General features: G+C 52.3%; 6 protein-coding genes and 2 long non-coding RNA genes across 27 annotated transcripts; 6 read left to right on the forward strand and 2 right to left on the reverse strand.

Annotated features, from left to right (window-relative positions):
• The first annotated feature begins 5,427 nt into the window (after positions 1-5,427).
• On the forward strand, positions 5,428-42,430 carry SORBS3 (sorbin and SH3 domain containing 3). 7 transcript variants are annotated; one of them, XM_073324827.1, is made up of 23 exons: positions 5,499-5,539; positions 18,050-18,159; positions 19,658-19,777; positions 20,634-21,023; positions 21,844-21,952; positions 22,801-23,045; positions 24,008-24,071; positions 24,530-24,565; positions 25,024-25,099; positions 27,611-27,707; positions 28,491-28,562; positions 29,170-29,229; positions 29,808-29,894; positions 31,557-31,609; positions 34,005-34,150; positions 35,664-35,755; positions 36,269-36,315; positions 37,010-37,124; positions 37,851-37,976; positions 39,022-39,543; positions 39,897-40,003; positions 40,442-40,548; positions 40,782-42,430. In XM_073324827.1, exons 2-23 carry the CDS (start codon positions 18,130-18,132, stop codon positions 40,841-40,843), a joined length of 2,763 nt encoding a protein of 920 aa, XP_073180928.1. In that variant the 5' UTR covers positions 5,499-5,539; positions 18,050-18,129; the 3' UTR covers positions 40,844-42,430. The 7 variants fall into 7 exon arrangements, with proteins under 7 accessions (XP_073180929.1, XP_073180926.1, XP_073180928.1 ...); XM_073324822.1 differs by lacking the exon at positions 5,499-5,539 and adding an exon at positions 9,917-12,487; XM_073324823.1 differs by lacking the exon at positions 5,499-5,539 and adding an exon at positions 9,917-12,487 and having other exon boundaries at positions 34,008-34,150.
• A 5,904-nt stretch (positions 42,431-48,334) lies between these two features.
• PDLIM2 (PDZ and LIM domain 2) lies at positions 48,335-68,170 on the forward strand. 2 transcript variants are annotated; one of them, XM_073325016.1, is made up of 10 exons: positions 48,335-48,451; positions 51,937-52,081; positions 55,445-55,596; positions 59,219-59,288; positions 59,609-59,802; positions 59,972-60,056; positions 63,937-64,076; positions 65,728-65,873; positions 66,122-66,239; positions 67,244-68,170. In XM_073325016.1, the coding sequence occupies exons 2-10, from the start codon at positions 51,989-51,991 to the stop codon at positions 67,440-67,442; spliced, it is 1,197 nt and encodes a 398-aa protein (XP_073181117.1). In that variant the 5' UTR covers positions 48,335-48,451; positions 51,937-51,988; the 3' UTR covers positions 67,443-68,170. The 2 variants fall into 2 exon arrangements, with proteins under 2 accessions (XP_073181117.1, XP_073181115.1); XM_073325014.1 differs by lacking the exon at positions 48,335-48,451 and adding an exon at positions 51,505-51,524.
• An 11,447-nt stretch (positions 68,171-79,617) lies between these two features.
• On the forward strand, positions 79,618-99,707 carry C26H8orf58 (chromosome 26 C8orf58 homolog). Of its 4 annotated transcripts, XM_073324787.1 has the most exons (8): positions 79,824-79,889; positions 82,395-82,470; positions 87,387-88,066; positions 92,014-92,178; positions 92,577-92,775; positions 93,439-93,551; positions 94,277-94,395; positions 95,680-96,799. In XM_073324787.1, the coding sequence occupies exons 3-8, from the start codon at positions 87,509-87,511 to the stop codon at positions 95,780-95,782; spliced, it is 1,257 nt and encodes a 418-aa protein (XP_073180888.1). In that variant the 5' UTR covers positions 79,824-79,889; positions 82,395-82,470; positions 87,387-87,508; the 3' UTR covers positions 95,783-96,799. The 4 variants fall into 4 exon arrangements, with proteins under 4 accessions (XP_073180887.1, XP_073180884.1, XP_073180885.1 ...); XM_073324786.1 differs by lacking the exons at positions 82,395-82,470; positions 95,680-96,799 and adding an exon at positions 96,971-99,707 and having other exon boundaries at positions 79,618-79,889; XM_073324783.1 differs by lacking the exon at positions 82,395-82,470 and having other exon boundaries at positions 79,619-79,889.
• Positions 99,708-100,366: 659 nt separating this feature from the next.
• On the forward strand, positions 100,367-132,628 carry CCAR2 (cell cycle and apoptosis regulator 2). 7 transcript variants are annotated; one of them, XR_012156294.1, is made up of 23 exons: positions 100,367-100,475; positions 100,706-100,835; positions 102,300-102,391; positions 102,897-102,988; positions 103,201-103,315; positions 103,683-103,809; positions 104,173-104,269; positions 104,390-104,506; positions 104,703-104,931; positions 105,008-105,121; positions 105,202-105,365; positions 105,798-105,981; positions 106,074-106,301; positions 106,434-106,622; positions 106,704-106,863; positions 106,958-107,037; positions 107,134-107,283; positions 107,366-107,474; positions 107,558-107,755; positions 107,851-108,056; positions 108,212-108,498; positions 116,318-120,243; positions 132,430-132,628. XR_012156294.1 is itself a non-coding variant. In XM_073325111.1 (21 exons), the coding sequence occupies exons 2-21, from the start codon at positions 100,769-100,771 to the stop codon at positions 108,260-108,262; spliced, it is 2,769 nt and encodes a 922-aa protein (XP_073181212.1). In that variant the 5' UTR covers positions 100,367-100,475; positions 100,706-100,768; the 3' UTR covers positions 108,263-108,763. The 7 variants fall into 7 exon arrangements, 2 of the variants coding, with proteins under 2 accessions (XP_073181212.1, XP_073181213.1); XR_012156297.1 differs by having other exon boundaries at positions 120,084-120,243; XR_012156295.1 differs by lacking the exon at positions 116,318-120,243 and adding an exon at positions 128,587-128,721.
• On the reverse strand, positions 108,608-163,879 carry BIN3 (bridging integrator 3). 2 transcript variants are annotated; one of them, XM_073325115.1, is made up of 9 exons: positions 163,783-163,879; positions 144,882-144,930; positions 135,987-136,027; positions 135,374-135,435; positions 131,427-131,563; positions 130,400-130,440; positions 112,657-112,798; positions 110,274-110,408; positions 108,608-108,986 (listed from the first exon to the last, which is right to left on the reverse strand). In XM_073325115.1, exons 1-9 carry the CDS (start codon positions 163,788-163,790, stop codon positions 108,840-108,842), a joined length of 762 nt encoding a protein of 253 aa, XP_073181216.1. In that variant the 5' UTR covers positions 163,791-163,879; the 3' UTR covers positions 108,608-108,839. The 2 variants fall into 2 exon arrangements, with proteins under 2 accessions (XP_073181216.1, XP_073181218.1); XM_073325117.1 differs by lacking the exons at positions 135,987-136,027; positions 144,882-144,930; positions 163,783-163,879 and adding an exon at positions 131,721-131,785 and having other exon boundaries at positions 135,374-135,429.
• Positions 141,952-150,711, forward strand: LOC140903592 (uncharacterized). Its single transcript, XR_012156300.1, has 3 exons — positions 141,952-142,556; positions 147,380-147,542; positions 148,347-150,711. It is a non-coding gene; the product is annotated as an uncharacterized lncRNA (long non-coding RNA).
• Positions 163,658-168,430, forward strand: LOC140903591 (uncharacterized). 2 transcript variants are annotated; one of them, XR_012156299.1, is made up of 4 exons: positions 163,658-164,082; positions 165,062-165,175; positions 165,883-165,965; positions 167,580-168,430. It is a non-coding gene; the product is annotated as an uncharacterized lncRNA (long non-coding RNA). The 2 variants fall into 2 exon arrangements; XR_012156298.1 differs by having other exon boundaries at positions 168,295-168,430.
• Positions 168,431-183,332: 14,902 nt separating this feature from the next.
• Positions 183,333-189,097, reverse strand: EGR3 (early growth response 3). Of its 2 annotated transcripts, none has more exons than XM_073325113.1 (2): positions 188,578-189,097; positions 183,333-186,835 (listed from the first exon to the last, which is right to left on the reverse strand). In XM_073325113.1, the coding sequence occupies exons 1-2, from the start codon at positions 188,729-188,731 to the stop codon at positions 185,832-185,834; spliced, it is 1,158 nt and encodes a 385-aa protein (XP_073181214.1). In that variant the 5' UTR covers positions 188,732-189,097; the 3' UTR covers positions 183,333-185,831. The 2 variants fall into 2 exon arrangements, with proteins under 2 accessions (XP_073181214.1, XP_073181215.1); XM_073325114.1 differs by lacking the exon at positions 188,578-189,097 and adding an exon at positions 187,391-188,285.
• Positions 189,098-217,194: the final 28,097 nt, after the last annotated feature.

Below are 217,194 nucleotides of genomic sequence, written 5' to 3' on the forward strand. Positions count from 1 at the left end.
GGGTGGAGACAATCCCTGCTCTCAAGAGCTTTCAGTCTAACCAGACAAGACAGGGACGGGGAAGGGTGTTGCCCTAGGTCACACACAAGTGAGTGGTTGAGCAGGAAAGAGAACCCAGCTCTCCTGACAGCCAGTCTGGTGCCTGATCTGCTGAGACAGGCTTTCTCTCGTAAAGCTGGGAGTGGCATGTGAACACCCAGTAAGATTACAGAGGGTGGTGATAAATATTATATATGATGCCTATGTTTTCCGATTCCTCCTTGAAACTGCCCCCCCCTCCTCACCCTAGAGCAGCAGTTCTTCCCCTACCCCCTCTCAGTGGCATTACGGAGCAGCAATTGAAATTCTTCCCAGTTCAAGTTTGACAGGGAGGGTAACATTCATATGAGTCAAGTGACATGTGCGTTACAAAGACACAGTAAAACTAGGATGGAGATCTCTGTGGAGGAGGAGATAGTTCACCAAGGATGACTGAAGGAGGATTAGGTAATGTGTATAACATGACTCTGATCTTGCATAACAGTTAGAAAACACTGCTGGGCTTAGTTCCGGCTTTATTACTGTCAACAATGATTGCGTATAGACTGGTGCCAACTGCCTTTTAGGGCCCTTCTGCCCTTCCCCTGTAATGCTACAGATCCTGTAGTGAGGAGAGCCATGTAAATACCAAGAGGAAGCGATGAGCCTTACTGCACCTTATGACTGTGCTGTTCTCGCTGTTTAAAATGATCTCGATGTGAATCAGGGGCCTACGTTTTAGACCAGGGGTAGGCAAGCTATGGCACGTCTGCCAAAGGCGGCCCATGAGCTGATTTTCAGTGGCACTCACGCTGCCCGGGTCCTGGCCACTGGCCCGGGGGCTCTGCATTTTAATTTAATTTTAAATGGAGCTGCTTAAACATTTTAAAAACCTTATTTAATTTACCTACAACAATAGTTTAGTTCTATATTATAGACTTCTAGAAAGAGACCTTCTAAAAACGTTAAAATGTATGACTGGCACGCGAAACCTTAAATTAGAGTGATAAATGAAGGACTCAGCGCGCACTTCTGAAAGGTTGCCGGCCCCTGTTTTAGACAATCATTGCTGTCCATTTATCACTGCCCCTTGGAATATGTGCAAATGTCTCCCAAATTTGCTGTAGGGGGTGGAGCCCTGTTCTGAGAGTGACTCCCTCAGCAGGGGTTAACTTCATCCTATAGCTAGTTCCTGCTAGTGTCCGGTGTCCTCCTGTGGGCTTTTCAGAGGTTAAACAAACGCTCAGCTATCTGGTTCTCTTGCTGGCCTAGATCTCTGAATGGAGATTGAATTCCACCTGCTGGAGTTACACTTTTGCTGTTTCTCTTTAGAGTCCTATTCCCCTCCTGCTAAATTCCGAATGGTGGCTTTGCAAACATGACCAGTCCCATGCTGCTCTTTGTGGCTACTTGCCAGAACCCCCCTTGGGGCGGTGGCAGGTCTGAGCAGAGGCGACTAGAGGCTGCAGTTGATGCCTTAACAACACACCACAACAAAACATGTTCGACTTACCTCATGCTGTTCCACTGTATTGCTGGTCCAAAAATGACCCTACTGCAGGCAGAGCTGCCAGAACAGCTACACCATATACCCGCAGGCCCCGTCCTCTCACGTCTTCCTTTTTAGGATCTCCAAGCACTTCACCAATTGTGATACATTCAGCCTCTCAGTGTGCCCAGTTTGCAGATGAGAATCCGAGATTCATAAGCATTCGGTAACTTGCCCAAGGTTACATAGCAAATAAGTGCCAGGGCTGGCAATAGAACCCAGGAGTCCTGACATTCTGCATTTGTCTCTTCTCCCTGTGCAGTAGAGGTCATCCTGTGCATGGGGTGGACTCGATCCTGTGTGGTATGGGAAGCCCTTGCTGACTGCTGGAAAGTATGCCCCCCTTGCACAAGGCGACACAAATAGATACGCGGCTGTTCCTCTGGGCTCGCGGGGACTCGATCAACATTAACCTAGGCCAGGCACAAAGGAGCACACAAACCCAGGTGCTGGAGGGCAGCAGCAGTGGCTGTCACGTGTGCCCTTCCTGGAGGCATCTGAGGGGGGCTTCCAGTTGCTTGCTGATCTGATGGGGGTAGCGACCGAGTGCGGCTTTTGAAATGTGTTGATGTACTTCACGAGCATCCTCAAGGGAGACAGGGCCAGGTCAAGTCCTGCCGCCTGAGCCTGCTGCCAGTAAGTCCTTGGAAGGTTATGAGCACGAAGACCAAGGGTAGTGCTAAGCCAAACAAGCGATGAAGGGCCCAGCTGTGGCATGCTTTTCTTATCAGCTTTCCTTTCACCTTGTGAAATCTAGTCAGTTACCTTCAGCTCAGCAACATATACCCAGAGCTAGATGGCTTGCTTACTACACCTTATTACTTATTAATTATTATTATTGTTTAACATGTGCTGTTCAGCGCTTGCCCACTCTGGTGTCTTAAAATGCTTCTGCTGCATCAATTCCACTGGATAATGGTGAGTTCATCTTTAAATACCAAAGGAAGAACTTTCCCTGCAGGACAAGTGGTTTTCTGAGCCTTCAGCATGTACATAAGCTCTATTAGGCAGGTACCTGTACAGATGAGATATCAACAAGCAGACGTAGCCCCCTGATTGCACTCTTGTTATTCATTCTGCCCATTGGGATATGCTAGGACATCCAGGGGTTGACTTGTTTTCCTACGGTAAAACATGGAGTTAGCTACGCTGCCTGCTTATACATGAATGCCTTGTGCAGCCGCTTGCTGGACCTCAGTCCCCTGCGAGAGCTTTCTGCTTGAGTTATGGAAAATCAAGCTGGACAGAGCCCTGGAGAATATACCATAGGGAACCATACTGCCTTGGCCTGAGGTGCCATAGACAAGGTGTAATCTCATCTGTCTTTCCCCATTTCTCATTTCTATGGTGCTTTCAGTGTGAAATATGAGGCCAGTGACTTTGACTGCATGCACTAAGCCAGTGGTCCTGAACTATAGATAGCAAAACTTGCCTAGACTTCAGCAATAGCGGGAGAAGACCCCATAGCCTAGCCCAGGCAGGAGGACCTAGGCAGAAGCAGAGTAAAATAAAGGGTAGCATGAAATCTCTCTCTCCCTACAGGTTCCTCTATATCCCCCCATCACAGTAGAAAATCTGAGCCAGAGCTGATGCAGGTACAATTTATTTTTCTGTATTATTACTATTCATGAGAATAGCATGAGTAAACAAAGGCCTCCAACCAGTGACTGGGGCCTCAGAGGCCCAGGTGTGGGACACATACAATCTAAGGCCTGGTCTACGCTTAAAACTGAGGTCAGCTTAGCTATATTGCTCAGGGCTGTGAAAAATTTCATGCCCCAGGTAAAGTAATTAAGTTGACCTAACCCCCCGGTGTGGGCTTAGATAAGTTGATGGAAGGATTCTTCCACCAACCTAGCTCCCCCCTCTGAGAGGTGGATTTACCACAGTGCTAGAAACACCCCATCCATGACTGCAGCAAGTGCCTACGCTGTAGAGACATAGCTGCAGCTGTCACTGGTCGTGTGCACGTGTGCTAAGTCGGGGAGCTCAGTGTAGGGGAATCCAGCAGGCACTTTCCCGGAGTTGGAAGTACTGTATTATAATCATGGCTACTGTTAGAACATGCTATGTGCCTATATGGCTACATTTCAGGTATTGTTTTCCCTTTCCTTAGGGCAGCAGCATTGTTATGCCTGTTTTAAAACAGACTGGACCCTCCTCTCTTCTCCAGTGCCCTAGTCCCTAATAGTATTTTCCCTCCCCTGGCTCATTGCCTCCATCCCCTCAACCTGCCCATCTCTCACTCAGTTTCCCCCATTTCCCTCCACCCCTTCCCCCCACAATCATTCAGTTATGTTGGACAGAATAAATAATGAGAAGGGATAAAAGCCCCACCTGATTCAGGGCACTGACTCATGGAGGTCAGGAAGGAAGCCCACTCACAGGTAGGTTATTGCCTAATTAGCCACTAGGGGACTTTCTTGCACCTTGCTCTTGAAACAGCCAGTACGGGTCATGTCAGAGCCAGGATACCAGGATACCCCTGCTCAGATTTGGTCTGGCACTGCCTCTGGTCTTGTCTGTTTTCTCCTCCTCACTAGGACGGGGAACTTATTTTTCTGAGCCTCCTAAGAATGGCCACACTGGGTCTGACCAAAGGTCCATCCAGCCCAGTGTCCTGTCTGCCAACAGTGGCCCTTGCCAGGTGCCCAGAGGGAATGACAGAACAGGGAATCATCAAGTGATCCATCCATCCCGCCACCATGCCCAGCTTCTGGCAGTCAGAGGCTAGGGACACCCAGAGTATGGGGTTGCCTCTCTGACCATCTTAGCTAACAGCCATTGATGCACTGATCCTCCATTAACTTACCTAGTTCTTTTTTGAGCCTATTTATAGTTTGGGCTTTTCCAACGTCCCCCGGGAACAGGTTCCACAGGTTGACTGAGTATCCTGTGAAGTACATCCTTACGTTTGTTTTAAACCTGCTGCCTATTCATTCCATTGGGTGACCCCTAGTTCTTGTGTTATGAGAAGGAAGAAATCACACGTCCTTAGTCACTTTCTCCGCCCCAGTCATGACTTTATAGACCTCCATCGTACTCACCACCCCTCCGCCCCCGGTAGTCGTCCCTTTTCCAAGCTGAAAAGTCCCCATCTTTTTAACCTCTCCTCATACGGAAGCTGTTCCATCCGCCGACTCATTTTCGTTGCCCGTCTCTGCACCTTTTCCAATTCCAATAGATCTGTTTTGAGAGGGGGCGACTAGAACTGCCCACAGCATTCAGGCATTTATAAATCCTTAGATTTATACAGAGGCACTGTGATATTTACTGTCTTCCGATCCACCCCTTTTCTGATGGCTCCTAACGTTGGTCGCTTTTTTGGCTACTGCTGCGCATTGAGCGGACGTTTTCAGAGCCTCCTCCTCTTTAGTGCTGGTTCCCTGGAACTTGGTGCTCTCCTTGGAGATCTCCTTTGCACCATGAAAATTCCCCCAGGCACGCACCCACCCACGGCAGCTGCCTATCCAGCCTAAGCTTTAAAGCTGCCCCCTGCTGGGAGTCAGAACTCCTGGATTCTAGTCCTAGCTCTCCCTCCTTGGGGAAGCCACAGACTCTCTGTAAATTGGTGATAGCATCACTGGTTTAGTTAGGTTAGAGACCCCTGAAATCCCTGGGTGAAAGCTAAAGCTTAATATTGTGAATGCAATGCCAGGCGAGTGAGTGCTGTAAGAGACATGAGCTCTGTGCACCCGGCTTTCCCTGCTGGAAGGGAATAATATCTAATCAATCAGGCCATGCCTGCATGCTCCTAGAGCTGTCCGGCTAGCACCGTGTTATCTAGCAAACAGGAAACAGTCAAGCTTTGTTGATTCTGTCACAGTCTGCGTGTTAAATATTTATCTGTGACCGAAGGACGGTCCGGGCTCAGATCAGCAGGAGCAGTGCAGCGTGAGGGCGAGTGAAAGCTTGTACTTTGAGAAGGAGGATCGCAGGGCGAAGACCACTCAGCAAGGAGGAGCCAGGGAGGTGAGTGAGGTCTGCACAGACTTTGTGATGACCCTTGTGGATGTTAGCTGGTTCGGTGGGAGCTCTCTGGGTCAGCAAGGCATGTGACGACGTGGGGCTGTGGCTGTGTGTCTCCAGCTACAGAGCACTCTGAAAGGATCATTCATAGGCAGCTGCTCTTTCTCCTTATGGCGTTGTGTGTGCATTGGGTACAAAGGCCACCAGCCTGTTAGGAGCTGAATGCATGTCATTCAGATCTCATTGCAAGGGTCATTTTCAGTGAGATCTAGGGCAGTGGTTCGCAGGCTTTCCCCTTCTGGGACCTCCCGCATCTAATTGGGATCTCCCCAGCAACCCACAACCATTTAGCAGGGAAAGGCAGGGTGGTCAGAACCCCTCAACACGTAACTCCCAGGTTGAGAACCCCTGGTCTAGGATTTAACCTCTGGGCTTGATGACACGAGCTATTTACACTCCTTGCCTGTGTAGTATAGAGGCAAATGTACTGTTTTGATGGAAGATGGGTTAGAGAGAAATTCCACTAGCAGAGACAAGGCCAAGTTCTTGTCCCTCCCTGTGTTACCAAGACCACCAGTGATTGTTAAATCTCACACAGAGGACTGTAAAAATCCAGCTTGTGTGTCACTAGTTATGCTGTTGCTTGCTCTTTGCATTTTTCAGTGTTGTTATTTGCATTGTGGTAACTCCTGGGAGCCCCAGTCATTGACCAGGAGCGCCCTGTGCTGCGCGCTGTACAGACAGAACAAAAATACAGTCCCTGCCCCCCAAAACATAAATGAATCATGATAACTGACGAGTCGCTTTCCTAGTCAGTTTCTTCTGACCCTGCTGCGATGAACACCTTGCAAACTTGGCAGGGGCCTGTTCACTTAATGAATTTATTTAACTATTTCCTCTGGAATTTAAAAATGGAGGTGGGGGGGGGGGGAATCCTGGGAGTAGTTCTGTTGGTCTGAAGTTTTGTGAAACTTTTTTTTTTTTTTAACCAAATCTAATTTTGGGGGATCAGATTGGATCTGGCAATGTCTGCTTGCATGTTAGAAATGAAGGCCCCCGTCCTGCATTGCGTTCCGTGTGAACCAATCCCTGCGCCCACATGCTGTCCTCCTCACGTGCCTGCTCACTGCAGCCTTGAGGTTTAACTTGTTGGCACTGTCTGTGTGCTGTGGAAGGGAGTGGCGGTGGAACAGAGCCTGTTCTTAGCCTTTTCACTAAGATCGAGCCCGCTATGACCCACAGCGGGGATCCTTGCCCATCTCAAACAACTGTGATCTCACTATCGGAACATCGTGACTGACTGGAATCGGTGGTGCCTCTCGGCCTCCGGGATTTATCTACTGTAGTAGGCCTGTTCTTTTCTGATTCTTCATTTCTCATCCTGTGTACTCCCCAGCCTCATCTCCTTTGGAGGAAGGCTTTTCTTATATGGTGCTTTATGTTGGCAAACCAGCAGGAGGTGCCCTGTTAACTTTTCTCAGGCGGAGGAAAATGAATTCATTGTTTAAACACACATACTCACCCCTCTCCAGCAGGTGCCTGAGTTTCTGGCCAGTCTTTAATTGGCGGGCTTTGCTGGGGAAAGCAGCTTTCAGTCTGTGTGTATTCAACTCTGGGCTACATGCCTTCGGTAGCAAGAATGCCCACTGCGGCACTGGACCAGCTCTATGCTAACTCCCCTAGATCTTTCCAGACCCTGAGTGATTTGTGCCAACATCAGCTGTTTATACTCTGTCAGCATTAAAGCAATGGACTGGTGCTCAGTTTCTCATGCAAAGGCAATGTGGAGTAGTGGGGGGACAGGAAGTGAGGGATCTGCTTTAGCCCGGGCTCCATCCTCTCTTCCAAGACGCCTCTTTATCTGGATAGCGCGGATGAGATAGACTCATTGAGGGAGAGCCCAGCAGGCTCTCGCTGCAGAGGGGTTAAAGATGAAAGAGCAGGGGGCTCTGGGAATTCAGCCACAGCCCGTTCTTGTGTGCCCGAGGCTCTGGATCATTGAAGGAATGTCTCAGTTCTCTGACAAAAGGAAACTAACCAGTAAGGTATTGTAGGTTGCTGAGCTGACTCCACTTTCCAGAGGCTTTTCACCCCCTTGCACAGAGTGGCAGCAGCTTGTCACTGAGGCACTAGCTGGGAACTCCTGGGGGATGGGGCTATTGGTAATAAGTGACCGAAAGCAGCGGCATGTCCCCCCTCCAGCTTCTACACACACGGGCAGCCAGGGGGCTCCGCACGCTGCCCCTGCCCCAAGCGCCGGCTCTGCAGCTCCAATTGGGTGGGAACCGCGGCCAATGGGAGCTGTGGGGAGGGTGCCTGGCCGCGCCTCCGCGTAGGAGCCGGCGGGGGGAATACGCTGCTGCTGCTTCTGGGAGCTGCTTGAGGTAAGCGATGCCCAGAGCCTGCACCCCTGACCCCCTTCTCACATCCCAACCCCGGGCCTCAGCCCGGAGCCCCCTCCCATACTTTGAACCCCTCAGCTCTACCCCCCAGCCCAGAGCCTGCTTCTGTACCCCAAACCTTTCGTTTCTGGCCCCGGGGGGGGGGGGGGGGGGAAATGGAGTGAGTGGGGGAGGGGCATTGGAGAAGGGGTAGGGCTCAGAGGAGGGGCGGGGCAAGGGTGTTCAGTTTTGTGCCAGTAGAAAGTTGGCAACCCTAGTGCGGAAGGGCAGCCTGAGAGCCAGTTCGGCCACTATTCCCAACTCTCCCTCCCCTTTGTAGGAATGTTGATTAAAGGGAAGTGCAGGCAAGTGCCTTGTCACCTTCAGCTGCCCTGCTGGATTAATCCCTTCCTCCTGGAGATCCCCCTTGCTTTTACTTCCCTAGAGCAGCAACAGCGTGGAGTCTGCCCCACCTCACAGGGCTCTGGTTCCAGCAACGGGGGCAGATTAATACTCATCTGGACACTGCGGGGTCGGCTTTGCCTGCTCAGGGCACAAGATAACTAGAGTCAGGGCCTGGGAAGAGCAGGGCTGGGGAGGTGTTGCCCCATTTCCTGTGTGTGTGGTGAGCCGAAAGAGCAGTGGCTGTAGTCAGAGGGGAAGGAAGGCCCAGACAGTGCAGGAGAGAGAAGTGGAGATGACCACGATGTGAGGCAGGGCTGGGGAGCAAAGCCCCTTGTGCATGCTCAGATGCACAGCAGTGCCGGTCAGTGCTGGGCTGGTGAAAGGGATGCGGGGGTCAGAGCTGGGGCATAAAAGCCACTGTGGCCTCCAGGATAGTGCAGTCAGGTGCAGGGCTGGGGAATGATGCCTAGAGTGAGGCTTGGGTGGGGGGGAGAAGGGAGGAAGGACTGAGGAATCCTTGCAGGGGTGCAGTGCTGGGATTAGTGGGATCAGACAGAGCTGGAAGGAAGGTAAGTCTCCTAGCTTTGACTAAACCCCTGGGAACAAAACCCAGAGGCCACTTCCCTGTCCCCTCTGGCCACAGTGACATGCTAAGGGAGCTCTGTCCCGGGGTGGAGAGGGACGTAGGGCTCTGTGCAAGTCACCATTGCTTCTGCATGGGCCTGAGGCTGCAGCTGGGCAGGAGAGGGTGGGGCTTCCATTGGGGGGCTGCCAGGACACTGGAGCAGGAAGCAAGAGATTAAAGCATTGTCTAAACAGCCTTCGCAGCTGCCCAGCTCCTCCTCCAGTGCGGGACGCTCGGGCTCGGTCTAACATACACACGCCGGGGATCCATCCTTTAGGGCTAGAGCTGGGTTTCCAGCACAGCCCGTCCACAGTCCGCTCACCTTTAGGGGTCTGCAGAGCTCGCTGTGGCTCGTGCTTCCAGTCACATGGCACGGTCCCTCGGGAAACCTGTCTCTGCTTTCCCTCTCCAGCATGTGCTCCTGCCCACAAGTCCCAGATGGCATGATGCCTCCTGAGCATCAGGCTGTCCAAGGCAGGGGGGGGAGAGGTTTAGCTCTGTGATACACCTGTGAAGATTTGACCCCAGGAGTGGCTGCATACCAGCAATGCAGCGCACCCGCTGTACAAGAACCAGGGCAGCTCCCCCTGCTGTGTTTGAGTCCCCAACTACCTGCCATCACCCCTCTAACCAAATCCCTTAGAGCACCCCTGCTCCCGGGGCACGGGCCCTGCTTGTCTGCCCCGAGGCTCCTTGTCTGGTGCATGCAGCTCTGCAATGGTCAGGGGCTGCATTTGTTCCCAGTCTCCATTCCCCGCCTCCCCAGTTTGCCCTACCCCCTTGAGTCCTTTGCTGCTGCTGAGAAGATGGAGGTAGCCGGAGAGACACCCAGCGGATTGGGAGGAGCTGCTTCTTCCCAGATTCCTGTCTCACTGCTGGACTCGGGTTGGGGCTGGGAGTCGGAACTCCTGGGTTCTATTCCCAGCTCTGGGAGGGGATTGGGAGTCTAGTGGCTAAAGCGGTGGGGGGGTGGGGCTGGGTACCAGGACTCCTGGCTTCTATCCTGAGCTCGAGGACGGAGTGTATTCTAGTGGTTAAAAGAATAGATGGGGTTCTGCTCTTGGCACTGGAGGCTGCAAGCTCTAGTGGTTAGAGTCGGGGATTGGGAGGCAGGACTCCTGGGTTCTAGTCCCACCGCTGCAGAGTTCTTCGGAAGAGCCAGCGCGCTCTGCATGATGTATGTTCCTCGCAAGCGGCTGTAGTGGAGGGGCGGTAGGACCTGGCTCACTGCCCCTCTCTGCGTGTCGCTTGCAAACACCCCAGCGTGGAAGCCAGGCTCATCTGGACCAAAACCAGAGGAAAGACACGAGATGAGAACCTGCCTGTACCATAGCTGCAGCCAGTCATGCCCGGTCATTTCCACTCCATGACCTCATCTCTTCCCTCCAGGGAGCTGGGCTCAGAGAGCCATGAGCTGGATCATAAGGCTAAGAGAGGCTGCTGCCAAACTCCCACTGTGCACCAGGGATGGATCCCTGAAATAACCTCACAGCCAGTTCAGGGGGGCAATGGCCCTTCTCAGCTCAAGGAAGCAGCCCGCCTCCCCATCTAATTTATCCCACCCAGCCTAGTCTCTACTACCCCCACTTCTCTTCCATTCCTCCTGCATGCTCCGCCTCTGCCTTGCTAGACCATCTCCCACACTCGGGCGATCCCAGGGTGGTCTGCAGAGCAATGGTTTCGCGATGGGGACTGCGCTGCCCAATATGCCGCCCACAGCATATTTGTCTGGCCTGCAGCAGCGGATGGTGAGATGAGAAATGGGCCGAAAGCAGAACCTTTGATCCAGCTAAAAGAAAAGGAGGACTTGTGGCACCTTAGAGATGAACAAATTTACTTGAGCATCCAGCTGACTCCCCTCATCCCATCTCCTAAGAAATGTGGCTTGGATACAATAGAGGCTGGGTGCAAAGATGGAGAATGGATCGAAGGTGAAGAATGGATCGCACGCGGGTGGGGTGGCTAGCCCCGGGGCTAGTCCCTGGTTCAAACACAGCCCAGGTCAGCAGCAACTGCAAGCCGTTCCCATCTGGAGCCCGTGTGTGAAATGAGTTTGTCTCAATCCAGCTCCTAGCACAAGAGGCGCCCACAGCACCAGTGCCTCAGCAGAGGGCGCTGGAGACTGGCCAGCCTCTGTCGGGACTGACGCAGGTTGCAGGGAGCTTGCTCTGCTGCTTCTGGGGCAGAGGAGAGACCAAGGTCTCCAGGCTGCAGGGCTGGCAGCCTGTCACAGACTCTTCAAGGAGCAAGGAGAATTGATCAGGGGAGTGAAATATGCATGTTGGAAGGGCATGCATGGCCAGTGGGTGTGTCTGGCAGAGGCTGGCACCCTACCCCTCACTAGACTCTGCATGGGGGTCTGGGTTGGCATGTTTGTGCCAGGGCACTTTGGGAATATGCTTGTCTGTATCTGTGTGTTCACATGTGTTTGCATGCATGAATATGCACATGAATGATCGCTAGTCATGTATGCCTCCATATGTGTCCAGAAGTACATGTGTGGTGGGGGTGCATAACTGTCTCCATGTCTCTGTGGATGAACGTGTGGCCCTAGCGTGTATGCTTGCGTGTGAGAGCCCGTGAGTTCTCAAGGCCTGTTTTGTAACCAGGCGGAGTGTGTGTGTGTGTGTGTGTGCAGTTCATTATTTCAGCCCTCTGGCTGGGCTCCCTCTCCCTGGAACGCGTCCTCACTCTGGAAATGTCACTGGAAACTCTGAATGGCCTTTCGCCGGCTCCGGATCCATGTTTGTTTTAATTGCAATGCTGCACAGTGCTGCCAGCTTTCCAGATAAGCCGGGAGGGACAGTGATGGCCTGGGGAGGGAAGGGAAGGGAAGGGACAGACTTCTTAGGCACTCTGTGGGCAGGCCAGAGGGGATTTGCTCAGCTGCTGACCTTGCTAGGGTCACTAAAACCCCGGAGCAATGGGCAGCTTGTCCTCAGTGACTTTTCCCTGCAAATTCTCTGCTCCTCGGAGTGTGTCCCCTTGCGTCACTATCAGTCTCTGATGCTTGCTGGCAGGGGACATCCAGCCCTGGGAGAAGCTGTCTCAATCCCACAGAGTGTGTGAGTGAGGGAAGGCTCTCTCTGGGGCTTCCTCAAAAGAGGGACTTTTCCCATGCTGCGGGCTAGCTGCAGGAGCATGGTGCTCGCTGGCGGGATGCCCCTGGAGCAGGGAGGGCCAGCTTTCCCTCCATCCCCTGGTGTCAGAGGGCACGTTCCTTCTCCTCGGATTGTTTCCCCTCCAAGTTTGCTTGTTTTTCTGTTGTGTGTGTGTGTGTGTGTGAGTTGCTCCCCCTGCAGCTCGCAGCACGACTATTAGATACAGAATCCCACACAGTCAGCCCAGCGCTGCCCTCCCACTGCACCGTACTGCTGCTGGGAGCCAGCCCTTCGGACGCACTGCCTGGGCTAGCAGCAGGCACGGGACTCGGTCAGCGTGGACAGCTGCCACCCGGGTGCTGCTAACCGTCCTAGCGTGGGAAGTGCCCTGCTCTCTGGGGATGTTGGACGGAGTTCCTTGCCAGGCTCCTCTCGGAAGGTAGGGAGCTGCCTTCTCTCTCTGCAGTGTGTGTGTGTGTAGGGGGGTGTGTGGATGTAGGGGGGGTATATAGGCCAGGACGGGGGTGGAGGGAGTGGAATTCTGATCACGGGAACCCTCCTATTCGTAAAAAGCCAAAGGCATGAAGGTTTTTAGATCAATCTTTATCAGACACCCCGTGCCCCCGGGTGGTGCGATTCGAGCCCAGCCTGGATTCCCTCCTGCACCAAACCCTGCAAACTCTCAGCTCCCCACAGCTTTGGGGAGAGAGACCAGAGCTGCAGGCGGTTTGTGTGCAGAAGGACCGGAGCCATGAGTACACTCAAGCCTGGAGCATGAGTACACTTGCAAACAGAGCTTCTGATGTCTTTTGCCTCTGCCTGTCTTATTCCTGGATTATAGGGTACATGAGCAGAAGGGAATGGGGTCCAGTGGTTAGAGCAAGAGGGACTGGGAGTCAGGATGCCTGGGTTCTCTTCCCAGCTCTTCGGGAGGAGTGGTTAGAACAGGGGGCTAGGAGTCAGAACTCCTGAGTTCTTTGCTCGGCTCTTGGAGACAGCATGATCTAGTCGGAGGCTGAAAGTCAGGACTCCTGGGTTCCTTTCTGTAACCGTGGGCAAGTCACATCTCCCCTCTGTGCTTCAGTTTCCCGCATACAAATCAGAGATAATAATCCCCACTTCACAAGAGGGCTGGGAGGCGCCGTTTACTGTTGATAATGTTGATTCTTGTGTTTCTAACATGACTCTCAGTGCACCATGCAACTGAAAATAACAGAGCTCAGCATGTCTCCAGCCCAGCACCCTCTACCCCAGGCTGTCAAAGTGCTGCACCCAGAAACCACAACCCCCCTCTCGTTCTCATTAAAAAGAACATCCAGAGGCAGTGTAGTCCAGTGAGCAGGGCACTAGACTGGCTCTCAGGACACCTGGGTTCCATTCCCAGCTCTGCCACTGACCTACGGTGTGATCTTGGGCAAGTCACTGCCCTGTTACTCTGCCTCAGTTTCCCCTCCCAGACTTTCTCTTGTCTGTTTAGGCTGAAACTCTTCAGGGCAAGGACTGTCTCTAGATATGTGTGTACAGCACCTGGCACAGCTGGAGTGGGGGGAATATAGTTCTCATTATCCTTTTTTTGAGTCTTGCCAAGTTCTAGGTCTCTGTGATATCTGTGGCTGTGAGCAGATTTTCCTTTCATCGTTTATAAATATGCTGCCTTTCAGTTTCATTGCCCAGGCCTCTGATCATGTATCAAGAGGAAGGGTAAAGAGGGGCACCCAATCTCCCCTCTCTCTGCCATTTAGCTACCCGCCCCTAGCCTGTCCCCTCTGACCCATCTGCTCTGTTAACTGACCCATCTTTGCAATCTCTCTTCACACAGGAATCTCTCCAGCCCCCAGCCCCCAGCCCCTCTATCTGCTCTTTCCTGATCGAGATGGGTGACCAGAGCTCAGCACTCCAGCTAGGGACACCCCATTTATAATGGCATCATAATAGGGTCGTCTCCTTTGGTTTGCTCTTTGGACTTACCCCTTAATTGGGCCCAGTATTGGTAAAGTGCTTTGAGATCCTTGAGTGCCAGTCCCCGGAAAGGAGCGAATGGTAGCGATTATTATGGCTCGGCGTTAAGCTGTCACATTGCAAGCTGTGGGGGTGGCGGCTGGGTGGGGAATGGAAATGTTCGAGGGGACGCCAAAGGGAAAAATGCTTCGCTGGCTCTCAGAGAGCTACGCTGTCCCCATAATTGCATCCAGACTCTTGCACGCCCCAAGCAAAGAGTGATGCAGGCTCTCTGCATCTGAGCCAGGCACAGCCTGGATTTCCTGGCAGGGGTCTGAAGGTAAAGTGTCGGGCACTAATGTGAATAGATGCCCCACCCAGCAACCTAGCTCTGGGGAGAGAGTTTCCTTTCTCAGAGTGAGGATTGCAAGGGGCAGATAAACGCACTGGGCTGGCACCATGAGAATTAGACTTTTGCACTGTGATAGAGAGCAGTGCAAGCACTGGGTGGGCACCGGCTGGGCATGGGAGCCGTGAGAGTTGAAGAGTACGTGGCTAGCTGCCCCAGGGTGAAAGCACAGAGAGGGGCCCTTTCTGCAGGTTGCGTTCCAGCCCGTTCCTCCTCAAACCTGGTGCTCCCCGCTGTGTGCCAAGCACCAGCGTTGCCTTGGGCACCCCTTGGTGCAGAGGCCTCTGTGCCAAATCCCCATGGCACCGCCTCACCCAGCTGCGTCCAATAGGATGGGAACGGTGCCCTCTACACCAGGGAGGGAGTAGGCCGGAGAGCAAGGACCCAGTCTGGGCCTTGGGCCAAGACCCTGGCTAGGGCTGGTTCTGGAGAAGGAATCTCCCCTCCTCCACCGCAAATGCCTTTGTCCTGTGCTGTAACAAAGGCAGCCTCTACAGAGAGGCAAGAGGCTGGCAGGGCCTCAGGGAGAGAGGGGGGCAGCAACTGGCCTGAGGCTGCAGTTCAGAGCCCGTCCTGTCCTCTCCGGCTCAAGGCGCTGGCAACCTGCACTGCAGGGCGCTCCGTGGCCTGGGGGTTCAAAGCCAGGAGCAGCCAGAGATCAGCAGCTGTTAAAGGTCAACTGCAAAGGGTTCATCGCTGCCCTCTCAATGCCTGCCCGGTTCTGGTTGGGTCATGTAGGGGTGGCTTGGAATGGTGAGTGGGTGATGGGGACCTCATGGGAGAGAGGGGTGCAAAGGGGGTGGATGGGCTGGGCTGGGGAGCAGGGTTGGAAAGGTTACAGGAAGGGGTGCAGTGGGGTTGGAGGTGGGGTGCAGTGTGGGGTGGTTATAGGAAGAGGTGCAGTGGGGTTGGAGGTGGGGGACGGGGAGCAGTGTGGGGTGGTTATTGGAAGAGGTGCGGTGGGGTTGGAGGTGGGGGACGGGGAGCAGTGTGGGGTGGTTATTGGAAGGGGTGCAGTGGGGTTGGAGGAGCGGGACGGGGAGCAGTGTGGGGTGGTTATTGGAAGGGGTGCAGTGGGGTTGGAGGAGCGGGATGGGGTGCAGTGTGAAGGAGGAGATGGGGAGGTGAGGGAGCACTGTAGAGGAAGAGGTTGATGGCTCAGGTGACCAGGTAAGTAGTTCTTGGATCAAGACAAAGGCCGTGCTCCAGTGCAGGGGGCAGTGTGGAGTTTGTATGGCCGCAGCACCCCCGGCATGTTCGAGTGCTTCACAAGTGTTAACTCATTACCTCTCACAACCCCCTTGTGCCCTGGGGAAATAAATACTATCCCCATTTCACAGATGGGGAAACTGAAGAAAAGAGAGGGAACGTGACTGGCCCAGGGTCGCTCAGTAGGTCAGTGGCACAGCAGGGAAAGGAGTTCTGGACCCTAGCCCCTTCCCCTAACGCGCTGGAGCCCGCGACTCCTCCCTGAGCTTGGAGTAGAACCCAGGAGTCCTGGTTCTGTTGTGTGTTGAGCAGCTCAGTACCTCAGGGGCAGTGAGGGTGAGAGGCTGGTTAAGGGGCCTGTGTGCTGCTTGGGAAGAGCGGAGCAGCTGGAGAGACACTGGGACACATTCCCCCTTTCCTGCTCCCCTACCCTGGGTGCAGTGCCAGGCCCGGCTCTGTTTTATAGCAGTGACTCATTCCCTCAGCCCCAGAGCTGATGGGTCGTCCCTCCCCTCCGGATTGTTCTCCTGCTCCAACACGCTGCTCCAGCCCCCTCTCTCTGGGCCTGCCTTTCTCTGCAGTGTTTGCACTGGGATGGTACTTGGCTCTGGAAATATTTGCACACCAGCGGCACTCCAAAAGCTTCACCCTCCCCCACCCGCACCCCCCTGCAGGGCAGCATTCTCCTGCCAGAGCTAAACCAGTGCATCGAGTTTCATCCAGCCTGAGGGACTATCCCTGGAGTCGGGGGGTGCCCAGCTGGCAGGATGGGGGTGCTGAGGTTAAAGGAAGGGGTGTCCCCTCCCAGTAAGGGGAGCAGGGAGGTCAGAGTGAGACTCATGGGGAAGGCACTGCTCAGATCTTGGTGCCAGGGCTCCTGCCCACACTGGTCCGGGAACAGTGAGCGCATGCCCTAGTCATGTGGTTTCCGTGCACTGGAGACTCCAGCTCCACACCTGCACCTCACCCCAGCAGTGGGGGAGACTTGGCCCTGTACCAGCAAGCAGACCCCCCCCCAGCCTGAGCTGGAGCTGCAGCTCCAGGCACGGATGAGTTGGTGGCAACCTCAGATGCTGGTGGGGAATAACGGATCCTCCTTGTGGTCCTGCCCCTCCACTCTGCCCTGGGCATTGGCATCTGCGTACCCCCCTGGGGTCATCCCCTTCCCGGCCTCTGAGCAAGGCTGCAGGGAGGGAGCAGCAAGCTGGCTGGGAACAGAGAGAGAGAGAGAGAGAGAGACTGGTCTGCATTAAGGACCATGTCTGGGGAGAAGGCTTTTTGCTGAGACATTAATGTCCACAGGGGAATCCCAGCTGGGTTTGTTGGTGGTTGGAAGTTGGGGGCAGATCTGGCCAGAGTCTCTTTCCCTCAGGCTGGTTTCTTCCCTTTCCCTCTTCTCCCCGTCTCGCTCACTCCCTGCTGAGTTAACAGCCACAGTGCCAGAGACATCTGGGCTCAAGGATGCAGGTAAAACTGAGGGTGGGAACTGGCAGCTGCATCTCCCTGTGTGCTGCCAGAGAGCTGCCAGTGTGGGCGAGGGAGATAAAAGAGACAGGGTGAGTGTGTGTTTGCGTTTAGGGCTTTACTAAACAGTGGCAAACAGATGCAACCACAAATACTACAATGTTTTGGTGTCTGTTTCCGTCAGTTACTAATGGGTTTTGGTTCTTCTCTTTTGTGCAGTATTGCATTATGTACATGTACTCACATACAGTAGAATGTGATCATGTCATTAAAGACAGGAGGGACCCTTTAGAGCCGCCACGCAGATGTCTGCTGCTTGAGCTAACAGAGTGACCGATAGCAGTAGTAGGCTGTCATCCTCCAGGTGGACCAGGACTCTTGGGTTCCATTCCAGGCCCTGGAGGGGAGCGCGCTGCAGCGGGCCCTTTCCCCTCCAACCTGTCCCAGTCCTGTCTCTTCTGCACCCCTGACTCCTCGTCCCATTCCCACTCTATTCACCTCGCCAGTCCCAGTCTCCACTACTCAAGCTTCTCATCCCCGTCCCAGTCTCCTTGCCCAGCCTTTCCCAGTTCACCCTTCCACCCCTTGGCTCCTTAAAGCCCCTGGCCCAGCCAATCCCAGTTGCGTCCTCCTGGCTCCTCATTCACTCACCCCCGCACACCGATGTTCCCCTTTCCCACTGGCTCCCAGGCTCCTTGTCCAGTCTCCATATCCTCACTTCAACCTGGCTCCTTCTCCCCGGCTCTTTGTGCACAGTTATTTTAATCCAGCAACTACAGGGTTAATGAGTTGTTGCCCGCACATGTGCTGGGCTGGAGTCCCATGTGAGCGGCTGTGTTTCTGTTGGCTGGAAAAGCCTGGGAAACCGTGTATTTCACCCTTAGGTTGCAAGGTTTTCAGGGCAAGGCTCTGTCTGCTAAATGCCGAGCGCCCTGTGGATGCTATATAAATAACACCAAGCTGTTGCATCTGGTGTTCTAGCCTGCACCTATGCTTGTTGTGCCGACCACTGGGCGGCCAGGGCGGAGAAGAGTCTGAAGTGGATTTCTGCTCCGTGCGGAATGGGCATGGCTGCTGGGGAATGGCGCCAGGTGTGTGTTTGGGCCCCCGGCTTCTCCTCGGCCCCTGCTCCGTGAGCCCACGGCCCTTCTAGCTGTGGTGCAGGGCTCCGTCCTGAGCAAGAGGGTTTCGGCGATGGGTCTGCGCTTCCCACTCCATCGAACTTAGCCTGGAGGTCGGGGCTCTCCTTGTCCCATCTCAGCCCCGCCTCCTGCCCGCCATGGACAGACGAGGGGCTGGAATCTGCCCACAAAACTCCTAGCCAAGGGGGGTGCCCCAGAGACAACAGGGGGCCCCCAATGAGTGGCACTGCCTTAATTGTGCTGGCTTAGCTCCATGCTCAGCTCTGCCAGTCGGGGCTGCCTCCAGGAGGGGACTGTCACCTCGCTGGCCTTCCCCAGGCTTGGAGAGGGACAGGGGTGTTGCGATGCTTTTGCAGGTGGCTGCTGAGCCTGGCGTGGAGAAAATGGGGGGGGGCTAACACGGGAGAGGTTGAGGGAATGGGGAAGGCTCCTCAGGAGGGGCTTTGCTGGGAACCCCACAAATCCCGGGGCAAGCACCAGAGCAGGGCAGGGAAACCAGGCCCCACAGTGCAGGGCCAGGGCCCTATCTCTAGAAAGGCCGGGTGTAGCCAGGCGTCACCCTCTGGGGGTGCCCATCAGGCAGGGCCGAGTGACCCTCCGACTGCTCTGGCTGTTCCAAGCCCTCCCTGGATTGTTCCCCGTGAGCCCCGGCCCCAGACACGGCCCCCTCCCTTCTGTTAACCCAGTGCTGCCCCCAGACGGCTCTGCCACTCCCACGATGGTGGAGTCCGGCAGCAGCTCCGACTGTAGCTTGTTGTTCAGGGCTGAATACAAGGCCGTGCCATTGTCATAGCAGCAGGGAATGGCCAGACACAACGTTCGCGCTGGCAGAGAAAGGAGGCAGGCCCTGACCTCGCGGTGGACCCCCACCAGTCACGGTGGCGGGGGGTTTGTTTCCCAAGAGCGGAGTGTGCAGCGCTGATGGGCTGTGGCCAGGATCTCTCTGGAGCTGGGATTTAGAGGCTCTCCCCGTCTGCCTCCCTCTCCTGGGGAGAGTTGTAGCTGGGAAGGAAAGAAACTGAAGCCATTCCAAATCCCATGCTGCCGCCCGCCAGCACTGTTGGATTCCCGCACCCTGAGAGCCCCAGTTTGCCTCTGCATGCAGGACTCAGCAGATTCGCAGGCCCTGATCCTGCTGTCTGTGGGGCCACTGCTGCTTCATTGGCTCTTGTCTTGCCCTCGGAGCGTGACGCTGCAGCCCCAAAGCCCTGGCTGGCTACTGGCTTGGTGCCGTAGGCGCCCTCGCCAGCCTGAGTGCCCGGCGGCCCTGGTAGAGGCATGAGGCTGCCAGGCAGTGAATCCGGCCTCTGGATGGGGGTGGAATGAACAGGGACAGGCAAGCTGGACCCCAGTTTCCTGACCAGCGAAACCCATGTCTGCTCTGCCATGTCTCCATCCTGGCTCAGGCTCAGGGCCGTGGCCACATCTCTTTCCCTCTGTGTTGCAGAGCCCTGCTGTGCTGACCCCTGTGCTCCACCCTCCCGCCCCGTGGTTCCGGGCAGCTGAGAGGCATGAGACAGCAATGGCGTTCCAGGCAGCCGGATCTGGGACACTGCAGCCCCGGAGCGTAAGGCGTTGATTCCCCTGAGCTCCTGTTGTTTTTACCATCGCGGGGTCGATGTGCGAATAACAGGAAATGCTCCCAAGCAGCCCACGCAGTGGAACTGGCTCCCCTGGGAAGCCTCTATACTACAGTCAGTGTAGCGAGAGCCATCTGCTGGGAATGGTCCTTTGCTGGGACAAAGCAGGCCCTAATAGATCTTGGCCTGGCAGCCAGGACTCCTGGGTTCTATTCCCAGCTCTGCCACTGACTCCCTGTACGCCTGGGTGCTCCAGCCACACCGTACCTGCTTGAGGTCTCTCACCCCTCGCTGCGCCTGTCGCCAGGTGCTCAGTGCTGATGGCACGGGGCTGCTCATGGGCAGGCAGTCGGATTGGGGCGATGGTGGCTGCAAAGCGAGGTGGCGAGGGAACGCCTGCTCAGGAGTCAGAGCATTGGGCCTCTGTCCCTTCCCAGCTCAGGGCCCCGGCGGGGATGGCTCAGGGGAGTCCCATCTTTGTTCCATACACAACAAACACAGGGTGTGGCCCCCAGCTCAGGAAATGGAGGGAGGGGACTGTAGGGCAGGCCTGAGAGGCATCAGCAGAGCTGTCTGACGCGGGGAGCTCCCGGCTGGAATAGCAGGAGGGGCTGAGGGTTGGGATTGAGGGACCCACGGGAACCGGGAGGGGGTCCAGAGCTTGAACGGGGGTGGGGCACTGCAGGACAGGACCGGCAGAGCTGGGCTGGAGACTCAGGGCTGGAACAGGATGGAGGGGCACTGGCTGGGTGTTGGTGCACGGTGGTAGAAACGTGCCCAGCACCTGGCTCTGTCAGCCTCCTGCTCTCATCAACAGTGAACTTATTCCTGCCCCTCCCACAGGTGCGACCCCTGGAACCTCTCCTGCATGGCTGGGGACCGGAGCCTGCTGCGCAGAAAGCACTGCTCCTCGGCAACGTCTCTCTTCCCGCGCCCCTGCAGGGGACATTCAGGGCAGCTGGGAATCCCCATCTCTGGGAGAGACACGGTGCACATCCAGCAGGAGCAGGGGGCAGCGGCTGCTTTCCCCACAGTCTCTCCTCTCCAGCCCCCCATGCCACGGCAGGGGGTTGCCTGAACCCTGAGGGGCCCCGGGGCCCCCGATTGGAAGAGTTCGTCCCATCCCACTTCCAGAAGAGGGAATTCCTTCCTGCTGCCAGGAGCCCAGCAGCCCCCACGGCCACATCCCCTCAGCCATCCATGTGGGTCCCGCTGCGACACAGAGGACCCAGGGTGAGTGAAGCCTGCCCTGTCTGGAGCGATGGTATGCCAGCCCTGGGAGCTGGGGGTGCTGCTTACACAGCATGGCTCAGTGGTGCTGGAGTCAGAGCCACCTAAGCTAGCAGCCCTGCTGGGTCTCTGGCCCAAAGACAGAGATTGACCTCACAGGGACAGCCCAGGCTTCCCCCACACACTGCCCCACCCAAGTGCCTCACCCCAACCTTCAGGCCCATTCAGCCCTTGGCCCTTCCCCGGGGCTGCCCATGAAGGGGGTGACTGATGCCGATGGGGACGGTGGCCTTTGTGTTGTAGATGCTTCGCCCACTGGACTGAGACCCACCCAACCAGCCTCTCCCAGGGGTCGCCGAGCAGTCGTTGGACAGCGATGGGTTTTGGTGCCGGCCAGCCTAAGCCGGAGTTGAACCGATGACCTGGGGTCGGAAAGCTCAAGGGGGAGTCTCTTTGCTATGCAGTGTTGGGGCCCATGTCTGAGGAGGGATGGGCAGGAGACACATTCAGCCCCCACTCGAAGTCCAGACTCCTTCCCCACCTGTTGTTGTGTACGGCTAGTTCCAAAATCAGAGAGGGGAAACTGAGGCCTCAACTTCTCTGGCACCTGCTGCCTCCTAATCAGCCCAGCACCTGCTCCCTGGCACCCAGTGTGCTGTGACTCCTCTGCCCCTCAGCTCCCCCATGCCTGCTGTAACCCACACTTCCCAGTGCCCTCTGTGCCCTGACCCCTGACTCCCCTGCACCCAGACTCCTTCGTGCCCACTGTCTGGGCCCTGCTGCACCCTGCATAGCAGAACCATGTTGTTTCCCTCCCCTATAGGTGCCCGTGATCCATAACTGCGGCTCCAACACCCTGAACTTTGAGTTCAGTGACACGTCTCCCCGCAACGGCACTGCCGAGCCTAGGAGAGCTGCCCCCAGGAGCTCAGGTAACTCCAGCCAGGGACGGTGGCCCACAGTGCTGGGCTCAGAGGCCTGGGAGAGCCCCTTCTGTCTCAAAAGCCCTTCCAGCCAGCCCCGTTTCTGGGGACCATGGACCGTGTGACTGGAGGCCCAGATCTCAAGGTGCAGCTGTCTCAGTGCATCCCCCTAGGAGCGGCCGTCTGCCTGCAAGCCGGAGGTCCCAGGAAAGGGCGGAGCACAGAGCTTTCTCAGGGGCTGAGAAGCAGGAGAAGCTCAAATCCAGGCCGCTCCCTGCGCCAGGTTTAGGCCCAGCTCCTCTCCCAGACCAGCCCTGACTAACGAAGCAGGGGGCAGCCTGGGGCAGCCACCGAGCTCAGCCAGCCTGGGGAGGCACCTCTGGCAATGTGCTGGGGGCAGGGAGAGAGGTGTGGCCCCTTAGTGACAGAATGGATGTGTCCCCTTCTCGAGCTGGATAGTACCGAGCAGTCAGGGGAGCCGGGCACATCCCCACCTGGAGCAGCCCATCGCCACCACAGCCCTGCCCCCAGAGCTCACAGAGCAAGGACTGAACCCAGCCTCGGATTTGCCTTTCCCAGCACTGCATTTGGGGAGCTGAGTGGGGAGCTGAGGCCTCCCATTAAAAATAACATGGCTGTTCTGGGTTCCTTGGACTCCTGGCCCCACATCTGGACACTTGGTGTGGCAGTCTGTCTGTCAGCCCGTGTGTCTGTCCAGGGGACGTGGGCCTTGCTGTCAGTGGGGCTGCCATTGTGCTCACCACCAAGCACCTCTGGCATAGCAGGACCCATAAGTCTTTGACTGACCATGCCCTGAACCCCGTCTCTCTGTCTGTCTCTCCCCGCCTTGCTTGCAGTGAGCGACTGGTACCAGACCTGGCCTGCCAAAGAAACGAAGACGCTGAGTTCTCAGGCAGTGCCTGTTCCCCTCCCGGCTGGGTTGGCAACGAGCCCCCTGGAGAACGGCCCTCCGCCTGTGCCCCGCGCAGCCCCCTGGTCTGCCACCTGGACCAAGGATAGCAAGAGGAAGGACAAACGATGGGTGAAGTATGACGGGATCGGCCCGGTGGATGAGACAGGGATGCCGATCGCATCACGATCCGTGAGTCCAGAGAGGGAGTGGATTTAACGGGCCTTTAGAAACCCCACTGCTGGGCTGGGCTGCGGGGAAGGGAAGCATGTAGGAGGTGCTGGCCCCTCGCACTCGGTTCTGATCCCAGTGCCCTAGTGCGGTGCAAAGGGGGGCAGTGCTCCAGGGTAGGGGGCTCTGGAGGAGGCACTCTCCCCTTGCAGCCAGTGCTGACCCCAAGGCCCTAGGGGGCACAAGCTGGTGCTGTGCCCCAGGAAGTGGGGTGGGAGGATCAGTAGGGGGCGCTGTCCCCTGGGAGTCCATACTGACCTCAGTGTCCCAGTGTAGTGCTAGGGGGCGCTGTGCTGCAGGAGGTGGCATCTTATGCATACGAGTTAAATGCAAAAAGAAAAGCAGGACTTGTGGCACCTTAGAGACTAACCAATTTGTTTGAGCATGAGCTTTCGTGAGCTACAGCTCACTTCATCGGATGCATGCCGTGGAAACTGCAGCAGACTTTATATACACACAGAGAATATGAAACAATACCTCCTCCCACCCCACTGTCCTGCTGGTAATAGCTTATCTAAAGTGATCATCAAGTTGGGCCATTTCCAGCACAAATCCAGGTTTTCTCACACCCCCCCCCCAAATTCATTCTCCTGCTGGTGATAGCCCATCCAAAGTGACAACTCTCTACACAATGTGCATGAAATCAAGGTGGGCCATTTCCTGCACAAATCCAGGTTCTCTCACCCCCTCCCCCCCCCCAAAAACCACACACACAAACTCACTATCCTGCTGGTCATAGCTCATCCAAAGTGACCACTCTCCCTACAATGTCCTGGCCATCATTTGACACCTGGCTGGGGCCACTTTCCCTGCCCCCCACCAGCCGTGGCATATCGACCCCGCTGTAGCTTTCTGCTCCCCGCTAGTCTCCTTGCTGCCGGGCTGCTGCTCCTGATGCCTTGTGTGTTTGCTTCCCACGGCAGAGCGTGGACCGGCCCCGGGATTGGTACCGGAGCATGTTCCAGCAGATCCATCGCAAGCTCCCGGGTAAGGTCACCTCCTCCCTCGGCAAACCTTGGAGCCACACGCTGGGTGCAGGGGCCTTCCTGCAGCAGCTCGGCTAGAGCGAGGCCACGCACCTCTCGTGCCCTCCCACGCTCCCCACCCCCACCCCCCCGCCGCATGGTATGTAACGAGTCAGTGTCATTCTGCCAGCTCCCCTGTCACGTGTCTGTCCTTATCCTGGGACAGAGGTCAGGGACCGACTAATCCCCACCGCCCCACTCCCCTGCGCCTGTTCCTGGCCACATCCCTGCTGCTCCCAGAATTCCCATGGGCCTCCCCCCCTGCCCTGCTTGCTGGGTGGGGTGAGGGAGCCTGCCTCCCAGCAGACAGGGTAGGGAAGATCCCAAGCTGGGGTGCTTATTTCTGCACCCCCAGCGTGTGCCACACCAGACGTTGCCCCATCCGGGAACCTGCTCACACCAATCTCCCTCCTCTTCCAGAACCGCAGCTGGACTGGGATTTCCACCACTGCGTGGGTAAGCATCACAACCTGCTCGCTGGGGATGGGAAGTATCAAGTCCTTTAACATCGGGACAGAGAACAGGGCCTGGGGATCCCCTCACCCCTCTCTGCAACCACTGTTCATAGAGAGCAGGGCTTGGGGCCTTCCTAGGGACCACAGCTTCCTGCCCCCCTGTTCATAGAAAACAGGGGTTGGTGTGTCCATAGGGATCACAACTCCCCTCACCAGTCCCTGCCCCCGTGTTCACAGGGAGCAGGGCTTGGGGTGTTCGTAGGGGAAGGCCCTCACCAGGCCCTGCAGCCCCCTGTGCACAGAGAGCAAGTGGCTGGTGTTTCAGTTCTCTACACTCGGGGTGGAGTGTTGGGCTCTGGGATGGTGCCCTGTGGGAGGACACAATCCTTTGCCTGGCCCTCCAGGAGTCTGCGCCGCACCCCTTTCCACACTGGGCACTGACCCGTTTGTCTCCTCCAGAGCCACGCCCTCCGGCGCTTGCACAAAAGGGCCCCGCTCCAAGTGGCTCCCCTTACCTGCAGAATGGCCTGGGCTGGTGAGTATAGATGTGGGAGTGCTTGGTGGGACGGGACGTGCACACCTCTCCAGTGGGGAGGAGCAGCAAGCCAGAGGTGCGGAGGGGAAGAGCCAGGCCTCTAGGCTGGTATCCCTGCCCCGGAATAGATCAAGGACTCATCGGTTCAGTGTCCCACTTCCTGCCACGCCAGATCAAATAATTGACCAGGCAGCTCTGCAATCTAACCTGGTGCCAGGCTGGAACAGACCAGTGGTCGATCTAGCCAGCTATCCTGCCTCTGACAGTGGCCAACGCATGATGGTTTAGAGACGAGTACAAAACCCTTCCTGTGCCACCCCAGTGTTCATTATCATCTCCTGTGAGGACATAACTGGCTCTGTGGACGAAGGGAAAGCAGTGGACGTGTTGTTCCTTGACTTTAGCAAAGCTTTTGACACGGTCTCCCACAGTATTCTTGCCAGCAAGTTAAAGAAGTATGGGCTGGATGGACTATAAGGTGGATAGAAAGCTGGCTAGTTTGTTGGGCTCAACGGGTAGTGATCAATGGCTCCATGTCTAGTTGGCAGCCGGTATCAAGTGGAGTGCCCCAGGGGTCGGTCCTGGGGCCGGTTTTGTTCAATATCTTCATAAATGATCTGGAGGATGGTGTGGATTGCACCCTCAGCAAGTTTGCAGATGACACTAAATTGGGAGGAGTGGTAGATAAGCTGGAGGGTAGGGATAGGATACAGAGGGACCTAGACAAATTGGAGGATTGGGCCAAAAGAAATCTGATGAGGTTCAACAAGGACAAGTGCAGAGTCCTGCACTTAGGACGGAAGAACCCAATGCACCGCTACAGACTAGAGACCGAATGGCTCGGCAGCAGTTCTGCAGAAAAGGACCTAGGGGTTACAGTGAACAAGAAGTTGGATATGAGTCAACAGTGTGCCCTTGTTGCCAAGAAAGCCAAGGTATTTTGGGATGTATAAGTAGGGGCATTGCCAGCAGATCGAGGGACGTGATCGTTCCCCTCTATTTGACATTGGTGAGGCCTCATCTGGAGTACTGTGTCCAGTTTTGGGCCCCACACTACAAGAAGGATGTGGAAAAATTGGAAAAAGTCCAGCAGAGGGCAACAAAAATGATTAGGGGACTGGAACACATGACTTATGAGGAGAGGCTGAGGGAACTGGGGATGTTTAGTCTTCAGAAGAAAAGAATGAGGGGGGATTTGATAGCTGCTTTCAGCTACCTGAAAGGGGGTTCCAAAGAGGATGGCTCTAGACTGTTCTCAGTGGTAGCAGATGACAGAACAAGGAGTAATGGTCTCAAGTTGCCGTGGGGGAGATTTAGGTTGGATATTAGGAAAAACTTTTTCACTAGGAGGCTGGTGAAACACTGGAATGCGTTACCTAGGAAGGTGGTGGAATCTCCTTCCCTAGACGTTTTTAAGGTCAGGCTTGACAAAGCCCTGGCTGGGATGATTTAGTCGGGGATCGGTCCTGCTTTGAGCAGGGGGTTGGACTAGATGACCTCCTGAGGTACCTTCCAACCCTGATATTCTCTGATTCTCTGATTCTATGCCTGTCTGGCCCCGGCTCTTGATCAGCTTGTACCCTGAAGGATGAGGACCAAGGGCCTTTCTAATCTGACCCTGGCTAGGGGTGCAGGTGCGGAGTCTCTTTGAATAAAGCGAAGAATCCAAATTTCAAACCACTGGCCGTAGCAGCAACATCCTGCAGCAGTGTGTTCCACAGGATAACAGCACTGTGTGGAAAGAAATACCACCTCATCTATGCAGGCTTTTCCTGTTCTTTGTGCCCAGACAGGTGTGTCCCTGCTGCAAAGGGCAGGGAGGGACTCCTCCCCTTCCAAACAAACCCTCCACCAGCTTGGAAAATGAAGTTTGTTGGAGCTTCCCCCCACCACCACCACATGATTACACCCACCTGGTACCCAGCTTAGCTGCCATGGGGCAAAGCCCCCCTGCTTCAGAAGGGTCTGCAATGATGGGATGGCTGTTAAAGGAAAAATCTTGGTGTCTTAACAGCCACTCAAGTGCCTTTTACAGCTCCCAGCCCTGAGGCCAGGGGTAAGGGCACCTGGAACCTGGGTGCTGAGCTGCCAGGGGCCGGGTGGGTGGCACTCCCTCCTCCGAGTCAGTGCTGATCCCAATGCCCCAGCATGGCCCTAGGGGTGTTGTGTTATAGGGTGGGTGGCTCAGTAGGGGGCGCTCTCCCCTCGCAGTCAGCACTGGCCCCAGTGCAGCAGTAGGGGGGCTGTGCTATCGGGAGTGGGGTGGCCGGCTTAGCAGGGGGCGCTCTCCCCCTTGCTGATCGCAGTGCCCCAGCACAGCCTCTGTGCTGCAGGGAGTGGTGGGAGGGCATCTGCCCCTCCGTGTGGCCCGTGATCGGGAGGCAGGGGGCGTGCAGCCCTGTTGTGAGAGGGGTGAAGGGAGTAGCTGTGCCCTTTGCAAATGCCTTGGGATGCCCTTGGGAGCCAGGCAGCAGGGCAGAGCTGCACTCACCCCACTCCCTTTCCTTGCAGGAGGGGCCAGGAGGCAGCCAATGATGCCGTGATGGAGCCCAGGAGCATTTTCAACTACGAACCCGGGAAATCGTCAGTCTTTGACCATCCCCATCCAGTAGGGAGCCTTCCCTGCCCGAGCACCCCCCGACCCCGTGCCTGCTCTGTGAGGGGGTGGGGGAAGGGCTCTTGGCATTTCCTTTGGCACAGACGTGTCTCCACACACCTTAGCTCCATTATACTGGCTAGCTCTTGGGCTGGGGGCATTTTCCAGGGGGTCTGCACTGACGCAGGACAGCCCGAGCGGGGAAGCGGAGCCCCGGCTGCTCTCCCTCTAGCTGCAGCGGTGTCTCCCTGCTGGAGAAAGCCGCACTGATCTTGTCAGACTCTTGGGATCCATCCTGGGTCGGCCCCTTGTGCCAGCACGGCTCCAGGGGTCGGCCCCTTGTGCCAGCACGGCTCCAGGGGTCGGCCCCAGAGCTGCAGCGGGCTGTTTGCCTTACTGTGTCCCAGTCCCGCCTGATCTCTGGCTTGGAGTCCGGCTTGTGCTCTGTGCCACTGGCTGGGAAGGCGGGGAAGCAGAGCCTGAGGCTCCGTGGGCATGGGGGGTGACAGTGTGGCCCGGCATGAAGTGTACGTGTGTGCATAGGACATTTAGCATGTGTGTGTACGTGTCTGCATGAGGCTGCCGGGGGACTATGCCATGTGCTTGGCGTGCCACGCTGCATGCCCATGCATTGCTGGACGCTATCACTTGTGTGTGTGCATGGGAGGCTACGGGAGACCCTGCCATGTGCCTGGCTCCTGTGCAGGGCGAGATCCCCAGGCTGCGGCTCCGGGAGTGCTGGCAGGGGCCTGACGTAGGAATGTGCTCGTGTGGCTCTGTCTGTCCCAACTGCAGGCTGCAGAGCCCCTGGCGGGAAGTGCTGACAGCTGGTACCAATTTCTGAAGGAGCTGGAGACAGGGAGCCTGGTAAGAGCCTCCTGGTGCTCTTCCCCCCCGCCCCCAAGCTGCTATGGGGGCTGTGGGATTGAGAGGGCTGCTTGCCGCTATCTCAGGTCCCCCAGTGTCCCTCTACCCCCCGCTTCCTACCCCATCTCCTGCTATGTCCCATCAGTGTCTTCCCTCTGCAAGGGACTTTCCCTGCAGCCCCCTGAACCAAACCCAATCCCCCTCTCTGTGGACGCTGAAGGGGTCCTTTGGAGTGCCTGGCTCCCCTCACCTGTAGGCTTGTTCCATGGGATCTGAGTCCAGCCCCCCATGACACCCTGCTGGCCTCGCTCAGTGTGCAGGCAACCCCCGCAGGGATGCGTCCCCCACACCAGCCCCTCCTAGAGATGGGCTGCTGGCTCCCTGCCCCACGCCCAGGGTGGGCTCACCACCCACCTTACATTGCAGGAACCCTGGGAGGGAGCGAGGTGGCTGGAGAACAGTCAGCGGGAGTGGCAGGAGCACCACCGGGGTGGGCCGGGGAGGGAATGATCCTGCCTCACTCCCTGGCTGGAGCGGATCTGCCTTCTCCCAGTCCCTGCTAGAGCGGGTGCTTTGCTGACTGCTGCCCACTCGTTGACTTTTGCAGCCTAAGAAGCCCCTGGCAACGTTTCCTATGGAGCCTCCCCCGCCATCCCAGCCAATCGAGGTAAGTGCCGTGCAGCTGTGACGGCTGGGGCATGTGCCCGGCACGCGCTAGCAAAGCCGGGGCTGCCCTCCGCCCTGGGGTGCAGCCCAGTGAGCATGTGCTGAAGGCCTGAGGGGGGAAGGGGGTTGTGGCTGAGCGATGACCCTTCCCCTGCAATGTGCACTCCCAGCCCACCCCGCACAGCTGTTCTGCAGCTGTGTTTACTGGCTTCCATGGTGCTTTGTTTTTCCCCTCCCCCGCTTCCACGCCGAGGTCAGGCGGAGGTTTCAATTGGTCAGCAAAGGCTCTGGTGCCGAAAGGGAAAGAGCCGCACCATGGGGCCACAGCGCCGGGGCATCCTCACCCCGTGGAACCTCCACGCCCCGTCGCCGTGGCAATGCCACACCGTGCCAGGGCGGTACCGATGCGGCTTTGTGGTGTCCTGGCGCTGGGGCACCATGCCGAAGTGCATCCCCGCCACCACCACCCCGGCACCGCCGGGCAGGGTCATACCCTGGCATCGGCCCCTCCGTGAGAGCGACCGGGGAGTGTGCCGGCTGGGCCCTGACACACGCTGTCTCCATCTTCCCCCCAACCAGGTGTTGCTGGAGAGAGAGCTAAAGCAGCTAAGCGAGGAGCTAGACAAGGACATGAAAGCCCTGGAGACACATCGGCACCCTTGCAAGGTATCCCGCCTCCACTCCCCAGGGGCAATCCTTTCCACATAGCTGTCCCTGCTAATTGCTTCCAGCTCCTGCTGACCAGCTGGCTCAGCTGGTGCCCTTTGCCGTCCACATCCTCTTACCTCTCCCACCCTGCAGGACTCGCCAGCGCCTCCTGGCGCCTGTGCTGATCATTGCAGAGCAGCAGGGACTGGTGTTCGTGAAGGGAGGGGTGTTTTTCCTCTTGACTTCACATCTCTGTGCTGGCTCCGCATGTAAATGACATCCGTCGTGTCAGCACACGGCGCTGAGTTTGCATCCCGACAGAGGGCTGTCCGTTTCTCACCTCCCGCGAGCAGAGCTCCTGCTGGGGACTGGAACCACGCTCTACGGACATATTGGCCATATTCAGCCCTAGCTCCTGATGTACTATCCGTACATACCCTTCCCCAGGATGTTAGCAGCCAGTGGGACACTGGCTTTCTTTTGAGACCTCGCGTGACGGTCTTTGGTGAACCACAGTGGACGTACCAGAAGCAGGATATACCTCTGGGCCCCCGTGACAGCTGGTGTTAAGAAGTTCTTGGGTCGCAGGGATACAGGGCCTCTCCCCCCCTCAGGGGGCACTGACTCTAATCCAGCCCCAGGTTGCGGGGCTGGCTGGCTCAGGGGGACAGGGAGGGGGGTCCACACGTTCACACACCTTCACTCTCCTCAGGAATCAGTCGCTTGGCATTGACCCTGTGCCCAGTGGAGGCATTGCCAGCAGCTCTGCTCGCTGGCTGGGACAGGCGGGCAGCACCAGGGTAGCCCAGGACTGAGGGTAGGGGAAGCTCTTACAGACCCCGCCACCAGGGTGTGCAGGTCGCATGGGCCTGAATTGGCTGAGCTAATCCCCAGCAAGAGTCCGGGCACTCTGCGGGTAGCGGTGTCAAAGCCTCGTCCAGGCCAGGCGCTGCCCAGCCCTCTCTGCCAATAGCCATGCGGGGTACCCGGCTCTGCCTCTGGACTCACGCTGCTCTCCCTCCCTTCTGCCCCCAAAGGCAGGGTCTGTCTAGCTATTTTGTAACACCTGCCCGCCCCTGTAGGCAATTCTCTGTCTAATCTAATCTAATCTAATCTATCACCTATCCCCAGATACACTCTTCCTTTATCCACCTGTCATAGTTCTAACACACCGTCACCATAGCGTCAAGGCACTGTCCGTCTGTCCTCCGTCCATCTGCCAGCCTTGCCCTCCCTCTGCCCCCGACCCCAAAAAAAAGAATCGGTCCCAGATCCCTCATTCGCCCTGACAAACCCTGGGTTTGGGTGGCAGCTTGGGAGCTTACAGGACACACCTCTGTCCCTCCCTGCCTGTCTCTCCATCTCTCTGCCTCCCCCTATCTCCATGGCCCTGAGCCCCTGGCCCTCTGTCTGCCTGCCTCCCTTGCAGTTGTCCCCCTGGCTCTGCAGGGGCCTTGGCCCCGAGACCCCCGGCCTCTCCCCCTCAGAGATGCTGGACTCTAGGACCCTGCTCTGGCCCCACTGGCTGGCTCTCCCTCCCTGCCGGATGGGCCAGTTCTCCCTGCTGGCTCCTTATTGGCTCCTCTCTGCCAGGACTTAGATCCCAGCTTCCCGCACAGGACAGCCTCTTGGATGATTAATTTTCTCTTTCCCCCCTTCTCTCACTGTCTCTCCCTGCAGACTTCCTCAGCGGCTCCCTGCGCTTGCTCCCCTTGCCTGGACTCTGCCGCCCGGTGAGTACAGCCAGGTAAAGCGGGGCATTGGGGCTGGCATGCTGGGTGCCCCCGCCCAGGTGCGGCAGCCTTTGGTTAGCTGGCGTCATCCCTCAAGCAGCTCGGTCCGCCCAGCAGCCTGGGGCTGGTTAGCTCAGAGCGGATTATGAGAGGTGCAGAAAAGGGGGGAGCGAGGGAGAGCTGAAGGGATGAGTGAGCGAGGCAGAGAGAGAGGAAGGAAGGGTGTGACAGCAGAAGAGTGGAAGGAAAGAAGAGCCCCTTGCTCATAAGTTAAGCATCAAGAGTTAGGGCTCCTCGGAAACCGCTTGTTCTGGGCAGTGGGGGTACAGGGTACAGGGGGTACAGCGGGGGTACTTGGGAAGGGATTGGAGGACCAGAGGATTGGTGGCAACTAGCAGCCGGCCTCAAGGGGCCGTGCGGGCCTCTATGCCAGGGTGCGCCTGGGTGAGCACACGCCTTCGAACGCCCTGCTGCCTGGGCAGCCTGCTGCTCCCTGGCTGCAGCTCCCAGCCAGGTGCCTTTCCCGGGTCGCATGCCCCCGTTCTGGGGATTTTCCAGCCAGCCGGCTTAGTTCACATTGATCTCTGCCAGGTCCCACCCCACAGCAACGCAGATGTTTCCCAGCATAGGCGTGACCTGAGATCAGAGCCTGGGGTCTGTGCTCTTTCCATGCACTTTCATTTTGGAGCAGATCATCACATTCTTTCAGCGTGATCAGAATGCAGGGCGGTTCCCCTCCCTCTCTCACCATCAGTCACAAGGGCAGTGCCTACAAGGGGTTAAGCAGAATTCCCAGGAAACTTTCCCCAGAAGCCTCAGAGTCTGTCCCTGCAGCCACAGGAATCAAAAACAAACACTCCACTTGTAGGTCCTACCATAAACAATGGGCGGGTAGGCCCTGCAAGAAGCCAGGCCTTTGCTTTCCTTCCTGGGGGCTGCAGTGGATCCATAGGGGCCTCCCGGGGAGGAGGGCAGGGAGTAAGTCTTGAGGAAAGTCCACTCCCTGTCTAAGTCTTTGGACAAGGGGGGCATAGGGCAGGGTGGCCACCATCCGCCAGGTGTCCTGCTCTGCCATGCACCCTCTCCGGAGTCCCACTTGTTTTCCCTCAGCATCATTCAAGTGCCTGGGAAAGTGGTGCTGCTCCTTTAAGAATTCAAAGTTAAACTTTAGCCAAGTGGCTGTAGCCTGCCAACTCCTTGCTGCTGCTGCTGCTGCTGTGCGAGCGGTGGACAGGGAAGGGAGGAACCAGCGCTACCCGCCTGGCTGCCAGGGTAGGAGGCAAACTTCGCGTACCCACTCTGGCTGAGGGGGGCAGGACGTGCCGGGACCTGGCCAGGGGAATGGCCTGCAGGGGCAAAGAGAAGGAAGGGAAGCGGCAGGGCAGCTGCAAGGCAAGAACCCGGATTCCTGGCGTTCCCTTCCCCCAGCTGGAACTAGAACCCAGAAGTCCGGGCCCTGAGCCCCCCACCCTGCTCCTGGAGGTTCGAAGAGAACCCAGGAATCCTGACCCCCTAGCCCCCCACCCTAATCCACTAGACCCCACCCTGCTCCCAGAGCATTGAACAGAACCTAGGTGTCCTGACCCCCAGCTTTCTCCTGGTTTGGCTGTGGGTGAGATGTAGGGAGGGGTTGGCTCTCTGGGTGGGAGCAGGGTTCTGGCTCTTTTGGGGCCATGGAGGGAGGAGGGGAAGCAGGCTGAGAGTGGGGGCTGTGTCACGGGTTGCCTGGCAGCCAGGTTGGGCTGGGCCGGCTGCTCAGAGACTCCCCCTGGGCGGCTCCAGCAATGGGGCTGGTTTGTTTTCCACGGGCAGTGGAGGTGGGACCCATCAGAGACACACCCCGGGTCAGCTGCTCCTGGCCATCGCTCTGCACTGGTGAAGTAATGCCGGTGGGTGGCGTCTGTGACCTGGCATCCTGTTGGAACCAGCCCCCGGCTGGGCTGGGGGCACGCTCTGCAGTAGGCTGCCTGGTAGCTCTCTCCCTTCCCAGACTGGAGCCCCAGTTACCCCGCTTCTGCCCCAGGAACCCACCCCTGCTGCGGGGGGGGGGGGGGCGGGGACGCCATGCTGTCAGCACCCTGCTTATGTTACACCCCCTTGTACTCCCAAGCCAACCACCACTAGGCCCTTGGAATAGGAGGATCTAGCTGTTCCCGAAGGCCTGGCATCGGTCTGCAGGGGGGCTGTCTGGGCATGCAGGGTCTGTGTGTCGCTGCATGGGGTGTGCGTGTCTGTGAGTGTCGTGGGGGGTGCACATCCCGGCAGATAATCACTCCCTATGGGTCACTAGCCCTTGATTTCCTCTTGGGATCGGGCAGGGGTGCCCTGAGGTTTTGGGCCTGGTTATCCACAGAGGCCCATAGTCTCTCTGACTGACTCTCTGCTCCTGCTCCAGCAGCCCGCCATCTGCCTGCCGTTCCCATCCTGCCTCGGGGCAGAGCCCCCCCACTGCCCACCACCGCCCACCTGCCAGCCCCAGCATGGAGAGAGGGGGCCTGGGCCTGGCCACGAGCAATTGGAGCAGGTCTCCCCTCAGGAAAGGTGAGGATCTCTGCACACAGGCATGTCTTCCGAGGAGCTGTTCCCCTCTGCCCCCAGACCCTCGCTACCACTCATGCCTCCGCTCTAGCCTTCTCCAATCTCTCCTTCACTCGTGCTGTTCTGTCTGCTGGGAATCCCCCCTGCAAACCATGGAGCCATTCCCCCCTCTTTGAATACTGCCTTGACACCTGCCTTTCCCCTTCCTCTTTCTCCCATCCAGCCTCCCCCTCTGGCTCACCTGTGGTCAGACCATGTGTGCAACACCCTACATGCACTGGTCTCATCCACCCCTCTGCACCCCAGTGGCTTCCCAGCTGCCCATGTCCTCAACCCAGCCATCTAAGGGCTCCTCCCTTTGAGCTGGGTTTTGGGGTGGGGGGAAGGTAGCTGTACTGTTCCAAGCTCCACCCAAAAACCAAGCTCTGCCCACTGGAGTAGTGACCTAAGTAACTCTGCTGACACTTAAGTGTCGCTGATGGCATCCGAGCTAACCCGCTCTGCGATGAATGGGGCAGTTCGCCCATCTCAGAGTGATTGTTTCAGGCTCTCTGCAGACTCAGGCAGATATCACTGCATTACCTGCGCGTGGTTCAAGTTTTCAAGGTTTTCTTCCCAACCACAAAACCATACTCCTTTTTTCACAATGAAAGTGGAGATTCTGGGGACCAAGGCAGCAGCTTGTGAGTGCACAGCTGTCTTCTGGCCCAGCCCAAACCCTGGCGCTGGGCCTATTGTGCGTGGCCTAAGGGTGGATGGTGTCACAGAGAGAGCCAGTAATTTGGACACTGGCTGGTGTAGACAGTAGCAGCGCTCTGGTCATGTTCACTGGGGAGCAGCTGGATTGGCAGAAATTAAGAAATTTGCTTATTTGAGTCTATTTTGGTAGAGGCAAAGGAGTCTGTGTGGCTGTGAACTGTCAGAAGAATGTTAATAGGCAGTATAGGTGGATAGAGCACTGGACTGGAGCTCAGAAAACCTGGGTTCAGTTCCTGGGGTCAGTCTGTTGGGTGACCTCAGGCAAGTCACTTCTCCACTCTGCCTCAGTTTCAGGGTAAAATGGGGCTAATGCTACTGACCTCCTGTGTGAAACGCGTTGAGATCTGAGATGAGCTAGGGGGGTTACTAATACCTTGAGACAGTGAGTCCAGACTGGAGGGGTGGGTGAGAATGATCGTCCTCAGCTTCCAGAGAGAGAGGAAGCAGCTCGTCCAAGTTCCTGGCAGAGCTGGGACGAGAACCAGGCCTCTTGACTCCCAGCCACCGGACTATGCTGCCCTGGTCCTTCCGTCTCAGCCGTGCGGTGCCCTCCCATGCCGGTGGCTGGATATGGGTGGGAAAGGCAGCTCCACCGGCACCTTGTCTCGTCAGATTCAGAGCAATCCCTGGTATTGGAACAGTGCTGGGTGTCTCCTCGTAACACCTGCCTTCCTCAGCCACGGGGGCTGTCAGGAGAGCTGTGAGTGTCCCACCAGAGGGTGACGTACTCATCTCCCTGTTTCATGATTCTCTGCAGATCCCCCAGGCCACCCTGGGAAAAGCCCCTGGGCTGATGGGAGTGAGTCCATAGAGGCGGTGGATGGACCAGTGAAGAGAGAGGACAAGAAGGTGAGGCATGGCCTTTTCACTTGGGAACGTCTGCCACTCGCAGCTGACAGAGCTGGGACACTGGGTTGGCGAGACATAGGAGAAAGTTTGCCGGTGTGTCTGCAGCTGGTGTGGCAGCAGGTCACTTTCCATCCAGCTCGCGCGGGCCTGGCATCCGTCATTGGTTCTGGGGATTGCCGTGGTGCCGAGTAACCATAGGTGCTACCAAGCCAGCTCCAGGGATAGGGGGCCTAGACAAGGGAGACTGCCTCCGGTCTGTGTATGTGGGAGAGGAATTAGCCAGTGACTGGGGCTGGCATCTCTGCAGGGGACCCAGGAGCACTGGGAGAAGTGACCAAGCAGTGGGTGGCTTCTGGGTCTCCCTCAGGAACTAGTGACTACAGGGTAGGAGGCTGGGTTCTAGGGACTGGACTTGCCTGGGGACCTGAGACCAGGATCTTCCTGGGACCCCAGGACTCTGGCTGTGATCTGATTTGTTTTCACCCTCTTTAACTCTTTCTCTCCCCACCCCAGATGAAAGCTGCTCGTGTCAAGTTTGACTTCCAGGCTGAGTCCCCAAAGTAAGTGGCACCTGGTGGATCTTTGTTGTTTCCAGACCCGAGATCCCCTGAGCGGGTCTGTTCCTATCAGTGTAGCCACCCCCCTCTGTCCTGGTGGACCCAGCCACTGTGCCAGCTGTGGAATTGGCCTGTATTTTCTCCCTCTCCTGGGGGGATTTAGTTGGTCAGTTTGAATCCTCAGGGAATCGTCTCTGGCGGGGAGTGGTGGAGAGGGACCTGGCCTATGCGATGCAGGCTAGCCCCTCTGTCCCCTGGCTGCTCCTGCTGGGGCAGGCTGGGAAGAGGGTGCCGACTTCCCCATCGCTGGATCTAACCTCACCAGAGAAGAATGCGCGGAAATGAAGTCTTCCCAGGGGAGCGATTATGGACCAGAGTGGGGCTGGCACGTCCTGAAGGGTGAACGTAACGCCTGGCTCAGCCTCAGGCTCCACTGTCTGGAGAAGTGGGGGGATGGCCCCTTGCAAAGTGGGCATCCTGCGGGACTGGGTCAGCAGCAAGAGAACTCCCTACAGCCAGGGGTTGAGGTGTGTCCCTGCTGATGGCAGGGAGGCAGGACTCAGCCCCGCATCAGGAGTCACAGGCGGGGATGGCCCCGTGGGTGTGTCTCGGGGCGAGGGAGCTCCTGGCTGGAGGGGGCAGGCGCCAGCCCGCAGGAAGGGCCTGTGGGCCGTGACGCTAGGCCTTGACCTTTCAGGGAGCTGACCATGCAGAAGGGGGACATCGTCTATATCCACAAGGAGGTGGACAGGAACTGGCTGGAAGGAGAGCACTATGGGAGGGTGGGCATATTCCCCTCCAACTACGTGGAGGTAAGGACAGGGCTGCTGCTGACATGATTGCAAGCCTGGCTGGAGCGGCGCATGCCCAGGGCGGGTCCCCAACTCTCGAGGAGAGGGGGACAGACGTGCCCAGCTCTCCCATTGCCCCGGGCGCTGACGGCTCGGCGTCAGCCTGGCATCGAGGCTGGCAAGCTGCTCCCTGGACAGTGTTCTCATTCAGCTCTTGGCCCTGGTGCAGGGAGTAATAGAGACGTGCCCTCTAGTGGCCAATGCTGGTGTTACGCCTGCACCGGGACATGGGCAGCCATCAACACCCTCTTCCAACCCCTCCCGCAGCCCCAAGGTAACCCAGACACCAGGACAGCGGAAACCCTGGCAGGACCAGCTGCCTCCCAGTGGGGACCGAGCGATCCCAGACCCTACAGCTCCCTCCTCCCAAGCACAGCCTAGACCTTCTCTCTGCTGCTGCTGCTGAACAGGCTGGATGTGCCGAGCCTGCGGAGCTAGAGCAGACCAGGTGTTCCCTAATATCCCATTGACATGACTGGCTGATCGCAGGGTACAGGGAGAGAGCCAGCAGCACTGAAAGGGTTAACCCCGTTCCCCTACACCTGGGGGTCTTGAACTGGAACATGCCCCACCCCAGCAGGAGGGGGCGGTATCGAGGCAAGGGCTGGATGGGGTGCTCCGGACAGACAGCTGCCCACCAGCTGCTGCCTTGCTCCGCTTACCCTGCTCCCTGTCTCTCCCAAACAGATCCTGCCTCCCACCGAAGTGCCCAAGCCCATCAAGCAACCCACCATCCAGGTGCTGGAGTATGGAGAGGCCCTGGCCCAGTACAACTTCAAAGGGGACCTGGTGGTGGAGCTGTCCTTCCGCAAGGTACAGAGCCCGCCTGGTAGGGGTGCTGGGCCCAGTGAGCACAGAACGGTCACGAGGAAGCTTATTGCAGAAGCTGTTACCTTCAGGTCACAGTTCAGTGCCTGGTAATGACCAAAAGTCATTCCCTCCTGACAGCTGTCCAGTGGCCTGTTGCTGGGTCTCAAACCAGTGCCTGGCCCTGTAGCTGGCAGCCTCAGGGAATCGCCCCTGACGGGGCGTGGTGGAGAGGAACCCAGCCTCTGTGAAGCGGGCTAACCCCTCTGTCCCCTGGCTGCCCCTGCAGTGTCGTTCTCTGCACTGGTCCCTCCTGGGACTGAGCTGGGGATGCGGCATGTGTGGGGTGGTGGCGCATCATAGAATCATAGGACTGGAAGGGACCTTGAGAGGTCGTCTAGTCCAGTCCCCCGCACTCATGGCAGGACTAAGTATTATCTAGACCATCCCTGACAGGTGTTTGTCCAACCTGCTCTTAAAAATCCCCAATGATGGAGATTCCACAGTCTCCCTGGGCAATTTATTCCAGTGCTTAACCCCCCTGACAGCTGGGAATTTTTTCCTCATGTGCAACCTAAACTGCCCTGGCTGCAAGTTAAGCCCATTGCGTCTTGTCCTATCCTCAGAGGTTAGCATCAGGTGCACTTGGCCTGAACCTGTTTTGTAGGTGCTCAGAAGGTGTCGGTCTCCACAGTGGCCTGTCCAGAGCCCTTCCCCAGTGCTGAATCCACTTGCAAAGAGCCATGTCGCTGTGCATCACCCTCAGGCCGCATGCTCCAGGGGCCGAGCTGCGCCACCCCAGCGGCACTCCCCTCCATGGGACAGCACTGCGCAGCCAGCTGGACTGGACATTGCATGACTGGACAGACCAGTGGGGCTAGAGGGGGCAGGAAACCAGACTGGCTGGGCTGTTGGTGCGGCCGGATGGACCTGCTGGAGCAGGAGATAAGAGAACCAGGGTGGGCTGGTCTGTTCTGGAAAGGCAGGAAGCCTCAGTGGCCCATGTCCCCATCCCGAGGGCTCCTAACCTCGCCCCTCTCTCCATCCACAGGGCGAGCGCATCTGCCTGGTCCGCAAGGTGGATGAGAACTGGTATGAGGGACGGATCTCCGGCACCAGCCGCCAGGGCATCTTCCCGGCCAACTACGTGCAGGTGGTGAAGGAGCCACGGGTCAAGGCCTCAGAGGAGTTCCCCTCCTCCCCAAACTTGACGGCCCCTGCCTCCCCAAGGCTGCTGGCTCACGCAGGCTCACCGGCCCAGCTGCACTCGCCTGGTAGCCAGCGTTCCGATCCCTCATCCTCCTTCCTGGCGGCCTCTCCCACTGCCCAACGGCACGGCATGGAGGGGGGCACCCTGTCGTCCTCGCCGCGCCATTTTGGCTTCACCTTCCCTGCCTCCCCCAAACTGCAGCATGCCGGAGTCTCGTCCAGCCTCCTCCAGGGGCCCCAGAGCCCCCATTTGGCCCCCAGCACCGCCTTGCTCTCCCCCCTGAGTCTGAGCCCGCAGCCTCTGGCCCCTTCCCGGCCACAGGAGAGTCCACCCACTGCAGCGCCCTCCTCGCTCCTTGGGCAGGTAAGACAGTCACGCTTCTCCTTCAGCCCTTCCTTCCCCAGGTCGTCCTGCCCTGTCCTGCCCAGCCTGCAGCACAAGGACCCCAGCTCCCTCCAGTGCAGGCTCTGCAGCTGTCCCAGGACAGCTGGTGAACCTGCACGCGCCCCTGGAGTCCAATCACCCACCCCTGTAGCCCCCCATGCGTGCGGGTCAGCATCTGTCCTCTGGGCTCTCTCTCTCCCTCCCTTCTCCACACCACGGGGCTAATTTCCCCAGTGACGCAGTAGGAGTGCCCATCCCCTCCACCTCTGGCCCCCTCTCCCGGCGCTGCTCGCTGTTGTCCAGCGCACCAAACTCTTCCCTCTCCCTTGCAGAGCTCCGCCCGTGAAGCCTCGGTACCTGCAGGCTGCCACCTGGGCAGTGCTGGGCACCTCCCCAAGGCCCCCCCGTCTGACAATGGCTCCAGCATACAGTGGACCCCGTAAGTGCAGCCGGATCGCTGGCTTCTCCGTCTCGGTGAGGGGCGCAGGGGGGCAGGGTCCCCCTACTCCTTTTGGAAGCCAGCCAAGCCGGCCCGGGGAAGTGACCTGTGCCGAGGGCTGGCTGCAGACACCCCACGGAGGTGCTGGGCTGGGACAGTGTCCGAATTGTTACCCCAAACAAGGGCCTTTTCAGAGCTGCTCGCTCAGTGAACTGCGACCAGCGGATGCTGCTGGCGGCTGTACCAGGTCCTCCCCCACATGCAGACCCCCGGGCTGAGTGCCCCCAACATGCCTGTCTCTGTCGATGCAGCGCGGGAGCGGCTGGCGGGAGGGAGAGGGCTCTGCTGCCTCGGTGGGCCTGGCTCAGTTCCTAGCACCCGCCGGGCCAAGCCAGTGCAGGTGGGAGCAGGGTTTCACGGGCTGATGGGGTCTTGCAGGTTCCGGGCCATTTATCAGTACAGACCCCAGAACGAGGACGAGCTGGAACTGCACGAAGGGGACCGGGTGGACGTCATGCAGCAGTGTGACGACGGCTGGTTTGTGGGTACGTTTGCCGGCTGGAGGGAGGAGGGGAGATGCTACCCATGGGAGTGCTGGGGGGAGCAGGACAGGAGCTCCCAGTGACTCCAGTCCCAGCCTCTCCCAGCGGGGGCGCCGAAGGGGATGGTGCAGGACTGGCTATGGCGGGGAGGGTGGTGTTGGAAGGAGGTGAGTTGCCCCCGCAGGACAGCCTCAGACCCCTCCCTCACGGCCCTCCCTGTGTCTTCCCACCCCCAGGTGTGTCCAGGAGAACCCAGAAATTCGGCACCTTCCCAGGCAATTACGTTGCTCCTGTGTAACATCCCCCTGCCCCGCACCCCAGCACGAGCCAAGAGGAAGCTGCAGCTGCGACTCAGGCTCCTGCAACCGACCCAGAGCCGGCGCCGCACTCTGAGACAAGGCGAGGAACCAGGAGATGGGGATCGGGCCCAGCTCCCACGGACATTCCCAGCAGGACCCTTTTGGTGGCTGCTGCTGGGGAGCTCGGCACTGGGACGGGCACCTGCCTCTCCTAGTAGGACCTCACTTCCCTGTCCCAGTCACTCAGCTCAGCTTCCAGCACTGCCTCTTGGGGCTCAGGACCAGTCCCTCTCCTTCCCCTGCCCGTGGGGCTCCCTCTAATGGGGACCAGTCCCTGTCCTTGCCCTTCCCCGTATGGGGCTCCCTCTAACGGGGACCAATCCCCCAGCCTTACTGCCCATGGTGCTCCCTCTAACGGGGACCAGTCCCTGTCCTTCCCCCACCCCCGTGGGGCTCCCTCTAACGGGGACCAATCCCCCAGCCTTACCCCTCATGGGGCTCCCTCTAGTGGGGACCAGTCCCTGTCCTTCCCCCTCCCCCCGTGGGGCTCCCTCTAACATGGACCAATCCCCCAGCCTTACTCCCCGTGGGGCTCCCTCTAACGGGGACCAATCCCCCAGCCTTACCACCCATGGTGCTCCCTCTAAAGGGGACCAGTCCCTGTCCTTCCCTTCCCCCCCTCCGTGGGGCTCCCTCTAACATGGACCAATCCCCCAGTCTTACCTCTCGTGGGGCTTCCTCTAATGGGGACCAGTCCCTGTCCTTCCACCCTCCACCCCGTGAGGCTCCCTCTAACAGGGACCAGTCCCTGTCCTTCCCCACACACCACTGTGGGGCTACCTCTAACATGGACCAGTCCCCCAGCCTTACCCCTTGTGGGGCTCCCTCTAACGGGGACCAGTCCCTGTCTTCCCCCTCCCCCCCCGTGGGGCTCCCTCTAATGGGGACTAGTCCCTGACCTTCCCTCCCCACTGTGGGGCTCCCTCTAACGAGGGACCAATCCCCCAGCCTTACCCCCCGTGGGGCTCCTTCTAATAACCAGTCCCTGACCTTACCCCCACATGGGGCTCCCTCTAACATGGACCAATCCCCTAGCCTTATCCCTAGGGCTCCCTGCTCCCCCATGGGGCTCCCTCTGATGTGGACCAGTCCCCCATCCCTGCCCCCAGGGCTCTCCTGTGCCCGCCTGATCGGTATCTCCCAGTCTGTGCCTCACTGCAGAAGGTGTCTGCATCCTGCGGGAAGAGACTGTTAGTCCTTTTTCTCCAGCTGAACCCCAAAGCGGGACGCTCCTTTCTCCCTGGGGAGGCACAGAGCGCTATATCTGCCCCCCCCCGACCTCTGGAGGGAAGCGGACACTGAGCCTGCCCTCTGCATCTCCATGGACCCAGCGCGTTGTGCTGAACCCTGTGCGTGCATGCGGCTGACCTTAGCCTCGGCAAGGTCGCTGTCCTCTCCGGTGCTCCTGCCATGTGGGGGGGGATGCGGGGAGGGCAGACTCCTCGAAGCTGCCTGGAAAGGGCCGGCTCACGTACCCGGAAACCTGATCTGCTTGTCCTCTGTTATTAAAGATCAGCCTCACCCCATGCGAAGGCCCCGCCTGGTGATCGCAGGGACGGGCAGGGATCCGCGCAGCAGGGCAAAGGGCGGCTTGTGGTGGAGACGCCCTTGTTGCCAATGCCAGGATGCACCGAGTGTGCTAGACCTTCTCTGAGCAGCAGGCAGTGCCCCAGCTAGGATCCCTGTGCTCCCCTTGCCCTCACGCTGAGTGCAGTCACTTCGGTTCTGTACCAGCTAGGCGGCTCGCTGGTCACCCCGTGCTGGGCACCCCCTAAAGCATCTCTTCACACTCGGGGTGGCGATGGCAGACTATGACCCCTTCGGACCTGCTCAGGCCAAGCATGAATACATAAAAGGGTGTTACAAAGAGGAGGGAGAAAAATTGTTCTCCTTGTCCTCTGAGGATAGGACAAGAAGCAATGGGCTTAAACTGCAACCAGGGTGGTTTAGGTTGGACATTAGGAAAAACTTCTTAACTGTCAGGGGGGTTAAGCACTGGAATAAATTGCCCAGGGAGGTTGTGGAATCTCCGTTATTGGAGATTTTTAAGAGCAGGTTAGACAAACACCCGTCAGGGACGGTGTGACTGGGGTCCTAGTGGGGAGCTAGCTATGGTCACTCAGTTAGGGTGAACTGCAAAGAATGGGGCAGACAGACCCCATAAAGCTGGTGTACATTCCCATACTTAGATTTACCAAGCTAGATAAAACAGCTTCTTTATTACCTCACTGGTTACTCAGAAGTCCAGACAACACAGTTCCCTTAAAATGATCCAACCTCAGGCCTCCATCCAGGTACCCACTGTCACAGAGTCCCTGGGCGATGCTTTGGAACTGCTCCCCGTGAAGCCAGTCAGGATTCTGGGGTGGTCGCCTTCCTGTGAGCAGCCTGTCTTCAGGACACAGCTTCCACCTTCCTGGGTCTGACCTTGGAGCTTTCAGCATCCTTTGCCCCTCTGTGCGCTTCCCACAGCGAGTCCGCTCAGGCGGGGCTCCTGGGGAAGCCAGAGGGTCCTGCACCCCAACTTCGCAGTCAGACGTGACTCTCAGCCAGCCAGTAAAACAGAGGTTTATTAGACGACAGGAACATGGTCTAACACAGAGCTTGTAGGTGCAGAGAACAGGACCCCTCAGCTGGGTCCATTTTAGGCAGTGAGCCAGACAACCACGTCTGCCCTTCACTCCATGTCTCCAGCCAGCCCCAAACTGAAACTCCCTCCAGCCCCTCCTCCCCTGGGCTTTGTTCCTTTCCCCAGGCCAGGAGGTCACCTGATTCCTGGCCATCAGTTGCCAGGAAACAGGGTGTTGGCCATTCTCTGTGTCCAGACCCCTGCACACACCTGCCCTCTAGGGCTCTGCAATGATCATACACCCTTACCCCACTACCTAGATACTTAAGAACTGCCTAGGGGAAACTGAGGCACCCCCACACTATTCAGAGGAAACATTAAGAACAGTCCCACTTCGTCACACCCACATCAAATATGATGAAAATTTCTGTAAATCTTATTTCATCATATAAAAGAAAAGGTTCTCCCAGTCCCAAAGGATCGGACATGTCACCTCCCAGGTTAACAAATGTTTCAGATCTTACCCAAATATGCGCCTCATGCAATTCTTATTAACGAAACTAAACTTTATTAAAAAACAAGAGAGAGAGAGAGTATGGTTAAAAGATCAGTATACATACAGACATGAGTTCAATTCATTGAGGTTCAGATTCGTAGCAGAGATGTTTCAGAGTAACAGCCGTGTTAGTCTGTATTCGCAAAAAGAAAAGGAGTACGGGTGGCACCTTAGAGACTAACCAATTTATTTGAAAATCTGATGAAGTGAGCTGTAGCTCACGAAAGCTCATGCTCAAATAAATTGGTTAGTCTCTAAGGTGCCACAAGTCCTCCTTTTCCTGTAGCAGAGATGGTGAGCTTTGTAGTTGCAAAGAGTTCTTTCAGAAATAGTTCATAGGTTATAGTCCAATGTCCAAATCTCATATTCAGGGCATACCAGCATAACTGGGACCCCAGTCTTGTGACTCAAATTTCCCCCGATGAAGCCTAAGCTGACAGAATCAGGACCCAAGGATCTTTTATATAATTACAGGTTTCAGAGTAACAGCCGTGTTAGTCTGTATTCGCAAAAAGAAAAGGAGTACGGGTGGCACCTTAGAGACTAACCAATTTATTTGAGCATGAAGTGAGCTGTAGCTCACGAAAGCTCTCAGATAAATTGGTTAGTCTCTAAGGTGCCACAAGTACTCCTTTTCTTTTTATATAATTACATGTCTTTTGACAAGGTGGGAGTTCAAAAGTTAATTAGGATGACTTTGGAGGAGGTCCATCACCGGTACTTATCTATAGAATTAACATAAGGCAATTTGCTTGTTCCTCCACCATTCACAGATTATTTGCTATACATTTCAAAGAGAGACGAATACCGATATCCCGTGTTTACAATTCATTTAAATGCTAGGATGTTCTTTTGACCTCTGAATTATTAGAATACAGCATAGATAGGGACTGTTGATTACATTGGCGACCCTACTCATACATATGTAAAAACACAAACATTATCTCCCCACATGTCTTTTGAGGGTTACAGATGGTCTAGATAATACTTAGTCCTGTCCTGAGTGCAGGGCACTGGACTGGATGACCTCTTGAGGTCCCTTTCAATCCTACAATTCTGTGAGCTCCAGGAGGTTATTTAGTGACCAAAGGGCTGCTGACATGTTACAAGAGAAGTGGCTGCTCCGAGCTGGGGCAGATGGGATTCAGGAGCCTCCGGCTGCTCCCTCACAGACACTCATCCAGGGCAGCATCCCGGCCTCAGTTGTGCGGGACCAGCCTATGGCTGCCCTGGAATCTCTTGTAATGACTCTGGTGGTCAAGGGTGGTGATTCAACAGGGCCGGGCTCAACCCAGGGACCAGGACAATATCGGCCCAATATTTGTACCACTCCTTTCCAGCCCTGGCCTCCTTGAGCTTCCTCTCCCTGAGCTCGCAGGGTGCAGATCCAGCTGGGGGTCTCAGCGGTTTGGGCCGCACAGGCCATTACACTGACCCATCCTAGGGGCAGCGCTAGGATCCACAGGCAGGATTCCTGGACAGTAGTATCTCCAGGCACTGAGAGAAGGCTCTGAGTTTCCCCAGCTGGAACATAGCTGGCCCTCGCTAGGAACAAGGGTGGCTGCAAACTTCCTCCATTTAATACACGTGAAAGGGGGGCCCTGGGTTCCAGGCAGGCTCCCAGCACCCCAGTGAATAAAGTCTGAGCAGGGCTGGACACACTGGCAGCCGCCTTTTGCTCTGATTCACTCACCAGGAAACCCCACTGAATCAATGGGAGTGCGCAGGGTGCCCATTGGCCCAGTAGCTGTGTATAGGGGGAGGGATCCGGGTGGGTGGTCCTCAGGTCAGCACCCAGGCAGGAGGGGCTGTAATTACAAGTTCCACATCAGCCCTTCTGCACTGCGTGGCTGCAGAATAGAGTCACGGGGCAGTGCTATTTACCTGCTGAGGGCCCGCGCTGGAGGGGACAGCGTTGGGATACAAGCAGCAGGTGGGTGACTGAGATTCCCCAGAGCCAGAGGGTCAAATCCTGGGAGCGCTTTGTTCCCCATCAGAAGGAGCTAACCCATGGGCCAGGCCGTTTATTAGGTGTGGAACTTTAAGCCCAGGTTCTGTCTGCCCTGTCTTCCCATTAAAGCGTCCAAGGCATTTCCCTGACAGGCTGGAGTTTGCCTTTGGCTGAGATTTCCCCTCACACAGCGGCTGTGCTGTGTTGCAAGGCCACCACCTTAGAGGTGGCTGCATTTCCATGGAGCTGTGCCGGGAGGGTGTCAGGATTTGCGGACTCGAGGTTGTCTTGGGGCTGCCAGCAGGAGGGAATCGCTGAGCTATTGTAACAAGCCTCCAAACAAACTGTCCCTCTGCAGTGTGCTACAGAGCTTCGCAGCAGCAGCATGCGCAGAACTCAGCTCTCCCTGCTCGAAATCACAGGCCCCTGCCACTTGAGCTAAAGGAGAGTCTCCATCAGCTGCCAGCAGTGTAGTACCTATGCCACACAGATGAGCACTTCTGATTCCATCCAGTAGATGGCACGCACGCACAGTCAATTAATGGTATCAGATCCTACAGAGCATCCCTCAGCCTGCCACCACCCCAATGCGGGGCGAGGAGCTACAGTGGGGAGGAAGGGGGAGAGAAATAACACAATCAGTTATCAATGAGACGAGGCACAGTTTCTTAGCACAGACAACATTGCCTGTGACCCTGGTGTTGCAAGCTGGCTCTTCCAAGGTAATGAATGCCGGTCTGTGAGGCCTGTGTGGGGACAGTGTCTACAGAGGAGAAACAGGAAGGGGGGAAAGGATTGTGTGAGCCTCTGAGGCCCCTATACAATCTCCTTTCTGTTGTCCTGCCCCCACTTGCACCCCCTCGTAGATCGTAAAGACAGCAGGAGCCATTCTCATGACCAGCCAGTCTGAGCTGCCTCCTGCCGGCTGGCCGGAGAATACCATTCAGTGATTCCTGCCTGCAGCCGGCCACCTGAGCTAGAGCAGAGCTCTTAAAGAGAAAAGGAGTACTTGTGGCACCTTAGAGACTAACCAATTTATTTGAGCATGAGCTTTCGTGAGCTACAGCTCACTTCACGAACGCTCATGCTCAAATAAATTGGTTAGTCTCTAAGGTGCCACAAGTCCTCCTTTTCTTTTTGCGAATACAGACTAACACGGCTGTTACTCTGAAACCTCTTAGAGAGAGACGTCCATCCTCTTGTTGGGGACGGGGAATCCCTGGGCAGCCCATGCCAGCTGCTAACCACCCACCCCATCAGACAGGTGCCTTGGTGCCACTGTGACTGTCTCTCTTCCAGAGGCAGCCTGATAGGCCCCATGACTTCCCCTTGTTCTCACTGCTCGCCTCAGCTGAGTTTGGTTCCTCTCCGGCGCTGAGGCCGGAGTGTGTGTGTGACGGTCATTCTCTGCTCTGGCCACTCTTGCCATTGGGTCACGTTTCCAAGAGCCGCTAGGACACAGGGGCGCCTGCGGGCTGTCCCCAGGAGCCAGGGTTCTCTGCTCGGTGTCCCCCTCTGGATCCCTAGTTTTGCACCTTTGACCTTCACTCCTGACCCTGTTCTTTCTTAGTTGTCCCCCGCGCTGATTTGGATCCCGGGTGCAGTGGTCCCTCCTGCACGGCTGGGGGAGGGGCCTTTAGAAGCAGAGGGGCTTGCACCGCCTGCTTCCCAGAACTTTCCAATAAGGCCCGTAGGAGTGATTTAGGCCCAGGTTGGCAAGGGTAGTTAGGGGCTTAACTTCAGGCAGGCATTGTGGCCAAGTGGCTAGAGCCCTGCACTGGGACTTGGGAGACCTCGCTTCTATTCCTAACCTGGCTACTGGGTAATCCCAGGCAAGTCACTTTCCTGCTCTCTGCCTCAGTTTCCCCATCTGTAAAATGGGGATGACATAGCGCTTCTTGGGAATGAGGGACAGGGGATGGATCACTTGATGGTGACCTGTTCTGTTCATTCCCTCTGGTGCACCTGGCACTGCCCGCTGTCAGGAGACAGGATCCTGGCCGAGATGGACCTTTGGTCTGACCCAGTAGGGCTGTTCTTATGGATGTTAGTGGGAGTTGGGTCCCCGCAAACCTCTGGGCTTCAGGCCCTGTGGGGACATGGGGGGCCCTCGTTGCCTGAGTCACTGTTGCCAATGGGATGCGAGCTGCTGGGGCGTGTGCAAGCGGCCCGCTGCCCGGCTCCGGAGAGCCTCTGTGCCTGGGATCCACCCAAGGGACCGCGGGCGTCCCAGCCGGGCGGCAGGGGCGGGGCTGCGCCGCCAGGTGGCGCCGCTGGGCCGGCTCCAATTGTCTCATTAGCCGAGCGGGCGGCCCCTGGCCACGGGGCGGGAGGAGGCTGCTAGCGCCGGGCCGCCCCCGCGAAGGACACCGCGGGCCGGGCCGTCTGCTCGCCGGGCCGAGAGCGGCTGGGCTGGGAGCCCGCGGGCGGGGGCTGCTCGCTCCGCACCCGCTGCGCCCGGGCGCCCCGAGGTAAGTGCCCCGGGCTGCTGTCGGGGTGCAGGGAGAGCCCGCCTGGGGCACGGCTGTGCCCAGGGCAGCTGGGGGGGCTGGGATTCCTGGGCTGCTCTCTGGCTCCTGCCCTCGGGTGACCGGATGTCTGGATATTAGGGACTTTGTCCTTATATATGCAACTCTACCCCCGAGTTCCCCGAAAAAGTCCCCACCTGCTTTCTGGTCACCCTGCCCCCCCCAGCCCCCCTGCGCTGGGATTCTGGAGGTGGGGGCGCCCGGGGCGCGCAAGGGGCTGCAGGCAGACGCTGGGGGGCTCTCGTCCAGCTCTTGGGTCAGAGGAGCTCCCAGGAGGGAGCCCTTGGCCCAGCTCGTGGGGGGCAGGGGCTGCGGATGCTCTGGCCTCTCCGTGCAAGTGTTCTGGCCCCTGGGAGCGTCCCTGCCCAGCCGGCAGCTTCCAGCCTTGCCCGGTCTCCGGACTCTGATCCCTGCCTGCCGCGCGGCAGACTTGGAAAGCGTCGCTCCGGCTTTAGGGCTGCGGGGTAATGACAGGCTGCGCTGCTGTGGGGAGCCAGGGCAGGGGCTGGGGCTATTTTGGGACTGTCTAGTAAATAGCCAGTCTCCTCATGTGGGGGGAGGAGGGGACTGAGAGCACCTCGGCTGCAGGAGGCCTGGCTCCTCCTCACCCCATTGCCCCTGCTTGCTAACAGGGTGCTCGCGTGCCCCCTTGGCTGATCAAGCTTTGCCCCGGCTCTTTATTCAAAGACAGCCCCGTTCCCTGCTGCCCCGGCCTCCTGTTGCCACCCCTCCAATTGCCCTGCAGGGAGCTAATCCAGCCTGAGTACTGATGCCAAGGTGTCGTGCACCCGGGAGCAATCTCTCCCTCTGGGGTGCTGCCCACGTAACGCACGAGCCACAGGGCTCCCCCACGTGAATCGTTCCCCTCCGAAGGCAGCTCTCTGCCCGTCACCCAACACCGTGCCTCTCTACTGGCCTCTGGGTACGCGCCAGTCACTGGTGAGCTCACAGGTGTGAGGCAAGTCAGAGATGTTGGATGCCAAGAGGGGACCCTTTCTAGTGCTTTGTCCCATCTGGTTCTGAGTGTCACAAGCAAAGGGGCTCCCTGTGCCCCCCATCTAGCCTCTGGGATGGCTGCGTGGGCACTCAAAGGCACACAGGTCTACCCTGCTGCTGGGTGGGGTATGGTTTCAGCCCTTCTCCCACCCCCACTCATGGGGGCCCTGCTGGAGTCCAGAGAGGATTGCCAGGCACAGGGCATGTCTGTATCTGGTGTGTGTGTGTTTGCGGGGAGGCGCTTCCTCCTGGCGCGGCAGAGCCAAGCACAGGAAATTCTTCCCAGCGGTTTCTCAAGCCCCTCTTTGTGTGCCTGGGATTTTTAAGATGTTTCCCTGACGGTTATGGAAGAGGTGTCGGGGCCAGCCGGCCGCTAGCCCTGCTTCCTCCCCCTCCGCCAAGCTGCATGTGAATCTAACCTCCCCAGGGAGGGGGCCTGCATGTGGTGCAGGGATCAGGAGCGCTCGGGGCTGTGTCTGACCTATTGACTCCAGCCGCTCAGATGTGGGGGAGCGGAGCATCGGGTCATCCACGGGGCTGTGCAGTGGGGCTGTCCTCGTGGGTTAGGAACAACGCCGGGCAGATTGGTCCTTCGGGTGCTGGAGGGGACAGGGGCCTTTCTTCCTTCCTCAGTCAGAAGGGGACGTGCAAAGTGGGCTGGGATGCGAACAGCACCAAATGGGCTGAACTGGGCCTCCCCTTCCTCCCCCCCCGCCATGATGCTGCCCAGATCCGACTCTTCATGTGTTCCTTGGGGTGGCCCCCCTGAGCTGCCTCACTGAGAGCCCTGGGCTGTTGTGCCGTCCCACCAAGACGGTCTTTTCCCACCCCAAACCACCACAGCCCGCCTTGGTGGGGGGCGGTGTCGGCACATGAAGGTGTCAGCTCAGCATCCTCTCCGGGGCGGGCTCGGGGAGCAGAAAAGCTTCTTCTGAGCCACAGGAACAAATGACTCAAACCTGTGGCTGCAAACTTCCTGCATTGTCTTGTCTCCGCTTCCTGCCAGAGCAGGGCACTGGGGGGGCCTGCTTGGCTCAGGCCTGCAGCAGTAACCTGCCAAGACCTCTTCTGCCCCTCAATACTGACAGCTGCTCTGTCTCTGCTCCCACCATCTCCCTCCTGCTCAAGTTTAAGCGATCTTCTGCCATTGCACGGTAGCCATCTGCCTCTTGCCAGTCCCATGGTCCTCTCCTCTCCAACACGCACTCTTGACCAGCTCTTCTCCCGCCCCGCAATCCTCACTGCCTTGCCCGCAGCACCATCCTTGCTATCCATTCTGCCACCTCTCCGAGCCAGCTCCCCCAGGCCTGGCACTGCTCTCCCTTGGCTCCCCTGCCCTAGGTTCACTGCTCTCTGGACCCTGGCTATGTCTGGGTCCCAGCAGGTTTCTTAGCTGAACCTGGCTTGGTCCCCTTGTCCGCCCCGTCTGCCCCAAGCCCTGCTGCGTGTGATTGCTCGCCCCCCATCCCCATAGCATGCTGGTTCACCCCACTGGTGTCATGTTTACCTGCCGACGGCTCTGCCAGTGCACCCATTTTCTGGATCGCAAAAGGGCCTCAAGGTGTGTAGGGGGCAGCCTCAGAACGAGACTGATTGACCACCTGCAATGCTGGGTTAATGCTGGCACCATCCAGAGTCAGTGCCTTCCCAGCGTGCCTGATCCCTCTGCAGGGTGAAGCTAGAGTGTCCCTGTCCCTGTTCTCTGTGCCTTTTCCGGTTGGGCTGGGCAGTGCTGGAGCAGGCCCTGGGAGCCAGCAGCCTGTGCCCACAGTGTATTTCTTTGCCTGGAGCCCCCTCCATCCGCCCCAGCTGCTTGTGGTTAGGAAAGGAAACCGTTGGCCTTATTGGCTGCTGTCAGGCCTGCAACGGGAAGGCAGAGGCTGTTTGCGCCAACCTGTGACAGTGCAAGACACTTCTCTGTGTCTCGCAGCTGCCCTCTCCGGAAGGAAAGAGCCGCCAGGCGAATGAACGTAGCGCGCCGATTGCCCTGCGAGAGAGGGCAGCGCTGGGACGACCCAGGGTGAGGGCCCCGGTTACTGCTGGGAAGCCCTTCTAGCTTTGATTTCAGGATTGGAGGAACGGGACTAGGAGTCAGGACTCCTGGGTTTTGTTCCTGGCTCTGGGAGGGGAGGGGGCTATAATGCTTAGTGCTGTGAGGGGGTGGGAGTCAGGACTCCTGGTTCCATTTCTACCTCTGGAAGGGGAGTGGGATCTAGTGGCTTAGAGCAGTGGGACTGGAACCAGGACTCCTGGGTTCTGTTGCCAGTTCTGCCACTACCTGCTTTGGCCGAGGCGAGAAAGGATCTTTCTCTCTCAACCCTGGACTCCACAACAGCCTAAAGTGCTCATGCTGCTGGGTTCAGCTTGTGCCTTGCTCCTCCCTGAATTTCCTTGCCCCCAGCCCTGATACGCTGGTTTTATTCCATTTTCAGATCCTCCTCCAGGTGCTGCCACGCTGCCCATCCTGCTGCCGCTGGACTCGCCATGTCAATGACGGTGAATCTGACCGGCCCGGCACCCTGGGGCTTCCGTATCACGGGAGGAAGGGACTTCAGGAAGCCTATCATTGTGTCCAAGGTAGGAGCATCCACATGCTGGGATTTGCCTGCTTGTGCTGGAGTGTGCTCTGGGCACTGGGAGCCAGGACTCCTGGGTTCTGATCTTGGCCCTGCCACTGAATCCCTGTATGGCCTTGCACAAGTGCCTTGGATGAGAAGAAAAGGAGTACTTGTGGCACCTTAGAGACTAACCAATTTATTAGAGCATAAGCTTTCGTGAGCTACAGCTCACTTCATCAGATGCATATCGTGGAAACTGCAGCAGACTTTATATATACACAGAGAATATGAAACAATACCTCCTCCCACCCCACTGTCCTGCTGGTAATAGCTTATCTAAAGTGATCATCAGGTGGGCCATTTCCAGCACAAATCCAGGTTTGTTGGTTAGTCTCTAAGGTGCCACAAGTCCTCCTTTTCTTTTTGCGAATACAGACTAACACGGCTGCTACTCTGAAACTTGGATGAGAAGGTGAGCGTTGCCCATGCTCTGGAGGTGAATAGGTTTTGATGGGCTGGCAAGAGGAGTGGCTTGCTCGGCTGCGGCTTTGAGGATTTAGCGAACACTTCCAAATCCCAGGCGAGACAACCCGGGTTAACAGCCTTGTGCAGGCGTGTTAAACTGGCCGAGTTCAAGCTAGGCTCCCCTGAGGATGTGCCATGCCCAGTTAAACCCATGTCAAGGCACACTGCCTTGTCCAGGCTAGGCTAACGAGTGGTAGCGAACACCTTCCAAAGCCTAGTCTGGGAGCTGCCTGAGGGCGCGTCTGGGATCTCAGCGAAGGGATCTTGGCTGGTGGTGTGCAGAGAGAGTGGCAGCCAGGCCCCCAGCTGCCCAGGGCTTTGTGTTCTGGAAGTAGCTGCCGAAACGGGAGCCGGGAAGCCAGTGGAATGCCCGGAGTTATGGCTCTCCCTGCTAAGTGGCATGTGCTGGGCAAGCTGCAGTGGCTCATGGAGCCCCAGGTGAAGAGCAGCCAGTCCAGGAGGTGAGGTAAAGAACCCACAGAGAGTGGGAGGCTGTTCCCCAGCAGGATGCTGCAGGTGCGTTCCTGTGGGGATCTGAAAGGGGAGAGCCCAGGCAGTGGTTCCAGCTCCCTGTCGGTGTGGGGTCTGGCGGGCTTGATCCTGGGGTGAGCTCCCTGTGGGTTTCCCCATGGCTCCCTTGTATAATCTGGCTGGCTGTCGCGCGGCTTTCCGCTGGCTTGCTGTCTTCTCTGTCCCCCTGTGCCAGAGCCACTTGCTCTCCCGTCGGCAAAGGGCAGGGGCTGCAGAGGAAGCTAGCTCCCTGCTGAGTGGGCGCGGTGCCAAGGGACCTGGGAGCAGATCCTGTTTACCGTCCTTGAGGAATCCTGCTCTGTGGGAACAGGCTAGAAGCCCCCGCGGTGCACGTGTGCGGAGAAAAACAACGAGCTCTAACTTCACCCATGGCCAAGAGGAGTTTCTCTCTGTTATTGTTCTGGCCTTGGCCTTGGTGTCCACTGTAAACCTGGCCTCAGTCAGGGGAGATCAGGACAGGGAGGTGGGGCCTTCTGCCTCCAAGTCACCAGCTGGGACCTGTGAGCAAGCTGGCCGTGACCGAGAGCCCTTCCGCCTCAGCAGAGAGGCCAAGGACTAAGTGGACCACAGAGATTCAACGCCCTCCCCCAGCCTTCGGGGTAGTCCCTCTGAATCAGGGTTTGGGGCACATTGGCAAGACAGGACTCCTGCTGTGCTGAACTGTGGATTTTCAGAAGCTTTTGTGCCCTGCGGCTTTTGCTCTGGCATCTTTCCCCAGCACTAGATTCATGTCACTTTATTGTCGATGGCGCAGGTGGCAAGGCCTACAGTTAAGATTGCTGGATGTTTCTCATTCTAAGCCCTATTTTTCCAAAGCCAAACTTTAAGCCTTCGGGCTGATATCGTCCAGGCTGACTGGCTGTCTCGGGCTGAACTTTTCTGGAAAGTTTCAGCTAAAACGGTTCAGCCGTTTCTGAGAAGGGAATTTGCCTCACTTGTTGCAGAGGTTGGCAGGTGTGTCATGAATGAGGCAAGGGGCTTCAGGAAGAGAAAGGATGGTCTCCTAGGTAAGGTGAGCGAACGCTGTCCTGGAGAACTAGATTCTATCCCTGCCTCTTGCCACAGAGTTCCTGCGTGATGCTGGGAAAGTCACTTAAACCGGACATTTGTTTGACAGATGGTCAATAATTACGTGTTCCTCATTTTCTGGGTGCCTGACTTGAGACCAGATAAGCAGAAGTGCTGAGCACTCCCAGCGTTGCCTGAAGTCAACTGGGAGCTGGGCCGTGAGCAGAAACATGCTACGTGTTGCTAAGTATGCTGAAATATCAGATGCCAGGCGTCTCAAATTGGACACGCAAAATTAGTTGGCAATTTTGGCTTTAAACTTTGTGCCTAGTTTTTGCACCTATAAGCTGGGGGGGGGTAATACCACCCCCTCGCCTCTTGGGCTCTGTGAATTTGTTAATTCATGTTTGCAGAGAATGAAGACTGCAATGAGAGCACTGTAGAAGAAGCCCACGAGGAAATGAATAATTCTGGACTCAGAGCAGGATTGGGATAGTGAGCAATACATCATGCATGGGACTGCACAGTGTTGGAGGGGGATAAGAGGAAATATTGCCCAGCTTTGCTGAACACTGTGCAGAGAGTAAGGCATGTAGTGTGGGGGATGGGAGAGGGGTGTCTGGGGAGTCTCACCACTTGGAAACTCAGCTGAGTAGCAGTGTCCTCTGCCCCAGGTCTACTCCCTACACTGTGGCCCCATTTTGACAGCCGCTTCCCAAGGGCTGTAGGGTATTTGGATGCTGTCTGATTTCCAGGTCAGGGATGGTTTTCTTCCCCACCCCCACCCCTCCAAGTCGAGGTAGGATGTCTGGGAGAAAAAGCTCTAGGCCCCTGAGTAGGGCTCCTCTGGGCCAGGGGCGGGTGGCGAAATCGCAGGGTTTGGCCATCCCTTTGGGCTCATCCTCACTGCAGAGTTACCCTGTGTTACAGCTAGTGTGTTCTGGCCAGCTATGGGCAGGGCTGGAGGCTGGGCTGGAAGAGGTCCCACAGAGAAGCCTAGCTTGGGAAAAAGCTGAAGCTGGTGACATGGTGGTAGGTGGCCGTAAAGGCAAGCCCCAGGCAGGGCTAAGATTGGGCTAGTGTCTCTTCTGTTCAGAGCAGCTTGGGAAGGGCCCCCTGCTTATCTCCGCCTCCCCTCTCGCCGCTCCTTGGGCCAAGGTGCTGGCGATCCACCTGGGCGAGGGTGGCCATGTCTCCTGTGCCATGGTATGCTGGAGGTGGCTGGCAGGTCTCTGCCGCCGGCACTGTGCCTCCCCCAGGGCGGTTTGTTTCTCTGCAGTAATGCCTGGGTGTTCTCCCCCGCCCCCTGGCCGTGCAGGTGATTGAGCGCGGTAAGGCCGCTGCAGGGGACCTCCGACCTGGTGACGTCATCGTCTCCATCAATGGCGACAGCACGGCCAACATGCTCAATGTGGAGGCGCAGAACAAGATCAAGCAGAGCTCCGGCCGGCTCCAGCTTCAAGTGGACAGGTGAGATCCGCCTGCCCGCGTCCACACTGTACTGTTCCCTCTTCCTCATCAGGGCAGGGATCTGCTCGGGGGGCCTGGCTTCACTATTCCCCCCCAGTCCCCCTGTGCTGTGGGAGCGCTGCAGCGTCTGGGTGGGGCGTCAGGGGTCTGTGTCAGAAATCTGGAGTCCTGCAAGTTCAAACTCGCAATCACTCCATCAGGATCCATCCCGGGCCCTTTTCATCACAGCAGCAAGGCCTACAGGGTAGAGCTGGGATTCATAACTCCTGGGTTCTCTTCCCAGCTCTGCCACTGACTCATTGGCTAGCCTTGGGCAAGTTATTGCCCTGCTCTGTGCCTCAGTTTCCCCTGCTGTGCAGTGGGGGATAATGATTCCTACCTCTCTCCCGGAGGGCTGGGGGTTAGTTAACCAATCGGTACAGCACTATTTACATCCTAATACAATATGCCGTTACCAGGGCTCAGCCCTGTACTGCTCCTTGGTAAATGTCTACACCTCCTGCATGGACAGGATGTGGAGCAAGAGATGAGGGTTATTCCCCTCTGCCCCTCCGCGGTGGAAGCATGGGCAAAGGCTGAGCTCCAACCCCCTTGGTTTACATGGAGCAGAGACGTACAAGAGAGATCCGAGGCCTGTATGGGGGATACAAGGCTGGACTACAGAGGGGTCTTGCCTTAGTCTCTTTGCTACGCCCTGGGGACCACTGCTCTGAGGTGCCGTGCCAGGCTTGATGCTGCAGCTCTGGCAGCTGGGAGGCATGCTGGGCATGGGGCTGTGGCTCCTGGGTGGGGGCGGGGGGCTGTGGCATGCTATGGGGGGTGGGCATGCTCTGCTGTGGGTGGCTCTGGGGCAGGGAGAGGGGATCAGCTGTGCTGTGTTTCTGAGGCAGGGGCATGCTGGGTATGGAGCTGTGGCTCAGACGGCAGGCGGGGCAGGGCTGGAGTTCGGCTGTACCAGGCACAGCGTGTCTGTTCCTCCCTGCTTCGGGAGGCGCCATCTCTGCTGTTGGCCTCGGGGGCCTTTAGGCTGCTTCTGGAAACTAGCCCGCTGTGCACACGGTGGACCAGGCAGCTTTGGCAGCTACCGCCCTGCAGCCCAGGTCTGACGGGTTCCAGTGAGCCTCTGCCCTCTGGGAGGGGCAGGTCAGGGGTGTCCTGTGACAGCCCCTTGCAGCATGGGGCAGGCCCCAGTCAGCGGAAGCTGCCTTGGGGGCTGTTATCCTCTGGGCTGTGGAGCTGGACACGACCCCCTCCCCTCCCCTCCCCTCCCCCCCAGATGGCCAGGCTGCAGGAGAGGGACCCTGCGTGGCAGGTCTGTCAATCCAGTCAGCCCTGGGGCTGGCTCTCCACTACCCGCCCTGATTCACCTGCTTGGCCCAGATGAGCTGGCTGCATGTGCGACGCTTACAGTCTGAGCCAGACCCCAGAGGAAGGGGAGGCCGGGCGCTGTCTTTCCCCTGATAGGTGCACTGGAGCCAGCGAGTGGCCCCTGGGAGCTAGCTGTGCTGGTACGTGGCTTGGCAAGCTGGGTGGCTCAGGCTAAGCCTGTGTAGCTGGGTCCTGCCCCACTGGGGAGGTGGAAACTTTCTTTGCACTGTCTCCTGATGACTCTGACTGTCCAGAATGTGCAACCGTCTTTGCGGGGGGGAGGTGATGGGTACATCCTATAAATACCTCACGGCTGACCCGGGTGCGGCCACTTGCCAGCCTGACTCACGGCTTCCTCTTGCCCTCCCCTGCCATCTGCGGCATTCGCAAGGGATTGTTTGGCAAAGGTATCTGCCTGGCCTGCTGCCCCAGGCGTTGCACTGTAGGGTGAGGACATGCCTGGGAGCGCCAGGCAAAATCCTGGGCTGAGCCCCCGCCCTGCCCTGATCAGCTGCTCTTGCAGCAGGTCGCGTAGCCTGGATGCTCACTCGCATCCCCCCCCAGCAGTTGCACGCTCAAATGCATGTGCGCACAAGCTTCCATGCAGTCACGCTTGCACAGGTGTGTGCAGCCTAGTTTCACCATTGCTGGTGCACGAGCTCCTGGGGAGCTGCCTGCCCAAGAGACCCCTCCCACACGTGAGAAGCCCCTTTCTCTCGCCAGCTCCCTTAGTAGTCTATCTCTCCTGGCTGCCTCTCTGCTCAGTGCTGCGTCCTCTCCCCCTCTCCAGCTGACTGGGACGTGCAGCGTGTCCTGATGAAGGGTGGGAAACCCTCATGGTATCTTGGAAGTGGCCCAAAACCCACAAACCCAGCCGGAGCGGCTCAGGAGACAGCATTCCGCTCATTCCGGGCCCTTCGGCTCATCTCCTTCCCTTCCCCGCCTGCCCCGAGAGCCAGCCTGCTGTCCCTGTGCTCCCGCTGGGTCCCCAGGGTGGGGAGCCACGCCTCTCCGTCCCCTGGCTGCTGGCCCATTCCCCTCTGGCCCTTCATCTCCTGGCCTCTGCTGTACTACAGGGGAGAACAGTGCCCCACCTGCGTACCTTCCCCCAACTTACACACACTCACCCCGGGAACTGGCTCGGTCTCTCTGTGAAAGCAATGTCCCTTTTTGCTGCCACTGGGCATGTCTGCCTGTGTCTGGCAGTGGGAGCTGCCCCCAAAGCCACGGTCTTGTCACAGGGATGTCTGGCTAGGAGCCTGGGAGGCAAGCATACAGCTGCAGTCTGCTCTGTGTCCCGCTGGCTGGGGCTAACCCCACGTGGACCGTGGAGTGCTGGTCCCTATATTCTGTCCCCTTTGGGGCTGGGCCTGGGCTTCAGAACTCGAGAGACCCTTCCAGCCTCCTGCCCCTCTGCTCTCAGGAATATGGGATGTGGGGGCAGGACTCCTCTCATCTCCCACCATCACGTTGCATTCCTATGGTCCAACTTGTACCCCTCCATTTAACTGCCCTTCATGAATTCCAGCTCCTGGCTACATCAAAGCCCCCAGCGGGTTCCTGTTGAGAGGGGGAGAGAATATAAAGTAGCCCTGTATTCCCCTCCTCCCGCCGCCTGGCCTCCGGGGCTGGTGCCGCATCCAGCACATCCGGGCTGGGACCAGGAGTAGGGTGGAAGAAGTCCTCTTAACCCTTTGTCCTTCCAACTATGCCTGGATAGGGAGGGTGCTGAGTGGAGCGAAGCCTCTGGGGTGAACTGAGTTCTTCCTCACTGACGGGGAGGCGTTACGGTAGCACCTCGAGGCCCCCGCTGAAATCAGGGCCCCGTTACTCCAGGTGCTGTTCGTAGATAGCTCACTGCAGAATGGGCTGTTTCTTACCAGCCAAAGAAACAAGATGGTGGGTTATTAATGTTACCCCATTGGACAGATGGGGACTGAGGGGCTAGGGGTCTTGCCCAAGGGTGCAGAGTCTGTGGCGGAGCAGGGAGTAAACCTTGGGTCTCCTGTGTCCCAGGCCTGCGCCCCCAGCTTATCCTTCCTCTGCTTTCCCAAGGGGAGGGTAGTTACTGCAGGCTATCAGACACAGTATGCCGAGGAACATGGCCTCAGGGCAGGGCACAAGAGGAGTAACTAGCCAGCTGCCTCCTCTGGTCCCGGTTGTCATCCCAAGGCCCCAAAGGTGGAATGGGGGCCAGTCAGGCCAGTCTCTCTCTCTCCCTCCATCTCCTCCTCTCTTTTTCCATTGCACTCAGGTCCCCGTTGTTCTTTCCCGGCCAGACTAATGGTGAGAGCTCCCCAGAGATGTTGGCCATGAGGTTCCAGGTGAGACCCTCCCCACCAGGTCCTTCCCCAAACCCTGGGGAGAGTGGAAACATCCAGCACCACCTGGCAGCGGGAGTCCCATGTCTTGGCTCCAAGCCCTGCCCTTGGGGTGGGGGGAAGGGGATGCTGTGCCTGTTAATGGTCCTGGGCCCTGATTTCAGGGCATGGCTGCCTTTGCCCACCCCAAGGCCTCTCCCCACGCAAGGGTCCTTCCCGCTCAACCCCAAAGAAGGGGGAGCGATGGGGAGCCGGGCCATCCTGACTGGTGTGTGGGGTGGTTCCATCCCCCTTCCCGCTTGGCTGACAGTATCTTTCCCCAGGATGTTGTGCGAACCAGGGATGACAGCCAGGGCTCGGTGAGGTCCTCCTACTCCAGCCCAGCATCCCTCAGCCCCCGGCCCGGCAGCCCCTTCTCATCCTCGTCACCCGGGTACCGGCCTGGCAGCCCTTACAGCCCCCAGAGGCCCAGCCTGCCCTCCGAGGGCAGAGTGGAGATGGTGGTGAGCAGCCGCAGGTAAGGCCCAGAGCCAGGGAGAGGTTGGGGGTGGGGTGGGTGTGCCACGCATCTGGGTTTGAATGGCCCAGGTGTGGGGGGCTGGCAGGGTGGAGACGGTGGGATACAGCTGACCTTTTTTTGATCCCCCGGTGAATGGGTTTCCCATAGACTTTTCTCCCCCTTTCAGCTTCCAGTCTCTGGCCAGTTCTCCCAGTATCTTTGAGGATCGCTCCCCCTCACCCTATGGGCACCAGCGTTCAGGCAGCAGACAGGTGAGCAGGAGGACGCTGGGGTAACAGCATCCCAGCTGCACAGCGTTCTGTGTTGGGGGGGATCCCCCCCACATCAAGCTGGGGTGTGATGCTGCAGGGGGCAGGTGTTGGCCTCGTACCCTGGGGACCTGGCATTGTGCTGGGGCGGAGGTACGTCTGTGGGGGAGAGTCTGAGTTACGTTGTCTCTTTCCCCTACCTGAGCCGCTGCAGGAAGCCTTGTGATGCCCTGTGTGGGGCCAATGACACAAGCTCCTCCAATTCCCGCCCCCCAGGGTTTGGGATGCTTCGTCTCTGAACGCAGGGCTTACGCTGTCAAGGGGGAGCGGGGCGCCAGAGGCCCAGCTGGCAATTCCTGTCGCTGGCTGTCCCTTCTTTGTCAGGTGGGGTAACTGGACAGTCTCACCCTAGCAAAGTCCAGTCTGTCTTCGCAGTCCTGCTGAGCTCTCGGCCCCAGCGATATCTTGTGGCAGCGAGTCCCACAGGCTAACCACCCATTGTGCAGCAATCTGAAACATGCTTCCCTTCGGTGTCACTGACTGGGGGGCTCCAGGGGAGGGCCACTGCCTCCCCTGTCCTACTCGCGGCCTGTCCATCTGCACCAGCTCTTTGCCACCTCTCCCTAGGCCCCATTCAGTCTCCCAGAGCCTGTCTCTGAACCCCCCTCTCCTGGGATATTTTTCCTTGGGGCATTTGCCCCTTCCCCTCCCAGTGCTGGGTCTGGGTGCAGGTGTATTTGTAGGATTGGGGAAGAGCTCCATTGTGGCAACAGGAGGGGATTTTACTGCTGGAGGGGGTCGGGGTGTTCACATCATCCCTTGGTGCTGTGACTGTTCTCTTTTGGTCCATCCAGCTTTGCCCACCTCCTCCATCCAGCCTCCATGTTCCTGCCCTGCCCCGGAGTGACCCTCCTGGCAGAATGAGGGCTTTGGCCTCCGTGTTGCCCCCGGGAGGCCGTGCGCTGGGCCCCGTTACTAAAGCAGCCGGCTGCCCGACTGTAGCCTCCCACTCTGTCCCCGCAGGCAGCAGAGCACCTGGCGGAGGATGTTTGCCTGTTTCTACCTGGCGTCTCCGAGGCAACGGCTCAGGGCTGGGGAGGGAAAACCAGTTTGGGGAGATGCTGCTGCTCTCCCGTGGGCATGCAAGGCAGGGACGCTGGCAGGGGAGGCTGCCTCCACAAAGACACGTGGTGGGTCCTGGGAGCTTCTGCTCTTCCCTGGAGGAGCCGCTTGCTCCATTGCCTCTCAGGGCGGGGGGGAGAGGGGGCGCTGTTCAGTCTCTGTTCAAAGCTGGATACTGCCTGCCCCAGGGCCCCAACCCCAGCCCTGGGTGCGTGTTCTCTGCCTGCTGATAGCCAGGCCCCACTGGTGCCACAGGTCCAGGGAGTTCAGGGCCGGTGAGCTGCAGCCCAGCGCCTGAGCCACGAGCCCCAGGTACCCGTCCTGCCGGCGCTCAGCAGAGCCCGGCTCCAAGGGGCTGCATCCCCCGGGGGCGGTGGGCTCCGTTCCCTGCTGCTCGCTCCTGGCTCCGGGTACGTCCTTCCCTATCCCGGAGGTGCATGGGCAGTGTGCCCAGGCTGGTTGCAGTGCAAGCCCCCAGTCGACTTTCTAGCCAGACCTACACCCAGGGGTGAGGTGCTGGGAAGCCGGTGGTCCACCAGGGGGTCTGGCTCCTGGACTCTCCCGTTTCCCTTTCCCGTGGGGACCTGTTCTGTGCGCTCCGGTGGCGTAGGGCCCGGAGCCACATCCTAGCGCACCCCACTTGGCACCGACCGGCATTTTCTTGGCTCCCGTCCTCTCCAGCGTGTTTCTACTGGGCGCTGCTGCTGCTTCCTCCTGGCTCCGGCTCCGTGGCAGCCACTGGCTCCGGCTCCGTGGCAGCCACTGGCCCCGAGGGCCCGCTCCCTCCCCACCCTAGTTCCCTTTATTTTCTTGGGGCTGGGGATATTTTTCAAGCCCAAATTGGGAAGCGCGGTGGCCCTGGAGCATGGCCTGTTCCAGCTGGCAGTGGGCTCAGCCCCGGCAGGCCCTTGGCTTCCCCTGCTTGTTTGTTCTCTCATTCCTTCCCAGCATTTATTTGCTTTGGTCTCTGGGCCCTGGTGAGCTCCTCCCTGCCTGCAGGCCACACCAGAGCTGGGGCCCTGCGGGTGGGATCGGAGATGGGGAGATGTGACCCCACTGGGCGGGAGATGGGCTGGGATGCTTTCCCTGAGCCACGTGGCTCAGAGGCAGCTAATCAGCCCTTCCTAGCAGCAAACAGTGCATCCAGGGCCCCAGAGGCGAGACCATCCCCCCAACCTGCCTGTCTCTTGATTCCCTCCCTCACCTGATGACACCCCCCCCAAGGGTCTGTCTTTGGGACGTTTGCTCGAGTTAACTGCAGGGCCTGGCACGTTGATATGGCCGAACCTTGCTGCGTTGTGGGAGCTGGAGTGTCGCTGATGGGAGGAGGGATGCTTAAAGTTCAGGCGGAACTGCAGGGAGAGTCTCTAAGGGATTGATCAGGGCTGCTGCTCTGGAGCCAGGGAAGTTGCTATGCACATGGCACAGGTACACGCTCGTGGGCTCTGTGCTTGGCTCCTTGCCGAGATCTGAGCCAGCCAGATCCCCTGCTCCTGGGGAAGGGGAACAGACCCCTCTACTTTCCTCCTTGCAGGGAAGGCTGAGCAGCTGGGCTCTGCTGGCTTGTGGGGTGTGCTCTGTCGAGTCTTTCTCCCAGAAACATTTGCTTCCACTTATCTGGGGTTTTGCCTTTCTTGTGGCTCCAGGGCCGCTAAACAGGAGCAGATGCCGCTGGAGGAGCGTTTCTGTGCTAGCAGCAGACAGGCTAAAAATAACAGGCTTTTCGGGGGGCGGAAGCGCGTGTCTCCTGGATTTGGCCAGAGCTGACCCAGAAATAGGCATGCTGAGCAGGGGCACAGCCCTGGCAGATAGGGTGCTGGGCAGCACCGTGACAGGGAGGAGAGGGGCATGTCTGCCTGGTGCTGCGTACCTGGCTGGTCCTTGCAGAAAGGAGCCAGGGCTCTGGCGGGAGTGGGGAGCAAGCTGGGAGGGGCGCTGTGCTGGCCACGTTCCCCTCCGCTCCCCATGGAGGGGGCAGGGTCTGGCTGGCCTTGGCACTGGCTTGGTGGGGGCGGCCAGGGACCCCTTTCAGGGCCTGCTCCAAGAGGGTGTCACTACCCAGAGCATCTTTTGCTTGCCCTGGGGTGGAATGAGCACGTGCAGCTCACCGCATGGTGCCAGGATGCTGGAGCCCTAGCCCCTAGAGCAGAGCCTCCATCTCCCCTGCAAGCTGACGGGGCATCTGCCTCTCCCAGATCCACCCATTGCCCACTTCCCCCAGCAAGCAGAGCCCTCTCTGCACTGCTCATGCCCCCGCCGGGGGCACCCAGGAAACCAGCCCAGCATCTTGGGCCAGGGCCATGCGGGACAAGGAGAGCATTGCTGTGTGTGTCTCCCCAGCCAGGAGCCGCCTGTCTGAGGGGTCCCCTTTGTTCCGCTGGGAAACGCTCCGGCAGCTGGGAGGAGATGTCTGGACTGTGGGTCAGGGGCGTCCTCTAGTGGCCGGAGCATGCAGTGCAGCCCTGGGTGAACGTGAAAGAGCCGCGCTCTTGTATCCCGCGGGGTGAAAATGGGGTGGACCTGTTGAGTGTCTGCACAAAGCATCCCTGCCCTGCGGCATCCAGCTTGCTAGTATCCACAGCTCCACTTGTCCCTTGCTAAGGCATCGGGACGGGTGCCGTGGCCCAGCGAGCAGAGCTCTGGCTTGGGAGGGCTGAGCCCCCCGAGTTCTGCAACCCCCGGCTGGCGTGGCTGTCTGGCTCTACAGCCTCAGTCAGGGTCTGGCTCCTCACGCTCCCTCCTCCTCTCTCTCCTGTCTCAGGAGCGGGGCAGCTTCTGCCACCCAAGCAGTTCTCCGGTTGCAGCTCTGCCTCTGATCAACCGCACACCATCCCCTCTCGGCCCTTGGGAGATGGTGGGGGTCCCGGGCAGGGCCTCACCCTCGTACAGCCCCCGCAACAGGTAAGCCTTGCTCGCCAGCTGGGTCCTGGGCAGGGAGGGGGGTGTGATCCAGCCCAGAGCGAAGGATGTTGCGGGGAAACAGTCTGTGACCCACAAGGCTCCAGGGGAAGTGAGACATAAGCCAGGCTATCAAGAGGGCCTGCAGGATGCTGCCATTTGGGGCGAAGGGGCATTGGCAGAGCCGTGCCAGCCCTGAACTGATTTGGAGAGTGAAGTGTGTGTGTGTGTGGGGGGGGGCCTCAGGTTGAGGTGAATCGCCTCAGCGGGGCAGGGAGGGGGCTGTAGCTCGAGACTGAGGCACATTGCGGGATCTGGCTCCAGAGAGGGGTCTCTTTGGGTCTCACCTGAGCTGGGAGATTGAGGGTGAGGCTGTGGGGGTCAGTTTGGGGGTGCATAGCCTGGGGAGACTGGGTCTGGTTTGGGTTGTGGGAGGCAGGCTGGGACTGAGGCTCTTCACCAGAGCGTCCTGTTCCTACTGCCCCGCACCCCTTGCTATTCTAGTCCCACAGCCCTGCCAAAGCACCTCTGTCCTGACCCACGGCACCCCCTGCTGCTCCGCTGAGCTCTGCCAAGGCCCTGCGCAGGCTGGGGGCGGGAGGTGGTGAAAGGAGCCGAGCACTGGAGTAGCTGAGAGTGGGGCGGGGCACCTTTGGAGAGAACGGGCCCCTGGCCGAGAGGGGAGTTGTGGGGTCAGGGGAGCCCTCTGGTCTGCTGGGAAATCCCTGCCCAGTGATCCCAGGCCCCAGCCCAGGGCGCCATGCAAGGGTTAACTTGGCTGACGCAGGTGTGCGTGGGAAGGAGCAGGGCAGGCCTGGGCGTCACCCTGGCCAGGGAGTGTCAGTACCTTGTCAGCACAGAGAGCTGGAGACTGGGCCTGCAGAGAGACCGAAGGGGCAGCAGGCTCGCCCTCTTGGCTGGGCCCGGGGGTAGGTATTTGAGGAGGGGGGTGAATTACCAGTTCCCAGCCCCGGGGGAGCTGGCCATGTGTATGGGATGCAGGGTGCCAGCTGGGGTGTGGCCCCGGGCTCCCTCATGGAGGAAGTGCAGAGGCGTGGGCTAGAAAGGCACCCCCCCGAAGGCCTCGGGTGGGACGGGGTGATGGGCACAGAGTTGTCTGCACCTGGGTTGAGGAGTTGGCTCGGTCAGTGCAGCTCAGCTGCCGGGGTCCCTCCTCCCTTGGGATGGGAGTTGCAGGTGTCTCATCCTGGCTGAGGTCAAGGGGGGAGAGGGATCCTGCCAGTTCCTCCCTAGGGATGGGAGGCCGTGGCCCCAGGGGCCTCTCGGGATTAGGGGGTTAGCAGTCACCTCTGGGACCCCAAGCTGGTACGCTGAGGGGGTTGGATTGTCTGAACACCCTGCCCGCCGCCAGGCTGCTGCTGCCTTGGCACAAAGGGGATTCGCTTGCAGCTTTGGCAGGTGAGGGGACCTTAAATTCCCCGTGTGTTGGGATGGGATGAGCCCCCTGCTCCTTTCTGGAGCACCGAGGCTTCCAGGTGGGTAGCTGCGCACAGTGGGTGGTTAGCAGGGCTGGTTGGCCGGGATCTTGCTCCCCACCCCACAGCTTGGGGCTGGATGCCTGGGGCTGGACATGGCTAGGAGCTCTGTGTTCTTCAGCGGGGCTGCTATACACCAGGGCCTGCTCTCTCTGCAGCCTGGACTTGGAGCCGGCCATGCGGCGCTTGGAGGAGGACTCTGAGGTTTACAAAATGATGCAGGAGAACCGCGAGATCCGGGCCGCTCCGCGGCAGTCCAACACCTTCCGCCTGCTCCAGGTGGCTCTGGAGACTGACGGGGGAGGTGAGCAGAGGCCAGAGGGAACTGGGACGGAGAAGGGAGTGGGCAGGAATCCAGAAGAGGAGAGCAGAGGGGCCAGGACAAGGGCAGGGGTGTAATAGTCTCCAGGGTCTGGGGTTGTGCATGGATGGAAGGGTCAGGGTGAAGGGGATTAGTCTCTGGGGTCCAGGGCAGTGGGCGGGGGGGGGGAAGGGTCTGTGGACATGGGAGTGCATCCTGGATCCTAATGTCTCCCTTGCTCTCCTTTTCAGTGGGCACCGCGACCCCCTTTCCCAGCCAGCTGTCCCCCAGCTCCCACAAGCCAGTCACCAGCTCTGTGGCCGGGGTCCAGAAGCTGCACACGTGTGAGAAGTGTGGCACCGGCATCACGTGAGTGTGGCTTATGCAGGGGAGGGAGACTCTGGAGACCCTCAACCTCCTTTTGGGCTGACAGCTCCATTTATCCCAGGATTTCTGCGGGGGAGGGCCCAGTCGGAAACTCGCAGCAAGCCTGGGCTGTCTTGTCCTTGCAGCCCCCAGTGCCAGTTCCCGCAAGCAAGGTCTCATCTCCATGTGGCAGGAGAGGGTGTCAGCCTGGTGCTCACAGTCCAGACTCCTGGGTTCAATTCCTGGCCAAGGGGGAGCAGTCCAGGTGGGGAGCAGTCTGCCCCTCCCATATTGCTAGGTGGGGGCGCGGAATGGCTTTGGCAGAATACAGAAGGCTGATGTGCTGGTATAGCGATGAGAGTGCAGGGGCTGGGAGTCAATCTCCTGGATTCTATCCCCGCCTTTGCCACCGACACCCTTTGCAAGTCCTGGTCACGCTCCGTGCCTCACTTTCCCCCATCTGGGAAGGCTTCACGAATGTCTGCAGCATTGGAGCTGGGGATCCATCCTTCTCCGGGCTCTGGGGCAGTTCAGACCCACAGACCTGGCAGCTGGAGTCCGTGTGCCTTTACTGCCCCTTTGCTCCGTGAAGCGTGGCTAGGCATGGGGCTTGGCTGCCTTAACCCCTCGGGACGAGACGCAGGTGGACACGTGGTCGCCCTCCTCTGTGCATCTCACTCTGTGTGCACAAAAAGGCTTCCGGGGCTACTCTTGCTCTCGGCTGGTTGCTGAAGCAATGAGAGCTGCTCCGGGTGCCTGGAGCGATGCCATGGTGAGCAGCCTTAGGCTGGAGTTCAGAGGAAGGTGCCTGGGTCTTAGGGATGTCCCCACTGAGCAGGCAGGAACCCGTTGCTTGAAGGGCTTGGCCGTAGCTTGGGAGAATGGAAGGCGGAGCTGACCCTGTTGGGATATGAAGGGGGAGCCTGGGGGCAGTGGCGTCTGGAGAGTTGGGACGCTGTTGGCCAGCTCTCCCTCCCAGCTGACCGTGTCTATGCTGTCTCCCGCAGGACCCAGGCAGTGAGGATCCAGGAGAGCCGCTACCGTCACCCTGCCTGCTACGTCTGTGCCGACTGTGGCCTCAACCTCAAGATGCGGGGCCACTTCTGGGTGGGCGAGGAGCTGTACTGCGAGAAGCATGCCCGCCAGCGCTACCAGGGCCCCGGGGAGGGCGCTACTGCTGCCATGGGCATCTCCTCCAAGTCCTGAGTTGCCCCCGAGAGCATGGGGCCTGGGGCTCCCTGGATCTGCCCCCCACACACACTTCCTGGGGCTTCCGCCAAGCACAAACGCCACCTCCCACGCTGGGAATCTTACTGATGTGTCCTGCTTTCAGCCTCCCTCGATTGGCTGCCAGGCCCTTGCTCCCACTGCTCCCCAGCCCATCGGCTTCGCTGCTCTTGTTGCCTGTGGCCAATTGAGAGAGACCAGTGAGGGAGCCTGCTAGGTATAGGGTAGGGGGTGGGAATGGGACAAAGAGTGGTCTTTTGCCTCTAGGTCACCAGTTTGAATCCAGCTCCCTCTGCTCAGACAGTCCCAGCTGGTGGTTGTCCAGCTGCAGAAATGAGCTTGTTTGGTTCTCAGCCCGTTTCTTAAAAGGAGTCTGGCCTAAGGGGTGCCCAGCTGTGGGAGATGCTTGCCCTGTCTTCGTCCTGCTCAGTGAGCAGAGGGTTCAGACTCCAGGGCTGCCGGCCCCGTACCTCTCACCAGGGCACCTCCAGGACACAGAGACGCGCTGTAGGACGGCTGTATCCCCTCTTTCTCACGATCACTGCCAGGAGCTGTGTGCGCGTCTGGGTGCAGTGGGGAGGGAGGGGTGGCGCTCACACACTTAGGTACTGGGGGCCTTGCAGGGGGGAATGGGTTTGGCACAGCTTTGTACACTGACTTTGTAAAGCTTCTCTAAGGTATTAAACCAGATCTCTATATAAAATATAATATGTATGTGTATATATATATATATACATATACCTGCCCCGCACCCGCCCGCTCCTGTGTCTGGTCTGTGAATGCAGCCAAGAGGGAGGGGGAGCATGCTTTTTCCCAAGGACCAATGGGGCTTAAAGGAAGAGGGTGCGTCCCACCCACCTGAGTCAGGATAGAGATAGACAGGGTTGATGGGGAAAATCTCCATTCCTATCAGAGGGGCACACTCTGGAGGTGGAGGAAATGCACCTTCCCATTAGGGATGTAGGGGGATGCTCTGGGGTCTCTCCTTCCCATGATAGAGGTTGTGCAGGGCTTTGAGTCCCTTTCTGTATTCTGCCAAGCTGAGGGGGGTATGGAAGGGGGCACCTCTAGTCCCAGGGGGTGATGCAGAGTTGGGAGGCTCTGTGGCCAACCAACCAGTTAATTGAGCAGTCCGGGGAGATTTCCAGCCGCAGTGGGTCCTCTCGCTGCCACCAGCTCCGAGTGGGAGGTGAGGTGAGGTGAGGGCGGGCGCCCCAGGCCCACGGGAGCCAGGTCTGCACTGTCGTCACAGGCTAGGCAGGGTGTTGGCAGAGGTGTCTGGGGGGCCTGGTTGGGCGTGTTGCTCGGAGGTCAGGGGAAGGCCGCAGCACCTGGGCTGATGGATCCCACTGCACAGTGCAGTGCCTGCTGTCACCTGCCCCCTTTCAGAGTGCAGTGTGGGCAGCTGGACGCTGGAGGGCAGCAGCTTCCCTTCAGCACCTTGCACTGACTTGGGACAGTGCAGCCAGCTCAACGCCTCCTGGGCAGGTGTGCGTGTGGTTGTGTGTGTGTGTATGATTGTTTGCAGGAGAGAATGCCCAGGCTGCTTGGGCAGCAGTGCATTGTGGGTGAGCTTGGACCAGGGTCTGAGGCAGCTGTGCCCTGGCCTGGCAGGTCCCCTCGCAGCAGGCAGTTGGGTGCATGTGCAGAGGAGGGAGCTGGTTAGAGCAGGGTTGACCCATGGAGCTTTGCTCTTGCAAAATCTGTGGGCTCCTCTGGCAAAGGGCATGGCTGGGGAAGGGGCAGGCAAGCTTCCCTCCCTGCCCAGGTGGTGGTTACCTGACGGGGGCCCTGCGCTGAGATGCAGAACAGCGCTAGCAAGCGGGGCTCAAAGGCTGTCCAGTCCCATGGGGCTGGGTGTGTTCTGACCCTGGGGCGAGCCCCAGGCCAGTGGCTGCCAGATGCACAGGAGGAGGAGGCAGGCAGGCCAGTGCAGGACCTGTGCTCCAGCCCAGCTGCTGGAGGAGAGGCCACAGGTACCAGTGTGCCCATGTCTGGTGTTCCCTGGGGCATTATTATCCTGCTATACCAGGGCACCCTCAGGACAGGGTGCAGAAAGGGTCATGGGGTGGTCATGGGCAACCACCCTACAGATACGTGCAGACCCTCGTGGAGCACGTAGCCTTGAATGCTGGCCCCCTGCCTGGTTTGGTACCTGTGGGGGCACCTGCAGAACCAGCCCTCCCCTTCTCAGTCCACAGAGATGAGACCCTTGCCCAGGTGATCTGAAGGAGCATTGCCCTGTAGGGGGGCTGGGGTGCCCAGCCCCGCTCTGCCAGGGGGACGGAAGCAATTGGGCAATACCCACTGGCCCTGGGGGAGCAGCCCAGCTGTCGCTTCCACCTGCGCGTTTCAAACAGCGTCTGCAAACTGCTCTAGGGACGAGTGACTTGGAAGCAGCTGAGGAGCCTATAACTCGGCCTGAAATCAGCCGGGGGGACGGTTGAGCTTGCTCAGCCAGCAGAGACCTTCCTACCCAGAGCCCAGGCCTGGCATCACCTCGCCCTGCTTCCCAGTGAGGGGTAAGTAGCACTCTGGAAATGCTAATGTGAGTGGGGAGGGGGGTGCAGGGAGAGAAAGTGGCCTCATGGGACTCTCCTCTGTCCCAGCCTCTCCACCCTCTGCGCAGTAGGTGTGTAGCATCACTGGGGAGGGGAGGTGACGTGCCTGAGGATGCAGAGGGAATGGCTGGCAGAGCTGGGTTTAAAGCTCTGGAGCTCCTGCCGCCCCTCTGTTAGGCCTCTTGTCCATCTCCGTGGACGGGAGCTGGGAACAAGAGCCCAGGAGTCCTGGGCCCCTGTCCTGCGTCTGGGCCACATGGGATGGGATGATTGTGGCTTGAGTCTGTTGGACGTGTGCAGCGTCCTGCAGTCGCTGCTCTGCCCAGGCTCCTAGCTGCGTCCCGTTTCTCGGGTGCAGGGTGTCGCGGTGGCTGGAATGCCTGTGGGGTGGGGACTGAATTGGAAAGGAGGTGGGGGGGGTCACTGATCCCCAAGAGGTCAAGTTGTGGGGGGGGAAGGGGGAGAATCCAGCCATTTAAGAAGCACAAACAAAACACTGTGCCAAAGGCCAGGAGCAGCATTCCTGGCGCCTTCTCGCTTCCTGTTTGAAGCTGCATTCCTGTCATGAAGTCACCGCAGAAAGAGCCTGCTCTGGAATGCAGCCTGTGCGTACAGCGCGGTCAGGGCTGCAAGAAGCAGCAGTGGGGAAGGTGCAGGGTTCTTTGCCCATGTTGCACCCCAACGTGTGCTAGGGTTCCCCGGGAGCTGCAGGGGACTCCCCTGGCTTAGTCCGTGGCAGAAATTGGCAGCGCGCTCATTTTCCCTGGGACTGGAGTGACTCCAGGGCAGAGAACAGCAGGGCACTGGGCCTCCTGGGTTCTGTTCTGGTGCTGGGAGGGAATGGGATCTAGTGGTTAGAATAGCGGGGCTGGGTCCTCCTATCTCTATGTGTACTACCATCGCTTTGGGTAGAGAGAAAGCGAGGCGTAGTGGGCTGCGAGCCAGGACTCCTCAGTTCTGTTCCCTGCCCTAACACTCATAGCTTTGGACAGGGCACTTAAGCTCCGTGCCTCAGTTTCCCCATCACTAAAGCTAGGAGGATGACTGTCTTCCCCCACCCCTTGGTGGCAGCCTGTTGGAGCTGAGGACTAAACAGACCGTGGAGACATGTTAGCGTTAGATGGCCATACACCAGCCCTTTAACCCAGGGTTCTCAAACTGGGGGTAATGAGGTTATTACATGGGGGGGTCGCAAGCTGTCAGCCTCCACCCCAAACCCCGCTTTGCCTCCCGCATTTATAATGGTGTTAAATATATTAAAAAGTGTTTTTAATTTATAGGGGGGGGGGGTCGCACTCAGAGACTTGCTATGTGAAAGGGGTCACCAGTAAAAAAAAAAAAGTTTGAGAACCACTGCTTTAACCAAAGCCCTCTTTGTTGCTGCCCAGGGTGGGGGATCTCCAGCCAGTGCAGGTGTGAGATGGATGCTGAAGACCCCTTGATGCTGCTAACAAGGCAGCTCAACTGCTGCACCTGGGTAATCCTCACAGGCTTTTCATGCGGCCTCCTGTGGGGGGATGAGCCCCAGGCCCTGCCCGCTGCCCCCTTGTTCTCTGTTGGGAAGTGTTAATGGGAAGTGTCAGTGCTTTATTGCTAGCTGTCAGTGGAGGCCTTTGTTCCCCTGAAGGAGGGCCAGACGGGCTCTTTATCGGCTGCTCTCCAAGCCCAGTGCTCTTTGGCTTTGCACAGAGGTGTGCTGGGGGTACTACTGGGGATTTGCTGCTTCTCTGCAGGGCCTTGTGCAGCAGCCCGCTCCCCCTGGGTTTCACTGGGCCCCCCTGCTGTCTTGCTGGTTTCAGCAGAGAGTCCTGTGCATAGATTAGGAGTGCGGAGCCGGGGTGGGGGGAGGCTCCTGGCTGGAATGGGAGCCGCATGGACAAGGCCTCCAGTCCTGGCCAGGGCGTGACTGCTCCCAGCAGGATGCTTTCCCAGCAGCAAGGCCCAGGACCCCTCTCTCCCTGGGGGAGGGGCCCATCATCTCCCCTGGGCTTGGCGTGCTGGTGATGACTGGGTAGCACATAGGGGATCCGGGCAAGGCCCTTGCACCCCCATCCCTCTGCCTGTTCACATTTCAGCTCAGAGTGCCACTGAGGGACTTCAGTGCCGTGGTACCCACCAAATGATGCCCCAGAGGGAGGAAGGGGATGTCCTGAAGGCCTGATGGAAATGCAGCAGGCCCTGCAGTGATGCGCTGGTGGTGGGCGGCAGCAATGTGATCGTAAAGCCCAACATGCCCTGTGGGGTGGACACCAATATGCCCCGGAGATGCACAATGCACCCCATGAAAGGCTGTAGAAAATCGGTGCTGTATGTGTGTGGCTAGAGGGTTGCCAACCCTTCAGGATTGGCCTGGAGTCTCCCGGAAGTGGCATTGATCTCCCGGTGACTATTGAAAGCCATCCGGGAGATTTGAATAGGATATTTTAAGAAAATGACATGTCGTGCAGGCGGGCGGGAAATCTCCCAGAATAGCTCCAGTCAAAGTTGGCAACCCTATGTGTGGCCCTTATGACCCTGGGAATGCATGGCCAGGCTTGTGTTCAGGGGCTGGTACCATACGGCCCTTGAGCCCTGTGTGATGAATACTCTGGGCTCCCTTTTCCCAACTTCTGCTGGGCCCTGCTGTCCCCACCTGCCATCCGGGTTTGGGGTGGGGTTTGAGCAACCGTGGCCTGTTAGAACACTTACCGTGGAGTGGCAGGCAGTGGGCCGCGGCTGCAAGGTTGGCTGGCCAGGAGACACATTGGTTGGGCTCTGCAGTGGAAAGATGATGGCTCGTGGCAGTGGGAATGAAAGGACCCATTTCCGTCCCTTGTGACAGCCCAGTCTGTCAGGAGAGGGTCTGGGCAGGTTGCCTGTTCTCCAGCCCTTGGGTGCTCTGGCAGTTGTTACACCTGGTCTCCAGCCCCCCTCCAGCTGCAGAAAGCTGCTCTTTATCCCCTGCTGGATTAGAAGTGAGTCTGTCACTGTGCCATTGACCCGTGCGGCGATGCACACTCCCGTGCATCCTAAAATGCCTCCTGTTTGCTGGCGTTCTATTGCAGCACCAGCCGTTGTGTCTTTCTTCCTCTGAGGGCCCTTCAGCACATCTGCTGGGTCCTCAGAGCTGCGAGCTTCCCCAGAGCAGTGCCCTGCCCATGCCAGGCAGGACTCCGGGGTGTGCACTTCCCCCCAGCAGGGCCTGGCAAATAAGGTGCAAACACTTCAGCGCCCATGCAAGCCTTCCAGGCCCTCCTACTCCAAGGTCTCTAGGTGGGAGGTTTTTTTCACTTTTGCTTGAACACAGGTTCTACCACTGAGTTATCTCAACGGTGGCCTGGCCTGGGGCTGGGTTACTCTGCTCTTTCAGAGAGGCAAGACTTGTCCCTAAAGAACCCCAACCAAACTCAAATAAATCAGGGAGGGAGTGGGGTCTAGGAGTTAGAGCATAGAGCTTCCTGGATTCCGGTCCTGGCGCTGGGTAGGGAGTGGGATGTAGAGAAGTGGTGGGCATCGTCCTTGCTGGGACTCCTGGGTTCAGTTTCCAGCCCGGGGGTGCTGTCTCTTTTGGGTTGCTTGCAGTCTGTGAAAGGGGAAGGGGGGCCTGGGCCCTGGTGTGAGGGGTGAATCCGTGGACAACAAGTGCTGCGCTAGGTACGTGCGAGGGGCTGGTCCTGTGAACCAGGTAGAAGAGGCCAGCCCTTTGTGTTTGCAGCCCAGCCCTGTCTGCAATCCCACCTGAACTCTGTCCCTTTGGTATACGTGCTCCCCTTGCCCTCGCAGATCCCTGCCTAAGCTCCTGCTGCTGCTGAGGGCTGATTCCGGCTTGTCAGCAGTGGCAGGAGGAGGGGGGCAGGTGAATTCCCGCACGTTCGCCTAAGTCCCTTTATCTCCCTTATCTCTGTCTCCCTCCCTGAAGGGACTGACGGAACAGGAGGCTCAGGCAGGGCTTCCTTCAGCAGCTGCTCCCACCCCTGCGTTCTCTGCAGGCCCCGGGAGGGCGTGGGCCCTGATGCACACGGGGGCTCCCCTAGGTGCTGAGGGGCACTGGATACATTCTAGGCCCTTCCTGGCTTGTTTCCTTTTCCCCACAGGAGAAAAAGTGAGGGGGTGGCTGACCCCTGTCTGGCACCTCTAGCTGGGTCCATGGGTCTTGGTCTTGCCCATGAGTGGCATGCTGGCTCCTCTCCTGTGCCCCACAAAGGGAGGGGCCCATGGGTCCCTGCCTCACACCCTAAATGGATGTGGTGGGGAGGCAGCTGATTACATGCCAGTCAGCCTTGGAGGGGGAGCCAGGGGCTAGTGGATTCTTGCCTCGTGCCTCGAGTGGGATGCCAGCACAGCTCCCCATCTGCTTGCAGCTTCTCTGACCTATGGGCGGGCAGGAAGCAACAGCTCTGCACCACCTTGGGCCTCCCCACCTTGAACCCCACGTTCTATGGCACTCGGTGGCTGGAGGAACCGGCCCCTCCGTCTTGACAGCTTCTTAATGGCGCCCTGATCGCTCCCTCCCTGCTGAGGCTGCACTGCTGGGCTAAGGGGAAGGGCTCCATGGCGGGCAAGAGAAACAAGCCCCCAGAGTCTCACAGGAGCTCGGGGCAGCATCACACGGAGCCATGGACCTTGGCGTCCTCGTGGCTACGGCCACTGGAGAGGCCGCCTGCAGGCCCCTTCCCCCGTGACTGGTGTGGACAGCAAGGCCAGGGCTGCTGGACTCCTGGCCTGGCCTGAGGGAACTAGAGCAGGGAGGCTGCCTTGGAGGGGCTCCATGGCCCGGATGTGCTGCTTGGGGGGAGAGGTGGGCCACAGCGTGAAGGGCTAGCAGGACCAATGCTGAGGAATGCGGGCTGGGAGACGCAGTAAGACCTGCGTGCAGGTCATGGTTTCCTGGGTGCTGCATGGGGGGGAGGCCGTTGCTCCTTGGTCTCAAGCAAGAGGATTGTGGGGGCTACTTCATGGTCCCCTTCTGTTTACTGAGGCTGTAGGGCACAGGGGCCCCTGTCCAAGCCCCATTGCTGCAGAAGGGGTGAGGGCCCTGCGTCTCTTGCAGTTGGCAAAGAGATAGTGTCCTGTGTCCCTTCCTCCTTTTTCACTTTTCTTTGGCTCCTGGGGGGAGTCAGGGACACAGGTGCTTGGGGCAGCTGGGGATAGCCAGGACTGGATGTGTTTCCCTGCCCTAGGAGCAGAGTGGGGGGCTACTTCCTTTAGCGCTGGGAGCTTGCTGGGCAACAAAGGCAGTAGGCAGGGACTGTGCCTGTGGGGAGCCCTGGGCACCTGTGCGATGCCTGCCAGGGTTGGCCTACATCCCTACCCCATGATGGCTTTTTTGGGTGGTGGGCCCGTATCTGTGCATGCCTGGGTCTGGCTCTTGTCTCTGCTCCTGAGGGACAGCATCCCCCCACTTCAGTGCACAGCCTTGGACAAGAGAAAGCAGGGTGGAGTGGCCAGGCCCGTGGCTAGATACACCTAAGACAGGAAACAATGCCCCTAATGAATTAAACATCTCTTCACCCCAATAACTGCCCCTTGTTTGCATCTGCATAGGCAGCCTGCTCTGTTTGTCTACACCCGCCCCCAGCACTGAGCCCTGACTCATGACTGCAGGGGTTTGTTTGTGGTGCATCTTAGGAACTGGCCAGGATCTAGTTCAAGGCGTTGGATGAAATCTCATCACCCCCTTGGACCATCTCCACAAGGCCCCCAGAAGCAATGAGCCAGACTCTAAAGTGTCTGCTCGACTCGCCACAAGCACACACTGTTTGCCCTAAGCAGTCACCACCCAGGAACCAGCAGGAAGCTAAGCAGCTATTTACCTTTTGACACCTAATTACCTCTGAGTGCAGCAGGCCTTGGGAGGGATTAGCTGAGGGGCCTTTTGTTCCCTCGCCTCTTCACCTGCCCTCCCCTGCACGTACCTGCACATCAGCACATACACACATCACCAGGCGCCCGCACCTACCGGCATGCAGAAGCGTTTGCATGCCTGCCTGCATACATGCTCAAATGCATGACCTTATACAGCCGAGAACACATGTACATACGCATCTGGGCAGGCACATGTCAACACCCAGGGCCCCCACAGGCCTAAGAGCACACACGCAACATGCATACCTGGAGACATGCCTGCAAATATGCATGTACATCCATGTTCCCTGCACACACATATGTATGTTCATATATATAAAATATACACACACAAGCCTGGGCGGGCATACACCCTATAGGTCTCTGCCCCCTAAGCCCCTGCCAGCTGGATCTCAGAGCACTTTACAGACCAATGAGGTAAGCCTTGAAAACCCCCTGTGAGGAAGGCAGGTATTCTCCCCAAAGAACAGATTGGGAAACAGGCACAAAGGGAAGTGAGTTGCTCCAGGACCCAGCTCGAGTCAATTTCAGAAAGGGGGGTACAGAATCCAGGACTCCTGATTGCTACTTCACCCTTGCTCTAACCACTTGATCACATTCCCTCCTAGGCCCAGCAATAGAACCAAGGAATTCTGCTTTCCAGATCCCTGCTTTATACGCTAGATCTGGGAGAGTTAGGAATAGAACCCAGGCCTCCAGGAGCCTAGGCCCGCTCTGCACACCCGGCCACGCCCCTTTCACCGACTATGAAGTGAAATGGTTAACACTCTTGATAGGTCTGTGAGCTTTAATTAGGCTTCCACATTAACACTCCATCAAGGAAATTCCCATCTTCTCCTCCTTGTTTTCCAATCTGTCTCCTGATCCCACCAGCCCATATTGGCAGGGCTGGGCTGGGCTGTCTATTAGGGTGCAAAAAACCAGACACTGTCCTGGATTTGAATGTAAATGCTGAGAGTCCGACAGAGAACAGTTGAAAAATCTGGCTGTGTGAATTGTATTATTGTAGCTGATGGCTCGTCTCACCTTGTCCATGTGCACAATGAATGCCCCCTCCTTCCGAGTGTCTGCAGCATCCTGCAAAGTGTGTGTGTGTGTAGATATAAACACACAAATAAAATAGTCATCTGTTTTCCAAGGGAATTGTTGTACCTGGCTATTTTCTCAGGGGTTACAATGAGTTCAACCCTGGAGCGGCAGCCCTGCCGCATGAAACCTGCCGCTCCGTAAAATAGATGCTGCACAGGCTGGGGCAGGGCAAGCATCCTCCATACACTGCTGCCCTTCCAGATGCCTCAGCCCTGCACTGGAGAGATGGGGAAACTGAGGCAAGGTGGAGCCATATGACTTGACTGAGGTTGCAAAACAAATCAGTGGCAGGGTAGGAATAGGTTTCAGAGTAGCAGCCGTGCTAGTCTGTATTCACAAAAAGAAAAGGAGGACTTGTGGCACCTTAGAGACTGACAGATAGTTATAGGAATAGTTGGCTTGTCATCTCTTCAGGGCAGTGGTTGTCTTTTTGTTCTGTTCGTGCAGCGCCGAGCACAAAGGGAGCTTGCTCCCTTAGCCACTACCCTGAGGAATGAAGTCCTGGGGAACCCTGCCTTCTAGACTCCCCAGCTCTAAGCATTGGCCCATACTCCCAGCTAGGAGGTCTGACTCCTAGTTCCTTTGCTCTAACCTTACTGCTCCTCAGTGTTTTGTTTCATTATTCCTTGATGGCTGCAGGTGAGCGCCAGCTCTGAAATAGCAGCGTACCCTGGGCAGATGCCAAGTGGAGTTCCCTGCTTTAGCTGCTGGTTAGGACTGGAGCTCCTTCCTTGTCCAGGGCACGGTCTAAACTGCTGCCTAGAAGGAATTAAACGCCCTAGTGACCCCATATCTGCACTCAGCAGGGGCCGGCCCTGAGCTGCACTCCTCACCTCCTGCCAGTGCATTGCCTGGGCTGGCTGAATGACATCCAGCCAGTCACCTCCCTTCCAAACCATGCCTGCGGGTGCTTGTGCTCCAGGCTATGCACTTTCCTCTTGGCCTGCCCTGACACCCAGTGCCACAGGGCGAGCGTGACGATCCTCAGTGAGCTAGTTCCCGCTCCTTCTTCTTCGTTCTGCTGCCTGCGGAGGATATCAGTTCCACCACGGAGCTGTGAGCCTGGCTGCACAGCTGGCCAACACCCCCATCAATGCCTTATGCAGTGCGAGAGAGACCCTGGCATGAGCCTGGTGCAAGGCACCAGGTTGCTGTCACCTCCAGAACCTGCTTGTCCAGAGCCCTGCGATACTGCCTCCTCCTTGCACTGGACAAGCTGCCCAGCCTTCAGAAGAGGAGGGGGAAACTGGATGATGGCGGGGCAGGGTGTTCTCTTTAACTGTGGAGGCCTTTCCAACCGTCATCTGTCCTTGTGGCATCAACTGGTTCCTTTTTGCAGCAGTGGGCATTACCCAAGGGTCTCTGCCCTCCTGGGTCTCCCCCGTTAGCTGATCTCCTTTTTCACCCCAGTGCCACATTCCCTTCTTCCCTGGGCCTGGGGGCCAGCCCCCAACCAGGCACAGCTGTTGGCATGACGGGGGTTAAATGCCCTGCACTGTTAATCTTCTCTAGGGAGTGGATTAGGAACCTGGCTGGCTGCTTTCCCTGTTCTTAGAGAGAGACTGAGAACCTCCGTGAGCCAAATTTTTCAGGGGATGACAGAAACCTTCCAGTAATTTTGTGTGGGTGGGTCATTTAATGAGAGGAGCCTGTGGAGTGAGACGCAACCAGGCAGGTGGCTGGTTGAGGGGAACAGGATGTTACCACACGTCTTGAGATGCAGATATTTTCTGAGCAGTAGTAGCCCTGCGGGGAAATACCCAGCCTTTGGTTAGGACACAGGAGGGGCTACGTGTGCATGCAGTTAATTTCTCCTTACAAGTGCATTGATTTTTAGTTGGAGGATTAGGCCTCTTAAGTGCTGGATGAAGGTGATTAATCTAATCAAAAGGATTTCGGTTCCCAATCCCCATTTATCTGTGTGAGGGCAGCTGTGGGTAGGCCTGACTTCCTGTCTCTCTCAATAATAGCAGGTGCCCTGAGCCCTGAAAGGGATTTTCTTCCTTTTACAGGTGTAATAATTTGTTTTTCCATTCCTTATCCCTGTTACTCCAGCCCCTGCCCTCTGTTGGGAGTGTAGACTAGGGGTTAGTGTGAGCTGGGTTCTTCTCTCCCTAACTCTGCCACTGAATTGCACTTTGGCAAGTTGCTTCCCCATTCTGTGCCTCAGTTTTCCCGTCTCATAAATCGGTGCAAAGGGCATCATCTCAGGAGGAGTGGGCCTTTAGATCAGACTGTTGCCCCATCAGGTTAGGTGTTGGGCTTCATGCTTTGGGGGAAGGCAGCAGCTCCGAGCCAGTGAGTTAGGTGCCTTTGAGGATCCGGGCCCAGATGGCTGTAGTACCCTCCCTCCTAAGCTGGGCTTTATACAAACCACCCCCTCTCCGTGCCCGTGGGGGATTAGCTCCCTCTGCCTCTCCTGGAGAGGGGATGGGACACCAGAGGTTTCGACAGCTTTATGACGAGTGATTTATTTCCCCGTTCACAAACCAAAGGAAGAGTTGCAGCAAAGCACACCGAGGGCTGGCTGGGCAGGACTCTTCTTTTTTGAGCCTTTGCTTAGGGCGTGAGCTAGAGATTTTCTCCGCACTCCCCTTCCAACCCCCCCGCTGCTCATCAACACGCCCCCCCCCCTTCACACCCCTTTCTCTCCGCCCCTCCGGCGGGGGGAGCCGTCCTCTGGGAGTGACCCAGCCCTGGCAGACCCCTCCCCGCAGACCGCGGCCAGGAGCCCACCGAGGGGGGCCGGGCTGGATCAGGCAGAGCGAGCGCCCGGAGCCTGCGGCACGCACCCGGGGCAGGGTTGGTGCCTGGCCGGTGCCAAGCGCACAAGCCCCGCGAGGGGACGCGCCGGAGCCGGTGTCCGCTCAGAGCTGCGGGGAGATGCTGAGGAGGCGGCGGGTCTTCGCCGTGGAGCCGCTCTGGAGCCGAGGTGAGCCCCCGGAGGGGTGGCTGTGGGTGGTAGCCGCGGAAGGGCTGGGGACGCCCTGGGCTCTCCGCTCCCTTTGCGCTCCGGGGCTGGGGCTGGTTGGGCTCTCCCGTCCGTGCGCGCAGCTGGCCTAGGCGTTCCTGCGCCGCGGACAGGCGCTGAGCTTCCCCTGCCTGCAGCCGAGAACGGCCCCGGTTCTCCCCCAGACCTCCCCCTCTCCACCGGGCGCTCTCTTCTTCCCCGCGCCTCGCAGGGGGTCTCTGTGTCCCCTTGTGTCTACGCCCAAATGCGCCCTGGTGGTAGGGAGTGAGTCTGCTCCTGGGTCCGTGGGGTGGGGGGCTCCCTGCGCCCTGCTGCGGTTCCTGTTTCCCAGACTTTCCCTTGGCCCAAGTCGCCCCTAGGACAGGCCCTTGTTTCTGGGCGCCTTAGGGAAGGTTCCTGCTCTGGGTGCCTTGATGGGTGTCCCATTTCTGGGGAGCTCGCTGCTCTGTGTGGGGCCTACACGCACCCTAGGGCGCTCCCTGCTCCCTAATAGGTGTTAGTAGGCTTTGGATTTGTTTGCCATTTGGGCTCTATGCGATCCAGCCCAGGCAAACAAACTGCCCCAAGGCCCAATGCTCCGCACTGCAGCTCCCGCCCTTTGAGGGAAGGGGCGAAGCGAACTTGCACCGGGATGGGCTCCCTCACTTCTGACCTCCCCAGCACAGGGGACTCCTGGGCTCGTGCCCTTCTGGAAGGGGCTTCCGGAACGCCAGTAGGTGCCAGCCCTTTCTGCAGGAGCTCCCTTGGAGGGGGGATGGATGTAGCTACAGCACACAGACCGTGCTTCCTTCTGCGGTTCACTCCCTCCTGGGCTGCAGGTCTCCAGGGTCAGCCCTGACCATGGCTCCGGTCAGCGGTTTAGCCCACAGCAGGTGTGGCTCCATTGGGCGAGTGCACAACTCTCATGCTTCCCTTTTCCACACCAGAATCCCCTGTTACACAGAAGCATGTTGGGGACCCCGCCAGCCAGCCATACGGACAAGGAGCGTAGCTGGGGACCTCTGGAGCAGAGAGGGTACCTGCACTTTGCACTGACTGGGCTGCTGTTCTTGATACCTGATGTCAAACATGGCCATGTCTGTAGTGCAGCCACTATCCAACCTGCTGGTGAAACCGGTTTTCTGAACCAGTTTGGCTGTGTGCTGGTGTGGACCTGGCTGAGCAGTGGAGACTCAAACCAGCCCCTGTCTGTGGCTTTGTCTGTCCCACCAGGACTGCTGCCCTCCAGTGGAGATCACAGCAGAGTCCCATGAGGAGCAATAACACTTGTTCTGCTCTGTGATTGAGTCCCAGAACAATTCCAGTGGGGCTCAGTCTTTGGGTGTGGGGTTTCCAGCAGGGGTCTTGGAGCCAGGATTCTTGGGTTGTGTTCCTGGTTCTTCCAGTGACTTGCTGTTTGACATGAGGGGGTGGGGGTGTCGGTCAGTCTCCCCTCTGAGCCTAGCTCTGAGTTCAGCCCTGCCCTGTTTCCCCTGTATTATTTTGAACCCCATTTCCTCTTCCAGACTGGAGAAGGGGACTCCTCAGAGGGGTGGGAAAGACACAGCCGTGCAGGGAATGGGGTTAGGATGCAGGAGAGAGGGAACCAAAAACCATTCACAGCGAGAAGCCAGCAGTGAGTGGGGGCTGTGTACATGCCACACCTATGTCCAAGTGGAGGTGTGCCATGGACAGCTGGCTCAGCTACATGTTGGAAGAGGCTAGCTGGTTTGGGATTGGTGATGGAACAAGGAGACTTTCAGCTCTGGTTTCTGGGATCAAATCCAGCTCAGATCAATAGTAACCGAAAGCCCCAGTTCAGCTACCAGTAGCCACAGCCGCAGACTAAGGCGAAGAACTGAGCAGGCCGTCCATGCAGGCTGAACTCCCTTGGAAGGGGGTTCCTCTTGGTCAGCACTGAGGTATGTTGGCAGCGTGGACATGTGGAGAGGGCTTACACACCGGTTACTGGTGCTGTGCCTGTCCTGGGAATAAGGAAGTTGGCAGGGCTGCACTAGCATGAACATTAAATATGAGCATTAAATACACGTGCGCACGAGACTGGGAGGGTGGTAAGAGGCCCCATGTATCTGTTATAATCTGTTCCCTCTGGTCTTTCCTTGTAAAACTACCTTGTGTGTGTACATTCCACCCCACCTTGAAACTGGAGGTGGAGTTAACAGTCCCTGCGGGCTGATGGAAATATTTGGGAATTACTGGAATTGGTATAAAAACGTCCCTGCAAGGTGTGTTTTGGCCATTAATTGCAAAGTTGTTGTTTAAAGGAAATGGGGAATGCTGCAGATTTAACTGCTGCCTATCTGATTGGGCATTAATCTGCCTTCCAGTCCTACATGCATCTGCCTTTTGGTAGCATGTGCTGTTTAGGTATCTGTCTTGTCTTGCTTAAAACCAATAGGCTATTGATACTCTGCAATGTATGGTATGAATGAAATCTTGGTCTTGTGCCACTTCTGTTTTGGTCAGGATACTTCCTGGAGTGTGAGGCAAATGTGGTCTAGTGGACCGAGTATGAAGCCAGAGTCCAGGAATTCATGAGTTGGTGCGTGACCTTGGGCAAGTTACTTAACCTTTCTAGTATCTCTCTTTTTTTACATGGGTATGCGCTTAGCTGAGCTGACTCACACCACCTTGTGAGTCAATTATTGGTGACGGTTCATACATAGCTCTGGCACAGCCAGATGCATCTTCAAAGCAAACTATTGCAGTAGGATTGTTGCTGTATGATTAAATGCATAAAGCACTAGCTGAGATGCTGTCTCATAATGGGGGGCAAACAATAGATGATGTGGTTGTGTTGGATAGTCTGTGTGTCCAGGCGTGGCCCTACATCTTGGTCTCCAGACACAAATCCCGTCTTCCCTGCCTGGGAGGATAAATCAGCCCAACGCAGGGCTCTCCGGAAGGGAGAGATGCCCTCCCATAAGACCAACCCTGCCAGCCACTGAGGTCCCCGAATCTGGGCTCTGACTCATTCTTTCTCCAGCAGGGATGGAAAAGGGCCTTCCGTTGGCTGACACAGCCCATGCCCGACCCATACCATGACATGCGCTTGACCACAGCTAGCTCCTACGTTTCACACTTAGGTGTCAATAAAGCTAGGTATCTAAATCAATGTTTAGGGCTTGTCCACATGGGGTGTTGTCCATTTCCAATATATCCGGAATTGAGTTAATTTGGCATAAATCTGTCCATACATGAAGCTAATCCAGAATAGTTAATCAGATTTAAATTCATACCCTTCCTTCGTCCAGTTTAGCTTTCATGTGTAGACAAACCCTGAGTGATCTAACCCATTTTTCAGACGTTCTGAGCACCTGCAGTGGAAGCAGGGAGCTTGCCAGTTCTGGAAGATCCAGTCACTTACTCAGGGTCCGAACTGTTGATCTAACTTTGTAGCTTTGTGGATGCTCAAGTTTGAAATGTTGGTGTCTGTGTGGTTGTGTCTTTCCACTTCCTCGGTCCAGATTTAAGATTTGTTCTTAGTTCATAGGAATCGTAAGAGTAATCTTTTGCTTAAGGAAGGAGCTGAAATAAGGGAATTGGGGGAGCTTTGCTTGTTAAAACATCTCTGGCTGTTGTGTGTGGTTAAGGAGAGGTGCGTGAAATAAACTGGTGTCCTAGTAGAAGCGCGGTCGGGAAAGTAACTGAAATACTTTCCTCGTGGATTGTTTTTTCTAAATGGACAACCTACCTTCAATTCTCAATGGCTGAGGGACAATCTTCACTCATTGCTATATTTGCTTTCCACAACCAACTCTCTGTTTTACTTTTCATGAGTGATGTACCCGAATGCTTGGCTGCTAATATCTAAACTGTATTCTTAAATTTATTCACCTACATTTGGTCATTGCTGATTATGCACTGTATGTATCTTATGACTTTAAAAACAAACGTTGTATTTGTGGATAATCTAAGCACTACACCCAGATGTACAGACACTCTTTACTTAACCTGTGTACTGTATCATTTTTTAACACTGGCTTTAATAAAACTTTTAAATCTGAAATCCATGTGGCTGGTTGGTTGCCCCAAAGCCACTCTTGAGCCCTAAACCACCATATTGGCCCATGCTTGGGGTCAGTGGAAAGGTTTCTTAACGGATAGCTAGATCGTAGTCCATCTGGAGGGCTTCCTCCCTTGTGGCACCTGGGGGCATGTGCAACTGCTATCACTTGTGACTCAAAGCCTAGATCCACCTGTCTGGCAGCGTGGGAATGAAAGCTTGTCTGTCTTGTCTTGGAGGATCTGCTTTCTGGGCCCCTCCCCCTACTTCCTGACACTTTCACACTGGGGGTTTTGGGCACCTGCGATGGGAGGAGATGTGGGACTGCAATCTCCGAGTGAGTCTTGCTGGTTACACTGGGTGCAATTATGTCCGGTATTGCAAGGTGATGGCAGATGCATTCCTGCCTGTGTCTCACATAGATAAGCAGTTGACCCAGCTATCTCACTGCTGGGCCCTCCCCAGGCTATGCAGCATCCATAGATTGGGGAACTGAGCCCAGCCCTGCTGCATAGATAAGTGTAAGCTGTCTTTGGCCTCTAATGTTCCCAGGATGCCAGAGAGGTGGAGAGGGATGGTGTTGGTTTCTAGAAACATTCGCGCATGCCGTGGTAAGGGTCAGGCATGGCGCTGTGCTGAACCCAGTGTGGGGCATGGGCTGTGTCAGCCAATGGAAGGCCCTTTTCCATCCTTGCTGGAGAGAGAATGAGTCAGAGGCCAGATTCGGGGACCTTAGTGGCTGGCAGGGTTGGTCTTATGGGAGGGCATCCCTCCCTTCCTGAGAGCCCTGCTTCGGGCTGACTTACCCTCGCAGGCAGGGATGACGGGATTTGCCTCCTTGTGGAACCTGTTAACGCTGCTGTGAATCGTGCTAAGACAGAAAATATCATTGCCTCTATATAAATCCATGGTACACCCACACCTTGAATACTGCGTGCAGATGTGGTCGCCCCATCTCAAAAAAGATATATTGGAATTGGAAAATGTTCAGAAAAGGGCAACCAAAATGATTAGGGGTATGGAACAGCTTCCGTGTGAGGAGAGATTAATAAGACTGGGAGTTTTTAGCTTGGAAAAGAGGTGACTAAGGGGGGATATGATCGAGGCCTATAAAATCATGAGTGGTGTAGAGGAAGTAAATAAGGACATGTTATTTACTCCTTCTCATAAATACAAGAACAAGGGGACACCAAATGAAATTAATAGGTAGCAGGTTTAAAACAAACACAAGAAAGTATTTTTTTTCACGCAGCACACTGTCAACCTCTGGAACTCCTTGCCAGAGGGTGTTGTGAAAGCCAATACTATTACACGGTTCAAAAGGGAGCTAGATAGCCATTGATGAAGCAATCCTCCATGAATCTATTAGCCAGGATGGGCAGGGATGGTGTCCCTAGCCTCTGTTTGCCAGAAGCTGGGATTGGGTGACAGGGCGTGGATCACTTGATGATAACCTGTCTGTTCGTTCGCTTTGAGGCACCTGCCATTGGCCACTGTCGGAGGACAGGAGGATACTTGGCTTGATGGACCTTTGGTCTGACCCAGTGTGGCCGTTCCTATGTTCTTTCCTCCTGGCCTCCACAGGATGGTGCTGGGCTCTGTGTTGCTGGCGGGTCTGTTCCCTCTGGCTTCCCTGCTCAGGCTGGGGTATGTTGTCCCTAGTCGGTGCCCCTAATAGCTGTGGGGAGGGTGACGTGTGTGTGCTGGCGATGAGGGAAGTATAGAAACAGGGCTCTTAAACCCTGGTGCCTGCCGAGAGCGTGAGGAGTGGGGCAGGGAGACCTGCGTGGAGCTGGGAGGTTACCCCTCCACGCAGCAGGGCTCTGGTGCCCAACTGAAAGCACTACCTGTGCCCTCGTGCCAGCTCCCTTGCCCGGGCTGGGACACACTTTACCCGCTCATGGAGTGACGGGGTGAGAGTGGTGGTTTCAGCGGAGCCCTGGCTCGCTCAGGGCCGAGGAATGCGGTTTGGGCCTGGCGCCAGGAAGGAGCTGTTTACAAAGCACCTCAGCAATGCGTTGCACAAAGGACCTGGGATCTGGGTCGGGCCCCAGGGGATGTTTCCAGGGAGACTTGGGATGCGCTGGGCTGTCAGATGCAGGCTTGGCAATGGGCTGCAAAATGCAGATTGAATCCACCCGTGGGGTGTAAGAACTTGAGGTCAAAGGATCCCAGTTCCTAACCCAGCCGCCAGGGGAGGGCTGGGGTCACCGTGTAGAGAGATGGATTCAGCTTCCAGGGAGATGGCGAGTGACCCTCTCTGAGCTGCCCTTGCAGAAACTAGATCAGACCTCTGTGTTCTGCGGCCAGGGGCAGGGCAGGATCCGTCCCTGCTGTCCACTCCAGTCACAAATGCCCCAAACACCAGCAGCTCCCATCCCTCTTGGAGAGGGTCCGCGTTTCCTGATAACGCTTGTGCCTCTCGGTCACCTCCCCCAGGTATTTGTAGACAGTTACTGTGTCCTCTACCCCTAATGCACACGCCTCCCAGAGCTTCATGGAGGGTTGTGCTCTAGCTTGGAGCTCCCAGGCCAGGGGAAAGGAGCGTGACGCAGGGCAGCTTGGCCGAGTGGCGCATTCAGTCCCTACGCCCGGGTTTCCCTGGGAGGCTGGAAACCCGGGGGATGGGTGGGGGATGGAGGAGGGGGAGCCTTGTGTCTTCACAGTGGTGTGTTTCTCTATATCCAGCAGTCCCAAATTATTCAGCAGAGGGCTGGGACTGGAAGTGCATTGGCGGAGCTGGGCGGGAGGCCCAGAAATGGACTAACAGTGTGGGGGGGCGGTACCTGGGGTGCATCAGCAGAGCTGGAACGGGGAGCCCAGAGCTGGAAGATGAGGTGTCTCAGTAAAGCCAGGTGGGAAGAGCAGGGCAGAGCTGGAGTCCGTCGGCAGAGTCGTGGGAGCGCACCGGGCTGGAATAGCTGGGGAGCCGTGGGCCAGGACTGAGGCGCTGGCAAAGCTGTGGGTCAGGATTCGCAGCGTGGGGTGGGGGGGACTTGCACATGGCTGACCGACTGGTTCTGGGTAGAATGATGCTTTCAGTGAGCGCTAGATTGACATATACCTCGTAAAAGGAGGGGAGGGGAGGAGGACTGCAGTGGCTGGCCCCTGATGTCCTAAGGACTACACAGATGCACGTGCTTGTCTTTACCCTTTGCACAAACTTCCATGGTGAACTCTCCCGTCCCCTTCCCCCCATGCTCTCTGCAGCATTTCTCCCTGAAATGCCCCGCCCCCCTGAATCACCAGGAGCTGGGTTGTTCTCCTTGGTATGCACATGGAGCAATAAGGGATAGGCATGGGGCAGGGAAGAAGGCTGGAGTTGGGGAGGGCTTGCCGGCTGGGCAGGTACCATATTCAAATGGCCACAGGTAAGGAGAGGACAGGGCTGCGGTTCTCTGGAGGAGGGAGAGAGACAGCCTCTCTGACAATGCATCTCTCTTGCCTCGCAGATGGCGCACAGAAGCCCTGGGAGAGCTGCGTGGTGCTAACCTCGGCCAGCATCTACCGCAAGCTGCAGGAAGCCTCTGGAAAGAGCACGGATCCTGCTCCCGAGCCACAGCGGGGCAGCAGAATGAGCGGTGAGCTGGGTTTATGGGACCAGGCCGGGTCACCGACGGAGCCTGACCTCCCCCAGCAGCTGGGCCTCTTCCCGAAGAGCGGGCGGCTCCTCAAGTCGGAGTCTGAGGACTCTGGGGTGGAGATGGCCGGCAACGAGAACTCGCCCTCCACCCCACTGGGCTCAGAGAGCAGCTTCTCCCTGGACTGTCTTGATGGCTTCCAGCCCTCCACCGCAGACTCTGCTGCCAGCGACCCAGAGGAGGGCTGCCCCGAAGCAGAGGGGCCAGAGGAGCCAGAGCCTCTCCGGGAGCGGGCCTACCTCCGGAACCTGTCGGTCAGCAAGAAGCTGGCCCAGGTGATGCAGCGCTCCGGGAAGCTCCATGCGCCCAGCCGCTCTCCCAAGCCACTCGGCCGGAAGAGCCTGAACCTGGTGGACTTGGAGCTGTTGGCTTCCTACGGCTTGCAGGAGCTGAGCGGTCAAGGTGGGGCTGCAGAGGGGCACAGCCAAGCCCTCTCCGGCCGCCGGAGCCTAGAGGAACAGAGCACTGAGTCCTGTGGGGAGGAAGTGGAGGTGAGTGCCAGGAATGGGCTTCCTTGTGGTTCAACAGGGGCTAGCCAGGGTGGAGAAGAGGGACAGCTTTCCCCCTCCTTCCCAAGATCTGTTGCAACTGGACTGACTTCCAGCAGGTGTGGCCTCCTCTCTGGGGCCGAAGGGTTAAGAGACGCCGTGGCTCAGCATGGAGCGGCGTCCTCATGCCGATGCCCTAGCGTAAAGGTAGCAGCAGCTGAAAAACAGCTCCTTGGGGCCCTGGGCGACATGGTCTGGGCACAGGCACTGCTGCGAGGAAGCCCGCGTGCTCTCTCCCCTGCACTGGGGGCAGGGAAGACGGGATGGCCGTCACCCCCCCTCCCTCGCCCATCTTGCCGCAGGGAGGGCGGGGCGGTTTCAGATAGGGAAACGCTCCACATTTCCATCCCATGACACAAGCGCGTGTAAGTGCCTCTGATTAGATTGCGGTGTCGTCACCGCTCCTGTGATGACTAAGCCGGGATGCTCCAAGTGGCGTGGGCAGAAGCTGGGCTGGTTGTCAGTAGAACTGAGCCAATAACTGACTTTCCAGTTTGCTGGCAGTTCGAAGAGTTGGAAAAAACATAGGGTCAAAGGGAGGTTTGGTTTTGATGTCAAGGTTTTTTATTTTTGAAACTAAATGGAAGGAAATTTCAGGGAAAAAAAGTCGGTTTGAATCAAGAGACAAGGAGGGGGAGTTAACATCTTTTATTGGGCCAACTTCTGTTGGTGAGAGAGACAAGTTCTGACCTCTGTAGAGCTCGTCTTCAAGCTTGAAAGCTCCTCTCTTGCCCCAACGGAAATTGGTCCAATAAAAAATATTAGCTCCCCCACCTTGCCTGCCGGTGTCTCCCCTGTCCTGGGACCCACGTGGCTTCAGCAACACAGCAAAACAATTTTCATTTGAATCATTTTGACTTGTTGGTTTGGAATTTTGTGGTCCGTCTCCCCATCCGTTGTGTTCCCTGCGGCCCCCTCTCCCACCCCACAAAAAATCACCACCACCCCCGCCCCCACACACCCCAATTCAGGGAGCTGTCTCGGAGTTGCTGAACCTGCATGCTCCACCAGAAATCAAGTTTTGGCCAGCTGTAGTCATGAGGTTTCACCCGGCTCTGATGTAAGAGTGTCCTGGTGATTCCTGACCTGAGATGCAGTACCCTCTGGTCACGTGACCTCGGTTCTCTTTGGCATAGGGGCAGTACCAGCTCCCCCAGGATGGCAGGGCCCTGCAGCGCTAGCCTGTGGGTCACTGAAAGGGAATTTGCTGGGATCCTGTCTGCTCCTGTTGTCCCCCCAGCTGCTTTGCTGATGCACCTGTCCCTCTCCAGAGCACTCATTCCGATGCCATGTGCTGGTCCATGCAGCGTGACTTGCTTGGTGCATGCTTGCAATGGCTCGTTAGGGCTATTGCTAGTGAGCTGAGGGATAGAGCTCTTAGGCCTTACATCTGTGCCTGGCTCTGCTGGGTTAGTGGCGGTGTGGGACGAGGCTGGCTGGTCCCATCTCCTCTCACTCCCTCCAGGTGGGTTGGATCCTCCTTTGCCCCTTAGAGGTCCCAGGTTGTCTGTGGGGCCTGCCCACTGGACAGAGCCCTCTGTGGATGCTGTAGTCCCTCGCCCGGCATGTGCTAATAGACAGTGGCACGTTGGGGTCATCCCCTGCACTGACTGCCAGGGTGAGGGGCAGCTCCTACAGGCTAGGTCGGGGTGGCTGTGGGGCCAGGAGCTTGCGGCAGCACTAGAGAGGAAGTTTCGATGCTTGGCCTGAAGCTCTTTATAGCTTTTGATAACCCGTAACTCTCCTGGGAGATCCCGTAACTCTGCTATGGATGAGGAAACTGAGGCCCAGAGAGCCAAAGCAACATGCCCAAGGTCTGTAGAAGAGGAATGGAACTTAGGACTCCCAGTCCCTGGCTCTGTCCCCTAGGTGGTGGGGGAGAGTGAATCGCCCATCAGCAAAGAGCTTAGGAGAGGACGGGAGGAAAATATTTCTGTGGGTGCACAGAAAGGAGTTCCCTCTGCTGTGAGCAGGCAAGGTAGGGCGTTGTGATGTGAAGAGCGGCTTGGCAGGCAGCCCATCGCAGCTGGAGAGGGGCAGGAATGCTGTGGGCGAGGGCCTTCCTCTCCTGAGCCAGGAGCCTTAGCCGTGTAGAGCTGCCACTCAATGAGACCCACCCACCCTTGGGCTTCGAGGGGCCGGGAGACCACTAGGCCGAGCGGACGAGATCCGGCATTGCCAGATGGAGCAGCCCTCCTGCCGGAACTCCTCCATTCTCTTCTCCCCTTTGCTCTGTGGGGCAGCTCTCCAGCCCCCTGCTAAGTAGTTCCCCATGCAGGAGTGGCTCCATTCAATGCCTGCCCAGCCTGAGACCCCCCACTTCCAGCAGCTGAGACTATCCAGTGTCTGGGACCAGTGGTTGCCTTCCAGGGACTGGGCGACCGGCATGGGGGTTGGGACACAAGGAGGCTGGGTAGATACGGAGAGGCCCATTGTCTCCCCGCAACCCTTTGGACTCGAAGCATAGGATCTGTGGGGGTCGTCTGGGCTTCCCTGTCTGGGTTGGTCACTGGCCGGAGCTCTGGCCTGTCACCTGGCGACCCCAAAGCTCAGGGCTGCAGGATCGATTCCAGGGGTTGGTCCAAGGGCCAGAGGCCAATGGCAGGGTACAGGTGCCATGCGGACAGATAGGTGCTGGACCCAGTGACCTGAGATGGGATTGCCTGGCTGAGAAGGGCTGTTGGGTGGGGAAAGGGCTGCTGCTTCCCATCGGCATAACAGGGGGCTTGTACTCCCAGCTGGTGTGGCAGCAGGCAGGGCACTGCTGTGAGGGAAGTTCACAACCTCCCCAGCCAGCAAAGGAGGGCAGTGACCTGAGGGAATGTAACCTTCATAAGGCCCCAACCCCAATTACACAGTGACGTGTTTAACCACCCTCTGAACGCAACCTGTCCTCTGCTGCGATGTGTCTGTCCACGGCTCTGTCCCTCCCCAGTGCAGTGCATCTGTCTGCTGCTCCATGCCTCCCTGCTGGGAACGGGGAGGAGGTGTAAGGCTTGGGTGTCCCTGTAGGTCCCGGAGCGATGGAGCTGGCAGAGTCCAGCCCCTGCAGCTTGGCGCCTTGCTTTTGCTCTTAGAACTGAATAAGCCCTGAGCCCCACCTCCTCTTGGATTGTCCTTGGCATAGATCTGATTCCCCACCACCCCAAAAAACAAAACAAAAAAACCCAACAAACAACTCACTCTGCCTGTGTGAGCAGCGGGATGGAGCCAGCCTGCATCAGGCATAATTGGAGATGCCCTAGTTTCATAATCTGGTTTAACCCCCTTAAGCTGCTGCTATCTCTCTAGCTTCCTCTCCAGAGCGTGTGGGGCTGGGGAAGTGCCAGCAGTCGGGGGGGCTACAGAGGATGGATGTGGGGGAGGAGGAAATCTGCCTCCTCTCTAGCTAGGAGCTTCACTCTGCCTCGGCCCACTCCTCAAGGGTGTGGCGTGGCGTGTTCACAGCACAGACCTTGACGCTAACACGGTGGGAGAGGCTGGAGGTGGCTGCATAAGTAATTCGCATTGGTGCGGTTCCTGGGGAGGCCAGTGTGGGATCTGGGAGCCAGGAACTGATGCAGGGGGTAATTGCAGTCTGAACACAGCCCCTGTTGGGAAGGATCTGATCTGTCCCGTCCGGGTCCCACCATGGAGATCGTCCCCAGCTGTGTGTTTCCAGTGAGCTCCCCCTGGGATGGGTCCCCCTGTAGGGAATAGCCCCTCCATGGACCTCTCCCGAGGATACTGCATTTGTTTTTGGACACCTTGACCCCTTGCAAGACGTTGACAAACTTGGGAGGAGCAACAAGTGCTGCCCTGGCTGGAGTAACTGAGAGCTGCAGGGCGTGCCCTGTCCCCCACGCTGCTCCGTGTCCGTGCCTGATGCTCTGTGCTGTGTGATCCCCCAGGTGCGGAGAGACCCCTCTTTAACCCTGCCGGGCCAGGGCCTGCGCTACCTGGAGCACGTCTGCCTGATGCTGGAGAAGATTGCCCAACTGCAGCAGGCCAACCTGCAGCTCCAGCAGCAGCAGAAGGCGATGGAGAGCCAGCTGTGGGGCCAGCAGGCTGAGAACGTAAGGCTGGCTGTGCGGGGGGCACAGGGGGTGAGTGTGGCTAGGAACCAGGGTGGGAGTGCAATGGCCAGGTCTTTCCATTCCTTAAGGAAGGAGGAAGGGAGGATGCAGCTGCTTGTCCAGTGGTGCAGCACCCCTTTCTGGGGGATACACCTTGCAGTGTGATCCCCTTGGAGGAAGGTGGGGTGTGTGTGTGGGGGGGTCCTCTGTCCTCTTAGATCTCCAGCCATGGTGGGGCTTCCTTAGATACTCTTGAGGAGCTGGGGGAGGTGGAAGGGGAAGGTGGGTCTTCCCTGGGCTCTGGGATTCCTCTCGCCATGAGGGTGGGAATGACTAGGGGTCTCCCCACCCCAGTCCCCACAGTAGCTTGTTTCACTCCATGCATCCTCTCTCCCTAGCAGGCGGTGCCCCCCGAGGAGAAGCCATGCAGAGCCCCAGAAGAGCGGGGACTGTCCGAGCCAGACCCAGCACCTGAGAGCAGGGCGGAGGTGGAAATGCAGGAAGAGGATTTGCCTCTGGACTCTTGGAGGCCCCACCACTTCAGGGCGCGCTCGGTCTCAGACACCGGGGTGCTCCAGGACCTGACCAGGAGCTCAGGTGAGTGAGCCCAGCTCGAATAGCAGCCCCAAGGCCCAATCCCTTCTCCTGCGTGTCCTGGCGGCTAGAAGCTCCTGACTTGTGCCAGAGTAGGAGGGTGGGGCGGAAGAACCCTGCCTATCCCTGCACCCCCAAAATTAATGAGACCCATGCTGTGCAAATCGAATGTCCTCGCTGGGGTGGCTCATTCCTTAGGGAAGGGGAAAAGGCTGCTGCTAAGAATTTCTCCTCCCTCCCGTGAATATGCCCCCACGCACCCAAACTTTCCGATCTGGCAGCAGCTCCCTCGGATTCCCCACTAGCCAGTTTTCTCCCTGTAGAGCATGCCCCGTGCCCCCTTGGGGCTGGGTGTGCTGTCCCCACTAGCCTGGGGAGAGCGAGATCCCTGACCAGGAAGTCTGTCTGTCTCCCATCCCCCCAGGCAAATGCCAAGCACAGGGTGTCTGGCATTAAAAAGGCCTGGGCTCTGAAATTAAGCTTGAGGAATGATGACTGAGGCTTTTCCCAGGTGGGTGTGCAACTCTGAGACCATTCAAGCAGGGAGTAATGACCCCAGGACTGGCCCTGGTGCTAGATGGCCTGAGTTCTCTCCGTGGGGTCGCATCTGGGCTGGTTGCTTTAACTCAGCGGATAATGAATGCCGATGCTGTCTCTTCTCTGCAGAGAACAAGCCGGTCTGCTCCAGGAAGACGGCAATGCACTGCGTCAGCTCACCCACCCTGCTGGATCAGCCGGACTCGGGAGCCCATACCCTACCGCCAAACATGAGACCCAGGGTAGGTTTAATGCCCTGTAGAGCAGGGACCAGGGGGAGAGGAGGGAGAAAAGAAGGATCCCCTACGAACTCCATGTGAATCCTCCTGATGCTGAGAAGACCCTGTACGTGCATCTACTTCTGGTGCCCTTCTTTGCCTGTGCTGGGCCAGCACTTACCCAGTGTGTCTAACTCTGTTTGCCAGAGGCTGGGAATGGGCTACAGGGGATGGATCACTTGATGATTCCCTGTTCTGTTCCTTCCCTCTGGGGCACCTCGCACTGGCCACTGTCGGAAGACGACACTGGGCTAGATGGACCTTTGGTCTGACCCAGCATGGCCGTCCTTATGTTCTGTCTCTCTGGGTGCTGCCTGCTAAGTTGTTCCCCAGGTGAGAGTAGCGCAGTGCAATGCCCGCCCAGCCTGAGACACCCCCCAGCCCCGCCCCTGCTTCCAGCAGCTGCAGGGGAAGTGGCTTTTTGGAAGTGCTTCCTGACAGCCAGCAGCTGAGACACTTGGTTCCCCATCCCCACCGCTCTACCCTGGAGAGGAGTTTGGGGTTCCTCTGCCCCTGCCAGAGGGAAAGCCCTTCTTTCTGCCCTGTCCACGTCTCCCGAGGGAGAGTTATCCCTGAGAACAAGGACTGGGTGTTTGGGTGCCAGGACTCTGGCTCGCCCCTACATGGCAGGAGAAGCTACTGCCCTCGCTCCTGCCTTCCCTCACCGCTGCCGTCTCTCTCCCTCTCAGAACGACCGCTCGCACTGGGGGAAAGTCAAAGTGCTGATCAACAGGATCACCAGGAAATCCATCCGGGCCAGCGAGCCCTCCCCGTTTGGGGAGTTGGCCGTCGACAGCAGACACTGTCGGTAAGGCTGCCCCAGCCTAGAGACTGAGTGGGGAAGAGAAGGCTGCTCCTTGTGAACAGACTGCTGGGAAAGCCCTGCAGGCCTTCACCCCAGCATGGGTACAGTCTGGGCAGGCTCCCCCTGGTGCCGCTCAGCCATCCTGGAGGGAGCCCAAGGTGGGGGGCAGTCTCCATGGCCCACTTGATCCTTGGCCTCTCTGCTGAGGATCCCAACAAGGGTCCCAGGTTGTCCCGTCTGTGATCAGAATTTACAGATTCTAAGGCCAGAAGGGCCCAGTCTGATACCAGTCTGACCGCCGGCCTAGCTCAGACCAGAATAATCCCTAGAGAAAATCTCTTTAAAAAAAAATCCCATCTTGATTGGAGAAGTGTCAGTGCTGGAGAATCCACCACGGCCCTTGGTTAGTTGTTCCAACGGTTAATTACCCGCAAGGTTAAAAATGTACCCCTGATTTTCGGTCGGAATTTGTCTAGTTCCAACTTCCTCTGCTGGATGTCAAGAGCCCAGTATTAAATATTTGTTCCCCATGTTGGTACTTAGACTGTGATCACGTCACCCTTTCACATGCTCTTTAAGCGAAATACATGGAGCTCCCTGAGTCCGAGGCTAGAAGGCAGGCTTTCTCATCCTTTAGTTGTTCTCGGCTCTTCTCCGTACCCTCTCCAATTTACCTACATCCTTCTTGTGGGCGGGTGGCCCCTAGAACTTGTTTCACCCAGGCCACCAAGCCATCAGCAGGTGAGAGATCCCTCCTTGGGCACCAGCACCTCGGGACCTAGGGATGGGAGGCCCCATGTGCCTTTCCCCCCCAGGAGCGCCCCCTCCTGAGAGGCCTATATATGCTGCCTCCTCCTCCAGAAACCCTGTACTGGGCAGGTGCCAGCAACTGGGACCCCAGGAGCAGCAGCAGCTGCCTGGCAGAAGGAGCAATGCATGGGGCGTTCGTGGTCTGGGGTAACTGGGTGTGAGCCGAGTCCAGGGGGAAAAGGAAGTGAAATCACTGCCCCCTAGTGGTGCAGTGCCTCCCAAACCATCTGCCTTGGGAAGGGCAATGCAGCTGTCTCTCTGCAATGGGGGCTGAGGGAGAACAGAAGGGGATAGCTGTTTCTCCCTGCCTCGTGCCTCTTCCTGCTTGTGACTGGGTGGCAATGGATGGGCTGGGATCCACAGGGCCGTGGGTGTAATTTGCTGACTGACGTGGGATTTGACGGGGAGCACGTGCCCTGGCACGGGCGTATGGTGTCCCCAGCCTGATGTATTCCACCCCCTGCTCTTCCCTGGCAGTCTGGAAGCTTCACTGGAGAAACACGGCTCCCACCCCAGGAGGAGCTTCCTGCCAGCCCTGGGGGTGAAGAAACACCGCTCGAAAACCCTCTCTGTGCGCTGAGTGCCCCGAGGCCGCGGGAGCCTCTTGGAGACAGGAATGATTTAAAGCTGCTGAGGCTTCCCTGCCGTGAACGGGGGAGCAGTATACACTCTCCATGAAGGGTCCCCTTCATCCCCCTGCCCCCTCGACGCTGGTTTGGATTTCCCAGTCTCGCCCGCTTCGATGAGGTTGATGGGATTTCTGGCTCTTCTGTGGAAAAAGGAGGGCGGCGAGGGGCAAGTGTTGCTCTGCTTCTGTTCCTGTGGAGCTGTGACGTAGAAGCCAAGCAACTGTGGATCAAGCCTGCATAGACATCTGAACACTGGGGTGCACGCTCTCCCTATTAACCCCTCGTGGTGGGCATGCTTAGGATGCCCATTCCTCCATTGAGGCAGGTCCTCAAGGAAGCTGGGTGAGCCCCAGAAGGCCTCTGGTGTCTGTTTACACACACACTCTCACTCTCTTGCCCAGCATCTCCCCCGGGTATGTTTGTCTTTAGCAGGCTGGTTCTGAAATCTTGCTACTTCCTAGCTTGCAGCGTGCTGCTGCAGATGCTAGGAGGCGCTCCCGCTGCGCTGCTCGCTGACTCACTCCCACCACCTTCATCCTCCTGTGACTGCAGGCAGCTCCAAGGCTGCTCTTGGTATCCGGGTCTCAACGGTGGGTAACAAGGAGCCTTGACCACCGGGCCGCTCTCCCGCAGACCTTAACGGAACTACGGGGCTGACCTGTGTGCAACCGGAAGTCTCCCTTCCTCCTAAGGGGATGTCCATCCAAACTCCCGTTCTGTTCAGCCCCCGTGCGTCGGCTAGGATTCCAGTGCTGGAGTCTCTGCACAGCAGTGAGAAATCCCCGGCATTGTCAAACGTGAACGAACTCCTCTGACTGCTTAGTGGACCACTACTAGCACCTGGTCAATTTGTAAATGCACCAGTGTATTTGTATGTAATGTGTTTATATGGTCTGATGGAGAGAGGTGCTTATGGAGGCTGATGGATTCTTAGACACTTAACAAAAATAAATACCCACTGAGTTTTGCATCCTGATCGGTAAAGCGAGAGGTGGGGGCATCCTTCTCACGCTCCCATGTTACTGGGCAGTCAGTTGGCCAATGGGGGGGAGTCTGTGCGTGCAGGGCCTTTCTGCGTGATAGGACTCAGGAGTACGTGCGCCGTCCTGGCAGCTTGTTGGTATCTGTCTCCCATGCAGGAGTCCCAGGATCCTTCCCTCTCGCGCTCTGGCCTGTCCATATTGTGGCGATAACAGCTCGGCCTGAGAGACCAGTGCAGCATGAAGTACCACGTGCTGCTAGTCCGGCCGAGCCAGCCCCCCTTCTCGGGTAAGGGGAGAATTGATCACCCAGGGTCACCCTCATGACGGCTTCGTGATCTAGCCATGCTCTGGCTGCAGAGGAGTCTGCGTGGGAGCGGCACTGGGGACAAATCAGCAGTGTAGCGCAGTAGGGAGTAACACGTAGTGGAAAGGTAACCCTCTCCCCACCAACAGAGGTGAGCTAAAGAGCCAGGCTGCATGGAGGACATTACTCAGGCATCTCTTCAGAGGTGATGACTAGTGCATGGAGCAGAACTGCAGAGGAATTGAGAGAAGATGCAACTGTGACCGTGCTCTTAATGCTGAATGCCCACATCGTCCAGGATCCAAGGATGTTGGGTACCTGGAGTAGGGTCATCCCCAGCACTGCCTCCTGCCCTGTACGTTCCTGTTGTTGCTTCTGTCACCTACTCACTCCCCTTTAGCATCACTGATACCTGTAAGTCCTGGTACTTAGCATTTATAGAGCACTTACCAGTGCTTTTCAGACATAAGAGCGGCCATACTGGGTCAGACCAAAGGTCCATCTAGCCCAATATCTTGTCTTCCGACAGTGGCCAATGCCAGGTGCCCCAGAGGGAATGAACAGAACAGGGAATCATCAAGCGATCCATCCCCTGTAGCCCATTCCCAGCTTCTGGCAAACAGAAGCTTGGAACACCATCCCTGCCCATCCTAGCTAATAGCCATTGATGGACCTACCCTCCATGAACTTATCTAGTTCTTTTTTTAACCGTGTTATAGTCTTGGCCTTCAGAACATCCTCTGGCAATGAGTTCCATGGGTTGACTGTGTGTTGTGTGAAAAAATACTTCCTTTTGTTTGTTTTAAACCCGCTGCCTATTACTTTCATTTGGTGGCCCCTAGTTCTTGTTTTGAGGAGGAATAAATAACACTTTATTTACTTTCTCCACACCAGTCATGATTTTATAGACCTCTATCATATCCCCCCTTAGCCGTCTCTTTTTTCCAAGATGAAAAGTCCCAGTCTTATTAATCTCTCCTCATATGGAAGCTGTTCCATACCCCTAATCATTTTTGTTTCCCTTTTCTGAACCTTTTTCAAGTCCAATATATCTTTTTTGAGATGGGGCAACCACATCTGCGTGCAGTATTCCGGATGTGGGCGTACCATGGATTTATATAGAAGCGATATGATATTTTCTGTCTTATCTATCCCTTTCTTCATGATTCCCAACATTCTGTTTGCTTTTTTGACTGCTGCTGCGCACTGAGCAGTTGTTTTCAGAGAACTATCCACAAGGACTCCTCTTGAGTGGTAACAGCTAGTTTAGACCCCATCATTTTACATGTATAGTTTGATTATTATATGTATAGTGAATGATGAAGCCTCCTGACCCACTGACCTGTACAAAAGTAACTGTAGCTGAGAGGCAGAGCAGAGAAGTGATAGAATGGAGAGGGTGAAAATGGAATTTGGTTCTTGTGCTCACATGATATATATCTACAGCAGCTGCTTGTGTGTGTGGACAGACCTACTATTTAAGGAGTCTGTTGGGATGTATGGACAGGGCAGAGACGAGGGGTTAACCTTCTTCTGGCCCCAGGAAAGATCACAGCTTCCTCAAGTGCAGGGATCTGTAAGGTAGCTGAGCCAAGTCATGTGTGGGGAAATTAACGAATTCTATTCTCCCAGCATGAGCCATGGGGAGGTGGGAGTGTGTGGCAGGGAGAGTGGGTTGGAAGGTTCTTTTAATTTTTTTTAATTTTTGTTTTTTTTTTAGACAAAGACCTGGTTGGATTTGGGCCCTGTGTAAGAGCAGCTATTTTTCTACCCTGTTTTTCAATAATCAGTACTATGCAGTTGTGAAAACTCTGCCTACTCGCTGCTCTGACAGGCTTGTCTAAGGCTTGCGTCTGCATGAAGCTTAGCCGCCACTTCCAAAGTGAGCTAGGCCTACATCTGTAAGGAGCCTGGCTAGCGAGCACGTGCTGCATTTGGATAGAAGTGGCGCTGTTATCAGTTATGCTTTCTACTGAGGAACTGGGCTAGGGGCAAAGGGGAGAACCTATCCTGAACAAAAGTGGGGAAGGTTTTAAAATTAACCACATGATGGCAGTAACGTCTCCATTATAATCCTCCATGCAGCTCCCTGGAATAGATTTGTTGTTCGAGATGCACTCCATTTATTGCTCAACCTCCTGCACGGTGAAATGTTTATCTGTTTACACAGGGAAAGGATTTGGGGCGAATTAAATACTTGCTTAAAATAAGGCATAAATGATTTCAATTAACAGGTTGCATAGGGTCCTAGTGTGATTAAGATGCAGGGGTAATGGCTATTCCGAACAGTTCACCTACCACCCCTTGCCTGGCAGGGAGTAATGTACAGGCACTGTGATTGTTAAAGCTCACTTAGACTGGGAGATGTAATGGGTGAGTTTTGTGGGGTGGATAGTGCTAGGATCCATCTGCCAGAGCTAAGGGAAAGACTGAAGTTGGGCCAGAGCCAGAGTTTAAGGAGTAAATTCCTAAGGGCCTACTGGCCTCTAGAATTAGATCTATAGTAAAGCCTGCGTGAGAGACCACCTATCACGAGCGACTACGAGTAGCGGCCGTGGACCATCGCCGCGCTCTGGCATGCAAGCCTTGGGGGAGAGGCGACCGCTTTTGATAACGCCCATGAGGGGTTGCTCTTGGCGGAGCACTGGCCTGTGTCCTGACCCTGGCTTGCTGATGGAAATGACTCTGGCTGGAGTCCATCAGCTGTGTTCACCCTCCTCCCTCCCTAGCCACAAGGGGTACAGGGGGGCTTGGCCCAGTCGAGGGGGGAGGGGGAAATGGGGTTTCGGGAGGAGGGGAGTCTCCTTGTGCGCCTGCTGGGGTGAGATGGGGCCCCGGTGCTGCGGGTCTCTTGCCTGCAGGGGGCAGTATTGCCTCAATGGGGCAGGGGGGCTGTCTAGCGAGTGTCACTGTACGGGGGGGGTACTATGATGTCATCTAACAAAGTGATGCATAACTGTGATGTCACTGGGATATTATGATGTCACGCTATACGCTGGCATCCCTTTGCCCAGGCTCAGGCAACTCCCCCCACGCCCGAAGAACATCCGGCGGGGTGCTTTCCCTGACCCCCCCCCCCCTCCGCCACACTTCCGGCTAGTGTCTCCGTTTGCCGCTCCGGGCAGCAACACTTCCGGCGGCGGCAGGCTGTGTGTCGGCGGTTTTCCGTTCCCTTCCGGTTGGGCGGGAGGGGGCGAGAGCGGGCTTCCGGTGAAGCGCTTCCGGGTCCCTATTGTCCCTTCTCCTGCTCCGCCCCCGCGCGCAGATTGGTTCCGGTTCCGGCCCCGGTGGCTTTTCCCCCGTCGCAGCTACGCGGGGTGTGAGGGGGGCGGCAGCGTCTCCCCCCTGATCTGGAGGGTGAGGGGGGCAGCGTCCATCCCCCTCGGACCCCCGGGGTGGGCGCGGGCAGCGGGCCGGGCCTAGAGGGGCCGGGGCCGGCCGGGGCGGTGCTCGGGGCCGGGGGGAGCCGCTCTCCCGGGGCTGGCCGGGCTCCGCCCTGCTCCTGACTTCGTGCCCGGGGGGCCGCTCGCCGGCCAGGGCGGCCGGTGGCTGATGCGGCCTTTGTCTGTCTCTCTTCCCTCTCCTAGCCCAAGGCGAAGCCGCCGCCGCCGCCGCCGCCTGGAGAAGAGGAGCAGCCCGCTCCGCCCAAAATGGCCCAGTTCAAGCGCCAGAAGCCTCTGCGAGCTGGCAACCCGCAGGGAGCGAGGCCGTTCTCAGGTCAGCTGGCCCGGCGCCTGGGGACGGTTTCTGCAGGCTGGAGCCTGCCTGCCAATGGCCCCGAGGGCTGAGGCGTCGCCCCCTTTTCCTGGGGAACCCGGCGTCAAGTGTTTGATCCGAGTGAGAGCCAGGACTCCTGGCCCCGCCGCTGACTCACTGAAGTGTTATCCACGTTTTATTTATGGATAATAAGGTGGTTTCACAGGGGACTGGTAAAGCTTTTCAGAGCCGTGGTTGAAGGGCAAATTCGTAATATCATGCTATTATTATTAACTCAGTTATTCCTGCATTTCTTTTTGCCACGACTAAAAGCGATAAGTGTAATATTAATATATTTCAGATGTAGCATGCCTTTCATCCCAAAGGAAACCTCATTGCTTCACTAGCTAAATACAGTTACGGAACTCGTAAATCTTCCCTTCTTCTCTGGAATATCACTGAGTTGCTGTAGGTCTAGTGAGGTTTCAAATTTTAGAATCTCTACAGAGAACAGCACTGAAATGCAGCTATCTTTGGGGTGGAGGGCTACAGCCAAGTAGTACACAGCATAATAATGTGTGTACGTATGTGGGGGGCGGGGAAATCAACTTTGGCTTCTCTAAAGACCCTCCCCTCTGCAGTTCCAGTCAGGTACAGTTGGCCTGCTTTGGGTCCCGTCTTAAATTGTTGCATGGATTCTGTGTGTTGGTGGTAATTTAACAAGTTCCACCAGAGAGGTGGGCGGATGAAGAGATTTCTCTGTGGTGTGTGAAGTACTTTGAGACTAATGATTTTTGTGAGTGTCGGAAAACAGTGAACATGGCAGCTTCTTTAATATTCTAATTGGTTTGAAATGTGTTAAATGTCAATTGATCACACACATTACCTAGCATTCAAAAATACAGGTACCCAAGCCCTGATTTTCATGGCCCAAGGCACATAATAAAAGTGGGGCTGAAGCAGAATATTTCTGCAATATTTAAGCTTTCACTTTTGGGCTGTTCAAATAACTTTCCAAGCATGGAAAAATTGTGGTACTGTCTTCCTGAGTCTGCAGGTAGACTGCTCCTGTGCTTTTATAGCTTTGCCAAGCAGCAGAAAGGTGACACTAAGAAGACATTAGCCAGGTTTAACCCTGGGGCTGTGGCAAAACAGGCAAGAATCATGTCCGTTTCATGGGAAATAGGTGAGCACAGATGGACATTGAAGCAATTCTTGTGAGAAGGAGTAGGAAAACTGGGACACCTGGACACAACAGATGTTATTCTCCTGCTTGCCCCCCTGTAATCTGGGCTGGACGAGTTGATTGTTGACACTGAAATGCCCAAAGTCTTTCCATTGAGTAGATCTGATTGGAACTACTATCTGAGTTGATCCCATAAGGTGTCGCTTTCCTGCTGAGCATGGAAGTTTGTACTTCCACTTAGTTTTTGACCTTCTAAGAATTTTCTAGGGATTAAATTTTTCTTTTGGTTTCCCTTCTAGGGACACACCCGACCTCCTTGTTGGGACCTCCACCTGGCCTGTTAAACCCTCCGGTCTCAGCAGATCTTATCCAGAATGCACGGCACCTGCAGGTATGTTGAGGACAATCCTTCCCTCAACCCCAGCTGCTTTGCTGCTTCAGGAAACCTAGAGTTTCTGTCCCCATGCCAATGTATTCTTTAACCCTCCAAGTCCTAAATCACTTCTGAGTTGGTCAGCTTTTCCCCTCATAAGATGTGGGGCTCCTAGTGCACTATCTGATGAGCCACGGCAGACTGGGTTGGAAAGACTTGTGCGCTGTGCATTCATTAGAGAGAGCAGGGCCTCGTAGCTGCTTGACTACAGTATTGTTCGGTCCTGGGGATAGTAGGGGCTGCCCAGGGCTGAGGCTGGCTGTGTGTGTGTGTGTGAGAGACAGAGAGAGAGGTGATTTGTGCTTGTACATGGAATGTGAGCACAATGACTGTGTGCATGAATATGTATTGTCTGTTGACTGCAGTGTGTAGTGGGGTGCGTGCGCAGGCGGTGACAGAGCGTAGCTTGGCAGCAGTTGTGTGCTCTATGCCATAATGAACCCGCTTGTCCTTTGCCTTGCAGGTGGGTGAGAAGCAGCGAGTCTTCACGGGCATTGTCACCAGCCTGCATGACTACTTTGGGGTGGTGGATGAAGAGGTCTTCTTCCAATTGAGGTAAGGCGAGGGCTGCTCTGTGTGTGTGAGAGTGGGGAAGAGCTCTAGGAGCACTTTAGGACAAGAGTGCTCTTTCCTTTCTGAGTTTCCAAGGGCCTTCGGGAGGGGAGCATTGCTCAGGGGTTAGAACAGAGGGGGACTGAAGTCAGGACGCCTGGGTTCTGGTCTGAAATGATAACAGCAGTGCCTTGTTGCTCTGTGTTTTGCGACAGTGTCGTGAAGGGCCGGTTACCACAGATTGGTGAGAAGGTGCTGGTGAAAGCTGTCTATAATCCAAGCCAATCGGTGCCCTGGAATGCCATGAAAGTCCAGACATTGTCCAATCAGGTATCAGTTAAAGCGCTGGTAGTTCTCTCCATGTGTGGGCTGAAGGAGAATCTTTCCAGGCTCAGAGAACATTTGCCTTGATCTGGCAGCAGTAGCAGTTGCCACATTCCATCTCCGAGGCGGCTGCACCTTAGCTATGGGTGAGGATAATCCCTGTGAGCCTACTCAGGCTGCTTGTTTACCTGCTGCTGTGCTAGGCCCAGCAGCTAGCCTGGTCAGTGAAAGGTTAAACCAGGCTATGCCCTGGTGTTCCCACTGCTGCTTCCTGCCAGGTGAACTCCCTCTCATTCCCTTTGAGGGCCACTCTCCTGTTGAGCCCTTGTTGTGAGGCTCTAGGCTTGAATATTGCATGCCTTTCATTCTGTAGCCCCTCCTGAAGGCCCCCACCCCTCTCCTGCATGTGGCATCCTTAGGACAGAAACAAGGCATCCTGGGAGCCCAACCTCAGCTGCTGTTCCAGCCTCACCGGATCCCTCCTCTGTTTCCCCAGAAACGTGAGTATAATGCGGGGGAGACTTAGAGCACTGGAGCTACAGGGATTCCTGGGATGATCCATCTGTCTTAGTGGCAAGGGTCCTGTGGACATTTTGGTCTCTCCTCTTAGCAAGGACACTTTTGGTCCTGGTGGCATGGGTAAGAAGTCTGGAATAAGCCCCAATCTTCATGAAGCCAGAGGAAAGCTTATGTGCACCAACCAATTCGATTGCCTCCAGACATGGGTTGTGGGAGCCCTGGGATGGCACCTCCTGGAGCGAGGGAGGGGGAAGCCAATGTAGCAATAACAAGCCTTAGTTAGTCCAGATAGGGATTGGCTTTTGGAGCGGCTTAGCAATAAGACTGTTTATTTGTTTCCCCAGCCATGAGCCTCTTCCAGTCATCCCCTTCGCTCCATCTGGGCCACCTTGGGAGATACCCTGGTCGGGGCCCAAAGGGCAGGCAGGACTCAGGCAGATGGTAAGGACTGTGGAAAGTGTGTCCCCTATAAGCTCCAAAGGGAGGGTTTTGGAGGAAGGAGAGAGGTCGCCTGTTAGGGCTGGAAGATGACTATACTTATGGACACTGTGCTGGTTACAGGGACGACTTTGATTCGAAGAAGCGGAAACAGAAAGGCGGCGAACCGTGGGGAGTGAAAAAGCCACGCCATGATCCGCCACAGTACCGGGTCTACTTTGCACGCTATGCTGTGGACAGGTGAGAGCCCACGGGTGCTAATGCAATAGCTCTGATTGCAGTCTAGCTTTCACTCTGCCCCTAACTTACTGCTCTCCCCCATATCCTTGAAGCCGGTAGCAACTGAAAGTCATTACCATCGCTAGCTTCTAATGCTCCACTGCCTGAGGCTGTGTGTGTCTGCTGCTAGCCCGAGTTTCTCTCTGCCTGGCTCCAGCCCCTTTTGCGATGCCATGGAAATCCTGAGACGCTACTGCAGCATCCAGTTGCCCCGGGAGTTCTACGATGTCCGCCTGTGCTGGCTGGACACGTTCCCGCTCGCCCAGCCGCTGACCCTGAGGCACCCCAGCCGCATCCTGGTGGCTGACCCTGCAGAGGAGGCGGCGCCGCCCAAGACAGAGGAGGATGTTGTGCCGGAGGACGCGGATCCTGCATTCAGTGCCAAGGTGAGAGATTTCCTGCCCTGGGTGACATAGGGCAGTGGGTATCTGTGCCCGTCTGACCCTGTTGCTGTTCCCCCAGGTGATGCTGCTGTCGTCCCCAGGGCTAGAGGAGTTGTATCGCCATTGCTTATTATATATTGAAGAGCCCAGCGAGCAGAAGGAGAGTCCAGAGCACCCCACAAAGCAAATAAAGGTGAGGCTGCTGTTAATCTGTCGGGAGCAGGAATTCCCTCCTCTACAGAGGCTAATTGGGCTTCTCTTCTCCTTCCCTAGTTCCTGCTGGGGAGGAAAGAGGATGAAGCTGTGCTGATTGGAGGGGAGTGGTCGCCTTCCCTAGATGGCCCCGAGCCGGACTCTGACCCCATGGTTCTGGTTCGCACAGCCATTCGCTGCACCAAGGCCCAGACTGGCCTGGACCTGAGCGCTTGCACGAAGTGGTGAGTGTTCAGGGCTGCAGCCAAAGTGACCGCCATTACCAATGGGTGAGATAATCGGACCAAAAATATACCACTCTAAATGAGTTTTCCTGTGTTGTTCATTCCCTTCAACAGGCAGGATGGAATAGCTGTATAGAACTTTGGGGTGCCTGCTCCGGGTTGGTGGATGGGGTGCTCAGATCCATGTAGATATGGGCTGGAACTTTGGTTTGGCTGATCACATCATGGCTATATATAGAATTCCTGCACTGGGTAACCGTAGCAACTGATTTTACTTTGCTTAAACCTAGTCTCCCATGTGACTTGGTTGGTTAGTAACAGCCGAGGGAAGATGGAGACCTTCTGTCTTTAACATGGTGGGGGAATGGACCCTAGCAGTGATAGGTTTTATTCCCTGTTCCTAAAAGCTGAGCCTCCCCTCCCCTGCTCCAGGTTCCGTTTTGCAGAGTTCAGGTATCTGCGTCGGGGAGACCCATTGCAGAGGGAGACGGCGGTGATCTTCCTGCCGGATGTCTGGAGCTGCATGCCGTCTCTGGAGGAGTGGGAGGCCCTGTGCCAGCAGAAAGCCGAGAAGGCCCCTCTGCCATCCCCCTCGCAGGAGGAGAAAGCTGAGATGGTGAGAGTGGGCTGTCATAAAGCCAAGAGCAATGGTAGTAAAGGTCTTATCATTCAGTCTTGTCAAGATCTCTCTGTAATGCTTTCAAAAAGGATGTGGAGATACCAGAAGCAGCCCCTGACCAGGAAATGGAGGCCAATGCACAGGAAGTAAATGCCACAGATGCTGCTGCTGAACCAGAAGCTCCAACTCCCCCACTTGAACCTGCCATCGTTGCTCACCCGAAACCAGCAATGCAAGGTGGGCAGCCGAGCTGCTCCAACCTCTCGCTCTGCACCCTGCTGGAGTACAGGAGACAGAGGGAAAAGCTTTCATTTGAGGTAGGCTCACCTCTCCCTGGGGGCAGGCACCAGGCCAAGCTGGTGTGTGGTTCCCTGTTCTACTGTGGGTGAGCGGACCAGTTCTGTAGAGTGCTGCACTTAGAATTCTTTCTGTCCTTCTCCCTCCCCAAGGTGGCGGTGATGGCAGAGCTCTTCCAGGAGATGCTGCAGCGGGATTTTGGCTACAGGCTTTACAAGGCGCTGCTGGCTCTGCCCGAGAAGGAAGAGATGACAGAAGCAAAGAACCTGGAGTCAGAGAAGCCAGCTGAGCATGAGAAAGTGCAGGAGGAGGAGGCAGCCAGTGAGCAGGAGCCTGGGCAGGTGTGTCCCCATGCCCATGGGGCCCTCAGCTGAGACTACAGCGAAGTGCTGACTCTCTCTCTCTTTCCTGCCTGTGCGCAGACCCATCAGGAGGAGGCAGAGCAGAAGCCAGCATGCAGTGAAGATCCCCAAGAGGATGAGAAGGCCAAAGTGGAGCCCAAAGACTCAACTGATGAGCTGTGCATGCTGAGCCTAGAGGATGACCTGCTGCTGCTGCGAGACGAGGAGGAGGAGGACTTTGGTAGGTCTGGCGGGCGCACGGCGTGGGTGGCACGTGCGTCCAGTTCCTCCAGTTGGGCTGTGCAGACAACTTGCCTTGCTTGTATCCCCTGTAGGTGTCAAGTTAGAAGATGCAGAGGTGCGATCCATTGCTTCCAACCAGTCAGAGATGGAGTTCTCAGCGCTCCATGACCTGGTCAGTAAGCCACAGGGCTGGGGGAGAACAGGGCTGTCATGAGCTTGGGTTTCAGTGCAGGTCCCTAGCTATGTAGGTATGTGCCTTGTTCCTCAGCAGCCCAAGGAGCTGGACCCAAGTGCTGTGCTGCCCCTGGATGCCCTCTTGGCCTTTATCTACTTCGATTTGAATTTCTGTGGCTACCTGCACAGAAGAGACCTGGAGAAGATCCTCATGACGCTGGGGCTACATCTTTGCAGGGAGCAGGTGCGTACCAGCTGGGGGGGAGGGGAGGAATGCTCCATTGTGAAGGAAGTTGGCACTAACTGGCAGCATGTGCTGTTGACAGGTGAAGCGTCTTGTGAACAGACTGGTGACTCAGTACGTGTGTCAGTATCGGAGCCTGCACTACAGTCGCCAGGACAGCTCTGACCCCATCCCGGAGGAGGGGCTCTTGGGTAAGTATTGGCTACAGGGGCCGTGGCAATAGGTGCCTGGTGGGGGAAATCCCCCCGCCCTAAGTCAGTTGCTCTTGTTTCAGGAAACCTTGCTTTGCTGCCTGCCTCAAACTCTGTGGCTGAGGGTTCTGCCCAGCCCAAGGCAGTGGTGGAGCATGGGGATCTGATCTCCCACAGCGGGACCGTCCTCAACTTGGGAAAGCTGCTGGAGAAAGCAGAGCAGACTGAGAGTAGCCGCCTGTACCTGGAGAGCAAAATCCACACTCTGGAGGTCAAGCTGGGTGAGCCAGAGTGCACTGCTGGGGTGGGGGTGCTAGAGTAGGTCAGGGCCCACCCGGGGGGGGGGAACAGGGTTGAATTTGTTCTCTGCCCACAGAGGATGCCCAGACCAGGTTCTCAGCGACAGAGTCCTCAAACAAGGTGCTGGCTGCTGAGCTGCAGGATGTACAGAAGCAGCTGGCTGATATGGAGGAGCAGGTGAAATCAGCAGAGAGGCAGAAATCCCACTTCCAAAGGCTGCTGCAGGAGAACAAAAAGCGCCTCGTTCCCCTGCAGCTGGAGATCCAGCGGATCATTGAGAAGGTATCAGACTCTCTCCACACACCCCCCCCTGAGAGAGTGAGACATGGTAGTTAGTATCTCTTCTCTCAGCTAACACCTTTGCATGGGCAGAAGTGAAGTACTGTGATGATGGGGGGGAGGCATCCTGCTGCTCATGCCTTCTTTCTCTCTTCCAGACTAATAACTGCTTAGAGAAGAAGGAGGAAGAACCAGCATCTAGCAACTGACACCTGTGGATCCCCTGAAGCTATTATAGTGTGCCGAGTCTGTGCCCTGTCATGAGCCTAGACTAAAAATGGCAAGGTCAGTGAGTGAGGGGCTTACATGCTGAGGAAGGAACCAAGAACCCTTTCACTGCCTGAGGGAGGAGACTTGAGCTGGGTTCCCATTATGGGGGAGCCTAACAGTGTTGGACTGCAGCACATGAGACAGCTCCACTCTGACCCATCATCAAACTTTTGAGGTAGGAATTGCTAATTGTCTACAAAGGTGTCTGGTAAGTGATGGCTGTGAGCTCCAAATGAAGGTCTGCCATCTGCACTTAGTATTGAGGTGGTGCTTTAGACAACAAATATGGTAACAACTTGTATTTAATGGGAAAGGTTGAAACCCCCCTCCTTTTTCTTCACTTGTCTGTGGCTATATTTTTTGTCTTGTCTCTTGTTTTCCTACTGAGATGACTTTTTTTTAAAATCCTGAATAAATAGTTGTGTGCTACAGGAAAAGTTCTGGTGCTTGTCCTGTCTTTGCTCAACAGGAGTAAGCTGGAGCGGACAAGAGGCTCCCCCAGCATAGGTAGGGTGGTCAGTCATCAGCCACAATGGACAGGGCCCGCAGCTCACTCAGCTTGGCTTCATTCTCTTTCTCCCTCTGCTCATCTGTAAGGCCTGGCTCATCAATCTGCTCTGTCAGGTCTCTGAAGATCTTGTGCATTTCAGTGTAGTACACAACCTGGGGAGAGATGGTATCAGCCTTACATTTTAACAATGGCTGCTTACTGGCCAGTTAACCTCAGCCCACCCAAAGGGGGGAGGGGGGGGGTTTGTGGTCTCCAGTCAGCTGACTCCCATAGGGAGACATACTTCAGTGGGTGGTACTGAGTCAGGACTGACCACCCCCTCCCTGCAGTGGCTCAGTATGGCACCAGGGGGACTGCTGTGTTGGATCAAGCTTTACTTTATTATCTGCAAGAGGCAGGGTACAATGTTAAACAGCATCCACTAGGGGGCTCCACACTCTAACTAGAGGATCAAGTGATGCCCTATTAATGAAGCTTACCTTACTGAACATTGCGACTGCAAGGAGGAGAGGGAGAGAGCAGACTAGCATTTAAAGCCTCCCTGAAGTGGGTGCATGTGCCCACTGGTGCAGAGAGACTGGGTTTTAAGCATTAGCTGAATATCTACCCTGACCTTAACAAACGATGGCAGGGGCCCCCCCCCGCTCTCTAGAACTTTGAAACCCTGCAAAGATAAATAACCTGGAATACGCCTTTGCCAGTCGGTGAGGATCGGCACAGAAACAGGGACGCTCTCGCCAGCCTGAGTCAGGACTCCTGGGTTCTATTCCTGGCTCAAGCACTGACTCATTACAATTACATTGCCTTGGGCAAGTCACCTCCCTTGTCAGTAACCTTGAGAACTCCCTGTGCTCAGTGGGATGCGAAGCAGGACTGACACCTCACTGCCATCCAAACAGGAATGGAAAAAGCCCTCTCCACATGTCAGCGTCCCAGACGCCTAACGGAGGGTGATCAGTGCCATATCGCAGGTGAATCAGTCTGTGGGCAAGTGGCTTTCGGATATGCAGATCACAAGTTCAAATGCCAGGAAGTACCTACAACATTCCACTTGTGTTGCCTCCCCTCGGCTCGAGGGCCCAGGTATTCAGATCAAAGAGCCACCCAGCCCCACAATCTCACCTGTTTTGGGGGGGCTTTGCTCATTGACTTGAGGGGGATTGTAGGATGGGGCCCTAAATAAACATCACGAATGTTTTGCTCAGGTCCTTCTGCTGAAGCGAAGCACCAGATCTGGGCAACGCTTTGAGGCAGAAAGGGCGCAAAGTTCACTCATGCTGTTCTTCCTGCACGGCATAGAACCAGATCACTATGCTGGTGAGATCAACCGTTCACCGAAATAACGTCTGAAAGAGTCTCCGCTCCAGAGAGAAGCACAAGCTAATGGACGTTGACATGAGGGCAGCCAGCGCAGGGGCAGGTTTCACTATGGGTCTCACCTGAGCACGGATCAGTGATTCAAAGCTGGGCTCGAAGTAGTTGATGCGGCTGCTGTAGAACTTGGGCATCTCCTCCAGAAGCTGCTTGTTTTTGGCTTCAAAGTCCTCCTTCACCGGCCTCAGCTCCTCACGGGCCTGGGAAACGAGAGAGGGGGTTGCTCAGCTGCCTTAAAAATCCCCTTTCCCAAAACAAACCAAGGTATGAATCTCGATAAGGGAACATTCATAAAGAGATTCACAGGTAGGTCACTCAAAGGCAGTAAGGACTCTAACACCACTGTGGCAAGCTCCTTGTATCTGCCACATGCACCAAACATTAAGAGCTTTCCTTAGCCAGTCTCCTCTATGTTGTACTATAAATATGCATCAAAGTTGCTTTTCTGTGAGCAGCAAGGTACAGATGACCTGCTGGGAGACCTAATAAAATAGTTCCTTCTCCTGCCTCACAAAGAGAAATGAACGCTATACGCCGGGGCCCTCGTCCGAAACCAAACAGAGCTCTACAGAGCAAACCCAGAATGCGACACAAGATCCTCTGACTAGCAGCTCTAGGACAATGTTAGCAAGCACCTCACTTGGACATTGGCAGATCTCTCTCGCTGGGATAACTGTGAAAAGTTCTGAAGGACCCTACAGCACACGCCATATTGGGGGCCCATGCCGGTGCCATGACCCCATATTCAGAGAGGAGGCCTCACTTGGCCAGCAAAGCAACTTTGCTATGCTGCTGGAAGTAAAGGTGAGTAGGGGAGACGCCAAGTTGAGCTAAAGCTTGGCTGTCGGACCTGCTAGCGCCGCTGGGCTGATGCCGAGACTCTGATGGTCTTTGGTCTGCCCTCGGGGTTTTCTCCCTAACCTTGTGCCCTCTCCTGTCTTTGCACTTTGCCTGTGACCTTCAGTTTGGAGAGTCCTATTGGCGATCTTTAAACAGAAGCGTGGGGAGAAAGGGAAATGTCTCTGAGAAGGGGTGGAAAAGGGCAGGGAGGGGGTGGGTGCTGAAACATGAGACAAGTTCAAGTCTGCCACTTAATCCTGGTGCAATTCCAAAGGGCGGGGGTGGGGGCTAGCAGTGAGATTCCACATGCTGGTCCTGCTCTGGCAGTATCTAATCCTATGGACAGATTGGTGTTAAGACAGGTTCCGGGGCCTTTGTTGGGAAAGCACGCTAGAGATATGGAGCAGGCATGACTTAAAGGCCCAATGTATATTTCAGGCCGGATGGAAATACCTTATGAGGGTATGCTAACTCCCTACCAAATATCTGGATCTCTCTTGAATAGCCTGGCTTCTGGTCCTCCCCAGCAGCAGCAGCTCTGGCTATCCCAGGTGTCCAAGCTCAGACTTTTGATTATTTATTTCAGATTTTCATGGGGAAAAAATTAGATCACACCAGAAGTTCATTAGGCAAAAAATAAAACCGACTTAATCACCAGGACAAAAGAACTCCCATTTTTCCAGCCATAGCTTTAGTCACTGAGGCTGAGCAGCATAAGCTGCTTACTATGAAGTCTGAATTCTCTTTTGTTAATGCTGATAGGGCTGTTCTTTAACACAATACTTAATTTGGCGGGGAAAGTGATCAAAACGGTGTGTTCTTTGACTCTGATGAAGGCGACTATTCCTTAGAGGTTTCAAGCGAATGTTTTGTAGCAATGACAGATTTGGCCGGGAATGCTGGTGAAGATTTAGTAAAAACAAAACCTAAACCCCAACAATTTTGCTCGAATTTCAGAAAGACGTAAGAATTTGGTGACGGTTCATGTTAACCAGCTATTGCAATTTTGTGAGACCTAAGCTTTGTACCAGGTGGCAAAGGTGTAGAATTTTATGATTGTTTTTTATAGCTGTTTAGGCAAATTCTGAAGTTCGGGGGAGTGCTGTCTCCTAACGTGCTCTTACAGTTATCTCCAGTTCTTGTGGGCTTTAGTTTGGAGAGGACGTTCTGTTTGGTCTTAGACTGAGTGCTCTTAATTTACCTAGATTTACCCAGCATTGCGCATGTCAATTTAATTTTGAAAAAATAACGGCACCTTGCCCCAAAACACTGAATAAATGATACTGAAGGACAAAAGATCATTCAGTCCATTTCCCTGCTGAGGTAGGGTTGTACCCAAGTGTACGTTTCCAAGGGATTTCCCAGGTCTAGTTTTAAATGTCCCAAGCAATGGCGTTCCGATCATTTCCCTTGCGAGTCTATTCCATAGCTTAATAGATCTTCGATGCCTAGATTGTCTCTGTCTTAATTTCATCACGCTATGCCCACATACGCCAGGGAAATTGTACTGTGCCACCCTGCATGCAAGCCTGCACACAAGGGGTGCCCTAACATTCTCTCCAGAGCTTTTCAACCCCAGCAGTAAGCGCCCGTCTCCCAGCTCTGTACCTGGTGTAGCTTGGCAAGGATGGGGCCGGTCTTCTCCTTTTCTTCGTATTTTTCCACCTTGGACTGCAGCCGCTTGTAGTCTTGCAGAGTCTGCTCACGTCTCTTCACTGCCATGTTCAGACTGGGGAACACGCTGCTGAACCTGCAGGGGTTCAAAGAATAAACCCCCCATGAATGCTGTGGCCTAGCTGGACTCATCTTAGGGACATATCTGCTTGGCCAAACTCCCAGCTAAGAGCGTGTTAATGCAAGGTGCTCAGGCAGAATTCTGAATGATACTAGGAGTGGGCGTTAGCACCTGTCCTCAGATTACTGGTAGGGCAGAGGCAGGGGTAGGACAAGTGCTCTTAAGGCCCGATCCAACCCCCAATGACTTTAATAGGAATCGAATCAGGTCCATAATCGGCACGAGTCTTTCCATGCAACAAGACACGAGATTACACTACAGACCATATTTATCCTTTTGGAGCTTCCAGCAGATGCATCATGGGTCCTATGCCTTTACGTCGAAAATGTATTTCACATTAACAGCCTGCAAACATCTGAAAGATGCAGATATTAAGTGGGGAGAGGAATTCTATGGGGAGTTGCAAGGGGGTCTGACTAGAAGTAAGGGAACAGTATTGGACAAATGGAAATGTAGGCTGAATATCAGTAAGCATTTCTTAACAGGGAAAGCTACAAGGTCTGGCATAGCCTCCCTAGGAATGGGGTGGAAGCCCCAGAGCTCAGGATATTTAAAATTAGACAGGGAAAAATGCCAGGATGGAACATTTTTGCTCTGGCCGCTGGAGTGGGTACAAACTAATTTCTATGACGCTATGAAAGATATAGGGGAAGGAGAAAGATAAGAGCTGCTGGCCCTGCAACACGTAGCTGTCCCTTCTCTCGTCGACTGGAAACTGGGCTCTCCTTAGCCAAGAGACTGCTATTAACTCAGCCCAAGAAGGGAGAGCCCTAAGACTAAGGGAGGCAGAGACAGCCCTCAGCATTTCCCTGGGGGAAGAGAAAAGCATGAACAAAGGCCTGGGACCACAAAGGAGCTAGTCCTGAGGGATCCCAGTGGCCCTGGCCCTGCCTTGCAGTTTCTCCACTGCTTGGAAAGATTATATGAGCCACATGTTGCTCTTAAACCAGGGCTTGGGATCATTAGCCAGTCTTCCTGGGACACAAGCACTAGTTCATGACTGAGAAGGAGGAGGGTTGCCAAGACAAAAAGAGGAACAGGAAAGAAAACAGAGGGAATGCAGAAAGCATTCTTTTCTCTCTCCTGACTTGTGCTGGCTAGCACTCAGGGCACAATCCTGTGAGGCACTGAGCATCTCCAGTGATACCACGGGAGTGAAACATCTTGCAGGATTAGGCTGCAATTGATGAAACAGAAAGAAACCCCGATCACCTCTTTTTGCATGTGGAAGAGCTCCATTTTGCTATTTCCTAAGGTGAATAATTTGCTCACACCTATCCCACTTCCTGCACAGAGCATGGAAGAACAACGGGGGTTGTCTAGGTGCTCAATACTCACCAAAACATTGGTTGTGAAAAAGATATTCCCGGCAGCTTTCGTGGCATTTCCCACTAGAGTGAGCGTGATGCAATCCACACTCCCAACACCCTCTCATCCCTCTGAGTCCTTTCGCTAACATGAACCCTGCACTGTGGGGATTTAAAGACACACCACTCCTTTTACTGGGCTGATCTTACTCTTTAATTACTTTCCCTTTCAGAGAGGGACACGGTCAAGTTAGTTTAGATCCAGAATTTAGAATCTGTTAATCAAAACAAGGAGTGAAACCAAACCTAGTCCAAATAGAAATGTATTTATTATAAACTTCCATGGGCATTGTGAGACTGAGCTAACTAGTGTTTGTAAAATGCCATATTTATCCTCTTGGAGCTTCAAGCAGATGCATCATGGGTGGAGGGTGCTACTAAAAGGGAAAGTTCATAGAATATCAGGGTTGGAAGGGACCTCAAGAGGTCATCTAGTCCAACCCCCTGCTCAAAGCAGGACCAATCCCCAACTAAATTATCCCAGCCAGGGCTTTGTCAAGCCTGACCTTAAAAACTTCTAAGGAAGGAGATTCCACCACCTCCCTAGGTGACGCATTCCAGTGCTTCACCACCCTCCTAGTGAAAAGGTTTTTCCTAATATCCACTGTCATCTGCCACCACTGAGAACAGTCTAGCTCCATCCTCTGTGGAACCCCCTTTCAGGTAGTTGAAAGCAGTTATCAAATCCCCCCTCATTCTTCTCTTCCGCAGACTAAACAATCCCAGTTCCCTCAGCCTCTCCTCATAAGTCATGTGTTCCAGTCCCCTAATCATTTTTGTTGCCCTCCACTGGACGTTTTCCAATTCTTTCACATCCTTCTTGTAGCGTGGGGCCCCAAACTGGACACGGTACTCCAGATGAGGCCTCACCAATGTCGAATAGAGGGGAACGATCACGTCCCTCAATCTGCTGGCAATGCCCCTACCTATACATCCCAAAATGCCATTGGCCTTCTTGGCAACAAGGGCACACTGTTGACTCATATCCAGCTTCTCGTCCACTGTAACCCCTAGGTCCTTTTCTGCAGAACTGCTGCCGAGTCATTCGGTCCCTAGTCTCTAGCGGTGCATGGGATTCTTCCGTCCTAAGTGCAGGATTGTGCACTTGTCCTTGTTGAACCTCATCAGATTTCTTTTGGCCCAATCCTCTAATTTGTCTAGGTCCCTCTGTATCCTATCCCTACCCTCCAGCGTATCTACTTCTCCTCCCAGTTTAGTGTCACCTGCAAACTTGCTGAGGGTGCAATCCACACCATCCTCCAGCTCATTAATGAAGGTATTGAACACCACTGGCCCCAGGACCGACTCTTGGGGCACTCCTCTTGATACCGACTGCCAACTAGACACGGAGCCATTGTTCGCTACCCGTTGAGCCCGACAATCTAGCCAGCTTTCTGTCCACCTTATCGTCCATTCATCCAGCCCGTACTTCTTTAACTTGCTGGCAAGAATACTGTGGGAGACCGTGTCAAAAGCTTTGCTAAAGTCAAGGAATAACATGTCCGCTGCTTTCCCCTCATCCACAGAGCCAGTTATCTCGTCATAGAAGGCAATTAGATTAGTCAAGCATGACTTGCCCTTGGTAAATCCATGCTGACTGTTCCTGATCACTTTCCTCTCCTCTAAGTGCTTCAGAATTAATTTCTTGAGGACCTGCTCCATGATTTTTCCAAGGACTGAGGTGAGGCTGACTGGCCTGTAGTTCCCCGGATCCTCCTCCTTCCCCTTTTTAAAGATGGGCACTACATTAGCCTTTTTCCAGTCTTCCGGGACCTCCCCCGATCACCATGAGTTTTCAAAGATAACGGCCAATGGCTCTGCAATCACATTTATTTTGTTCATATAAATTAGGCAGTTGCCTGCAGTAACAAGGAAGTGGATCCAAGAATGCCCTTTCCAGTCTTATGTTCCCATGTCAGGGTTTTGGGTTTTTTTATTTAAAGATACACCAACTATTTAAAATCTAGTCCATTTCACACACCTCATTAGAAGTAGTTAAGAGGCCCCACACTTGTCTCCGAGCCCTCCTGCGGAGACTGGTGATTTTACAGTCACATTTTTGTATTTTTTAAAATATTTTTTCTCTCCTGTTCCTGCTGTGTTACAGAGCCACACAACACCGTGGGAAGCTGGCTGTCTACACAAGGGGGGAAATAAAGAAACTGACCCCTACACAAGTCCTGTTCTACGCATAAAGCACACAAACTGACAGAGGAGAGAAAAATACTATTCCCCCACTCATCTTATTAATTTCTAATCACCCGAGGTGTTATTTGCAACAACACCAGCTTCAAACAACAACGTTCAGACAGATGGGAAAGTTTTAAGTGGACGGTGGCTCTTTAAATATTGTCCTGCATAGTTATGAACCCAATGACAACAATCTTGTGTTAGTGCCTGAGAATTAAAAAGGGACGGTGACTTGCTGTGAAACTAGCCTGTCTAGTTTCACTGTCCTGACCAAGTGAGTTGCAAAACATAAGGAAATAGCAGTGAGAGGAAGTAAATGAGACTGTGAACATTTTTCAGGATTAATAATCTACAGTATTCATATAAGGCAAGGGAGCGTTTAACTCTGAATTTACCTTATCAATGTCTCTTTAACACTGAGTTCCAGCTAACGCAGTGCACCGTCTCTCTTATCGTTACCACATTTGTTCTGTGCAAAGTTAGAACCGGGTTTACCTCTCACATATAACCGATCAAATTCTAAGTATTTTGTGAACCTGACCTCCTCTACAGTCCATCCAAAATGTTACTGCCACAACCATCTCTCTAGCCCATTGCTTCACCATGACACGTCCTCTGTGTGAGGCACTTGGCTGGATCAACAATGTACTGAAGAGCAAAATCACACATCTTGCTGTCAAGGTTTTATCTCACACAGCCCCTGCCTACCACTTGCACTTTCTCGCCTTTCATATTCCCTCCTGCTTTTACCAATGATACCGATCTCGGGATCCTCCTCCCACAGCTGACTCCTCACCTCCCTCCATGCTCCCCCTTATATTTGGCACCCCCCCTCCCTGAGTCTGTTGGCCAAGCCATGTCACTTGCACCATTTAAATCCCTCCTGAAGGCTCACTTCTGCTCCCTCACCTAGGCCAAGTAAGGGGAAATAAATAGAATCATTGGCACTGCCAGGCTGTGCCTAAGCCTTATGGAGTTGCTTCATCTTTGGATCACTGTCACCTTTCTCCTTCCTCACCTCCTTCCACTTATAGCCCTCACTCTACCCAAAACCATAGGTGTCATTTGACTTCTATATTTAGGGGGTCAGCTCCAGTCAGGCCAATGTGGTTGTGCATTTGGGGGGAGGAGGAATTTCGTGCCTGCCCAACGCTTGTAGGTTTTTTGGGGGGGGGCGGCAACACTCCCCTGTCCCTCCCCAAACTATGCCCGTGCCCAAAAACCTCTCTTACTTCTGCTCATCAGTGCCAGTCCACATGTAATCTAATATCAGCCACCTTTGGGTCAGCTGACAGCAGAGTTAAGGAGATCTCCTCCTACACTCGGAGACATCCCTTGCTTTTCATCTGTCCCCTTGGCTGCTTTCACCATTGGAGAGAGGCAGTGAGGGTTATTAGTCTGGGAGTCACTGTTGTAATCCTGGCTCTAACACTCATTCCCTCTGACAAGTCACAACTGCCCCGTCTCAGCTTTCCCCATCTGTAAGATAAGGGTAATAATTCAGATCTCCGGTTTTAGGCTACACTTGATGAAATCTCTCTGAAGCAATAGCACAAAATGGGTTTTTATAATGTAGACACATACACAAACACCCAACAGGTTCCAAGTTTGAGGCATTGAAAACTGCTGATGGGTCCCCAAAAGCCGTGTTTTGTAAAGCAATCTGACGGTGAAAAGCACTATGCAAAGGCTAACTACAACCTGGGTAGAAAGCTGAAGTCGCCCCACCCTGCCCCCGTCCCTCTCCTCTTGTCACAGACTGTCCGGAAGTGCTGCTAAGCAAGAGCCTTAGTCACTGTAAGTCCCACCAGCAGCACACCCAGGATGGGAGCTCTGTGCCCCAGACTGAAGGGGTAGTAGGACTATGCTATCAAAATCCATACCGCCCATAGCCATGGAGCCAGGTGCCAACAATTATGCAGGCGACAGGAATATTCATATTAGCACCAATGTTTTGTGAATTAAGAAATGTCTGAATGAATATTTAAGTATGAAACCAACAGAGTATATTGCTGAAAGTGACAGAAGAGGCAGCCAACTAGGAGATGGAGGAAAGACCCACAGGTGACCATATTAAGCTGGTTTACAGAACTGAAATGAAGCTTTGTGGTAAAAATGAAACCACCCTCCCTCCTCACTAACTGTCAGTGGACTTCAATCATGCACACAAATGACTGCCTATCAGAGAACTTGCTCCTATGAAACTGGCCACTGTACCTCCACAGTGCCCTGGATAACTTGCTGTTCATGAACTATATGGTCAGTTTTACAGGCTAAAACCAACAAATCCGTCATGAAAACAGCTTCAATAGTACTGCAACATTTATCCTTCTGTTATGTCTTTCTTACAGGTGAGCACATTTTATACCCACCTGTACTGAAATACCTATGATCAACAAGGGGTAACAGAGCAAAAAGGAAAATCCCAATTTATGAATTTAATTGTGTTTGATATATTTAGATACATGAACTACGTCGAAGGATTCAGCCGTGGAAACAGAAGCCAGGCTTGCTTTGCAGCACTGACCACTTCGCTCTGTGCATGTTTAATATTATTTATTTTTACCGGGGCTGCACTCAATATGTGCTACGTGCTGAGCAAACACATAGGGAGACAAAGGCCTTGCTCTGAAGCACTTACAGTCTAAAAAAGACAAAGTCCAGAAGCGTTGGGGCACAGGATACAAGGACCATTAGTGTTTAATATTCCCTGCTCAGACGGCGAAATACCAGCTGGTGTTACCATGATCCCGATCGCTAGGTATAACTCAAAAATAGACATAGATGTATAGTGGGTTAGTGCAGGGGACGCAGTGCGCCTTTCATATCTAACTATGTGCCCACCTGATTACGCTTCCCACTCTGCCCAAGAGTCCACGGGGTGACACAGACTATCACAAACCACAGTCACTGCAAAGCCGCTGTTCCAGGGCTCACAAGTGCCCACAATGTCACCAGCAAGACAACCGCTAATCAGAACAGCAGCCTACAGAGACCACCCATAAGGACAGACCCTCGGGCCTTACGTTATCCTGCCCTGCAAACACCAAAGGCAACTGTGCCTTTTATTGGTGATTCTTTGCATCCACCATCCCTTTATCTCATTAAGGAAATGGGGCTGGGGCATTAATAACCTTGCATCGCCCTGTGCAACCTGAAAAAGTCATCAGCGAGCCCAAGGTCACTCTTCCATCCAGCTGGTCACATGCAGATCAGATGCTGCTACTCTGAGATTGCTTTTTATAGTCAGTTTCACACAGGGTTTGCCATTATATTTAAATGTCGTATCAGCTAACAGAGTGGCTCCCACTGGGACTGGCTGCAGAGGCCCTGCATTTCGTGGGCATGGGGGAAATATTTAAATATTTAGCTGCTATGTAGATAAGTCAAGAAACACATGTATTAAAAGGGCTGGATAAATAGGAATCTGAATGAACACAAGAGATCTGCACAGAGGGAATGTATAAACCGTCATGCCCTTCCCATATTAAAGGCCCCGTGTACTCTGTGGCAGGATGGCCATGAATTCGGTGGCTTTTTGGTGCACCAGCCTGCATATTCTGCAGTAGCTTCACTCAAATTACATGGTCGCTATTTAAAATGAATTCGAGATGAAAAGGAATCAGACAATCAGTACAGTGACCCCTGTTTTTATTGGGATATTACAATTTAATTTATTTTAGGATCCTGAAGGAGGCAAGGGCCAGATGGCGCAGGAGGATGGTAACGGACCATGGGAGCCTTTCAGCTCCGAGTCACAACTTCAACTCCCGACCAGGCCAGATGTTATTGAAAGTTGTGACCATCCGATGGCTCAGGGGTGGCCTCTGTGCTATTAGTTTGGTGGGTCCCAGTCACGTTGCCAGCAGACGGGTCTACAGCGCAAAGCCCACATTGCCACTGATTGCCTCCCGCTTGGTAGTCTCAGCAGAAATGCCAGGACTGACTGGGCCGGGGGATGGAATTCCCCTCTCCCCAGGTCCACACTGAAGCACTGCTGTGGGGAAAGCTCACACTCCAGCTGCCTTTTGCTGTACTTGTATGTGGCTAGACAGAAGCCTTCAGTCTCCAGTAGCATTTGGCCCCAGCGCTGTGTTCACATGCACACACTTGTGGCTTTTTTTTAAATACCCTGACCACGTTTAAGGCAGTCATTGTCTTAAAGAGGAAAACAGCCTTGACATAACCACTCACTCTTCTGTGGCATCGCTGCTTACATACACCCAAGATATGTGCACGCTATGAACCGAATACATGGTGAGCTCGGAACGGACGGCCAGAAGATGGAATGCAGTCACTTGTCAGTGACAAAGGACTTTACAGAGCACAGCCATCAATTTGCAGCATTTCTCTAGAAAAGCAACAGAGGCTAGTGGTGTGAGCAGAGGGCTGGAGTCCAGACGCTCTCAAGTTCTAAGCGCATCACTGATACTGACTCTTTCTGTGGCCTCAGGTAATTCACTTATCCTTCAAGACTCCTCTCTGCCATGATGCCTGCAAAACCCAGCCGGTTGGTCATGGCTAGGCAGGTGACAAGCTGTGATTGTCGCTCCTCCTCGCTTTCTTTCCTTTTCCTCCCTACCTCCACCCTCAACTATAATCCATGCAACTAACACAGCTGAGCCAATTCTACATCATATTCAATTGCCGTGTAAGTTGCATCCCTATTCTCTGGCTGTTGGGGTCTTTACATTGTCGGCACAATGGGGCCTCAGTCCCATCGGAAGCCTTTGGGTGCTACCACAATATAAATATTGCTACCACCTATAAGAATATCTGTGCCTTACTTTCCTCGCCTGTCATGTTGGAATGACTCCTGGGTGGAGTTTGGAGGATTCATGTCAGAAACATACTTTGAAAATGTACAGAGTTATGACAGCATTACACATTACCCTTTCAGTAGGCTCCTCAACATGGTTTATGGATAATGCTCAAAGATGTGTGTTTAACAAGGGCTCTCTCCACCACGACCCATTGGGCTTAGTACTAGGATAGCACTTTACACCTTGAAAGCACTGCACAAGACATCAACTAATTAGCATGTAACCATTCACATCCGATGAACCCACTAAAGCAGAAAATACTCATTTGGCTCTGAAACGTGGCGTGTGAGATCTCAGACAAGGACCTGCGACAATGTTGCCATTTGCTTGAAGGTAGATCTGTTTTTAAAACAAGGTGGCTTAAATTTTTGCGCTGGATATCTTGGATTTAACAAAGTTAGATTCTGTCGCCCACAATGGAGGGGCATCATGCTTCAGAGTGCTTTAATAAAATAGCTCCAGCACAGAGACTGAAGAGGCAGCTACTCTGTAGGCACGGCAACTTCTGTCTCATCAGGACTTTTAGTGCATGGGTTATTATATACTGTATTTTGGGGTGCTGGGGTTATTGGACTCCGCAAGCTGCCATCATCATAGTGCATCATGCCAGCTCCAGACAATCATGACAAACTGCAGATTCAAGCTCCTGAATCAAAAGAACAGAACTCTATATTCAAACAACATGGAAAGGGATGAGCCCTCAAAACCAAGGATGTCCAGGGTTAAAGCTGGGATGCCGTGGTTTGATGCTCCACGCCCCTGAGGTTTAAAATATCTTACTCAATGCTGACGTTTCAGCGTTAACTTTCAGTTTCCCGGGGTAGGTGTTATGGGCTTAAATCAGACCCTGAGAGCTTTTTTATGAAAGGCTATCCAGCAAACTGAGGATCAATGAGATCTGCACCCACTTACACGACAGCTGAATTTTTCCATAGTGCATTAATAATCATCAGTAAACTATTAACAGAAATGATAGTTTTTGGAAGTTTGTCATAGTGTCTGAGGATATCCTGGGATGCCACCGCATTGTCTCCGTTGTTAGGAGTTCTCTCATTTCAGGTCTGATCCTGAGGAGTTCTGAGCACCCACAGACACGATCAAGTTGTGATTGCTCAGGACCTCGCAGGAACAGCCCTTACTGCTCTGTGCATTCTCACAGGTAGGTAGCGAGGCACATGGTTTAATTTTATATTGCAAGGGTAATCAGGTAAAAAAGGCAACATGCGCCTTCACTGGGCTGGGGCTGGATCGGGTTGAGGAAACAATTCTCCTGCCATCAGATCCTGTTGGCTCTAGATGGAACATTCCTATGGAAATTCTCTCATTACGACAGGACTTCTAGACTTACACTGAAAGGTATGGCACATGCTACGTATTTTCCCTCCCAATTAAGGTTGTCCCTAATTTTTCTCCTTCTTTACTGGAGTGAACTGCATGTGGAAGCAGGCTCTCAAGCCAAATGCCTGGGTGGTATGAAGCACAGATGAAAGATATGGCTCTTGTTATTGCAGTGGGGTAAGGCACAGGACAGTGAGCCAGGAGACCTGAGTTTTGTTCCCAGCTTTGCTACTGAATCATTATGGGCTTCGAGTAAGTCCCATAACCTCTCTCTGCCTCAGTTTCCCACCTCTACGAGACTCACGATACCTACTTTGCAAAGTGCTTTGAGATCAACAGATGACAACTATTGTAGACGTGTTCCGTACTCGTCATAAATCCAATACCATTATTTCTCCACATACACATGTCACTGTACAGGGGAAAGATGTTTTGACAGCCACAAACACTTAAAAAAACCCCAAGGATTCTAGCATGAGCCATTTAAAAAAAAAACTTGGTGAAATAATGAAGCCGACTAAGTGGGTCTCACTTCGGTGGGTATGTTGCTGAAAACAGGTAGCAGAGGGGAGACTCAGCTGAGATTTTAGAGAAGTCTCTAGCTCACCCCGGCTTCCCAGGGCTGCAGAATCCTGCTTATAGAGTAAGCTGCCATTGCTTTCTGTCACCTCTTAGGAAATGTGGTTGTGGGGGATTCCTGAAAAGAATAGGTGAGGGTAGATAGATAGGAATAACTAAAAGAAAATACAAATAATAGTCGCCCTACCTCTGGGGGAAAAATGTACCAGTGAAACTCCTTTTAGGATGACATTTTAGCCTCAGAAAAAAAATCCAGACTTTAGAAGATTCTCTGAATTATAAATAATGTTGCCACTTCATTTCTATGCTGTAGCCTCCCGTCAGCTTCCCATAATTAAAGGATGGGGATTGAGAGACACTACCACGGAAGATAAAAGCACCATCAGAATTCCCACCACTGCCGGATTCATTAGCTAGTCAACCTAGCTGACAAGTCTGTTACTTGAAAATTGCAGACTTCTCTCCCTCTCTGGTTGTGACATGGGGACTGCAACAGATATCCGTTAGCGCCAGGGCTCTGCACGCCTGGAGTTAAAGCGCTAATAGGAGGGGAGGAGACTGTGCTGGCCTGTATGCATACAGGTGCACATCAGCTGGGCGGTGTCTTGATGGCTGGAAGGAATCGTGTGTGCAGAGCGGATCCGCTGCAAGGGGAAAAGGGATGTTCACAGGACACACGGGAAGAAGCAAGCGGTTATCTCGAAGCTCAAGACAGCAGACGAGTAGTAGAGAGGGCCAAAGTCTGTTCCCTCTGTCGATCTCTCAGCAAGTTATAACCATTCAGATGATCATCAGCACCAAGGCCAGCTAGCAATCTGCCTTCTCCCTCCTAAATGCCTCCTCTTTCTCCGTCTCCCCTTCCCATGTCCATGCAGACGCTTATACCTTCTCGGAGACAGTACAGGCTACTAGATGAAGCGTGAGACAGGGGAAAACAAGACACCTTGGTTCTATTCCTAGCTCTTCCACTGACTTGCTGAGTGGCCTTTGGCAAGTCACAGCTCTTCTCTGCCTATTTCTCCTGTCGCAGGCAGGTTGTGGGGATTAACATTGGTTCAGTGCTTTGAAAATGCAAAGTGCTGTGTAAGTGCTAAGTATTGTCATTATCTTCTACAACAAACGACCTCCTCCTCTTTATTCAAATCCCTCCTTAAAACACACTCCCTCCTGAAAAGCATTTTAGTGATGAACCTTCAGAGTGATCTGCAGCACTCTCACACTGCATCCTCAAGCTGCACAGCATGTGTATCTCAATGCTACTGTCTGTGTCTGATGCAGATTGTAAGAGATCTGGGGAGAGGGGGCCCAATTCTGCTCTCAGTGTAAATTCAGAGTCACCCGACGGAGGTCAGTGGCGAGATCCAGGATTGACACCAGTGATAGCTGAGATCCGAACCTGGTGGGATGTTTTTATGTTTGCACAGCATCGAGCATGCTGATGGCCTGCAATAAAAAAAGAACGATCCTCACTGATCCTCAATGGGCAATCTGAAGGCGTTGGGGAAAGGAAAGGGGAATGAGGAAGAAAAGAAGGTTACAAGGGAAAGGAAGGACAGGAATCAGGAGGAGAGAAAACAGTAACTAAGCATGGAAAGGAGAAGGACAAACCTGGGAGTAAGAAAAAAACGGGAAGGAAGTTGAAAGACCGAGGGAGGGATGGCTCAGAGCTAGGCCAAAGCACTTGGGCTATGTTCAGGAATGCCTGTCATTCCACACTCTGTGCCCACACGTCCGTTGTGGGCCCATCCACCCACCAGGAATGGGAAATTAAAACCATCCCTTCCGACTACAGCAAAATGCAACAGAAAAATAAGACGACAGTTCAAACTGGAGAGAGCTGAGGATTAAGGCTAAGAGCCCCGAGATGAGGGAGGATGCACCGGGGGGCGAGGCAGCCATGTGGCTTGCTTTGTGTATGAAATCCTCATTAGAGGCCTGTAAGGACATGAAAGCGGCTTTTCCTGTTTCCGGTCCCCAGCACCCCCAGGGGACCCTTACGGCTGGTTATCTGCTTTCACTGTCAGAGAAGGAAGTGCAGATTGAGGCTGTACACTAACGGCAGGGTTTTATGTGGTCACAGGGGAAAAAGGAGATCACACAGCATGTGTGCAGGCAAGCTCGGGAGGCAGAGATGAAGCAGTGCAGCTGCTATTTGCGGGGACTCAGGCCAGCTGATCAGGAGAGGCATGGGCTTTGCTCTGATGGCGCAATTCCTCCAGACGGTGGACCCCTGCGCTAAGGATAGGCCGCAGGGATTTTAGACGCTCACTCCCGTTTTTTCAGCCCTTATGGAAACCGGTCAAGGGACTCACTTGCATGCCGATGTAATTTAGTTTATACATCAATCTGCAGTGGGAGGCATTCCACTTATGGGAATTTGAGTTCTTCTGACATTAAGACCAAGCACAAACTGGCCACACATGGAGGTAGCATCACCTGCACCCCCTTTGCCAAAGCACCTTAGGCGTGGCCTGCCTTACTCCCTGATATTCTAGTTCTGGCCCCTCCCTACACGGCTCTGGGAATGCACCTCCCTCCTACCTGGCAGCCCCCCTGCTATTCCAGCCCAGGGGCCCACACAGCCCAATCCTGACCTGCAGCCTTTTCTATTACTCTAGTCCTGCCCTCATCCCTAGCTCTGCCAATTCACCGCAGTCCTGGGACCAGTACAGATTCTAACAGCCCTTTAGTCCTGAACTGCAGCTTTTCTCGAGTCTCAGGGCAGAGAGCCGACTGTGCCAAGCTCCTTCATATTCTGGCCACCATATAACTCATGCAAGACTAGTAAGCGCATGCCCCAGCAACTGTTTTGGAGGAGAGTTCACCGGGATCCCCTCATTCTACTCAGTATTTGGGTGACGTTCTTTTCCCTGCCAAGGAAGGCTGGATGCAGCTCCCTTTGACCATTTGAAAACACTTTTTCTATCATCTGGGAAACAAACTGCACAGCAATAGAAGCTGTTTATAGCCACTGCTGGTATGGGATCTCTGGATCCCTTCACACCAGTGTGGTACAAACCACATGGCTGACCCATTCACTATGACAGCAGAATCCTGATTCTCCAAACCACCTGGGTAACAGCAATTATTATTGTTATTTACTTGCAGTTGCATCTACAACATGAGGGGCACCTGTCAGACATACAGGAAAGGGAAGGCCGCTGCCCCAAAGAGCCCACAGTCTAAGACAAACAGACAAGTAGACTGATGTCAGGGATAGGGAATATTTGTGCTAAGATAAGGGCGAGTTTGACAGATTGGGAATTTAGGCTCTGAGGGAAGCCCTCATTAAGCTTGGGCTACACGCAGGTAGCTTGACAAACAGGGTGGTTCAAATCATCAGTCTGTTAAATCAAGATCCCCTTGCAATTAACGTCAGATCGGAACCCACAGCTCCAAACGCGAAAGACATTAAAGTCAATGAATCTTCAAACCGCATGGCTTATTTAAACTGTTTCCTGCCCTAAATACTGACACATAGGATGTAATATCAACATGAAAGTACACAGTCCATCAGCAACCCCAAGTCCAGCCAACGCACTTCAGCCCTCACCCAAGGGACAAGAGGAGCCCAGCCAGGCTGACGAACTGGAAGCTACAGAGTGCAGTAAAAAGCATCTGTTTTTTCACTGAGCTGATCTGGTGTGAATTTACACAAGCAGCTCCCAAGTGAAGCCCTGACCTCTCCAGCCATCCGATCTCTTTGCCCAACCCACACCTTAAACCATGTCATATTCTAGCTAGAGCTTTGCTAACTCAGTGAAATTAAATGAGTGATTTCCAGCTATGAGTTTGTTACAGTTTCAAAAGGAAGAGAAGACTGCATGATCCCAACTTTGCCATAAGCAGGGAGATCTGGATGATAGAATCACCCCTTGAGATGGTTACTCTTAATGTAGCTGATAGAAACCTCATATCGCTGGACTACAGAATGGAGATTTTATGACACATGTGCCTCTGATTACAATATATTACCGTTAATATAATGCCTTCTTTCTACTTATCTGTGTCTTTGGCTAATAAACTATAGAAGACCACCAGTGAAGAAGTAATAAAGCACAGCTGTTGAATCAAAGCCTGTTTCTAGGTCAAAGCGAGTTTGGGAGAGGCCGGGGAGAATGGGCTCTACCAGGGGAAACAATACTGAACTGAAACGAGAAGAGGATCCTCCAGGCAGCTTTAATTAATCTTTAGTTTTATCCCAGAAATGTTACTGGAGTTCTCAGCAAGCAGGCCAAGAAGAGGATGCAAGTCTGCATTTCCATAGTGCATCTCATTATTAGCCAAATGAACTCCCAAGGCTCTTTATCTTACATATGCACGTACTTGCACTTGTGCATACTTAGAGATAGGGAGAGGAGACGAGTCATTCCTGGTCACCCCTGAAATGCAGCCGCCACAGTCATGAAACAGGAGCCGTTTTAGAATGCACTGTAACAGTGCTCAACGGACAAGGGCAGGAAATGAAAAATGTCACATCCAAGTACCAGGGAAACTGAAGGAGACAAAAAAAATCACCAGAGCTGGAATATGTAGTCAGGACACTGGGGTAAACCACCGTCAATCCTACAAAAGTGCTTTAATGCCAAGTGGTCAGGAATTGCGTTTTACATCTCATCACCACACAGAGCTCAGCACCACGACCCTGGGGGCGAAAGGAAGAACGTCAGCTGAATCACCAACACTGTTTTCAGTGCGATTCTGGGATTTCTCTAGACCTCTTGCACCCAAATAAGGACTTGGCCTGAATCTACTTAGCCTGAAAGATGGCTACCCCAGAACTCAAGATGGGATGGAAGGGATCTTCCTTGTGTGCATACATGATTATTTATGATTTGCAGTACTGGAGCGCCTAGGAGCCCCAGCCCCAGATCGGAACCCCACTGTGCTGGGGGCTGTGCACAGATATAAAAAAGACAGTCCCATGGAAACCCCACCTGGCTAGTTTACGCTAAGATCTATTTCTTGACAATTAAATGAGATGGTTTTAATAGAATGCCAGAACACAAAGTTGCTGTATCTTTCATGCTGAGGACTATCTACCTAATAAGCAACACAATTCCACCATAGAAGGTTTGTTTTTTTTTAATAATCAAGGATATTTGGTTATAGTGTAAACCACAAAAGCAAAACTCAAGTCACCATGTCCCCCCACAATAAAAATCCAGGGCAACTCTATGCACTGAGTGGTATATGTTGGTTTACCCTCAGACTTGGGATTAAACAACAACAAGCAAAAAAACAACCACCACCAAAACCCCAGATGTCAAATGTAAACTAAAATTGTTATTCAGCAATTTGCATCACTTACTGTCTTATTAAAGTCAAATGATTTTCCTTTCTCTCTCTCTCTCTCTCTCTTTCCGTTCTTGTAACAAAATAAAGAATCGAGGGACTTCTGAAGACATTTTGCTGCACTAAATGAAATTCTCCTTTTAACTTTTAGGGATATAGTCTCACTTACAACTCCTGCCAGCGCTGGTGGGACTTGCACAGAAATGAACATTTAAGAGTTCCATGGATGACAAGATCCCTACAGAGACGATGCATCAGTGGGTTATGACACACTGTAAGACACATGGTAACTTCTTGCCGTTAGCAAAGTGTGGCGGGAATGCCGTGATCCTGCAACAGGGGCAGTGGTATTCTCAGTGTAAAGGCACCAAAATGTCAAGTAAACGTGACTGCAGACTAGTGCTTTCAGCATCTCATCTTGGACTGACTGAAGCCAATGGAAGTTCTGGCATTGACTTTAGTGGGTACAGGATCAGGTCTGAGAAAAGCAAACAACTCCTAGGGAGCCCAGCTTTTTCATGTAAGCTCTACAGCTCATGGAAAGAAACCACACCAAATTCAACCCCCACGCCTGGCAGCAGAGGGTCAGGTGACTCATGGTCTGATCCTCCTGGGATCCTTCCCCCCCCTACAAAGGAATCTGTCTACAGAAAATAAGTCAGTGGGTGGCTTCTATGCCAATGAATTCATTATTAGACCTCTGCCTCCATGGTGAGCACCAAACACTGACTCAATGCCAAAATCCCCATGGAAATCCACCTGCCCTGCTAAGGCTCGATGGGATGCTTTCGCAGAGCTTCACAGATTCAGTTCCCTCAAGGCTTTTATCTGTCTGTGATACGTCATGCCATCAATATTTATTTGTAAGGTCTTTACTTCCTAGCTTCTTCTTGAATAAAGTTCAGGGACACTGGCGGGTCAAACCTGGCCCAAAATTTATGTTTTGAAAAAATGCCTTTCACTAAAATTAAGAGGAACAAAATATTTCTGAAAATTCCCTTTTTTACATTTACAAAGGAAACGTTCACCTCTAGCAACTGCAGCCCCAAACCAGCAGCAATGCATTAGACTGTATTATATTCGAGGGGCAGCCGTGTCAGTCTGGATCTGTGAAAGCGGCAAAGAGTCCTGTGGCACCTTACGGACTAACAGACGTATTGGCGCATAAACTTTTGTGGGTGAATACCCACTTCTTCAGATGCATGCTTCTTTAGACTGCATTGCAACTTCCTAAGGACCAGAGACTGAAATGGATTAGAAATCAAATGACACTGACTTGTCCATTGTCCTCCTTCAAGCCCAGAAAAATGTAGCAAGTAACCGACAGCATAGGTGGAGACAGGCTGGATGTTTTAAGTGCTTTCAAGTTTTTCATAACTTCAGGTGTTCTGTGAAACACAGTTAAGTGCATTTGGCAGATTGAAGTACAAAGTCAGGAACAAAGAGATTTGGGCTCTTTTTCCAGCTGTGCCACAGGCTAACAGCCTGGACCTGGTCAAATCATTTAACCTCCCTGTGCCTCAGTTTTCTCACTGTAAAATAGGGATGATACCTTCTTGTATGGAGGCTGTGACAGATTATTTGATTTTGGAAGGACTATGATTTTAAACCCGACACTGTCCCTTTAAATGATGCACGTCTCTCAGGGACATGGCTACTGAGAGCACGTGATTCTGCTGATTGGCGCATAAACTTTTGTGGGTGAATACCCACTTCTTCAGATGCATGCTTCTTTAGACTGCATTGCAACTTCCTAAGGACCAGAGACTGAAATGGATTAGAAATCAAATGACACTGACTTGTCCATTGTCCTCCTTCAAGCCCAGAAAAATGTAGCAAGTAACCGACAGCATAGGTGGAGACAGGCTGGATGTTTTAAGTGCTTTCAAGTTTTTCATAACTTCAGGTGTTCTGTGAAACACAGTTAAGTGCAGTTAAGTTCTCAGGAAAATGCTGCTACTCACTTTTTCAAGGGCTCTATCACCGTCTTTTGGATCTGGTTCACCTATTGGAAGAAAAGAGAGTGACAAACAAATGTTGTTGAAGAAGCCGCTTTGAACTAAGTTATACATTTGTGCAGCGTCTTCCACACCAGGGCTCAGGCCTCGAGGTGCTACCAGAGTACAAATGAACAACAACGTCATCATCTTCATCAAATCCTCACCCCACAACCTCCTGTGCTCTGGTCCTGTGCTCCCAAACCAGCAAAGATGGGAAGTGCTGTGAGGGCAGCACTCTGGGTCCACAGTGGAGTGGGCATGAAAGAAAGCACCTCATGTTACGCTGTAGAACTCTCTCTAGTCAGTTTAAGGCAGGGATCTCAAACTCAAATGATCACGAGGGCCACATGAGGACGAGTACGTTGGCCCGAGGGCTGCATCACTGACCCCCTTCCCGCTGCCCCCACTCCACCCCTTCCATGAGGCCCCGCCCCTGTCCCGCCTCGTCCCACCCCAACTCCGCCCCCTCCCTGCCCCAATTCCAACCCCTTCCCCAAATCCTCACCCCTGCCCCACCTCTTCTCCGCCTCCTCCCCTGAGCGCACAACTCCCCGCTCCTCCCCCCTCCCTCCTGGAAAGCGCTAAGTGCCGCCAAACAGCTGTTTGGCCACAGGAAGCGCCTGGAGGTAGGCAGAGGAGCAGGGACGCGGTGCGCTGGGTGGGAGGTGGGGCGGTGGGGAAGGGGAGCGTGGTGGCCCCAGGAAATACTTGCGGGGGAGCTTGGTGGGCTGCAGCAAATAACTCCACGGGCTGCTGTGTGTTTGAGACCCTGGTTGAAGGACTAGCCCTGATTGACTCCAGGTGGAGGCACATGTATCTCCTCTCATCTGAAGTGTCCCAGGATATGATAAATTAATCTGGGGGCCCTGCTAGGGTGAGAGAAGAAATGGAAGGGGTAGAGGAGAGTTCACCTATATGGAGCAGACACACACACAGAGAGCACAAGTTCCCATCCCCGCCTCCTCCCCACTTCAGTAAAACCCACACTCACCTTCTCTTGGTTGAAAGAGTCCATTCTCTTCATGGCAGTGTCCAGGGCTGTTACCATCGCTAGGAAATTGGGGTCTTGCTCACAGAGCGGGTTGGACAACAGGTCTGAAGAGATTTTCACGGCTGATTTCGACATGGCTGCAGTACGATGAGACCCAAGAGCATGCAAAAGAAGAAGAGAAGGTCTGTCAGTGACACAGAGTTGCATAACAGGACAGGCACTTGCAAAATAATCCAGCTTTGCTGGAATTAATTCATTATCGCAGTTCTACAAAATACGGTCTGGGACACAAACCTAAATCTTCAGCCATTAAGGCAGTGAGTTCGGCACCTAAACTTTCCAGGGACACAAGTTGGAGGCTAAGAGAGAAGATAAAGAGAGAGGTACTGATTTTTTCATGTAAACACAGAGAGAATAGTTTTTATACAGCTTAAGTGTGGACCATTTAAATGCAAGATGTGATGCTGCCAGAAATAATACCAGACTAACAAAAGCATAACTTTCTTTTAAAAGTAATGTACATGGCTTTTTTGACTTTTTTTTATACGTCTGCCTTTTTTTAAACAGACTATAAAGCATTGCTCTGTCTCATCGTAGCTCCTCCACAATGAGAAAAAGTACAGTCCATTAAGTCTTCCAAAAAAGCTTTACAAAGATACGTACTTTAAGTGGATTTAGTGCTGGGGGAAAGGGGCCAGACTGACAGGGTTGGAGAAGGAAGATCTTTATTCGCCTGCAAAACAGGTACAGCGTGAGCAGTAGTAGTGCAAGCTTGTCACCAATGAGCCTGAGTTTTCTTCCAGAGGGAACCATTTCCACCCCTCCACAGGCAAAGACCTCTCTGCTGAGACTGCCAACAAGAGGGCCAGCTGCTTTGGCAGTTGTGAACTGGCCACTTGGCCACTGGAGAGTCACAGAATTTAAGGCTAGAAGGGACCCCCGGGACCACCACTGAATTCAGATGCAAATTTCATTTAATCAAGCCCCTTTTGCTCTCTTTCAGATTTACAAGCATCTCTTCTTTTCTATCCGATCAACTGGCCTCATTTTTCAACGAAGAAAATTCAGGACAAAGACCCTGCAGTGGGTCATCCCCACACACACCACTGTAGAAGGATAAGATGCGAGACCAATGAAGAGTTTGTATGGCAATAGGCTGAACGACATTCAGAGTAAAATAACTGGAATATAACGTAGGAAGATGAATAAAACGGAAGAGCCAATATGTAAGTAAAAATAGTGTAGCTATCCAGAAATCTCTGTCTCTTTTCCCAGTAATGTTGCTGTAAGTTATTTCAGTTAAGGATCTGAAGGCCGGAGTCTTTTGTACAGTAGCTCAGAGGAGCTTTTTCAAGACTATCGCTGTACAAACTTTTAATGTCTGAATTAAAGTCATCCTCAATAATGGGGCTTAAGATCACAATTTCAAGAGATTAAATGCTCTGATTTAAAGGTTATACACAATTATACAGAAAGCTCAGAATTCAGCTCAGTCCAGAGTGAGACACTCACTATGGAATAACAAAGCTACTGTGTCTGACTATATTCAAACATTAAGGGTTTAAACATTTAAACCTTTAGGCAGATGGGACAGAAACCTCATGTGAGACCACATCTGAGGAAGAATTTGTACCAAAATAGGACTGGGCTAAAAACCGTAGAACTCTTTAGGGGGAAGAGAAATTACTATGTGCCCCCAAAATGCAGGCTGCTGGGACTTAATACAATTAGGATAGTGAGTGATGGCAGGCAATGGTCAGACAGATTCTCAGAGGCTGGGAATCAAGATTCCTGGGTTCTAGTCCCTACTCTGCCATTGATTTGCTGTGTGACTTTGCGCAAGTCATTTCTCTCCTCTCTGTGCCACCGTGTCTCCATCTGTACAACAGGGGGAAGGAGGAGGCTTGGAGGAGGAATTGGTTAAATGTTTGCACAGTACTTTGCAAATATAAAGTGCTGAGTATTATTAATATTAGAAAAAGTGACCTTCGGTTATCGCTGGTTATTCAAAGCAAGATAAAGCTACCATTTTATAATTAAGGGAACAAGTGATGGAAATGCTGAGTGACCCTTAACCACAGCACAGCAAGTGTTGCAAATAATTCTTATTGAGGTTTGGATCACCTTTCCCAGCCATGTTGCTAAAGCTGGCAAGGCAGCATCCAAGTCTCCCAGGAAAACTTATGCACCTGAGAAAGCGTCCGCTTATTTCAGAGTGCGTATCTATTGTTGGCAGAACATGGAGGCTCGATCCAGGGATGATTAGATCAAACGTGCTAGCGAATGTTTACAGTCCGACTGAACGATCAACCCCCTCGACGCTCAGAAACAATGGAAGAAATAAGACACGAGGAAGAATAGCAGCAGAGCTGATGCACTGCCAGACTTCTGCTGGACATGGAAACTACACATTAGCTAACTACAGTTATCTCTTCATCTCTCTGTTACTCAGATATTGCAGGGCGAGGGAAGCCTCCAGAGGTCCCGAATGCCTGTTCACGCATTTGTCCTCCGTCCTCTGTGGTCTGGGACACTCTCTATTCACTGGCACCCAGTTTAAAATTCTCCCCTTATTCAGGATTTCATGCCTTTAAATGAGAAATCAGCTCATACCGGATCTGGCCAGGGCCTGGGCTAATTTACAACTCTGCCATGAAGCAGAACGGAAAAGGAGAGTCCTCCCACAGCTCCTCTGGGGCTTGAAATGCTCCATATAAAAACACCCACTGAAAGGGAAGGGAGGGGAATCCTTTACAAGGAAAAACTTGCCAGAGGAGCCCTGATAATGAACAATGTCCCAGGGAGAGAAGCTTTCACCTTGGAAGGAGTTTTTTCTTGCAGCATTTGTTGTTCATGTCTATGATGGTGCTGTGTATGTAGCTATGTATCCCCCTGCCCTCCTGCTGGCAGGCAGCAAAATGTGGGTTCTTTTCAGCATACCTCTCTCTTCATAAATCAAGTCACCATGAGGTGCTTGTGGAGATTGGACCAGCCCTCACCTGCCTATTCATGTAATTTGCCTTGGCTCCAACGCCCAGTGGGCCAATAAAAATAGAGACTGCTCCAAACTCTGTGCTGCAAAAAAGCCATCTCTGTTTAAAACAGCTCTTTTCTGCATGTTCCAGAAGGCTGCTCAGCTCGCTTCAGTAACTGGAAATCACTAATCTCCACTTCCCCCAGTGTCTCTTCCTTCAGATTGTCTAGTCTTTTCATCTTACCCATGTTTGTTAAAACCCTGTATTGTGTGATGCGGTCAGATTGGGTTCCTATTGGAGAAACTGCTAAGTGAGTAGGCAGGACCCCATGTGCAGGAGGGACGCACACCTGCACAGCAGATGTCACTCTCTGAACTTGCAGAAGCAAACAGCTGGGGCAGTGACATGAAGAGACTACTTGTTTATTGCTTCCTACGTAGCCCACTGCAGCCAAACCAAGCCAACTATAAGGCAGAACTTGCAGGGTTACTCTTACTCTTACAGGTGAGCCATTAAGTTGGCAAAGTTAATGAAATACAAACACTTAGCACTTACACAGTGCTTTACAATGTCTCTCGCTAAGTGAGGATACAGTGACCAACCCAAGGGGGCCTCGTTCTCAGCTGGGCCCTTTAGGCGCTACCCTAATACAAATAAGAATTATCCCAAATTTTCAAAGGCAGAAACTGAGCCACAGAGAGATGAAGAGACTTGGCCAAGGCCACACAGCAAGCTAGGGTTCAGGAGAATGAGGTTCTATTCTTGGCTCAGACAATGGACTCACAATATGACTCTGGGTAATTAATATTTAGGAGCCCCCAAGAGGACTGTCTTGTAGTTAAGGGACTGAACTGGAACGCAAGCGACCTGGGTTGAGTCTCCAGCTCTGTCACAGGCTTCTTGGGACCCTGAGAAAGTCACTTACTCTTTCAATGCCCTGATTCCCAATCTGTGAACCACATTCTTACATACCCACATCTGCATCTGTGCTCTTCTTCATGTCCTTCTGCAGTTTCTTGGTCTGATCTTCCAGCCTGAAATAGGAAAGAGTAAGACTAACTTCTGAATCTTTAAAAAATAAACAAACATATACATGAGAACTATGCCAACGGGCCAGCTGGTAGTTAAAAGGCAACTGGACACGTTTCTATTATGTATAATGCTGTTTGACCATATAACTAATTTCAAGTGACCTCCCACATCTCCAGATGACCCTTATGTTAACTATAAAAGTAAGAGTAAAAACGTATCAGATATAGGTCCATACAATATAACAGTTACAACAACTACAACATTAGATCTTACAAACTTGGATGGTTTTGGACTCCTTGAAGATATTCTGGAAATTTTATTTTCTGTGCTTTAGAATTGTAATAAAACTGTCAATACCTCATGACCCCACTACGGGTTGCGACCCACTGACTGAGAAACACTGATCTAAACCACCTCGAAATTACAATGCACTAAGCGGGAGAACAACAAGCTGCTAACAGAGCATTAGGCAAGCAACACAAGGAAAGATGGAACGAGACTGAGTTGTGTGAAAAGCAGATCCATGGTCATCTCCAAACTGGTTAACACTTACTGCTGAAGTTTCCCATATTCCCTTTCAAAGTCTTTCTCCACCTGGGGGAACGAGAAAGAGAAACCACGTCAGCTCAAATGCATGAGAGCACAGTTCAAAAAAATCCACCCAACCCCCTGTCCTCCCAACGGAAAGTACGAACTTGATCTGCAAGTATCAACAGATACATGTCAAGCTATTGCTATTTACATAGTGTCAACAGCATGCTAGGCACTTTAGAAAACAAACATGAGGACAACAGGTAACATTTTCAAAAGCACCTAAGCCCCATTTTTAAAAGAGATGTAGGCACTTAGGAGCCCTAAGGCCTAGTCGGTACTTAAAATTTAGATCAACCTAGTTACATCACTCATGGGTGGTAAAAATTCACACCTTTGAGAGCTGTTGTTAAGCAGATCTAGTCCCTGGTGTAGACATGGCTAGGTCAACAGAATTCTGCTGTCAACCCAGCTGCTGCCGCTCGGGAAAGTGGGTTATTTATACACATGGAAAAACCCTTTCCATTGATGTAGGAAGCATCTAAAATACAGTGCTTCAGTAGCACAGCTGCAGTGTGCCACTGTAGTGCCCGTAGCATAGACATGGGCTAAGTCTCACTGGACTTCTAAATCACCTGGATGCTTTTGAAAATTTTACCCAAGGTTCCTGCCCTGCTGATATAACAATCTAAATTCAGAGCTTGTTTAGCTTGTAAACTACATAAGATCCAAATAAGATCTGAGGCCTAAAACCTTCAAAGTATTTGGAGTATTAAACAACAAAACAAAACTTTTGACTTTCGGTGGTTCCTCCTAATTTAGTTGCAAACCGATCACTGGGATTTCAGATCAGGAAACATCATGAGTCTTCCTACACCAGCAACATTCTCAAGTTCTGAGTTTCATTCTAAGGCACCCGGGGAACTGTCGAAAGGTGGTGATATGAGTGTAGTGTATTTTGTGTAGTGAAATTTGTCTTCAAGAAATACCCAATGGACCCAAGTAAGTGGGTGCTTTAGCTTCTCCCAAAAGTAGAAGCAACACCAGGGGTTTCTGTTACTAGACAGACCACACCATTTTAGAGCATTGCCACCCGCTATGTCAGTTCATTCTGAGGACATGCTATGGCACATGAACTGGAAACTGACAAAATAAATGGAGCCGTTCCAAAAGCACACAAAGGTGGCAGCTGAGCAGGTATAAAGACACATGAACACACATGCATCCGCTTTACACAGCCCTGCTCAGTGTTTCAGAAGAGGAGCATGTCATGTGAGAAATGTTTCTGCTCGGGGGTCCAGAAACACTGTGTGCACACGTTCACCCATGGTAATGGAGAATGAGATTGGGGGCATGCCTCTCTCTCTTCCGACATCAAATTTAAAGCACTCCACACTCCCCTTTGCAAATTATTAAGTATCTATCTTCTCTGCATGCAACTGTTTTGGATTTCTAGGTCACTAATATTGGTTCTTCAGGCTTCAGTAACAGGTATTCTGGGCTTCCTCCTCCTTTCCCCTTCTGATTTGCCTCTGTGATGTGCCCCAGCACTCCTCCCAACTCCCATTCTAATCCATAGGTTCTAATCCACCACAGAATCCGGACTGCTCCAAGCCTTAGACCTGAAACTGGCTTTGAAGCAGTTCAAGCTCCACAAGAGACTGCACAACTGAAGGGGCAGCAGTGGCTACTGGCTGCTACAGCTGAGTTCTTAGATTAACTACTGTGGTTGTCCCAAAGGACTGGAAATTTTGTATTTTAGCACTTCTTTTCTGATCACTTCCTATGAAACTATATGTTCTCTGCACCATACCCTCTGTCTCCATCAGCTCAGGTAACCAAAGGCCCCTTTCTAAACCTCAAGATATCACTGGGTCTCCATGCCCCCGCCAGATTCTAATACATGACCCTATTACACAGAAATCCACCAAATCATGGGGTGACGAGAAAACAATTTTATTATTTTAATTACAGTAATATTCTCAGTGTGCTGGGCACTTTCCAAAGAGATGAAGACAGAGTAACTGCCCCAAAGAGTATACAAGTAAAAAAAAAAAAAAAAATCACCCAAGCAGAGACGTATTCTCCGAATATGACATCAATTACTTCCTATTCCAACCTGCTGCCTGACAGAAAACCTCTGATGAGATACGATACTCCACGGTGCTCTCATTCCAGGTGGACTGTTTTAACACATACTTTCCACATTCGTTCCACATCTTATCAACCAAATAAAGCACATGGATTTCAACTGACCAGCCAAGAGTAAACATGTACTTTTGTTGTCATGGGATCAAAACTGGGTTCTTTTTTGTGGTTAAGCTGCCACGCTATTAAACAAGCAGTGAAGTGTTGCGCTCAGCCAAGACTAGAATGAACCAGAGTATTTTTTTTTAAAATGCACTCCATGCTGCTCCAGGCATTCGAGACTGAGACTCACAGCAGCAAAATATAGCTAAAGAAACAACAACATTTAATAAAATTCCCCCTTGGTTTTCAATTCCAATTGCTCTAAGGCCAACGTTTTAAAGTGGAGACCTACAGGTGTAAATGTCACCCTCAGTTTTTGCAATCCCTCTTTCTTAAATATCTTCTTAGTTTGCAGGTTCAAATCCACCCAAAGTCAGTAGTGACAGACTCACTGCAATCTGATGGCTGTTTGGTGGATAGCGAGTTTGGTGAGCTTCAGTCAAATTCCAAGGGGACACGTGTCCAGACCAACAGAGACCACTACTGCCGGCACCCACGCTGGCTGTCTCTGTAGACCGAAAAGCTCCACAGAGACTGATCTCCCTTTCTCACTGCTAAAATTGGTCCCTCCAGGACAGGGTGGATCAATGAGGGGGCAGCTTGCATAGCCAATGCCTGGTTCACAGCTCTGCAAAAATCCACGACAGCTGGTGGCTTCAGGTCAGGTAACCAGCACATAGTAAAATCACCCTATGTTTCTATGGTTGTTCCGGCTGTAAAAATAACCCCAGACTATTGCATTCTATTTATATGTTTATGTGAACTGTCCTGGTTGCAAACCAAAGGGGGCCGGCATGACTCAGGCTTGAATCCTTTGACGGCTGATGGTATTATTCCCCCTGTTCTCAGCATGAAGCTCCATCCCATTGCGGATATACTATTCAGAAGAATTTCCCTTTCATTTGGTCAGCGATCAGTTCTTCCTAGGCTTAGTTGCAAGGGGTGGGGTGGCTCGGGATGAAATGGAATGTAAAGATGCAGAGCAGTTCCTGACATTTGCTGATTTACCCCTTCAATTCTCCCCTCTACCTGCAGTGCCTCGGGGTGAAACAAAGGTATCTCGCAGTCTATTTGATATGAGGGAGGCCAATGCATCTGAAGAAGTGAGCTGTAGCTCACGAAAGCTTATGCTCTAATAAATTGGTTAGTCTCTAAGGTGCCACAAGTCCTCCTTTTCTTTTTTCTATGTGGAGTACACGTGTCCCTCAAACTCTCATCCTGTCCTATCTTTCTTGGGTTCCCTGCCTAGTCGTCTTGTGTGCGCTCTGCATATCAGGGACTGAATCCTCTTCTTCACAAGGCAGCACATCAAACACCCCTCCCTACTCACATCCCCAGTGACATTTATAGAGACAGCTGCCCAAGCCTTATTCTTGCTTCACCCCCACAGTAACAGTTGGCTACCAGTCACTGCATTCTGCACACCCATGTGCCTCTGCTAGCTACTATTAATTATTATTTCTATTACAGTAGCACCCAGAGACTCCAATCGAGGCTCATGGACCATCATGCGACACAAATAAGTCCCCTGCCCCAGAATGCTCACAATCCGGGGTTATGTAAAGATACAACAGGTGGCTGAAAGAGACAAATGCAGTGGGCTGCAAGGGAACGGAACACCAAGCACGTTATGCATAGAACCCAGCAGTTTTGGCTCGGGTGACCAAATGTCCCGATTGTATAGGAACAGTCCCAATATTCGGGGCTTTTTCTTATATAGGGACCTATTACCCCCCCACCCCGGGTCCTGATTTTTCACACTTGGTATCTGGTCACCCTCGTTTCAGCTCTCACTTAGATTTCACCAGCCTGGAAACTTAGTGGCCATAGGCATCTGACATGTAAAGCAAAAAGCTACTCATAGAGTTAACAAATTAAAAATAACAAGTACTAGAGGTACTCTGAAGAAATGAAACCAGCTAGGTAAGTTTCCACAGTCAAATAATTCCTCCCTCCAATCCACCTCACTCACTTCTGGAAACCAAAAGCTTGAAACCAAAATCTGTTTTCCTTAATGAAATGCTTTTTGCTCCATGAACATTGGTTAGTTATTGTAAGATTGCTCCCGAGTGCAGACCTAGGACTTTTAACTGAAGTGCTCTTTAAAACTCCCCAGTGAATTACATTGAGTTTGTAACAGATCCAAGAAGGGGTCAAACTTTGGGCTTTCCAGCCACGATAGAATCTTTGTAACTCAAAGGGGGGGTCGTAATCAGCAATGTGGTAGAGAGGAAATGATGCAAGACCGATGAGCGCCACAAGAGGATGGGAAGGCAGTACTGTGTAGAGCCTTCTTACTCTCTTGGAGGAAGGGTGCTATTTGATTTCCACATGGCGTCATTCCATTGGACTCAGACTCCCTTAATGGGATTTGGCAACAAGAGGGAAGAGAAAAACCTGTGTAGTTAAGCCAAAAATGTTATTATAACCACAAACTTCTGCTGGGTATGTGCCATCCCATCAAATACAACAAAGATCCCACCTAGACAATGCAAGTTGTGTGCATAAATTGGGTGCAGCAGAACAATTAGCACAAGACACAATAACCCCTTTGTGTCTGACAGTCGAGTACCTTGAGCCAAAATAATCCTGAAATGAAGTGAAGCCGGAATACGAGCCTGTACACCCATGACTAGGATTCTGTGGACTTCGCAAACCAGCAAGCCATACCTACCCATCTTCTAAGTAAGGCTATGGGTGGATAAGCAGTGCACAAAATCAATGCTGCTCATATGCCATTCCCCAAAGAGCATCACATGCAGCTTCAGAATAGAGGGAGGGGATTCACCCCACCGCAGCTTTAATGAGAGGGGGTGGAAGGGAGAGTGTAATAGACGCAGTCACCTAATTCACCAGGCCCATTAATTTCATCCCACCAATGCTGTTACTCCCGTATTAGAGATTTAAAAGGTTAGTCGTGCACAGTGGAAACTAAATATGGCAAACTTGCTGTGATGGAATTCTTGTTATAATGAAGCTCAGTTATCCCAAAGGTCTCAGGGGACACCAAAATCTTTGGCTAAACAAGGGAGCAGGGTCGAACAGACTCCGAAGTCTGCAACCCAGGTTTGTGAGCTCTGGAACACACACACTCAATCCTGCCCAGCCAACTCCCTTAAGGTCAACCAGCACCGCAGTGGGGGAAGGATACACCCCAAAACTGAGCAGACTGAGGGCGGGGGAACCCCTGACCAACTCACCCAAGGTTACTGGGGGAGGCTATGCTCTGGATCCCCCTCTTCCAAGAGAGAAAATGAGCTGACTGGCTTCCCTTGCTTTGCCTGGCAGTGATGGGAGGCTGTGCTCACTGTGGAGAGGCACAAGCAGCCATTCTTTTCAGCCACCTTCCAACTCAGATGACCCAGTCCCCACTGAAGAGTCTGGTACAACCCCAGGGTGACACAGACGAACTTCCGTTAGCTGGGGCCGCACTGCAGCTTGAACAGTGTAACCTTGTGCTTAGAGTGAAGTTGTCCTGGGGGTGGAGGGGACTGTCTCCACAATAAGAGGCTTCCACTGCGTAGTGGATTTAAACAATAAACATTCTGCACACAGATATAATTCTAACAGGTTTAAGTCCTATCGCTGGGCATTAGTTTAATTGGGCTGCGTTATTATGTCCTCTATCGTTCCCCTGACAGCAGGTCCTCTCTGTATATTAGATCCTCCCACCCAATCTCCTCGCCTCTGTACGAGCTCAGTGCCAGATGCTCTTTTCAGGGGAAGGGGGCGGGGGGGGGGGAGATTATTCCGTCTGGAATTGGATTTGCCCAGGTTTAGGTGGAAACAAAGTAGTGCCATGCCTGAGGGGGCAGGAGATCACTTCAGTTCACCAGCTGGTATTTCCTACAGGGGTTTCCTTCTACCTGAAGAGCTAAACTGTGGCTGACACTTTGCCCTTCTTCAAAGGATCAACAGCGAGTGGGCACAAGGAGTCGTGACTAATTCCTACTGCAGCCCAGTTTCCAGTGCTTCTGCTCGTACTAGAGCCTTGTAATCACAAAAGCTTTGGTGAGCGAAGCCTGCCATGTCAGAATGACTCTGTCTCTCTCCCCATGTTGCAACTAGCATGCTCTGGTGGGAGCCAACTGCTAAATTCTGACAACTGACTTTCTTTCTTTTTTTTTTTTTTTTGTGGTACAATCTTGTGAGTGGGAGAGCCTCTCCATAACCGCTTCCCTTCTGATGAGCTCTGGATGGAGCCCTGGAGATGCCACACCTTCCCACTTCCTGCAGCAGCCTCCAGAGGCCAACATCTGGAATAAAATGGAGAGCTAAAGCAGATTGTACTGCTGTTCACAAAAGCCCGCACAGATGGAATGTCTCAGCCTGCAAGGGGGAGGTAAACTCGGAGGTCTAAGCTAACTAGATGAGCTACAAAGCATCACTTCCATACCCTGAAACTAAGAGGAGTATAAATCTGAAGGTCAGGTTCTCAAGGGAGATTGGTAGTTTCCTGTCGTTTGTTCTAAGGACTTGTTCTTTGAAGGACTGTACTCTACACTTACCCTGTGCAGTTACATTGCTCCATGCTTCCTGTTTGGCACACATCTGTCCCAAGAGTATTGTTACAATTAACAAGATGGCATAGTGGAGGCCAGGTAAAAATTTCCAACTCTCTCCAGGTTACCATGTCATCAACATTTAAACTCTCAGCACTTCTGCTGAATTTGGGAAGCGGAGGGACAGATGAAGAGCAGGGGGAAGGGGAAAAGGCTTGGAACCAGTAACAGTCCTGGATGAAACTTTGCCCCTTGGACACGCTGAACTTGACAAAAGGTTTTTATTTCAGAAATTACAGCCCATAACTGCCAGTTTATCTCTATTTGTGGATGTGCTGGAGAAATCCCTGTAACTGGATAGGCAAGAGGAAAATGGCTACAAAAGCTCAGGAAGGAACTGGAGAGTGATCTCTTGTATTTGCCTATGATATACTGTATCTCCACATTGAAAGACAAGACCCAGGGAGCTAACAGACATCCCCATACTGCCACCATCCAAAATGCCAGGCACAAGGCATACCAGGAGGGAAGAGTGTTAGGGCAGAATCCACTGCAAACTGAGAGCAGAGAGAGATCTGGAAGGTTCAAATATTAACTCTCATTCAATCCGAGCTCCTGCTCTACCATTAGGAGGGCTAGCTTCAGAGGTGACGGTGGAGACCTTGGTGTGTGGCACTATGGGCAGTGATACAGGTTTATGTCGTATAAGGACTTTCAGGCAAACTGCATCCTGAAACACTTTACATAGTTAAACAATACGTTATGGCACAGGGAAAGGGAAATTAACAGGTGCAGACAAAGAAAATATGTACTCATATGAGACACAAAAATCAGATGGGGAGGAAATGTCCAAAAACACTGTTCAAGCCATTAGGAGACGCAGAGAAGAAGGCCCTTGCGCCAGCAGAGAAGAAACCAGTGCTAGATAGGTGGATGGAGCAAGTAAGGAAGTGAGGGAGTCAGCATCTCTGCGATCCGATAGAGAAAGTCAACGAGGGATTTACAAACCAAAAAAAGGGTAATTTTGAACTGGATCTTGAAATAAACAGGGATCCAGTGGATTTGCCTGAGGCTGGGGGTTGTATTTCTTTGCAGAGAGCAGCATTCAACACATGATGTCTGGATCACTAGAACTTGGGAAGACCACAGAAGAGTGAAAAGGAGTCAAAAGCCCTGATTAGGGTTTCAACATTGCCGTTCTTTAAGAAGGTCCCTTGCTTAAATTTTGCACTGCCAGTTTGAAGCAGAAAGCTGCCGTTCTGCAGCACCACAGAACGACACCATCCTTTAAATAAAAGATTACAGTTCATCAATATTGGGAAGTGGCAGAGTAAACCCTCCGTCTCAAGGGGAAACTTCATGCCACAAAAAGTATCTTTGGCACCTTAATACAAGTAACCCACGCAACCGAAGGAATTAGCAGTGGTGGGTGTCCCACAGAGGAAGGATCAGGAATGTTAGTCTGTACAGGGGATTAGTTCACCAATGCAGTTATAATTATAAAGCCAATGTCTCTGTCACACTAGCGATCAGGACGCTTCTTTTAAAGCAGGTACGCAGGTTAATTCAGGGATTGCTACTGTGAGCACTACAGCTTTCACAGGACAAGGACCATCTGCTTAGGCAGGGAAAATACCACAGCCAGCTGCAAGAAACAGCACTTGGGAAAGGACTTTCAAATTCATCAGAATACAAAATGCTTTTTAAATTTTCTTTTAAAGCAAATGCTGTGCAGTACAAATTAATTCATGCCTGAGTACTAAGCATCTCAGCCTCCTCTGATAAGCTTTCCTTTGGAAACAGTTATATTCAGCGATCTGAACCACTCCCCCTCCTCCATCTGCTCAGAAAGGATGAACAAACAAGCCATTGCTGAAAGAAGGAAGGAAGGAAGCATGTTCAGTCATCTCCTAGGAAAACCGTGCCAGAACGAAAGAGCCCCCTCCCTTAACAAACAGATCCTGAGACCAAAATACTGCATGTAGCTGGGACTCCCCCTCACCCACAGCACAAGGATGTGATGGTCAAACACAGCAACAGGTTCTGCTCACTCACATTCCCCTCGCACATACACACACAAAAATGGGACGAGTCAAAGTGCTGGCTTGACTCATCAGCCACATGATCACAGACTGGATCTAAAAAGGGGGAATTGGTTTACTCACTGTCTTGGGTACAATCTGTTTCTTGGGCTGCCCAATCTTGAACGGAATCCTGGAAAAGGAAGGAGGGAGAGATAAGGAATATGTAAGCGAACAAGAATAGCTGGCCTCACATGCGACAATGTCAAAAAACATGTTCCCCAAGCTCTTTCGTAGAGAAGGATTTTTGGATGCAAGCTTCAGTGGAATAACATCCCAGATCCTGGTACAACATTCAAGATAAAGTATATCTCCCTTTGGAGTCGGCTTCAGCTCCGGCATCTGTGATCTTCCCAAACAGCAGTGCCAGCTGGGTCTCCAGCAGCGAAATCCCCCTTTTTCCTCCAGTGTCCTATTAATACAACTAAGGGCTCTAGATGTCCAAGGCACTCCTTGGCAGAACAAGGGTCTGAAGGTTGTGCAAAATTTCAAAAAAAATCTGAAAGGGGAGGTGGGGGTGGGAAGGAAGGAATCAAACACTACAAATATTTACAAAGAGAACCTTAAATGGGGCAGGGGGAGAACGACCCTCAAAAACCACCACCCAAGAGTCTGGAGTTTTGACCTGCTTCAAAGGATTTTTCTTACCACAGCTGCAGGGATGGCTCACCTGCCAGCTGAACAGCCTTCATTCGTAAAAACCTTAATATGGTTGTGAGTACAAGCTGGATGAGCTATTCCCCCCCGCCCCCCTCACATAAGCTAGTTGGAAGGTGAGAGTGCTCACTACGTATCCATTTTTGGCTTGGTCAGATTGTTGTAGTCATAATCATAAAGCAATGAAAATAATTAAGTTTCTTTCCCCCCTTGATAACCAAAGTAATAAAAACACAATAATTCAGCCATTGCTTTCAATGTATTAGACTAATTTATGTTGTCTGGTTAAAATTCATGGTCCATAACGCTCCCAGTTTATACTAAACCCAGTTTACAGCATATTCTGCTGATGTAGCTAAGGGGAAAATTCCGTTATGTCTTTTAAAAATAGGAATAGCCTTATCCAGGAATTTCCAAACTAGAACAGACCAATGGTTCATCTAGTATGGTATCTTGTCTCAAACAATGTTCTGTACCAGATGCAAAACAGAAGGTGCAGAAGTCCCCTAATGGTCCTGTGCAAATAGCAGCACATTTCTCACATTTTTTACTAAAATTGATTTTAAAAATCTAATTTAGTTTATATTATTGAGTCTCTTAACCGGTTCATTTTTGTCAGTATTGCAGAGTGAAAATGGTTAGTCAGTTTCACTACGGTGTCTAATCAGTTTCACTTACAGGTTCCCATGCAGGGTTGCAAAGGTTGTTGAGGAAAGTTTTAATTCAAACAACTACATTGATTTCCAGTGATTATTTTTAACCCTGAAAACATTTTTATTATCCTATCGGTTTTGTAAAATCTCTTATATACAACAACTAACTTTTAAGATTAAACTACCAGTTAGAGACTTCTCTCTGCAGGCACCACTCCACAAACACCATACCATATGAGACAACACTTAATATGGGAATGACAGCAAAAACAAGATCATCCAATGACCCAATTCCCCCTTTGCTTCATTTCGGCCAACCATAGTCAAACCAATGGTATAATTAGTAACCAGTAATAACCTAGACTGCAATCCATACCTCCTGAACTGACCAAGGAGTAAAAGTCAACATTAGTCACAAATGTTTAAATTTAATTTCTGGAGTACTTCCTGTTTATTGTTCTCCAGCATGGCTGATGTAATTTTAGGCTATTAACCCCTTCCAGTTCCACTGGCAGTCACAGCAACCATGAATCACACTTCTTCTATAAACAAACAATTGTCTAGCATATAATTAAACTGTCAATAACTACTTGTGGTGCCTTACAGGAAGGAATAGGAAATTAAAGATTTTTCTTTTTTCGACACGGGTAAAAAGTCAATAAAAATGGGGCAACTCCCTTATTACCCTCTGGGCACTGGTCATACTATTGGAGTCAGTATAACCAGGTGCTATCTTTCATTAGAGCTAGTCATCTGTGAATCTGTGACAGTGTAAAAGGTATTCTGATGGGATCATTAGAAATCTGCATCAGTAACTGCCCTCAGGTAGAGGCCAGGAACAAAACTGGAGAACTGAGGGGGAGCAGTGGCATGGAGAAGAGGAAAACTAGGACCAAATACAGCTTCTGGTGTAAACAGATGCAGCACCGTGGCTGAATTTGGACCTGCTGTGCCCAGCCTGAGACTGGCTGATAATATCTTGCAGCAGGCACTGCTGGGAGTTCCTATAGAAACGTAACACTGGAAGATGGAGATTGCTGGCAGTAAGTGAAAGAAGCATGTATAAGTAAAAAAGCGTAATCATTTGATCTCCTGTGAAATATACAACATGCAGCTACTAGAGTGGCACCCTGAGGTCCCATGCATCACTGACACTATGCTGAAGTAATCAGCTAGCAAACATGCACCTTTAAAGACTTTGCCCTTCTACATGACGTTATAACAGAGAATCTCTGAGTGCTTACAAGCTGAATCTTTATCTCTGTTTTACAGATGGAGGACACTGATGCACAGAGAAATGAAGTGATTTACCAAAGGTCACAAAGTGAATCAATGGCAGACAGGAACAGAACTCAGGAATCCTTATTCCCAGTCCCCTGCCCTAAGCACTTAAAGGCCATGAGTAGAGATGTGGCATTTAAATAGAGATATTATGGTGAGTGGTGTTGTATCGATAAGAGGAGGTGGGGGAAATTCCACCAATGGCACCCCATTTTAATGCATTATTTACTATTCATGTTGCACCATGAATCGCACGGTGCATTACAGAAGAGAGAGAGAGGGACATGGTCCCTGCCCCAGAAACTTTACAGTCCCAGCCAAAGAACAGTTAACACTGTGCACGATTAGGGATAATTGTTTCTATGTTGCTAATGATTAATCTTAGTTAACAAAGAAACAAACACAGAATTTAAATACAGGCCCCTTACAAAGGCTCTGAACCACCACCAGCCAGAGAGGACCATTCAAACAGAGATGCCTCCAGAAAATTAATCTGCAACAGACAGAGTGGCTGGCTGCAAAACGCAAGGAGCATCAGTGAAGATAGCTGGAGTTGTGTGAGTCTCTAAACATTTGGTTGCAGCGGTTTTGGAGCTATGCTGATCCCAGGATACGAGAGAGACAAAGTGGCTTAGGTACAGAGTTGCCAACTTTGGTTGGATGAATTCCTGGAGATTCATCACATGACATTATCTTTAATTAAAGATGAATCTTTAATTCCTGGAGGGCTGGCAACCCTAGTTAGGTAATATCTTTTATTGGACCAACTTCTGGAGGTGGAAGGTACAAGATTTCGAGCTCCTTTCCCCAAAGCTGAAGGAGAGCTCAGCGGAGCTCGAAAGCTTGCACCTTCCACCAACAGAAGTTGGTCCAATAACAGACATTGTCTTGCTTGCCTTGTATTACTAAAACATGACTTTTCACCATTTACTTAATCAGACTTCTTTACCCAATACAGCTTTGCACTCTCATGAAGTATGGGGGCTTCCGAAGAAAAGGCAGCCGCTCTGGAAAATGTGTGGGGCACGGGGACAAACCCAACTGTCAGTCTTCATTAAAGAGCATGACACAACTAAATAAACTCTAGTAAAACAGGGACACTGGAAACTGACCAGATTAAATAACAAGTCATACTAGAAGGCCTGGATCCTAGTGTTCTAAGTCAACCAAGACCAGCAGCTGAGGGTGCAGGCAACTGGTAGTTTATGTAACAACTAATTGCAAGACGGAAGGGGATGGAGGAATCCGGCCTCAGACCAAGGGAGTATTTCAGGTCTTCTACAGCACCTGAGTAGCCTGGTTGAGCTTAAATTGTCTCTCTCCTTCCTCCTACCTTTAACCTGAGCTGACATAGTCTGCTTTAGCACTTGCGTTTCTTCTCGAGCCGAACTAGGATAAAACAAGAAGCTCAGGTCAATTAATGGATAATGGGATCAGCCCATCCTGTTTCAGATGGCTCACTTTTCTTTAAACTACTCATTACATTTATGCAATGAAGGGCAGTGCGGGATGTGAGCTACAAGATATTTCAACTCCATCTCAGTTGGGAAGGAAAAGGTTTTCACATCCAAAAAGTTCGGCGTACAAGGAAGAAACGAAGACTATTTTCTTTCACAGCAAAAGAAAGTCAACAGGATGTTCAACAAAGCTACAAATACACTTTGAAACAGCAAATATCTCTATCAGCACCATGATGCCAGTTGGTAATTATGTCTGTCTCAGTAAAACCTTTTTAAAAAACCCTGTTCATATAACTATTTTTTTTAAAATACTATTTTATATTTTGAGACAATTTTCCTGCTTTAATATGGCTCAGTAAAAAAGCAACACAAGAAAGAAGAACAGAAAGAATAAAGCAATGAAGTAGTAAGACGATCAGAACCACTGATCTTAGCTGAGATTTTAAAATAAATTGACACACCCGCAGCTTTGAAATGCAGTTGCAAGATGCTGCTGGCAGCAGAAAGAGATGTGCTCCAACAATCTGAGCACAAGCCCGAGAACCAATAACTCCTCCCGGGTTCTAATCCCAGTTCGGACATTCTATTGCTGTGATGCCTTGGGCCAATCATTTCACTACTGTGTGTCTCAGTTTTCCCGTCTGTGAAATGGGGATAATATTATTACCTGATACAGGGGGGATGCACAAATTAGCAGCTGTCAGAGTGCGCTGTAAGATGAAGAACTCCAGGTATTATTAGTCCGCCTGGATACCACAGCGATGAGCATATCAGAAATAGATCAGGTTGACATACGGCTCCACATCTTTTACTATGTGTTACAGAGCCTCCTCCTAGTGTGCCAGAGCCGCAAATGCTACCCTGAAAACCTGAGCACGTTTCCACACAGCCTAGAGGAGAAACCTGGTCTTGCGTGTGTTTCGGTTCTATTATTTCTGCTGAGCGAGAGAAAGCTGGGGTTGTGTTTGGGGTGTGAAATCCCTTGAAATCATGTTCATAAACAGTGTGGGCACGCTGAGTCAGTCGGAGCTTTCCCACTCTGAAGAGCTCTCTGGTCAGATACAGCCATTTAACTCAGCAAGCCACAGTAACGGTAATGCCATGAAGATTCCAGGCCTCATTCTCTTGGCTGGCGGGGGACTGCGGCAAAGGCAGCGCACGCAGCCCCCATCGGGACATTGTGAGTCGTTCAGCGGAGCCAATCTGGCTCGTTTGGGAACACCGATTTCAGAAGGGAGGCTCCACCTAGTCTTCCTCAATGGAGGGGAGTGAAGTACTGAAGAGAGGGGCTGGGTGCTTAAAGTAAGAAAAAAGTGTAGGTGGGTGGAGAGAATCCTGAAAGCATCCCATCAGGGAAGTTGAGGAACCCCTGGGAGGGGAAGGTGTGGCTAATTTTCTCTGAAATTTCCCCAGCAATGTAGTATACTTCTCCATGTACAAGCTCAAAGTCACACACCAAAGGGTCTAAGGCTGTGTCTACTCTACAGTCTATGTCGGTAGAACTCACGTTGCTCAGGGATGTGAATAAATCACCCCTCTGAGTGAAAGCTCATGCTCTAATAAATTGGTTAGTCTCTAAGGTGCCACAAGTACTCCTTTTCTTTTTATAAATTACACTGGCATAAGCACCGGTGTGGACAGTGCTATGTCGGCGGGACAGCTTCTCCCACTAACATAGCTTCTGCCACTCGCAGAGGTGGTGTTGTTATGCTGACAGGAGAGCGCTCTCCTGTTGGAATAGAGCGTCTTCACCAGATGTGCACTGACGCAGCTGCGTCACTGCAGCGCTGTACATGTAGACGTGCTCTAATTCTCCTCCGCATGCACGGGAGAGTTGCTGATAAACCCACCAGGCAATGGGGAATACAGCCCAATGAGATTTGCAAGATTTACAGATTTTCTGTAGTCCCCTCTGAAAGTAAGATGCAGAGGGGATCGTCCGACTGGATCAGACCATGTGATTTCTAATCTAGGGCTGCAGTTGTGGTTTTATCTATTCTCCTGTATAATAACGTTCCCCACCCCGCAGCAAAACGCTCAGTTTCCTGACAAATCTTGGACACTCTTGCTCCCTCATCAGACAAAGACCAGAAAAAATGGAGGAGGGCTATCAATCTCAGGAATTTAAATGGAAATAAGCATAGACTGCAACAAAACACATGGTAACACCCTCCACTTGAGGACCGCAAAACACTAATCAGGCTTCCTAAGACCTCTCCCAGGTAGATAGGGAAAACACATGAATATTTTCAGCCACCACTGAAATGCAGCTGCTTCTGGGGATATGAACAGCTGCTGTTCAACATTGCACAGCAATCTCCAATGATGGTTTAGGACAGGAAGTAAGGAAAAAGCTGTATGCAACTGAAAGTGGAGGGGAAGTTGGAGGGGGCACAATGTATTTACCCACAATGTACATGGTCAGGACCTCAGGGTTTACACTCAGACTCCTGCAGAAAGTGCCACGGGCTCTCAAATAACTAGAAGGGGTCAGACTAGGGCTCACTGAAAAATTTCTGTTGAAACTGGTTTTCAACCAAAAATTGGGTTTCCAACTCAACAACATTTTTCATGAAAAGCATCCGCTTTCCAAGGAAAAATTTGATTTTTCATCAAAAAACCCAACGCTGCGTTAAGTTCACCTTAATTAGGTGACGGGAACTTTCTCAGCAAAGTGCTGAAAACCCTCGATTCCCACTCCCACCACACACCATCTGGGACCTTGTCTGCATTAGCAGCAGTGGGGCAGCTACAATGTTTGTAGCAACAGTGGACGCACTAGTGAAGACGGGGGGTAGGTGCTTCTCGCACAGTATGATTCAGTGCTGTTCTGTGCACCTTTTCCTGACATAATAGTAAAAATGCCCAAGCCCCTTCTACACTAGCAACCTTAGGCAGCTGATGAAATATGGGTAACAATTCTGCTAATATAGATGTGTCCTTGCAAGAAGTGGGCAACACCTCATAGGATCAGGGCATAAGAGAAATTATTCACTGCATGCTGACAGTGTGCTTGGTGCTGTACAATGCCTTAGTGAAAAACCTATACAACCACCGAACATCCACGTCTCAGATAGCTGAATCAGGAGTCCGAGACTGTCACAGCCTTAAAAAAAACCCCTATGACCGTATACAATGCACCAGCAAGTGTCCAAGGAGCAGGGGGGAATTCCAGCCCCAGCCCTCACAGGTGAGAGATGCATGAACACAAGACACAGTTGGAATTAATATATCACATCACTCTGGATGTCTTGCTGTACTACACGGTGTCCATGGAAACCGCATGCACCGTCCCACCCCACTCCCCCTTCTTTATAAGAACTCATAGCAACCACTCCAAACAGAACACTAATGCGAAAGGAAAAAATTATTCAAATGGATCACAAACAGCTTATGTTAAGAGAGATACTGCGCCAAATTCTGTGTTGACTTCTGCCCATGAAGCTCCATTGGGAGGTCAGTGGGATTGCCTGGGGCATGCAGCAGCACAGAATTTGGCTTAGAGTATTGGACACCTCTGAAATCAACTGAAAAATATACAGACTTAACCCTGGGTTTCACTCCGCCCCGACAAAGCTACAGGGCACAAACCAACAAAACTGGTCTCACTGTGAGCCCCTATAACAAAGAAAAAACTCATAATGTAACCACGCAATTTATGTTGCCTCAAACTATAATCCTTAAGTATTTAGTCCTTTTTGTTCCAAACCTGCTTCCACTGAGTTCAGTAAGAAGTAAGCCCACAGACTGTAAGCTCTTTGGGGCATGGACTGTCTTTATCCCTTGTGTCTTCTGCAGAGCCAAGGCCAGTGTTAGTGCTCAACAAATGCAATAATAATGTCAGAAGTTACTCTCCCACCCGCTCCAAGATGATAATGAAAAAGCTAATGATATTTTACTCACCCATCAAAAGAGAATTACTCACGCCAGGTGCGTGGGCGAACAGAATTTTGCAAGGCTGTTTTAGGCCCTGACTATGCTACAAAAATAACCATTTTAAGCGTGGTTGTGAAAGATGGTTGTGGCTTAACTCTGTTATAAGATTGTTTTTTAGTCACCCGTATGGACCACCACCACCACCAAATCATGTGATAACCATGTTAGAGTTAAAAGAGGGTGCTCACATAGTTTTTTCTGTACACACAGGTAAGAAAAAATTATGGCTCTGATCCTGCAAGCTGGTGCACGTGGAGGGGACCCCTGAGCCTGTGTGGACCACCATGGATTCCAGTGGCTCAGGGGTTCAACTCACACAGACTAATTTGCAGGATCAGGGGCTACATTATAACACAGGTAACTACATTTCACTATGGTGTTTAAACATGAGTACTTCTGTAGTGCATGTGACCATCTGTGCTATAAAATCAAGTATCTAGGTATATGTAGGAAGTAATTATCTATGTAGCTATTTGTACCTTGCTCACCACTTTGGTATCCAAGAGCTTTTTTTGATCAAATTTTATCAGATACTAAGGGTCAAATGCTGGTTTCACTGGGAGCTCTGCCATATACACCAATGAGACCATGATCTGGGCTTTAGAAAATACCCTTGTTTGCTTTTCTCTAGAACTCAATGATCAAACAGGTGCTAGCCTGCTATCATTATAAGAAAATTCTGTTTAAATTCCATCATGAAAAGTGGCATTTGGCAGAAAAGCCCTCAGTGCATGGGACACGGAGAATCAGCTCCCCTCTCATCCCTAGAAATGGGCCTTCTAGTGCAGAGGTAACAGCGCTTCTCTTGCAGAGACAGAAGACTGCATTCTCCAGAGCTGTCAGGCCTGCACTAGGTTCCCTATAGAACTAAGTTCACTCCAAAAAGGTGACAAAGAAGAATTGCGGGTTGAGACCAAGTTTAAAAAATGTCAGCATACAAGGTATTTTGTGGGGAAGGTAGGCAAGTTAGCAGTTATAACCCATTGAAAATGGAGACTTAGTCTAAAAAGTACCTTCTTAACTGTAACTGAAGTATCCCTAGACTGTAAGAAGCTAGAAATAAAGCTCTTTGGGGCAGGAACTGTCTCTTTGCATGTGTTTGCACAGCACCTAGGAAGATAGGGTCGTGATACTGATCAGGACTTGGGGCGTGGCTGTAATATTAATAATGTTAATAAATAATAAATGTTTATGCTGGAACCTGAACATGCCTGTCATTTCCCACCTGTTCCCAAGTATACTTCCTCCCAGGACCTCTGGAGTAGACAGGGTTCAGTGATCTACACAACTGTGATTTATTGCGCTACATGAGCTAATCATCAGCCTTTACACACCGAAATCATTTGGAAAATGGATTAACATGGAAGTCTTGTTAGATCAAAACCTGGTGAGGGTTTGGGGAGTTAAATGTCACAGGACTCTACAGTTCAACTCCTAACTTTAAATTAATGCTAGGTGTTTAGTCTAGTTAGTACGCTGGAACTAGAAAACTACTGGAGGAGGTGAAATGTAGCTTGAAAACCTGCTTTTGAGATACAACAGACCAAGGTTTTAAGTATTTTCTTCCATAACTACAAGTACCCTTTAGATTATAAATAGATGCTTGCATTGTAACTGAAGAGAAAAAAACAGAAACCACTGGCCCCCAGTAATGGTCCCAGTATAGCCCAAGTCATTCACGTTTGCTTTTAGAGAATGGAGGTCAGAAGATCAGTTCTGTATTTTCTACTCTTTCCCCCAAAGTGACCTGGGATCTTTAAATTTCACCCGTGACAGCCACAGGAATAGAGCTCACTTTAATATGTCATCTGAGGGCCAATACCTCTAGCCATACAGCCCCCACCTGAGTATGGCCCTGAAATATCAGCACAGGAGAGGAAATCCAGATCCTGGTTTGGAACTTGAGTGGAGACCTCCTGGTCTCAAAGTGTGTTGCCACCTAGCCACACACAGCAACTTGCTGTCTTCCATTCCTCACCTGTAAATCTGCAGAAAAAGTGCTTAACTGCCTATCAATGCTGCGGCGACAGAGCCACTAAATACCTGCTACACCACAAATACTCACTCCAAAGGGCACCAAAAACCAAGCTACAACTTCTCAACGCAGTCTCTGGGGCAGCTCATGTAGGAGAATATAATCCAAGCAAGACACAAAATCTTAATGATGCCAATGTGGGTCACAGAAGGATCAAGTTTCAAAACTACCTACATAAAATATCGCTCCCCAAACAAGCCTAATTCTGCTCTAATTAAAGTTGGCCCTAAAACATGGTAGAGAAAACATCATCTAGTCATAACCAGGTGTGGAAGTCAGGAGATCTGGGTTTGATTCCTGCTTCTGTCACAGATTAGTTATGAGGTCTCTGGCAAGTCACATCCTCTCTGGGTCTCAATTTCCGCATTTGATCCCAAGGATTCCAGTGTGCTTTATAAACATTAATTAAGCCTCGCAATACCTATGCAAGGCAACTATTATCTCCATTTTACAGATGGGGAAACTGAGGAAGAAAGACTAGGCGACCTTCCTCAAAGCCACACACTGAGACAGTGATAGAGCCAGAAATAAAACTTTGTAGCACCATGACTCAGTCCCTTTCCCTAATCACTCGGGTAAACCTCCCGCTAACCTTCGAAACAGTACATTCCACGCTGCGGACATGCATCTGATGAAGGCCATTGTTGGAGAGAGGCAGCACGCTCAAACTAAACAAATAGTGATATATCGGCTAAACAAAGAAAACTCTCAGTCTTGCATGTTTGGAACAAGGCTCATCCTCTCTTTATGCAGAACTCCCAGCAAGCGAAGTGATATAAATGTTAGACATTTTTTACCCTGACATTTGGGAAGCAGGGCACAATCCCCTAGACAATAGATCCCCTCTGATATGCATGTTGTTCTACAGAAGAATTTGCTACTGCCTGGCTCGTTCACAATCACCGCAGCCTAAATGGTCCAAGTGTGACCTCAGGAATCTTCCTACATCAGAGGCTGCACGTCAGTAAGACCCTTTCCCCTCCGAAGACGTACTGAATTCCAGACCTAAGTGAATGACACAATTCATTCAATAAGCGGCAGCACGACTTCACATTGGCCATATCTGCATGAATTAGCGACTATTACAGTTGGCATGGCCTGCCAGCCATTGACAACCGAACTGAGAGCGATTGTCTGCGTTATACACAGACTAACCTCCTCAGAGTTCAGGTCTCTCACATTCATGTGGAAATGGGGCCACAACACGCGCAAAGACTGACGCTGATCTGTTGTGGAGGAAGAAAGGGGAATCACAGATTTCAGTTGAGTAACCCCACCCTTGACAATGACCCCTCATTCCTATCCCAGCAAAAGATGAAAAATTCATCTCCCAATCACATGGCTCAGCGGGAACCATGTTTAAGCTATGCTCTACCATGGCTTTCCCGGATGGCTCCATCCTGAGTGTCTGTCTTCACTGCAGTATTAGCGCAGGTGACTTCTGTTGAGTTACCCTAGTTTGGGTGAGAACGGCCACACCACACAATAATCCTCATGCTGCTGTGTCCACACTGACGCTGCTCTCACTTGTGTGTTGTGCTAGGATTTCTGGGGGCATATCCCATGGTTCCAAACTGCAGTAAACTGAACTGCTCCAGGCATTCCTTCTCAGGGAATTACAGGAGAACTCATCTGTCCTTTCTGGGCAAAGGAATGGGGCTGTGGGAAAGGACCAGCGACACTCGAGTGGCTCTAGCCTGAGTCCACACTACACGAGTGGCTGCGTTAATAGCTGATGACTTGTGCTAATCTGAACTTTAGCTTGTACCACCTGACAGGCCAGTGGACTCAAGTGAAAAGCACCATCATGCTCAGTCTAGGGGTACGTCCACACTGCAATGTAAGCCCAGAGCTAGTGGAATGTGAGTCAGCAGACCCTGGGTTTGAGCACCTACACTGATTGTCAATCCTCCATTAGGAATTTTCTAACCTGGTCCCAAAACTGGGGTTCAAGCATCTACACTGCATTTCGCAGACCTGAGTGCAATCAATCATATCCCAGCTTTCCCAGTGCCCTCCCGCCATGTGGCTGCTCTAGCTTTTTGTTGTGCAGTTTGGGAAAATCTGACTGTCCACTAAACTTGACTGTCCAAAGGTCCAAGAAAGCCAGCCTGTGGGAACGTGGGAGACTTTTGGCCAACTCCCAGAGCCTGGGTCCAGTGGGGCTGCATCTACACTGCAAAGTAATAGGGCTTGAACCCTGGGTCCCGGACTCCCAGTTTGACTCAGGCTTGGACCCTTCACCCTTGTGGGGTCCTGGGACCCTGGGTTAGAATGATTTGGGTATAGATGGAAGGAGGTTAGGCTTGAGCCTAAGTCTGAACCTTGGGTTTATGCTGAAGTGTAAGTGCACCTAACTGTTTTTGTGTGGGGACGTGACCTGAGTTATAACCAGGGATCCTAGTTTTCTGTGATAAAAAAACCCAAATCCTCTGATTAAAAAACCCATAAAAATCCACTTTTTTCGCTATTTAAAGGAAACGCTGACCTTTAGTTTCTCTAGCCACAATATATATAGGTATCAGTTGACACAATGTTTTATTGATATATTTACAATTTTTAAGCTGACAGCCCGAGCACCGTTGCCTGGGGCTGACATCCCAAGCCCTGCCCTGCCCATTTCCCTGATTATCTGAATTTTTGATTATCCAAACTGGTCCCATTCCTAATTAGATTGGACAGTCAGGGTTCTACTGTATATGGTTTTATTTTCTCACAAAATGTAAAAACTAAAGATTCTCTCTAAGAACACAACTTCTGCATTTTTCCATGGCAAATGGATTTCTAGGCTCCCTGGTTATAACTCATGTTAACTTTGTAGTGAAGGCAAATCCTTAGTGTAGATAGGAGGTTAACATGCAGTTATGCTCTGAAAAGCATAACAATGACATGATAAAATTCTCTGTTTACTGTCAGTTATTTCTGATCAGACTGGACTGGCTCAGTTTGAATGTTTCGTTCCTAACCGTCAGCTCTACAGACTCACCAGAGATCTGAGGGTCAAGCTGAGTTCTTTCTGGCTCATTTCTCACCACTGATAGATTCTGTATGCCAAATTTTCCCTTCAGTTACACCTGTGGTATCGTATTGTCTTCAAAGGAGTTACAAAGCTGTAATTTGGCAGCATTTAAAGCCCTGTACTGTATTTCATTAATAACGATATTTACGATATCTCAGCCATCTGGTTTTATTAGCTCTGCAGTGCTAACAGGTGTAAAATGTAGCAAAAACTGATTCTCAGTATACAGAGAGTAAATCTGCTGAGCCAGGTGCTATTTTCAGTTATTTTTCTGACCACTGCCACATTTAAAAGCGCGTTTACAGACAAAGACTAAAGATTATTTGTCTATCTGCCAGCCCTGCAAACTCAATCTGGGATCTCAGAATCAAGCTAAATTCTCTCTTTCTTCTTACATCAGCATACATCTACCTCTAACTATTTTGGCTCTGCGTGACTAACACGATTGAAAAATTGCTTAGGGCAGTGAAAATATTTTTAATTAAATGACCAGCACACACGACAAGAACTGTGGATGTGATCTGTCCCATAATGTTTTAGGAGTCTTGTACAGAGTTTTTAGCAAATCTGACAAACACACACAGAGGAATTTTTTTAAAGTTTTTTGTTTGGAGTTAAAGGCCCTTCAACAATATTTACAAACCAAGCATCCCGTCATTGTGTGAATGCATGAGAATCTCCAAGTGAAACTATCTATTATTGCCCAGGCTGAACAGAACTAAAAAAGAAGAAGTGCATAAATGGATAAAAAAAAAACACAGGAGGCTTTTACTCTCCTTCCATTTTTAACAATCAAAGTTAAGGACATTTTAAGTAATATGACTTTTAATGTGACACAGTCCCCTTAACTTTAGGCAGATTTATAAATGTTTGCTTTTAGGATGCAGCCATTTATAGCATAGAACACAGACGATGCAGCGGTGTCACTGAAAGCGCAGGTGGAGTGATTCTGTGTTGTGCAATTTGAGTAGTAAGATTGATACAGGGTGAAATGAATTGATTATTTTAAAATTAAGTGCAGCAATAGGTATTTCTATGTATAATTTATCACAATAAAGTGATGCATGAGTCAGGACTAAAAATACACTGATTAGGCTACCTGGACTATAAAGTACGTATTCCTTACATAGCCTGCTAGCCATCTATAGGGCAGTATAATCAAGAAGATGATTCTGTTAATCTATCCATGCCATTTGTCTTCAAGGCAGATCTGCTGACTTTATGGATACAGAAAAGTTTCTCCTGTGGTCCTCGAAGAGCCAATATAAACACAGCAGAGTGAGCTGGAGTCTCTTACAACAAAAGTTGTCAGCAAACTTCTGATCCTAGAATCTTTAGTACTTATGGTGACAGTAGGAGGCAGAGAGAACACTGCTGGATTTTTCAACTCACAACTTGAATTTGCGGTGCTAGCAGCTAGGAAAAAAAAAATCAAATATTTGACTTGTAAACTGAGACCATTTGAGCAGGAATCAGTGAACAAGAATAATTACAAAACCCAACAAGGGTTTCTAAGCAAAACTTTATGCGGGGAAATGGAGGTCAGAAGAATCTAAGCAGAAATGCTGCACATTGATCTGTTACAAAGCAGGAAATCGAGTTTTGTAGCCGGACAAGTAACTTATATTTAGAAAATCATTCTGGATAGCTGAGTAATTAAAGCAGGTATGCATGTATACTGATGATGCGCGTACATGACAAGGCTTGGTTTAAATGTCTCCATCAAATGATTTTGAACATTACAACAAACATTTGAAATGCCTCAGATAGATAAATACCAATAATCTTAAAGAGAATAATCAGTTATTTTAATTTATTGCAAATAAAGCGTACAGTCATTTGAAACCATGAGTGTGAAGGGCTGCATTAGTGTTTCAAGTATCTGATCACAGATCCATTTTCATTAATAACAGAAGCACAAAGCAAAAGAGTACATTTATTTTATAATCATATTTGCAATAGGCAAGGAGGGTAGGTAAGGAGGAGGATGCAGTCAGAGAGAAGGGAGAGATGATTAAGAGGGGGGGAACCAGGAAGGAAGGGAAGGGTGTGTGTCTGGGTAAATAATAAGACGTTAAGTGAGTACTATCCTACTTTTGCGAAAACCAATCTCATTTTTGGGCAGGATGCCCTAAGCATATATGCACATTGCTGAACTCTGGTCCTTACTCAATCCATCCCTCCCTTCTGTTTGCTACTGTCCCATCTATGGCATTAATTGATCTTTAACTATTCATGGTAAATAGGCCCATGGCCTGTGATGGGATGGGATCTGAGTTACTACAGAGACTTCTTTCCTGGGTATCTGGTTGGTAAATGTTGCCCACATGCTCAGGATTCAGCTGATCGCCATATTTGGGGTCGGGAAGGAATTTTCCTCCAGGGCAGATTGGAAGAGGCCCTGGGGTTTTTTCTCTGTCCTCTGCAGCATGGGGCATGGGTCACTTGCTGGAGGATTCTCTGCACCTTGAAGTCTTTAAACCACGATTTGAGGACTTCAATAGCACAGACATAGGTGAGAGGTTTATTGCAGGAGTGGGTGGGTGAGATTCTGTGGCCTGCATTGTGCAGGAGGTCAGACTAGATGATCATAATGGTTCCTTCTGACCTTAATATTTATGAGTCTATCTAACATTAGGCCCCAAACCCACAAACATTTACACATGGTTAACTTTACACATTAGTAGAACCTCTGAAGTCAGTGACGGGGCCTTAGATAATAAGCTCTTTGGGGCTGGAAAGATACCTATGCATGCATCTGTATAGCACAATAATGGCCTGATCCTTCTTGGAGCTTCTTAGTAAGTACAAAAAGAAAAGGAGTACTTGTGGCACCTTAGAGACTAACCAATTTATTTGAGCATGAGCTTTCGTGTGCTACAGCTCACTTCATCGGATGCATACCGTGGAAACTGCAGTTTCCACATACATACAGTTTCCACGGTATGCATCCGATGAAGTGAGCTGTAGCTCACGAAAGCTCATGCTCAAATAAATTGGTTAGTCTCTAAGGTGCCACAAGTACTCCTTTTCTTTTTGCGAATACAGACTAACACGGCTGTTACTCTGAAACCTGTTAGTAAGTACATATTCTTTAGGTCAGAGACCGTATCTTCCAAATTGTTCGATGAAGTATCTAACACATTTACTTTAACGCACAAACATTCATAAATAACAATGCTTAACATTCCCAAGCTAAGATGAGGTATGCTGCCGGGCCTGTTACAAAGGCAGGAAGCCTTCCCACGAGGAAACTGGACAGCATTGCTAGATCACACGCAGAGTACATACAAAACCCTATCCCCCAGACTGTATTGTTACTATTTTGATATTGACATTATGAGGTGCAAATAATGTCTGTAACACAAACATATTGAAATCCACTTGAGAGGCAAGATACAAGTTAAAGTGATTTCAGATAGTTCTAAACCCAAAGCAGGTTTCATAAAACCTATTAATAGACTGTTTCGGGCATTTAAAAAACTAGCAAAAAAGTTTTGTTTTGATGTAAGCCTTCCTCTGCTGTGTTTACATTACAGACATTGTTATGCAAGTACAGTATATAAATAAGAATTTGGGACCAGACCCAAAACCCTTTGAAGTCTATAGGTGCCTTTCCATGGACTTCAAGATGTGTTGGATCAGACCATTAAGCCCCTAAAAGTTGTTTCTCTTCCACAGACCAAGAGCTGCTTCACCAAGGGGAGCCAAGTTGCAGAGTAGCAGCCGTGTTAGGCTGTATCCGCAAAAAGAAAAGGAGGACTTGTGGCACCTTAAAGACTAACTTTTTAAAGGGGGAGCCAAGTATCAGTCCCGTTTTCTATCAGGGGGAATTAATGTGCAGAAGGGAAGCAACTCTCACACCAGAGCGGAGAGCAGCCGAACTAGGAACTCAGGCTGTTGGATTCTCAGACCCTTGCCCTGTCTGCAGCAGCCTGGTGCTGGGCCGGGGGTGGGGGAGCGCTGAGAGTGAAAGGGACTAAAAGAAAGTGAAAATAACCAGGCCACTTTCACTCTCCAAAGGGAGTAACAAACACAGGTGGCGAGAAGTAAACAACCACCCCACATACACTGGGTCACACAGGACGGTAGGCGAGGCAGCTTCCCGGCCCCCCGACGGTAACAAACTTGACATCACAGCACTTTACTACAAGGGAGACGGGTGCGGGAGCTGGGGGGGGGTAGACACGAGTGGGGCGCGGACAGCAGGTCAGTAGCGGATGCAAGGGGGGAGGGGGTGGGGAGGGGGAGAAGGGAAGGGCCCGGAGCACCGGGGGGGGGGGTGGGGAGGGGGAGGGGGAGAAGGGAAGGGCCCGGAGCACCGGGGGGGGGGGTGGGGAGGGGGAGGGGGAGAAGGGAAGGGCCCGGAGCACCGGGGGGGGGGGTGGGGAGGGGGAGGGGGAGAAGGGAAGGGCCCGGAGCACCGGGGGGGGGGGTGGGGAGGGGGAGGGGGAGAAGGGAAGGGCCCGGAGCACCGGGGGGGGGGGTGGGGAGGGGGAGGGGGAGAAGGGAAGGGCCCGGAGCACCGGGGGGGGGGTGGGGAGGGGGAGGGGGAGAAGGGAAGGGCCCGGAGCACCGGGGGGGGGGGGGTGGGGAGGGGGAGGGGGAGAAGGGAAGGGCCCGGAGCACCGGGGGGGGGGTGGGGAGGGGGAGGGGGAGAAGGGAAGGGCCCGGAGCACCGGGGGGGGGGGAGGGGAGGGGGAGGGGGAGAAGGGAAGGGCCCGGAGCACCGGGGGGGGGGGGGAGGGGGAGGGGGAGAAGGGAAGGGCCCGGAGCACCGGGGGGGGGGGGAGGGGGAGGGGGAGGAGGGAAGGGCCCGGAGCACCGGGGGGGGGGGGGGAGGGGGAGGAGGGAAGGGCCCGGAGCACCGGGGGGGGGGTGGGGAGGGGGAGGGGGAGAAGGGAAGGGCCCGGAGCACCGGGGGGGGGGTGGGGAGGGGGAGGGGGAGAAGGGAAGGGCCCGGAGCACCGGGGGGGGGGTGGGGAGGGGGAGGGGGAGAAGGGAAGGGCCCGGAGCACCGGGGGGGGGGGGTGGGGAGGGGGAGGGGGAGAAGGGAAGGGCCCGGAGCACCGGGGGGGGGTGGGGAGGGGGAGAAGGGAAGGGCCCGGAGCACCGGGGGGGGGGGTGGGGAGGGGGAGAAGGGAAGGGCCCGGAGCACCGGGGGGGGGGGTGGGGAGGGGGAGAAGGGAAGGGCCCGGAGCACCGGGGGGGGGGGGTGGGGAGGGGGAGAAGGGAAGGGCCCGGAGCACCGGGGGGGGGGGTGGGGAGGGGGAGAAGGGAAGGGCCCGGAGCACCGGGGGGGGGGGTGGGGAGGGGGAGAAGGGGGAGAAGGGAAGGGCCCGGAGCACCGGGGGGGGGGGTGGGGAGGGGGAGAAGGGGGAGAAGGGAAGGGCCCGGAGCACCGGGGGGGGGGGTGGGGAGGGGGAGAAGGGGGAGAAGGGAAGGGCCCGGAGCACCGGGGGGGGGGTGGGGAGGGGGAGAAGGGGGAGAAGGGAAGGGCCCGGAGCACCGGGGGGGGGGGGTGGGGAGAGGGAGAAGGGAAGGGCCCGGAGCACCGGGGGGGGGGGGGGAGAAGGGGGGGAGGGGAAGGGCCCGGAGCACCGGGGGGGGGGAGAAGGGGGGGAGGGAAGGGCCCGGAGCACCGGGGGGGGGGAGAAGGGGGAGAAGGGAAGGGCCCGGAGCACCGGGGGGGGGGGGAGAAGGGGGGGAGGGAAGGGCCCGGAGCACCGGGGGGGGGGGGAGAAGGGAAGGGCCCGGAGCACCGGGGGGGGGGGAGAAGGGGGGGAGGGAAGGGCCCGGAGCACCGGGCGGGGGGAGGGACGGGGCGCCCCGGGCGGGTCCGGGGGGCCGCAGAGACCCAGCGCGGAGGAGACGGGCCGACGGCGGAGACGGGCCGGGGCCGGGAGCGGGACGAGCCCCCAGCGTCTCCCGGGGCTGCACTCACCAGCTCATGGTCCCCTCCGGCCCCGGCTTTCTCCCGGAAGCGCTTGTCCTTTGGCCCCGCCCCCTCCGGAAGCGAGGCAGTCGGCACGCTCGACGGCGTGACGTCACGCACGGCCTGGGGGGCGGAGACACCTGGAAGTTCTCACGCTGCCTCCCGGGCAGGCCGAGCCGCAGCGTCGGAGGCTGTGTCGTGATGTCACAGTGCAGCATTGTGATGTCACCACGTGGAGCCGTGATGTCACCGTCCAGCGCCATGACCTCGCTGGGCTGCGCTGGGGAGGGGCTGCGCCCGGTGTACAAGGCAAGGCTTGGCCTGCGGCCGCCCTGCGCTGCTCTGCCCTGCCATCCCCCGGCTCCCTGGGGCGCTCCAGAGCCGCCCATTGCAGTGACCCCCCAGCAGCCCTCCCCCGAGCCGCTCCAGGGCCTGGCTTTGGGGAACAGCCCCCGGGGACAGGGGTCGGCAACCTTGCAGAAGCGGGCGCCGAGTCCTCATGTATTCACGCTTAGTTTAAGGTTTCCCGTGCCAGTCACACATTTTAACGTTTTTAGAAGGTTGCTTTCTATCAGTCTGTAATATATAACTCAACTACTGTTGTAGGCAAAGTAAATAAGGGTTTTGAAATGCCCAAGAAGCTCCATTTAAAATTAAATTAAAATGCAGAGCCCCCCGGGACCGGTGAGTGCCACTGAGAATCAGCTTGTGCGCCGCCGTGCCGTCGGTTGCCTACTCCTGCCCTAGAACTTCAAACTCCGCTCCCAGCAATGGCTGCAGCTTAGCCCGGGAAGCCTTCCGCGGCAGATAAATTGACACCCATGCGGCTGACTGGCTTTCACAAAGTGGACGGCTTCCTGGCCCAGGCCCTATGTGCCGCGTGCGCATCCCACAGCGCTCTTCCTGGGAGGCAGAATTTGCCCAACTGGCCTTTGTCCAAAAATTGGGCTCTTTTGCTGCACAGTGGATGTGCTACTGGGGGCTGCGTTGCAGCAGTTACGTATGACTATGGCAGTGGGCTAAAGAGGTATTGCTCCAGTGGACGGAATGACTTGTCTCTCCGTGGACAACTTTGAAGCTAGCTTCTCATTTAAAGCATGATTTATTTATTATTCGACACAGCCCCTGAGGAAGCCATCCCAGCATTTACATAAGGCCCAGTACACGTTGGGACAGGTTAGCAACTCTAGTTTAGTCATTTCAATGTAGGCATCCAGCCAGGTTAGATGGATTGAGTAAGGCTTCCAGTTCTTCCCTTTAATTCTGAGTCTTGGTGTATTTATTCCAGACTGCCGGAAAGCTGGTACAACACACAAAAAATGTTAACAAGTAATAATGCCAGGATCCACAAGAAAAACAAACTTGAGAGACAGGACCATGGCAAGGAACTGATACAAACAAGGTACATTAAATGTAACGTAAGATGGAGGCCAGTGACTAAGAAGGAAAATAAATTGCATACTATTTTAAAAAGCCCTTGAGGGAACAACTGTGTTATGAGTTTTGCAATGTCAGGAAAGGTCCAGCTGCACTCAATAATCAATGAAATTGATGAAGCACATGGGAACTGAATAGGGAACCATATGGCTTAGCACTTATAATCTTCAAAGCATTTACAAACCTTTAAAAATTACCCCTCACAAGCTTCCAGGGGTAAATGGCCCCATTTTACAGATACAGAAACTGAAGCAAGAAGAGTTAGACCAAACTGTTTAGATGTGCCAGATTGTGCCCTCTGATTTTGGATGCCTTTTGAGTGGCTGATCAGAATTATCTAGGCCCAAATCCTCAGATATATTTAGGCACTTAATGCTCATTGATATCAATGGAAATTAGGCATCTAAATATTTTTCAGGACCTATGCCATCAGGCATGATTTTCAGAGGCACTGAGCTACCACAGCTCCAGCTGAAGTCCGTGGGAGCTGCAAGTTTTCAGGTCCTCTGAAAATCAGGTTCCAAGTGGCTCACATCAGGCATCAAAAAAAGGAGGCACCCATATATAACAGATTATTTGGAAAATTTTAATCAAAGTGACTTAAAGTGATTCCTGTGCGGGAGTCCCAGAACCAAAGCCCCAACGTCTACACGGTAATTTTTATCTCTGTAGCCTGAGCCCCGTGAGCCTGAGTCAACTGACCTGGGTCAGCCGTGCCGTACTGCGAGTCTTTTATTCTACTGTAGACGTACCCGGTAAGGTTATATGTCCTGCCCTCTCTCATTAGGTCCTTATCTGGCCTCCACTGCTGTAGTACCTGAGTACCTCATGATCCTTAATGCATTTATCCTCTCACCACCTCCATGAAGTAGGGAAGTGCTGTTATCCCCATTGTACAGATGTGGAACTGAGAGATAAAGAGCCAGGGTTTTCAAGGGTATTTATGTGCCTAAAGATGTAGACAAGCGCCGAGGGGGAGTTAGGTACCTAATCTTCTTAGGCTCTTTTGAAAATCCCACAAGACACCTATCGGCATCTTTAGGCACCTAAATACCTTTGAATATCTGGCCCTTAGTGACTTGGCCAAGGTCACACAGGAAGTCCATGCCAAAGCAGGGAACTGAATTTGAGTTTCCTGGGTAAATACCCTAACCACTGGATTGTTGTCCCTCTGCTAGTCAGTTAACAGGGCAGAGAACAGACCCTATTTTCCTGCCTCCCAGGCAGGTGTTGTATCCGCATCCTGCCCCTTTGCCCTGTTACACGTGCAGCCCCAAAGGTATGCATGACACTTTATGGATATGAAAAAATACAAAGTCCCTGCCTCGTACATCCTTATAAGAATGGGGCGTGCTACTGTAATGGGCACAAATGCTGCAGCCTTCCAAAGAACTAGTGCGACATTTGGAGCCACCACTGCAGAAGGTTGTCACGCACTTTAAATAAGGGGAAGACAGGTGTGCACTGGATTACAACACGCTCAGCTTCACACCCCAGGACTTGTATACAAGCTCCCCGCCCCGATTGCTGCTGCTGCTGCACCTGGCTGCCAGACATACTCCTCTCTGCAGTCCTAGATGCTTACCTCTCCCCCACCCAATTTCATCATCCAGGCCAATTGCACACTTCTCCTGGGAGTCCCGTCTCGCTCCAGTTTGAGGCACAGGGTTTAAACTTCCCTGCAGCGTGGCCCCAGATCCCTATTTTGAAAGGGGCACAGGGAGGGAGAGGCCACTGACCAGAGTGCCAGTCAAGGTGGCAGCAGCCGCAGCCTCTGCTCAGTTCCAGACATGAACAGGGCGATTGTCAAGTGCAGGCAGGTGCCCTGCTGTGCCAGTAGGATGCGAGGAAAAGGCTTTGAGTCAGTCACTTGTCTGCCAAGCACATGGGGAATTAGAACATCACGTCAGGACCATGCAGACTCCTGTCTGTATCCTCAGGGTGGGACAGGGCTGGAGAACAAAGGCTCCTGTGTTTTTTTAGGTGGCGAGAGGGACTGGCAGCACAGGTAACCTTTTGGATCAGTATAACGAGAACCTTTGAGGAGGGATGGACCCTTACTACTAACAGTCCCAGGGTAAAATGGTGGTGCTCCAGAGTGATGACTATGGTCATTCTTACCAACTACACCTTTGCCTGGGGGAATCTTTCCATGTCCTATGGCTAGGAGATACTTGGAGTTGTGGGTGGTGGAGGACCGAGATGCCTTTGCTTTAGGAGCAGATAAAAGGGCATCTCCAAAAGTGAGCTCAACAGAGGTCACAGAAGGCCCTGGCATTTCAGAAGGTGATGAGAGAAGCTGTGGGGGGGGGGAAGGCTGGGTGGCAACATGAGGGGGTGAGTTTCTAGGCTTTTCACCTCACCCACAGACCCCGAGTGCAGAACAGAGACAGCTCTTGGATTGAATGGGCAATGAAGACTGAACTCCACTCCAGAGGAGGCCTCTCCAGAAACGGCACACGGGCAGCGTAGCTTGCACCCTTGTTGCTCATGCTGGACCTACAGGATCAGGGGAGAATTCATTATCTGCAGCCCATACAGTCCATGGTCTCTCTGGTGAGGCTGCCAACAGAGGGACCGCTCAGTGGCGGCATATCTGCCTTCTTGGAACTCGACTTGGACCCTACCAAATTTTCACGGGAGCTGCCAATGTTCCATTAGAACTTTTAGTGACGAGTGACCTGGGTCAAGGAACCTGGCAGTGAAATGCTGCATGTTGCACAGCCTCCCTCCATCACTCCCCCTGAGCCAGCCACTCCCCGGATGCTGCTCCTTTCCCCATTTAAAAGCCACAAGCGTCCAGGACAATGCCAAAGCGTTCCTAGCTAAGTGCTTTGCCTATTGCAAAAGAGGCTCTCGGGCACTGTGGCTTCCATTTCATGTCTGCCTGTTTGGATTCCTGCTTGCAGAATGACTAACTTTAAGGACTAAAAAATATATATATATATATATATGTTTTGATTACACTGCCTTTTTGCCAACTGGGAGCATTAGTCACAGGATTTTTGTGTGTGGAGATACCAGGCTTAAAGCTCAGCAGAGCTTCTTTCTTTCTCCCCCTCCTCCTCCTTTCTGACTTATTAGCAGGATTCCAAGCATGATGAAGAAGAGAGAGAGAGAGAGAGAACGTGCATGAACATCTTCAGGGAAAATTACTCTGCATTATTTTTCTCCCCCCCCCCCCACCAGAGAGAGGAAACCACCAAAGGCTTTTTAAAGGTTTGGGGTGAGTCTTTGGACACATGGGGGTCAGATCCTCAGCTGGTATAAATCGACACAGTTCGGGGGCTTTGACAGAGCTACGCCCATATGCACCAGCTGAGGATCTGGTCCACAGTTTGGCACCTATTCATCTCTCTGTATAAAGCAAGGGCGGGAGAAGGATTCTGGATTGGCAACTGTCTGGTGATGGGCAAAACAGGGGTGCCTCGCTTAGCTCGCTGCTCCTTGGGCATGCCCCACCCCTGCCCCAGGAGGCCCCACCTTGAAAGGGAGACGGGGTGTTCAATCTCCACCATCCATTCCATCTTTGTGGAAACAGCCAACAGAAGGAGCCAACTCGCACTAGTTGCAGGGGTGATTTTGGTGACGCCTTCCTCCTGGAACTAGACTACCGTGATTATTGTGTGTATTATGGTCGCACCTATGGACCCCATCATGCCAGGTGTTGTACGCCCATGTGTGAGAGAGTCCATGTCCTGAAGCGCACACTCTGGGTGGGGAGTATTATTATCCCCACTTTACAGATGGGAAACTGAGAGAGACTAAGCATCAAACCCAAGGCCATACAGTCAGTGGCAGAGACAGGAACTGAATGTAGATTTCCTTAGTCCCAGTCCAGTGCCTTAATCACAAAACCATATTTCCTCTCTAAACTTGAGACCCACTGCACTCATTTCCGAGAGGCCGCCAAACAGCAGTCAGATGGTAACAGCTTTGACACTAAACTGGGAGGAGAGGTAGATACGCTGGAGGGTAGGGATAGGATACAGAGGGACCTAGACAAATTAGAGGATTGGGCCAAAAGAAATCTGATGAGGTTCAACAAGAACAAGTGCAGAGTCCTGCACTTAGGATGGAAGAATCCCATGCACCGCTACAGACTAGGGACCGAATGGCTAGGCAGCAGTTCTGCAGAAAAGGACCTAGGGGTTACAGTGGACGAGAAGCTGGCTATGAGTCAACAGTGTGTCCTTGTTGCCAAGAAGGCCAAGGGTATTTTGGGATGTACAAGTAGGGGCATTGCCAGCAGATTGAGGGACAGGATTGTTCCCCTCTATTCGACATTGGTGAGGCCTCATCTGGAGTACCGTGTCCAGTTTGGGGCCCCACACTACAAGAAGGATGTGAAAGAATTGGAAAGAGTCCAGCGGAGGGCAACAAAAATGATTAGGAACACATGACTTATGAGGAGAGGCTGAGGGAACTGGGATTGTTTAGTCTGCGGAAGAGAAGAATGAGGGGGGATTTGATAGCCGCTTTCAACTACCTGAAAGGGGGTTCCAAAGAGGATGGATCTAGACTGTTCTCAGTGGTGGCAGATGACAGAACAAGGAGTAATGGTCTCAAGTTGCAGTGGGAGAGGTTTAGGTTGGATATTAGGAAAAACTTTTTCACTAGGAGGGTGGTGAAGCACTGGAATGGGCTACCTAGGGAGGTGGTGGAATCTCCTTCCTTAGAAGTTTTTAACGTCAGGCTTGACAAAGCCCTGGCTGGGATGATTTAGTTGAGGATCGGTCCTGCTTTGAGCAGGGGGTTGGACTAGATGACCTCCTGAGGTCCCTTCCAACCCTGATACTCTATGATTCTATGATTGAGCAGCATCGGCCTAGGTTGAAGGTGAACTAGCAACGTAGAGCTCTGTATTCCCTTATTCCTTTCTGGAGCCATCCAACTCCCCATACGTCAGCAGTAGCCTCTACAAAACACGTTGATGACTTGGCACTTAGGAGCTGGCTAATACTAGAGACCCACCAGTTTGTCTTAACAGAAGAATATAAGCGGTGATCTCCAGCACCGAACAGGCTTGGGGCTGTGTTTGCCAGCAGGGGGAGTAATGCTGGAGCCGAATTTAAATACATTGTCAGAGTGCCTTCTATGGTACCTCATCTGCCAGCTGCACAGGTTACATGTGCCATCTGCATAGTTCCTCAGCTGAAATTGTCACTACACTCTCCTGGTTCGCAGGAGACATGTCTGCCTGTTGAGCCAGAAGGGCCAAACTGGTCGGAGCCACGCTGAGCAGGTCTTGGAGGTAGACGCCCTTTGCAAATCTTGCGGCATGCAAAAGGGCTCCTGCTCTTGGTGCTCCTGGCATGGGATGGTAGGTATTTGGGTTCCTCCCAGGGGTTTTGTAATACCCCCACATCTGACACGTTGCACTCACAGACTTGACTGGCATCTCAAGGCACCGCACAATAACAGAAGATAATTAAACTAATTACCGAGCTCATTGAAACCAATTAAAAAGGGTTCCGGGAGAATATCAAGTCTTTTAACGGGCACCAGCTGAATGTTGCAAACCTGGGAGTACCCAAACATCAGGATGCAGATGACAAAGGCTCCAGCACCTGCTGTGTAAGAGGTGGGACTGGGGGGTGACCATGGGAGTTGTGCTTCCAGGTGGGTCCCACTGGTGAGTAAGTTGCTGATTCCGTTCCCACGGCATAATGGAGAAAATCCAATTTATTATGGAGACAAATTGCCCCATGAGCCCTTCAGAACATGGAACTTCATTGGCTTGGCAGCCTTGCTGAGAGCCAGCTGCCTCCTTCCAGCCTCCCTGCTAACATCCTGGTGAACCCAAATACCGCCTTCATCCTGTGATTGTCTTTCTCTCCAGAGCTTGAGCCCTTCTTCCTCCTCAGGAGGAAGCAAATCTCATGATATGTGCAGTCCCCCCAGTGCCAGAAGGTGACTAGACACGTTGTCCATTGGTAGGTACAACTCAGGGGCCACCTTATGGAAGGAACAGACACAACCTGTGAATCTAGACACTCCAGAGGTGGGGTTCGTGGGATCAGTGTCCCCACGACTTTTCTCCAGAATTATAAGCTCCAAGTTATTTCAACAGGGCTGCCGGGAAGAGGACCAGCGCTGATCAGGGGCACATGACTTATGAGGAGAGGCTGAGGGAACTAGGCTTATTTAGTCTGCAGAAGAGAAGAGCGAGGGAGGATTTGATAGCAGCCTTCAACTACCTGAAGCGGGGGTTCCAAAGAGGATGGAGCTCAGCTGTTCTCAGTGGTGGCAGATGACAGAACAAGGAGCAGTGGTCTCAAATTTCACTGTGGGAGATCTAGGTTGGATATTAGGAAAAACTATTTCACTAGGAAGGTGGTGAAACACTGGAACGGGTTACCTAGGGAGGTCGTGGAATCTCTATCCTTAGAGGTTTTTAGGGCCTAGCTTGACAAAGCCCTGTCTGGGATGATTTAGTTGGGGTTGGTCCTGCTTTGAGCAGGGGGTTGGATTAGATGACCTCCTGAGGTCTCTTCCAACCCTGATCTTCTATGATTCTAAGATTGGAAATCTTATCTGGGACACATCTGCACTTCTAGTCTTGTTACTGGTGTTTAGGAGAACCTCTTCTATGTCCCATCATGAGACATGGGGAGGGCTGGAGAGGGGAGGGGTCCTTCCATACAGCATGGCAGAAGCTCAACCCAGGACAGTCTCTGCAGAGACCATCACCCCAGCAGGGAGAGTGCACCCACATCACCTTTCCTCCTGCTTTGGCTGGAAGTTGCCTACGTCAGTTGTTTTGCTTGCACAGACACAACAAAACGAGACAGCATGTTTTAAGGGAAAGCCAAAAAAGGCCTCAATTATCCGTGGGCTCTGATTATACCACTGGCAGGAAAACAGGCTGGAGAGGGCAGGAATCTCTCCTCTTGCTGCTAGAAATGAGCCTGAAATAGCAGAGCATCTCCTAAGCGTGCTTGAAGTTTCCATGCACCAGTGTTATCCTTATTATGGAATTTGTGTCCATGAAGTCATCTACCAAAAAAACTTCCCTCTGCTAACGTGACCTGGATGTGCCATGCCCAGGTGTGAGGGTGTCTAAATTGGCTCTGCTCTTCCAAACTGGTCAGCTGGAGACCGCCTGGCACAACCAGCTGGCCTTGGGGATTTGTAGTCCATTTACCGTATGCAACTCACCTGAGTTTCCGTAGCAAAGCCCTACATGGCAACTAGTGCAGTTTAGCATGTGGAGGAGTCTGTTTCTTTCCTCATTCTTTCGGGAGGAGCAGATGGAGTTTAATTTTTCATGCAGTGCCAGTGAGCTGAGAATAGCAGCTCTTCAAACTGGCACCAAGGCGGTGGAGAGGCAAAACAAGAAACACCCAGAAATGCCCCCTACCAACCTGGATGCTGGATTGCAGAACTGGGTCTTGAGCTGCAGAACAAGCACAACTGCACACCGGGATAAATTCAGACCTGGTGTAAACGGCTGCAACTCTGGTCTCATGCCACATTTGAATCTGACCTGGGATTATTGATTTTGTTCCATCCCGTGACTGGCCCTCTGCTATGGCCAATTTGTCAGGGTCCAATCCTGCCAGGTGCTGAGCTCCCTCTGCTCCCAGTGAGTCAGTCCAATGCAGACTGAGTGCTTTAATTCAGAAGGATAAAAAAGGTAAGATCCCAGAGAAGGACAACGCCCCTCACTGCTGGGATCAGGGTAAATTGGTGGGATATTTCCTCTTCCACGTAGCAAGACAGAAATAGGAGGCTTGGATACAGCCGATCCCTCTGCTGGAGTGGAAGATCAGGATCTGGCCCTGAGCCCTGTCTCTTGTTGCCACAGGGGAAATTTAGGTCAGGCTGTAAACGCCCTTGCACTGCTGGAGCAGGGAGATCAGGTGCATGAACTGCTGAGTCAACACAGGGCCATGCGGCCCCAGAAGCACTCACTTGTGCTGCTTGGAACTGGAAGTTCTGCAGCCCAAACCCTCACGTTTATTCACAGCAACAACTTATTATTTGAATTTCAATAGTGCCCAGAGGCCCACCTGAGATCAAAGCCCCATTGTGCTAGGGACTGTTTAAATGCAAAGCACATGACAGCTCCTGCCTCAAAGAGCTCCTGACCATACAGAGAAGACAAAGAGTGGAGGAGAGGTATTATTATCCCCATTTTACAGAGGGAGAAGCTGAGGTTTTCAAAGGGATCTGGATGGCCAGTTCCCATTAAAATTAATGGGAACAGGCCTGTTCAAATCCCCTTAGGCAGCTTTGAAAATCTCAGCCAGTGAGATTAAGTGACTGGTCCAAGGTCACACAGAGAGTCTGTGACCATGAGCTGGGAACTGAACGGAGCCCTCCCGAATCCTAGTCCAGTGCATTAATTACAAGACTGTGTTTCAACTGTGACTCCTTTCAGATGTCAGACAAACAAACCCCCAGCAAGGAGAGAGGGTAGTGACTGCCGCCAGGTTTTGGCAGAGCTTTTAGATCTGATAGCCTGTGTTTAACTGTGTACACTTAACTGTCATTAACAAGGAAAACCTATTTCTTGTAGAACTTCTTATTCTGAGAAATTACACAAAATGGAAGAATTCATTGAGTAAAGGGGGGAACAAACAAACCCACCACCACATCTCTTCTCATAAGTACAAATCATCTGTATCAGCTCTTCTCTTGGGAATACGCGCTGCTTTTCAAATCTATCGCAATTTTCCCTGCATGACAGAAATCAGAAAAACTGTTCTTAACATACAGGGGAAGGAAACATCGCGGGAACCTGGCATGCGGCGCAGCCTAATGCAAGAGAGAAATTAAGAGAGATAAATATCCCTAGACATTTCACTCCCCACAAACAACTCAGAGAGAGTTTAAAATATCGTGAGAGCGTTTAATTGGTTTTTCAATTTTTTTTAAATAACAAGAGCTGGATCTCACTTGTGCCTTGAATGGAGAGAGAGTATTCTGAGCTGGAAGCACCAGTTAGGAAAGTTAATTGGTGTTAAAATTAGAATCCCCTTGTTTTAGAAACCACACCTGAAAAAAATGGAAGCAAGCAAGGTTTAGGGTCAAGGACTGTCTTGCAATTGGATGTGATTCAGACGATCTGGCTTCAGTTCCCTGCCCTAACACAGACTTCCTGTGTGACCTTAGAGAAATCACGTAATCTCTCTGCTCCTAATCTGTAAAACTGAGAAGATAATACTTCCTTGGTCAGTCTTATTCATACTGTATGATCTTCAGGGCAGGGACTGTCACTTAATATATATCTGTACAGTGCCTAGAACAAAGAGGAATCTGGTCTTGGATGAGCCCTCTCCCTTCTATCATAATACAAATAACATAATTCACGGCCATACGTGTCTGTAGGACTGGGGCTCTAGTTCACCAATCTAGATGCTGATTCTGCAGCATTTAAGCGTTTCGGCAACTCTACTCATGTTAGAAAAGTTGCACGTAATTGTAAGTATTTGCAGGACCAGGGCCCTAAGGAATGCAGTTGTAAAGCAAGGCACAAAGCAAGCTATGGCCCAGTGGCATCATTCCACAAAGCCAGCGACTTTGCAAATCAAAATAAGAAGGGGAAAAGCAAGTAGGAGGAAATTATAGTTTCAGAGTTATTTTCAGAAAGGAAACTGGGAAAAAAAAAAAGTCCCTAGTTTCAGTACAAGACATGGAAAGTGGAGCAAAATAACTTCCAGCATGTTTTTTTGGGGGGGAAGATCAGGGAGATTTTCCTGTTCCTTGTCTGGGACTTAAAAAAAAAGAAAAGAAAAAAAAAATGGCAAAGATCCCTCTTTGTGTGTGTGTGTGTGTGATGTGCCACAGCAACTTCAGTCAATTCCATTCTCTTACCACTCCTAGGAGTGGTTGTGTTTGAGGCAGTCTGGGTGTATGTGAACCCTGGGGAAGTCTAGAGCTGCTGTTGTGTGTATGGGGATAAAGTGTGTGAAAGGGAGAGAGGGGGGCGTGCCGGTGGTGGGAAGGGGATTCGTGTGCATATCGGGCCGTGTTGTGTGTGCAGGATTGATGGTGCAGAGAGTGAGTGAATGTCAGGAGAATGGTGCAGAGACCATGCCCACGTGTGTGAGGAGTGAGGAATGGAGTGTACAGTGGTGGGGAAAGGGTGTGTGTGTGATGGTTGCATGGAGAGGGCACGTGTGTGACTCCAGTGTGTGATGGTGGGGCGGAAAGGGAGAGGTTATGGACTAACCAGCTATGCCGCTACACCAGTGGTTCTCAACCTATTTACCATTGTGGGCCGCATCCAATACTACCTGTATGGCCCTGAGGATGTCACATGGGTCGCAGCTCTGTGCTGATTGGGCCACAAGCAGCCCGCGGGCCTCAGGGTGAAAACCACTGTGCTACGCGGCCCCTTATTGTCTTCCCTTTCCATTCAGTCTTGGTTTGAGCAGGTTATAAGCACCTGTGAGTTGGAGGGGTTAGGGAACCACAATGGAGGGGACGCCTGGGATTTGAGAGACATGGAAAATGTATCTGTGGGGAGGGAGGATGGATGAATGAGGCGGCTGGCAGCGGGGAGAAGGGCAACGCTGAGAGAGAATAAAAGGGAAGATTCAATGAGCCAGCAGCTTGGCCAGTTGAACTGTCTACAACTACATGAAGGGTGTAACCACCCAGAAGGAACAGGAGCTCTTCCGCGTGGGATGAGGGGTATAACTGAGAGCAAAGCTGCGTTAAGTCAAGGCAAACTTAGGCAGGATGATCGGAGAAATTCCCTAGCCGCAAGATCTGAGACTGCACAACTGATTCTGCCGGCACAGCCTCCCTGGGAAACTGAGGGTACAGCAGCGCTCAAAGGGCTTAGCTGAGAGTGAGCAGCTGGAGTGGAGAAAGAACCCACACGAAGGAGAAAAGCAGAGGGTCAGCTGCAGGGCAAGTGGAGCAGTTGAAAGTGGGAGAGGGTCCAGTGTACGGATCAAGGACCTGGAAGAAGAAAGGAGCAGGCCCAGATAGATAACATTTACCTGAGGCACAAACCTGAGGGAAAAGGAGACAAACACAAACACAAAGGAAGGGGATATGCAGCTCCGATGGGCCTGGAGAGATGTGGAACAGACCAGAGACAAGTGTAGTTTAGCCCATGCGGGAGAGAGCTATAAGGTGTGGCAGGGACCTGCCCCATTAATAGTCATGCTCTAAAACCCCCTGAGCAGCAGGAGAGTCTGGGCAAGAGAAGGAGAAAAAGCAGCATAAGCCCCTGAGAAAGAAAGACGTAGAGGCAAATGGAACCAGAAGCAATACGCAGCACTGGAGACTGCTGAAGTAAATACCACGTCAGAAATACTCAGTCGTTTTAATCTCTAATTACAACATGAGTGGATGAAGGGGATGCGGGAGATATAATACATCTAGACTTGGGGAAATGATTTGATATGGTGCCTCATGAACTCTTACTTGAGAAGCTAATTCAAATTGGCTTGGATGTGTGAGCGCTGTCACATGGATCGAAAACTAGCTGAAGGATTGGCGACTAAGGGTAATGCTCCATGGCACTGTGCGGTGGGGAGGTGTCCAGCACAGAGCTGCAGGGATCAGCGCTAGGGCTGGCTTTATTTATTAACAATCTGGATGTGCAGGTAAACAGCACGGTAATTACATTTGCAGATGATACTAAACTGGGAGGTGTTACAAACACCAGTGAGGACAAAGGATTAACATAAAAGGATCTAGGGAGGTTAGAAACACAGGCAGGAAATGAACATGGATTGATCTTGGGCAAATGCATCTAGGGAGGAGAGATCCCAAAGCACAGATATTCACTGCGTAGGTGACATTTAGAAAGCAGGAAAAAATACAGCTAGAGGTGAGAGCAAATAGCAAATGAGATGGGAGCTTGCAATAAGACATGGCAGCAAAGTAACAAACAAACAATGCTGTTTTGGATTGCAGATGGAGATGCATCAGAGCATGAGGGAAGGGATAGCTCTTCTTAAAGCATTAAAAGAGCCTCTACTTCTCTCCCTGGCTTGAGTGAACAGGGGTCCCCACAGCTCCCCCGCGTCCCTGACTAGCGTGATGCACGCTCCTTCTTTTTCTTCAATTGACTGCCCCTTCTCTGCCTGACACCTTCCAGTTTGGGCTCATTGGTAGAAGGGAATTATGAGCAAACCAGGTGGAGAGCAAAGAAGAGATGGAGAAGTGACTGAGCGGAGCGAGGGGGCTGACAGGAGGAAAGCTATCGAGCCTGATCTTGTGAGGGGCCCGGAACTGCTTTTGGACTTCAGTGCGAATTTAGGGTATTCATCATCCTTCTGTTATTAGGCCTGACTGCTGAGCACCTCTGGCAAATTGGACTCTGAATATGATCAACTTGACCAGACAATGACCAGCGGTGAGACACCCAACCATTGGCAAGTGCCTGAAAGGAATAACCAACAAAGAAGAGGAATGTAGGATAGTCCAAGGGTTAATATCTAGGGGCAACAGGATGTTTAGCAGAGGAACACTTAGGTTGAATATTGGGAACTGGGACGTCTATTAGCTTATGGAAGAGCCTTGTGAAAGATCATGGAGAAGCCCACAATTTAGGTTATTTAAAACTTGATCAGACCTAGCACCGACAAACAACAGTGTGGAAGTTCCTGCATTGCCCCTTTGCTTCCCCATCTCTGGCAGGGAGGAAGGACAGCCTGGTGTCTAAGGCACTGAACTAAGGACTCAAACGATCAGGGTTCATTCCCAGCTCTCCCTCACGTGACCTTGGACAAATTGCTCCTCTTCTGTGCGCCTCCGTTCCCCCTCCCCAACATGGGAATAAGGACACTTCCCCAATTCACAGGGGTGCACTGTGTGGATAAATACCTGGAGACGCTCCGGCACTATGGTGATGGGGATCAGATTTGTCACTAGCACTCGGGCAAGAGTGATGAGTGGGGGGGAAGGGCAGGATAAATGCTGAAGCAAAAAGCAGGGAAAACACAACCAAAAAGATGGAACGAGAAGGCATTGGAACAGAGATGGGGCCAGCTGCAAGGAAAAGCCAAGCACGGATGGAATTTAAGCTGCTTCCTCTGCAGAGAGAGCTCTTGGTATAAGGAATAGACTGTCAGGGGCCATAATAGGAATGACTCCTATAAATCATTTAAAGAAGGAGTTAGAGAGGTGAGTCGTCAGTCTGCTATGGGCCTGTCCACCACCAGCAATCGATAGCACACACCTTGCATGGAGCTCATCCCACACAACTGCTGATATTAACAAAACCCAGCAGCTCCCTTTTGGAATCCCCCAGCCCATGGCCCCTGCCTGCATCAGCAATAGCAGGGCTCCCCTTCCGAGAGGGCACAGGCTGGGATCCAATTGGTTAGACTAGGAGACATTTAAAAAGGCCCCGGCAGATTTTGGGAGCAATTTCCTTTGTCAAATTAAAATGGCCCTTCTTTCAACTATCTGCAAAGGAGGCGTGTACAAGGACTGAACATTATAATCTACCCAAACAGCTTCCACAGGCACAACTCCTACTCTCCTCTAGAAATGTTTGTGCTGAAATCTGGGGCGAGAAGTTGCCACACTGTGTAAGGGAAAATTTGTTCCACGCAGACAACTGACTTCAAGGAGAGAGGAGAGGGGAGTCCAATGACAGGACCAAATATCAGCCAGACCCTCTTGAGAAGATGCAGTATTCTGCCATATGGGGTGAGTGGAGGCGGAGGAGAGTGGTCTAACAGGTAGAGCAGATATGGGGAGTCAGGGCTCCTCGGTTCTATCCCCAGCTGTAGGAAGGGAGCTGGGTTTAGTGATTACAGCAATGGGCTGGGAGCTAGGACCCCTGGGCTGTTGTCCTGAGCTCACTGTGACCTTGGGGAAGTGGTTTCTGTTCCCTGTGCCTCAGTTTGGAAATGAAACCTACCTCGTAGGGGGCTGTTGGGCTTAATTAAATGTTTGTCAAGCCCTTTAAGAGCCTGGGCTGGGAGGAGCCAGACAAGGGCGAAGTGATGTTATTACTGCAAAGGCTAAACGTCAGCCAGTGAGCTTATTCATAAAATTAAAGGGCACAGTTAAAAAAAGAGAGAGAGACCAGATCTATTCCAGATAAACTGGTGTGTGACTGGCAACAGGACATGTATGCTAGCCAGTCCAGAAGGGGTATGGAAAGCATTGTGTTCCCTTAGTAACCATCAGCCTTCCTGCAAGGTGCTGCACTCCCATTGACATCAGGAGAACGCAGGGTGCCCAGCACCTTGCAGGTTCAGCCTGCAAATACTCACTACCTACATCACGTGGGAGAGCAGAAGTAGCTGGGAGGCAAATCTCATACACAAACCCGCCTTATGTGAGGGCCCAATCCAGCTCCCACTGAAGTCAATGGGAGGTTTGTTGTGGACTTCAGTGAGATCAGGATTGGGCCTGAAGAACTGCAGGTCCCTTGCTTTGAACAGTAAACATCTTGGCTAGAAACATCCAGCAGCCCCAAATGGCAGTGACACACTATGGGGATGTCCTCACTGCAAAGTTAACCGAGGCTGTTACTTGGGTGTTGTCCCTAACCCTCCTCCCATCCACACACAAAACTCTCTCTCCTGAGAAAACTGCTGCTTTCCACCCAGCCTAACTGGCCTGGCAGGGGGCTGGGTTGAAGCTTGGGTTCTGCTTTCACTCGGGCTAGTAACCTGCCCATTCTGCAGTGAGGACATAGGCTAAATCCCTTAAGTGCTGAGAGTCCTCAATGCTTTCCTACAATTCCGCCCATGTGCCCAAAAGGACAGACCATTTATCCCACAATTAATTGGGAAAAGAGTGTCTCAGCCGACTGCAGCATAAAGAACCATGGGCTGTGCCCCCAGGAGAAGTCCTTGTGACACACATGGGGGACATACAGCTCCAGTGAGAACACAGGAACTCAGACTAAACCAGATGCCAATCACCCAAGCTAACTCTGCAGCGCAGACATACCCAATGGGCCCTGCCCACTTGGACTCCCTCCACAACAAAAGGCAACCTGCCCACTCCTACTCCAGGTCCACCCTAAAAGTTCTGTTTGGTCGGAAACTCTTCCGAAACAGCCAAGAAGGATCCCCTGCTGTGGCAGAGGGACACCAAGATGGTATCTCTAGCTACCACCACACCCCTCTCTCTTGTCAGGCCTGACAAGAGGCATCCCGTGCCACAGACCCAAATTTACCTTGATCCTCTACAGACTTGCTTTGTTTTCACCACTTTTTAAATGCAAGCTGTTGACAGTGACAGAAATATAGACCAGAAGAAGAACGTTGTGGAGCTCGAAAGCTTGTCTCTTTCACCCACAGAAGTTGGTCCAATGAAAGATATTCCTCACCCACCTTGTCTCTCTCAGAAATACAAAGGACAGTTCATAGTAAACATTACAGACAAGATACCCATGGTGGTCTGGGATTCCTGCTCTATAAAAGGCAGTTTCCACAGTATGCATCCGATGAAGTGAGCTGTAGCTCACGAAAGCTCATGCTCAAATAAATTGGTTAGTCTCTAAGGTGCCACAAGTACTCCTTTTCTTTCTGCTCTATTTGTGGCTGTTATAGGCCTCCTTTCAGGGTCTGCGTCACACATTGGAAAGACCAGCGTCACCCACTTGGGACAAGGGAAGGTTACAAATTTACAAGGACTGTGCTGACAGCAGCAGGAGACCATTATCCTGTCACAACGCTCTGTTTCACTGACATTCGGTCATCACAAAGAGACCAGTTGATTTCTCTTCTGGGCACAGGGGCAAATTCTTCTCCTAGCTGTGCAAATTCCCTGTTATTGTTAGTGTCTCACTGTACCCACCTGGACCTCAAGCTGAGTGAGGGGGGCCTCTAACCTCCAAGAGAAATCTCCAGACGAAACCCATCAATACCCAGATGTGTTCTGAACTGTACAAGCCGAAAGGGCCAAGTAATTACACACAGAAACAGGCAACAAGAGACTGCCTTATTTTTATATAGTGCCTTCCGTCCCAAAACACGCTACGAACCATATCCTCAGAGAAAACACATCATCAGCCATTGTAAGGCAGCCACCAGCCCTGGACAACCTGCACACGGCAAACATCACAACAGTGTTGGGGGCGGTGCAGGGAACTGCTCACTAAAAACATCAGCACAAGCCCTTAATCTTATGGCAGGAACTATGGGATCGCTAACGTCCAGGCGCTGCAGATGGAATGTCAGCTGTTACCGTCTCATGTCAGTGACCCACAGGCACTAATCAGCACACAGAAATCAAACTTACCTCCTGGAGAAGGGGAAAAGTTGGGCCGATGCTGCTAGGATTTGGACCTGTGGTTCTGGAGAGTCTAGGTATTTCAAAGCTGATACTTAGAGCTCCAAACAAATCCCTTCCCGCTTGTAAGCCTGGGCCAAATTTATCCCTGATTTCACATCACTGGAGTCGCACCACAGATACTTTTCCCCCACTGGGTCTACTGGAATGTAAAGACCATATAAGGAAAAAATATCAGTGAAATTACAGCAATTAAAACTGCATTGACCTGGCAGTAGCAGTTAATTACTTTAGGGCCTGTCCCCGGACAAAAACTAAAGTACATGAGATTTGCCAAAACTGCTTCAGCTACTTCCCTTTCGCCCCAGTAGCCTGCGTGAGTCTAGGTTCTTAATGCAGAAGAGAGTAAGGAGAAGCGTGTAGGGGGAGGGCAGGTTAGAGAGGAGGATGTACACCGAGCAGAGAAAAGAAACTCTTCCTTTACTGGGTTTGTACGACTGAAGATGTTGTAACCCAAGAGAGAATGATTCCTTGGAGGAATATAATGTTAATGGGGGTCCAGCTGCTCTAACTCTGCCCAAACAGACCCCCCCAGCCATCCCCTGAGGGCTCATTCTGGCCCTGGTTCAACAAGGTACTTAAGAACATGCCTGACTTCAAGCACGCGTGTAGTCCCACTGAAGTCCAGGTTAGGCATGTGCTTCCTTGCTGAACCATGGCCTACCATCCCTACATGTCCTTTGTGCCTATGGAAGAAAAGAGGAGCAGGGGCTGAACAAACAGGCCATGTGATCTGGAGGGGTGTGCATTTGTGGGTATCGCAAATATCTGAGCAAGTGCCAGTCCTATTCCCAGCAGCTTCCTCGAGTGAGTAGTCACAGCTACTCCCACCTGCAAACAAGATGAGCTATTGCCTAACAGAATACTCCTCTAGCTCTTCTCTAATCCTTTCCTTCAAAGCACTTTCTAAATGGTAACGAATTAAGCCTCACAATCCTCCAGGACTCACTGTGCAGTTGAATTTGGAGTGTAAGGAGGAACATGTCCATTCAAACTATCTAAGTTTCTTCTCATATTTAATCTCCCATGGGAGGCTTTTTCTTTCCTGCAGTTACTACAGCAGTTTCTAAAACCCTTGCATTATTTCTAGCCCCATGTACTTCATCCCAGATGACCTATCAGAATGGAACAGATCTCCTGTTTTCTGTACCCTGCAGTGATTTGGCTTGGGGAAGGAGGTAGAGTATTAACAGCTGAGCGGAACCAACCAGACCCCTTTTTACCCTCCATTACCCAGCAGATACAACAGAGCCTTGTAACTTACAATTAAGAGCTTCTGTAAAATGGTGACAGCATCAGTCAATTACAAATTCAAGACTGGACAGAGCCCTGAAGATGATATTGTAGGCAACAGCCCACCCTCCAAATGATGAGACTGGATTAGGGGCTTGCTCCAAAGACTACTTCAGGGCAATGCTCACATTGATGTCCCTGGATGTTGGATCAGGCCCTTCAATTCTTAACAGGTTTCTTCCATTTCTAATTTCTATGATACATTGGGAAATGGAAATGGGAGGATTATGAGGAGCAATAATACTTAATAATGGCCTATCCTTGTTACCCTAAGTGCTCCTGTTCTGACCACTTAGCCCTGTAAACAGAACCCGAAGGAGATGGGATTGGTAAAAAGTTGGGTTATTTTAAAAAATCATATCAGAATCACTAGAAAATGTACAAAGAGATTCCAGATATGATCTATAGAGACGCACAATGCCTAACATCCTACACTTTTCAAGCAAGCCATTTTAACATTTTCTTTACATATTAGAGATTTTTGAGACTATATATATATATATTTTTCAGAGATATATATATATATTTTTTAAAAGAAAGATAAAATAAAGATATTTACTACAGGGTTTGATTGTCAGCAAACACAATATATTTACTGCATTAGCATTTGCTCACAGTGCAAATGGTACAACAATACATCAGTTCAATATTTCTGATTTTTTTCTTAAAAATGCTGTATGCATTAACTATCATATTTGCATTACAACGTGACAAATGAGCAAATGAAATGTGTGTGAAAATTATCACCTTTTCACAATATCAAGCATCATTTTTTTAACCTTAGTATAAGGTACTATAAATCCAAGAAATAAAAACATCCACAAAATATATTACATCTGGTAGGTCTTTTTTTTTTTCTCTAAGTACTCAACTTTATACAAAAGACTTTCAAAAATATCATTCCCTTAGGTTTGCATGGTTAAACCTGATTTTTTTATTTTTTTTGTTCCTTTCAGTTCACATAAACTAGATTGCATTTTCTCTCTTTTCCTTTATGTTGTATGGTTTTTGTTTTGTTTTGTTTTTTAGAAAAAAAAATCACATGCAGACATCAAACCTGAATAGCACAACCTTTTGGCAACAAATATTTTTTTTTAATAAATGATTATTTTTGTTTAGTTTAGCTTAAATGGCTGAGCAGAGTTTTATCAAAACAAAAGAAGAAAAAATCAGAGCAGTCATGCAGTGACATGCACATACCAGAAGGAGAAAGGAAAAAAAATAAAATTGAGGGATAACTGATTTCTCCTCCCTGTGGTTTTTTAAGTGACCAAATAAAATCAAAATATATCACATTATAAAAAGTATTCAGCAAAATACGGTTTTCTGCATTTCTGTAAAGAATTTCCCTTCTGCTGAAAAAAAATGGTAAATCAGCATCTTCCCCCCCACCCTCCCCAACATTATATTGTCAACCCAGATTAAGCTAGGAGTACCTGGAAATTCATAACCCACTTCCCTTTTAGTTTCTTTTTCAAGATCTAGATAGCTCGTCCATTTAAATCCACCACAGAAAAACGGTGCATTGGGGAAAAAATAAAGGGGGAAAAGATGCATAAAGTGACTTTAAATCAGACACCCTGTAAACTCAATTACTTCCCCCCTCCCTCCCCCACCCCAACAGTATACTAGCCACAGGGGGAAAAGATTGAATAGGTAACAACAGTACATTCAGTCAGATCTTTGATGAAAGCTGCTAAGCAGCTCCACTTTCCCCCCTCTTTCTTAGGGTTCAATTGAGCAAGTACATTCAGAGCTGCTTACAGAGGACAACTGGGAGGTGGATCGGGGTGTGATAAAAGAGGATTTTAGTTGAATACAAATCCCCCATCTTCCCTTTGGAGGAAAGTTTGGAGCGACAATTTTACTCCTGACAGTTATTTTCTCTTCTCCAAAAATAAAACATTAAAGCTGTAAATACGTAGATACCTTTATATATGGTTGGTACTGTACTAGAAAGCCAATAGTGACATTAACAAATACATACTGTATATATTTTTTATTATATTTTAATTCAGAACTGCTGTAGAGATGGTAACAAGAACAGAAATGGCAACAACCTCTTCTCATCCAGATGAAAGGGGGAAAGATGTTTCTCCCCCTCTTCCCAAGGTTTTTCATACTAAATGTGACATGAACTAAAACACCAAGTGGAGTGAAATGGTGAAATTTAGGGGGATTGCCTCTTTCTTTCTTCCTTCCTTCCTTCCTTCTTTCCTTCCTTCCTTCCAGAAGGGAGGATGCTTTGGGTGGAAGAGGTGGGGGGGGGGGGAGGAGACAGAGGATGAACCTGTAAGGGAAATCGGTTTAAAAAATAAACCCGTGAAGAAAAATCTGGAGCAGCCAAGAGCTGATCCCAAGCCAGATCCCTTCTCCAGCACATCAGAGGAGGTGCCTCGAAGACAAGTAGTGAAGAGACCAGGAAACCATAAAGGAAGCGGCTCCAAGGGGAGGGGGCAGGAGACCAGAAGCAGCAGCAGCATCATTCTAGGCATTTCTGTAAGAAACATTTAGCTCAGCCGGAAGGCCACCCATTCCAATGATACCCAAGGTCCCCACTGTGTCCAAGAAGTGGCTTGGTTCTCTCCATGGTCCAGAGTCCTTTGGGGGTGGTTTGACACCGAAGCAGCCCAGTTCAGCTCAGAGTCACAGACACACACAGGGACGCACAGTCTCAGCGGGCAGCAAGCACTGCGCTTTGGCGCTCCCCCCGCCACCTCCAATGAGTAGCGAGGGGGGGAGGAGTGGGGTACGCGTATTGGGAGCGGGGGAGCTTCCCCGACCCCGTCGCCGCCACCCTCGCTGTGCATCGCATGCCTTTCCACAGCTGGCACATCACAGCCCTGCAACCCCTCACCCGCCCCCCACTACGCTCCGCTGGGAGAAGTGTGTGTGTGGGGGGGGGTCCCGCGCCCCTCCCGCAGCCGATTCGGATCAAGACGATCCGATTGAAAGCGAAGTCCCCACCCCGGCGACGCGGGGACTGGAGGGGAGGCGCGCGCACTGCCAACTGTTCCTTGGTGAGGGATCCCCACGTTTGCGCTTTTGCCAAAGGCAGCAATTGGGAGGCACTGGGACCAGGGATCGGGGCGGGAGCCTCATGCGCAGGTGGTGACCACCGGGGCCAAGGACACGGGCGGGGAGGAGGAAGAGGAGCCCTTCTCGGCCTTCTTCTCCTTCTGCTTCAGGTGGATCTTGGCGTGTCTCTTGCGCTCGTCGCTGCGCGCAAACTTGCGCCCGCAGAACTCGCAGGCGAAGGGCTTCTCGCCCGTGTGGGTGCGGATGTGGGTGGTGAGGTGGTCGCTGCGGCTGAAGCTCCTCATGCAGATGCGGCACTGGAAGGGCTTGTGGCCCGTGTGGATCCTCAGGTGCCTCGTGAGCTCGTCGGATCTGGAGAAGCGCCGGTCACAACCCTCGGCCGGGCACGCGTGGGGTCGCTCGTGGAGCGGGGTTTTGCTGGGCCGGTTGGGGTACTTCCTGGGCCGGATGGGTTTGAGGGTGAGGGGCTGCTGCTGGAGGCTGCCGAAGCTGGGGTGGATCTGTTTGTCCTTGAAGGCTTTGATGGTCTCCAGCGGGGTGATGGGGGGAGGGTTGACCCGAATGGGATCCAAGCTCTGGAAGGGTTTGTGTTCGGTGAGCGTGCCCATCTCGTTGGGGTGGTGATAGAGGTTATAGTCTGGGATCATGGGGAAGAGGTTACTGTCCAAGGCTGGCTTGGCTGCTTGGTAATCCTGGGGGGAATAGGTGAGCCCTGGGTTGCTTTGGGGGTCGTGAAAGGACACTGGCTCCGGGTAGAGGTCACTGCAGGTGGAATACGGGGGCAGCGCGGGGTACATCTGGTCCACCTCGCCCTGGTTCTGCACCATGCTGGCTGTAGAGGTCTGGGTGCTGGTGATGGCACTGGAGGAAGGGGGCACCCCCAGAATCCCAGCGCTCATGAGGCTGATAATATTATCCTGACACCAGTTGGACGGGGAATCGAAAGCAAATTTCCCCAGGTAGGTAACAGTCTTGTTGCCAGGGGTGGGTTGGAAAGAACCCGAATAGGACGACAGCTCTTGGTTGGTCTTTTCGTTCGCTAATCCAATATCCATAACATTCTCTGCAAAAAGGAAAGAGAAGGGGGATGAGTAACGCCGCGTCAGAGAGTGGTGCAGGCAAAAACGTTGGGGCCCTGGATAGAACAGGCGGAGGGCAAACGGGACGGGATCTAAGATCCGGGACACCCAGAGAGGGGCGAGAAATACCCAGGTGAGGGACTTTTACCTAGAACTGCGGCTCAATCCCAAACCACTGCCCAGGTAACAAGCAGGGAAATTAAACAGAAGCTTGGCTATTATACACATCTATGGGTACTTTCACCCACAGCCATGTGTATCCATAGGCGTGTAGTGACACACACACAGCCACAAATCCACACACCTGTGCTCACACATACACACTGATACACAAATACAGACCCATAGGTGTTCACACACACGCAGGTATAGACAGCTGGGACAATCTACATATAGACTGCATAGACATCTCCACAAAGACAGCGCTAGATGTGACAACTACACACACACGCACGCGGACTGGAGAGACACGCATTGTGTTGTCTTGTCTGGCGACAGCCCAGGAAAGCCCTCAAGGTGGGTCAGGGGGAAGCAGGTACCTGAAGTTACAGGTAGGCTCAGGCTGCCAAGAGCGAACTGGTCTCTCTACTGGTGTCCAGGTGCTTTGCCACCCCACAGGCAGAGCTGGGGACTCCAAGGGACCCGTGTCCGGCCACCAGCGCTTTACAAACTTGCCGAGTTTTCTGCGTCCAGCCCAGTTATGGAAGATACCAGGGAGTTTTAGAGCGAGCAGCGCAGCTGTGGAGTTGCAATCCTGCAACGGACTGAATCGGCACGACACAAGAGCTACCGCGGTTCGGATCTGGGCAGAGGGGGCTGCAGAGGGGGCGGCAGAACCGGGTCGGCTCCCTGAGCGGGGACCGAGGCTCCAGAACACCCCGCCGCAAGAAATCGAGTCGGAAGGAGCCAGAGCAGCAGCCGGGGCAACTTTACCAGCACCCAAGTACTCCTGGCCCGGGAGAGGGGTGGGGTGGGGGGTGAGAGAGCGGAGCCACCGCTTCTCCGCCTTACAGGCTCACCTGTCTCCCCAGGGGTTTGCTCCATCTCCTCCTCCTCCCCCGAAAGCTCCCTGCTCCCACCACTCCCGCTGCATCCCCATGTTGGAAAATAGCTTTCACACACCCACACCCTTATCGTTCTGACAACAATATCCATTAAAAGTCCGTGCCGGATTATTTCTCCCCAGTGCCTAACGCAGCAATGGGCAGAAGACTCCGGATTAACCCCTATGGAATCTAGACACCGCACAAATATCGATACCCGGCGCTAGATACACACACAGAGGGAGAGACACCTAACACACACAGAGTCACATTGCATTGACACACGCACGTATAATAGACACACTATCCCTCTCCGAGGGGAAGCATCCATGACTTTGAGTAGCGCCCGGGTTGGTTGGAGATGGCCCCTTTCAGCCTGCACCTCGGGACCCGCTGCCCACCCTCCGACCCCCCCAGCGATTCTGCCCCGCCATCCTACCGGCCACCTCTCTGTCTGGCAGCTTCCACTCCCCACTACAGCCCCGAGAAGCGAAGGAAAGCCCTGCAGCAACGGAGACAGCGAACGCGTAGAAACACATAAAGAAGGGGCTGGATGGGTGGGTGGGTGGGGGAAAGATATCCAGCCCCACCGTCTCCTTTCCCTTCTAGGCTCCATCACACCCCACACACAACACGCGCCCTCCTCCTTTACCCCCTCCTCCCCATATATCCCTTCCCCTTACCTGCAGCCATCTGGTTGTAGTGAGCCACTGACTCGCTGCTGCTGGAGAAGATATTCAGAGAGTTGGGGATCTCCTCTGGGTACAGATTGTCAGGCAACTGGTTCATCAAAGTGTTCATGGTCCCCGGCAGCTTCTCCACGAGTTTGCCTGTCATAGCACTGGAGGAGAAGCAGGTTCAGTGCGGCTCTGAGCTCAGCTCCCAATGAAACGGCATCCGATCCGAGTGGCAAATCCGTGCCGGGGAAATCATGCAAGAGAAAAGTTGGGGGTGGGGGAGGGGGGGTCTTGAGGGGAGGGGGTAGGCGGGGGAGTTGGGGGTGGTTTGCGGAGGAGGGGGCAAAGGGATGGGGGTACAATCCTCAGTGGGTCCTTGGTGGTGTTTCCTCCAGCGGGAGGGGGTGATCTGGCTTGCAGATCTGGTTGTAGAAGCCGGTGGGAGTATTTGATCCCTCCTCCCTCCTTGTCTCTCTCGCTGTGTCTCCGTCCCCCTCTCTTGCGAGCAGGTTCACTCACTGCGGCCCAAATGTTCAGCCAGGGAAATCCACAGCCTATTTATGTGAGGCACTGGAAAGCTCCGTGACGTAGCTGCCCATATATGGACAGACAAAGCCCAGCCGAGAGCTAGACGTCACAATGGAAGCTCCTCACAATGGAAAACTAGAAAGCAGGAAGCAGCGCCCCAGCCAAATGCTGCCCTGCAACTGCGACGCGAAGCGAGGGGCCCGGTGCACGATTTTGCAAGCACCTCGGTGCACTAAAGAAGTCTCCTTTTCGGCTGCGTAGCTCTGACAGCACCTCTGGGCGCCCGGCTGTCCTGCCTAACCCGGGTCAACATTTGACCGCGCTGCTGTGCACCAGGCGCTCGCTATTATTAATTATTATTATTATTATTAATTATTTACCTCGGGCACGGCTAGAGAGGCACCTCTCTGCTGCCGTCAGCCCGAGTGGACTTTTCGAAAGAAACCGCGCCCTGCGTGACTTTGAGATGGACTTCGCGATCCCTTTTGAAAGACAAGCTCCAGCCACTGAACTTGCCCGTGCCCAGCCCAGGTCCCCCTTTCAAAACGGGAGGGCAAAACAAACGAATCAGGCGCGTGCCAAGGGTACCCCCTGATTGCGTTTTTAAAGCAAGCCCTGTTTTAAGCACAGTTGTCGTGCATGGGAATGGACTCGTTGCTTATTGTGACTTTGCTAAGCTGCCAGTGCGAATGGGGGGGAGGGATAGCTCAGTGGTTTGAGCATCGGCCTGCTAAACCCAGGGTTGTGAGTTCAATCCTTGAGGGGGCCATTTAGGGATCTGGGGCAAAAATTGTGGATTGGTCCTGCTTTGAGCAGGGGGTTGGGCTAGATGACCTCCTGAGGTCCCTTCCAACCCTGAGATTCTAGGATACACAGGACATAAGTACTGTGCCTAACTTGAAGCTTAGGCTCAAATAAACGTGTTAGTCTCTAAGGTGCCACAAGTCCCCCTGTGCTTTTTGCATGCAAAGAAACACTTTCATTTGGGGAGATATTCCTATGGATTAGTATTCCTATGGATGTACAATCATTCCTATTATCAATCCTAGGGATTAGAATTCACAAGTATATGTTAACTCCACGCATTCATAGAATCTCAGGGTTGGACGGGACCTCAGGAGGTCATCTAGCCCGGCTCCCGTGCTCAAAGCAGGGCCAATCGCCGATTTTTGCCCCAAATGGCCCCCTCAAGGCCTGAACTCACAAGCCTGGGTTTAGCAGGCCAATGCTCAACCCACTGACCCAACCCCCAACCTTGGGTTTAACAGGCCAATGCTCAACCCACTGAGCTATCCCTCCCCCCAACCTTGGGTTTAACAGGCCAATGCTCAACCCACTGAGCTATCCCTCCTCCTTAAAATAGATAGGTCTGGATAGGGAGGGTCCGAACCAGGATCTTATCTTGAGGAAGTAGGGGCGTAATGTGTGGGGTTTTGTGCACACAGAACGCTGGGACGCAAAACTGGCCCCAGGAAAATGGTTTCATTTCCAAGGGAACCAAGAAAGGTGAGCTAGAGAGGTACCATTGCACACTGTCGGGCAGTGTTTTGTGGGAGTGAAATCTTTAAAACAACTGGCTTGAAGGTGCTGAACTTGCAGAAGTCAGGGCAGATTTGAGATTTCTTGTCAAAGCTAATCATGGGAGAGGAAAATAAATTAATTTGCATCCAGTAGCCCCTGCCCATCGCTCCTTGATATTATGCACAGGAGAACTTTGCATAATTTAAAGCTGGTTACACTCGTTGGTCGCCTGTGATTTTTAACCTCCCCTCCCCCTTCAAAGTTTGGCTCTTCCAAGGCGTCAGTAATTAGGTGGTTTCGTGCTAAGTGTGCCAACTGATGCTATCTTTAAATAAAAGCCTCCCAGTTATACAGCAAATGTATGGAAAAATTCTATGTTGCAATAGCTCCACTTACCCAATTCCTGCAGGGCCAGCTGTGCAATGCCCGTGAAATCCATGTGTAGGATACCTAAATCTGAGGCGGTAGGGAGGAGGATTCAGCATGAGATTTCTGCATTTGCGGATGAACCTCGACCTGCACACTTCGGGGGGAGGGGCAGAGGGGTTGATTGTGCATCTTTACATCCCCGATTTATTTTTCAGAGGGAGCCCTGAATTGCACTCTTGAGGCAGGCCTGCAGAATCAGAAGCATGCCTGTTCTTTTAGGGGGAAGTGCCTTGAACTCTTTGGGGGCATTGGATGGGAGTGAACATGTGCCATTATTTTCATTTATGGGTGGGGATGGGGTACTACATTTCACACGGGGAGGGGGCAGCATGTCTCACTGGATGTTTGAAGGGCGGGGGGGGGGGGGGGGGCATGTCAGGCTGATCCCTGAACTCCTCCATTGGGAGGCAAGCCTGTCCCCATCAGTGTAACTAACGCACCCTAATTATATTATTTATTTGAATGACCATAGCGCCTAGGAGCCCTAGTCCTGGAGCAGGCCCCCATTTTGCTGCTTGCTGTACAAACAGAGAACCAAAAAGGGGAGGAAAAAAAAAGGAAAAAGGCAACCCCCTGCCTCTAGGGGCTAAGTTACAGGGCAGTTTGGGAGAGCTCTCAGCTGCAAACTTGGGGCGGGGGAACATGCCCCATTAGATTTTTACTAGCGGGAGGGGGGGTAGCCCTGCCCCTGGGGGGGGGGTCGCTTCACTCTGCCCCATTAGGAGTTTGCAGTGCCGAGAAGGGAACTGTGCCCCATTGCCTGGAGGGGGGCGAGCTCTGCAGGGCCCTTACCCCAGGAGGCGTTTGCACTGGGAAAGGTAACTCTGAATTGCAGGGGTGGAGCAGGGCCCCGTTAAATGCTGGCACTGGAGGGGGAAGGAGGAGTCCGGCCCCCTTAGGTGCTTGCCCCCCTGGGGTAACCCTCTGCCCCGCTCCAGATCCAGTTGGGCCCGCTGCAGCCAAGCGGGGAGGGGAGGGGAGGGGAGGGAGCCCCGGCGGCAGGAGGCGGAGGCCCGGCCGGGCAGCCAGCCCAGGGGAAGCTCCATACAAGGCTCAGATCCGGCACCGCCTCCAGCTCCTTCTATGGCAGCCGGGTTCCGGTTCCCCGGCTACAAGTGGAAAGAGACGGAGCGGAACTGGCAGCCTTTAAAGGAGCCGCCCGGAGGGGAGGGGGCAAACCCGCCCCCTCCCGGCCTGGGACCGCTCCCCCTGCAGGGACCCGGGGCTGTGGCACAGGCGCCCTGCCCGGGGCCAGCGGAAGGCTCGCCTGGCCCCGGGCTGCATGCATGGCCCCGGGTGCAGCGAGCCTCTGGCAAACCCCCTCCCACCCCACTCCCTCACACCCGGGGCAGAGCAGAAATGCGGCCCCTGGAGGTTGGGTTGGGCCAGCAGGCTAGAGGGCAGCGCCCCGGGGGGATATTCTGCAGAACCTCCATGCTGAGTACAGAGCCCTGGCATCTGTAATGCCCACACTCAGCAAACGGGACTGGCGTATTTAAGGCCTCACCCCACAAGACCCACGTGTAGTACACTGCTTGGGGTGACCAGATGTCCCAAGTTTATAGGGACAGTCCCAATATTCAGGGCTCTGTCATATAGAGGTGCCTATTTCCCTGCCCCCACCTGTCCCGATTTTTCCCACTTGCTGTCTGGTCACCCTGCTCCATTGGTCTAGCTGGGGAGGCAGGTGGTGTTGATTCTGCTCCTTGAACACCCTGAAGTATAAAACACTAAGCCATGTACTACCCTGCCCTGTGCAGAATGGATGTAGCCAGCTTATGGGAGTGGGGGCTATGACACATCATAGGGCATCCTTCCGGGAATGGCACCAAACACTCCCGCTTCCCACTGTCTTGGGGACAGATGCAGCAGAATTTTAAGGAACCAATTCTTTTCTCCTTCCAGCTTTGTTCCCTGCACTGACTATGGCCTGTTCCTGCAGTCCTTATGGCTCCATATGGAACAGAGGGCTCAGCTCCCAATCTTTGAGTTCTCCTGTATCTGAATTATTATACCAGGGGTTCTCAAACTGGGGGTTGGGACCCCTCAGGGGGTCATGAGATTATTATGTGGGGGGTCATGAGCTGTCAGCCTCCAATCCAAACCCCGCTTTGCCTCCAGCATTTATAATGGTGTTAAATATATTTAAAAGTGTTTTTAATTCATAAGGGGGGTTGCACTCATAGGCTTGCGATGTGAAAGGGGTCACCAGTACATAAGTTTGAGAATCACTTCATTATACTGTGTATCTCAGTTGTTCAGTTTAGATTATAAACTCTTTGGGAGAAGGACTTTAAACCAGATTCTACTGTTAGTGACACTGGTGTAAATCTGGAGTAGCTCCATTGAAATCAAAGGGGTTGCTCCAGATTTATGCTGGTGTAAAGGAAATCAGAATCGGGTCCATTGACTATGATGTGGCTGGAAAGCCTTATGTACACAAACTATGATACTATAAACTACATAGTCCCACCTTTGAATAGGAAATCATTAGTGGTACAAGGAATAGGTGGCTCTTTGGGAGAAAAAAATAGAAGAGTTAGGATCTTTTTCACCCTCTCACTAAACTCATACAGAGATAACCGGGATTTCCATTCCCACAGTCTTCAAAGCAAAGTGTGGGATGGAGTGGGACTTTGCTTGTGTGATGGCTGCCATTTTAGCTGACCCACTGTGAATTGAACAGGGCACCTCCGGAGCTAAAAGCTATAACTAAAAAACCAGTCTCCGTGTCTAGGGGCTGTAACAGACACACAGTCCCCATGGCTCTGGCCCAGAGGGAGATCACATAACACACTGACCAGTGGGTTAAATTGCTTCTGCTAAATTTTGGCCCCCCCTCCAGACACAGCATTTTTTAGCTTTGGTTCCTAAGGAGTCTTCTGATGGGCAAATTTGGGGGCAGGGTGTGTGTGTGTCTGAAATGCATCAGATTGCCCTGTCCTATATTATATAAAAATACTTCCCAGAAATGATGCTCTTGGATTCCTCAAAGAGGGCCTGATCCCTCACCCCGACTTCCAAGAACTTAGCAGCCACACAGGTGGGTCAGGGTGTGCAGATCAGGACTCCCCCTTCGACTCTAGCACCCGCGTTGCCTCTCCTCCTCCACTGCCAAATGCAGCATCATAATAAATAACAATAAAAAGCCACACCAGATTTTACAGTGGAGGGCTGAGCGTTTGCTTTATTGGCAGACACAGATGAGACTTTCATTCCTAATTACTGTGCAGGAGCAAGCAGGCACTGGCCCAGCGGTCCTCACCCTACGAGATGGTGAAAGGCAGGTTCCAGCCCTGCATCCATGTGAGTGCCAGGCAGCCCAGCCCGTCTTGGCTTTGTTCCACATGGTACCAACCAATGTGGTTCCTGCCTGGGGAGATGATGAGTCTAGAGTGGGTGGAGGGGCAATGGATCAGCCAGTGTGTGAACTCATTTCACATTGCTAGTCACACCCCTTGCCTTGGAGTTCTCCATTACCAAGGTCTTGCAAAGAGAAAAAAATATTTCCCACTAATAATACAAACATATGGAAACTCTGGTTTGATTGATAAAGCCTGCCTTGCATGGTTCAGAGCCTACTGAGTCGTTAGGGCTTGTTTACACAAGAAAGTTGCAGCAGTTGAACCTAAGCTGTGTATTTAAACCGACTGGTGTAAATCCCAGCGTGGACATACTTATTTTGGTTAAGAGTGGGTTATTTTGGTTTAAGATAACTTGTAATAAGATACTTTGAAGCTGAAATCAGAGTATCCACTCGGAAGTTTACATTGGCTTAACTGAACAATTTAAGTTAAACTAGTGCAATTTTCCTGGGTTGAGAAGGCCCACATTTAAACAAAAGAGGAAAAGATACATGCAACCCCAAACTCCTGAGCTGTTTTCAAATAGCACCTGGTTTGTCTAGCTGTCAGCTGTTCCTCTGCTCCTAGGCAGTTTTACATTGTAGGGATATCTCAATGCGGCAGTTGTGTGGGGAGCAGCACGGGGGGAAATGAAAAATGTTTTTTTTCAGCTTCGCATTTATTTGCTGACAACTTCTTTATGTTTATTGACAAATATATGTGAAAATGGAGAGGCTTTAATTATGATTTTGTATACTTTCACTAATGCGTGTGTACATGAAACCACCGCAAAAAAGGGTCATCGATTCTGATCCTTTGGGCAGGGATTGTCTCTTATTGTGTGTTTGTACAATGCCTAGCAAAAAGGGACCCCAATGCTGATTGTAACCTCCGGGCAGTACTGTAATACAAATGCATAATAATAATTTAATAACATTGATCCACATGCTTGAAATCCCCCCAAACATTATTTTCTTCCGTGTTCAAAAAATTCTCTGTGTTAATGAAGCATGGAGAGAGAAACTGACATAACTTCAAACTCAGCATCTAATCCAGGCGCCATGTCAACCTCAAAAAACTTCTCTGATGTCGCTCAAATTGGTGCCAGGAAGTTTTGCTGCCCTAGACAAACTGGAAAAATAACCTCCTTTCCCAACCCTCCATTCTCTTACACAATCACTAGGCACTAGATATTTTACTACCCATAATATTTTGTTGCCCTAGGAAACCCACCTGTTGCAGTATGGCTAAATAGTTAGAGAAGAGGGGTGAAGTGAGAGTCAGGACACCTGGGTTCTATTCATGGCTCTGTCACTTGAAGGCCATGTGGCCTTGGGCAAGTCATTGCACCTGGTTGTACCTTAGGTTTCCTTCCCCGTTACACAGGGGTTGAGAGGATCATGTTACCATACTGGTGACTGGTCACTGCCGTATGTTTCATGTGTTTAACCTTACAACGTTTCTCTGAGGTAGGGCAGTGCTATTAGCCCCATTGTGTCGATGGGGAACTGGGGCACAGAGAAAGTCTATAGCAAAGCAGGGAATTGAGCCCCAGTCTTCTACTGCCCAGGCTGGTACCCTAATGACCAAACCATCCTTTTTTCACCCTTTTAAAGTAGTTTGTGATTCCCCAGATGAAAGGGTCTAGCACGCAAGTGCAAAATTCTGCAGATCTGGGGACAGCCACCACCACCAAAAATGCAAACTTTGAATATTAATAACCCTGCAGTGCCTTTACCTCTGAGCTGTGTGGGCTCTGGCTGTCAGCTGACATGTGAGTTCCCTAACTTTTCTCGGTCTTGTGACCGTGAGCCCTGCCGCTGCCCAGCAATTTTAGCAGAAGTTGATCTGTGCAGGAAGGTGTGAGGTGATTCATGTACTGCTCGTTCTGCTGAAACTCCTGCAGGTGCAGAGCAAGGGGAGAAAGAGAATGCTGCTGAGGGTATTCACAGAGCACAGCTGGGGGTTTTAAAAGGGGAACTAATTAGTTTGTCATCTAAGTAACAACTAAAAAGTACATACAGAGAGAGAATAGCATGACTGATCTTCTATAGAGAGAGACACGCCACCATGTAGACACACAGAGAAGAGCCCCACAATCATCTTCCTGAATAGACAGAAATGGCCCCTACCAACAATGTTCCTAGAGACAGAAATAGAAGACTCCCCTCATGTCCCTCTATGCCTTCTTATTTCTCAGGGAATTTGGTTCAAGTGGTGAACTTCCCATAATGGTTCTGAGTTTTTGGAATGTTCCTAGCACATGGCTGTGCATTTCCATATTGTGAGGAGACGGAGTCACCTGTATTGACAGGTTGCTGAGATCTCTGACCCTGAATGCTGGGATACTAGGCCTCAGACTCTTGTATTCACAGAATGCTGAGACTTTTGGCTCTGAACTTCTGCATTGGTTCTGCACCTGTTCTGTCAAGTTCTACACCTGGCCCTGAGAAAGCTGCTAAGACAGCTGACTCTGGGCCATGTTCGGTGGCGGCTGCCTTGGTAGTCACTTTATACAAACTCTTTTTCTCAAGCTGCCCTGAGAAGGGGAAAAGGAGAACAAAAGGGAGCCTGAATCGAATCTTTAAGCCCTCAGAAACCACCAGGTGGGCAAGGCAATAGGGTGTGTTTATTTTTGAGGGCCCCAAACTGTTCACTTTGCAAACCATAGAATCACATCAGCGGGACAAAAAGAGCCCAGAGGAGGAAGCTAGAGTCCGTCATTTCATGTCTGAGCTTCGGGACAGCTTGTCTCGCCTGCCTGAATGGCTGCGGCAGGCTCTGTTTACAGTAGGGAGAGAGGCAGGAACTGAGAGCCACCAGAAAGGATTATAATGACATGGTGGCTGCGATGCCAGCTCTTCCTGACAACCACTGTCGATTTCTCTTTCTTGCTTTTCATTCTACACTAGGCTTTGAAGCAAGTCTGTCACGTTCCCAGCTGTCACCTATCCCTTCATTAAAAGGCACCTCTGCTGGATGCTCCTCGTGGGATAGTTAGACAGACACCACTGAATTCTGGAGGAGCACCACCAGTTCCCCAAGGCTCCCACTGCACAGCTGGAGAGGTGAACTGTTTTGGATTGTTGCCTTCTTCTGAAGCATCTGGGTCAGCAGGCACTGGGATTTCCAAACCAATGATGTGCAGCACACCTAATGTCCCTGTGACTCATTTCCTGACATCACCTTGGGTGATGGGTCGGAGATAATACAGCTGTAGTTTGGGAGAGCTTGTGACTGATGAAAAGAAAATGAACTTTGCCGTGTTCAGTCAGAAGAAACAAGGACAGGTCAACCTTTCGTCTGACAGGCGGAGCTGGTGGCCACTGGGACCTGTATCCTGGGCTGTCCAGATATCTCATTCAGTACAGCTGTTATGACCACAGCAATTGATTCTACACGTAACCGTATATGTAGCTTTGTAAGGCACCCAGATACCATGGTGATGGGCACAACATGCTTTCATATATAACAATAATAATGTAGCGATTTAGGGCTATATTAATCCCGAGTGTAATTTCAAGGGAGTTATACCACAAAATAATTTATTCCTTACTATCTGTGGGCCAAATTCTGGCTTCAAGCTACACGCTTGCCGGGAAAACCATAGCCGAGGGTGGGGGGGGGAGAGTGGAGGGAACCATGGTGTACAACTACCCAAAGTTGACTCTCTCAAACCCCATGGAGCAGATATTCTACATATCTTCCCTGAATCAAGACATGGAGGGCATGCTCTGGGCTGTTTTTAACATAACCCTCTTGATTGACCTGGGGAAACTACATGCCCTCTGCTGCTTGGATGACTTATGCTCCCATCCCATTATGACCTCAGGTAGGCCAGAATATGAGTGCAAATGAACACTGCATGTCAGGACAAGAGGTAAAGCATGAGGCTGGTTATGGGATTGCTGGATCTCCCACTCCCCTAACTATCCAGTCGTTCCATGCCAGCAGGATGACTTTCCTGATTTGGCTTCTTGTTCCTGACTCGACTGGGGCATTTCTTCCCAGAAGAGGAGTCCCAGGATCCAGAAGACAGGCTGGTCCTTTGTCAGGCATCCAAGTGCAGGATCTCATCGGGAAGGGACAGCTCCATTTCATTTAATCACAGCGGCAAGGCCATCTCACTGACGCCGTTGGGCAGGGGGAGCTGAGGCCATGGGAGCGGAGCAGCGACCTGGCAGTGCTTGGGACGCCAGGACCAGTTCCGTTTCAGGTCCAGAGCTGTGCAGGAAATGCTGCTGAGTGAAAGTTCTGTCTGCAGCTGGGAGGGATGATCCCTGAAGGTGGCAGCACTAGCAGCTGGCTGGCAGCAGCAACTGTATTAGCAAAGGCGAGAAAGAAGCCACTCAGACGGGGAGGAGTGTGTAGGCAATGCAGGAGGGGGCTGGACATATGCACACTTCCCAAAACACACGGACACATACACAAGGACACACACGTCCCAAGACACAAGGACACACGGGCACACATTTCCCACGGTGCACACATACACACTGAGATGCACAGACAGACACACATGCTTCCCAATACACACGGACACACAGAGAGATGCTTCCCTTGGTGCTCAGTTGTTGATACCGCAGCAAGAGTTTTCCTAACTCTGCAGGGAACTTTCGACTCCCCCAATACTCAGAAGCAGCAGTCCGTGGCAATGGGACCCTCCACTGGCCACCACAACCTCCAGCTGCTCCCTGAGACCATCCTCCACAGAGAGCCCTGACTCCTTCGCTCCAATCAGGGAAAGGGGGTACCTGAATTTCAATACGCTGAGGACCACACTGATAAATTGCTGGGTGTCTGAGAGCCCCATCTCATTGATTTAAAATGGAGCAGGATCCAGCTGCCATCACCCTTAAGATGCGGCTCACAGAGACTACAGGCCCCAGGATGAAATGCAGCAGGACGTGGCCCACGGAGATGTCAGATCTTTGAATAAAATGCTTTACTTTGCCAACTAACCCAGAGCTTAGATTCTGGGAGACAACACCACTTCTCAGGCACAACTTCTTAGCAGGAGGGTAAAGCTCCGCTGTGCAGGAGACAGAACTTTCTTGGGGGCTGATTCGAGATGAGGGAACAAACTCCCATAGGAACTGAGGAGCGTCACAAACCTCACTACTTTTTGGAGCCACCTGCATGGAACTTGGAAGGACGAGCACAGGTTGCAGGAGGAAAGAGTTTGGAGGAGGCACCAAGAAATCAGTCTGTGTGCACATGGCTAGAAAACTAGATGAAGTGGAAGTATCTATGTCAATAATTCTCTTAATAAAGAGGCAGTTTAGTTTTACAAGCACAGAGTCCTCTCTTGCTAATACCCAGCATGCAACATGGATCATGGTAGCAGTGGTGGTCTAGCAAATCCCACAGCAAGGCAGAGAGTATTATTAACAGGCAAACAGAGCAGCACCTAGAAACACAACAAACAGGCAGCATGGAGGGACTTAAATCACTGGGAATGTTTGATTTCCAGACAAAAAACCTTGCACAAGCATGGAAGCAGTGGAAACAAAATTTAGGCTGTGTACAGAGCTGACCTTGGGGGACAAAGATGAGAAAAAGATGGAAAAGCTTTTTTTCCACCTCTTTGGGCAAAACAGAGGAGAAGTGAGTGAAACACTGTTGCCAGGCATAATGCCTGAAACACTGCAACTGCTGAAAAAGGGATTTGATGAATTCTGTGACACCAGAAAGAATGAGAGAGAGAGACTGTTAATCTCTAAGGTGCCACAAGGACTCCTCGTTGTTTTTACCTGAAACCAAGAAGCAGAAGAGTGAATAGATACGTACATTGCAGAGCTGAGAACTCTGGCATCCACATGTAACTTTGGAGACCTTAAAGATTCCCTAACTAGAGACAGGATCATTTGTAGGACACTTGATCTCAGTTTACAGGAGAGATTGTTGAAAGAAACAGATCTAACTCTAGAGAAATGCCTCCAAATAGCTGAATTATCCAGGGCAGCTACATTATCCAGGATCAAAACAATGACAGCCCCTAATGCAGATCAAGTATGCAGGCTCAAGCTAAAGGAACCCAGGAAGCAGGGTAGAGACAGACTGTCCAACAGTGTAACCATCACGGTCCAGTATCTATTTTATGGAAAGCAACACAAAAGGCAAAAATAACAATGCCCAGCTCATGGGCAACAGGATAAGGTATGTGGAAAACAGACCCACTTTATGTTCCAATGCCGCAGCTACCTCAGGAAGAAAAAAACAGCAGTTACAGGCAGTGACTGAGGACACAGGGCCTTCCAGTGTAAAGGAGGAGAATTGCAATGTGACTTAATCTACAGACTGCTAATGTACATGCACTGCAGAAGGCTGCCAGCCATTCCACTCCCCTACTTGCAACTATGCCATTAGGTCAACAACTGATTTGATCATGGAGTCAGCTGCAATATATTCCAGCAACACTCATACGCAGCAATATTAGACTGGATAAATGTGACAAAGTGCTGGTGATGTACAATAAAAACCATTCTAAGGCCAGTGGGCAAATGCAGGCTGCTGATAAGAAACCCATGGAACAAGAGATCTTACCGCTTGAGTGTGTAGTAGCTGACACACCACATAGCACTGTGGGCAGCAAGGCATGGATCTGATCACAATAAACACCAGGATATCCTCAGTGTGAAAGTGGACAGAAAACAGTCCCCATACAGCCTGACCAATACGCTAACAGAATTCAAGGAGATGGGTACTTAGAGGGCAAGCTGCAGTTAGAAACACACCCCTCTATGCAGCCCATGAGACTGCCAAAATGCAGAGTTCCGTTAGCTCTACTGGACCCACTGATGAAGGAACTGGCAAGCCTGTAAAAAAAAAAGGCATCCTTACACCCGTTGAAACTAGAATAGACAGGATCAGCAGCAAAGCAGTGTTAAGAAACCACGTCAGGTAAAAGGCAAGACTTAGCAACCTTTGTGGAACTTGGAGGGAGGAGCACGGGTTGCAGGAAGGAAGAATTTGGAGGAGGCACAAAGGCGGCAGTCTGTGTGCACATGGTTTGAGTGCTGGTTTTAGTTGCAGCATCTCTGTAAACACTTCTCCAAATAAGGAGCCAGTTTAGTTTTTCAAGCATGAATTCCTGTCGTGTAATAACCTAGCACACATTACATTAAACACCTGCTCCAAGCATAGGGTGCGCTTCTTCAACCTGTCCTTGTTGAACAAAAATACATGGCGGCATGGACATCTAAAAGCAAACAACCCCAAAACAAACCCCTGTCAGAACCTCCACTGCACACGCTATTCTCCCTCTGGGGAGAGGATGAGAGAGAGAACAAACCACGTGACAGATGTCAGTGATGTTGCTTAATGCACAGCTGCAAGGTGTTCGGATATGATGTTGATGGCAGTGCAGAATCTATATTGAATAGGAGCCTTTGTCACTTGTCACACTCACTGAAAAAACTGTCTCTCAGTGATTCTGAAGTTACCGTTTATTCCGCTAATTGTCCTTGTAATACATTTTGTATCTCTTTAGCTGTTGAGTGAAATACCTTTTTCACCTGAACCAAAGTTCCCTTAGCAAAACCACAGATAGAGGCTTCCTCATTCTATTTCCCTCATTCAATGGACACAGCCAGAATTAGATTTTTCTCACTGCCACAAGGAGCCAAACATAGCAGCTCTTAAACCAGCATGGAGGTGGTGGAAAGGCACAACAAGAAAGACACACACTTAAACACCCAGTCACAGTTTGCCCACCACGGTGTGGAAATATGACTTAGTATGTGGAATAAGCACAAGTGGCCCAGGATTTACTGAGGGCATCCTGCCACCTCAAAAGAGTGGGAGCACAACCTGGTTAAAGTGCAGGGCTGGGAGTCAGGACTCCTGGGTTCTATTCCTGGATGCCTCACAGACTTGTTGCATCATGCGGGGCAAAGCACGCATGCCACTGACTTCTGATTCTGAAGACCTCTTATTCGGAGACTCTTTGGCCCTGATTTTCAGAGGATGCTCAGAATCTGCAGCTGCATTTGAATTCAACGGGGGCTGTGTGCGTCCTGCCCTCTGCGAAGCCAAGCCCCTGGGGTGGGGGTGGGGATGTCTTACACTGGCCACCCAAAACCAGTGGTTTCAGAACCTGCCTGCCCCTCAGCTTGCCTCACTATGAAATGAGGATAATAATGCTGGGGCTGGTCTGCTGCATAGGGGGGAAGTGAAGTTTTCTGCATTCATGTCTGGAAAGCATTTTGCAATCATCAATGGAAGGTGCTGCACCAGGAGAAGGGACTATGGTTGGCCCACAGCTAGTTATAACAGAGGAGCATGAACGTGAGCTTTAAGCCAGCAGGGAGATTAGTGTTCAGCATTCTGTGATTCTGGTGGACTCTTCCATCCCTTGCTTCCTGATTTATTTATTTTGTGGGGAGGGCGTAAGCAGGAGATGGTGGTTTATCAGGGTTCAGATTGAAGCTTTCTATATCCTGCCACCAAGAAGGAACCCATGAACTCCCTTCTGTTCCTCTGCAGCCTCTCCCTTGCTTTCATGCCTTTGATGGACGTGACAGGATCCACATTAAGAGCCAGGAGCAGGCAGCAGGGCTGTTTAATTACAGCTTATGGATGAAGAGAGGAAGCGAGGATGGTGGGTCCAGGACGCGAGGCCTGGTTCCACTTAGAGCTGGGGAGATGTAGGCTGCCCCATTAAGCCTTCTGTTCAGGATGAGGTCCTGCCTCTGTAATTCTGGATGGTACTACTGTAGATTTTCTTCTGGTGAGAGAGCTGGGGTGCCATTTCAGTTCTACACTGGGAAGCTTTCTGTGGCTTCTCATTAAGCTCCCTCTGGATATGGGGATGGAGGAACCTTGCTTAGGTCCCAAAAGGGGCCTCCTTATTCAATCTGAATTGAAAAGAATACGAGAAAACCGACAAGATGTAAGCAAAGAAAACAAGAATTAAGTGGACCAGGGCTCCCAGCATGTATCCCACTGAGTCTTAACACACAGCCTGTGGCTGCCTCTTTCTTGTAACTCTGAGAGGGGGACAGAGCTGATCAATTGCCAGCTTTCATTACCAGCAAAGTAGCAGCAAGCAAATTCCATTCATTTGCCAAGGAAGATCCAGGAGCAACCAAACGCTGGAGTGTGTTTACATTTCAGTTAAGGATGTGTGTATTTATATCCAAAGCAGGTAAAGTGTGGGCTTCCTAATGAGTTCCTGGTGCTCAGATACCATGGTGATGGGCCTGGCATAAGAACCTGAACAGAACAGAATAGAACAGAACAAGGTCCTCCCTGGTATCCTAAAATGTGGGTATCCCTGGAGTACATAATAAATAACATACAGCTTCAGTGATCTTTTCCTTCAGCTAAGTGGGAAAACAAAATCCTGATGCAATTCATCTCTAACAGCCCTCTGATAAAAATATCACAATCTGCATCCCAGCCCATTGCAGCCTCTCTAGGCTGTTGGAAGTGAGTTATGTAGTTTGCATTTCTATCTGGGTTTCTCATCCCAGAGGACTCAACAGCATTTCACAAACTATCATTAAAATGCAACCAGCTCTGGGGTGAGTTGGCCACAGCACGCTGCGCAGCACTCAGTGAAGAGGGAAACTTTGGCCAAGCACACTGGGCAAATCTTGATTCTTATAAGAAATGCCCTGGAATTTTTAGTGTCCACGCAGAACCTTGGGGTTCGAAAGCCTTATCCAAAAGACTCTCATGCAGGGAACTGCCTAGAGCTCAGAATCATGGGCTGAATGGGTTCTGCCCAGGTTCAAAGCCACAGTTCTGGGGAACCTAGATATTTCATACCAATCCCGTATCCTCCAGCAGAGCACGTGGACAGCATCTCTAGATGTTGGACAGGGCAGGACATGGAAAGGCAGGGAGTTTGAGGACAATGGCCAACCCTGAGGCTGAATGAGAGATAGGTTCTTTAGCGTGAGGGTTAGGGTACCTAGACCAGGGAGAGGAGACGGAATCTGAAGACAGCCATGGAGTAAGCTAAGGGCCAAGAGGCTGCGCCAGGTGAGGGAGATGATTAAAGAAGCTTTCCAGAGTTGCAATCAGGTGATGCCTGCCTGTTGATGAGATTCCTGGAAGCCTGGGGCCTCCTTCTGCCCAGCCTTGTCCCAAAGGCTGCAGGGAAGCCCTGTCTATGCAGCTCTACAGATCTTGTCGTCTATCTGCATTCTTTTGAGGTGCATGTGGAAAACTATTTAATGATTATTAATCCTCCTGCTAACACAATGGTGCCTAGAGAGACCCCAGGGTCAGGATCCCATTGCACTCGGAGCTGGCACAACGATCAATGGTGAAGACAGTGTAACTGATTCTCAAGTAAATCACTTTTAGCTGCTGGTCCCAGTTCTCACTCAGATTCCCTTCTCCAGATCCCTACCCTGGCTGTAATCAGCTGTGGATCCCAGGTCACTTGTGATAAATTGGAAGGCTGGAAACTATGTAACCCAATTCCTTTTGGCCATCAGCAAGGCAGTACTTCCAGTTGCCAGACGATAGGTCTGCACCATGGACCTACATGGGCCCACTGCAGACATGACTGTAAAAGCATGAGGGTGTTTGAAGGCCAAATTTAGCTTCTGTCGACTTGCTATGCTGCAGATTCCCGAGTGTGACAGGTTCCCACAGCTCTGGAGTTCTAGTGGAGGAAAGTGTGTGTGTATCCTGTGAATTTGTGTGTGCAAGTGTCCCTGTGCATGGGTTTCTGTGTGTGTGCATCACTCGCTTCTGTGTCCATACATGTTTCTCTGTGCGGGTGTGGGTGCACCTACCTAGTTCTCTGTATTTCAATCTGGGAAATTGCTTTATTTGCTGTGTGACACGTGATTGCTTTTGTATCTCAGCCAGGATCTTTAACATTAAATACTTAAGTGCTCTAAAGAGTTTGGCAAAGGAAAATTTTGGAAATAGACTGAGAGAACACTTTAGTATCAAGAAATCACACTCGAAATATGAAGAGACTGAATCTGTCTAGTTTTATATATTGCTGAATATGCATTGGTGCAATCCACTATGGTAGCCGAGAACCTATTGAATTATGAGCTGTAATCAATAAATCATGTGCCTATATCAAGTCAGATCTCTATAGTTAGGATTCCAGACTGTTTGCAGGGCATTTGTGTGTTTCTCCAGTTCTGCTTTTCCACCTCGTGGGGCCAACTTAAGAGCGTTGGTCTCAATTAATACACGCAAGAAAATTAAATTGAATCCGCTTCTGCTGAAAGCAGGAAATGGCGTGAGCGAACCTCTTCCATCGGTGGCTTTGCTCTAGTGAGATACAGCTGGCAGGAAGCAAACAAACAGTCCTGTCAGTTGTGCTTGGTAATGTCCAGATGAATGATTTGGAAACTCAAAGCCAGTTCTGGCTTCTGCAGATCAGGAGCTTTTGCTTGCGGTGCATCCAGGTTGGGGCAAAAGGACAAACGTTTTTCAAAGGGGCAACCAGATGAATAAGCTGATCTGTTCTCTCTATACAGAGAGATACGCTCTCTGTTCTTGCATGGCTGTAGAATGGACACCCCTTCTCTGTTCTAAGGACTACTGAAGGGCAGCCTCCCAAGTAGGCTGGGATGATTGCAGTTTTGTGATACTCTCATTATCCTACGTAGAACCTTGGATTGCTCTGAAGGCACGTCTGTATTTCCCACCGACATTTTTTACTGTGAATTATTTCAATAAAAATTAAGCTTTTATTTTATTTTTTTCAAAAAGGAGGCTCAAGGGATAATTTGCCCCTTTAACAGGACTGCCACAATGGTAATAACCTAATACACGGTATTATTCCAGGTTTCAGAGTAACAGCCGTGTTAGTCTGTATTCGCAAAAAGAAAAGGAGTACTTGTGGCACCTTAGAGACTAACCAATTTATTTGAGCATAAGCTTTCGTGAGCTACAGCTCACTTCATCGAATGCATGTATTATTCCAGTCACTCATTTCCCCAGTGCAGGGAACAGCAGCAGTGTGATTTCTTGAGTCACTTTGTGACTCCATAGTTCAGCTTGTCGGACTGCTTCCAAGTTTGATTTTTAACTGGATCCCCTCTGCCACTCTCTTCCCACTCGCTCTAACACTGACCTGAGGGATTTCCCGCATGCCACCAGTGCTGCCATGAGAAATGGGAACTTTCATTCCAACTCCTCAAGCTTTTGGTGTTCTGATAAACTCGAGCCTGGGTCTGAACCACCCTGAACTCGGAACCCCAAATCTGACTGAAGATGTTTGCCAACCCCCAATTTTACGTGACTATAAATAGGAAAGGTGGTCATGAGGTAAAGGCATGTGCTTGAGAATCAGAGAGTGCCGTGCTAATCTTTCCTCTGACACTGACTGGCTGTGTTAACCTTGGGCAAGCTTCTTAAGACCAAATGGTCCACTACTTTTGGGTGTCTCCAGTTTTGGAAGCCTAATGTGAGATACCTTGGGCCTGATTTTTGGAAAGTGTTGGGAACCCACAATTCGAGATGATGTCAGTTGGAGTTCCAATAACTAAGCACGTCTGAAATAAATCAGATGTCTCACCTTTAAAACCAAGTTTCAGAGTAACAGTTAGTCTGTATTCGCAAAAAGAAAAGGAGTACTTGTGGCACCTTAGAGACTAACCAATTTATTTGAGCATAAGCATCGGATGCATCCGATGAAGTGAGCTGTAGCTCACAAAAGCTTATGCTCAAATAAATTGGTTAGTCTCTAAGGTGCCACAAGTACTCCTTTTCTCTTTAAAACCAAGGCACCCTAAATGGACAATGTTGTCCTTAGCTGCTCTGTGCCTCAGTTTCCCCATTAGTAAATGGGATAATGATACCTACCTACTTCTATGGGGGTACAGAAAGGGTTACTTCAGTGAATGTTTGAGGAGTGCTTACAGATCCTCAGATGGGAGATATTATGAAGGGCCAGGTATTAATGTATTATTATGATCATATTGCTATGTGCTCAGGTCATCATCAACAGCCTGATCCTGGAAATCTTTCCTTATGTAAGTATTCCTTGCTCACATGAGTAGCACTACTGGTTTCAATGGGATTACTCATGTGAACAAGGGTTTGCAAGATGGGGCACTGATGCTCTGATCCTGTAGTGATATCCATGCAGGCAGGCCCTTGGAATGCCAGTGACCTCAATGCGGAGGGGTGTGGGGGGAAAGGGATGGGCTTTGCAGAGATCGCACTGCACTTGCACGGAGCTCCATTGACCCCAGTGGATGCCGGGGATGCTCTGCAACGATCTCGCTGCATCTGCACCGAGCAATGACTTCACAGCTTCATTTCTTCAGTGGGTGCAGGCCTTGGCTTGCAAAGATCTCAGGGCAGGATCGGGGCCGGCATTGCTCTTTAAAGAATAGGCACGCTCACCCTCACCTGCCCAAAGCAAGTTCACACACTGTTGCGCCTCACAAAGCCTTTCCTTCCTATGCCTGCGGCTCAGAGTCCCTGTACCCCCAACCCTCCAGGGGCAAGCTGAGGACCCAGCCGCACCATAATCAAAGCCAATAACACACTTAAAAAGAACTTGCTCTTGTTTTCCATCAAGGGAAGGTACCTGAGGCTGCTCACCCTTGAGCCATTTGTTGAGATTTTCATTATGGTAATTATTTCAGTAATTGTTAAAAATCGGTAATTATTACCCTGCTGACTTAGGAATCGCATTTAGCGCAGACTTCCTCTGAACTATAGCCCAGTTTCAGAGAGAAACACCCAGCCATATGTGCTGCGGGGAGCTGCTCCTGGTTACCATAAGTATATTAATTTTTTACAAGCTCACAATTTAAAAAAAAAAATCCAAACTGTTATATTTTTGGTGCATGATTTAGATTCCCCGTAAGTCTCTCTGGGCAAGAGCCTGGATGGCTCAAGGAAGAAGGAGATGAAAGAGGACTCAGCCCTCAGCTGTGGCTGGATTACTCATCCAATAGATGTGGAACGCTGGAGGGTAATGCGTGCTCCAAGCCACGCAAATCAGGCACTGCACTGGGACTTAGGAGGCCTGGGTTCTCTTCCTGATTTCTTGGCCTGCTAGGTGACCTTGGCCGAGTCACATCCTCACTCTGTGCCTCAGTTTTCCCATCTGTAAAATGGGAATAATGATACCGACCTGCTTTGTAAAGTGCGTTGAGATTTGTGGATGAAAATCGCTATTTTAAAGCTAGGTGTTTTTAAGCCACCTTTCTGCTCCCTAATCCTGGGCCTGTGTACCTCAGAGCACCCTAAGGGCTTTTTTAAGATATGTTGGCTGCACTGGTTCCTTAGGGACTGCTCCTCCAGCCCAGGCTCAGGAAGAGCACGATGCACTCTGTCTTGCCTTCTCCTTCCAAGGATACGCCCCCCCATCCCACTGACACACCCCCGTGTGTGGGGAAACAGATGGAATTGAGCCTCCAGGCTGGCTCTATGCCATTTTAAGATTGATTCCCTTGTGTCAGTCCTTGGCTGATCCTTCAGGGCAGCTTTCCGGATGCTTTGCCTTGCTTTGAGGCAGATCAGTGTTTGTGGGTGGATCCCAGACTCATGTTCACAGACCTTCTGACATGAGTCATTGGGTCGCAGTGGGGTTCCCGCACAGTACAGAATAGCCACGAGGGACCAGATGCGATGGCCACCAGCTGAACCTGCCTGGAACCAGGAGCGCTCAGCAGATCTGAAAAATCAGGCCCCATGAGTCTTAAAGCTGGACAAAGAGGTGGGGCTCCCAAAACCAGTGGCCACCCATAAAAATGGTGGCCTAACCACATGAAGGAAGATCACTAATGGACAGCTGGGTTTGCAATTGACCTGCTGGTGACAGGAGTGCTTCTCCACTAGGGTCAATCCTCTTTCCTCTCGCTGCGGGAACAGCACTCCGCACTGACTCTGAAGGGCTTTGCCACTGCACCAGATGATAGAGGAAGGGTCAGATTTCGGGGAAAGTGCTGTTTGTTTTGTTATTTTTCCATTGTGAGCTCTGAAGTTGTCAATTACCAGCAGCCAGCTGAGCCCCACCGTCAGGAGGTAAATGATTGTAAATCTGGCATCGTAACCACTTCCTTGCCCCAGCGAAGACAGGCAAGAGGAAAGTGGAGCTGGTTCTTCCTCTTTTCAAATCAACAGCAAGGTCAGATCTCCAGGTAGCTGTGTGTGGCAAGTTTGATTGACAAGTGGCTTATATTCCTGAGTCCCTGCATGGGTGACACTGCTGGGTTTGCTAATAGCCACTCTGAACTCCTGACTCAGAGGCCAGATTAATTCCCTGTGGGACACCTGACTTAGTGGAGATACATCTGGATTGCATTTGACCCAGAGAGGACATAGTTTCACGTGTATGCTGCACCTTTTGAGAAGCTGACTTTGATACTAGCTCTGCCTTTCATTCTCCCGTCCTGGAGCCCGGGTTAGAATTGGATGACATAAATCTTCCAAATTTTTCGAAAAATTCAGATTCGGGGATGCTGAGGCATTTTGAGCATTTGCCAAATTATTCATTAAAACCAAAAGCTCCAAAAAACAAACTTTTTTTGACATTTTCTAAATGTTTCTTTTTAATTTGAAAGGACTTCCCCCCCCACCTCAAATTTCCTTTGAATTTACTAAACAGTTTTTTTAAATGGTAAAAAAATGCCCCAAATTGAAAAGAAAAAACGTTTCCTTTGACCTAAAAATGATTCCCCGCCCCCAACTTTTGAATGCACCAAAAGTTTCAAAAAATGTCTTTGTTTGGATTTGACTGGAAATGAATCTTTTATTTTTCGTTTTATTTTTTGGAATTGCTAATGACCTCTACAATCCGTTATTAGCCCAGCTGGACATGGGCGTGGAGGGAAGCCTGCATAACGAAGGAGAGAACAATGTGTGTAGGCAGCTCATATGGTCTTTGATAGCGGCAAATCTCTCTGTGCCTCAGTTTCTCAATCTATGGGAATGGCCATGATTCCCTGCCTCCCAGGGCTGTTGCATGGTTTAAGTGCATTGAGATCCTCAGACAAAAGGCACTACGAGAGAGGTGCAAAGTGCTGTTGTTACTATTTACTTGATACTGTGCAATGTTGAGTCTCCAGGGATGCCCTTGGAGAGTTGCCGTTTGGTTTCTTCTGCATCTGTCTGTTCATTAATATCATCTATCTGTCTACTCCTGCTGCGTTAGGGCCTGACTCACCATTGGCCTGCACTTTGGTAGCCACTTATTGCAGGGCAGAGTGGGTCTAAACCTCCACTTTTCCAATAGGGCAGCATTTTACACCAACTTTTCAAAGGGGGAAATGACTGCACGGAGCAATGGAGAAAAAAGGCCTTCAGGGTCCAAAGAGCATATTGAGCCAAAACGATCCCTGGTGTAACTCCACCAGAGTTCACGGAAGTTGGCTCAGCGTAACTCTGAGCGACGGCCCAGCATTGCTGGCCCGGTTGCAATGGCGGCTGCCTCTCCATGCAGAGGGGGCTAGATGAAAGGGAGGGATCCTTGTACATAAACAGGGCTAAACTGTACAGGCCTGACTCATAGAATCATAGAATATCAGGGTTGGAAGAGACCTCAGGAGGTCATCTAGTCCAACCCCCTGCTCAAAGCAGGACCAATCCCCAACTAAATCATGCAAAACACCCCTTAAAATGAACAGAAATATTTACCCTTGTGTGGACTACAGCGTGTAGGTCCCCTTGGCTTCAGCCTAGCATATAAATCTGAGCATCAATGCACCCCCATGCAGCACAGCTTAAAGCAAAGCTTATGCTTAAAGTTAAACACGTGTTTAAGTGCTGTACTGAACAGAGACGGACAGCTGAACTGGGGCCTTGGCCACAGGCTGCTGCCCTGTATGTGATCTGAGTATAGAGAAAAGCACGCATCTCTGGCACTGGAGAGAGTGACTGCGGTGGGGATGTGCAGGCAGTAACTGATGGGTCAGGATGTATACCCATTACAAATTGCTACTTACCCCCCTGAACGATCAACCCCCCCGCCCCCAGCAAAGTGTTATAGTCCCACTATGATTACAGTAATCATCAGGCTTCACACACAAGCCTTTCCATTGACTTCAGGGGTTTCTGAAGAACCGATAACACATTTGCACCTCAGTTTCCTTGGGGCTATTTTCTCATTCCCCCTCCTCCTGCTCCCCAGAACAGAAACCACTGCAATGGAAATTCAAACTAACAAATACAAATACAATTTCCTCTGGATGCTAAAAATGACCCTCACATGCACTGAAAAAATATATCAGTGACAATAACAAAGTGGGAATCTATTTCAGTGTCAGCCTGTTCCATTGCAGTTCTTTGCAATGGGCTTGTGGCTGCTACAGTCTAGCCACTTCCCCCGGGACGTGACGTATTTCCTTTCCATCATGGACTGATTTAGAAACAAAACTTTCTACATTTAGGCAGAGAGAGAGACAGCTTCTCTTTTCTCTTGCTCTGATTGTGAGCGAATGGAAGGAGTGATAAAGGGGGTGGAGCCAGCGCTGGGTGACTGTATGCTGCTTCCGTTTTTGTTTTTCTTTTGAATTATCAAAAAGTAACAAAACCCACAATTAATATTTTCCATGCAGCAAAGCTCTCACAAATATCAAAGTGAGAGTTTGTGGTTACAGTCTGGTCAATGTTCCTACTATTCAATACGTGTTTCTGCGTTTCTGTACTATAACCCCCTGTGTCTTCCACCAGCAGGGTAAAGTCCTGGCCCAATGAAAACAAGGGACATTTTTTGTGAGGCCAGTTGTACTCATACAGGCAGAATTTTGCACTTATATACAAGCCCCTTTCATTTGAGCATCTCAAATCACTTTACTAGCATTAGTGAATGAAACCTTGCAATCCCCTTGAAAACATAGGGTAAATCTTATTCCCATTTTACAGGTGGGAAAACTGAGGCACAGAGAGATTGAAGTCACAGATATGGCTGGGTTGGGGCCCCCATCTACTATAGTGTGGGTCCTTTAACATGGTTATAAACACATTTGGTTCTCCAAGCCAAAACAGGTTATACCGTGGTTAGAACAGGGCTATGTTGTAAGTGGGTACCCCTATACAGTTGTGTCTGTGTTGTACGTGAGACCCAAGTGTCCACGAACTCATACCTATATTTCTATGTGTAATGTGTGTATCTGTTTATGTATGTACTGTACATGTGTTTGTGTTTGTTGTGTGTACTGTACACTCAATGTGTACTCTACCCATATTGTATGTACTGTACGTGTGTGTATGTACTGTACACACTGTGTACTGCACTGTGACTCAATGTGTACTCTACCCAGTCTGTGCGTATGTACTGTACGTGTGTTTATGTGTTTGTTGTGCGTGCTGTACATGTGTGTACTGTACACTCAATGTGTACTGTACACTCTACCCAGATTGTGTGTACTGTACACTCAATGTGTACTCTACCCACATTGTATGTACTGTACGTGTGTGTATGTACTGTACACACTGTGTGTACTGCACTGTGCATTCAACGTGTACTTCACCCAGTCTGTGCGCATGTACTATACGTGTGTACTGTACTGTGTGTCTCTTTGTATGTTCTGTGTATGCCCAGATATGTATGCATCACATTTGTGTATCTATGTATGTGGATGTACATGTGTTCTCTGTGTGTCTTTCTGTACGGGGTAAGTTCCTGCCAGCATTGAGAAGTAGAGACCAGGACTGGGCCTTGAACGCTGACTCTCTAGAAAGCAGGGCTCACACTCATCAGGAGCTTATCCCTGTGACTGCGAGGCCTCCGAAGAGTCTGATGAGACATAATGATGCATCCCCGACCCTGGTCATCCGCCCTCCCCTTCATCTGAAACTCATCCCAGACCGTGGAGGGGGCACTTAGTGAAATCATCCAAGGAAAACTATTTACTATAGAACACAGAATCAACCCCCTCCACCCCCAGCATTTACTCTGAAAAAAAAAAAAAAAGAGCCAAATTCTGCCTGAAAAGAAATTTTAAATAGAAAATGTCCTCTGCTTCCCAGTCATAACTTTCTTTGCAAGCCTACAAGCCATGCAGTTTCACCCAGCTCACCCTGGCTGCGACTTGTCCTTGCCCTTTCTCCGGAGTTATCAAACTCATATAACCCTGATGAGCCAATGAATGTCTGACCACATCAGCCCCCCACCCTCTAATGTTTTCAGTGGCTGCTGTACATCGAGTTCCGGTTCCTCATCGCTTGTATTGCCAAGTCAGAACCTTCAAAGATCATGAGCCCGCCCTGCAAAGATCATAAGGTTGGCTTAAAAACCATGAGGTTTTTAAAAATAACCCGATAGCCCTTAACCTGTGGTTGACCTCAGATGGCCATGTCATGGTGAAAACTACAGCACCTCCTCTCCATTCGAATGTTACAAATGAGACAGTTATCGGCAGTCAGTAATCACAATGAAAACTACACCTGTTATTTATTTATTTTTGTTAATGCAGTGAAGACACAGCCAAGCCAGGTAACATCCCACCTCTGGGTATGTCTCCACTGCAATCATGGGGTGTGATTCACTGCTATCGCTACCCGAGCTAGCTAGCTAGCTAGGGTACGTCTAATGAGCAGCCATCACACCCCGTGATTGCAGCATAGATATCCGCCAGGTCTACCCTTGCGAGCTCACAGGGGCACAGCTGTTCGGATGCAGCTGTGCTGCAGTAAGATCGCTCATGTATCTGTGCTATGCTGAGGGCAGATAGCTCTCCCGCTGACATAGTTAAACCACTTCCAACCAGCAGCCGTAGCAGGAGAGTGTCTCCTGCCAACATGGTGCTGTCCACACCCGCGCTTCTTACCTCGCTCAGCGGGGTGTTTTTTTCACACCCCTGAGAGACATAAATTACACCAACAAAAGCGCTCATGCAGACACAGCCAGAGCTCCTGATTCAGTTTTAGAGCACACCACTGACAGCTGGGCCCTGATTCTCAGCTAAGGCCTCTCTAGCCGTGTAAAGAGTGCTTCAACTCCGCATCAAGGGAATTTACACTCGCTTGATGGCCTCTTTGCACTGCCAGACTGGTGTAAAGTGGCCTAAGTGGAAATGAGACTCAAGAACATTGCATTGAAAGGCTGCTTGCAGATAACTTTTCTTCGCTTCATCTAAAATTAAAAACAAAAAGGATAGTGATAGTTTCCTAGAAGGATAAACATCCGATTTTTTCTCTTCCTTTCCATCAAAAATAAACCAGCTAGCCACAAGGAATTAAAGGCAGAGAGGAGAAGATGACTATAGTCTGACTTCAGGATGTCAACAAAGTATGACCTTTCATTTATACCGGTCCCTCTGCATTAATCTCACAGACCAATTACACCCTCCACTAAGGGTAAATTTAAAAAAGAAGTGATGGAGAGCTCCAACTTTAGCTGACTTCCATGACCTGTCAAACTGTCATTTCCTTTCGCTGCTAATTTTAACACAGATTGCAAGCAGGGTAGTGCAGTTTGTATTTTCTTCCCCCAGGCTGCGGTGTGTTACAACCCCAACTTCCTTTTTTCCTTTCCTCTTTCCCTCTGAGTCCTGCAGTTTCATTAATGGGGGGGGGGGGGGCGGGGGGAAGCTGACACGTTCTGACTCTGCCCCACCCCGGAAATGGAACCATTACAGACACACACAAGACCTATAAATATAACGGGCAGCTTTGCAAATGACATCATAAGCCCCAGGTGTAAAGCGCCAGGAGAAAGCCCTGCTCTTCATTCCGGTCGTATGGGTCCCTTCACAGGCATTTCTCCTTCTGCCACAAGCAAATTGTTTTCTTATAAAGGAGTATGTAATGTACGCTGGGGTAAATGGGCTTACTGGGCTGGATGCAGGCCTGACCCAGTGGAGTCTCTGGCCTGTGTTGTGAGGGAGGTCGGATTAGAAGATCTTAATGGTCTCCTCTGGCCTTCCTATCCAGGAAGCTGTGAAAAATGGGCTGGCCAATGAATGGCGCAGGCGAGAGAATATTTTGCATTTCCACACGGGGTAAAAGTTTCAAAAGCACCTAAGTAACGTAGGTGCCTAAATTACGCTGAAAGTCAATGGGATTTAGGCTCCGAGGTTACTTAGGTGCTTTTGAACTATTGTCTTGGAGGAGCATGTACTCGGGGTGGCCTAGTCCCTCCTGCTGTTTGCACCCAGTACATTCCTTTTTTAGTGCACTAGCTTAATCAGAGCTAATGCGTGGACATCTCCTGGAGCTGAAATGTAACCTCCCCCTGGAAGTGTAGACATACCCTTACTCCTGTGCTCTGATCAGTACCAACGCCCCGTCCCAGGGCCAGGAAAAGAATCTCTGGGTATGTCTACACTTCAAGAAAAGACCCGTGGCACAGCGGTGGCTGGCTGGGGTCAGCTGACTTGGGCTCGCCAGGCAGGGCCGGTGAGTTATATGGGCCTGTGGTGCCCGTGCTCCAGCAAACGCAGGGCACGGGAGCCCGGCTCCACCAACGTTTGGGGCCGGGTCTCTTTCCTGGCCCCGCCAGCTGCCCCGCGCGCCTCCCCCAGAGCATCCCTGCCTGCGCCCTGGGCAGTGGGCGGCTGCCCTGCACTCTGCCCTGAGCCCCCTCACTGGCCACTGCTGGCTGCAAAAGGGAACGGCACCAGGGCCTGCGGAGGGAGGGGACGCACATCTGATGGCAACCCCCCACCCCCACCCCCCGGCTTTAATCAGTGCCCCACGAACGCTTCCCGCACTGTCCCCTGTTGCATTTTTCCTGAGTCTTGATGGGCCCAGGCAGCACTGGGGAGAGAAAGAGAGGCCGAGGAAATGCGATGGGTGAAGGAGAGCTCCACGCAGGGCTCGTCAGGCCCCACTGATGGGTCGCAACAGTGCGACGCCCGTCCTGGAGCCTTGTCTGAAGGAAGTGGCAGTGGAATATGGCACGTCCATAGGCAGCACAGGCTGCAGGCCAGGGCTGGGAATTAGGATGATTCAGCCAAGGTACTCCAGGAGGTAAACCGAGACATTTCCTGCTAAAGGGAAAATCCCGTCCCGGTTCTATTCTCCGTGTTGCTTGTGAAGTCAGGCTGGCTGCCAGTGCAGAGCTGCGGACGAGCAGGCATAGGGAGCGGAGGGAAGGGAACCAGTGGAAAATGACTCTCGCTTGCCCTTGTTCTTGCTTCGGGAGTGAGGCTGGGAACTGTGTGTGACGCTGCACTCCACAGACTTTATGAAAATATGCTTATGAGAGTGAATATGAGAGTGGGGTGAATGAGAGAAAACCTTTTGTAGTGATAAACACCCATTTTTTCATGGTTTGTGTGTATAAAAACATCTTCTGTATTTTTCACCGTATGCATCCGATGAAGTGAGCTGTAGCTCACGAAAGCTTATGCTCAAATAAATTGGTTAGTCTATAAGGTGCCACAAGTACTCCTTTTCTTTTTGCGAATACAGACTAACACGGTTGTTACTCTGAAACCAGTGAATATGATGTAACTGGAATATGCTTTCTGCAACAGTCTCTTGTAAGGTACCATAACACAGGTTATCACCTACTGAATATATTCCTCCGATTTGTATGTATGTATAATTCTTGTATCTGAAGCTAGAAATGTGAAGTATAACTCTGAGGTCCTATTGTAACTATGCAAAGTGTGGGCCATTAACGAATCCTAGTGGCTCCCATTGACTAGGACAATTGGTTGTAAATGGCTCTGTTTATTTGCAATCCTTCCTGTGTACCTGTGGGCCAGGCCAGGAAGAATGGAGGTTGGGGTCTCACAGGACATGTGATCATGTCACCTGATACTGGAATCCATCTTAAATCTGCTACTTTTCCATTTAGAAGGTGGGGTGGGGACCCAGAGAGACAAAAGATTCCTGCCTTGTGCCAAAGCTATGAAAGGGGGTGGAACAGAACAAAGGGGACTGCCAGTCATGAGAAAAACCCTAGTTT

Source organism: Lepidochelys kempii, chromosome 26 (genome assembly GCF_965140265.1).
Source record: "Lepidochelys kempii isolate rLepKem1 chromosome 26, rLepKem1.hap2, whole genome shotgun sequence".
Lineage (NCBI taxonomy): Eukaryota > Metazoa > Chordata > Testudines > Cheloniidae > Lepidochelys > Lepidochelys kempii.

Coding starts and splice junctions, on each gene's coding strand:
- C26H8orf58 (XM_073324783.1), top strand. CDS start 79,841: ATGCTGAGGAGGCGGCGGGTCTTCGCCGTGGAGCCGCTCTGGAGCCGA. Junction 92,776..93,438: donor GGACCTGACCAGGAGCTCAG/GTGAGTGAGCCC, acceptor TCTTCTCTGCAG/AGAACAAGCCGGTCTGCTCC. Junction 94,396..95,679: donor GTCGACAGCAGACACTGTCG/GTAAGGCTGCCC, acceptor CTTCCCTGGCAG/TCTGGAAGCTTCACTGGAGA.
- EGR3 (XM_073325113.1), bottom strand. CDS start 188,731: ATGACAGGCAAACTCGTGGAGAAGCTGCCGGGGACCATGAACACTTTG. Junction 186,836..188,577: donor CTACAACCAGATGGCTGCAG/GTAAGGGGAAGG, acceptor TCCTTTTTGCAG/AGAATGTTATGGATATTGGA.
- PDLIM2 (XM_073325016.1), top strand. CDS start 51,989: ATGTCAATGACGGTGAATCTGACCGGCCCGGCACCCTGGGGCTTCCGT. Junction 55,597..59,218: donor CTCCAGCTTCAAGTGGACAG/GTGAGATCCGCC, acceptor CATTGCACTCAG/GTCCCCGTTGTTCTTTCCCG. Junction 59,289..59,608: donor TGTTGGCCATGAGGTTCCAG/GTGAGACCCTCC, acceptor ATCTTTCCCCAG/GATGTTGTGCGAACCAGGGA.
- SORBS3 (XM_073324827.1), top strand. CDS start 18,130: ATGGGCATGGCTGCTGGGGAATGGCGCCAG. Junction 25,100..27,610: donor CTGCAGAATGGCCTGGGCTG/GTGAGTATAGAT, acceptor CTTTCCTTGCAG/GAGGGGCCAGGAGGCAGCCA. Junction 37,125..37,850: donor TCCCCTCCAACTACGTGGAG/GTAAGGACAGGG, acceptor TCTCCCAAACAG/ATCCTGCCTCCCACCGAAGT.
- CCAR2 (XM_073325111.1), top strand. CDS start 100,769: ATGGCCCAGTTCAAGCGCCAGAAGCCTCTGCGAGCTGGCAACCCGCAG. Junction 102,392..102,896: donor AGAATGCACGGCACCTGCAG/GTATGTTGAGGA, acceptor TTTGCCTTGCAG/GTGGGTGAGAAGCAGCGAGT. Junction 106,623..106,703: donor GTGAGCAGGAGCCTGGGCAG/GTGTGTCCCCAT, acceptor GCCTGTGCGCAG/ACCCATCAGGAGGAGGCAGA.
- BIN3 (XM_073325115.1), bottom strand. Junction 135,436..135,986: donor GAATATGGGAAACTTCAGCA/GTAAGTGTTAAC, acceptor TTCCTATTTCAG/GCTGGAAGATCAGACCAAGA. Junction 112,799..130,399: donor GTGATAGAGCCCTTGAAAAA/GTGAGTAGCAGC, acceptor GAACCCCTGCAG/GTTCAGCAGCGTGTTCCCCA.